Here is a 288,358-nt window from a genome sequence, read left to right as displayed (position 1 = left end):
CGAGGCCGGATTCGAACCTGCGACCGTAGCGGTCACGCGGTTCCAGACTGTAGTGCCTAGAACCGCTCGGCCACCTCGGCCGGCTACAGAAGCTGTTTGGGCCATATTGCACCATGTTATATGAATAATCACGGTTAATAGTAAGGTGTGTGGTTGTAGAATTGGCGTATCAGTCTGAAACAGGCAACCACTGCAGCAGAATTTTGTCAGTGCGCCTGAGACGGACGAAATAAAAAAAAAAAAAAATTATCCAATTTCCTATGGTACATAAACTATGAAAAATGCAAGGGTAGGGGCGTTACTTAACTTTCGACTCAGTTTTCTATCACAGTTACCGCGTGACTGCTACGGTCGCAGGTTCGAATCCTGCCTCGGGCATGGATGTCTGTGATGTCCTTAGGTTAGTTAGGTTTAAGTAGTTCTAAGTTCTAGGGGACTGATGACCACAGCTGTTAAGTCCCATAGTGCTCAGAGCCATTTGAACCATTTTTTGCTATCACAGTTAATTTAAAATGCCAAAGAAATGTGTAATATCTCGTACATACATACAGCAGAAGAGTTCTTTTTAAAATTCGTAAACTGGAAAAAAACTTATTTCATTCCATGATAGGCTGATTGGTGTAACAACCGGTTCTCAAAATTATATAAAGAGACTGTCTTGGTTAAAAAGATACTTTTATTTTTTTATTTTTATTTAAAAATAAAAATAACTTTGCAATCGAGGCTGAATTTTACATAATTATTAAAAAATATAGTTAATTAAAAAGTGAATTTGTTACGGAACTGCATAGGGTCGTTCTGTTGACAACAGAAAATGGTATATCGATCGGGCGCCGATGTGGGTAACAGGGCTGCAACGTATTGGCAGAGTGGCTTTTCGGTGAGCGAACAGGCCCCGCCTATTGACGCCATCTTATGAAAGGGACGCGGCGAATGGGGGTGAGCGACGCCGGGCGTCCGCCAATGGGGAGCGCGCCACGCCGGCGTGTATCGGACGGGCTGCCGTCGCCGGCTGCGTGGCCTCTTACCGCTAGTTGCGTCTCCGTCTCCGCTACACGCGCAGGTGAGTCCACGGCTCTGCGCTCTAACACCGCTAACGTTAGGCTTAACAACCACAAATGGAAGCTACATCACTCTGCAAGGTGCAAAAAATGTTATTCAGGCTGAGTACAGTTTTTGTCGAGATAAGCTTCCAAAGCGAGGTTATAAAATACAGTCTGCCAACAACACCACAAGCGTTTCTGAGAAAGAGAAATTTGTTAATATCGAATATAAATTTAAGTGTTAGGATGTCTTTCCTGATGGTATTTATATGGAGCCTAGTACACTCCAGACGTGCAATGTGGGTGACAAAAAGTTCAGAAAACAATAGGATTTTTTGAAATGTGGGGCTACAGAAGGATGTTGGAGATTAGTCTGGCAGATCGGATAAGTAATGGAGAGGTGCTGAATATAAGTGGGGAGGAAAGAAATTTATGGCACAACGTGATTAAAAGAAGGGATCAGTTGACAGAACACGTTCTCAGACATCATCAAGGACTATTCAGTTTGGTAACAGAAGAGAGTTTGGGGGGGGGGGGGGGTGGTAAATATTATAGAGTAAACACGTTCTACTGCGTATAGGTTACAGTAGTTATGCATAAAGGAAGAGAACTGCACAGGTTAGCGTGAATCGCACCACTCTTCGGACAGAGGACTACTACAACAAAGTTCCGAAACGATAAATAACGTTTGTACACTGTACTTATATATTTGTCGTCTTCTATGTGTAAGGATAGTGACTGTCACGTTCTATAACTTTTGCAGAAAATAATTTTTCCAGAATATTCAGCAGAAAAGGAACGTACGCTGATAGGTAATATTATGAACCATCCCGAAGGCTAAAAATCACGCAAACACTTAAGCTTTTTCGAGACGCAGCTGTCTGAAATAGTCAGGTATTGGAACACTCAAGTGAAGTAAATAAAGTTGTAGCTTATTTTGATTTGTTGCCGATCTCGACCCTTGTGTTCAGTCAACTTCGCCGCTTTCTGTTACACCAGTGAAAAAATGCAGCGAAGTTGAAGTTTGTACTTATGAAGGTGAATTTGAAAGTGAAATCGGCAATAAATCGCACAAAACAAAGATTTCTTATTTTATTGTGTACTGCATCTTTCCCATTAGCGCAATATTAGATTCAATTGCCTGCATAGAGGAAACTGATGACAATAATATATATGTGTAGATAAAATTTTTCCTTCAGCAAAGCCTGTACTGTAATTGCTTAACGTATATTTTTTCCTTCCGACACCATCTGTATTCTTAAGGCGATTAGAACAAAATATTTTGCACATTTTAATGTAAAAGTACATTTCACAATAGAGACGAGAAAAAATGATGGTCCGTCCTGTTGATTCTAATGTCACATGGTGTTTCTGAATGTGCAAAAACCTGTAAGCTTCATTTTGCCTTGTGTTATGACTTAAGACTACACGAGTATTGCAATACTGAACTGACAACGTTGAAGACAGTTTTCGAGTAAAGAATTTGTTACATAACCGAGTCTGTGAGAGAAGAAAAAAGGAAACGTTTCTTTGTAAAGAATGCAATTTATTGTGCAGGTATCGCCACTAGTTGTAAAAGTTTCTGCAAAAGAACTTGCAGTTTCGACGCCGTCAAAAGCACTATAACTATTTAGAACTACCACCTATAGAAGGATGTATCAGATAAAAAATATTTCCGGTTCTCAATACAAACGTCATTGTAGCAGAACACATGCTCTTGCAAGAATTCCCAAGGCATTCATAATATTTCCCAACCAGCAGAGTTCACTCTTACGCTTAATACCGGCGCATACTTGCTAAAACATAGAAGATATGTCAAACGCTTAACATAAAGTCGTATTAGTTTATTGAGACACGTTTCTAGGTGTACTTCCTGATATTCTGGAACAGACATTTTACGAGTTTCACTATAGCAGTTGCCTGTGTTAACACTACTGTGGCGCCTTCGGGTAACGCTTAAAAATTACGAAAAAATTTAACTAATCTATAGCTGATAACAAAATAGTTCAATGCTATCCAAAATGACTTAAATATACCGAGACGTTAGGCTATATTCGCAGCACACATTTATTTAATTAATTTTTTTAAATGAAAATACCGCAATTACAATGGGAAAGGCAAAATCTAAATAATGTCTTGTGTCAAATGTATACTCCTGAGTCAATGTTTGAAGTCTTGGAATGCCTTGTGCGAAACTGTGGTCATAAGATATGAGAGGTTGCTCTATCTGTCTCTTTCCAAACAATTGCTTCAGACAGTCAGAGCAGGCCTAACCTGAACGAGTACGTTTTAAATACTATGTTTGTTTACAGAAATATTATTACTCGTTGTTGTATGCAGAGAGTGAACTACAGAAGTTGAAACTATCCTTTGTTGTACTGGCTACACGCAAAGCGTGAAGTAACACTTATCTCTGAGAACAATAATTATGATCAAACTTTGCAAGAAACTGTATTTATTTACTCACTACGTGGGACATTATTTTGTACCTATTGGAAGGTGGAAGGGTTGACATCATATTAAATGATAATTCTAACTCCGTTTGTTAGTGTTCCATTTTGAGACGTTTCAGCGTGTAGTTAGTATGATTATATATAAAAAAAGCGAGAGAAACTGAACGAGGCAGTATTAGTACAAAAAGTGTTCCGTTCAAGTCAATATGCACCTCTCGACCGAATTTTGAGTGCCTAACGGTGATCTATTCTTCGTAATCTGCATAAGAGTTACATTTTTCTGTTTACTAACTCTATGCTATGAACTCTGATTATTGAGGCAATTAAGTAATGGTCTACTGTTTTCAGAGTCTCAAAGATGATATTTTCATGGTGGAAGGAGTATAGTACAGAAAAAACGATAATTAATGACGTTTCCAGATTTACACCTAGATAACGTGTAATTGATATTAAAAAAATGGTTCAAATGGCTCTGAGCAGTATGGGACTTAACATCTGAGGTCATCAGTCCCCTAGAACTTAGAACTACTTAAACCTAACTAACCTAAGGAGATCACACACATTCGTGCCCGAGGCAGGATTCGAACCTGCGACCGTAGCGGTCATGCGGTTCCAGACTGAAGCGCCTAGAACCGCTCGGCCACACCGGCCGGCAATTGATGTTCAATAATTAATTATGTCAAATTAATTTGTCTTCGACTTTTCTTCCTGGCAGAAAAGAAAACTTATTGTCGGTAGTTGGCTTCAAAATTCTTCTCTCCAAATCTGCTGGGTCTTAGACTTTCACTAATTGAATCATAGACCTCTTGATTATCTTGATGTACATGAACGATGTTGTACATTAATATGATAAATCATGTAATATCCTATTTCCATTTTCTGACGCGCAGTCTGTGATTCAAGCAGAGATCGCAGATATATCTGAAGACTGTTTTGACCTTATGTTCAGTGTATTAAAGTCCTGCTGTAAGGAAGATACTAATGTTCCTGTGTGCGCCTTAGAATTTCATCTTTCGTAAGATATTTTTGCATTGTGTACAGATCTATATAATATATATACAGTAGACACAATATGGATTTATAATGTGTCTAATGTTCCCGCGTGCTTACAAACTTTAGACCATACTCTCCTGACAACTCACCTGTATGTCTAAATATTTAGCTGTACCACCGTAAAATGTAAACTGTGAAAAAAAGCTTAAAATATAGGGAAGTAAATTTATAGGGAAGTAAATTCTAATTCACTAACAAAATGATACAATACGAGTCATTTTGCTTCGTCAGTTCTCAGTTCACGTCGCGCGTTATTAAATCCTTCGGAGATTCGTACATCTCGATAACTCATACTAACTACGTTCTGTATAATTTGTCATTGTATCAGAGGATATTTTCATTATTTATATGAAATGAAATGAAGAAACTACTTATTTAGCCCACAGGTACTCTGCGACTAAAAATTACAAAGACGGAAAAGAATTAGACCTTGGAATAGGCATACGTACTATCAGAACCAAAACCTAAGAATCAGCAGGAAACCGCTCTATATACACACAAATTCCTACGAAAGGAAGACTATATAACACCTGAGAAATACAAACAGGCGCAAGTGCATCTTAGCTATTGAGTCTCTCTAGACGGCAAATACTTCTGTTTATTTGAGGTAAGTACGTCTGGATTAGCACTGCATCACCGTAAAATCCTAGGTCCTTTCAAGTAAAGAATTTTGTTTGGTAAACTGTTCATCCGCTGAACTTCGTTGTTTATGAAAGCTGAATAAGTCAAATTTCAGACTTATTCCAGTTATTCAATGTTTGCCGACTTTCGAAACAGCGTCCACCAAGCAAACAAATTTTTGCTGTCATGTTACACATGCACTAAAATAGAGCATTCTGAAGATGTGAGTGAGCCACAGAATAACGATATTGTCATAAAACATACTGTTTTCGGGCAAGGAATGAATGACAGTGGTTGAAAAAGAACGTCATTTTTTTCACAAAAATTTTATTAAAAAAATAATCATCAGTCTTTTTGGTAGAACGTCCTAAGCACATATACACTAGCTTATTTAATTTCATTATATATTAGCAGAAAGTAAATTATAGTTGAAATGCTATGTTTTTGTGGCTTGTTCAAAAAATGGTTCAAATGGCTCTGAGCACTATGCGACTTAACTTCTGAGGTCATCAGTCGCCTAGAACTTAGAACTAATTAAACCTAACCAACCTAAGGACATCACACACATCCATGCCCGAGGCAGGATTCGAGCCTGCGACCGTAGCGGTCACGCGGTTCCAGACTGAAGCGCCTTTAACCGCACGGCCACACCGGCCGGCTTGTGGCTTGTGGCACTCGATTTATCCAGAGCAGGGTTCTCATTTGTAACTGAAAAAATGTAACCTCATGAAATAGCACACGTAAAACATGCTTTTGTATCACAGTGCGTTTGAATTTCTTTCCATCGGAGGCGTCAAAACTGTGCCCAAAGAGCGAAGGTAGCAAAAATATTGAGAGTAAAGCAAAAAATATGTCGCGTCGGCAGTTACCTTGAAGTATGTTTTTAAGGCGTTTGAGATCGAGCGCATGTAGCCGAAACGCTTCGAACCAAAATATTTGATCAACAAAAACGTAAACAGATCAAAGTGTTTGCCAAACACACAGAAAATAAGGAAAAGTAACGAGTATAATATTTGCTTTTGCAGATTTATATTTGAAGCTTATTGTTTTATTTACTAACATTTCATCGTTGTTATATACTATATTTGGCAGAACAACTTTGTGCCTTGAAATTTACGAAAAGTAGTCTATCAGAATTGGATTAGTTACTTAATATCCGCTATCTGGATATTTCCTTAAATAGTATTTTTATATTTGGCCAAATATAGCTTAATAACCAAGAAAAAACTAAGTATTTATTCAGAAGACAAACAGCGATATCTTTCTGTATCTTTTTCGGTAATCACTATACTCGCTAAAATTGTGAAATATATTCTAAGAATAATATTTCCTGGTGTTTCAAAGAAAAAATGGTTCAAATGGCTCTGAGCACTACGGGACTTAACATCTATGGTCATCAGTCCCTCGAACTTAGAACTACTTAAACCTAACTAACCTAAGGACACCACATAACACCCAGCCATCACGAGGCAGAGAAAATCCCTGACCCCGCCGGGAATCGAACCCGGGAACCCGGTTGTGGGAAGCGTGAACGCTACCGCACGACCACGAGATGCGGGCTCCTGCTGTTTCATAGGAAATTTACTCGTATCCGTCTTTATGTGGCAAAGAATTGAAATTAATTGATATATGCCACTAAGTGGAATAGGATGGATAGTTCCACTTACGATTTGTAGTTGATAATAAAATGCGGATTCTATTGCAGGGATATCATTTCTAAACGTAGGTGTGCATCTTGCGAGTTGTCTGTTGTTGCGTGTAATCTGATAAGATCTCTCTTCATCTTTCCCAGATAGCTGAAATTGTTTTAATTCTTTGAACAAAAACAGTTTCGACATGGACTGCACTATTTATTATAATTTTCCCAATTGTAATTTCGACTTTTACATCATTTTGGAATCTTTATGCTGCTGAAAACACAGTAGTTTTCAACATCAGTAAAATAAGTAAAAAGAATATAAAGTTAGATCTCCCCTGTCAGCATTTACTAGCATGTAAACTGGTGTGATTTCGGACTTTATCCACTTGAAAATGACTAAAAAAAGTCATTAAATAAACAGTGCATCGAAAGCGAAAACCTTTTCGTTTACAAAAGTCAGTGAGACTGTGAACCGAAGACAAATACTATTGTGTTGTTGTAACTTCTTCACTACACTCTACTACTGCGATAGTGGAGATACTATTCAACAAAAGGTGTCTTCATGAAGATACAAATATACTGACATACGAACTTTCAGCTTCTCTTATTAGAGAAGGAGGTGAAACCTACCTCCAAGACCTACAGGAACTTATTTGAAAAAATTGAGATTCGTGATTTCCTGTAAGAAAGGTCACAGTTCGTAGTAATAGACGGAAAGTCATAGAGTTCAAAAAATGGTTCAAATGGCTCTGAGCACTATGGGCTTAACTGCTGTGGTCATCAGTCCCCTAGAACTTAGAACTACTTAAACCTAACTAACCTAAGGACATCACACATCCATGCCCGAGGCAGGATTCGAACCTGCGACCGCAGCGATCGCGCGGTTCCAAACTGTAGCGCCTAGAACCGCTCGGCCACTTCGGCCGGCAGTCATCGAGTAAAATGGTTCAAATGGCTCTGAGCACTATGGGACTTAACTTCTGAGGTCATTAGTCCCCTAGAACTTAGAACTACTTAAACCTAACTAACCTAAGGACATCACACACATCAATGCCCGAGGCAAGATTCGAACCTGGGACCGTAGCGGTCGCGTGGTTCCAGACTGAAGCGCCTAGAACCGCTCGGCCACTCCAGCCGGCAGTCATCGAGTAAAACAGAAGTAATATCCGGCGTTCCCCAAGGAAGTGTTATAGGTCCTCTATTGTTCCTGATGTATATTAACGACATAGGAGACAATCTAAGTAGCCCTCTTAGATTATTTGCAGATGATGCTGTCATTTACCCTCTTGTAAAGTCATCAGATGATCAAAACGAATTGCAAAATGATTTAGATAAGATATCTGTGTGTTGCAAAAAGTGGCAATTGTCCCTGAATAAAGAAAAGTGTGAAGTTATTCACATGAGTACTGAAAAAAATCCGCTAAATTTCGATAACGCGATAAGTCACACACATCTGAACGCTGTAAATTCAACTAAATACTTAGGGATTACAGTTACACAATAACCTAAATTGGAACGATCACATAGATAATGTTGTGGGTAGAGCAAACCAAAGACTGCGATTCATTGGCAAAACACTTACAAGGTGCAACAGATCTACTAAAGAGACTGCTTACACTACACTTGTCCGCCCTATTCTGGAGTATTGCTGTGCGGTGTGGGATCCGTATCAGGTGAGACTGACGGATGACATTGAAAAAGTTCAAAGAAGGGCAGCTCGTTTTGTATTATCGCGAAATAGGAGAGATAGTGCCACAGACGTGATACGTAAATTGCAGCGGCAATCATTAAAGAAAGGCAATTTTCGTTGCGACAGGATCTTCTCATGAAATTTCAATCACCAGTTTTCTCCTCCGGTTGCGAAGACATTCTGTTGGTACCCGCCTAAAAAGGGAGAAATGATCATTACGATAAAATAAGAGAAATCAGGGCTCGCACAGAAAAATTTAAGTTCTCGTTTATCCCGCGCGCCGTTCGAGAGTGGAACGGTAGAGAGACAGCTTGAAGGTGCTGCATTGAACCCTCTGCCAGACACTTAATTGTGAATAGCAGAGTAATCACGTAGATGTAGATGTAGATGTAAAAAAAGTGATTATGAAGAAAGTTAATTGTCCATCTGTATGAAAATATTGCTGTAAAAAAGCTAAATGTTTGTATTAACATAAGTTACCCTCCTTCTGAGAAGGAATTTTCTCCAGGTACCTGAAGACTTGACATTGAAAAGCACTGAAATACTTAAGTAGATAAAACATATAACTGTTAACGAAGAAAGGAAGGAAGATTAGGTTTAACATCTCGTCGACATCGAGGTCATTGGAGACGGGGCACAGGCTCGGATTGTGTCAAGGATGCGGAAAGAAATCGGTCGTGCCCTTTCAAAGTGGAGCGAGTTAGGGAAACATAGGAAAATCTGAATCTGGGCGGCCGGACTCGGGTTTGAGCCGTCGTCCTCCTGGATGCGAGTCCAGTGTGCTAACCACTGTGCCTCCTTGCTCGGTGTAATGAAGAAAGGCGAAAGATTCTTCAGCCTTGACTCATATCTGTTTAATTTCTTTTTTTCTACGCATTGAGTCTTAGGATCCCTATAGTTTAACGACCCGCCTCTCCCGAGGTTCGACGCATCGGAATGCCTTATAAAATACCGGTATGGTAAATTACCTTATGGTTGACAATTAAATCGTACAAGAAAAAAATTTTGATTCCTATAGTTGACGGCGTCCGGTTTTCGTATTTTTTAAACGTGGAAATGCCGAGTGCAAAGCACTGAATTTGCTATCAGGAGAACGATCTCATATTTCCGGTTGGTTATACTGGTTTAGGCTTATCGCTACTTCCATAATTTCCTTTATTGAACAAAACCTCAATCATTTAAAGCTAACATTCAATGTCATATTGTGTCAGACGCACACGGTGTAATAAAAAGCTATTCCAAGCTTTTAGGACACTTAGCTCACACACCTACATCTGCATCTACATTTATACTCCGCAAGCCACCCAACGGTGTGTGGCGGAGGGCACATTACGTGCCACTGTCATTACCTCCCTTTCCTGTTCCAGTCGCGTATGGTTCGCGGGAAGAACGACTGTCTGAAAGCCCCCGTGCGCGCTCTAATCTCTCTAATTTTACATTCGTGATCTCCTCGGGAGGTATAAGTAGGGGGAAGCAATATATTCGATACCTCATCCAGAAACGCACCCTCTCGAAACTTGGCGAGCAATCTACACCGCGATGCAGAGCGCCTCTCTTGCAGAGTCTGCCACTGGAGTTTATTAAACATCTCCGTAACGCTATCACGGTTACCAAATAACCCTGTGACGAAACGCGCCGCTCTTCTTTGGATCTTCTCTATCTCCTCCGTCAAACCGATCTGGTACGGATCCCACACTGATGAGCAATACTCAAGTATACGTCGAACGAGTGTTTTGTAAGCCACCTCCTTTGTTGATGGACCACATTTTCCAAGCACTCTCCCAATGAACCTCAACCTGGTACCCGCCTTACCAACAATTAATTTTATATGATCATTCCACTTCAAATCGCTCCGCACGCATACTCCCAGATATTTTACAGAAGTAACTGCTACCAGTGTTTGTTCCGCTATCATATAATCATACAATAAAGGATCCTTCTTTCTATGTATTCGCAATACATTACATTTGTCTATGTTAAGGGACAGTTGCCACTCCCTGCACCAAGTGCCTATCCGCTGCAGATCTTCCTGCATTTCGCTACAATTTTCTAATGCTGCAACTTCTCTGTATACTACAGCATCATTCGCGAAAAGCCGCATGGAACTTCCGACACTATCTACTAGGTCATTTATATATATTGTGAAAAGCAATGGTCCCATAACACTCCCCTGTGGCACGCCAGAGGTTACTTTAACGTCTGTAGACGTCTCTCCATTGATAACAACATGCTGTGTTCTGTTTGCTAAAAACTCTTCAATCCAGCCACACAGCTGGTCAGATATTCCGTAGGCTCGTACTTTATCAGGCGACAGTGCGGAACTGTATCGAACGCCTTCCGGAAGTCAAGAAAAATAGCATCTACCTGGGAGCCTGTATCTAATATTTTCTGGGTCTCATGAACAAATAAAGCGAGTTGGGTCTCACACGATCGCTGTTTCCGGAATCCATGTTGATTCCTACGTAGTAGATTCTGGGTTTCCAAAAACGACATGATACTCGAGCAAAAAACATGTTCTAAAATTCTACAACAGATCGACGTCAGAGATATAGGTCTATAGTTTTGCGCATCTGCTCGACGACCCTTCTTGAAGACTGGGACTACCTGTGCTCTTTTCCAATCATTTGGAACCCTCCGTTCCTCTAGAGGCTTGCGGTACACGGCTGTTAGAAGGGTGGCAAGTTCTTTCGCGTACTCTGTGTAGAATCGAATTGGTATCCCATCAGGTCCAGTGGACTTTCCTCTATTGAGTGATTCCAGTTGCTTTTCTATTCCTTGGACACTTATTTCGATGTCAGCCATTTTTTCGTTTGTGCGAGGATTTAGAGAAGGAACTGCAGTGCGGTCTTCCTCTGTGAAACAGCTTTGGAAAAAGGTGTTTAGTATTTCAGCTTTACGCGTGTCATCCTCTGTTTCAATGCCATCATCATCCCGGAGTGTCTGGATATGCTGTTTCGAGCCACTTACTGATTTAACGTAAGACCAGAACTTTCTAGGATTTTCTGTCAAGTCGGTACATAGAATTTTACTTTCGAATTCACTGAACGCTTCACGCATAGCCCTCCTTACGCTAACTTTGACATCGTTTAGCTTCTGTTTGTCTGAGAGGTTTTGGCTGCGTTTAAACTTGGAGTGAAGCTCTCTTTGCTTTCGCAGTAGTTTCCTAACTTTGTTGTTGTACCACGGTGGGTTTTTCCCGTCCCTCACAGTTTTACTCGGCACGTACCTGTCTAAAACGCATTTTACGATTGCCTTGAACTTTTTCCATAAACACTCAACATTGTCAGTGTCGGGACAGAAATTTTCGTTTTGATCTGTTAGGTAGTCTGAAATCTGCCTTCTATTACTCTAGCTAAACAGATAAACCTTCCTCCCTTTTTTTATATTCCTATTAACTTCCATATTCAGGGATGCTGCAACGGCCTTAGGATCACTGATTCCCTGTTCCGCACATACAGAGTCGAAAAGTTCGGGTCTGTTTGTTATCAGTAGGTCCAAGATGTTATCTCCACGAATCGGTTCTCTGTTTAATTGCTCGAGGTAATTTTCGGATAGTGCACTCAGTATAATGTCACTCGATGCTCTGTCCCTACCACCCGTCCTAAACATCTGAGTGTCCCAGTCTATATCTGGTAAATTGAAATCTCCACCTAAGACTATAACATGCTGAGAAAATTTATGTGAAATGTATTCCAAATTTTCTCTCAGTTGTTCTGCCACTAATGCTGCTGAGTCGGGAGGTCGGTAAAAGGAGCCAATTATTAACCTAGCTCGGTTGTTGAGTGTAGCCTCCACCCATAATAATTCACAGGAACTATCCACTTCTACTTCACTACAAGATAAACTACTACTAACAGCGACGAACACTCCACCACCGGTTGCATGCAGTCTATCCTTTCTAAACACCGTCTGTACCTTTGTAAAAATTTCGGCAGAATTTATCTCTGGCTTAAGCCAGCTTTCTGTACCTATAACGATTTCAGCTTCGGTGCTTTCTATCAGCGCTTGAAGTTCTGGTACTTTACCAACGCAGCTTCGACAGTTGACAATTACAATACCGATTGCTGCTTGGTCCCCGCATGTCCTGACTTTGCCCCGCACCCGTTGAGGCTGTTGCCCTATCTGTACTTGCTCAAGGCCATCTAACCTAAAAAACCGCCCAGCCCACGCCACACAACCCTTGCTACCCGTGTAGCCGCTTGTTGCGTGTGAAGAAAATCTGCTATGAGATTGTGTGTCCCGTTAAAACTTATTTTCTACAACCGTTCATAGTACATTAATCGTGGGAAACGCGCAGGACAGACCATACCAGTAAACTCTTTCTTACATGAAATGTTCATGTGCTATCCATCAGAACTGATTCATACGTCAACCCGCCGTCGCACTGAATCCTGGATGCATTGGCGTATCCTTGGAGCACTGCAAGATTTGGTTACGTCTGGTTAAAGTGGATTTCTTAGTATAAGAGGAAGTGTTCTACAACTCACACCATTACTTGTGCAGACACGCCTGAAGATTTGCCTTGATGGATGTGCCGTCAGCAGCTCTTGGTCGTGTGGTTACCGTTGTTGATTCTCGGTCACGGGGTCAGGGTTCGATTCCCTTCTGGGTCGGGGATTTTCTCCGCTCAGGACTGGGTTTGTGTGTATTCATCATCATTTCATCATCATCGACGGGAAGTCTTCGAAGTGGTGTCAAATAAAAACATTTGCACCAGGCGGCCGAATTCTCCAGAAAGAGACTCCCAGGCATTTCATCGGTGCGACGGAACATGTACTTCATGCTCGATGAACCTGCTTCTTATTTTAATTTTAACGTGCTTGTTTTTAGCCTCCAAGTTCTGCAAACATTATCCATGGAACTTTGTGGAAGTATTTGAAAACTCTTGTGTATAAAACCTCTGTGTTACTCAAGTGCATTGCACGTTTCGAGCAAGTCATCACGTTTACTTTCTTAGATACTTAAAGAGTTCTCAAGACCGCAACATGCCTTCAAATTATTGTTTGGAACGTATTGTTCCAGAAATAAATTAAAAATAACTCCAGTCCCCCAATTTCGACCGATGTTTTCGTGAGGTATTCCCTAATCCTTAGAGAGACGCTGTAACTAGAAATTCCGTCGCAAATATTGCCAACTGTGACTCCATCTGCCCTACTACCAACTCAGCTGACACGACCTGGGTTCTACAATGGCTCGGATCTCTAACAGTCTGCGCTCACCTTCAGGATTATTGTGGAAGACCACGAAACCATCAGCAAGACTCTGAGGATATATTAGCGCAATCGGCATCCAGGCAACGGCGAACTGGTGCATATACCAATTCCAAAGGACGACATTTTGAACCCTTTATGTGGGGAAGAATTTTATGTGCTCTGTCGTGTTCCTGTGTGTTTCCCATAGTCAATGTACTACGAAAATCTTTAGAAAATGTGTTCTAATATAGAAATAAAGCATGTCGTACCCACCATCATTTTTCAAATTTTCTTACGCTATAAGTTAGGAAAGTGGCCGTTGTGCTCTAGCGGGCAGAGCACGAGACTCCAGCCCTGGAAATGCCTGGTTCAATCACGTATAGAGACGGGAAATTTTACTCGTTCCAGTCGCTCCAGAACGGCTACAGTTGCACTCAGCCTGCTATCAAATGAGTACTGCTGATTTTTTCCGGGGTTAAAAGATGACCGTGATGATGCGCCCGTGAAAAAAGGAAGATTGTGTTTAACGACCTGTCGACATCGACGTTATTAGAGACGAAACGCAAGCTCGGATTGTGTGAAGAATGGGGAAGGAAATCGGCCGTACCCTTTCAAATGAACAATCAGGCATTTGCCTGGAGTGATTTAGAGAAATCAAGGAAAACCTAAATCTGAATGGCCGGACGCAGGTTTTGAACGGTCATCCTCCAGAATGCGAATCCAGTGGGCTAACCACAACACCACCTCGCTCGGTCCTCCCTCTCCCGCTATAACTCTTGCGACTAAGAAAGGCTCTACTCTACCTAGCCGGCCCAGTAGCCCGGTCACGAGCTTCCGCCAAAAGACATATGAGTGGGAAATGTGTCGTGAAAGTTTGGTCCCTACCGTTTTGCAATAACGTATAGTTCCAGCAACGAGAATGTACTATGTAAAAAGATATTTGACATCCGTGTTTCTGAATTAAAATTTGGTCGTTGTTTGAGGAATATACAGGGTAATTCAGTGGCCCCTACCAATGTCGTTTTACGCAACCCGCAACGTTAGTACTGGGATATGTTTTCGCTAGAGAACGTAATTTTCGAGTCATTCAAGATAAATGTATAAAAGTGACCTCCAAACGCACCACCACCCACATACTCAGTCCTCACCGGTCACAATTTCTAGTATTTTTTTCACAGCACTACCATTGTACAGAAATTTGAGACTGCACGAATTATTTCCCACGTTCGACCTTAATTGGTCTTCATTGACTAGCCTTATTGCGCCCACCGGCTTAGTCGAGCACTTACAAATTGTGAAGCTGACGTTTATGTAATTTTACCCAACAATTTTGTGGATTTTAACAGCACTAAATAAACAATTACATCGTTGTATTCATCAGGCCTTGTAGCTACGGAAGTACTGTGCTTGCACAAGGAAGTACTTTCCCGCCTCTATAAGTGATTGAACCAGGCATTGTCAACGTAATTAGTTTCAGCTTAACGTTTACAAAAGTCGGTTTTCTTTCATTATCCTCACAAGCGCGTTTAGATTAATATTAACGAAATTTCCGACTATGCTGTTGGCGTAATAGCCCAGACAATAGAGCCTAAAACATGTCGAATATCGGCAATAGTTCGTGTGGTCGAAAATTTTTATACAGTGGTAGGAGGAAGTGCCACTAACAACATACCAGGAACCCTGACCGGTGTGGGGTGAGTGTTGGAGTGGTGCGTTTCAAAGTCACTTGTATACGTATTTTTTAATAACTCGCAAACCGTCGCCTCCAGCGAAAACGTATCTCAGAACAAAATTTAACTACATTAAATTTCCTACAAAAAGGTTCTGTCCATTTTATCTGTTGGATTAATAGTTTGTGGGTAGCGAGTGAGAGAATATGGGAATATCTCGCTTGGTTTATGAAGGCCAAATGTAACGCCATCTGTAGGACCTGCTCAATCACCCTGCACTTTCAACTTTGCGAATCTGTGTGTAGTTAAGTATTTACCAAACAAGATACGAAGAAAGCTGTGGATTCGTTCGATGTCGAGTTGATGAGTCTATTCTGCCCACAATATTTTGTCTGACGTTGTAATCTTCTTCAGATGTTCCGAAAAGTGTGCGCCCTGACTGTGAATTCAAATGGCCATTACGGCCTTTGATGCACTTTTGTTTTATACGAGACTCTGGCGTACATTTCTACTATGTGGTCTACCTTTGGTAAATAAGATAACCGGCAAAATATTATTACACTTGGTGCCTCAGTTAAAATTACAGGTGAAAGGATATCAATGATAAGATTCGACGATGATATTGCTATCCTTAGTAAAAGCGAGGAAGAACTGCACGACCTGTTGACAGAATAAACACTGTAATGAGCACACAATGTGCATCGAGAGTAAACCGAAGGAAGAAGAAAGCAATAAAAAGAAGCAGAAACGAGATTAGCGATAAACTTAATGTCAGAGTTGGAGACAACGAAGTTGACGAAATGAATTCTACCTAGAAAGCCAAATAATATGCGATGGAAGAAGCAAAGAGGACATAAAAAGTAGACTAGAACAGAAAAAGAGAGCATTCCTGGTCGTAAGAAGTCTACCGGTATGGAATATTTGCCTTCATTTGAGAAAAGAATTTCTGAGAATGTACTATCATGCTCAAAAGTATCCGAACGACATGAATTGCGTTTCGGCTGATTTGCAAGCAGCCCCCATAAAGCAGCTGCCATGCACCTCGATTTGGTACAGTCATTAGGCTGTACAAAATGGTAACCACAAGTAACCACTGAAAAACGTTGCTCAGTATTGCGATAATTCCAGACATTAATTAATACCACGATACTACAAATATCAAGGAATATCTGAGACAGTTCTTAACGCTTGTAAACTCAAATTTATTGCAGGAAGAGACATTTATAAAGTGTTACCATTCTCATTAATACCTGACACAAATAAAGACCGCAACTCTATCTATCACATCAGACGTTCTTCAATTCTTGTTCTCTAAAAGATTTTCCAATCATCTATTAACTTTTGTTCACTTGGCGAGTGTTTTTGCTCACACAGATTAAAGAACATTTAGAAAAAAACATGATTTACAGCGTCAACCACTCTGTCGGAACCTCACCATCAGCAATGTAGCTTAGTAATTTCATTGTCTTCATGATGCCACATTGATCTACGTGTAGTTCGAAAACCACCTATCGTATTTTTTATGTAACGCAAAGTGACATTAAAAACGTAAGTTGTTCATATATTGTGAGACTCGACCACAACACTAATCACCATTGCTGACAACCAGAAAGAGCTGTGATATAATACATTTTTTGCCAATATTATTTAGCAAAGCTGAACATTAAATTACATAATGAAAATTTTTGTACTGTATCGGGCAACTACCCAGCAACTGTTGTACCTGTTACCTAACCACGAAAGACGTTAAATATGGTTTCATTGTCAAGTAACGAACTTGAAATGACGTAATATATGTGTTGGATGGTGATTCTTATGGAAGTGCAGTCAAATTCCAGATACCGAATTTTCTCAGTAGTAGCAAGATGTTTGGAGCAGGAGTGATGAGAAAATCCTGCCTTCCGGAGATTTGAGCCCGGCCCCTGTCGGTCTCTTTTTCTAGCCAAGAATGGATACTAAATATATGTTTCTTTCACCAGAAGCGAGATGTGCGCATGTTCGAACTTGAACTGATGTGACGAAGAGTACAGTGATGACTGGGAATCTAACCCCTCACATATCATTGTTGACTACACACGAAGACACGTCAACTATCGAATTATTTCTGACCAGTTGCTAGGAGTGGTATGTCTGAACTTGAAACGATGTGATGAAAAGATCCCCGTTTATCTGAGAGTCGAAACTGTCACATATCGTTATTGACAATGAATGAAGAGACGTCAAAAATAAAAATAAATAAAAATAAAATGTCAGTCAACACTTAGATGTGCTCATGCTAAAGCCTGAAAGCACATTACGTGGAGAACTTGAGGAGTTTGGAACCCTGAGCAAACAACGGATTGAGAGCACTATGTCGTCAAGAAGGCTGGCCGCGGTGGTCTCGCGGTTCTAGGCGCGCAGTCCGGAACCGCGCGACTGCTACGGTCGCAGGTTCGAATCCTGCCTCGGGCATGGATGTGTGTGACGTCCTTAGGTTAGTTAGGTTTAAGTAGTTCTAAGTTCTAGGGGACTGATGACCACAGCTGTTAAGTCCCATAGTGCTCAGAGCCATTTGAACCATTTGAACCAGCCAATCGTCAAGAAGGGATAAAATCCCTAAAGAACAGAACCAATATATTCAATATCTCAAGCTGAATTTGTATGTAGACCATGCAGTAACACCAACGTTGTAACCAGTTTTCTCGCAGCATATGACTCGAGGAACACTGAGTATGTAATATACTATTGCGGACAATATTTACCAGGAAATCGAGATTGGTGCGTAGGTTGGTGTCGAGATTGGATTTAATAGCTCGAACATCTGTGGCCTGCACGGGGTGAATGTTATCGAAGAAACGAAGTCGAACAATAGCTTTCTCCTGTCATGTAGGATGATTTTAACGTGAATTATTTGCCACATTCAACAAGCCGAACCCCTGCAGCTCTGTCACATAAAAGTTAAAATTTTGGTCGCCTAGGAGATTAGAAACTTGAACCAACGGAATTTCAGCTGGAGGTGGCGAGGACGTTTCCACTGACCTAGCGATCTTCTACAACATATTCTCCTCCCTCCCCCTCCTAGTGATGGCTAAGAGAGATAACTCGCAATGAAGCCGAAATTAGTAGTCATTTTTACTTGGAATGACCTTCCTGGGATAAAAACTTACATTTGATGGTTAGATGATACACCATAGGTGAAAGGCTGCCAGATTTAATCTACAATGTTGTCTAGTCTTAATCATCCCAGCAGCAGTAAGGAATACACTTCCACAACCGAGTTTCTTGAGTAGGCTAGCAATTCAGGGGGAAAGCTTGCACTTCAAAGACGCAGCGGAAATATCACACAAAATGGTAGATACCTGAAATACGTAAGGTGTAAGTGAATCTCTGTAACTCATCAGAAACAACATATATTAAGAGCAGGGGAAATGAAAAGGTTGGTCTTAATCTTCATAGTTCTCATCATTTTCTTTCTGTTTTAGTCCGTAGGTTACCAGTATATTCATGAGAACTATCGAGGAGTAATTGCCAGAATCGACCGCTAAATCAAGTTTAAATAGGAAAATGATTAGTGCTCTTTCCAACGAAGGGGTCAATGACAGCAAGTCCTTAAATAAAAAGGAATTAAATACAGGGTGACAGTTATTGAACTATATGAAAGAAACGCAAATGAGTTACAAATTACGGTGTGCACACACTTTATTCGAGATGTAAACGTCACTACATGTATTCGTATTTAGGTAAGGACACGTTCGATGTACCCGGCGTCATTGGCGATGATGTGGCGCAGATGAATAGCGAAATTCAGCATGAGCTACTGAAGTGTCGGAACATCGATGCTGTCGATAAGCTCCTGAATGGGTCTTTTCAGCTTAGAATGGTTTGGAGTTATTTCTGTACACCTCGTCCTTAATATAGTCCCAAAAAAAGGAGTCACTGTGTTCAGATCCGGAGGATATGGCGGCCAAACGAGGCCCATGCCATTGGTCTCTGGTTACCCGAGAGCCAGCATGGGATCACCAAAGTGCTCCTCCAGGACATCAAACACTCTCCTGCTTCGATGGGGTCGGGCTCCGTCTAGCATGAACCACATCTTCTCGAAATCAGGGTCCCTTTGGATGACGAGGATGAAACCATCTTCCAAAATCTTCACGCAACGTTCGGTAGTCACCGTGCCATAAAGGAATATCCCACCGATTATTCCGTGACTAGAGACTGCACACCACACAGTCATCCGTTGAGGGTGCAGAGACTTCTCGATCGCGAAATGCGGATTCTCAGACCCCAAATGCTCCAATTTTGCTTATTGACGAACCCATACAAATGAAAGTGGGTTTCATCGCTAAACCAAATCAATCGTGCCCCACGGCCAACCATGCAGTTTGAACATCCTAACGCAAGCCGTTCAGAAGTTATGACGATTTTATTTCATGTAGTTAGTTTAGGATAGGTTAGCTGTCACCATGTAAGTAGCCTGGAATGGCATTTATAGTCAGCGACCCACAGCAGTCTCTGGGGATGCGAATGCGACGGCGTAGATGGCCAGAAGGTGTCAGAATGTGTACAGACAATCCAGAACCTGTAGTTGTATTATGTTATAATAATGAGTTTCATTAACAGCGTTCGTTGTCAATCAGATTGTTACTCTGACCTCCTCAACAAGGTGTGAACGGCATCAACACACGACAGTCTCACGTTATAGTAGTTAATACTGAAAACGTCTTTTTTTACTGCGTTACTCGGTAGCTAAAGATAACTATCTACTTGTAGTTAAAAAATTGTTTGTTTACACGTTTTGGCCGTAGCCCGTTATCACATCATCATTTAAAAGGACTTCATACGTCGTTTTTTTTGTGATGGTAGTAGCCAAAAAGAGAAGATTATATATACGAGGGACATCCAATAATTAAAGAGAGCCGGCCGAAGTGGCCGAGCGGTTCTAGGCGCTACAGTCTGGAACCGCGCGACCGCTACGGTCGCAGGTTCGAATCCTGCCTCGGTCATGGATGTGTGTGATGTCGTCGGTTAGTTAGGTTTAAGTAGTTCTAAGTTCTAGGGGACTGATGACCAAAGAAGTTAAGTCCCATAGTGCTCAGAGCCATTTGAACCATTTGAATTAAAGAGAAAAATTAATGTAGAAAAGAGAAATTTTGCAGGGAGTGTGTACTTTCATGGCTTCCGATTTTCATCACTGTAATGAACTGAGAACAGCTAACGGATAAAAACTTTTGTTTATAGTTCAATATTGCATTTAACGATGGCCCTGACGCTTAAACTTTTCACATTAGTTGAACAACGTTCAGTGATCCATCTTTTTTCAAAAAAATTCCAGTAGGTGTTGGCATAGCTCATAACGTTATCAGCAACAAGCTCAAATACAGCAAAAGAAGTGCAAGACGGGCCCCGAAAGAGTTAACGCAACAATACACGGAATCAAGACTCGAAGTGTACAGATTTAAAAGAACGCTATGGAAGGGAATGTAACCCGTTTCTAAACAAGATTTTAGCGTGTGATGAAACTTCGATTCACCATTTTCAACCAGATTCCAAAAGACAAAGCATGGAACAATGCCTTGTGGGAAAGTGGCTCAAACAAGAAAAAGACTTCCTTGCATCAGGTATTAAGAAAAAAGTTCACAGTTGGGAGAAGTGTATTAATAAAAATGGTTCAAATGGCTGTGAGCACTATGGGACTCAACTTCTGAGGTCATTAGTCCCCTAGAACTTAGAACTAGCTAAACCTAACTAACCTAAGGACATCACACACATCCATGCCCGAGGCATGATTCGAACCTGCGACCGTAGCGGTCTCGCGGTTCCAGACTGCAGCGCCTAGAACCGCACGGCCACTTCGGCCGGCAGTGTATTAATATTGGTGGAGTTAATGTAGAGAAGCAATAAAAGTCTCACACCGCAAAAAGAAGCAACGTTTTTTTTTCCTACACCAGTGTGTCTCTTTAATTATTGAATGTCCCTCGTATAAAACGATCTAAACATGTTTTAATCACAAATCATAGATTCATGTCACGTCATTTCAATCTTAATTGAGCACCAATGTTAAGACTGAAATCGTGTGGCACGGCACTGTGTATTAAATCCTTTTACATGACGTTCTGATGGGGACTATACCCGAAAGGCGTAGCGAATAACGTGGTGATAAGGTAATTTTTAGTAAATACTTGCTTGTTGCAGTGTTCCTGCGAGACTTTATGTCGCAACCGGTCCTCAAGCTTGTTCATCACAGCAGAATGTCGAATGCTTACACCTTTCTGTAGACGATTTAATATCTTCCACAGCAGATTGCAACTTCGTTGTGGAGGTGATAAGAGTGACAGGTTATAACATTACCGTGCAACCCCACTACTCCTCTCCGCATTTAGACTGTGGATTTCTCGTAAATTACGATTCTGAACGCAAATTAATGTTCTGTTATGTGAATATATTTCCCCGTTTTAGCTTTGGTGAAGAGATGTTGTAATGAAGGCTTGTCACTGGCGGATGAAGAAAATTGTTTGATCTCAACCCCTAAAGTGTTACAAATGTCCAAAACGAGTAAAAAAAGTCTGCAGATATTATTGGTCACATCATTTTAAATTAAAGAACTGGGCTCGCACTAATAGAGAAAAATTAGAACGATAAATACACATTCCATCTAATGTCCTCACAGCCCCTTGGTCTCTTTTGGAGACTTACTCTGCAAGTTTGTGGTCGAGGTCGCGAGCGTTGACGAATTCGTGGTGTGTATGTGGTCCCTGTAGTGTCAGGAGACTATCCAGGTGCTTCCCGTTATTGTTCCAAACTTCCAACACTTTAGTATATACAGATAGATCTTAGTTGTTGTTCAGTTTAAATTAAGATAAGTACTGTGCTGTAAATTGTACTATTCAACAAGACCTGAATAGAGACAACCTTTACCTCACGAGTATGGTTTTTCACATAAATGGTTATTTATTTACGCCCTTTATGTTATAAATAATAATTTTGCATAATGAATGACACAATTAAATATTGCTCACACTGGGTATAAGTCCATTACAGTTGTTTGCAAAATACCACAAAAGGTGAACTTCCAAGGCTGTATCTTAAAGATAGCATCAAATTGAGTAATCTGACTTAGATAACGTAAGTCTCAATTCTTGTGCTGTAAATGCGATTAAAATTACTACAGATTCATTTTTGTGGTAAGTATGTTAAATCTTCACATTACTTAATAGAAAGCAGTGTCTACATCGACTGCTCAAATATGACGCTTTGTCACAACCATATTTACAGTTATAAACTCGAAAATTCAAAACTTCAGTTTTTGACTTTGAAGTTGTAAACATGATTGTGACAAAGTGTCTTGCGTCAGTAGTCGCCGTAGACACCGCTTTCTATTATATGATCTGAAGATGACAATTTGACAGGCAGAAACTCATAATCGTGGTATCCTTCCTGGCGATGTTGGCAAATAAAAAGATCTGATAAAGAAGTCTACAACACTATTCAAAGATCACCTCCTACAACAACGATAACGTCAGATAATAATGTGAAATATCTAGATATTCCGAAAACAAATGGTATCGTCTGCTGTCTAGTGGAATAAGAGTCACTGTTCAGGTTCTATTTATTACGACAAGTTAATAATCAGTTTATTGCAATTGGTTACGCTGTTCTGTATTTTACTGACCATTAGTTACTTGAACGAGCTACCAGTTCATTGCAAATATTTTCCACTACTGTAAATTTTACTGACCAGTACTTTGAATGAGTGGTGGCGTCTCAAAACAATGGCTGAAGATACGATGACGTTAACGTCCCATCGCACAGATGTCAAAACTCCAGCTCCAAATACCTCGCTAATGCTGAGAAAATTCGGTATCTGGAATTTGACTGCACTTACATAAGAATAGGGTTAGGTGTTTGGTTCTAATCTCCATCCAACACATAGATTATGTCATTTCAAGTCCGTTACTTGGGAATGAAACCGTATTTAACATCTTTGGTGGTTAGTTAACAGGGACAACAGTTTCTGGGTATTGTCCGATCCACTACAAAAATTTTCATCATATAATTTAATGTTCAGCTTTACTAACTAATACTGGCAAAAAAATGTATTATATCACGTCTCTTTAAAACTAGTCAGCAATGACGTTACGTTCTGTGGTCGAATGTCGGTTAGGCACGAAATTTTGCTTAGTGAGCATTGGGTCTCAGCCCATATCCGGAATAAAGCAATTCGTTATGCCATTTTAAGTTCAAACATATGCACAGTCACCTTCTCATTAATAATTCATTTTTAATGTCACTTTTTGTTGGATAACAAGTGCGATGCGTGGTTTTCGAACTACATGTTGACCAACGTGCCATCATGAAGATAGTGAAATTACTAGTGAATACGTTGTTGGTAGTGAAGGTGATTTTTTTGACTACTTCGTTCATTTTTCAGTTTATGCAAAAGCATTCGCTTAGTGAACGACTGATAATATGTGCCTGGAAAACCTTTTAGAGGGCAAGAATACTTAGGACAATCATAGGGATTTGGGAATTCAGATATTCGTGAAAATCTCTTATTCGCAACAAAATATACTTTTGAGTAAGGATTTCGGAATAATTGATGTGTTATAGTTGCGGGCATTATTTGTTCGAATGGTTCAAATGGCTCTGAGCACTATGGGACTTAACTTCTAAGGTCATCAGTCCCCTAGAACTTAGAACTACTTAAACCTAACTAACCTAAGGACATCACACACATCCATGCCCGAGGCAGGATTCGAACCTGCGGCTGTAGCGGTCGCGCGGTTCCAGACTGTAGCGCCTAGAACCGCTCGGCCACTCTGGCCGGCTGGCGGCATTATTTGTGTCAGATACTAATGAGACTAGTAATAGTTTAGAAATGTCAATTATTATAATAAATTGTTAGTTTAAAATCGTTAAGGACAGTCTTAGGTGTTCTTTGATATTTGTATAATTTACAACTGGAGGTAATTGTCATACAGAGCAGCGTTTTCTAGTGGTCACTTGTGGTAACCATTTTCTATAGTCAAGCGACTGTACCGAGACGAGATTAGAGAACCTACAAGGCAGTTACGATACGTGGGCTGTATGCAAATGGCGAAACTCAGTTCAAGTCGTTCGGATGCTTTTGAGCATCATAGTGCGTTTGGAGCCCAGCGTTTTATGGAAGTGAATAATGGACTGGAAGAAAACCGGAAAGGAAGAAAAAATGGTTCAAATGGCTCTGAGCACTATGGGACTTGACATCTGAGGTCATCAGTCCCCTAGACTTACAACTACTTAAACGTAACTAACCTAAGGACATCACACACATCTATGGGCGAGGCAGGATTCGAACCTGCGACCGTAGCAGCAGGGCGGTTCCGGACCGAAGCGCCTAGAACCGCTTGGCCGCAGCGGCCGGCGGAAAGGAAGAGAATCGAAGCGTATGAGATAGAGTGCTGTAGAAGGATGTTTAGAATCAGGTGGACTAACAAGATATCAGGAGGCTCTCTGCACAAGCAGCGAGGAGAGCAATATGTGGAAACATTGAAAAGAGGAAAGGAGAGGAAATAAGACTTGAGGGGGCTGTAGAGGGCAAACACTGTAGGCGAAGACAAGGATTAGAATACATTCAACAAATAACCCAGGGCGTTGTGTGCGAGTGCAACGCTGATATGAAGAGGTTGGAACAGGAGAGGCTGCATAAAATCAGTCAGAAGACTGATAAAAAAAACCCTGATCCCAAGTCTTATTGAAGTTGAAATCTCCGTTTCACTTCCCAACGGTTTATGATATCCTTCTTTTGATAAACTTGATAATTTCGCTCCTGAGTTCTCCAAAGAAGCCTAAAATAATGTACCTTATGACTGGAAACAAGCGCTGATAATTCTCGTCTATAAGAAACACCACAGCACAGATGCGAGGAACTATAAATCGATCTTCTGACGTCAGTTCCTCATAGAAGTATGAGGCACATACTGTGCTCGCGTATGATCGCTTCTACGAAGACTAAACCACTCCTCTGTACAGTAGGATCAACATGGTTTCCGCAAGCACTGATCGTGCGAAACTCAATTTATTCTGTTTATTCGTGAGTTCCACAAAGCGGTAGCTACGAAATTTCAGTCTAATTCCGTGTTTCTTCATTATTAGAAAGCCTTCAATATGGTTCTGCAACGTCCTCGAGTAAATTAAATATATCCGAACACATTTATGATTCTGCTGCAGACTTCCTTACGAACAGAAATCAGCATGCCGTTCTTAATAGAAAGGCATTGTCAGAACTGAAGGTAGCATCTGATGTACTACAGGGTAGTGTGATAGGGCCACTACTGTTCATGATATAGGAGGTGCGTTTTTAAATCAAGTACCGTTTTAAAATAAAAAAAAAACAAAAATAATTACAAAAATTTTATTTGAACGTGAAAGCCTAAACCTTAACCTACCTTTGAACATAATTCTCACCCATAGTAAAGCACTGATCCTATCGATGACCAGTTTCTGAAATCCAGCTTCATAGAAATCTATCACCTGAATTTTAAAGCAGACCTGTGCTGACCATCTTCCTGGTAGCGCTGACCCGCAAGGTGCTAGTTTAAGTACATACGGAGGATGATAAAATTGTTCCCAACAATACGACGGCGATGAAACCATGAGGGCGATGAGCCACATAGAGACAGGCATTGTTGAGGAGCTTAACGATCCAACTACTGGGCGTGCCACGCTTTTTTTATTATAGTTATACGGCGCAGTTTTGGAAAGATCTCACAATAACCGTTTGCATTGATTTTGTAGCCCCGAGGCAAGAAGTCAACAAACAAACTACCCTGTCTATCCCAAAACGCAGTGCAAATGATTTTTCAGGCTGAAATTGTTTGTTGGAGCATCAGTTTCTTGGGGGATGCTGAATGCCTCCAGTCCCAGGACTGTTCTGACTCTGGTGTGATGTGAGCAATTCATATTCCGTCTCCAGTGGCAATTTGGCTCGAAAACTTATTCCCAGCAACACAGCACCTCTGGAGGAATGTCACTGCACTGGTGAAACGACCGGTTTGGTGCAACACAGTCAGCATTTATGGAACCTGGTCAGATACAGTAAATTTCTGTCATAACTTCTTGAATGTGGCTAAAGGCATGAGATAATGATGAAATCGCATAGCTTGTGTTTTATAGAATTTTTTCGTCGACTTTCTTTACTAGGTCATTAGCAATGGCAGATGATCGCCCACTTCGTTTCTCATCGTGCACATTTGTGGAGCATCCTTAAATGCTCTACACCATTTTTTACCGTTCCAACGTTCACGAGTTTTCTCTATACACTTCAGTACTTCCGCCGATGAATTTCGGCATCTTTCATGTCTCTTGCATTTAAGAAAAGAATAACAACACGCATTTCACAATTGGCGGCGTTTTCAATCGTCTGGGCCATTTTAAACATATATAAATCAATGTTATTGCAAACGAAAGCTGCCGTAATAGCGTTTATGGATAGTCAACAGTTGAATAGTACTTTGCAAGCAAGTACTATACGGAGATCGCAAAGCTCTAACGGCTATATTTCAAAACGGTACTTACTTTAAAACGCGCCTTAGTAATTGTTATGTAAAACGTGTAACAGGAGAACAAATCGGGCATTGTTTGACGACACGCTCAATGATCAATCACTGGAATTCAGGAGCTTCTCTCCGAAAGGATTTAAGGTGGAGTGACCACATAAATTTAACCACGGAGGAAAGCAGGTTTCACATTCAGGTTTATGGCGGAAATCTTGAGTAAATGCGGCTCACACAAGAAAGTGGTCCCTTATAAAACTATTATTCGGCCAATTCTTGACTACTGTTCGTCGCTCACGTGCCCTTACCAACGCGGATTAACAGAAGAGATAGAAAAGGTCAAGAAAAGAGGTGCACGATTCGTCATAGAATTGTTTAGTCAGCGTGGAAGTGTCACATAAATGTTCAACGAACTAAAGTGGGAGACGTTACAAGAAAGAAGTAACGCGTCACGGAGATCCTTATTCACATAATCCAACAGCCCATATCCCAAAACGACTCAAGAAACATTTTAATTCCTGGGAGATGTATCTCTACTAGTGACCATGACGCTAAATTAGAGAAATTTGCACTCCAAGAAGGGTACCGACAATATTTTTTTCCAGATTACCACTCGCGACTATAGGAGCAAAGAGTGAACCCGATACAGGTTCACTATGTAACCTCCGACAAACACCATATCGTGGTTTGCAGAGTACAGTTGTAGATGTAGCTGTTGATTCCGATGTTTCTGAGTGCTGGACTGTTATAAAGCTATATTCCGTCGATTCTGCCTGCTGCAATAATGAAACCAGGAAATTTAGCAGTTTTAAATCTCAAAACAATTTTCGACATATGGTCTCTAACCGAAATAACGTAGAATAACGTAGAAGGAAGAATGAGTCTGTGAAAGGTAGCGTAGAGCCAGTGAAGAAAGTTACAAGCTTTCTGTAAAAAAATACACAACCTGACAAAAATGCAACACCAAGAAGAGGAGGAGGAAACGAAATGAAACTTGAAAATTTATAAAGAACTTAACATAATGAGTCCACTTATCGGTATGACGTTCCACTTCGTCTGCCCTGGATGGATGCACTGATTCGGTTGTGAAGGGTGTCACAAAGTCGTTGTGCCCTCTCCCGAGGCAAGCTGGCTCACAACTATTATAAATGTCTATCGATATCCTGGACACGACGCTGGTACGCAGTTGATGTCCGAACTGGTCCCACACGTGTTCTATCGGGGACAGATACAGGGATCTCGCTGGTCACGTGGGTACTTCAACATCACGCAGACAATTCACAGAGACACGTTCCATGTGTGGGCGAGCATTTCCATGTTGAAAATTGGCACCCCGATACTGTAGCATGAAAGGTAATACAAACGTCGCAGGATGTCTGCGACGTACTATTGTGCCGTCAGAGTTGGTTGGTTGACTGATCTGGCGGAGGTGACCAAATAGCGACGTCATCTGTCCCATTGGATTAGGGAAACCATCCCGGCATTAGCCTAAAGTGATTTAGGAAAATCACGAAGTCAGGATGGCCGGAGAAGGGTTTGAACCGTCCCCCCCCCCCCCCCCTCCCGCACGCTCTTTATGTGGATAGTAGATGTGATGCAATCCTATTAGCTGATATATAAGTATTATTCCTTACTTTAACTTTGTAATGGCCTTGCTTCTCTACTCGATAATTGAAAAAATCGAGTGACTCAGCAGTTTCTGTCCCTAATTCGTCTGGCTGTATTGAGCTTATGAAGTAGGTTATCCGCGCTTTTTAGAAATTCATCATACTCGTTCTCAGTAGTTTCATTCCAGCCTGGAATATACTTCTTCCGGTAGCCCCTAGGGATTGCCTTCTTTGTTGCACTTATCATAGCGTCAACAAGCCTCTCCTAGTTTCCTGCTTTAAGGGGAAATCAACCAAGACATTTGTCCAGATTTTTAGCAAATACATCACACTTTGCTTTTCTGAAGCTCCATCTTGGTTGTGGATAAGATAAAAAGAGTGGGATATTTGTCCCTATTTCAATTAAGACTGGACGGTGTTGGTTGTGTGGGAAGTCTTGTAATACATAACGAGAACTCTGGAAAGGTATTCATTTTCATTAGTTGTTACAAAGCATAGATCGGGATTATACTCCTGTCTCCAAGCTGCTGATACGAACGTTCCTTTATTTTTTGCATCAAACACCAAATATAAGCTATTGTCTTCTACCCAATTTACAATGGCTTTTTTTATATTTCCATTGAGTATGATGGGTGTTAAAATCTCCGTGGTATATGGCGGGGTGTTGTGGTATTGGGATGACCTGTGGAGGTCAAGAGATAGCTCAGGGTTTGTATACATTAATTACTGTCAGTTCTCCTACTTGTACTGTAACTACGTGGATGTCACTGACAGTGAGATCAGATACAGAGCATAGATGTGCATTCTTGACTGACGATCGTACTTATATTGCCACTCCGTAAGCTCAGTGGTTTTCCACTCTGATTCATTTGCTCTTCATTTTCAGCATGAGTTTTTTGAACAACAACATAGATGCTACATTTTGATAAAATTTTCTGTAAGACTTGGCATTTTGATTAACTTACTCCTGCAATGATGATCTGACATATTTTGATGGCCGGTCCAAAGTTTATAGCTGGAGGGTGCTGAGAAGAACCGTGTGAGTCCATGTCTTGTGACAAATCCATTTTAGCCAGGAGATCTTTCAGATTATCTGGCTGCCTCTGCTTCTTGACTTTAGATATTCGCCTCGAAGTGACAGTTCTTTAGCACCACCCAGAGGACACGTGAGACTTATGGTATGTCACGGACACGAACAGTCATCGTCCCCCGTTTGAAGTATAAATTCTCGACCTAGAAAAACTAAGCTAAAACTCTAATTAATTAATGTTAATACACTTTCAGAGATAGATATTTTTGTCTTTACGACGAATCGACATTCAATAAATTAGTTTTGTTTTCTCTTAATTTGACTCTGAATTAAATTTATATTAATTGTTTTCTCCATGAGTACAATTACGGAAATGAATCGCAAGCGATTTTATCACATACGATGTGTTCTGATACTAATTATTTTAATTAATAAAAGCTCATTTCGGAAGCAGTGAACTGATAATATATGTCTTAATACGACCATGTTCTATTCATTACCTCGAATGTAGCCATTGTGACTCATTACCATGGGGTGATCGTGGGATATAGTGAAATGTTAAAGTGGGGACCTTCTTTCCTTCCTCATCATAGTGTGTATCTGTGCCCACTGGGTGGCTGTGGACACTGGTAGGTTAGTTTTTTTATGGATGATTACGGAAAAGGGAGGGAGAGACTCAAGCCCGGTGCCGTCATACACAATTCTTACATGAAATACTGATAATACCCTCTGCTGTATGTATTGCTATTATTGCGCGTAAACATAGCAGCTGCTGTCCCAATACCCGTCAGATGATGAATGTACATCAAATACAAAATACTTATCTTGAGTAGCACCTGGGGGTAGCGGAGATTAACAGTCTCATTCGACTGATGAACCTCCTACAACATTTTCACCTGGCCTCCCTTCACGAGACACTGTGGAGAGGTTTCGAATCCAACATAAGACAGCGACGCATGTGTACGTCACCAAGCGTTCCTTCTTCCATCACGAGATTTCTAATCACCTACCTCTGTAACGCGCCGTAGCGACATCGGTTTCGCAGGCAGGCCCTTGTTACCGATAAAATAATAACTGTGTGCCACACGAAAAATACGATTTTTCCTTCATTTTTAACTTATTGCAGATACATTTACGAAGCTTCGAAACTTTATCACTATTTGCGAGTAATCTGCATTTTTATTTCTCTAAGATGCTTTTAACATTGATTGAAACAATCTGTGGAAAAAATGTAGTATTTTATTTTTAAATATTTTCGTAACTGCTCATGCTTTGGTTAAAAGCTACGGGCTTGAATTAAATTACGAGGGTTGGAACTTAAATAGTGGCAACTATTTATTCACAATCGATACATGTTTTCACCTGTTACTGTCCTTCAAAGTAGTCACCAGCGTTGTGTAGAACCCGTTGCCAGCGATGTGGAAAGCGTAGTATACCGTTAGCAGAACCTGTTCTGTTGATGGTGCGAATGGAGCGGTCTACTGTCTGTCGTATCTCTGGCACAGCTCTGAAGCGAATGACACGAAGTGGTTACTTCATCTTCGGAATCAAATCAAAGTCACAAAGACTTAAGTCCGGGGAGTGTGATGGATGGTACATTACTTCCCAGTCCCATCGACCGAACAGAGCAGCCACAGAATGCGCTGTATGCACCCGCGCGTTGTCGTGCAAAATGATGGGTGGGTTGTGCAGAAAGTATCGCCGCTTCTTTCGCAAAGCTGGTCGCAGGTGATGCTCCAAAAACGAACATTAATACTACTTCAGAACTGTTCCAGAGATTCGACAGGTAGTAGACCGCTCCATTCGCACCATCAATAGAACAGGTTCTGCTAACGGTATACTACGCCTTCCACATCGCTGGCAACGTGTTCTACGCAACGCTGGTGACTACTTTGAAGGACAGTAACAGGTGAAAAAATGTAACTCTTTTGTATCGGTTGTGAATAAATAGTTGCCACAGTTTATGTTCCAACTCTCGTATTTAAGACACGCTCAGGAGTGTTGGTAGAAACAATGACCGAATAAACCACCTATACACACATTGTCGGGTGGCGTCCAGTATACCATTTATGGCATAGATAAAAATAGTGCAAGATTCTACAGACCGTTTCCATGCCAAGGCACGGTTATAATGCATTTTTATAATCTATGGTTTACTTGAAAACCATGCCATTTGAACTGCCTGAAAAGGATATGCTTTGTTCTCTTAAATTTTTTCCTACGCCCTTGTCGCAAAGGTGGCTTATTGGCCACGGCACCTTATGGCATACGTTGTCGGGTGGCATCCAGTATACCATCCATAGTATAGCTATAAATAGTGTGCTGTGATTCTACAGACGGTTTTTATGTCTAGGCACGGTTATAATACGCCTTTATAATCTATGGTTTATTTGAAAACTGTGCAATTTGAACTGCCTGAAAACGATATGTTTGTTCTCAGAAACCTTTTTCTGCGTAATTGTCACAAAGCTCGCTTATTAGCCGTGGCACCTTATGTTAAACCGAAGGAGTCCGCACGTGGTTCGCGGTCAAGGAAGGGTCTCTAGGAAAGACCATTCTATTCGTTCATCCTTGATAGCCAGACCAAGTAAGGCGGCCAAGTGCTAAGACGCTGGGCTCACATTTGGGAAGACGGTGGTTCAGTTCAAGATCTGGCCATACAGATTTGCTTTTTCCATAGTTTCCCTTAATCGTTTAAGATAAATGGCGAGATGGTTCGCTTGGTGGACAAAGGCTATTTCCTGCTTTTTCTTGTTCAGGCCGATCTTGTGCTCTGTCCCTTATGATCTCGTTGTTGCCGCGACGCTATACTGTAGGGTGGTCGCGTAAGAGCTAACACACCTTTTGTTTCGTGAGCGGTTCAAGCTGTCGTTACCGAGTGCGGTGGCTCAGTGGTTAGCACACAGTTCGCATTTGGGGAGATGACGATTCAAATTCCGCGTCCAGCCATCCTGGTTTAGATTTTCCGTCATTTTTCTAAATCACCCTAGGCATATTCCGGGATGCTTCCTTTAAAAAGGGCAAGGCCGATTTCCTTCCCCATCCTTTCATAATCCAACTTTGCGCTCTGTCTCTAATGACCCCGCTGTCAATGATACGTTTTTTTAAAACTCTATCTTCATTCTTCCTTTTCTTAAAGATGTTTGAATGAGGTTTCTGGTAAATTATAGTAGGTAGCGGTATACATAATTTTTTTCGGTCTTCAATGATCCTGTTAACTCTTTTATCAACAGAGATATTGAAGCAAGTACCGTTTTTAGCCCTTTCAATATTATTAGGACGTACGTTATCTGATCAAAAGTATCTGGACAGTTATTAGTGGACGTTAATTTGGGATGTGTACACCTTTAGTCTTTCTGATGTCTTGAACTCTGTTGAGGACACTTTCAACGAGTTGCCCGAATGTCTGCAGAGGAATGGAAGCCCATTCTTCTTCCAGAGCTGAAACCAGAGGACGTGGTGGTCTGGAACGAAGTTGACGTTCTAACTCATCCAAAAGGTGTTCCATCGGGTTAAGCTCGGGACACTATGCAAGCCACTCCATTTCAGGAATGTTATCGTCTACAAACCCTTGCCTCGCAGATGCTGATTTATAACAGGGTGCGTTTTCATGCTGGTACAAACAGCCATCGTCTCCGAAATTTTCCTCTGCTTGATGCATTACACAGTGCTGTCAAATGTGTTCACATCCTTCCACATTCAACGTTTTCTTAAGGCGAACCACAACCTATCCACGAAAAACACTCCCATACCATAACACCACCTCCTTCATACTTCGCTGTTAGTACCATACATGATGAGTCATCCACTATCCAGTCGTATCACTCTTTTCATCGCCTCTAACGTTGATACAGGTAAAGGTGGCTTATGAAGAACTTCCCGAGCGCTTTAACTTATTTTCAACTCCCTACGCTCAGTGATTGTGAAAAGCGTAAGCCTTGTCTGGGCCTCCCCCCCTCACATTTTTAATTCAATATATCACTAAATCATAATCGAGTTTCAGTGCGTTTGTTCTTATTTGATATCATTTTAATTTAAAAACGTAATTAATGATTACTAGGTCCATATGTTGTATATTCTTCAGTTGATTTCATCTGTTTACTTTCGTCTTGCCTTTAGCATAATGCCAGTGCATGTGGTACAGTAGGCAGCAAGCTAGCTCCCACCAAAAGCTCTGTCTGACTGTAAAATGTAAACTTTCACGGCTGGAAAAGTCACAGTTAATAAAATGTTCCGGGCTATTATGCCGTGGTAGAACTGATTTCACATTTAAATTCAACGTTTCGTCTCCATCTGCGGAGGACATTTCAAGGGGGATCGTAGTTTCTTTGAGTGTCCGATTCACACCCTGGCTCGCTATTGACTGCAGCAAAACTCCTTTTACGCGTGCTACCGCTCAGTCGAGGCCTACGAGAAAGACTGGCTGCGGCCCGTACGTCACGAGGGTAGGCCTGAGCTAGCTCGCTCGCTCAGCTTAGCAGACGAAAGACGTTTCTAAATCGTGTTCACTCGTAACTGAGTGTTTACGTACAAATGAGAATTGCATATTCTACTGAAATCTGATTTTATAGAGTCTTACAGATTACTAGTACTACAACAAAATACACGACTGTGTAGTAGCTGTAATTTAAGATCTATGCTCTGCTTAAATGGTATAACAGTTCGTTTAAAGCATTTAGTCCCTACTGCTTAACAGTCCTCATTTCATACAAGGTGTGGTGCCTCATCCAACCGATAAAATTTTATTATACCCACCACAGCCGTAGCAAATTATTAGTAGGCATATGAACTTTCGATCGTTGTAGGTATAATTAACAATAAGACTTTATAATAGCGGATTCACAGTAGAAGATGCAATTCTCATTTGTAGATAAACACGCAATCACGGGTCAACAGGTAGAGAAGCGTAGTCTGTCTGCTCAGCTGAGCGAGCGAGCTAGTCAGGCGTGACGTACGCGCCGCGGCCTGTCTTTCTCGTGGGCCTCGTGTGCAGTGGTGTGACGTTACATGTTTTGAATATCCGAGGGCAACTGGGCGTTGTCGACTGCCACCGTCCGCTGTTGCTATCACCCGATCTTCTTCAGCACCGGAATCCAGATGTCATTGAATTTCACGCCCTCCTCCTTTTTATTGAAATACCTGGGGTGTTTTACTATTTCTATGACCTCTCCGTATAGCTTTCCATGGAATCTGTGGCTGCCAGTACTTGAGTCCTATCAAAATGAATGTGATGGTCTCCCTGCTGCAAAGCATGTTTCGCAACAGCTGATCTGCCAATATCCCACCTGCAATTGCCCTTTGCTCCTCTAGTTGTTTTTGACCGTTATTTTTGTAGTACGCATGTACACCTCCCCAAAATTACACGGGTTCCTATAAATTTCTGATTTTTCTAGAGGTCAGCAAGCATCCTTGGCCAATTTTAGGTGATCTTGTGTTTCCAGGGCGGGTTTGTGGATTACCGCGCTGTTCCGTTTTTTCAAGATCCTTACTACGCGGTCAGTAACGTCCATTAAAGGCAGTAAAACTCTCCATTTCACCTGTGCTTGTGCATTGCTGTGATTTCTGCTCGTTCGTCTTAAAGCTTGACGCCTCGTTTTTGTTGCCGGTGGTGGCTCGAATCCCGGTTTAGGTAACTCTCTGTGTTCGTGGGTTTTTGGTAAACTGTGTGTCCTAAGCTGTCACCACCTTTTTTAAAAACTAGTACATTAAGAAAATTTTATCTTCCTCCCGCCTCTTCCTCCATGGTAAACTGAATCTTCGGATGTTTGTGAAAACGACCTAATTCCTCTCTGCCATGCCTACACAAAACAAACGTATCATCCACGTTGCGGAAGCAAATATTCGATTTCTTGTTGGCAGTTTCCAGTGCCTGCTCCTCCGATTTTTCCAGAAAGAAATTCGCTAAAACTGAACTTAAGGGGCTCCCTTAGCCGCGTCGTCCATGGCAATATTTAAACAGTTCTACAATATCTGGAGGAAAAACACCGACTAGCCTTTGCAATACCTCTGCAGATGGGGACGAAATTCTGGGTTTAAAAGTGAAATCCATTTGACCACGGAATAATAGCCCGGAACATTTTATTGACTGTAAAAGCTCTGTTTGTCCGCGCTAGTGGAAAGAGAGGACTATACAATCGTATTCCTGTTTGGGAACACGTTGGGACGAGAGCGTGGGACACGGAAGAAGGCGACGTTTGGCAGGGTCACTTGCTGAGGTGCTATGGCGCCCACCTGTTTTTGAAAATGGTAAGGGCTGTAGCTCTGCGCACGGTCTGCACTCTCGCAAGAGAGACCCTATGGGAAACAAAATTGAGCTTTCAGTGGAGGCCAGACAGCCGAAGGGACGCCAGAATACATTGTTCGCCATGAAACATGATCCTTCGGAATCGGGCGGCGGAATGTATAAGGACAGATAACATCTTTCCTAGAGTCTCGTGAAACCATAGGACACTTAACGTAATATGTTGGGTTTTTAACTTGCATTCTTGTAGGGGAGGAAGTCGACACCTGCGTGAGAAGGTGGAGGGCGAGTTTGGGTAACACATCTGCTTTAGGTGGGAGTACGTTCGATTGGCTCTTCTGTGCTGACTACACTAGTGGGAGTTAAATATTATTGTCAATTCATTTTATTGCGAGCGGTGTCTCGCATCTGCTTCGCGACAGGTCGTGGGGGCAGAATGGGCGCACAGCTCCCAGATCAGCTGGCGAGCTAGGTAGAACAGCTCAAGTGAATCCGTGGTGACAAGTCTTAGAGCACAGTCTGCTTTGTAGAGAGCAGTAGCTCAGGATCAGAGCTATGAAGTTTTCGGTGAGCAGTAGCTTACCTTGATTCGAGACAAAAGTCTTCTATCCTGCACTGGATGGCGCAATGGGCTTCGACCATCAGCATCGGTGGCTTGCGAAGTCGTACCAGGGTAGCAGCGTATCTGTGTATGCTACTCGCAGACGTAGCGAAGACGCGGGTTGCAGCCGCATAGCGTCGTCTGCAAGCGTAATCATCGCGCCAGGTGTGGTAAGAACTGCCATGTTTACTGCTTGTAGTGATCGTGTTCCGTTGTGGTTTTAAAAATAAATTGCTATTGCTGGATTATTCATTTCAGGTTAGTAAATAGTTAATTGTGCTGCCGAATCCAACACCATAACTTAGTTGCTGCCGCCGTTTCCTTAATTATTCATTGTATGTCAAGTAGAGATTTAGTAATGTTCCTCATGCGTGGCAGCTCTGTTCATCGGGGCTCCCTGCAACACTACACTATGTGATCAAAAGTATCCGGACACCACTAAAACATTCGTTTTTCATATTAGGTGCATTGTGTTGCGACTTACTGCCAGGTACTCCATATCAGCGACCTCAGTAGTCATTAGACATCGTGACAGAGCAGAATGGGGCGCTATGCAGAACTCACGGACTTCGAACGCGGTCAGGTGATTGTGTGTCACTTGTGCTATACGTCTGTAAGCGAGATTTTCACACTCGTAAACATCCCTAGGCTATTCATTCACAATTGTAAATATGATGTACCAATAGTTTCGCTAAATGTTAATATGTAACATCAATTTTACAGTTAGACAATAAAAAACTTTCCACTGAAGATGGCACAAAAGCTGCTGAAACATATCTGGGTGAAACAAAACAGAAAAAAAGGTGTCTTGCCTAAGGTGGAATTTGCTCGTCCTATATCCCTGGGTCCACTGTTTCCGATGTGATAGTGAAGTGGAAACGTGAAGGGACACGTACAGCACAAAAGCATACAGGTCGACCTCGTCTGTTGACTGACAGAGGCCGCCGACAGTTGAAGAGGGTCGTAATGTGCAATAGGCAGACATCTATACAGACCATCACACAGGTATTCCAAACTGCATCAGGATCCATTGCAAGTACTATGACAGGCGGGAGGTGAGAAAACATGGATTTCGTGGTCGAGTGGCTGCTCATAAGCCACACATCACGTCGGTAAATGCCAAACGACGATTTGCTCGGTGGAAGGAGCGTAAACATTGGACGATTCAAGAGTGGAAAAACGTTGTGTGGAGTGATGAATCACTGTACACAATGTGGCGATCCGACGGCAGGGTGTGGGTATGGCGAATGCCCGGTGAACGTCATTTGCCAGCGTGTGTAGCGCCAACAGTAAAATTCGGAGGCAGTGGTGTTATGGTGTGGTCGTATTTTTCATGGAGAGGGCATGCACTCCTTGTTGATTTGCGTGGCACTATCACATCACATGCCTACATTGATGTTTTAAGCACTTTCTTGCTTCCCAGTTTTTAAGAGCATTTCGGGGATGGCGACTGCATCTTTCAAGACGATAGAGCACCTGTTCATAACGCACGGCCTGTGGCGGAGTGGTTACACGACGATGACATCTCTGTAATGGACTGGCTAGCACAGAGTCGTGACCTGAATCCTATAGAACACCTTTGGGTTGTTTTGGAACGCCTACTTCGTGCCAGGCCTCAACGAACGACATCGATACCTCTTTAAAGCGCAGCACTCCGTGAAAAATGGGCTGCCATTCCCCAAGAAACCTTCCAGCACCTGATTGAAAGTATGCCTGCGAGAGTGGAAGCTGTCATCAAGGCTGAGGGTAGGCCAACACGACACTGAATTCCAGCATTACCGATGGACGGCGCCACGAACTTTTAAGTAATTTTCAGGCTGTTGTCTGGGTGCTTTTGGTCACATAGTGTAGGTCCAGAGTATCAGGGATAGAACAAATTTTGCTTATTAAGCCCAGAGAGGTACACGCAGCTGTGCTAGCTGAAATGCTGGCAGCATTTCCGACCTCATGAGTGATTCCTTCCGCTGATATCATGCGAATTTCAAAACCACCGTCCGCAACGCTCGACAGGACCTGTCCATCAGTACAGGAGGTCTGCCTGGTCTTGGTTTGGATGCGGCTGTTCTTTTGCGTTTCCACTTCACAATCACGTCGACTTGGGCAGTTTTAGAGCAGTTGAAATGTCCCTGACAGATTTATTACTCAGGTGACAATGATCAGTCCACGTTCGAAGACACTGAGCCCTCCTACTCGATCCTTTTTGCTGTTCCTGCTTCTCTGATGACAACACAATACTCGTCACCTTTCATAATCGCGTGTCCACCTCTCCTGACATCTGATGGTCAGCTGTGCATCACCCAGGGGTGTCCGGATACGTTTGATCAGATAGTGTAAGTACCCCGCGATAGGTTTGCAGAGAATCAGTGGGAATTTGATACGTGCTATTGTTATGTACTATGTGTATAATTTATTTGTGTTAAAACTGTTTCACACCTTATCACAAGTAGGAGGATCTGTGTGACTATCAGATGAGACAATCTAACTTGCACGTAATGATAAAGTGCTTGTCATTTAGAATAATACACCGAAATGTCAAATATTTGTTATGATAAATACAATCCAAGTGTTTTTCTGAAAGTATGAGTCACAAATGAAAATACGGGATAACCATTCACTTCATTACTACTGAGACTTATAGTTCCCATATCCAAATACCAGTGGGACACATATATTCCACGCCTACTCAAGTTGGAAAACGTAAAAAGGTCCGTAGTGGGGCATTTAAATATTCTTCCTAGGGAATCCAGAAAACGATATCTGCTTCCGTCGCATGTGCGTTCTAAACCTGTAACATTTATAAGACCTACCTTTTTGCCATATGTCATGGACTTGCAGCTACGATATTTCTTATGGTATAGTATAAATTTCACACGACTAGTCAGGGAATGAAAGTTTCTATCTTCTCTATACATCTTTCAGGTAGAGGTCATCATAGTAACTGAACTTCCAAAGAATGTGGGGAAATGAAATGAATGTGGGTGGGGGGTGAAGAATGAAGAATCACCTAATTTTCAATGAATTTGACATTTGATATTATAATCTCCATGAGCAATAACATGAACACGACGTGAGAACATTGGATAATACCATGACCAATAAACGCAAGGGCAAGTAAAAAACAATACTCTTGGGGCATGAGCTTAACTAAAATAATGATAATTTGACGTGGAAAGCCTAGGTGAGGTTTAGGTAAAAGGGAAAAAGACTACTGTCTCATGAATTATGCATGAAAATTCTTGTTAACGGTGGGCGCGCTTTGATTGCTCGTATGGTCAGAGGGGCTTTGTATTCCTACGTGAAATACGAGGGTTGAATGAAAAGTAATGCCTCCACCTTCGTTAACTGTATTTGAATGGGAATATTTTAATAAATTAAACGCAGAAATAATCCTTAGAATGTGATCTTTAATTATCAATATTCACTTTTCCATATAACCACCAGCCAATTGGATACATTTCTGCCAACGATGAACAAGTTTTCTGAAACCATCACGGAAGAAGTCGACACTCTGTTTCCGCAACCACAGTACACAGTTCTGGCTCAAATGGCTCTGAGCACTATGGGACTTAACATCTATGGTCATCAGTCCCCTAGAACTTAGAACTACTTAAACCTAACTAACCTAAAGACATCACACAACACCCAGTTACACAGTTCTCTCAAAGTCTTCGTCAGAAGCGTAATGATGTCCTCGCAGATCGTCTTTCATTATCGGGAACAGATGGAAGTCAGACGATGCTAAATCTGGACTGAATGGAGGATGCCGTACGGTTTCAGGAATCAGCATCCGGGGTACCCATCGTGCACAGGTCTCCCGCTAGCCAAGCAAAGCAATAATGTGACCCAAACGTTCTTGTGAAATTCCGATTGGGCTTGCAGTTTCGCTCTGAGTGATACGACGAACGTCCTGAATCAATCTGTCAACATTTTGCTTGTGAAAATCGGTGGTTGCTGTCACAGGACGTCCAACTCATTGTTTGTCACTCAGGTCAGATGTTCCCGCCTTAATATCTTTAAACTTACTCTCCCAACGAGGCACAGTACTCACATCAACACAGTCACCATAAAACTGCTTTCATTCTCTGATGAATGTCCTTTGGGGTGACACCTTCTGCTGTCAAGAAGTCAATGACTGCACGTTGTTTAAATCGCATTGACCGACCGTCTGCGCAGGGTTCCATACTTTACACTGTAACAACACAACCGTTCAATGCTAAGGCTTCCCGCCAACTGGTGCTGTAGAGAAGAGGCTACGGAACAAGACAGTACCTGCCATATACCAATGCTGCCAGCTGTTGAAGAGTTACGAAGGAAGAGGCATTACTTTTCAGTCAACCCTCGTAACATCAGTTTCCCTATCATTGGCGAACCCTCGATCACTTAGTCGATGCGTTTGAGCCGTGGTCCTAACAGCTTAACAAAACGCCTATGCACATACTTAGAGTAGCGCTCTACCAACACTACGGCTTGGTAGTTTTGGTAATGTACATAAATGACGCATTAAATGATAGGATTAGTGTTGGTAGCATTAGTAGGGAAAGGAACATACATGAATGTGTGAGAGGCAAACTGAGAGCCGACGACTTCTTTTTGTTTTTTGTTTGTCTATTTAGCACATAATCAGAACAGCACATCGTTCAGTGGTAGTCTATCATGTATTTTCTATTGTTGCAAAATATAATCTGCATTTTATAAGTAAAAAAAAAGGTGGCGCAGCTTCTGCATTTTTATGTAATCAAAGAAATTACGTCTAATGCAAATAAAAGAGTTTACATTCATCAAGATAAAAAAAATTTTATATAATTATTGTTGTTATTTTGTACTCAGTAGACGCCCTTTGTCGTGATTGGTGGCAAGAGTGTCGTGTTGTTAAGTGCGAAAGCTGTTTATGTACACTCCTGGAAATGGAAAAAAGAACACATTGACACTGGTGTGTCAGACCCACCTTACTTGCTCCGGACACTGCGAGAGGGCTGTACAAGCAATGATCACACGCACGGCACAGCGGACACACCAGGAACCGCGGTGTTGGCCGTCGAATGGCGCTAGCTGCGCAGCATTTGTGCACCGCCGCCGTCAGTGTCAGCCAGTTTGCCGTGGCATACGGAGCTCCATCGCAGTCTTTAACACTGGTAGCATGCCGCGACAGCGTGGACGTGAACCGTATGTGCAGTTGACGAACTTTGAGCGAGGGCGTATAGTGGGCATGCGGGAGGCCGGGTGGACGTACCGCCGAATTGCTCAACACGTGGGGCGTGAGGTCTCCACAGTACATCGATGTTGTCGCCAGTGGTCGGCGGAAGGTGCACGTGCCCGTCGACCTGGGACCGGACCGCAGCGACGCACGGATGCACGCCAAGACCGTAGGATCCTACGCAGTGCCGTAGGGGACCGCACCGCCACTTCCCAGCAAATTAGGGACACTGTTGCTCCTGGTGTATCGGCGAGGACCATTCGCAACCGTCTCCATGAAGCTGGGCTACGGTCCCGCACACCGTTAGGCCGTCTTCCGCTCACGCCCCAACATCGTGCAGCCCACCTCCAGTGGTGTCGCGACAGGCGTGAATGGAGGGACGAATGGAGACGTGTCGTCTTCAGCGATGAGAGTCGCTTCTGCCTTGCTGCCAATGATGGTCGTATGCGTGTTTGGCGCCGTGCAGGTGAGCGCCACAATCAGGACTGCATACGACCGAGGCACACAGGGCCAACACCCGGCATCATGGTGTGGGGAGCGATCTCCTACACTGGCGGTACACCACTGGTGATCGTCGAGGGGACACTGAATAGTGCACGGTACATCCAAACCGTCATCGAACCCATCGTTCTACCATTCCTAGACCGGCAAGGGAACTTGCTGTTCCAACAGGACAATGCACGTCCGCATGTATCCCGTGCCACCCAACGTGCTCTAGAAGGTGTAAGTCAACTACCCTGGCCAGCAAGATCTCCGGATCTGCCCCCAATTGAGCATGTTTGGGACTGGATGAAGCGTCGTCTCACGCGGTCTGCACGTCCAGCACGAACGCTGGTCCAACTGAGGCGCCATGTGGAAATGGCATGGCAAGCCGTTCCACAGGACTACATCCAGCATCTCTGCGATCGTCTCCATGGGAGAATAGCAGCCTGCATTGCTGCGAAAGGTGGATATACACTGTACTAGTGCCGACATTGTGCATGCTCTGTTGCCTGTGTCTATGTGCCTGTGGTTCTGTCAGTGTGATCATGTGATGTATCTGACCCCAGGAATGTGTCAATAAAGTTTCCCCTTCCTGGGTCAATGAATTCACGGTGTTCTTATTTCAATTTCCAGGAGTGTATAATAGAAACATGTTTTATATAAGCTCGGCGAAGCACTGAAGCGATGGTTGATATGTTTCTATTCCACGTTTTCTTTTAATTTTACCTTTTTTGAGAAAATTACGTTTTCTAGCGCTATACAATGAATTTGCATTTTTTAAAAATTTTTACTACAAAATCTCTCCTAAATTAAACATTGAAAGTTTCAATTTTGCTATAAATTTAGTTTATTTTTAAGTAACAGACAGGAGGATAACTATCTAGAAGAAAAATGTTTCGCATGTTACGCAGGCCTTTATATGTCCTCACTCACTTTCTAGACGGGTCAGCATTTCGTTTTTGTATTCTAGGGATCTCTAGTAAGACGCCGATCGCATGGCCAAATAAAACGATTGGAATGAGGTAACGCCCAGTGGATATGCAACACATCTAACGTACAGGTAAGGCAGGAAAACTACCGTAGTCTACCATTACTAATGACGGCCTACGGAAGTCTACGGCAGTTTTACAACTCTATATTAATTCTCATACCTCAATCGCTTGCGTTGCAGAACCTTACCTCAGTTCATCACACAGATGAAGGCAGCTGTGTGTGGTGTGATCTTTACACTAGAGTGTAAAGAGTGTGAGTACCGCGATCATGTCTCTCAAGATCAAAGACCGAAATGTTCTCTCCAAAACTCGAAGAATCAGTGCTACAAAATCTCACTCCTAGCCTCTTCTCCACAATCTCCAGGCAAATCTCTCATCTGGCAATCGGAAGATTTTGTTTAAAGTTCCCCCATAAAATTACTTGTTACACACTCCTCTATTCTCCTCCTATGAAGGTTTTTTTATAGAGTAAGACGGACGATCGCCTGTCTTTCCGCATCAGCAATACTCAGGAGTTGGCGTCCAAGCTCCCATTCCTTCCTGCTTTTTAGTAACAGCCGATAACGTCCCTTCTCGGTATTTTCAAAAGACGAGGTGATAGACCTCACTTGGTCCGACGCCTGAAAGTCGGCGCCTCGTCTTATCCACATCGGAAGGAATTTCTACTACAAATGCGGCACTCCTGTGATACAAGCAGAGATCGCTATCTGGTGGCTGTTCCCTCATGCCATCGCCTTCTGGGAAGAGCACTCATCCAGCGAACAAACAGATTCTGCTGAAGTGTATCTTGACTGAATAGCTCAGCTCGTAAAAGACGCAACATTCTGCGCCGGCCCAAGTCTCTAACTACGGTTCGTTATCCTGGCATTTAACTTCGAGCCGTCTCTCATGCTCTGCCATCGACCGCTCTCGTAAGGACTTTGCGTGCTCTGCCAAGTTGGCGCCGGCTGAATAATGCGTGCACCCCATTAAGTACCTGGAACGGGATCTGACTGGCTCCTTGCATCCTACTACCGGTTTCGCCTTTAAACGGCCTCTAGACGGTCAATTACGTTGCACAATAATATTGTACAGTATTATCGGCGTTCTCGTAGATTACTCAATAATATTGGCAATAATATTGTGCAATTATACTGTGGTTAGGAATGCTGGATGGCATATACGCTGCTGCTGTGATAACTGCACTACTTTATGACAAGCAGAAAATAAGTTATATCACTACCGGTTATTACTAAATTAGCAACGCACCAATACTGTTACTCCCTTGAAAGTATTTTAATTTGCCCTTAGTCGTGCGGAATAAGGTGTCGGACTATCTTCGTTTCTCTAAAGATATCTATTGAAAGGAATCAGAAGCAGAACAAACGGCAACCGAACCAAGGTTCTATTAGTAATCAGGTAAACTGAAATTACGTAAATGGGAAAGGCCGCTAGCCTAATTAGACAAAGTTGTACCAAGTAATAGCACGGTTTATAAAAATGGTTCAAATGGCTCTGAGCACTATGTGACTTAACTTCTGAGGTCATCAGTCCCCTAGAACTTAAAACTACGTGCACCTAACTAACCTAAGGATATCATACACATCCATGCCCTAGGCGGGATTCAAACCTGCGACCGTAGTGGTCGCGCGGTTCCAGACTGAAGCACCTAGAACCGCTCGGCCACTCTGGCCGGCAGCACGGTTTATAAGGAAAGTTAACTATTGAGAGTGACTTTACTTGATACATAAATTATATTTTCCAAATAAGATACCAAGCACTAGTGTAATTCATCAAGCAGGGTTACAGTAGTTTGGCATGAACAACACAAGGAATATTTACTGTTTTTGCACATACTGGCTCTCAATAACACTTGCTATCTGTATATTTATGCAGAAAGTTTCTGATTATTATACTAAACTAAAGTCCTCCAGAACAGGCCATGAAGGCCCAATGGTACCGACCGGCCGCCGTGTCATCCTCAGGCCACAGGCGTCACTAGATACGGAAATGGAGGGGCATGTGGTCAGCACATCCCTCTCCCGGCCATTTTGTCAGTTTACGAGACCGGAGCTGCTGCTTCTCAATCAAGTAACTCCTCAATTTACCTCACAAGGTCTGAGTGCACCATGCTTGCCAACAGCGCTCGGCAGACTGGATGGTCACCCGTCCAAGTGCTAGCCAGTCCGACAGCGCTTAACTTCGGTGATCTGACGGGAACCGGTGTTACTACTGCGGCAAGGCCGTTGGCTGCTGATTATTATAGGTAAACCATTACTAGTAGTGGAGCAATATTAACTTGGACAAGAGATTCTTTTATCAGCTTAATTATTGGAAAATACTGTCCTTGAAATGGTTGTGAGGTAATTACTTTCTCTGTTACTATTATTATTTGTGTTTTTAAGGCCCACTAACATCCTACTATTTAGCTCAAATGCAACATATGGTACCTAGATCTGGTATAGTATGAATAGTCTTAGCCGTCTTGCAGCGATCATCATCCTACGTTGAAGGTCGATTGACGCGCGATGTGCTGCCATATTTACTACCCATGTGTCTGTGACAGGTTGCTCAGATATCCTGTGTGCACTCACGCCGTACTCAACATCTAGTCATAATATTCGAGCATCATACACTTCTTACAGTGGGACAGCCCGTCCCGTGACTTTTGGCATCCCAGTATATAAAACACGGAAGAAACATAGATTACACTATTCACAGACTAGTGGCGTACATTGTACTCCACTGCTTAAGGCTAGGTTAAAGAGACGTTTTGGTGTCAGGAATGGCATCTGATTACATTTAAAACCTGCCATATCTATGATGGGAAGAGATCAAAGGAAACGGGTATTGCAATGCGGTACTTCGTAGGAAGATGGGTGGACACGGCGTCCCGTAATTATTAACAAATACGTTGCCCATAACAAACTGTTTGTCCAGATCTGCTGGTGATTAGACAACACACAAAAAATCGTTAACTGCTTCAATAATCTCGATTTTAAACCCAGTACGTGCTTCAATGAGATCATCAACACACGAATTGAAATATTTGCCAATCGTCAGATTTACTTGTGACATGCACACTTGTCGTATTTGTTAGAAAGTGGTATGAGAAGGAAGTTGTGTTTCGTCCTGCATCCATGTCTGGAAGAGTACGCTTGGTGTATGACGCCATAGGGCACCACAAGTGTTTCTCATTACACATTTCAGTATCACAATACTTTCCAAGTACAATGCGGTATCTCGGTAGTTAGGTCGAATACTGGTCCCAGCCTGATATGTTTTTTCCTGCCTCGCCAGGGTTACGGTTTTTAACATAACTGACTGTGAACCTACGAGGGCGTGCTGCAAAGTAATGCCTCCGAATTTTTATGTGAAAACTCTTAAATATTTTAAAATAAAAGGAACTTTATTAACATTCTGCGTCTTTATTCTTCACGTATACACATTTATTTTTCAACATAATCACCCTGGAGACGAACACAATTCTCCCAACGAGAGACGAGGTTCTTGATACTGTCACTGCAAAATGCTTTTATTTTGTTGACTGAGCCACAAACTCACCTCTGCTTGCGCCGTTCCATCACTATCAAAGTGAAGTCCTCAAAGTTGTTCTTTAAGTTTTGGGAACAGATGAAAATCGAATGGTGCCAAGTCGGGACTGTTGGTTGGCTGATTTGGGGGAGGGGACCAAACAGCAAGGTCATTGGTCCCATTGGATTAGGCAAGGATGAGGAAGGAAGTCGGCCGTGCCCTTTCAAAAGAACCAGCCAGGCATTTGCTCGAAGCGATTTAGGGAAACCACGGAAAACCTAAATCGTGATGGCCGGACGCGGGTTTGAACTGTCGTCCTCCCGAATGCGAGTCCAGTGTGTTAGCCACTGCGTTACCTCGCTCGGTAAGTCGGGACTGTATGGAGGATTAATAATGACAGTGAATCCAAGGCGTCGGACTGCTGCAAATGCAGCTCTCGTGTGTGGCCTGGCATTTTCGTGTTGCAGGAGAGGATGCTCAATGTGTGGAAGCATTCTTCGGTTACAAACTCGATTACAGAACGCTCTTTCTTACGCAGCGACGTAGTTACGCTACACATCGCCATGTTACACGCTACGTTTCGGAGTCCTCTAGTGGCAGGGGATTGCAACTTACGTCAGCAAAGTGGGAAAATTGAGCGAGTAATATGCACGGCGTGTAGTACCTCAACCGATATTGAGAACATAATTAAAAATTCGGAAGCTTTACTTTTCAACACGCTCTTGTATATCAGAGGCGGTTTATCCACGTAGCACATCGTACCGACTACTTAGGCCGGCACTGCACTGCTCAGCTTTTCGAGGGAAATTCTGAACTGAAAACAATAACACTGTTTAGGATTATGTGGACATAGAGGGCATATTTTTAACGCACTCGAAATAATAGATCGGTGATTTAAAATTGTGAGCATTTTGAAAAGTCTGAGGAAGAGTATTGTCGACAGAGATTATTTGTAACAAAGCTCGTATATAAATCGCCTGTTGATGCGTTCTTCGCCAAAAGATTTAGGCCGTACATCGGAACAGTTGGATAACAAGAATACTTCTGAAATCTGACAGGCCGGCCGGTATGGTCGAGCGGTTTCAGCCGCTTCAGCCTGGAACCGCGCGACCGCTACGGTCGCAGGTTCGAATACTGCCTCGGGCATGGATGTGTGTAATGTCCTTAGGTTAGTTAGGTTTAAGTAGTTCTAAGTTCTAGAGGACTGATGACCTCAGATGTTAAGTCCCATAGAGCTCTGAACCATTTGAACCAAAACTGACATTTACATCTTTGAATTAAACTTAGTGAGTTCAAATGTTCAAAGGTGTGTGAAATCTTATGGGACTTAACTGCTAAGGTCATCAGTCCCTAAGCTTACACACTACTTAACCTAAATTATTCTAAGGACAAACACACACACCCATGCCCAAGGGAGGACTCGAACCTTCGCCGGGACCAGCCGCACAGTCCAGACTGCAGCGCCGAAGACCACTCGGCTAATCCCGCGCGGCAAACTTAGTGAGTATCTATCGCACTTAGTGCTAGTTTTTCGGACTTATTTTATTTTCCTTTCACCAAGTCTCAGGCACAATGTTTCTTTATAAACATTTGTCTACTATATTTCGACGCTTTTCTGTAACATTTTCATGTATTCTTGTATGATTATTACATTCAAATACGCCAGTGTGCTCATTCTGTGTTCCTTTCCCGTCGTATGTTGCAGCGTTAGTTTTACGTCTCTCGGCGTTAAACGCAAAGGTAGTTTAGCTTTCCCAAAAGGTGTGTTCAGACGGTTTGCTGTGTGCCATATTTTTATAGAGTGTGTCGCGATATTTCGTTCTACCCAGAGGTCTAGAATTTATAATTCCTGAAGGTATTTTATTTCAGTCACACAACTATAAGAAAATGCGTGTTTGGTGAAAAAAACACAAATTTTCTTGTAGTTGTAACGACGGAACGAAAATACCTTCAGGAATTGTAAAGCAACTACGTACAATATGGCCACACAATTCAAGAAAATAAAATTTATAAGTTTATAATATAAGAGACTTGCTATTATTAAACTATGGGTATCTTCTTCTGTACGTGTGGAGTTACTAAGAGTCAATTATGACGTACTGTTTTAGTGTGCAGAGCAATATTGATTATGTTACTCTGAAAAGATTCAAAAATCAAGGTGGATGGCGTCTGTTAGTATTTACATTAACGAAATAAAATTTTGTTAGACATTATCCTCACGTATTAAATCTAAGTAAAATAACGGATTTAAAAAGAAAATCTGAGTGCATCTCTCTGAATAGGGAACCAAAAGTTCATTAGTGCCACGGGATTTGCGCGGTCTTGAACTGGACCGTATACTAATGCCTCACATTTCTATGGCAGCACCTAAAATCTAGGCTATGCACAGTATGTAGCACACATAACAGCAGGTCTACAGCGGTTGGTCAAAAATAATGAAACACCGTGAGAAATGCGTGCTAGAACAGAAATACAGATGCTAGCCAAGCTGTAGGCTGCGCTCTTTCATTTTACCACGCACGGCTCCTGTGCAATATCTCCAAGTGTCTCACTTGTTTGTTTGAGGTGTAAGATGTAGATAGGACAATGTTGTGGGAAATGCTAGACAGGAAAGGTATACCACTCCTTTTATTAAGGGTAACCCAACAAATGTACAAAGACACCAAAATAAGCACTGCAGGAAAACAGAATGTTAAAATAATAAGGAATCTAAGCTTATGACGAAAACACAGTTTATCTTCCATGTTTTTAATAGCTATTTGACGGTATGGTGGGACGTTGCTCAAAAGAAGTATTGTTTTACACCTATGGCTTTGACCACTGAAATTTTCTAATGACAACACTCTCTGCTGACGATTAATTTCTTACAACTGACAGCGAGAACACCCATCAAAAATCCATTTACAAATTACATATAAATGTCAAAAGCTATAACTGAATTACATAGATCACCAAAACAAAAGACATGCGTTTTGAAAGTCAAGACCCTGCCCCAAGCAAAGCTGTGATAAACTAGCATAAAATGGAGATAGTGAGAAATACCACCCATTTCACAATCAAAAAAGAGATTAACAAACTAAAAAATAGAGCTACAGTAATGGGACCATACACAAAAGGGTGAGGCTAGAAACCTTAATAAAGTTTTGCAAAACGATGGCAATCTCATTTACACTTCATGTATTGTCACAATCGGACAATAGTTGGAAACGAATGAAGAATACAAATTTCAGAAGTACGGTTTTTAACAAAAGTAATTTGCAATAGATTACCTGGCATGATAGGGCAACGGTCTTGCCGCAGTGGATACACCGGTTCCCGTGAGATCACCCGAAGTTAAGCGCTGTCGGGCGTGGCCGGCACTTGGATGGGTCACCATCCAGGCCGCCATGTGCTGTTGCCATTTTTCGGGGTGCACTCAGCCTCGTGATGCCAATTACGGAGCTACTCGACCGAATAGTAGCGGCTCCGGTCAAAGAAAACCACCATAACGATCGGGAGAGCGGTGTGCTGACCACACGCCCCTCCTATCCGCATCCTCAACTGAGGATGACACGGCGGTCGGATGGTCCCGATGGGCCACTTGTGGCCTGAAGACGGAGTGCAGCCCGACATGATAAGTACTGCAATTAGAATTAGGACTTAAAACCATAAATGAACCGATCAAGGAGTACAGAAATAAATGGGGAGATCTTGTCACAAGAATGAAAAATATAATGTTCAAAATGAAATGAATTATTCAACGATGGAAACGGTCAATAAGCAGACCAGAGAAAAGATGGAGAGATCAAATAAAAACTAACTACGAGCAACAGAGGCACTGGACAAAACCTAATACTTGAAAGGAAAATAACACGAAAAAGAAGAAGAAGTAAGGTGGGACTCTGTGGTATCACTCTTGATGTTCGCACACACTCTGTCTTCGTTCACATTGGCTAGCAAAAGAAAACGGAGTTCCACAGTCTTCATATCGATTATTTGGAATGGTGCCATTAGTTTCCTCCCTATACGTTTTCAATACAGATACGGTCCTCGATGGCTAGAATTAACTGTTCTTCAGCCAAAAGAAATTAAAAATTTAAGTGTGATAACAAACATTTGAACGTAAGAATGAATAATTGAAACGTATGTTTTTTATTAAAACTATGTGATTTACACGATGATGTACCAAAGGCTGAGATGGTAGTGTTGGTGGTACTGTTAAATGTGTTGGTATTCTTGTGAAGAAATTAAATCAGGGTTCTGAGGGTGTGTGGTACGGAAAATGGTGGTATGTTGTATGTGATTCTGGAGATGAGGGGACAAAAAATTGGATGAAATTCTAGTCGTGGAACAGAAAACGGAGTAAGCGGAGGTTTTTGGATGGTGTGAAAAACTGTGGCTTAAGGAGATGCGGTAAGAGGAAGAGGGAAATGAGGAGTGAGCGAAGAGAAGGTAGATGCCAGATTTGATAAGAGGGACAGGTGCGAGGGCGTGTGTAGGGATTTGGGAAAGGGAGTTTATTGAGTTGCGTCATGACAGAATCTACGTGGAAGACTGGGAAGGCGGTAGAGGGAGGTACTCGTAAAGTGGCGGTAGCATACCAGGATGAGAAGTTAGGAGAGAAACACTGGGGTTTTGGTACCGAGTTTACAGGTGCATAGTTTATGAGTAAGTGTACGAAATGAGTAAGCAGGGGGGGGGGGGGGGGGGGGGGAAAGGCATAAGGTGAATTCATATGATGAACTGTAAGCGACTGTGAGAAGCGAGGTGGAGAGCAAGAACTGTGACTGACAGATAGAAGTTTGAAGATGCAGTGATCAAGGCGACATTGCTCTAAGCGAAGAGGAATAAGACCGAAGTCTTATGGATGTACTCAACGATTGAGGAACGCAGTCTCCAGAATCGGCAGGTTGATACTCTTAATAGAAGTAGTATATTGCGTGTTTCATTACATCCGTGGTGGCTGGCGATATGCAACTCTGATTTAAATTGACGGTTTATGTAGATACGATATGCACCCAGTCGTTCTTTGAATTTTATGCATTTTATTGTACCATTTAATAATTTTCGAGCTACTGCACGCTCATCATCGGATAGAGGTGTTACAGGAACATTATTTTCTGGACCACGTGCAGCTAGACACTAGGGTCTTGGTGGTTGTATTGCATATTGGTCTGCCTGACGAATCCATTTCGATAATGTACATTTTAGCCAGATCACCCCCCCCCCCCCCCCCCCACACACACACACAGAGTGTTTAGGTGGACTTGGTTTACTTCGTTTTATGTAAAACCTAGTGTCTACCTGCACCTGATCCAAAAAACAAAATAATGTTCTTATAATGTTTAATGGTACAATGAATAATATCAAATTAGAAAAGCGACTGGTAGCATATCATATCTATACTGATGAGCCAAAACGTTATGACCGCTTGCTTAATAGCTTGTTTGTCCGTTGTCGGAACGAGATACATTACTGATTCTGCGTATCAGGGATCCGACAGTTTGTTGGTAGGTTTGCGGAGGTATGTGGCATTAGACTTCTATGCACAGGTCATGTAATTCGCGTAAATAACGTTCTGCTGATTTGCGTACGCGGTGATGCTGTCTGATAGTGACCCAGATGGCTTCCATAGGATTTACATCAGGCGAATTTGGTCGCCAGGACATCAACGCGATTTCACTATAATGCTCCTCAAACCACTGTAAAACAGTTCTGGCTCCGAGACATTGACAATTATAGTGCTGAAACATGACATCGCCGTCGGGGAAGGCATCAAACATGAAGCGATGCAGATGGTTCGCAGCTGTCAGCGTGGCTTCGATTACTACCACAGGTTCCATGCAAGCACAGGAGAATGTCTCCCTTAGCATAATACTGCTCCTACCAGCCTGCGTCCGTGGCGTGCTGCACGTTTCGAGCCGCCGTTCACCTCGATGCCATCGTCTGTGGAGACGACCATCGACCTAGTGTAGGAAAAACGTGATTCACCCGAAGAACTGACACGTTTTCATTGATCGACGGTCGAATACAGATGGTCCCGTGCCCACTGCAATCGTGATTGACAGTGTCGTTGGGCCAAAATATGAATACGTAGGGGTGTTGCTCCAGGTTCAACAGTGTACGATGAACAGCGTGCTCCGAAACACTTGTGCGTGCACCAGCATTGAGCTATTTCGGCAGAGATGCCACATATGACCATCTATCCTACTTTACAGAGCAGACAAGCCCCCGATATGCACGATCTGTGAAGAGTAGTGGAAGTACAACCATTTAGCACCTAAAGGTAGTTTCACTGTCCTTCTACCTCTTTCCGTAGATGCTCACGACGTAGCACTTGCACATTCGATCATCTTCGCCATTTTCGAGATATTCGTTCACAATAATAATAATCTGCCCTTTGCAGAGTCGCTTATCTCAATGGATTTCTTCATTTGCAGTCCCTATTTTCTCTAGGGTGACCACCGCGCCCCGTCATGTCCATCCCGCTTACATACTTTTGTTACCGCGTCAGTTGCCCGCAATGCCACCAGGCGGCATTCGATGTCGCCGTGGGCAATGGCCACTATGTTTTGGATTATCAGTGTACATAAACAGCCATTGTTGGCTGTCTGTCGGACAGAATTATTTTTTAGCAATCGGAGGAGGGGTGGGATTTGAGAGGGAGAGGGAAATCTATGTTAGCTTTCTGTAGAGGGATATTCCGGGTCATTGTGATATGTTGGTTACTTGGAAAAGGCAGTTATTAAGGACAAAGTAGGAATCGAGAGATCCAAAGACGCAGTCTGTCAATTCTCATATATAGCAAGAACAATGCTTACGATGCATCGTCTTTAAATGATTACAACAATAAGAAATAAATACTATATTTCCAATTGCTCGAGTACATGCGACATGTCGTTTCTCCCGGGAGGCTAGCAAGTATACTTGCTGAAAAAGAACAATAAGGCGAAACTTATCTACATCGAAATTGCGTTGTTTCTCTTTTTTTTCACAGCGAAGGCGAAGAAACTGCGTGTGGTACATAAAGTTGCAGATTTCTGGAAACTGAATGCTGCAAGGCCTTTGGCTTTTTGTGAGAAGTATATTTCTTCCAAGATAATGACAGCGATCAGACGGGTCAAGAAAATTTTGGACCGAAGAGCTTCCGTTGATGCGCTGGGTGGTCGGCAGGTAAGCGGGAGCTCGGTGATGTCCTAAGGACACTTATCCCGGCGGCAGCCCGCGCCGCCAGAATGCTCGTCACAGGAGCGACGCATCTGTCCCGCTAATGTTTTACATGCGCCGTGTTGATAAACACACTGACAACCGTAATCATAACATGGCGCTCGTTCCCCAAACAACATTAACACGTTCAGTTACATCTGCAGACAGCCACGTAAATCATTACACAGCCTTTATAAATACTCAGTTTTTCTACACACACACAAATATCTGTAACTTCGTTAAACATTTAGAGTAAGCGAGTCGATTAGTTCCGTCTAAGAAGGCGGCCGCGAGCTACGAAAACACAGCTTTCACTCAACAGTAAATTCATCTGCGTTTTCTCTCACGGGCCTGTTCAGCGCTTCGCGATCAATGACCAAAATGTTGTTTCGCCAGACGTGAGTGGTAAGTTAGAAGTCCATTCGCCAAAAATAACGAGAGTCCCTATTTTCCAGCTCCAAACACATATCCTCGTCATTAGCTTAGTGATCTCAGAGATCAGTTTTCTTTTCTTAGTACCACGGAAATACGAAATATTTTCACGAAAATATGATTACCAGTGAACTAAAATTTTAGATTTACTTTTAATTATGATGACAGTAACATTTTGATGTTGGAAAAGACACTATCAATTTTGTAACTCTTCAGGCTTTCCCGGCGATCTAATGACATCTTGGGTTGTCGGGTGTTCTGCCGGATATGAGTGTCGTACTTGCACGATATTTCGGTCACGTACCTCGTGGCCTTCATCAGGTGCGACCTGAGACTCAGGTCGCACCTGATGAAGGCCACGAGCTACGTGACCGAAATATCGTGCAAGTACGGCGCTGATATCCGGCAGAACACCCGACAACCCAAGATGTCACTATCAATTTTGTTGAACCTTAACTACCACAACGCTCTTAAATGAAATATTTACGATGCACTTTTGATGGGCGAGGACTTTTGTTTTCAGTAGTGGTATTACAGAAAATACAATTTAAATTATTAAATATACGAAGTTGTTCGTATTTAACACAAGAGGGGAAAATAAATATTTCCAAGCGATGAAGTTCCCACAAAAGAGCGCAGAAAGGTATGAATTTTATTTTTAATACTGGGAGACTTTATTGTTAGTCTCTGACAGTCTGCACTCTGTTATTCATTGTTATTGGAATAGAGTACTAGCTGCTACGAATGGAAACCATGCGAACAAACGACGCACACTACTTAGGCAACGGAAGTGAAAATTAGTAAAGGTGCAAACTGAAGGAGAGAGAGTAAGGTACTGTGGTATATTTTCAGACTTTCGCCTCTAGCTAGTCCTTTAATAGAAGTTTAATGTATTTAATAATTCCATTTTTAAATGATGGCATTCACTTTTTATGTGCTGTAGTCTTTTTCTTAAATTACAAAAATTACTCCAGAAAATTGAGGTTTTCCCAAATGTTGAAACCTGTTCCAAGATAGAACGTGGTAACGTACTTAGGAACAAATATTCGACTGAAATTTATAACCGTTGCAATAGAGAAAATCTCGCAAATACAATAATTTAATAGTCCACCCCTTACATTATTATCCTATTACATACCAATAATCAATAAGTGAAATCAAATTAAGCAGAAGTATTATCAAAAAGCAGTTACAAGTTAAATATATTTTGAAACAGAAGCTATTGGAAACTAATACAAATTTCCATTTTTAAAAAGGGTTACACTATCAAGATGTTAAAAAAACTCAGTTCATTTGCAAGTATTATTAGTCCCACGGAAAAAGACCATCTTCTGGTTCAAGCTACAAGATGATGTACTACGTACAAAGTATGACTTAACTGTCCACATGTTTTATAAACTCAAAAAAAGGACGGAAATTGGTAAGTACGATATACATCTACAGATAAATAAATGATTATAGTCTCAGAAAAATTGGAGATTTATTCAAGAGAAAGAGCTTCAGAAACTGAGCGAGTCAATAACGCGTTGGTCATGAAGCCTTTCCAGAGTCCGTTTACTCTCACTTATTATGTTTCCTTCTTCATCTCGAATCAAGCTGGTTATTGGAGGAAATCGTCTTCTAGCATTGTTTACTTTTATAAAGAACTTCCTTGTTTCATTCTTCTTCTTGGACAATTCCATACTTTCAATTTCAGCCTTACTACATTCCATTTTCTTTCGGCGATGTGTCATCTTTTCGATCCTCCTTTTCTCTCGATAATCCTCCAACAAGCTTCTCGTGCAGTTCGCCTGTGATGTCTTTTGGTATGCAGTGTTCTTTTCTTCAGTCACTCTCTTACACTCTTCATCAAACCACGTGGGCCTTATTGATTTTCTCTCCATCGCTAGTGTTTCCTTAGCTGAAATGTCTATAGCTCTTTCTATAGTCAGCCATTTTTGTTCTATGTCATTACTGTCTCGCATTGTTCCTTGCTCTTGTTCTTGTTCCAGGGACCGAGAAACTTCCTGACCGTACGATTCGTAAGTTTCTGTTGATTGCAGTGGTGCAATATTGTACCGTTCTTTCCTAGTATGTCTTGCTTTCTGAGCATTTGCTATCCTTGCTCTTATCTTGGCATCTACAAAAAAAAAAAAGATCTGAATCCACATTAGGGCCACGAAAGGTTCGAACATACAGGTTAGATTTATGGCACTGGTCTATCAGTACATGACATCAGTCTGACGTAAGAAGCTGCATTCGAGTCGAGGAAATTAGTCAGACCCCCTGGAAGTAAAATGCATTAGCATGCTTATTATTTAATGTAGTACTCGAGAAGGTGATTAGGGAAGCAGGCCTACAGACCAGGGACACCATCTTTTACAAGTCAGTGCAGATTTTAGCGTATGAAGATGACGTAGACATCATAGCACTGACAGTACCAGCACTGGAAGAAGCTTTTACAGCCTTAAGTCAAGCAAGTAAGTAAGAAGATGGGTCTTATTATAAAGGGAGATAAAACTAAATACATGGCCTGTGGGAAAGCATATCAACCCAACATACCGTCAACTTTCAGTGTGAATAGATACACATTTGAAAGAGTTGATAGCTTCAAGTATCTTGGTTCCACAGTCACTTGGTTTAATGACATCTCAACTAACAAAAGGTAAGGCTGATATCAGCAAATAAGGCATATTTCGCCTTGACTAATTTACTCCGGTCAAGACTCCTCAGCCGTCCAACAAAATTCACTATTTATAAAACCCTCGTTAGACCAGTTCTCACTTATGCTTCGGAAACATGGCCCTTGACGGAAATCGATGCAAGGCTGCTCGACGGATTTGAGAGGAAAGTTTTGAGGAGAATAATTGACCCTGTGTATGAGAGAGAACAATGGAGGAAAAGGTACAATGCAGAATTGCACACCATATACGTCGATGCTCCTGAACAAAAATCATACGATCAGGAAGGATAAGATGGGCAGGTCATGTGGCAAGAATGGAGGAGTCTGAGGTGATAAAGAATCTCTTTGGTAATCCAGGAGGACAAAGAGGGTGAGATCGACCTCGAGCAAGATGACTGGATGGAGTGGAAGAAGACCTACGGAAGCTCGGATGCAGAAACTGGAGGAAGGTGGCAAGTGACCGTGATGGATGGCGGAAGCTCGTCGGAAAGGCCAAGGTTCATCCTGCACTGTAGCTCCACAGAAGAAGAAGAATAACGCGTTGGTCCACATCTGGCTCTTATGCAAGCAATTAATCGGCTTGGCATTGATTGACAGAGTTGTTGAATGTCTTCCTGAGGGATATCGTGTCAAATTCTGTCCAACTGGTGCGTTAGAGCGTCAAACTCCCGAGCTGGTTGGAGGAGACTGCCCGTAATATTCGAAATGTTTTCAATTGGGGAGAGATTCGGCGACGTTGTTGGCCAAAGTAGGGTTTGGCAAGCACTAAGAGAAGCAGTAGAAACTCTCACCGTGTACGGGCGGGCATTATCGTGCTGAAATGTAAGTCTAGGATGGTTTACCATGAAGGGCAACGACGGGGCGTAGAAAATCATCAATGTGTCACTTTGCTGTAGGGGTGTTATGGAATGAAATTGCGGCCGGCCGCTGTGGCCGAGCGGTTCTAGGTGCTTTAGTCCGGAACCGTGCTGCTGCTACGGTCGCAGGTTCGAATCCTGCCTCGGGCATGGATGTGTGTGATGTCCTTAGGTTAGTTAGGTTTAAGTAGTTCTAAGTTCTAGGGGACTGATGACCTCAGATGTTAAGTCCCATAGTGCTCAGAGCCATTTGAACCATTTTTGAATGGGAAGAGTTACCCCAAATCATAATACTATACGTCATAAGCGAATGACAATAAGCAAAGTAGACTACTTTTCGTGTCGAGTTACCACTTACTTCAGATACCGTTCGAGTAGTAAAAATGTCAGCATTAAGTCTGAACATGATCCTGAGCGTGGGCTTTCCACTATTATCTGAACACCTAGAAATTTGAATTGTTCAGTATTACTAACCATATGCCAAGTCTGTGAAATTAAAACGTCGGGTTTTGTTGACTTGTTTGGTAGCAACTATAGGAACTAGGTCTTACGGTGATTTAGCGTTAGGTTTTTTTCCTACAAGCCATGAACTTATGTCAAGAACTCCACTATTTGAAACAGAACCAATGTTGCGCAAAACATCCTTTACTACCAAGCTAGTATCATCAGCAAACAGAAATATTTTAGAATTACCCGTAATACTATAGGGCATATCATTTATATAAATAAGGAATAGGAGTGCCCCCAGAACTGATCCCTAGGACCCCCCCCCCATTTGACTGTGCCGCACTCAGACCTTACATCATAGCCATTCTCAAAACTGTGAATTAAAGTAAGAAGTGAACCAAATGTGAGCTACTCCCAGTGTTCCATAATGGTCCAATTTCTGGAGCAATATTTTGTGATCAACACAATCAAATGCCTTACTTAAATAAAAAAGGATGCCTAGCGTTCAAACCTTTTGTTTAATCCATACAGTAGCTCACAGAGAAAATGGAATATAGCACTTTCAGTTGTTAAACCACTTCTAAAACCGAACTGTACATTTGATAGCAAATTATGTGAAATAAAATGATCAATTATCCTTACATACACAGCCTTTCAAATAACTTTAGCAAACATTGATGGCATAGAAATAGGTCTAAAATTGTCTACATTATCCCTTTTTCCCTTTTATAAAGCGGGTTTAATACTGAGTACTTTTATCGCTCAGGAAACTGACCATTCTTAAATGAAAAATTACAAATAAGGTTAAGTACAGGGCTAAAATGTGCAGCACAGTACCTTAATGTTCTGCTAGGCACTCCATCATATCCATAAGAGCTCTTAGTCTTCAGTGATTTAATTACTGACTCAATCTCCTCCTTATCAGACATCAATTCCGGAAAGGCCATACAACCCAGAAACCTGACAGAAGCTAGCTGTAGGCGAAATTTTACCTCTTTTAGAATGATGCAAGATATCGAGTGCTCCGAAAGCCTAATGAAGCGTTTAACTCGTAGTGTGTAGAGTGTGTTGTTCAGGCCATCGGTGGTTCTGTTATGTTTTGGAAGTGTACGTCGAATCTTGACTTGGGCTCAACTCACTAATTCTGGTTACTGTGAACTTGAGCCAAGATATTTATTTCAGTATTCTCGGGTTGCAAGTATTTCACTTTCTTCGACATTATCTTGAAGAATACGCTATGGACACTTCCGTCTTCCAAGATAACAATACCCATTTTCAGAGCGCTGCACGCATAGTTCTTTTTTTAACAAACACTCAGGCACCATGTCGTACCTCGTGTGGCGCGATAAGTGGTTCAAATGCCTCTCAGCACTATGGGACTTAACATCTCAGGTCATCAGTCCCCTATAACTTAGAACTACTTAAACCTAACTAACCTAAGGACATCACACACACATCCATGCTCGAGGCAAGATTCGAACCTGCGACCGTAGCGGTCGCGCGGTTCCAGACTGAAGCGCCTAGAGCCGCTCGGCCACCAACGGCCGGCGCGCGATAAATCACCGCATATTAGTCCTATAGAAAATGCCTGGGGTTATTTAGAACAGCGGGTGAATCATAACAAGCAACATTCCCGCTATTTGATAGCTATACGGCATGTGATAATCTATGACTCCCTTTAGTTTGATAAGGCAAACCAGGAGAAGCTTGTAGAAATAAGGTCCTTATCAAGGCTAGATGTTACACGGTATTAACGTAATCTCTCCTGGCGGCTACTAATTTGTTGTCTGGTGAGCTTATATTGACGGCATTAAAATGTAAAAGTCGTGTGACTAGGGCCTCCCGTAGGGTAAGGGTAGACCGTTCGCCGGGTGCAAGTCTTTCGAGTTGACGCCACTTCGGCGACTTGCGCGTCGATGGGGAGGAAATGATAATCATTAGGACAACACAACTTCGAGTCCCTTAACGGAGAAAAATCTCCGACCCAGCCCGCAATCGAACCCGGGCCCTTAGGATTGACATTCTGTCGCGCTGACCACTCAGCTCCCGGGGGCGAAAGTTGACGTCATTGGCGGACGACAACAACGCATAGAGTGGCTGCAGTGCTTCGTATCTTCTGGCAGTTGAATGCTGAATGACAGTATGTGAGAATCATATCATCTATAAAAATATTCTCGCTGTAGAACAGAGACACTCGACCCACATGAGGAACTTTGCAAGTAACACGCCTCACTACATAGTGTTTGTGGCTCACGCTGGAACGATGCCACTGTACACAGGAAGTGAAAGAAGGAAGGACAATTAGCGTTTAACAGCTCATTGACAACGAAATCTCTCGAGACGGAGGCAAAATCGTATTGGAGCCTTACCGGCATTCGCCATCAGTGATTTAGGGAAGTACTGAAAACGAAATGACACAATTTCAAAGACTTTATTGATCTTATACAGATATGATTTTATGGATATAGACCAAGGCCGAGAATCGAGACCAGGTCTCCTGTTTGCTAGGCAGGTGCATTAGGCACTTTATTTCTTTTATGGGAAATGGATCAGGTCGTGGGGTGGTGGAGGCATGGTGGGCAGGAGACGAAAACCTTGGCCTGGCCACAATGTCCCCTCCCTCCCATTCCTGGGGATGTGGTACAAGGGATGCAACGGTTTTATTGTTGTGAATGTTTATTTCCATTTATTTTTATTTGGTTACTTGTTTTTTTGTTATTTTGTTTATTTAATTTTTTAAGCAGTAAGTAACAAACTAATAAGTACACTCGTTGCGTCGAATTAGGGACGCACAGCGCGCCTGCTACGGTCGCAGGTTCGAATCCTGCCTCGGGCATGGATGTGTGTGATGTCCTTAGGTTAGTTAGGTTTAAGTAGTTCTAAGTTCTAGGGGACTGATGACCACAGATGTTAAGTCCCATAGTGCTCAGAGCCATTTTTTTTAGGGACGCACATAACTAAAGACATACTGATTGTTACAGCAAAGGGCAAGAAGAAAGCGAGCAAAGTGTGAGGGTAAGGAACCCATTAAATAAAACTTGAGGATGAAATCCGTACCACCATTAACCAGTACTGCATCTTGTACCGGATGGGAAACGAAAAAGCTGCGAAGAACCTTTCGCACTGGGGACAAAAACAGGAAAGGGGGCAAAGGCTGCTACACAGTGCGAGGGGTCACAACGAAACTCTCCATCTGCTGTATCATCCAGATATGACTTCTCGCAATGACCAAGTTAGATTCCACGTCGTACCATGTAGTGTTCTATCAGCGTCTTGTAATTTTAGCTTCTCTTACCCGTGACGATCCAGCTGCGTGGAGGGTTGTGGAACGCACTCGACAAATAATTGGAAATAATTGTCGGTACTTTGGGTTACGAAGGATCTTGCAATGTCGTTCCTGCAAATACTTCCAAAAGTCTAAAGTGTCCTTAGTGTCATCTTGAAGCAAATAATGTACTACTTGTCCACGAAGCCACATCAAGGCATTAGTTATCGTGTGTGGGTAATAGTCTCCTCCGAGAATAATATAGTCTTGGGTTCGATATTATTCGACGTCACTCTAAGGAAGTACGCTGACATTTGCTGCACTAAGTGCCACACTGCCGTAGACTCGCCACAGCTAAGACGGTGTTCATCGTTGTCTTGAACGCCACAGCTCGTGCACATGGGTGAGCCCATCATACGTATCGCATGTAGCCTTGATCTGGCCATCTGCTTACTGTTGACAGTGATATACCACATCGCCATGACGGTAGTGTCCAGTGTTACGTGCTGAATCGTCCTACAAACCACTCACCAGTTGACGTTCGGGTGCTTCTTCTGCACGATAGTATTGGGTCGTCCACGCTGCAGGACACGATAAACAGTCCGTGCCGTCGCCAGTCGAGTCGCTGGTAAGGTAAATCGAACGTAACTGAGCTCGAGGTAAAAGGCACTGATGTAGAAGAGGGACGAGGGGACGTGATGTATTGGCACAGGTGGCGAGAGGGAGGGTGGCGCCAGTTCTTCTAATAACAAACTCGTCAGACTGTCCGGACGGCGATGCCATAGTTTGACTAATGCGCTCACAAATAGGGTGACCGCTCTATCATGAACGTGATAACGGCCAAGCCCTCCCCGATCTGGGGGAAGGGTGAGAGTCTCATGTTTGATCTTGAAAAGCATTCCTGAACTCACGAAGGGCCCAACAGCCGCCAATATACGGCGAGCTAACATCACCGGTATAGGTAATATCGGAGCGATGTGCGTAATGCGTGACGCTAAATGTGTGTTGACATACTTCGTCCGTTGGACGATGTCCAGTGCTCGTAGGCGGTTATTGACTATCCCAGTCCGAATATTTCGTAAAAGTCGACGAAAATTGTGAGCAGCGGCTCGTCGTATATCGTCTGTGAAATCAATGCCGAGGCATTTCAAAGTATCTTCGAGCTGTAAGGGGGTGACGCTGTCCTCAGGCAGTCCGACCCCGATGTCCATCGCTACTCATTTTGCGACATTGATACGACTACCAGTGGCCATGCTATATGTAGCTATCCAATTCAGCGCGCTGGTGGTGTCGCCGTTGCGGAGGACAATCGCCAGGTCGTGCTTTACATCGGAAAGTGTGGCCTCGTAATGTCATACCCTCTAGTCGTTGGCGCAGGCCGCATAGGAATGGTTCCGTGATCACAACGTAAAGTAAAGTGGACAGAGGTCAGCAATGGCGTAGCTGTCGAGTAATGGTGAGTGGCTGTGTATGTCGGCCGTTGACGATCATCTTGGATGTCTCATGACGACAGTGACAAAAGGCTGTGAGTATCGTATATGTTGGGAGACCGCTTCCAAATAGTCGTGGTCGACGCTATAGCAAGCTTGACTGAAATCGATTGCCGCCAGCGCAACCTTCAGACGACATGCCCTTGCCAGTGAGATCGTCACGATATTCACTGAGTGCTGTTTGAATGCTATTGTCGTCTCTTAATGACGTTTGATCGGGTGAGATGACGTGTTGTAATGTCTGGTGTACCAGCGACACCAACAGTCGAGGAAAGATGGTTCAAATGGCTCTGAGCACTATGCGACTTAACTTCTAAGGTCATCAGTCGCCTAGAACTTAGAACTAATTAAACCTAACTAAGCTAAGGACATCATAGCCATCCATGCCCGAGGCAGGATTCGAACCTGCGACCGTAGCGGTCGCTCGGCTCCAGACTGTAGCGCCTAGAACAGCACGGCCACTCCGGCCGGCCGAGGAAAGATCTGAAAGTCGTAGTTCAATAGCGTCAGTGGGCAGTAATCCTGCGTCCTTGAGCCACCGGACGGTTTGTGAATAGGAATAATCATCCCTTCTACAAGGGCCGCAGGGAGTGGCATATCTGGGGATAGTAGTCCGCGACAGATGTCCGTCCATCGGGTGGCCAATAAATATTGAACAGACCGGTAAAATTCCAAGGGGAGGTCATCAGGAGCCGGAGACTTGTTTACAGCTCCTTTTGCAATGGCGTCGATCACTTCTTACGTAATTTCTTCCGTTAAATCGAGCGCATTGAGGACGACGACGGTTCAATCCTGCGTCCGGTCATCCTGATTTAGGTTTTCCGTGATTTCCCTAAATCCCTCCAGGCAAATGCCGGGATGGTTCCTTTGAAAGGGCACGGCAGACCTCCTTCCCCGTCTTTCCCTAATCCGATAAGTCCGATGACCTCGCTGTCTGGTCTCCTCCCCCAAAACAACCCCCCTCTTCCATCAAGGCCGCTTCCATTGCTGGGGTGTAGGTACCGTAAATCGTCTGACAGACGTCTTCCAGTGCTGTCGGATTAGGGATCTGAGTTGAATGGAGATGGGAATAATGATCGTAGAAAGCTGTGCGTATGTCTTGTTGCGTGGAGAGGCGACGACCGTCCTCCTTGTCGATGAAAAGTATCAGCGCTCTTAGGCGTCGCTTTCGTTCACGAAGTACGTGGAACATAGACGGGCGCTCGAGCACTGTCCTATCCTGCGTCCTTGAGTGGATGACCACCCCCTCTGGGTGGTGTCGTATATTTGCGATGATCTGTGACGGCGGGCAGCCGTTTATCGTTCCGGGGGCGACGCCGTAGTATCGCAGTCTCGCAGTACCCTGAAGTAAAAATCGAGTGTATGTCTACACCAAGCAGCGTGGTCGCGACCATAGGTTATCATTGTTCGCCTCAGTGCCGGTTTGGCGCAATCCAACCACCAGCGGATCGTTGTGGGATACGCGCGGAGGCGATTTTCACACGAATGCCAGGTATTCTCAACGGCTTGGCGGCAAACCGGGTACGACAGGTGAGCGACGTTTAATTTCCGTAGGCTGCGGCTTCTCCACATTTGTTGTCGCCGTGGGGCGATGGCACAGATGTAAGCTGAGTGGTCCGAGAAAGTTGCAGACCACAGTTCCGCGTCCTGTGTCCCAGTGGCAAGAGAGCATGAGACATAAATCCTGTAGAAGCGACTGGGAGAGTGAAGTGTGTGAATCTCAGTCGGTGGCCGTGAAGATGTTCTCAAGTGTCCACCATCTGCAGGTCTCGAATTAGCGTCTCGAGTTCCAGGCACGGATTATGTCGTGGGAGCTGGTCTCTGGGTGCCAGTACGCAGTCGTAGTCACCTGCAAACACCAGTTGGTCGTGGCGGCCTTGGAAGAGCGGGGCGAAGTCTTCTGCAAAGAATAGTGAACGTTCGCGACGTTTATCTGTCCCGAAAGGTGCGTAGATATTGATAAGGCGGACACCCAGCACTGTGAGTGCCATTCCTCTTGCCCCTAGCAGAAAGAGGATATAGTCCGCCACTATCCCTTCCCGAAGAAGTACAGCGACGCCGCTGCCTGTGGGGGAAGCTGGAGAGACGCATGTGTCATAACTGTACATGCCTTGGAGGGCGTCGATGTACACCTCCTGGAGAAGGGCTATATCGGTGGAAGCAGAATTCAACACATCCTGAAGCAAGGACAACTGAGCGCGCGTCCGTATAGTGTTGATGTTTATAGTCGCAACACGATAAGCCTGAGGTCTATCCATAGGACGCGTGTTGGCCATCAACACCCGTGTAAGGGGTGTGTGCACGTGACTTCAGGCTGTCTCATCGCTGTCACAGGTGGTGGAAAAGGATCAACAGCGGTGGGGTGAATTCCCCCGCTTGTCGTCCGGCACGATGGGTAAGGAGTTTTCGTCACCGTCGTTCACCCAGTCGCCATGAAATACCATCGGCTGTTGGTGGCTGGCTGTTGGTGGCTGCTGCGGCACTCGGTGCAGACTCCTTCGGCGCCACTGGCTGATAATCGGCAGCCCCTGTCTGCATGTGATCCTGCTGTTCTGTGGGGTCGGAGGGACTGAAGCCGTCACCTTGGCAATCTATTGGATGGGATGTTACTGAGGCCTCTGAACCGCCTGTACCGTCGTCGGATTGTACACCATATCAGCCGTTGGCTGCAATCATTCATCTGACAGAGCACGCCGCCGTCTCTTGTGTTTCCGTGGGGAACGCTGTTTACGGACGTGGGTTTCAGTATCCGAATGTGGGTGGATCTCTTCAGCTGGGTACGGTGTAAAGGTGGCCCATCTTTCAGCCATGTGGTTGACCACTCTGCCGTAAGGCTGGAAAGCCGCGGTGACTACGTCCGGTGGTACATCGTACGGAGGCCAAGCCTCGCGTGATAGATAGAGACTGCCCCAATATGGTCATCAGAATGTTTGAATGTTCGCATGTGCACGCGCGATTCTGTTGCACACGTCGTCACTTACTAACTTGACGTAGACAACACTGCTCGTGATAGAGAGATGGATACCAATTATGTCCCGCCGATCAGTTTTAACGTCGTCACGTAGGAAACGCTCCACTTCAAAAGATAGCGGCCGTGCATTATCGGGTTGAAAACTAAGCTTGATGGTGGTTTGTGTCTGCCATCTTACGTCGATAGTGATGGACTCTAAACTAGCGGTGACGAAGTAGTAAACAACTACGGACACTCGCGACCGTAAACAGGACGTCCTCGCCGCAGCGCTACGGAAAGCAGACCGAAGCCCCCATGGCACAGTGGTTCAGACAACTACACGGATTACCCTGCCACGCCTCCCTCCTCGATCCAAAATTTCCGTGATTGTTTTGTTGCTCAGGTGACACCCAATGACTAGTCCACTTTCGAAGTCACTCAGCTCACCTGAACCAGGCACTGTCCTGTCACTTCTTCTCTATTGACGACACAATACGGCCCGTCTCCTTTTATACTGGAAGGTCCGCCTCTCGTAATATCTGGTGGCCCTTTGCGCATTACACACCAGTGTCCAGATGATATTGATCTGATAGTGTATACGTGGCAGGAGTTGTCTTTGAGAGGGGGTCTATTGAAATATCTTTGGAGCACGATGCGAAACGCGCGTTTACTGGAACGTGGTGGTAACATTCCACAGTTGCTGAGGATGTGGAAGAGAATAGGAATTTGCTTGCGAGAGGTGTGGGTCTTCTGCAGATGTTTTAGTAGAGGCAGGATTTTCATTTCTTTGCACTGAATACATGTAGCAGAAGATGAATACTTTCCGCTGATATAAAGAATAATTGCTTAGCGAAATACGACTTACAATACCAAACCAATGTGAAAAATGCTGTTGCCCGTTCTTAATACGCGGCGACGCAATTTTTCAGTTCGAATAAACAAGAAATTATCGAATCACGATGCAAATGGTGACACCGAATTCAGGCGATTTCGAAGAAACTGCGAGGTGGAAAATGTAACTTGTGGCATCTTATACCACATGTCTCTTTAAAGTGTCTTCAGGCTCTGACGATGAAGGAGAAACACTCGGTTTATGTGTTGCCAAGAAAATGTAGCAGACAGTCACCAGTACAGTGAGGGAATGGTATGGTTGTTTGAGCTCTAAACAGAATATTAGATTTGGCACATTAAGCACCGCAATGTTAACGCTTTATGCACAACACACATCGATGAGCTGCAGTAGAACCTCTTCGGTTTCTACTGTAGCTATTAATGAATTTATGAGGCGTACAGCTAACGGATCATTGTCGCGTGGCTTATCAGAAACAGGAAACTCGGCAAGCCGACGGAGCTGGCGGTGCAGTAGAGATAGAATCACATCATTAGAATGACTGTGTCTCGAGTTTTGCATCCTGATTGATGTCGTCTGTAGTTTTACTACATACACTGTGCGACACACAAGGCAATAGACGATTCGTTCCCGATCAAAATCTGATTCCAGCGTCGTCGAAATCTAAGGAAACAGGAATGGGGCTCCAGAAGAATGACTGCTTTGGGCTCCGTAATTAGTCTAGGTTTGTGTTCGTGGTCCCTGCAGAGCGATATATAGGGGACTGTTATATATTGCTAGATTCAGCACTTAATACTGGTTCTTGGAACTTCGTATGTAGGTTTGCATGGGATAGTTGGTGTCTGTCCTCAAGCGTTTGCGAGATCACGTTTTTCAGTATTTCCATTTCATCCTCCCGTGGTTCAAAAAAACCTGTTACTATTCATTCCGCCTTTTGCAAACATTCAGTAGACCTGCTAGACCGATTTGATATGAGTTCAACGCGACTGTGCAATATTCTATTTGCGTGTGAGTTGTTTGTGAGAAGAATGTGTTATGCCTTATATAAGTACCAGAAACGTCTGTTAGGCATGCTTCAGAATACAACAGCAGCAAGATCGTGGCCTATCGACACTGAAATTTATCGTTTTGCGTTATTGCTGTTCACAGTTGTCCGGATCCCAAGACTATCGTGTGAAAATGAAATCGATGGGCTTACGAGAGCTCTAGGCGCTTCAGTCTGGAACCGCGCGACGCTACGGTCGCAGGTTTGAATCCTGCCTCGGGCATGGATGTGTGTGATGTCCTTAGGTTAGTTAGGTTTAAGTAGTTCTGAGTTCTAGGGGGCTGATGACCTCAGATGTTAAGTCCCATAGTGCTCAGAGCCATTTGAACTTACAAGAGCCATACACATCACAGTGCAGTCTATCATCGGCTCCACGTGATTAGTGCACGAGAAGACAGATATACTGTTCGCACGACCGTGAAGGAACGTACAGCCACGGCAGGTACGTTGAGTCACGTAATGGTCTCCTTGCGGCAAGATAAGTAGTCACACGGACAGCGAGACGACGTCTAGAGTACCACAGGGTGCCAGCACGACGATCATTGCTTAGCATCCCTCGACACTGCAGCTGAGAGAGTTGTTCCGACAACACTGCAGGACTACACACAGTAGTGGCAGCACGTTGTCTATTCGGACGAGTCCTGCTTCTGTGCGCAACACTGCGGCTGTGGAATGTGTAGAGGCTTCGAGGAGGACGAACGTTACCAAATTTCATTGATCATCGTCATACAGGTCCAACACCTGGCCTTTGGGTACAGTACACGATCACCCCTGGTACACAAGGCCAATAATTTGGACAATAGTGGATACTTTTATGACATATTAAAGTTGGTAGCTGCGCCATATCTTTGAGGTTTTTGTAACGTTACGCTTCAAGAAGTTGCAAGTACTGTATTGACCTACCTCGTTACAGAGGGTGTTCGAGAGTTTCCCTGGGCAATACGTTTCCCATACTACGGTTGGTGAACTCCGATATAGCGTTGCAGCGGCAAAATATGATTTACCCGTATCAGTCATTCAAGTCCAATACGGCCTGATGTCCAGCTGGGTTAGAGTCATTGTTGCTACCGGAAATAACAGCTCCGTGTAGTAAATTTCTCATCCAGTATAGGCCCTACCCCAAGTAAACTACAAAATTAATCATGTATTTTTCCTACTATACTTTATACCAACAAAAAACATTATTTCGCTACTTGCTATCCTTTGAGATGTTGCACTTGCATGGACAGCAGCGTGTTACAGCTGCAACACCACCAGCCGCAACCTTCACAGAGCGCTTATCAAACAGTGGGTTACCTCAAGATACTCTAGACGGCCTGTAAGACGAGATTTTGTGGCGTTACACTCCATGTTAACGATATGTATCTCACCAGAAGAAGAACATCATGCATAGTAAATACCAGCCACATCCATGGACGGTTTCCGGTGCATCTTCTATCCGTAGCACTATTGCACCTTTTGTGCACTCATTCTCGTCATGTCTCTTGTTGTTTTGTGGATGTCAGAATACGATTAAATTATTGATTTGAGTGCAAGCTAGTGCAGCTCATTCGGGGCCTATTTGCTCATAGAAGACACACCATAACACATAATAAAGCTGACACAGTCTGTATTACTAAGCGACTATCCGGGAATCCGAACCCAATACCAGTTGCAGGTTCCCTGCCTAACGGCTTCCAGGGGAACTAAAATGGTCCCGATTTAAAGATTTAATATGCTGTCCTTACCTACTGATTAAAAGGTATTATCTTATGTTAAAATTTTTACACAGCGAGACAAATGTTACAGCTAAAAATTGTGTTTTTGTCTTGAGGCGACGGTGCGCAAATACCCGGAATTTTTACATCCAGTATTGGCGAAAGAGAGCATTAGCGACTTCCAACAAACTATACATATAATTTCAAACCTTTACGACGCTTTTTCTCGCTGACATCTACCACGAAATAATGAAAAGAAAAAAGTTTATCTCTTCCTACACTTACTTTGTATCTGCAATAGAATTTCAGCATTAGACATGAGGTTTTAATTCATTACTTCTTTATTAACGACTCTATTCGCTACATAGTTTTCAGACAGTGTCCGCTTATACCGTCGAATGTACCTGCAAAAGTATATTATTGTACTTGAACAACTGGCTTTTGCTTTAAATAGAGCGCAAATTACTCTGACTATATTCATCCAGTGTTTCATAATGAGAGCGCATAATCATTGGTTTTCAGACGTAGGGTGGAAGCATTTCCGAAACGGTGGAGTTTGTAAACAGTTCGCCTGTCGCTGTGCTTAAAGTACACCGCGCATGAAAAACGGCCCTATCCAAAATTGGAGCCGAGGCAACTTTGGTGCACCACGCACCATCTGTGACAGGGGTGAAAAATGGTTCAAATGGCTCTGAGCACTATGGGACTTAACATCTGAGGTCATCAATCTCCTATAACTTAGAACTACTTAAACCTAATTAACCTAAGGGCATCACACACATCCATGCCCGAGGCAGGACTCGAACCTGCGACCGTAGCAGTCGCGCGCTTCCGGAATGAAGCGCCTAGAATCGCTCGACCACCGCGGCCGGCTGTGACGGGTGTGAACGAGGACTGCCGAGATACGTACGGTTGAGTAGACGTGCAACTGCAAAGCAAGTGAGCGACCAGATGAACCAAGGGGCTACCAACAGTATCTCCTTAACGACCGTTCAGCGAACGTTGCTGTGTATGGACCTCCGCAACTGGTGTCTGGTTTATGCATCCATGCTGACTGCTGTTTATTGGCGACGAGGACTGGATTTTGCACGCTAATGAGGCAAATGGACGTCCACTGAATAAATACAAGTGGCGTTTTCATAGGGATCACGATTTATGCTGCACCGGACAGATGGCCATTGGCGTATATGGTGTGAAACGTCTGGAAGCGAACACTCTGCAACAATCGTCGGAAGGGTTCAGGTGGGAGGAAAGAGCGTTTTGATCTGGGGAATGTTTCTGTGACATTCCCTGAGTGATCTCGTCGTTCTGGAAAGCACAATGGACCTACACAAGTGCCATGTCCACCCTTACATGCAGTTTGTTTTTCTTCAGCACAGTGGCATCTACCAGCAGGACAATGCAACTTGTCACACACCTCGTAGTGTACGTGTGTGGTTCCAAAAGCACCAGGATGAGTTCGCCGTACTCCCCTGGCCTCCAAACTCTCAGGATTTAAACCCAATCCAGAATCTGTGGGACCATCTCGATCGGGATGTATGCCGTGGATCTTCAGCCGAGAACCTAGCGCAGCTGACCACAGCAATGGTGCCGGCATGACTCGACATCCTTGTCGGTAGCTTCCAGTGCGTTACTGACTCTCTTCCCACACGTCTCGCAGCGATCCGCGCTGCAAAAAGTGCTTATATAGGCTACCGACAGACATTAATATGACTGCACAGCGTATTAATTTCTGCCGTACACATTCAACGATATGATGGCCGTGAAATGAGAGAAAGCACTCCGTCTTCAGGCCACAAGTGGCTCATCGGGACCATCCGACCTCAGCTGAGGATGCGGGTAGGAGGGGCGTGAGGTCAGCACACCTCTCTCCCAGTCGTTGCGATGATTTTCTTTGACCGGAGCCGCTACTATCCGGTCGAGTAGCTCCTCAATTGGCATCATGAGGCTGAGTGCACCCCGAAAAATGGCAACAGCGCATGACGGCTCAGATGGTCACCCACCCAAGTGCCTGCCACGCCCGACAGTGCTTAACTTCGATGATCTGACGGGAACCGGTGTACCCACTGCGGCAAGGCCGTTGCCTCAAAATGAGAGACCTTTCTGTTTACACTGTAGCTTACTGACAGCCGTTACACCCTCCCCTGTGTTTTCGAATGGAGTACGAGAAGGGAAACTTTTGTGGTACATGACGTATTTTCTGCCGAACTCGGCAACCGAGTGCGAATATGCGCTTAGATCAGATTCTGCAACCAAAACAAGATGGCATAAAATAGAAATGGATTGGAGAAGAATGTCCACAATGTCAGCAGACAGCGAGAACTGAAAAGTGTAGTCGGAAGACCAGCAACGGGTCGGAGAGGAAAGTTACATCGGAAACGTAGGAGGTGAGGTGTGGGGAGACGGTGTGTTTTCCAGCCGACAGCCGTCGCCGCCGGCGTTTAAACACATTAGCTTGCGCCAGCGCCCAGCACCCAGGGCCCGGGAACTCGCGTTCCCACACGCGTCAACCGCATCTCTGCACCTAAATGCACGTCGTACGTGCGCCCGACTCTGCCTTACACTCTTAAAAAGTTGGATTAGGAGAAGACACAGAGAGTTACGAGGAGCTGCGTGATTCATCTCTCGTTCGTTCAGCCCGTATGAGAGTGTACATAAATTACATTAAGCCGTACTATAAGGGGCGATAAAAAAGTTTCCGTTCGAATGCCGTACAGTCCAGAATTGGTATGCCGATCAACCAAAATCTCCGTGAGCATTGGGGCAATCATTCCACCGACGCACCAGGTTGAACATACACGTTTGGTAGAACATCGCTTCTTGCTGCATGAAGAAGTCCGTAACTGCATGCTGCATATCCTCGTCCGATAGGAATCTTCGACCGTTCAAGGCCTGTTTTAAGGAACCGAGGGCGTGATAATCGCATGGGGAGAGATCGAGACTGTAGGATGAGTGCCCGTGGGCCTCCCACTCCAATTGGTGTAACTACGGCAGGCCTCCCGGAGCGACCGGCGCCTTGTGGCGAATCACGACTGGCACGGAACTTGATGCATCATTCAACAACTGTAGTTTTCGACAGACATGCTGGCCCATACACAGTCTTCGTTCTCTGCTCTTTGCCCTTCGGTAGCAAAGAAAAGAATATCAACACGTAAATGCCGTTTGGACCCATTTGGTAATAGCGTCGCCGTAGTTCACATTCCCGCATTTACCGCCCGCAAGTCGGAAAGACACAAACTCCACTGTAATCCCTCGTCAGTGTGTCGGTGCGTATATACCTACATCAGATTTGCGCTACGTTGAATTTAGTCTGCAGCAACGCTCTGAAACGGAAACGTTTTGATCGCCCCTTATATTAAAATACCAAATGAGTACCGTTCCAAGACTAACGAAGCAACATTTTACCAAGAACGTTCTTTAAATAATTCAACAAATATGTTTTCTCTGCCTATTTCGGTTGAGAAATACGGAATTTGTTGTGGAACACCGTGGCATATTTCCGCTTCAGCCCGTATGGTTTCATGAAGTTTCGAAAGGCGGCGGCGCTATACTTAATCTTCTAAATGGCGTCTATAACGAAGGTGCATTCCAAGCAGAGAGCTGTCATTCTGTGTCTTTTGGCGGAAAACCAGAGCATAGCAGATATTCATAGGAACTTGCAGAACGTCTTCGGAGACATGGCATTGAAAAAAAGCACGGTGAGCTGTTGAGCGAGGAGTCTGTCATCATTGCAACAAGGTCGCGCAAACCCGTCCGATCTCCCGCAATGCGGCGTGCCAAACACGGCCGTGGCTCCCGCGAAGACTTCACCGCGTTCCTCGCCATAAAAGTGTAAACGAACTTCTCCTTCTTCATTACAACGAAAGGCCTCATTGAAGTCTGCGTGCCCGAGAGAAACTCACAAAACTTCATTGGACTGTTCTTCCTCACACACCCTACAGCCCCAATCTCGCACCTTCCATCTGTTTGGCCCAATGAATGATGCACTGCGTGGGAAGTAGTAATTGGGTGAGGGGAAGGTTACTGATGCAGAAGACGTTGGCTCCGACGTCGACCTGCGGAAATAAAGGCCTTCCTAGAAATGCCGTCACAATGATCGGAGATCATATTGAAAAATGTTTTGTAGCCAAAAGAGAGGGGAATAATGTGTTGTACTGAAACAACCTGTTTTCAGAAAAAGTGCGTTACATTACTTCTTGAACGCCCTGCGCACTTCGTTCACAGAGTGAAGCTTAATGCGTAAACGTAAAAGTCTAGGAAAAAAATGAATGAGTGCCTGAATTTTCCTTCCTTGATTCGGACCTTCCGTGGCGTCGCGAGAAAACACACTCGTTGCGGCTGCGGCCTGAATCCCCGTAACTCCTGGCAACGTGCCGCACACGAGACAAATCACGCGACGTACTGCCCCGCGGAATTAATCGAAAACATTTATTTCTGTGTTCTGCTACATTCTCAAATAATTTTAAAAAAGGGTTGTCAATATCGCTTCCAGGCGCGGGACAGGGTTAAACTTCTCACTTCTCCAAAGTCAGCAACTAAAAGCCCTGTAGCAGTCTAACTACTTTTAGGGAAAATCCCGAGATCCGATCACTAATCTGGAATGTGTTCAATCGCTAACAGTTCAATAAACAGCCTTCAGCTAGCTATTACCAGCTCCTGCAGATAATCACAACAGTAAAATAGGAGCAATGCCAATGAAGTGAAGTGCTGTTGTATTAAATGTGCTCATTACCTCTTCTGTTTATAATTACGATTACTTTCCGAACCGAGAATTGCAAGCTATGCATTTGAATGTTTGACTTGAAATCGGAACGCATCGATCTTCATACTCTTACTATGGTTTCTGGTGGCCTGGTTTTATGCCGTATTTTATCGACAGATGTTAAATGCAAGTCTTCATAGCCGCGCGGGATTAGCCGAGCGGTCTAGGGCGCTGCAGTCATGGACTGTGCGGCTGGTCCCGGCGGAGGTTCGAGACCTCCCTCGGGCATGGGTGTGTGTGTTTGTCCTTAGGATAATTTAGGTTAAGTAGTGTGTAAGCTTAGGGACTGATGATCTTAGCAGTTAAGTCCCATAAGATTTCACACACATTTGAACACAACAAGTCTTCATAGAGGGCAGCTTGTGTGTAATTTTAATGCCAGTGGTGTATTGCTTCATTGTTTTTGGTACTTCCTTTATATTTTTTACATCATTGGTACTGTTTCGAAGGTATCGAATGTAGATGCTACCTCTTTTGCACATAATTATGATTACGTTCCTAGTCCAAAATTGGCAGCCACGCTACTGTATCTTTGACTGGAAATCGGAACATATCGAAGTTCATACCGTTATAATGGTTACTAGTGTCATCCTTGCAAGTAATCTTTGTACAACATATGTCATCTGCAAATAACCATAGAGGGCACTTTGGGTCGTGTTCGCATGTTAATGGTTTATCTCTTTATCAGTCTTCTTATATATGTTCTTTTGTTATATTTTATGCAAGCCTATTTTTATATTTACATGACTGTGGTTGTCCTATTTCGTAGGATAATTGTATTTTTACTGATTTTATTCGTATTTGACAGCCATTCGCTATTATCGACGTAATACTGGAGACAGTGGGTGGAGCGCTCGCTATTTATGCGACGGCAGCTGCGTACCTTGTAGCAGTTGCTCCTCACACAGGCGTAGAGCAGTTTGAGCTCCACGCCACCCGGTCCAGCAGTCAGCAAGGGTAGCTCTTCTTTTCTTATACTGCAGTTATATAATTTTTTACTGTTGTGTTTACCTTTATGTGTCCTCTAATAACTTCCATGTTACTCCATTTACAGAGTATGTAACGGTCTGAGGATGATCAGACAGTGATCGTAACCGGCTACCGTTTTTTAAAATAAAATATTTTATGCAGTCTAGACTGTTTATATTATAGTTTTAATTTTTATTAATGACGTAGAAGATGAAAGCTGTAAATTTGACGACACCTAATTCAGAAAAATAATTTATTATAAACGTAGACGACACGCTTTTGCTTATTGGTTGTACTAAAAATTGTATAAAAGAAACTTCTAAAAGATTTAACTATTGCCACGGGAAAACTGAGCTCCCAGTTGAGCATGAAACTGGTGGCAGTTTACAATTTCTCGATTTGAACATGAAAATGCAGGGTAATAAACATACATTTATGGATAATAGAAAACTGACAACGACTGATGTCATTCCTAATCAATCATGTCATCCAGTGGCTTATAATGACGCTGCTTTTCAGAGCTAAGGACACAGTGCAAATGAGTGAGCAGGATAAAGAGACGGAATTGAACGACACTGAGACGACAGCAGTCAATAATGGTTACAATACGAACGTAATTAACAAATTTCTACGTGAGAATAATTGTAGATGAAGGAAGGAACAAGTGAAGAAAAAATTGAGGTGCCATATTACGGAACGGTCGCACAGAAGGTGTCGAAACTTTTTAAGCCTCACAGGATCAAAGTAGTGATGAGAACAATCGAATGCGAATGCAAACAATTAATTCAGGGCACTTGAGTGAAACCTGCCTGTGGGAGCAACCGAATGAAAACAGTCAGCATAACCCATTGTGGTTTTGCACACTGACTGAATTATTCATCATTTCTTTTCAATTGGAATCAATCTGCAGATTTTCTGTCGGTTGAACCATGCATTCATTCGTTCTTTCTACCAAGACAACTCTTTAGTGTTTTAGGTGACTGATCTAGCCATTCATTCTTCTGAGTGAAACCAATTCGTAATACCTTCATTAGTTGAACTTAAGCAGTTTTATACAACTAGGGCACATATAGCCCCAGAGGGTTCATTTGATTGTATACTGAATAGACTAATTATTCTTTTTATGACTTAATACTGATTAATAAATTGCTGTGTAATAAAATGCTCCAGGTGCAATTAACACATAACCAATTAAAATGATGTATAGTGGTGGCTACAAAGTTGAGCATAGCAATTGCCGAAAGGGGTGCGTGAAGAAGAAAGGAATATTTCCTAACTTTAGAGTCTGCGTTCCATTTAATTGAGAAGATATGATGATATCCATTGTTTCAAAAACATTTGAATCAAGCCATTAAACACTTATTGAGCCATTTATTCGCGAGGAAGGTAAATATACTGTGCAGAAGAATTACGTCATCGGGCTACGTACGTAAAAATCACACTCATGCACGTAGCAAATCTGTTTCCATTTTACAAAAAAATGGTTCAAATGGCTCTAAGCACTATGGTACTTAACATCTGAGGTCATCAGTTCCCTAGACTTAGAACTACTTAAACCTAACTAACCTAAGGACATCACACACATCCATGCCCGAGGCAGGATTCGAACCTGCAACCGTAGCAGCAGCGCGGTTCCGGACTGAAGCGCCTAGAACCGCTCGGCCACACCGGCCGGTCTTACATTTTACAGTCTTGATAAAGTAGCAGGTATAGTGTTTCACGGACATAAAGAAATACTCTCTCATTCACACACTGATGAGCCAGAAGATTATGCCAACCTACTTAAAAGCGTGTTGGTCCACCTCTGGAACGCAATTCAGCAGTGATTCTAAGCACTATGGGTACGATAAGTACTTGATACGTTTCCAGTGGTTTGTGGCAACAGATGCCGACGCACAGGTCACACACTTCCCGTAATTTTCGGCCAGTTGGTTTGTGGGCGCGAAGTTTGCACCCGATAGTGTCCCAGTTGGGTTTCATCGGATTCAGATAAGCCGAATTTGATGACCAAAACATCAACGTGAGTTCACTGTCATGCTCCTCAAACCATTGCAGCATGATTCTGCCCTTCTGACACGGACAGTTAACCTGCTGAAAGATACCACAGCTTTTGGGGAATATATCAAGCATGCGATGTTAGATGCAGTCCCTACTAATGTTCGCGTAGTCCACAGCTGTCATGGTGCCTTCCATTACTACCGCAGGTCCCATGGAAGCCCAGATGAATGTTACCCCATAACATAATACTGCTCCCACCAGTCTGCGTCCGTAGCGCTCTGCGTGTTTCGAGCAACCGTTCGCCTCGATATCGGCGTATCTGGACACGACCATCGACCTGGTTTAACAAAATAAACAGGATTAATCCAACCAGGCGGCATGATACCACTGATCCGTGGTCCAATCTCGGTGATCCAGTGCCCACTGTTCTACATCTACATCTACATCTATACTCCGCAAGCCACCTGACGGTGTGTAGCGGAGGGTACTTTGAGTACCTCTATTGGTTCTCCCTTCTATTCCAGTCTCGTATTGTTGGTGGAAAGAAAGATTGTCGGTATGCCTCTGTGTGAGCTCTAATCTCTCTCATTTTATCCTCATGGTCTCTTAGCGAGAGATACGTTGGAGGGAGCAATATACTGCTTGACTCCTCGGTGAAGGTATGTTCTCGAAACTTCAACAAAAGCCCGTACCGAGCAACTGAGCGTCCCTCTTGCAGAGTTTTAAACTGGAGTTTATCTATCATCTCTGTAACGCTTTCGCGATTACTAAATGATCCTGTAACGAAGCGCGCTACTCTCCGTTGGATCTTCTCTATCTTTTCTATCAACCCTATCTGGTACGGATCCCACACCAGTGAGCAGTATTCTAGCAGTGGGCGAACAAGCGTACTGAAACCTACTTCCTTTGTTTTCGGGTTGCATTTCCTCAGGATTCTTCCAATGAATCTCAGTGTGGCGTCCGCTTTACCGACGATTAATTTTAAATGGTCATTCCATTTTAAATCAATCCTAATGCTTACTCCTAGATAATTTATGGAATTAACTGCTTCCAGTTCCTGACCTGCTATATTGTAGCTAAACGATAAAGTATCTTTCTTTCTATATATTCGCAGCACATTACACTTGTCTACATTGAGATTCAATTGCCATTCCCTGCACCATGCGTCAATTCGTTGCAGATCCTCCTGCATTTCTGTACAATTTTCCATTGTTACAACCTCTCGATATACTACAGCATCATCCGCAAAATGCCTTAGTGAACTTCCGATGTTATCCACAAGGTCATTTATATATATTGTGAAAGTAACGGTCCCACGACACTCCCCTGCGGCACACCTGAAATCACTCTTACTTCGGAAGACTTCTCTCCATTGAGAATGACATGCTGCGTTCTGTTATCTAGGAACTCTGTTATCATAATTGACGATGTCATTGGGTCAACATGGGAACACGTAAGGGTTCTCTGCAGCGGAACACTATGTTCAACTGAAAGGGTACAGTACCGCCCGACATTGAAAATAGGTACAACTTACTTCATTATTTTTGTCAGAACAACACATTTTTTTTGTAAAATAACTCAATTTCAATTAATACAGCGAAGCTGGATACCAGTGTGGGAAAGAATGACAATTTATTTATTTCATTGATCACATGTGCACTCCCACAAAGTAAATCCTTACATCCAGTTTGGTGAGATCTGTGAAATGAATGAATGTATGGTCGTCTGCTAACCGCAGATAGTGAATGTGAATATATGATCATCTTTGAGTCGATCCTTTGGCCACCTTTGGTGGGACCAAAGAGATGAAATTTACCAGAGCTTTGAGCGCCTGAAATGTGGCTGACCAATACGATAGCAAGGTGCTTCCCCCACCTCGACAGAGATGGGAGAGAACCTCAAGAACGGCCATGCTTCAGCACTCTGCCGCTGGATCTTGTGCTGTTAAGACCTGTTTTAGTTGTGCTTCGTAATGATGAAAGAGTGGAGACATGGTATGCATGTGGAATATTTAAGAGTAGTTTGAAATAATAATTTCTCTATTTCAGGAACTTTTGTGGGGGGAATTAAATGTCAGGCAGGTAATATTAAAGGGATTGTAGTAATCTTCAGAAGTGACCAACGGTCACAATGAAACCACGTGTAGCAATAAGTTGAAATACTTCCGTGTGCTTAAGTTAAGCTGAATTACTAGCGTGTGTACAATAAGTTGAAATATTTAAGAAATAGCGTGTGTACCATAAGTTGAAATATTTAAGAGTTGGCGTGTGCAGGACTTGAAATTAGAGACGAGTACTTCCACATGGTGAGTACTGTGTGAGTCTCAATCGGTGTATGAGACAAAGGATAAAGAGAAGTACTCGTCCATGGTATCAGTTGAGGACTCGCGTGTGTGATGTTCTTAATGTTAAATTGTGTGATATGATTCCGTGTGACGCTAGATTTAAACTCTGAGAGAGAATCAAGGTGAGTCGGCCGTCTATCCAGCAACGCCACTTGGCTTGCATTGCACAGGAAGACGTGCATATATCTCCAGGGTTCACAGTAGGAAAGTTGAATTACGAAGTGGGGCAGTGTCGTGTGAAACTGGGATAAATATTAATTGAAGTGGGAAAGCGGAAAGTGATAATGTTGTGACCATTTTCTGTGTAGTATTTCATGTTGTAGTGTGATGTATGTCATGTAATTTGGGTATGTGTGGTTTGCATGGGAGAGTAGCGAGGTAGCTTCAAAAGATTAGTGGGTTATGCTTGTTCCTTCGGTACCGCTCGGTCTGGAGGAAAGTTTCGTGATGATGATTGTGAGAGTCGAAGTGTGAGGTATAATAAAAGATCCACCATCCTATCCAGAAAGTGCACTGTAGCGTTAAAAATAATTACGAGACCATAATATAGAGACTCACCATTGTAAAGCCATGCCCACTGGGCGGAATTTCTCATGTGTTATTGTTGTAGGTTATAGAATTTGTGTGTTTAGGTTAGAGAATTTATCGGAATAAATAAGATAGTGAAAATAAAAAGATGTGTGGACTTTTAGATTGAATTGTATGTTGTCATAATGTCCCGAATTTATGTGTGCGCCATTCATATTCAGTGCGGTGGCCACGTGTTGATAAAAGCCGTTAAATAAAAGACAAAAAGGAAATGTGGTATTGCCAGTGCGTAGTGAACAGTCAGAGTTCTGTAAATCACTGATAGTCAGATGAGCGTTTCCGTTGCGTATTATTCATACAGGTGGATAATTTGTAACTTAAGTGTGAGTACTAGAGTTCATGTTACTCAATAAATAAGAATGAATACACTCGCTTGGCAGACCACTCATCTTGCAGGCCTGACTGCTTGATGCCACAGTATGAGCAAGGCATGTGGGTGCCTCTCACAACAATTCACGCTGAACAGGGTACTCCAAAACAATTGTACCTGCGCCAGCACTGTAGTCTGTCGTCAGATCTGCCACAGATCAACGCCTATCCTGCTTTAGAGAGCGGGCAAGCCTCGGATCCCTATGTTCCGTCGCCTATTCGTGGTTTCAGCATTCTTCAAACACTTTCCATTAACAGAATGAGATTTTCACTCAGCAGCGGAGTGTGCGTTGATGTGAAACTTCCTGCCAGATTAAAACTGTGTGCCGGATCGAGACTCGAACTCGGGACCTTTGCCTCTCGGTCCGGCACACAGTTTTAATCTGCCAGGAAGTTTCATATCAGCGCACACTCCGCTGCACAGTGAAAATCTCATTCTGGAAACATTCCCCAGGCTGTGGCTAAGCCATGTCCCCGCAATATCCTTTCTTTCAGGAGTGCTAGTTCTGCAGGTTCGCAGGAGAGCTTCTGTTAAGTTTGGAAGGTAGGAGACGAGGTACTGGCAGAAGTAAAGCTGTGAGGATGGGGCGTGAGTCGTGCTTGGGTAGCTCAGTTGGTAGAGCACTTGCCCGTGAAAGGCAAAGGTCCCGAGTTAGAGTCTCGGTCCGGCACACAGTTTTAATCTGGCAGGAAGTTTGACTTTCCATTAACGCTCACGACAGTAGCACGCAAACAGCCGACCAGCTTCGGCGTTTTAGAGCTGCTCTCTCCAAGGTACTGGGAAATAACAATCTGGCTCTCTTCAAAGACGCTTACTTAAGTCGGCGGATTTCCGCATGTGCGCCACTTATCGTCTATAGAATGTTCCCCATTCGTCTCTGCTCCGCCCACATACTCTTACCCTATCACGTGCCTCAGCGCCACCAGGCAACGTACAACCTCGCGGTGGACAGTGGTCATAATGTTTCAGCTCATCAGCGTATACTGGTACTTCGGCCTCACAGTTAAGCCCCCATATCAGTCACTCACTGTATACAATGTGACCACTCAGACCGCTGGAAGCGACGTTTTGTGTGTGACGTCACCTGCGCTGTCGCCCAGGGCAGAAGGAGCAGTGGAGAGGTGGCGTCTATCGATCGCTTGCTGCAGCCGCCTGTTACACTAGCAGGTGCTCGCTAGCTGCTACTTCCTGCGTTCGGCTGCTCTTCTGATCCGTAAGAAGGCTGGCTACAGTTACGTTTTATCATAAACATAATAAAAATTTTGTGGTGATTCTTAGGCAGTCTTTCTTAAATCTACGAGGACGTCCTGAAAAGTTATCCTTCTCATTTTTTCATGTGAAAATTCTTAAATGATTTTGCATAAAATGAACTGTATTAAGATTCTACATTTTTATTCTTAATGTCTACATATTTATTTCTCAACATAGTCATCTTGGCGACTAACACATTTCTCCCAACGAGAGACCAGTTTGTTGGTAACGTCACTGTAGAATGCCTGATGTTATTGACGGAGCCACAACCTCACCTCTGCTTGCGCCGCTTAATCACTATCGGAGTGAAGTATTTGAAGGTGTTTTTACAGTGTTCGCAACACTCCAAGTTCTGTCACGTACGATGAGGTTAGCACAACCGTTCCCTTCAATATGAGCACGAACAACCCAGAGTCGTACATTATTGATTTCGGTACAATCTTCACCGTACACAACTTTCATTCTCGTAAAGACTTCAGTTGGAGGTACATTTACTGCGGTCAGAAACTCGATTGCAGCACGCTGTTTCTCACCACGAGAAAGACTCGTGGCCATCGCGCACCGTTACACACCGTCATGTTACACATTTCTGAGCTCTCGAGCGGCGGAGGGTTGTAACTCGCGTCAGCGAAGCAGGGACGTCGATAGAGTGATATGCTTGACACGTAATACCTCAATCGATATTGCGGACAGAATAAAAAATTCGGAGGCATTACTATTCAGGACACCCTCTTAGCTATTTCTCATTATAACTATATGATTGTGTCTTTTACTTACATTCCATATGGTTACCAAAAGAAATAGCTAGATTTAAACAAAACTGCCGAAGAATTACAACACATCTCACCTCAAGATATGTATAATTAAATAATGAAGGTACCTAATATGAATAGTAGGGACATGTCTCGTACACAGAAATAAGTTCAGTTGTAAAAGACGGAATTTTTATGATCTTCTTGATAAAACATTATTGAAGTTAGCAACTGAGGAAAATGGCTGCAAATATTAACAATCTTAATATCAGTAGTACCCTTCTGTGCATATGAAGCGGCTCTTAGGCCAACTGTTGGCGTTCACTGCAGCGGATAGGCACTTGGTGCAGGGAGTGGCAACTGACCCTTAACATAGACAAATGTAATGTATTGCGAATACATAGAAAGAAGGATCCTTTATTGTATGATTATATGATAGCGGAACAAACACTGGTAGCAGTTACTTCTGTAAAATATCTGGGAGTATGCGTGCGGAACGATTTGAAGTGGAATGATCATATAAAATTAATTGTTGGTAAGGCGGGTACCAGGTTGAGATTCATTAGGAGAGTCCCTAGAAAATGTAGTCCATCAACAAAGGAGGTGGCTTACAAAACACTCGTTCGACCTATACTTGAGTATTGCTCATCAGTGTGGGATCCGTACCAGATCGGTCTGACGGAGGAGATAGAGAAGATCCAAAGAAGAGCGGCGCGTTTCGTCACAGGGTTATTTGGTAACCGTGAAAGCGTTACGGAGATGTTTAATAAACTCAAGTGGCAGACTCTGCAAGAGAGGCGCTTTGCATCGCGGTGTAGATTGCTCGCCAGGTTTCGAGAGGGTGCGTTTCTGGATGAGGTATCGAATATATTGCTTCCCCCTACTTATACCTCCCGAGGAGATCACGAATGTAAAATTAGAGAGATTAGAGCGCGCACTGAGGCTTTCAGACAGTCGTTCTTCCCGCGAACCATACGCGACTGGAACAGGAAAGGGAGGTAATGACAGTGGCACGTAAAGTGCCCTCCGCCACACACCGTTGGGTGGCTTGCGGAGTATCGATGTAGATATAGATGTAGATGTAGTACAGTATCCAGTAATTTTATGCTGAGTGTTTCTAAAATGTGAAACACGTAAATTGAAGTTCCTCCAACAAACTAATATTTTTAGAATTATTCGTTTTATTCACCTCTCCTTGAAATTATGTACGCTATTTCTCTCTAAAAATGTTGGCAACCCTTGCCCGGGTTCATGTAACCGAAAAGGTTAAAAGAGAATATAATTGGATCACTTAAACCTAGAGACTGGGGCCGGCATTACACTATTAAATTTTATTTGACTAAGTTTCTTTATCAAATAAAATTTGATAGTTTATTAAGGCATTTTGTCAAAGTTAGGCCTTGGTCAAATTTTTTTTGATCAAATCTCGCGATTCACCTTAGATTTGATCAAAGAAAGGGTTTTACTTCTGTTTACTGCATGGAGAAATGTAACCGCTTGGAGTGCTGAAATCGCAGCAGCTATCTGACATCTAATATTTATCAACATGGCCCCCAAATTTGCATGGTGCATCGCACCTACAACGAAATTGATAGAAATGTAAAAGGCAGATGGAGCACTGTGCGACGTGCAGCATATCGAATACAAAAATAGAATAAGAAGAAGCGAAAGAGGAGAGAAAGAGGGGATGCCCTCCGAGGATATAAAGGTGAAAATCTACAACGTTTGTAGAAATAAAAATGTTTCTTAATGGATGTAGTATAAACTAAATAGTTATTTGCCTTCAGAGATTCCTCCTTCAGTCCTTTATAAATAGCTTCACATATTTCTGGTATTATATTCGTCAATGCGGTTTTCGAGTGCTATACTCCAAACTAGAGTGGCTTTCTCCTGTTGCAAGAATTCGCAGTTTTACCGTAAGTCTGTCTTTTTCGAATATAACATTTCTGAGATGAGTGCTCTGCTTTGCAATATGAGGAGACACTTTCTCGTGTACATATTGAAATGTACTCCTGTCCATTTTTATACGACTTTACGCCTTCGTTTTGCAGCTCCCGCAGCAGATGTTATTGGATGCTTTTAACATCTCGGCGTGAATTCTACGGCTTCATCCTAGCACGTTTCCCTTTTTTTCTTTCTGTTCCTCTTCCAAATTTAAATACACTGCATTTCTGTTACACGCAACTGCAGAGCGCAGTAATAAATCTTCGTCGGCAATTCTGAAGGAACTATGACATCAAAGATTTATGTCAAAGATAATTTGATGGCAGTGTAATACCGCTATTTGGACCACGTCAAATATCTTTGTCAACGAAAATATGATGCATGTTTGACCACATTTCTTCGTTAAAGAAAATTTCATAGAGTAATACCGGCCTGGGTGAAAAAATTGATATAGCAGGAGTAACCGTCAGAGACTTCTTTTCGTCGCTTGTCTCACATTAAGTGAAACCACTCAAACTCGGAGAGTGAGCGAAAAACTTTCATATAATTGACGTGATCACAGAGACTGCTTTTATTTGGTTATTTCATTCGACTGAAAAAAACCGACTGAACAGAAAAAAAATTACTGGCCAACAGGTTGTTAAAACCAGTTGTTTCGTGCATCACTAGATCAAAGTAAAGTTCCAGACAGATAATTTAATGGGATATTACCTGAAGCATCATACTGATAACAAGATGAAAAAACTGAAAAGCCGAGTGTATATAAAATACAATGCTCATTTTGTCATGCAAAGGACAGATAGGAAGAAAATATACAGATATTTAAAGAATATAAAGACGCTTTCAGACTGATGAATTATGGTAAGTCAGCAGTAGCCACCGATTTCCATGAAACGGAGCACCCATTATACGATAGAAAAGACGACTTGGAAATGCTGCGCATGGAAAAGGGTATCACATACGTAAGATGGGCATTTAATGTCTGTCGGAGAAATCGAACAACCAGATACATTAAGAATTATTTATTATCTGAGGGATCATGAATATAATGTTCTCCCATTTTCTAATGATATTAAAAGTTTAAAAATTGTTTACACATCAATAATACGAATTTTGCTCCGACTGAAATTAGCTTCCGAATCAGTGAACCGACAAATAATCAAGAGTTAAGAAATCTACGAAAGTAATTTTGGAAAACACACAGACAGCTGGTGAGTGTATCCCTCTATTGTGGGCACATGAAAGGAAATCAGTTAATCACTAAATCATGAAGTAAAGTGGTTAGTACAAAATAAAATGACCTACCCAGGAAAATTGCTTCCCTCGAGAAAGTCCAACCTGATTTCCATAAAATCTGTGGCAGCTGTCGAGTACCAACTGTCACTATAGTTGACAAAAATATTGTCTCTATTGAAGTCGAAGCTGAGTGAGACAGTCAAGTCAGCTAGTGGCGTTTAACAGGTGTAGGTGAAACCATGTTAATTGTTGAATGTTTTTACCGGCCACTCGATTCTGCTGTCACAGTTTTAGAATCATTCAAAGAAAGTCTACTGTCAATTGTGCGTAAATGCCCAGATAATGCAATACGAGGGTCGTCCACAAATTAAGATCCATTTAGTTATATGAAACAAACGTGTACAGATACAGAAAAAATATTTATTGTACAAAAATCTACAACTGTTAAACTACTTTTCTACATAGCTTCCAGCTTCCGAAATTTTGTAGGTACTTGTCATATCGAGGAACAAGTTTTTGTATGCCTTCTTTATAGAAGGTTGCCGCCTGTGTATTCAACCATGTGGTAACATGTTCTTTCAGCTCGTCATCATGTTGACCACCAAGGACAGATTTTAGGTGTAAGAAGAGGTGAAAGTCGCTAGGAGCGAGGTCCGGGCTGTACGGAGGATGATCAAACGCGTTCCAGAGGAATTCCCGTAAGAGTTGTTTGGTCACATTCGCCGTGTGAGGTCGGGCATTATCGTGGAAAAAAAGAACACCTTTTGACAGTAATCCTCGGCGCTTGTTCTGTATTGCGCGGCGCAATTTCTTAATGGTCTCGCAGTAGCCATGTGCATTGATTGTTTGAAATCGTGGTATGAAATCAATCAGCAAAATGCCTTTTCTGTCCCAAAAAACGGTGCGCCTGACTTTTCGAAGTGTCAACATTTGCTTAGGCTTAACCTTAGTTGGGGATGAAGTGTACCTCCATTCCATTGATTGCCGTTTTGCTCACGGGTATCGTACGATAACCAAGTTTCATCCCTGTGACTATCCGAGAAAGAAAACCATCGCCTTCTTCATTGTAGCGTGTCAAAAACTGAAGTGCACTGCCCATCCGTTGTTTTTTGCGTTGTTCAGTAAGAAATTTTTGGTGTCCAGAGTGAGAAAAGTTTTCGAAATTTCAGTTTTTCAGTAACAATTTCATGAATTAGCGCTCGTGAGATTTGCGGAACTTCCATAGCAAGGGCACTAAGTGTAAAATTACGGTTGTGCTTAATCTTCTCTTCAATTGTGTGAACCAGTTCATCAGTAACCACAGAACGGCGTCCACTTCGTTCTTCATCGTGCACTTGATCACATTCTTCATTAAACAGTTGACCCATCTTCTAACCATTGAATCACTCATAGCATTTTGTCTGTAAACCTCGCAGATTTGCCGATGAATTTCCTTTGGTTTAACTTTCTCTGCATTTAGAATGTGGTGTCACCGCCAGACACCACACTTCCTAGGTGGTAGCCTTTAAATCGGTCGCGGTCCGGTAGTATACGTCGGACTCGCGTGTCGCCACTATCAGTGATTGCAGACCGAGCGCCGCCACACGGCAGGTCTAGAGAGACTTCCTAGCACTCGCCCCAGTTGTACAACCGACTTTGCTAGCGATGGTTCACTGACAAAATACGTTCTCATTTGCCGAGACGATAGTTTAGCATAGCCTTCAGCTACGTCATTTGCTACGACCTAGCAAGGAGCCATTTCAGTTACTATTGATATTGTGAATCATGTACCGTCGAGAGCGACGTTCATCATTAATGGATTAAAGTTAAGTATTGCACCAGCTACGTCCGTTTTTCTAAATTCTAATTTCCTTGTCTTGTTCCAGACCTCACGCCAGCCTGCGCGAGCTAAAACGCGTGCATTTCGGCCTCCTCCTAGTAACACGTTGTTGGCTTGAAACGTCCCCTTTGAACAGTTATACATGACTGTGCTTAAACTGACACACAATATTTTGTTAGCGCAACGCAATCTGACTTTCAAAATTCCCTACTTTCAAAATTCCCTACAAAAGAGTGGCCCTGACTAACATTAAACTATACCTTTCACAAATCACTTACCTCACAAAAATCTTCGCTGCTCAAGCTACTGCAATACAGCGAGCGCCACTACTGCCAGCTAAATAAAAGATTCAAACTATGGAAGGCACTAACTACTGATAGGGATAGTTAGCAAATGAAAGATATTAATAGAGAACGAACAATGTATTTACCTTGATATCATCATATATAAATATAGCAGTTCATGACAAATTACAAAACTCCGCCATCTCTCTCCCCACATCCACCACTGCTGGCGGCTCACCTCCAACTGCGCAACGCTGCGCGCTGTTCACATCCAGCTGCCGCTGCCCAACACTACAATGGCGAGTATTACAACAATGCAAAGCAGCCACAGACTGCACACAGCACAGCCAGTGATTTCATTTTCATATTGAGCGCTACGTAACGTTGCCAATAAGAAAACATAAACAGCCTACTTACATAGAGAAAACATAAACAGCCTACTTACATAGAGAAAACATAAACAGCCTACTTACATAGAGAAAACATAAACAGCCTACTTACATAGAGAAAACATAAACAGCCTACTTACATAGAGAAAACATAAACAGCCTACTTACATAGCCCCCATGCTCCCCACAAAAAATTTTACAAAATTTTTTTGGGCAGTGGCCAATAATGATTTGATAAAATTTTTCATAATTACAATAACAAAGAAATCAAATGCACACACTTATTGATATTATGTTGGTCAAAAGCTAAAATTTTCTCACAGTCCATAAAGATAGTCCTGATCATTCATTACAGTAGAATAGCAGTGTTTTTCTCAAAGTCTGAGCAGTAAAAGAAAATGCACACGGAAGTAGTGGATTTCCATGCAGTCTTGAAGAAGTAGTGTTGTCCTTCCAACGGAAAGACAGTGCTGACTCTCGACATGCAGACAAGTATTGGGTCACAACAGAGCAAACCCACTGCAGAGTCAGTCGAAGTTTTGATGAATATTGGTAGGTAGGTCATCACAGAGCAGACCCACCGTAGTCCTGGTAGAGATTACGATATTGGTGGGCCACCAGAGGTGCAGACCCACTGTAGTCCTTGTAGAGATAATGGTATTGGTGGGCCACCAGAGGTGCAGACCCACTGTAGTCCTTGTAGAGATAATGGTATTGGTGGGCCACCAGAGGTGCAGACCCACTGTAGTCCTTGTAGAGATGGCCAGCAGCCATCTGTTGCGATTGTGCAGGTGCACATTCACCATTGAAGAGTCTTGCGGAGAATATAGCAAGTCCATAAACCACCACTTGTGCACTCACAAAGTTTTTGGAATTGTCCTTAGATCCAGCAATGCTGTTATCCAGTCCCTTGCTGAATCATTAACACACGTGCAAACACTATCAGTCCCTACTTCTCACATATTGTCCATGTACTATGACCAACAGAAACGTGTGCAGTGAAATGTTACTTAATTTGAAGAACTGGTAACAATTACAATTTTATAACATGAGAATACAATAACAAAGGTACACAATACATCATTAAAAACATAACAATATAGATAACATTTGTAGTAATAGGGGCTTTACAAAAGAATAGAAATAGACATATACGTCAGTGTTACAGGAATTATGACATGAGTACATACATAGAAGATCAGAGTAATTATTGAAACATCAACTTCACACATGAGCATTTAAACAGAATGAATAATGTCTAACATCTTTACAAAGTAAATAACATATTATTAATGCCAATTATATTTGAGGATAACAGTATTCCTCATTATAGTGAATGTAGCTTAATATTAAAAGAGAAAAAAATTCTATGAAACTACACAGAGACAGGAAGAAAACAAATACACAAGGGTACACAAACACATAGTGGGATAACACCAATGGGAAAGGACAGGGTTCGTTTTCAGTGTAACATTTGGTACTGCAGTCCAACCCAAAACTTCATACATCTTTCCTCTTATTTCATACTTTGTTTCCACCAAAAAAATTCTATCTAAGCATGGTTTCTGTATTTATATGTTCACACATTTCTTACCTCAACATTTATTTCCAAGAAAATCCTACCTAAACCTGTTTTCTGTACCTTTTTTTGTATAACTTTTCAATGCATTTCTTCCAATTCATCGCAACTCATTCTCTTCTATAGTCTACCCCCTCTTAATCTAACTTAAATCTACTGAGCTCAGGTGCTAAACTAAGGGACGAGGCAATGCAGCAGCACCTAAAAAATTCCCTACTTTCAAAATTCCCTACAAAAGAATGGCCCTGACTAACATTAAACTATACCTTTCACAAATCACTTACCTCACAAAAATCTTCGCTGCTCAAGCTACTGCAATACAGCGAGCGCCACTACTGCCAGCTAAATAAAAGATTCAAACTATGGAAGGCACTAACTACTGATAGGGATAGTTAGCAAATGAAAGATATTAATAGAGAACGAACAATGTATTTACCTTGATATCATCATATATAAATATAGCAGTTCATGACAAATTACAAAACTCCGCCATCTCTCTCCCCACATCCACCACTGCTGGCGGCTCACCTCCAACTGCGCAACGCTGCGCGCTGTTCACATCCAGCTGCCGCTGCCCAACACTACAATGGCGAGTATTACAACAATGCAAAGCAGCCACAGACTGCACACAGCACAGCCAGTGATTTCATTTTCATATTGAGCGCTACATAACGTTGCCAATAAGAAAACATAAACAGCCTACTTACATAGAGAAAACATAAACAGCCTACTTACATAGAGAAAACATAAACAGCCTACTTACATAGAGAAAACATAAACAGCCTACTTACATAGAGAAAACATAAACAGCCTACTTACATAGAGAAAACATAAACAGCCTACTTACAGGCTCTCCTTCCAACCACAACATAGAAAACGTTTCACCGATCTGATTTCACACGCGGCGGCATTTTCAATTACGGCTGACATTATTAAAAAGCACTACAAAGCACACCTCGGCAGCAGCGATCTGAAAATGGCGTACATCTCTTCTTGAGTCAGAGTAACTGCCGCGAATGCTAGGAACTGCGATCGTAGCACTGCCGCAGATAGAAATAGAAACGGAACTTACTTTGTGGACGACCCTCGTACTGATTGGAGGTGACTTTAACGTGCCGAGTATAGATTGGGATGTCTATGGATTCACTGCGGGGGTACAGACACAGTCATGGGAAATGCTTTTGAACATGTTTGCTGAACATTATATTGAGCAGCTAACTCGACAGCCCACACGCGATGGAAATACCTTAGACTTCGTAGCTACAAATAGGCCGGACCTTATCAACAATGGCAGTATAGTAACGGGGATTAGCGATAATGATGTCATTATAGGAACTACACACATCAAAAAAGTTTTGTATCACCGCGGATCCCAGATCTCCTGAAGATAGACGTTGACTGTGGAAAAAATAGCATCACAGACACAGTCCATTTGACTGTTCAGATATGTCACTAAACCCGCCCAAAGATGTAAGCAACCATGCACGAGCTGCGCCTATTAGACGGAGGGGGTCCGACAGCCGATCAGTTCCAGTCATTCCACCAGGAATGAGGTACACGGCTCGTGTTTGAAGTTCAACCATGCCTAGACAGTCAATACCGCTGTTCGATCGCGTCCGCATTGTTACTTTGTGCCAGGAAGGGCTCTCAACAAGGGAAGTATCGAGGCGTCTCCGAGTGAACTAAAGCGATGTTGTTCGGACATGGAGGAGATACAGAGAGACACGAACTGTTGATGATATGCCTCGCTCAGGCCGCCCAAGGACTACTACTGCAGTGGATGACTGCTGCCTACGGATTATGGCTCGGAGGAACCCTGAAAGCAACGTCACCATGTTGAATAATGCTTTTCGTGCAGCCACAGGACGTCGTGTTACGACTCAAACTGTGCGCAGTAGGCTGCATGATGCGCACCTTTACTCCCGACGTCCATGGCGAGGTCCACCTTGTACAGATGGGCCCAACAACGTGCCGAATGGACCGCTCAGGATTGGCATCACGTTCTCATCAGCGATGAGTGTCGCATATGCCTTCAACCAGACAATCGTCGGAGACATGTTTGAAGGCAACCTGGTCAGACTGAACGCCTTAGACACACTGTCCAGCGAGTGCAGCAAGGTGGAGGTTCCCTGCTGTTTTGGGGTGGCATCATGTGGGGCCGACGTACGTCGTTGGTGGTCATAGAAGGCGCCGTAAAGGCCGTACGATACATGAATGTCATCCTCAGACCGATAGAGCAACCATATCGACAGCATATTGGAGAGGCATTCGTCTTCATGGATGACAATTCGCGCCCCCATCTTGCCCATCTTGTGAATGACTTCCTTCAGGATAACGACATCGCTCGACTAGTGTGGCCAGCATGTTCTCCAGACTCGAACCCTATCGAACACGCCTCGGACAGATTGAAAGAGGCTGTTTACGGACGACCTGACCCACCAACCACTATGGGGGATCTACGCCGAATCGCCGTTGAAGAGTGGGACAATCTATATCAATAGTGCCTTGATGAACTTGTGGATAGTATGCCACGACGAATACATGCATGCACCAATGCAAGAGGACGCTCTACTGGGTATTAGAGGGACTGGTGTGTACAACAGTCTGGACCACCACCTCTGAAGGTCTCGTTGTGTGGTGGTACAACATGCAATGTGTGGTTTTCAGAGCAATAAAAAGGGTGGAAATGATGTTTATGTTGATCTCTATTCCAATTTTCTATACAGGTTCCGGAACCCTCGGAATCGAGGTGAAGCAAAACTTTGTCTTTGATGTGTGTATGACTACGAAGATAACAAGGAGAGTGTTTCTGCTAGACAGAGGAGATAAGTAGTTATTAGCATCTCAGTTAGACAGTGAATTGGCATAACATAGTTCCAGTACTATGGATGGAGAGGAATTATGGGTAAAGTTTAAGCAGTTTGTAAATCGTGGTCTGGAGAGTTACGTGCCTAGTAAGTGGATAAAGGAAGAAAAAGACTCACCATTGTTTAACAGCAAAATTCGATGGATGCTGATATGGCAGATGCTGTTGCACTCTCGGTTCCAAAGGGAACGCACAGATGACGACAAGCGAAGGTTAATAGAGATTCATGCGTCTGTGGAAAGGTCTATGCACGAAGCATACAACAGCTACCACCATGTCACCCTAGCAAAAGATCTGGCAGAGAAACAGAGAAAATTGTGGTCTTACGTCAAATCACTAAGCGGGTGTACGTCTTCTGTTCAGTACCTTGTTGGACAATCTGGTGAGGCAGCTGAAGATAGTAAAACGAAAGCTGATGTTTTGAATTTCACATTCAAGAAATCATTCACACAGGTGAATTGTGCAAACAAACCATCATTTGGCCATTGGACAGACTCCCGTACGGACGACATAGTAATAAGCATACCTGGCGTACAGAAACAACTGAAAGATTTGAAAGCAAATAAATCGCCAGGTCCGGATGGAATCCCAGTTCGATTTTACAAAGAGTACACTATGTCACTGGTCCCTCACCCAGTTTGCATTTGTCGTGAACGTCTCGCCCAGGACAAAGGCCCAAGCTACTGGAAAATAGCGCAGACTGAGAACCTTACGTCCAATAACAGTATGGTTTCAGAAAGCATCGCTTGTGTGAAACTCAGCTTGCCCTTTTCTCACATGATATACCGAGAACTATGGATGAAGGGCAATAGGCAGATTCAATATTTCTAGATTTCCGGAAAGCGTTTGAAACGGTGCCCCACTGCAGGCTGTTAACGAAGGTACGAGCATATGGAATATGTGCACAGATACGAGAGTGGCAAGAAGACTTCTTGAATAACAGAACACAGTATGTAGTCCACGACGGTGAATATTCATCAGAGAGAAGGGTTTCGTCAGGAGTGCCTCAGGGAAGTGTGATAGGAACACTGTTGTTCTCTGAACACTAAATGATTTGGCGGACAGGTTGGGCAGCAATATGCAGCTATTTGCTGATGATACCGTGATGTATGGCAAGGTGTCGAAGTTGAGTGATTTTTATTTATTTTATTTACATGTCAAGTTCAATAGGACCAATTTGAGGAGTAAATCTCCAAGGTCATTGAACGTGACAGTAAACGAAATTACAACATAAAAGTTATAACAGATAAAAAGAAAATATTTATGAACCCAAAAAAGTCAAACCATAAGTTTAAGTAAACGCGATCAACAATATAACATAAGAATCAGCGTAATTTTTCAAGGAACTCCTCAACAGAATAGAAGGAGTGACCCATGAGGAAACTCTTCAGTTTCGATTTGAAACCTGGTGGATTACTAATAAGATTTTTCAGTTCTTGTGGTAGCTTATTGAAAATGGATGCAGCAGTGTACTGCACACCTCTCTGCACAAGAGTTATGGAAGTCCGATTCAAATGTTGATTGGATTTCTGCCCAGTATTAACTGAGTGAAAGCTGCTTATTCTTGGGACAAAGCTGATATTGTTAACAAGAAACGACAGTAAAGAATATATATATATTGAGAGGCCAATATCAAAATACTCAGACAAGTGAACAAGGGTCGGCAAGAGGTTCGAGAACTTACACCACTTATTGCCCGAACCGCCGTTTCTGAGCCAAAAATATTCTTTTGGAATGGAAAGAGTTAGCCCAAAATATAATACCATACGACATAAGCGAATGAGAATAAACAAAGTAGACTAATTTTCATGTTGAACGATCACCGACTGCAGACACAGTTCGAATAGTAAAAGGGCAGCATTAAGTCTTTGAACAAGATCCTGAACGTGGACTTTCCACGATAGTTTACTATCTATCTGAACACCTAGAAAGTGGAACTGTTCAGTATCACTAATCACATACCTATTCTGTCAAATTAAAACATCGGGTTTTGTTGAATTGTGTGTTAGAAACTGTAAAAGCTGAGTCTTACTGTGACTTAGCGTTAGTTTATTTTCGACAAGCCATGAACTTATGTCATGAACTGCACTATCTGAAACCGAGTCAATGTTGCACTCAACATCCTATACTACCAAGCTAGTGTCATTAGCAAACAGAAATATTTTAGAGTTACCCTACTAGAGGGCATGTCATTTGTAGAAATAAGGAGCAGGAGTGACCCCAACACTGATCCCTGGGGCACCCCCAATTTGACCGCACCCCCACCCACACCATACATCACAGCCATTCTCAGCATTGTGAATAATGACCTTTTGCTGTCTATTCTTAAAGTAAGAGGTGAACCAATTGTGATCTACTCCCCATAGTCTGTAATGGCCCAACTTCTGGAGCAATATTTAGTGATCAACACAATCAAACAAATTACTTAAATCATAAAAATATGCCTAGCGTTCGAAACCTTTTGTTTAACCCATCCAGAACCTCACAGAGGAAAGGGAATATAGCATTTTCAGTTGTTAAACCACTTCTAAAGCCGAACTGTACATTTATTACAAATTATGTGATATAAAATGATCAATTATCCTTACATACACAACCTGTTCAATAACTTTAGCAAACACTGATCGCATAGAAATAGGTCTAAAATTGTCTACATCATCCCTTTCTCCCTTTTTATAAAGCGGCTTTACTACTGAGTACTTTAATCGTTCAGGAAACTGATCATTCCTAAAGGAAAAAATACAAATATGGCTAAGTACAGGGCTACCATGTGCAGTACAGTACTTTAATATTCTGCTAGGCACTCCATCATATCCATGAGAGTCCTTAGTCTTCAGTGATTTAATTATTGATTCAGTTCCCCCCCCCCCCCCCCCCCTTGTATGTATCGCAGAGGAGTATTTCAGACGTCAGTCTCGGAAAGGCATCTGCCAAGAGTTATATGATTCCTTGTAGAAACTAAATTTTTATTTAATTTACCAGCAATGGTCAGAAAATGAATGTTAAATACTGTATGTATATCTGACTTATCAGTAACAGAAATATTTTTACTACTAACTGACTTTATATCGTCGACCTTTTGTTGCTTAATAGACACTTCCTTCACATCTGACCATATGGTTTTAATTTTATCCTGTGATTTAGCCATTGTATTTGCGTACTACATACTCTTTGCCTTCCTAAATAAATTTTTAAGCAGCTTACAATACTGTTTTTAATGGACTGCTGTAGCTGGATTGTGACTAGTTCTAATATTTTGATATAAATCCCGCTTTGTTCTACATGATATCTTTATCCCACTACTCTGCCATCCGGCTGCCTTTTACTGCTAGTACCCCGGTTAGAACGTTCTAATGGAAAGCAATTCTCAAAAAGCATGATAAATGTTTTAAGGAAAGCATTATATTTGTCGTTTATGTTATTGGCACTATAAACATCCTGCCATTCGTGTTCCTTGACGAGGTTTAAAAAACTCTTTATTGCCGTTGGATTAGCTTTTCTACATAGTTTGTAATTGTATGTGACATTTGCTTGAGTGCAAAATCCTTTTTGTGCTAAAATTTGTGCAGCATGGTCTGAAAAGCCATTTACCCTTTTACAAACAGAATGCCCGCCTAGTAATTAAGAATGAATTAAAATATTGTCTACGGCTGTGCTACAGCTCTTCTACAGCCTGGTTGGAAAAAACACAGTCTGCATCAGGTCATATGAATTTAGGAGATTTACCAACGTCCTTTTTCTTGCACAATCACATACAAAATTAATATTGAAGTTACCCCATATAACTAATTTCTGGTACTTCCTATAAAGTGAATCAAGGACCCTCTGTAGATTGAGCAGGAATGATCAGAAGTCACAGTTAGAGGACCTATAAACAACAAGAATTAAAGTTTAGTTTCACTAAATTCAACTGCCCCTGCACAGCATTCAAATATCTGTTCAGTGCAGTGGTGTGATACGTCTATGGACTCAAACGGAATACTGTTTTTTACATACATGGCCACTCCCCGCTCCACAAGGAACTCCGTGAAAAACAGCCAACTAATCTGTATCCTGGTAAAGGAAGCCTATGACTTGTCAAATTATTTAAGTGGTCCTCCGATACACCAATAATTTCAGAGTCAACATCTATAAGCAATTCACTAAGTTTATCTCTAAGACTTCTTATATTTTGATGAAATATGTTTATTCCTTCTCTACTTGGAAACATGACGTCCTCTGAAGGTGATTCATTAATTAGAGGGACCTCCTTTATACAGGTATACCTATCAGCTGACTTCAATCTAAAAAAAGTGCAGCTCTAATACCAACTACTAAAGGAAATTTTCCATGAGTGACCCCACCACCATCCACTACACTGTCACCTATAAGCTTTGCGAGTCTCCTCTTCCCATACTTATTGAGGTGCAGGCCATGTCTAGCGAAACCCGATCTACTGATAGACTCAACTGTAGAAATATACAAGACGATTTAGACAAAACTTCCAGTTGGTGGGACGAATGGCAGCTAACCCTAAATGCGGAAAAATGTAAGGCAAAGAGGATGAGTCGGAAGAAAAACAGTTGTAATGTTCGGATACAGCATTAATAGTGTCCTGTTTGACACAGTCGAATCGTTTAAATATCTGAGCGTAACTTTGCAAAGCGATATGATGTGTTATGAGCATGTGAGAACTGTGGCAGGGAAGTAGAATGGTCGGCCTCGGTTTATTGGGAGAATTTTGAGAAAGAGTGGTTCAGCTGTAAGGGAGGCCGCAAATAGGACACTGGTGCGACCTATTCTTGCGTTCTGCTCGAGTGTTTGTGATCCGTACCAGGTCGGATTGAAGTTAGCCATCGAAGCAATTCATAGGTGGACTGCTAGATTTGTTAGCGGTAGGTTCGAATAACACTTAAGTGTAACGGAGGTGCTTCGGGAACTCAAATGGGAAACCCTGGAGGGAAGGCAACGTGCTTTTCGAGAAACACAATTGAGAAAATTTAGAGAAACGGCATTTGAAGCTGACTGCCAAACGATTCTACTGCTGCCAACTACTTGTCGCGTAACGAAGATAAGATACGAGAAATTAGGGCTGAGACGGAGGCATATAGACAGTCGTTTTTCCATCACTCTATTAGCGAGTGGAACAGGAAAAGAAATGACAAGCAATGGTAAAGGGTACTCTCCGCCACGCACCGTACTGTGCTTTGCAGGGTATCTAAGTATATGTAGTCCGCCCCGATAGCTGAGTGGAAGCCGACACGGTAGTTCAGCGTGTTCGGTCACAGGGCTGTTCGCCCTCTGTAATTAAAAAGCTGAGTAAAGGAATCAATGATCAACTTGAACGGATATTCTTGTGACGTCCACCCAGACCAAACGTAACGAACTATATCGAACAAAATGAAAATAAAAAAAAAGTGGTCAGCGTGACGGATTGCTGTCCCACCGGCCCGGGTTAGGTTTCCGGCTGGGTCGGGGATTTTCTCCGCTCAGGGACTGGGTATTGTTCTGTGTTCATCATCATTTCATCCCCATCCGGCGTCGATGTGGCGTCGAATGTAATAAGACCTGCACCAAGGCAGCCGGACCTGCCCCGCAAGAGGCCTCCCAGCCAATGACGCCAAACGCTCATTTCCTTTTTTACGTATATGTAGATGTAGATGCAGAAAACAGTTCGGAATTCCTTTATGCTTATGAGGCGAACTGAAATAATAGTTCGTTTATAAGCATTACAGCAGCTGCCGGTTAAAAAGGTTTGCCCTAGACGGGGTGTTCTTATTAACGTTTAAAAACCTCCGAAGCGACGTAGATGACACTGAGACAAGCGGTGTATAACTAACAGCAGGCACACACACATCCACACACAAAACAGAACCGGTAAAGATAGAATGAAAACCATTCCTATGAGATTTAACGGCAAAATGTCCCATCAAATAGAAAAATGTTTTAAAAAGTCTGATGTCAGATGTGGCTTTCAGGTTAACAACACCTTAAAACTGCAAATAAAACTTAAACCGAAAGGGAAGTATGTTAAATTTGATAGCTATGGAGTATACAGGATTGACTGCAGTAACTGCGACAAATATTACGCCGGCCGCGGTGGACAAGCGGTTCTAGGCGCTTCCGTCTGGAACCGCGCAACTGCTACAGTCGCAGGTTCGAAGCCTGCCTTGGGCATGGATGTGTGTGATGTCCTTAGGTTAGTTAGATTTAAGCAGTTCTAAGTTATAGTGGACTGATGACCTCAGATGATAAGTCCCATAGTGCTCAGAGGCATTTGAACCATTTGAACAAATATTACATCGGTCAAACAGGCTGCTCATTTAAATTAAGGTTTAAAGAACACTCACAGCCACGGAACAAAACTGCTTTGGTGCAGCATTTATCTGAAACTGTTCATTCCATAGAGAGCATTGAGAATAGTATGCGTATTCTCCACAGAGTGGAAAAAGGCCGTGCTCTTAATTTGTTAGCGGAGCTTGAAATTTATAAAGCAAGAAAGAAAGAACCATCAAAACTGCTTAACTGGCAGAGCGACTTTGTGCCCAATGCCTACTTTGCTTTGTTTGACAATGTTTTAAAAGAAATGGTTCAAACGTCTCTGAGCACTATGGGACTTAACTTCTAAGGTCATCAGTCCCCTAGAACTTAGAACTACTTAAACCTAACTAACCTAAGGTTCAAATGGCTCTGAGCACTATGGGACTTAACTACTGAGGTTATCAGTCCCCTAGAACTTAGAACTACTTAAACCTAACTAACTTAAGGACAACACACACATCCATGCCTGAGGCAGGATTCGAACCTGCGACCGTAGTGGTCACGCGGTTTCAGATTGTAGCGCCTAGAACCGCTCGGCCACCCCGGCCGGCCAATGTTCTACTTTAATCACTGATTTTTTTCTTTATTATTTTCACACCTTACGAAAGGTAGGCTGGTAGGGGCCTATCTACGCCGCTCTTCGGCCACAGAATAAAAGAAAAAAAATATGGAGACAGAAAAACAGACATACATGAATGGTAAAAACAGGAGACATATATAAGAAACAAAAAGAAGCCGTTCGCCGTGGAAGTCACTGGTGGTACAAGTAAGTTCAGCACTGCACACAAACGTAGACAAACAGTTGCACACGCGAACGAAGGAGCACTGAAGAAGAAACACTGACGCACTTACATGAAGAGAACACCGTAGCACATAGATGACGATCTTTGGCGCACTAGACACACTGTTGCACAAAAGAGGGGGGGGTTCTGCCACAGGGACGGGGAGGGGGAGGGGCGAGGGGCGAGGGGCGAGGGGCGAGGGGCGAGGGGCGAGAGGGGATGGTGGGGTGTGGAAGCCGGCGGGGGGGGGGGGGGGGGAGGAATAATGACTGAACGCCTCTGTTATATATTGTTTGTTGATAGTTTCACCTAGTATTGAGTGCCTTACATATTTACTTCGTTTTCTTACGTTTTACACATAACTCTAGTATTTTCTTGTTCCTTCTCTGTTCATTTCATATACTATATTAACTAGATAATGTTGGTCATGCACTCTTACGGAATTTTATCATTCTTTTCTTCCAACGGAGTGTCACAGAGTACGAGGGGCCCTCTGGCAGTCACGTTCCTCCAACCACTTTTCTTCTATGCGTAATTCTGGCGTTAGCGCTAACACAGGGCGCTGATTATTTGCAGCACTATGTTTCCTTTCATTGTGGCTTCCTTAGCTATTTGTTTTATTGTATTTTAATTTTATTCTATGCACTATCAAAGGTGTTTATTACTTATGTCATTATCTAGAATTTTGGCACTTGAGCATATGTCAACTACTGTCTCTTAACTCTTCCTCTTTTTAACAATCTGACTTTTGTCGTGTTCTATTTCATAGCGTTTTATTACTGTAATTCCTTTTATAAGTTATAAGCTCATTACAGACATTAACTATTGTATCCCCCCTTTATTTTACGCTGTTCAATTAATTATTGAAAAGTAGTGTATGCCTACATTAGCGACATCTGATGAGCTTACAACACAAACACGGCGGCTTGTTTTGAACAGTACTGCTACTGACAACACAACATGACTCGTGCATATGATCTTATTTATGTGTATTTGACGATACTGGTGCTGATTTTGTATTTAGCATTTGATGATGCTACTGTGGCTGCAGTACATTAGGACTTTGTTTTTGTAAAACAGGTATACCTCTTCATGCTTAAAGCACACAAATGCATATGTATGTCAGTGGTACTTTTATCCCTTTATTGTTATTTTAATACCTTACAAAAGGGAGGCAGGCAGCGGCCCATCTGCGCCGCTCTTCGGGCACAGAATAACAGATAGAAAACATGGAGACAGAAAAACAGACATACATGAATGGTAAAAACAGGAGACATACATAAGAAATGAAATGAGAGCATTCGCGGAAGGCACTGGTTGTACAAGTAAGTTCAGCAGTGCACATAAACAGAGACAAACAGTTTCACATGTGAACAGAGGAGGAAACTGAAGAAGAACACTGACGCACGTAGGTGAAGAGAACACTGTAGCACATTGGTGATGATCTTCAGCGCACTGAACACACTGATGAGATTGGGGGGGGGGGGGGGCTGCCACTGGGTGCAGGGGACAGGCAGGGGCGAAGGAGGGGGAGAGGAAGTAGCCAATGGGAGGTAGGAAGGGAGAGGGGAGGGGAGAACCAGTGGTACTTTTCATTGTGGTCTATTTATTGTTTTTAATCTGTGGACAATCTGCGAGTGTATTTATGTCTTTTCCCATTTTTGCTGCAGATCTGGTATAGACCGAAACCGGTAATCTGTTAACAAAGGGTTTGTGACCATAGACGTAAGTTATAGGAAACTTGATGTAATATAAGACACATTGGGCCACAAATGTCGGGAAACACCCCAAAAGTGGATGAAAAATGTTGAAACGGAACGTCACCAGACGACGTATCCCGCCCCACGAGCAGTGGTTGAGGCCGTCGGTCTGTCGCATCTGATCATCCCAATTCAACTGTTCACGTAGGTGTGGCTCCTGGCTTACGTGCGCCACTTGAGCGCATGGGGCGCAGTGTTTGATTTTGCGCCTGGCAGGCAGAATTTTTTTATTGCGTGAGACAGTTATTTTACATTAAGGTTTTAATTTCTTAACTTATTTACCAGTCTCACGGTCTCCGCTGGTTTATTGCTAATTACAGCACAACAAAAACCTACCTTATTGCGTCACTAGCAAATGAGTATTAGCCTCCGAATTGCATCGTTACCAGTAAATTACGTGCATTTTCTTTACTAAATAACGTCTGCAAACAGAAAAGAAGGACAAAAGGAAAGAAACTCAAAATAAGGGCAGCTTTTGCTTGGTTACAGTCAGGACAATAATTCTGTAACTTCTACGTTTACAACGGATCTCATTTATAAAAGATGTTCGAATTTTTCTTTGTTTGCTTGAATGCAAGTATTACATCGCTCAATCATACCTCCATCCACACGTTCGAAAGTATCCTTCGTATTTTGGATGTGATGTCACATGTTCAACATCTATCATCCACTTTTGGGGTATTTCCCGACATGTGGTGCTCCATGTGTCTTATATTAAATACGTTCTCCAAGCGTCATCTGCATCGCTTCGGGTTTTTTTAAACGTTGGTAAGAAACACCCTGTGCACAAGAACGTGAAGATACCGTTTGAAACATAAAACTTCATAATAGTGAATAGATGTACATAGTGGACTTCTTGTTCTATACCACAAAATTTCACAGAAAATTCTGAGTTTTATGACACGTAAGTTGTTAATTTAGATACGATCATGATTTTAAAAATGTATAAATTAATAGACTCTGTCTGTGTTTAACTATTTTCATCAGTACCACAACTTTTGGAAGTAATGCTAGATGAAGTGTACAGACCCATTTAAGACATGAAGAAAGGAAGTGCACCCAGTGATGACAGTATTTGCGTAGAAATAGAACAAGAGGCAAAATATTACACAGGCAACTTGGTTTCTTTTTCCATAATGTCTGTGGGGAAGACAATTTCCTTAAACTGGAACAATGTAGCAGTTTTTCTACTTGACAAGAAAGGACAAGCCATAAAAAACTATAGACCAAACAGCCTCCTCTACGTAATGAACACCGTACACACCAAAAATTGTCTCAAACGGACAGAAAAAACATAGAATTTTTCATGAAAAAAAGTAAGGCACTAACATTAGAAATGGATGTTGGCTAATGTAGCGGTTCCAGATCTTGAACGTACCACAGAACAAAGTAATGAGAATCATTTACATTGCCTGGATTTATGTATTTTGAGTACTTATAACTCAATAACAACTAAATTTATATAGCTCTTGAGAAATTAAACATATGCTATAGCTCCAATACACTTGACGAAGATGGTGAAAATTCAGAATCGGTTCAGGAGTCAAATGAAAATCGTTATAATAACACTAAAGCAATGTACAACATCAATCGAAAAGAAAATAGTACGATTTAACAATGCAGTTATTGAACTAGCTTAGGAGTTTTGCGTCCGAAAAAGTTGGAGGCAACTACTGTTGTTGTGGTTGCACAAGGACTGGTTTGATGCAGCTCTCCATGCCACTCTATCCTGTGCAAGCCTCTTAATCTCCCAGTAGCTACTGCAACCTACAACCTTCTGAATATGTTTACTGTATTCATCGCCCCCCATGTTTCCGTACAGTACAAAATTGGTGATTCATTGATATCTCAGAATGAGTCCTACTGACCGATCTCTTTCTTTAGTCAGGTTGTGCCACGAATTTCTTTTCTGCCCAACTCTATTCTATACCTCCTCATTAGTTATATGATCTACCCACCTAATCTTCAGCATCCTTCTGTAGCACCACATTTCAAAAGCTACTATTCTCTTTTTGTCCAAACTGTTCATCGTCCATGTTTCACTTCTATACCTGGCTAAGCTCTATATAAATACTTTCAGAAAAGACTTCCTGACAAAAATCTGTACTTGATGGTAGTAAATTTCTCTTCTTGAGAAACGCTTTTCTTGCCATTGCCAGTCTTCATTTTGTATTCTCTCTACTTCGACCATCATCAGGTATTTTTCTGTCCAAACTGCAAAACTCGTCTACTACTTTAAGTGTCTCCTTTCCTAATCTAATTTCCTCGAAGTCCTTTGCTATCTCTGACAGAATTGTATCCTTTCTTCCAGGAGTGCTAGTTCTGCAAGGTTCGCAGGAGAGCTTCTGTGAAGTTTGGAAGGTAGGAGACGAGGTACTGGCGGAATTAAAGCAGTGAAGACGGAGCGTGAGTCGTGCTTGTGTAGCTCAGTTGGTAGAGCACTTGCCCGCGAAAGGCAAAGGTCCCGAGTTTGAGTCTCGGTCCGGCACACCGTTTTAATCTGCCAGGAAGATTCAATTATAATGTTATCGGCAAATCTCGAAGTCTTTATTTATTCCCCAAGGACTTTAATTCCTACTCCAAATTTCTGTTTCTTTTACTTCTTGCTCAATAGACAGCCGGCCGTTGTGGCCGTGCGGTTCTAGGCGCAACAGTCTGGAACCGCGTGACCGCTACGGTCGCAGGTTCGAATCTTGCCTCGGGCATGGATGTGTGTGATGTCCTTAGGTTAGCTAGGTTTAAGTAGTTCTAAGTTCTAGGGGACTGATGACCACAGATGTTAAGTCCCATAGTGCTCAGAACCATTTGAACAATTTTTTTGCTCAATACACAGATTGAATAACGTCGGGGACAGGCTGCAACACTGTCTCACTCCCTTCTCAACCACTGCTTCCCTTTCATGTCGACAGAGCAAGGTGGCGAAGTGGTTAGCACCCCTGATTCGAATTCAGGAGGACGGCGGTTCGAACCCGCGTTCGCCCATCCTGATTTAGGCTTTCCGTGATTTCCCTACATCGCTTCAGGAAGATGCCGGGATGGTTCCTTTGTAAGGGCACTGTCGACTTCCTTCTCTATCCTTCCCTAATCCGTTGGGTCCCCTCCTCCAAATCAGCCAACCAACCTTTCATGCCCCTCGACTCTTATAACTATCATCTGGTTTCTGTACAAATTGTAAATAGCCTTTCGCTCCCTGTATTTTACCCCTGCCACCTTTAGAATATGAAAGAGAGTATTTCAGTTAACACTGTCATAAACTTTCTCTAAGTCTACAAATTTTCTACGAGAAATCGTTGGATCAGTATTGCCTCGCGAGTTCCTACATTTCTCCGGAATCGAAACTCATCTTCCCCGAGGTCAGCTTCTACTAGTTTTTCCATTCTTCTCTACAGAATTCGTTTTAGTATTTTGCAACCGTGACTAATTAAATCGATGGTTCGGTAATTTTCACACCTGCCAGCATCTGCTTTCTTCGGAATTGGAATTATTGTCTTCTTCTTGAAGTCTGAGGGTATTTCGCCTGCCTCATACATCTTGCTCACCAGGTGGAAAGAATTTTATCATGGGGTGGCTCTCCCGAGGCTGTCAGTAATTCTAACTGAATGTTGTCTACTCCTGGGGCCTTGTTTCGACTTAGGTCTTTCAGTGCTCTGTCACATTCTTCACACAGTGTCAAATTTCCCATCTCATCTATGTCCTCTTCCATTTCCATAATACTGTCCTCAAGTACGTCTCCCTTGTATAGACCCTCTGTATACTCCTTCCACCTTTCTGCTTTCCCTTCTTTGCCTAGAACTGGTTTTCCATCTGCGCTCTTGATATTCATACAGGTGGTTCTCTTTTCTCCAAATGTCTCTTTAGTTTTACAGTAGGCGGTATCTATCTTTCCCCTAGTGATATACGCTTTTAAATCCTTACATTTGCCCTCTAGCCATTCCTGCTTAGCCATTTTGCACTTCCTGTCAATCTCATTTTTTAGACGTTTGTATTTCCTTTCGCCCCCTTCATTTACTGCAGTTCTATATTTTCTCCTTACATCAGTGACATTCAATATGTCTTGTGTTACTCAATGATTTCTATTACATCTCGTCTTTTACCTACTTGATCCTCTGCTGCCTTCACTATTTCATCTCTCAAAGCTACCCATTCTTCTTCTACTGTATTCCTTTTTCCCTATTCTTGTCAAACGTTCCCTAATGTTCCTTCGGAAACTCTCTACAACCTCTGGTTCTTTCAGTTTATCCAGATCCTATCTCCTTAAATTACTACTTTTTCGCAGTTTCTTCAGTTTTAATCTACAGTTCATAATCAATAAATTGTGCTCAGAGTCCACATATGCCACTGGAAACGCCTTTCAATTTAGAATCTGGTTTCGGAATCCGTGTCTTACCATTATATGATCAAGCTTAAACCTAAAGGTGTCTCCAGGTCTCTTCCATATATACAGCCTTCTTTCATTATTCTCAAACCAAGTGGTAGCGTGATTGAATTATGCTCTGTGCAAAATTACGTCATGTGGCTTCCTCTTTCATTCCTTCCCCCCAGTCCATAATGCTCCTACTATTTCCCCTTCTCTTTCTTTTCCTACTATAGAATTCCAGTCCCCATTGACTATCGAATTTTAGTCTCCCTTATCTATCTGAGTAATTTCTTTTATTTCATTATACATTTCTTCGATCATCAGCGGAGCTAGTTGGCATAGGAACTTGTAATACTGTGGCGGGTCTGGGCTTCGTGCCTAAGTTTGCTACAACAATGCGTTCACTATGCTGTTCATAGTAGCTTATCCGTAGTCCTACTTTTTTATTCATTTTTAAACCCACTTCTGCATTACCCCTATTTACTTTTGTATTTGACCTGAAGTCCTGTTCCTCCTGCCACCGAACTTCACTAACTCCCATTATATCTAACTCTAACCTATCCATTTCCATTTTTAAGTTTTCTAACATACATGCCCGATTAAGGGATCTGACATTCCACACTCCGATCTGTAGAACGTCAGTTTTGTTTCTCCTGATAACGACATCCTCCTGAATAGTCTCCGTCCGGTGATCCGAATAGGGGACTTTTTTACGACCGGAATATTTTACCCACGAAGATGCCATCATCATTTAATCATATAGTAGAGCTGCATGCCTTCGGGAAAAATTACGGCTGTAGTTTCCCCTTGTTTCCAGCTGTTCGCAGTACCAGTACCGCAAGACCCTTTTGGTTATGTTACAAGGCCAGATCAGTCAATTATGGAGACTGTTGTCCCTGCAACTGCTGAAAAGGCTGCCGCCCTTCTTCAGGAAACATATGTTTGTCTGGACTCTCAACAGATACCCCTCCGTTGTGGCTGCACCTACGGTACGGCTATCTGTATCACTGAGGGCTGCAAGCCTCCCCACCAACGGCAAGGCGATGCAACAACTACTACTAGAGGGATGGAATACACACACATCAAAAAAGTTTTGCAGCAGCTCGGTTCCGGAAGTTCCTGAACCTGTACAGAAAACTGGAATAGAGATCAACATAAACATCATTTCCGCCCTTTTTACTGCTCATGAAAACCACACACTGCATATTGTACCACCATACAGCAAGAAATTGAGACGTGGCAGTCCAGATTGCTGTACACACTGGTACCTCTAATACCCAGTAGCACGTCCTCTTGCATTGATGCATGCCTGTATTCGTCGTGGCATACTGTCAACAAGTTCATCAACGCACAGTTGGTCCAGATTGTCCCACTCCTCGACGGCGATTCGGCGTAGATCTCTCACAGTGGTTGGTGGGTCACGTCGTCCACAAACAGCCTCTTTCAATTTGTCCCAGGCATGTTCGATAGGGTTCATGTCTGGAGGACATGCTGGCCACTCTAGTCGAGCAATGTCGTTATCCTGAAGGAAGTCATTCACAAGATGGACACGATGGGGGCGCTAATCGTCGTCCATGGAGACGAATCCCTCGCCAATATGCTGCCGAAATGGTTGCACTATCGGTCGGAGGATGGCATTCACGTATCGTACGGCCGTTGTGGCGCCTTCCATGACCACCAGCGGCGTACGTCGGTCCCACATAACGCCACCCCAAAACAGCAGGGAACCTCCACCTTGCTGCACTCATCGGTGAAGTGAACATGCCAATCCTGAGCGGTCCATTTGGCATGTTGTTGGATCTATCTGTACCACGCTGCATGATGTCGTGGTTGCAAAGATTGACCTCGCCATGGACGTCGGGAGCTAAGTTGCGAATCATGCAGCCTATTGCGCACAGTTTGAGTCGTAACACGACGTACTGTGGCTGCACGAAAAGCATTATTCAACATGGTGGCGTTGCTGTAAGTGTTCCTGCGAGCCATAATCCGTACGTAGCGGTCATCCACTGCAATAGTAGCCCTTGGGTGGCCTGAGCGAGACATGTCATCGACAGTTCCTGTCTCTCTCTGTATCTCCTCCATGTCCGAACAACATCGCTTTGGTTCACTCCGAGACGCCTGGACACTTCCCTTTTTGAGAGCCCTTTCTGGCACAAAGTAACAATGCGGACGCGATCGAACCACGGTAATAACCACCTAGGAATGCTTGAACTACAGGCAACACGAGCCGTGTGCCTCCTTCCGGGTGGAATGATGGACTGATCGGCTGTCGGACCCCCTCCGTCTAATAGACGCTGCTCATGCATGGTTGTTTACATCCTTGGGCGGGGACTGCGTCTATATTACAATATCCACAGGAGTTCTGGAACCGGGGTGATGCAAAACTTTTTTTGATGTGTGTAAATAAACAGAAGAATAAAACTGACTGGACTGTATTTGGCAAACGAAATAGACTTTTAGAAACTGAGCGTCCCATGTGACTAGAATGGAAAGGTTCAGTCAGTATGCGTTACCTATTATGGGTTAGGAAGCGAGGCATGGATTTTCGCAATGAAAACCATTTAGAACTGAGGGCATTTCAGAGTGAAATGTAAACATGTGTGTTGGAAACTGCTAGGAGATACGAGCAAGCAAACAAATGGATCAGGGAAAGGGTCGCAGTGGAAGACCTAGTTATGACCGTAGTGGGAATGAAATGGAGGTGGGTGAAGCCGGTAACTAGGTGAATGAATCAAAAAAGTTCTTTACTGGTTTCCAAGAGTTAATAAAGAGCGTAGACGACAAACTGATGGAAGGTGGATGGATAACAATAGGGTACCCATGGATTAAGACTGTTACGTTTCAAGAAATCTGGTGGTGGTAGGGTTTATCCAGCAGTGAGTGTCGAGTGGCTGGTAATATATATATCTTCCTCGTCACTGCATTATGGTGTTCAATCATACCAATAAACGTTCACTCTAGAGAGGTTTATGGTTTGATCTGACCACTTAGGGATGATTTACATTTAACAGTAGACGTGTGGTCCATGCATATCAGTTGGTAACATAAATAAACACAATAGAAAAGTATTTCATTGTTAGGTATGAAATCTGTTTACCAAGCAGCGAAGGAATTGGCCAAAATAATGACAAATCTGTCCATTTTTCGCTTATCAAAATACCTGATATTTTAGGAGAAACATTACAAAATAAACAATTAGGTATAAGAATCTCGTTTTCGTGGGATTCACCTCATCGACTCGATGGCGATGAAGACCAGCATTCCTAGCAGCATAGTGAACCCCAATCTACCATTTTCCGATTTCAAGACACAGATACTAAAACTGGTCGAGGAAGAATGGTCAAAGGATAGCGCCTTTCAGTCAGCCGTATAGGTCAATACTACGTTACGATACGGTATCAAAAGGGTGAAGAAGGGGACGTAAGCACTTACTACTTTCCTATAATTTATTCGAAGTACAGAAAACCCGTTTACTGCGAAACCTTTGAAAATGATTCCCTTTCAACAAGTGTTACTGTTATACAGTGTCATGTAGACACTCAGGTATGCAAAGACATTTTCCATTTAATAAGAGATAGTAACGTATGTTTATGAAATGTGGTACGATGTTAATGGATAATACCGTCTGTTTATGAAATATGATATTCTATTAATGGTTACGTAAACAATTTAATCTCTATGCGTATGTTCTCCAATTCCTGTTGAGTTCTTTTCGATATTCTATTTTGTCTACAGTTGATATTATGTCAATGTTCTTTAGTTGAAGTATTTTGTCTACGTGGATACTGTAAAATAATCCGAAACCATAAATCAGACTCATTGTATTGTGATTCCTCTGTATAGATTCTTTTATAATGGCCTCAGCAGTACTATTCAATAAATGAAAGGCACGTAATAAAAAGGATAGCCGCGACAAGCGAGCCAACGCGCTCGTTTGCTTGGCCTTTCTTTCACGCACAGCGGAGATATTCAGCTTCGGGCTGCGTTCGGGCGCTATAATACGATTAATCAAACGCGTCGCGAGCCTCATTTGTCAGTTTATTTACCTCTCCTGGAATAGATCCGCCCTCCTCAAGTCAGTTGCAGACAGCCTGTGTAAATCTCCGCTAATTCGAATCTAAATTAAGGAACGTTCTGTAATAAAATAACCCCACCTCAGAACAGTCGCGAGCTTTTTATTGGGATTGATTTCTTAATTTCCATTCTAAACTCTCATTTATGTGTGCATCACAGAATTATCACATCGATTTAACAATGTGTCGGGTAGATTATCTGCAGCACAAGGTGCTCTTTGAGCGCGGTGTTGTTCTTGAGAACAATAACGCATTCTTCGACGGACAGGCGTGTCAAGCAGTCTCTCAAACATTCCGGGTCAGAAATACCTCGCGCCTGCGCCTGCCCTCACTCGGCGATACATTCCCCTCCGCTACCGGGCGACAGTTTCCCTCTTGCGCTGTCTGTCTCTTTTGGGACAGTGACACCTATAGCTTCTAGTACTGGATGTTTTGCACTACTTTAACTGGGCTGTCTACCAATTCTTCCCGTTACAAAACAAACCAAGAACACACATTCACTGACCCATTTCGAAACATTATTTATAGGATTTTCAACGGGAGTGACCCTAATCGAAACGTAGCCAGGTTTTGCAGAAGTTAAGTGTGGGAATTTAGGGGAAGTGAATTTGATATGTCAGTCCAACCATAACCATTTACAAACACTGAACAAAGTAGTGTCAATAACTTGACATAAATTCCTCATTTTTTCATCAAGTTTTCTGAACTGTACAAATGTGAGAAGAATCTGACATGAGGTACCTAAACCGAAACGTGAAACAGACGGCTTCATTCATACTGCACCTTGACAAAAGTATTCCACCTTGTATGCAAGATATATGACACACATGAAATATCCCCATTCTTCGAGAAGAATGCTGAAAAGTACTAATACAGAGGAATGGAACAACTAGTAGAAGCCAGTCTAGGGAAAGATCATTTTGGGTTCCGGTAAAATGTAGACAGTGAAACAGTACCGACCCTACGAGTTATCTTAGAAGACAGTGTGAAAAGAAGGAAACTGACACTTACACCGTTTGTCGATTTATAGAAAACTTTTGACAAGAATACATGGGTTTAACACTGAAGATAGCAGTGGTAAAATACCTGAAACGGGACAAAATCCACAGCTTGTACGGAAACCAGACTTGCAATTATCAGAATGGAAGGACATTAAATGGAAGCGGTAGTTTAGAATGGAGTGAGACAACGTTGTAGCCTATCCCCGATGTTATTCAATCTATACGGGGTGGTTATATTTAAACTTTGGCTACTTGAGAGGGCCCACATGAAAAACGAGTGCTCTTAGGACAATGAAACTTTGTGGAAAACTTGTGTGGACATGCGTAAGAGATGTAACGAAGAAAGGATTGAAGGAAATAGATTTTAATTTTCACATAAGAGGGTAACTTTTGTTAATTGCGTACCATGTTTACGTTCCAGATTACAAACATTGCTTGATGTGACGACCATCTGCATCCATGACAGCCTGTAACCGCACTAGAGATCCCATTTCACAACTATTCACTGCACTTTCCGAACGGTGTACCATGAAATGTACAGCTCTCGAGATACAGCTCGTGCATTGCTTGAAGGCCGCAATTCGCGTACGCCATTCTCAGCCATGGCGACAATAACTTCAACAATTTTTGGCGCAGTTCACGGTCGTCCTCTCCCAGGAACAATTCCCAAATCGACAGTTAATTTGAATTTCCAAATCATGTTCTTCAACCCCGGTGCGGGAAGAAGACATCTTCGTAGTCCTTTAATGCGTTGATACTTGCGAAGAGCAGCAGCACTGTTGCTGTTGTTTTGACAAAACAGGTTTACGTCGAAAGCCCTGTTCACACTGTCCAGATCCATGATGCCTGTGTGCAACCCTAATGTACACTGATGGTTGTGTTTCAACCCTACGTCACCGTACCAGTACCGGCGCCAAACGGCAATTCATGATACTAACACTACTAACAATGCAAATCCTTCAATGGTCATTGAAATGCCTGGGCTAGCAGGACATAGTGTGTTAGGTTGTGGAAAGGGGTCAAAAGGAGTTCCTGTGAGTTGCACTCAACACACAAACTTTATTTATTCACACACAATATTACAACAAGTATGCAAAACCCTCAAAACTTTAATAGACCTCCTTGATTAACTTTAGATCGGCTGAAGGCCACACTTAAAATGGAAGACATAAGGCCCAATCAAAAATTGAAATACAAGGTTCTTGAGGAGGTTTCACCCAAGAATATTTTCCAAATCTTCAATTTAATCGGGTGAAGGCCCTAGCAATTTAATTTTAATGGAACTAGGTTGGAGGTCGCATATTAAGCCATAAGAGGAATTTCAAACAAAAGGCAGAAAGCCTTATCTTAAAACATTTCATGCAAATTGGGCTGAAGGCCCCATTCAAAAGCATAACAATCTTATGCCTTAAGGGCAAGAGAAGAAGTTTAATTTAAGAGATATTAAAACTCGGTTGAAGGCGGCGACTCACCAACAAATAATTTAACGACTTAAGCCCTAGAAGAAGAGTTTCAACTTTAAAGGGCAGAAGGCCGTATCTTAAAACATTTCATATAAAATAAAGAATAACAATCTCGTGCCTTAAGCGCAAGACAAGTGTTATAACCAGGAATAACACAATAACCTCTTCAGTCTGGTTTATTAAATCACAAATCACTTTTTAACAATTATGTTAGCCAAGCGTCTACCCAGGCTCACACTCAGAAGCAATGCAAAATTCAAGTTTGGTTATACCAATGGCCGAATGTGCATGGAGGGGTGCACGTCCCGTAATTATTTCCAAGTCCAGTGAAGTTCAGTCTCTCCAAGTGAAGTCGCAAGCTTTTCCGCCTAGCAGCCAGGTAACCTCGAGTGGTGTGGCGAGTCAGCCACAAGCAGCTGGAACACAGCGTACTGCACTTCCCGATGAGAACTGTCGTTTGCGGCGGCGGTCGGGTTTATATAAGGCTTGCTAGTTAATGGAGCCGTCGGCTGGGGTCGCTGTTTTCCAAGGAAAACCAATCGCAATGTTTCCTGGCGTAGCCAATTGCTGTGTGCTGACAAACGCGCGCGCGCGAAGGCGGCCAGCGATGGTAGCCGCGAGCCGCCCGAAGAAGTGCGGCCAGCGATGGATTTCTCGGCCACGTAAGGGAGCGTGCGTGTGACGACGGCCAGCGATGGAAGCAGCGGGCCACCCAGAGAAGTGCGGCCAGCGATGTATTTGGCGGCCGCGTACTGGAGCGCGTTGTTCGGTGTTCGTTAGAAGTGGTGTATACCACAACAAGGACATTAATTTAAGAGATATTAATACTCGGCTGAAGGCCACATATCAACAAAATATGTTTAACGGCTTAAGGCCTAGAAAGAGTTTCAATCTAAAAGGCAGAAGGCCTTATCTTAGAACCTCTCCAGTAAAATTCGGCTGAAGGCCCCATATAAAAATGTAACAATCTCATGCCTTAAGGTTGAAAAATGGTTCAAATGGCTCTGAGCACTATGCGACTTAACTTCTGAGGTCATCAGTCCCCTAAAGCTTACAACTACTTAAACCTAACTAACCTAAGGACATCACACACATCCATGCCCGAGGCAGGATTCGAACCTGCGACCGTAGCGGTCGCGCGGTTCCAGACTGTAGCGCTTAGAACCGCTCGGTCACAGCCGCTGGCCATGCTTTAAGGGCAAGACAAGAACATTAATTCAACAGATATGGATACTCGGCTGAAAGCCACACTCCAACCAAATAACTAAAACTCAAACAGTGAAGTTACTATGTAATAGACACGGAACGGCGCTCAGAAGTTTCCAAGGGTCGGCCTGTTGTTGTAACACCAACGCCCGTTAGGCGAGACAGGCAGCCTGACCAACAACTTCTAAATCGGAAGGCAACCCAACCGACAGACAGCCGACCTAACCAACCAACTATGTGATTTCGGTGAGCAGACCAAAAACTCTACAACCAAAATGCCAGTGAGGCGAAGAGACCATTAACACTCGTCTTCAAATGTTGGTTTCTTAATAAGTCAAGGCACAATAACTACTGACATGCATGAACATCGCAACGGCTGAGGAGCTACACGCCGTGGCGGACAGCATCAACACGGCAGGAAAACACTCACTCGCTGCTCTGTCGCAACCGACCAACTGGCCTCTGCAGTACGCAGACAAGCATTACAGCATTTAAAGCATTGCTCAGTCGAACTGACACAGGGTACACAGTGATGTATGAAACATTGCCACAAGAAACTCGAAAACTCGTAAAACAATTCACTGATGAAGAACTAGAACAAATCACCGGCGGACACACACACAAACGGAAGGACGGTCGGTGACGAAACTCACGTCGTCTGACCAGACGACCGACCAACAACCAACCGAGGTAGTTGCCACTCAAACCATGTGTGTCCGCTGTCCATCGGGAAATGGGAGACACGGCGATACGGGCACACTGGCTCGGACCCAATCATGCAGAGGCAACTCTTGCCCCTTGGCCACGACGTCTCCGCACAAGAAGGAACCGAGCTACGTCCAGCAAGATGACCCAGTGACGAGGCCCAGAAACGGTCAAAGACCAAACACACGTCGCCCAAAGAGGTGACCAACTGAACGACCGACCAACGGTCGATCCCACTGCCATCTCCGTCCGTCGGACAGTTCATCCTGTGTCGCGAGCGGTCGGCGAGTACTGGCTGTCCGCGCCTCCCTAGCGCTTCGTCCCCGACTGCTGCAACGTCCCGACTGCACTTATGCGGCATTCCAACTCCAACCGCTCCAGGTCCGATCTCCCCTCACGACACACGACGACCAGGAAATAATAGCCGTCCAGCAAAGATAATACGGCAGGGCTAATAGCGATACGCGCTGCTGCTGCCACTCACGGGCAGGCAAGACAGCTATTCAGTGACACCAGTAATTGAAATTAAAATGACAAGGCGGCCGTACGGTAAAAACAAGATGTTAAATAATAGATGGCACGACCATGAGCCACGCACGGCTCAGACAGACTGAACATCAATCATATAAAGTTTGGTACCAATACGGTAAATAGTTATGCATCTACACTGTCTCAAGCAGCGAAAGTTTGATTACAGCCACTCTGTACATTGAGCAAGACGTATACGAAACCGAAGAGAAATGTATAAAAGTAATTAAAGTATAGAGAGAAGAAATGTAAACTATAACATTGGCCAGCGACATACTAATTTTGTCAGACAGTAAAAGACTAGAAAGAACAATTGAACAAAATTAACAGTATTTTGAAAAGTGGGTATAAGATAAACATAAAAATAAAACAATTATAAGGAAGGTAATCGAATGAAATCAGAAGATGATGACTTAATTATATTAGGAAATGAGACGCAGAAAGTAATAGACGAGCTTTGCTGTTTGAAGGGGGACGGGGCAAAATATTTGACTATTGCAGAACTAAAGAGAATATAAAATGCATCGTGCCAATAGTAAGTAAAGCTTTTCTAAAAAGGAGAAATATGTTATTTGTGAGTGCAGGCTTTCTCGACGAATTTCATATATGAAGTCTTCACGCATTCCATCGAAACGTTGCTACGAGACGACGACGCTACTCGGTTGACAATCCGTGAAGACTTCATATATGAGAAATATGTTAACATCTAAAATAAATTTAATTAGCAGAAAATCCTTTCTGAAAAGTTTGTCTGGAGCGTAGCCTTATGCGGAAGTGAAAAGTGGATGACAGGGAGAACAGATTGGAAGATAATAGAAGCTTTTGAAATGTGGTGCTGCACAATGCTGAGGATTAGATGGCGACAGGAGAAAACTAATGAAGATGTATTCAGTCGAGTCAGGGAGTAAAGGAAGTAACAACATAACTCTACTAAAAGAAGGATAGGTTGATAGGACACATCCTGAAGCAACGGGGAATAGCTTCTGTGGTAATGGAGGGACGTGTGGGGTACCACACTTGATTATTGTAAGCAGATTCAAGTGGATACGGTGTGCAGTAGTTATACAGAAATTAAGAGGCCTGCAAAGGATGACTAGCATCAGACCAGTCTTCGGGCTGAAGACAACAACAACAACAACAACAACCGCGCGGGGTAGCCACGCTGTCTTGGGCGCCTTGCCACGATTCGCGCGGCTCCCCCGGTCGGAGTTTCGAGTCCTCCCTCGAGAATGTGTGTATGTGGTGTGTGTGTGTGTGTGTGTGTGTGTGTGTGTGTGTGTGTGTGTGTGTTGTCCTTAGCGTAAGTTAGTTTAAGTTAGGTTATGTGGTGTGTAAGCCTAGAGACAGATGACCTCAGCAGTTTGGTCCCATAGGAACTTACCACAAATTTCAAAATTTTTTCCAACAACAACTGTAACGCGCTCGCCTTATCTTCTGTTTCCCCCTGGCACAAACACAACTCTGGAAATGTTACGAGCCGCCAGTATGCTCGGGGTCGTTATACTTTCTTGATCGAATATCAGTTCTGGCCCCATACACTTCCAGCGAGGACCAATTGACGCTGACCAGTTAATTGCCGCATCCGTGACAACAGTGGCAAACCTTTTAGAAGTATATTACACAACCGTACATTGAGTTGTAACAGCAGAGTTCATGTGAAAACGCCAACTACCAACAACAATATTTACAACAATGGACATAAAATTAAAATTGCCGAGAGTTAATGGAAGTTCTTAAAAGGGAATATTCCCTCTGATAGTGAAAATACTTGGCCTGCCGTAGTGGCCATGCGGTTCTAGGCGCTACGGTCTGGAGACGACCGACCGCTACGTTCGCAGGTTCGAATCCTGCATCGGGCATGGACGTGTGTGATGTCCTTAGGTTAGTTAGGTTTAATTAGTTTTAAGTTCTAGGCGACTGATGACCTCAGAAGTTAAGTCGCATAGTGCTCAGAGCCATTTGAACCTTTTTTTTTTTTTGAAAATACTTGTATGAAAATGACTGCTAAGCATTATATGCGCCTAGAGAATGATAAAGAACAGTCGTGGCAGAATTGCTATTGCTAAACTTTTTGCACACCGAGGAACGCTATTTATTTTTAATCGTAATTATATACAACCAGAAGTGCGGTCTCTCTTGGGATTCCAAAAGTTGCAGTACTCTGCTTATAAGGGTGGAAATGTTAAATGCAGGTTTGATGAGCGCTAACAGGAAATAGTGCGTCTTCACTGATTTCTTCTGTCACTGAGTTTGAATCGAGATATTTTTGCCACAACGCAAAACAAATGGTGCCATTTAGCCTCTTCCAGGACATCTCAAGAACGTTGTATGCCTTTTTCCCTTTTTTGCAAGATATATTCTAGATAACATTTAGTGCTAGCCAGTATGTGTATGAGCTCATCAGATAAAATACTAGTCGCCCCCTTAAAAGGGCGCTGTTCACATGGAAGAGCTGCAGATGGTGTAGTACTGGTACCAGTTGGTCGTGTGAACTTCCACCGCTGAAGTAAGTCACAGCAGTGAAGTGGCATGTATGTGCCAGTCGGTTGTGAGGAATCGGCGTGGTAGGATGGATCGACGTGAAGACATGGCAGAATGACGGAAAGGAGCTATAGTGTTTGGACGTGACTTTGACCACACCTCCATTAAAGTCGTCCGATTTGTTGCTGTATCAGAGCGGACTGACCTACGTACCTATCAGGAATGTTGCACCACTCGCAGTCATGCAAAACGGTGTAAGAATGGTGATAGTAAAACTGTCGTAACTGACAGCGGCCTGGGACGTGTCATGTCTTGTCAATGGCTACTGGTTTCAAACCCGACACGAATCGCACCTGTCAGTGAATGCACTTAAATTTCAGCCAGTTTACGTGTAAACGTTATGAAGGGAACTACATACAATTGGTTTTTTTTTCGGGTACCCCGCTAACGGCCGTTGCTCCTAGCGGCATCTAAAACTGCACGTCTTCAATTGACCAGACAACACAGAAACTGGGTAGCAGCTGAGTTGCGGAGGGGAGACGTGTAGTGTTGTTCTACGACCCAATGATATGTTTAAACTGCAGTGTGAGGAAGGTGTAGTTCAGAGCTGAGGTGGTTCTGTGATGTTTTGTGCATGTATTGGGCCCATTCATTCAGGTTACGGCGAATTTGCCTTTGTTTTACATCTTCATGATGAGTATGCTGTCAAAAGTCGCGACCTAAATTGGAATAACCACATGAAATAGTTGTAGGAAAAGCAGATGAAAAGCTGAGGCTCAATGGAAGAATATTAAGAAAATATAAATTATCCACGAAAGTAACTCGTTCTACCCTCAGTTCCCCCATGCGCCAGTCGCATGTATGGAAACAGCATACTAAGGTGAGTCAACGTGATGACAGGACAGAATGGTAGAAAGGAGCTATTGTGTTTGGCCGTGACCACGACAACCTGGACTTTCGACCGATTCATGAGTATTATTTGCCGCCGGCCGGGGTGGCCGAGCGGTTCTGGGCGCTACAGTCTGGAACCGCGCGACCGCTACGGTCACAGGTTCGAATCCTGCCACGGGCATGGATGCGTGTGATGTCCTTAGGTTAGGTAGATTTAAGTAGTTCTAAGTTCTAGGGGACTGATGACCTTAGAAGTTAAGTCCCATAGTTCTCAGAGCCATTTGAACCATATTATTTGCCAGTGTGGTCCCTTACCAGGTAGGATTCATGAAAGAGATTAAAAGAGATAGAGAAGAGCCAATAAAGGGCGACGAGTTTCGTCACGTGTTCGTTTAGTGAACTGAGATGCGCAACGGAAATGCTCAACAAAATTCAGTAGCTGTCGCTAAAAAAGAGATGTTGTGCCCCTCGGAGTAGGCTATTCTCAAAATTCCGAGAACATTAGTTCAAAGAATTGTCAAGTAATATACACTGAAGAGTCAAAGAAATTGGTACACCTGCCTAATATCGTGTAGGATCCCCGCGATCACGCAGAAATGTTGCTACACGACGTGGCATGGACTCGACTAATGTCTGAAGTAGTGCTGGAGGGAATTGACACCATGAATCCTGCAGGGCTGTTCATAAATCCTTAAGAGTACGAGGGAGTGGAGATGTCTTCTGAACAGCACATTGCAAGGCATCCCAGATATGCTCAATAATGTTCACGTCTGGGGAGTTTGGTGGTCAGTGGAAGTGTTTAAACTCAGAAGAATATTCCTGGAGCCACTCTGTAGCAATTCTGGACTTGTGGAATGTCCCATTGTCCTGCTGGAATTGCCGAAGTCCGTCGGAATGCACACTGGACATGAATGGATGTAGGTGATCAGACAGGGTACTTAAGTATGTGTCCCCTGTCAGTCCTATCTAGACGTATCAGGGGTCTCATATCAATCCAACTGCACACGCCCCACACCATTACAGAGCCTCCACCAGCTTGAACAGCCCCTTCGAACGTGCAGGGTCCATCGATTCATGAAGTTGTCTCCATACCCGTACACGTCCATCCGCTCGATACAATTTGAAACGGGACTCGTCTGACCAGGCAACATGTTTCCATTCATCAACAGTCGAATGTCGGTGTTGACGGGCCCAGGCGAGGCGTAAAGCTTTGTGTCGTGCAGTCGACAAGGACACACGAGTGGGCCTTCGGCTCCGAAAGCCCATATCGATGATGTTTCGTTGAATGGTTCGTACGCTGACGTTTGTTGATGGTGCAGAACTGAAATCTGCAGCAATCTGCGAAAGGGTTGCACTTCTGTCCGGTTGGACGATTCTCTTCAGGTGTCGTTGGTCTCGTTGTTGCAGGATATTTCTCCAGCCGCAGCAATGTCGGAGATTTGATGTTTTACCGGATTCCTGACATTCACGGTAAAAATGTTCAAATGTGTGTGAAATCTTATGGGACTTAACTGCTAAGGTCATCTGTCCCTAAGCTTACACACTACTTAACCTAAATTATCCAAAAGACAAACACACACACCCATGCCGGAGGGAGGACTCGAACTTCCGCCGGGACCAGCTACACAGTCCATGACTGCAGCGCCTAAGACCGCTCGGCTAATCCAGCGCGGCCATTCACGGTACACTCGTGAAGTGTTCGTACGGAAAAATCCACACATCATCGCTACCTCAGGTATAGTGTGTCCCATCGCTCGTGCGCCTACTATAAAACTACGTTCAAACTCACTTAAACCTTGATAACGTGTCATTGTAGCGGCAGTAGCCGATCTAACATCACATTCGCGAGATAAGGACGATGAGAAAATCACAGAAAGTAGGGCTCGTATGGGTCTTATCAACGGTCGTTCTTTCCCCACAGTCGCACATCATCCTCGAATGGAATTGGTGGGAGAGGACGGAGTGGTGGGGGGTGGGCGGGGCGCTGTACCTGCTCCAGAAGTACCCTCTGCACACACCCTTAGGTCGCTTGCGGAGTGGAGATATAGACGTAGAACGGGTTCTGGACCATCACTGGATGAAGATTCACCGAATGTGCTACGTGACACTAGAATACTGCCCGTTTTGCGTGCATCTTGGTAATGGGTTTGATCAGCAGTTTAGCTGCAGATGTTGTAATTACCATAGACACAGTATATTACTATTGCTCTTTCACTCCGCAAACACTGGGGAAGTGGAACAAGTTGTTTTGTATGTCCTTCCTATAGTAAAGAAACAGTTACTCTGGAGATAGCAGTCCCTACTCGGACCATTATCTGCCCATCGCATTCCACAATTCCTGTGGGATTTCTGTTCTCTACAACGAAATAGAATTGAATACACGTGCAAGAAGTTTCACGAGTACAGCATTCCTGTTAGGAGCACCCTATGCTTCAGCCATGCAGCCGAGTGTAGGTGTAAAGTTCTCAGAAACCTGTCTAGCACGTCTGCGTCCATAATGTGTAATTTCATGTAATCTGCTGCGCAGTTAAGGGAAATTGTCCATGTAAATAAAAAAAAAGTCGTGTGACGAGGGCCTCCCGTCGGGTAGATCGTTCGCCTGGTGCAAGTCTTTAGATTTGACGCCGCTTCGGCGACTTGCGCGTCGATGGGGATGAAATGATGATGATTAGGATAACAAAACGTCCAGTCTCTGAGCGGAGGAAACCTCCGACAGAGCCGGGACTCGAACCCGGGCCCTTTGGATTGACATTCTGTCGCGCTGACCACTCAGCTACCGGGGGCGGACTCCATACAAATGATACGTCGTGAGAGAGCATTTGAGAGAGACATTGCCTATTTTCTTCCCTATCATTCTACAATCCAAGTTTGCGCTCTGTCTCTATCACTTCGTCATCAGTCGTACTTTAAACCGTAATCTCCCTTTTTTCTGTTCTACATTTTCGCCCTACATACTTCCCGCAGTTGCCGAATTAGCTCTTGTTTGATGCATCAGCAAGTGTCCTCTCAACCGAGCCCTTCTTTCAGGGAAGTTGTGCCATGAAAATCTTTTCTCCTCATCTCGTTTCAGTATCTCGTCATTGGATATCGATCAACTCATCTACTCTTCGACATACATCTATAACACCATATTTCAAAAGCTTGCATTCTCTTCTTGTGTTTACTGCTTATCGGGCACAGTTCACTTCCGTATGAGACCACACTCCAAATAAATACTTTCAGACAGACTACGTAATACTTCAACCCATTTTTGATGTTAACAAATTTCTCTTTTTCAGAAAATATTATATTTCGACTGCCAGTTTGTAGTTTTTATCCTGTTTGTTTTTGTAATTGTCAAGTCATTTCGCTGCCCAAATAGCAAAACTTATCTGAACCTTACACTTCGTCGTTTCCTAATCTAATTTCCTCCACATCACGTGATTCTTTTCGATTAGGTTTCATTACCCTTGTTTTCTTTTTGTTAAGGTTTATTTTATTGCGTCTTTTCCATACATTATCCATTCCTTTTGACTGATCTGCAAGTAGTTTTTTGTGTCTGATAGAATTACAATGTCATCGAGAAACCTTAACAGTTTGATTTATTCACCGTTAACTATGATCCCCTTACCATTGTTCTCTTTAGTTTACTTTTCTGCAAGTTAAATATTGTGGTTGAATATCATGGAGAATATATACAACCAACTACTCCTTATCTTTCATGTCCTCCCACTCTTAGAACTGCAGTTTGGTTTCTTTACAAGTTGTAGATTATCTTTCGTTTCCTGTATTTAACACCTACGAACTTCCGAATTCCAAAGCGTGTATTAAATCAAAATTGTCAAAAGCTCTTTTTAAATCAAAAAATGCCATAAATGTAGGTTTGGCTTTCTTCAGCCTATCTCCTAACGTAAGTCGTAGGGGCGGTGTTGTTCGGCATGTTGCTACATTTTTCCAGGAACTTAACAGATCTTCTTCCAGATCCAATTCCACCAGAGGTTCAATCCTTCTGTAGCGGAGTTGTAAAACTACCGTAGACTATCATAAGTAAGCATGGACAGCGGTATTTTTCCTAGTAGACCTGGACAATTAAGATCCTACCAGGATTACCTGTACACTACGTGTGTTGCATACCTATTGGGCTTTACCTCATTTCGATAGCTTTGTTTACATATGCGATCAGTGTCTTACTAGATTCTCCTTGAAACCGGGAGATTTGAACCGTATAGAAACTGAGTGAGCATATATAAAGGGCCATGTAATTTACGAAACATTAGCATGTGAAACCAGTTGTTCAGCATGCGTCATCGTTCTGAAGTATGGGAATTATACAAGAGAAGGACCATCGAAAAAAAGACGAAAGCCACGTCGTGTAAGTACTGCGGAACCATATTCAACTTGCAGAAAAGTAACCTAAAGAGAACAGTGGTAAGGGAATCATAGATAACGGAGAATAAATCAAACTTTTAAGGTTTTCCGATGACATTGTAATTCTATCAGACACAACAAACTACTTGCAGATCATATATCATAATGTAGTGGCTACCCACCTACGAGACCACTTTCAGGAGTGTAAACTCTTTCCACAATCTAACGTGTGGCTCAGGAACCTTTACAGAGATCAGGAACATTGATGAGCAATCAAGTCCCTCGAACGCAACATCATCAAATTCATCGTGGACCCCTACAACTGTAGACGAAGTCGTCGCTAGAACTATTTATGCTTCAGGAGCTCGTTAGCAATGCTAGAAACCCAGTACTGGAAGAATGCTTTTTATTTAAAACGTCCTGGCTAGGAGCCACTTAATCACCATGCGATGAGTACGATGCTGCTGAATGCTGAATATCAACGCGTTCGCGCTGTTGTCATAGATAAGATTAATCGATCACATGCTGTAGCTTTAATTTCATTGCCATGACACCAGAATCCATTTTGTTCAAGAGTATTCGTCCTGGTGAGTGCAAAGAAACAGCGAAATTTATCACTTCAAGCCTTACCACAGCTATTCAAGAGATAGGGGACGAAAACTTAATAGCTGTGATCACCGACAAAGCAAGAAACAAGCAGAATGCCAGAAGAAACGTGGAAGAAAAGTACATGGATATAACATGTGTGGATTGTGGTGCACATTGCATTAAACTCCTCATCAAAGACATCATGGTTGTACCTGTATTCCAGGAGATACTCCAGCTCAGTAATAAAAAAAAAAGGATCCAAATTCAGTTATGTACCTTTTGCTCTGTTGGAATTCAAGCAGAAAGAAAATGCTGAATTATTCTGTAACTTTGCCAACCAATTGGACTGGAGTTGTAATAAGTTTTTGAGAGTCTGATAACGAACAAGGAGGCTGTTCTAGAATCCACTGTCTCCCCTTCACGTCGTTTTGATAACACAGTAAGAATCCCCATATTAAAGAAAGACACATGGGATAAACCTGAACAGCCACGTCACTTACTACGACCAGTGTCTATTGCCATCACCCAACTTGAGACAGACTATGTACTGTCGTCAGATGTGCAGCATCACTTCAGTGAAACTGCAGTAGAGGTGGACCTTATAAAAACAATAGCTCAGTGCTATCACCAGAAGACCAGCTATGCATTACATATGCCATTACAAACAGAACAAAATCCACCTGCAAGTCTATCCATGCTGTGGCATATCCTTTAGATACACGGTATAAAGGCACTAGTCTGTATGCTGAATATGAAAGCATGCATTGCTGTTCATCCGCTCTTTGTGTCAATTGGCGGTATATGAAAGAGGACGTACGCTACCTACTGTCGCTGGATTTAGAACTTGCAATGGTTTGTTCCCCTTAGATGGCGCGTGGGTTGCTTTTGAACTTGTCTTGTACCTAGTGGAAAGGATCGTGTAGCCGTCACCCGCTGAGCTATGTCGCCTGAAAACTTCTCAGTGTACCACTATCAACAGCTGCAAGCGAGCGCAATTGGTCAGCGCATGAGAGGAGCCATAGTAAAATTAGAACCAGGCTTTCTCCTCCAATAAGCTAGAAGTTGGTTTCCGTGCAGTGGAACCTACGTTATATGGAAGACAAGGAATCTGCATCTTTAAAGATGTCAGGAAGCTCCACTGAGTATCCCACACCTCAGATCGGAGATACTGATTGTGTATGGAGCCGTGTTATTTTGAACGGAAAGTACAGTTCTTATTTTGATCACAGCTGCCAAAGTCATGGTCACAAGCAGCAGGTTTGTCGATCATTATTTCAGAATGTCTCATTAATTTTCTTAAATCGTTCTATTTTGTGTTGAAGAGTGTTCCACAAATTCAAATTAATTTCGCGAAAAATTTGGGACAAAACTACTGTCATACGACTGAAAGGAAACCATTTTAATTACGTTACGCCTACAGGCAAATAAAATAACATTCATATTTCTTTTACTTCACATCGTGAAACGTATATCTATATTAGTTATCTTTTTCAATATCAACACTCTACAATATATGAAAAATTGTAACATTTTTTTCTGCATAGTTATCCTCCTGTCTGTTACTTACAGAATAAACAATGCCTATAAAAATGGAATTATCAAAGTTTATTTCAGTTTTTATTCGGAAAGTGTAGAGTTGTATCAAGAAATAGGGGGTGTTGTGGTAAAAATAGAGAAACAACACAGATTTATCACACAGTGCCAGAAAACCCCATTTCCTCAAAAACATGTGAAGAAACAATGCGTCAAATATCCCTTCGACAGTCCGTCAAGCTTAGTCATAAATTTATCACTAATAACAGGGAACTCTTGCCTTCGATCATGATGAAGACCGTCCTATTGCGTACAAAATAACACTAATAGTGTATATATTTATGTTTGTGCACGTAAACTGTGCTCGCGTCAAAAGTAATTGCTTTGGTTGTTTGAAAGCGCAGAAGTTATCGGACCAACTCATTTTATTACCTATAACATGCCATTTATATTCTGTAAGAATGTAACGTAAACAATGGACTAACACTGAATGATGTGCGGTTCTAATTACGTGTAAAACAAAAAATAAAAATAAAAGTTGTCGTCGGGTCCCAGTTTCTCTCTTTCATATTCATTTATGTTTCTTTCCCTACAAATGCTACAAATATTACCGGTAATCCTACCATTTCCTACGTCATTTAAGTACTGTACCAAAAACTCAGAACAGTAGATTTGGTAAAGCGCAGCTCTATTCTGTAGACAATTTGTGAATTTGTGTAGGTATTTTACAACCATGAATTATTAAACCGATGATTCTCTTTCACCTTTCAGCACCTATTTTCTTTGGCACTGGGATTATTACATTCGTATTTAAATCTGAGGGTATTTCGCCTGTTGCATAAATGCAACATACCGTCTAGAACAGTTTTGTCATAACTGGCTCTTCAAAAGCTTCTAATAATTCTCAAGGAATATCGTCTTTCAGAGCTGCATTGTTTCGAATTAGATCTTTGAGTGCTATGTCCAGTTCTTCTCGCGGTGTCGAATCCCCCAACTCAACTTCATCTAGTTCCTCTTCTCGTTCCATAAGACTGTATTCAAGTTTCTCTCCTTTATATAGCTCTTCTGTATTTATGTTAGCCGCGCGGCCTAAGGTGCCTTATCACGGTCCGTGCGGCTCCCCCCCGTCGTAGGTTCGAGTCCCCCCTCGGGCATGGGTGTGTGTGTTGTCCATAGCGTAAGTTAGTTTAAGTTAGATTAAGTAGTGTGTATGCTTAGGGACCGATGACCTCAGCAGTTTGGTCGTATAAGACCTTACCACAAATTTCCAAATTTCTGTTTAATTTATTATAAATCCAGTGACGGATCACAAATGTTTATTATTCAGGTTATTAATTTTGGCCAATGATGACCCTCTCCAGACCTGAGTAAATGCAGTATACGACACAATTCGTGTTCGTGTCATTGCGTATTTTGATGGTACAGTCACATTAATTAGCCTTACAAGCTGAGTAAATGCAGTGCACTACACAGTTCGTATCATCGCCTATTTTGATAGTACAGTGACATTAATTAGCCACACAAGTTTAATGTGCCTGTAACATCAAAATATGCAGTGACAGGAACTGTGCAGTATACCGCAGTTATTCAGTTCTGAAGATGGGCATCGTTGACCGAAATTAACAATCTGATTAATAAACGTTTGTGGCCCGTGACTGGAATTATAATAAAATAAATAATTCCTGGATTGCTGGAGAACTTTACTGCGGCACTGTCGCAACTCGTGCTCTTCTGTATATTTCCTTTCACCTCTCACCATTTCGTTTTTTGATTAGTACTGGGGTACCATCTGAGTCCTTTATGTTCATAGAACTGTTTCATTTTTCTCCAATAATCTTTCATTTTCATATGCGCAGCATATTTTTCTCCATCTTCATGCATGTCTCCACAGTTTTGCATTTCTTCTCTAATCATTCTCTTTTGCCATTCTGCAGTTTTTGTCAGTCTCATTACTTAGATATCTGTAAATCCTTTACTCTGCTTCATTTGCGGAATTTTTGTTCTTCATTCTTCTATTATTTAAATTTAATTTCAGGTGTGTTATCCTCGGATTTTCTAATACATCACCACTCCAGTGGCATGGAGAACGTCTTGGCAATTGATAATGATATTAAACTCTAAGGAAAAAAGAAACAACCGACCAAAGAATTATCCTAATAGGACGGAAATCAGAAGATGTGATATACATGTACAGACAAATAAATGATTACAATTTCAGAAATATTGCACGATTTTTACAAGAGAAAGAGCTTCAGAAATTGAGCAAGACAAATGATTGGTCCACATCTCACCCTTATGGTAGCAGCCATTCGGCTTGGCATTGGTTGATGGAGTTGTTAGATGTCCTCTTGAGAGACATTGTGCCAGATTCTGTCCAGTTGACGCGTTAGATCTGCAGAGTCCCGAACTGGTTGGAGGGTGCTTCCCACAATGCTCCAAACTTTCTCAATTCGGGATAGATCCGGCGACCTTGCTGGCCAATGTAGCGTTTGGCAAGCACGAAGACAAGCGGCAGAAACTCTCACCGTGTGCGGCGGGCATTATCTTGCTTACATGCAAGCCCAGGATGGCTTGCCATGAAGGACAACAAAATGGGTGTAAGGCTACTGCGGTTGACAATCAAAAGAAATAGCACCATCACTTCTGGTTGTTGGGCCTATGGCGGGCAACAGTCAGGTTGGTATTCCACCGCTACCCGGGGCGTCTCCAGACTCGTCTTCGCTGGTCATCAGGGTTTAGTTCGAAGTGGGACTCATCACTGACGACAATTCTAATCCAGTCAATGAGATCACAGGCCGAAGACATCGGCCCGTCGCTCATCGTCAACTGAGTTGAGAGAGCAACAAACCGACTCTGCGTCAGCAGTTCCCAGCTTCTGGCGGCTCAACAGACGACTTCGGACTATTGTGGGCGTGGAACCCTACGGAATAAAAAGCTGAACGCCCACGTCGTGAAGATGCCACTGAGGTTAGGTGATGGGAACCTCTATCAACTACAAATGCCTCACGACAGGCAATGATTAGTGCAACAGTGAACTATCGAGATGTACACACAAGTTGTGGGATTGGATCAGGAGACCACATAATTCTAGCCATTGAGCATACCTGCAAAAACAGTTTTTCTTACGGTACTCTTCTATTTAGTGCAGCAGACCCGTTTCACAACGACTGGGCAGCTGGAAACGCCTTGACGCAGCCCTCGGTGCTTAGCGAGCCGGGGCTCGGTGCCCATGCTACGTCGCCGCGTCACGTATCATCAGCTGAGCTGACGTTGTGGAACTGGTCTACAACTCTAAGTTGAGGCGTAACGTAAGATAAGTTGTTTTGCAGAAATTCTCAATGGCAAGAATTGCGTAGTACCCTGATTCAGTCCCACAACTTGTGTCGTACTTCTCAGTACTTCACTGCCAAACTAGTGACTGGCTGTCATGTGGCATTTGAAGTTGACAGAGTCTTCCATCAACCCACCTCAGTGTCGTGTTCCCCACGAGGGCGTTCAAGATTTTGTCCCGCAGGGTTTCACGCCCACGTTGTAAGCACGGATGCTGTAGCAAACTACGTGGTCTTCAATGCGGCAGCTGCCTCTAGTCCAAATAGCGATTGGTGGCACGTCGAAGTTAGCGGTATCCGTAACATCGGAGACGAGAAGAAATGGGACGCCACTGCGGGGGAAGGCAGGTTTTATTAAGACAACTAATTCAGGTGGCATGGCTGCAGATTCAGATTCAGATTCTTTATTCACCATTGAGCACCTGCGGTGGAATAGGCAATTTACGTGGATATCATATAACATTTTCCTTGAATAGTACCTTACAGCTGAATGAGCATTGCAAATAGTGTCCATAGATGATAACATACACCACAACATAAGATAAATACATTCCGTGACATCACATAACGAAATCCTTAAAAATTAATGTAGATTGATTTTAGTTTCATAAATTCTGTTATATTGTAAGAAGGATTGATTAGTAACCAGTTTAGTAGCTTGCTCCTGAAGCTACTTATGTGAGCCGTCCGAGAAGAAAATGGAAGTTTATTAAATATTTTTAGACTATTGATTAGATGGGAATTCCCTGTTCTTGTCAGCCTGTGCCTAGGTATGTCTAATTTTGTTTTGCCTCTGGTATTATGGTGGTGTATGTTTTCCCTCATTTCAAAATCTGCTATATTGTTTTTTGCATACAATGCTGAGGCGTATATATAAAGATTAATAACTGTTAATATTTTCAGCTGAATGAACAGTGGCCAGCAGTGCTCTGATCTACCAGAATTGCTTATTGCCCTTATCACTTTCTTCTGAATTTTTAGAACTTGCGTGATGTGAAGAGAGTGTCCTCATATCAGCAGTCCATACTCTATATGTGACTGAAAGAGTCCAAAATAAATAACTATTAAATATTCTTTTGTCACCAGGCTCCTCAGTTTCCACATTAAATACATAACTCGAGACAATTTTTTGCAGGTATGATTGATGTGTGTTTCCCACGTTAACTTAGAGTCAACATGAATTTCTAGAATTTTAAATGCTTTCACCTCTACCTATTTTGACAATCCTAGTATAATCTGTTGGTTTTTATCAGGATTGCAAAGCAGTGTATTTGATGAGAACCAATTTAGTGCTGCTTCCAGGCCATCTTGCATCATATCTTGCAGAACTGATACATTTTCTCATGCTGAGCAAGCAAAGTTGTGTCATCAGCATAACAAATAACAGTATTGGGGATACAATGGGGTAAATCATTGACTGCAATTATAAAAAAGAAGGGCCCAAGGACAGAACCTTGTGGGACTCCTGTCTTAACTTCTAGCAATTGTGAGTCTCTGTTTCTGACAGAGGCAAACTGCTTCCTGTTATTTAGGTATGATTCAATTACTGCCAATGCAAAGTCTTGTACGCCATAGAATTTCAGTTTAGCAAGTAAGATATCATGAGAAATGCAGTCAAATGCCTTACTTAAATCACATTAAAGAAGTGAGGGTTTATTTTTATTCTCGAAGGCTGTTATTACTTCATTCACAATTGAAAGAACGGTAGTGGTGGTATTTCTTCCCTTTCGGAAGCCAAATAGACTATTAGAGAGTAAGTTATGCGACTCAAAGTAGTAGTTTAGTTGGTTATAAATAAGAGAAAATGGGAACTATTGAAACTGGCCGGTAATTTTTGAGACCATGTTTGTCCCCTTTTTTATACACTGGGATAAGTTTCGATATTTTTAGAGTTGTAGGATAGACTCCAAACTCTAGACACCTATTAAACAGAAAGGCCAATGGTTCACTAATTATATGCACTGTTTTTTTTAATTATGTAATTGGCCAACCAAGAGTAGTCCATGCTCTTGGAGTTTGAGAACTTTGCCACTACCTTTGTAAGCTCAGTGGGTGCGATTGTCCTCCATTTAAAGGCATTGTTTGCAGGTTGTTGTTGCTTAAGTAGATCACTTGCATTAGTGGTTGTTGTTTCAATTTTGTTCCTAATATCACTTACAGAGACCATGAAAAAACCATTAACTTTATTCGGGTCAAGAGCTATGCTATGTTCATCATTCCTGCAATGCTCTTGTGCAACAACATTCCATGCAGCTTTGCACTTATTAGGAGCCCCTTCAATGTATCTTTTGTATGCTGTTCTTTTTGCCATTCTAAGCTTAGTTCTGTAGGTTCTCTTACATTCAAGATATGCTTTGTACAATTCATCTTTCTGCTCTGTTCCATATTTAAGAGAATTTTTATACATGTGGTACAACGATAACATATTTTCCCTCGTATTGGTAAGTTCATCTGTGTACCACTTAATGTTTTTCTTTATAGGTTGGCTTTTATGAATGATTTTTATAAGAGGAGAACAAGAATACCACAAATCTAAATAAATTTTAATGAAATTCTCAAAAGCAGTTTCAGTTTTATTTATTCCCACTTGATAGTTATATATACAGTCCCACTTAATATCTCCGAGTTTCTGAGTGAGCTGGTTTACTACTTCTTCCTTCTGCCCTCTAACCCACATTACCTTTTCCTTAGCATTGGCACCTGTGTTGGAGGGGAGTCCTTCAGTTTTGTTTTGGTTGAGTGTGAGGGGTATTGGATCATGGTCTGCAAATCCCCCACCTACAATAATGACAGTGTACAAATCCCTATCAAAGTTAACAATGATGTTATCTATACATACTCCATCACGCGTGGCATTTCTATTGCTACAATATAGATTGAACATTCTGAGGAGGTTGAAAAAATACTTTGTGTCTTGCTCACAATCATTTCCCATTTCTATATTGAAGTCCCCAAAGATAGCAACTTTTGATTTAGTTTTTAACAACTTTTTCATTATTAATTCAAATTTCTCAAAGAAAACACACATGTCACCACCTGGTGATCTGTAGAGACTTACAATAATTAGGTTATGGTCCACAAGATTTATACAGGTGAATTCCCCATCCATTTCGGAACAGTATGGGCTAATATCAATTTTTCTGAATATTGTCCCTTCTTTAACAAAAATGCCTGTCGCCCCCTCCCCCATTTTTTTTTTTACTTCCCGACACATTACATCTGCAGCAACATATCCTTGAGGAATAAAGCAATCTACCTCATTATCCTTAGCCAGTGCTCTGATACACAAACAACATCTACTTTCTTATCAATGCAGAAATGCTCCAGTTCCAACAATTCATTCCTAATGCTACATAAATACACTTGCATCACAGTTAATGTTTTGTTAATATGAGAAAGTTTTTTAGTCATATTCTGTGTCATGTCCTGTTCTGTGTCGTGGTGAGGCTCCAAAAATCCTTGAGAAGCTTCTACATTTCTATTACTTTCACGATTTTTATTTAGAGAAGATACACTCCTGGAAATGGAAAAAAGAACACATTGACACCGGTGTGTCAGACCCACCATATTTGCTCTGGACACTGCGAGAGGGCTGTACAAGCAATGATCACACGCACGGCACAGCGGACACACCAGGAACCGCGGTGTTGGCCGTTGAATGGCGCTAGCTGCGCAGCATTTGTGCACCGCCGCTGTCAGTGTCAGCCAGTTTGCCGTGGCATACGGAGCTCCATCGCAGTCTTTAACACTGGTAGCATGCCGCGACAGCGTGGACGTGAACCATATGTGCAGTTGACGGACTTTGAGCGAGGGCGTATAGTGGGCATGCGGGAGGCCGGGTGGACGTACAGCCGAATTGCTCAACACGTGGGGCGTGAGGTCTCCACAATACATCGATGTTGTCGCCAGTGGTCGGCGGAAGGTGCACGTGCCCGTCGACCTGGGACCGGACCGCAGAGACGCACGGATGCACGCCAAGACCGTAGGATCCTACGCAGTGCCGTAGGGGACCGCACCGCCACTTCCCAGCAAATTAGGGACACTGTTGCTCCTGGGGTATCGGCGAGGACCATTCGCAACCGTCTCCATGAAGCTGGGCTACGGTCCCGCACACCGTTAGGCCGTCTTCCGCTCACGCCCCAACATCGTGCAGCCCGCCTCCAGTGGTGTCGCGACAGGCGTGAATGGTGGGACGAATGGAGACGTGTCGTCTTCAGCGATGAGAGTCGCTTCTGCCTTGGTGCCAATGATGGTCGTATGCGTGTTTGGCGCCGTGCAGGTGAGCGCCACAATAAGGACTGCATACGACCGAGGCACACAGGGCCAACACCCGGCATCATGGTGTGGGGAGCGATCTCCTACACTGGCCGTACACCACTGGTGATCGTCGAGGGGACACTGAATAGTGCACGGTACATCCAAACCGTCATCGAACCCATCGTTCTACCATTCCTAGACCGGCAAGGGAACTTGCTGTTCCAACAGGACAATGCACGTCCGCATGTATCCCGTGCCACCCAACGTGCTCTAGAAGGTGTAAGTCAACTACCCTGGCCAGCAAGATCTCTGGATCTGTCCCCCATTGAGCATGTTTGGGACTGGATGAAGCGTCGTCTCACGCGGTCTGCACGTCCAGCACGAACGCTGGTCCAACTGAGGCGCCAGGTGGAAATGGCATGGCAAGCCGTTCCACAGGACTACATCCAGCATCTCTACGATCGTCTCCATGGGAGAATAGCAGCCTGCATTGCTGCGAAAGGTGGATATACACTGTACTAGTGCCGACATTGTGCATGCTCTGTTGCCTGTGTCTATGTGCCTGTGGTTCTGTCAGTGTGATCATGTGATGTATCTGACCCCAGGAATGTGTCAATAAAGTTTCCCCTTCCTGGGACAATGAATTCACGGTGTTCTTATTTCAATTTCCAGGAGTGTATTTTTGATTTGTCACGCTCTACAGACAGTATCAGTTTCCCTTAGTTTTAATTATTTTACAAATATCAACGAGAATTTTACTAAAAGTCATTGAACCAAGTCTATTTAAATGAACACCATCCCTACACAGACATTTGTCAATCAGGAATTTGTTTGGGTCAACGAAAAAAAGTTCATCGCACTGTTCCCTAATGCCACTGTTTAAATTGTTTATTTGAGTATTACTCACAGATCTTCTTTGTAAAATCCCACTGATTACCAGTCTTGAGCCTGCATAAACAGTTTTAGCACAGCGAATTACGTTTCGTGTTTCATTTATTATTTATTCCTGGCTGTTGGTTCGTAATGAACTTGTCCCTGCATGTATTATAATAGCTTTGAAATTTGTCTTAGGACCACTATTATTTCTGGAGTTAGAATCATGCTTTTTGATATTTTTAAAATGTTTTGCGAGTTGTTGAGTTTGAATGCCAGGGCGAACGTCGATATCACAGTTCGGAACTACCACATTTTTCAGTATGGAGTCGCCAATAACGAGAAATTCATTTTCGTCAACCTGTTTTGATAAGATACCGGTATTTTCGAGTTTGTTCTTTTTCTTGTACGTAACTGTTTTCCAAGTGTATTTGTTTACAGACTTTCCACTCGGTAAGTCCTCTGCGTCTTTTTTCACTGAAATTTGCACATGAGAATCGTCCTTGTTTTGTATTGTACTTGACAAAGAATTTCCACGTACACAAGAAACTGTTTCACTTGCCAACTTTGCGTTTGCTTATTTCAGAGATTTAATCTCCTTTTTCAGAGATCCAATATCACTTTGTAGCAATTTTATTATTTCATCTTTCGACTTTATTGTACTTACAAGTTCGGCTGTTTCACACTGCAAACAGTCAGAGCAAGACCATGGCAGATCGTCACTTACGAATTTTAGGTTAACTCTTGCGCACTTTTCATGAAGCCAATAGTTGCACTTTACACATAAGATTCCTTTCATAACACCCTTTTTACACTGTTTACACAATGAACTGTTGTTTTTACTGTTTTTGTACGCATGCGGTGTGTCATTACACTGTTCAGTCGGCGCCATCGAGTACATCGACTGCGGAGAAAATCGCGGTAGTTGATGAGATTCTGAGTGACTTACAAACCGAACTGGTCAAACTAGATCATCGGAAACGTTCACAGCTCAAGTCAGAAACAAAATCTGGGGGTTTGTACTAATAAAGGCAAAAGTTGAAGGCCAGAGTGAAGAGTTACGTGTAGAAAACGAACGCTTGCGCCACGAGTTGACAGTAACTAGTGCACCTGACGCAGAAATAGAGAAACTGAAGCAGAAAAAAGTACAACTTCGAAGTGAAGAGAGACCACTTCTCAATTACTTCGCAGCGGTCGTTCCGGCTGGAATTGTAAGAAGCTAGAAAATAAGTCAGAAGTTAGGATATAATAGACACGAGTGAAGCAAGCAAATGTTTGGTTTTTCAGAGCAACGAGTAATCAAGATATGTGTGCCGTTAGGGTAATCTTGACGTAGACTATCAGTCCCCGTCGAGGCAAAATTAAGATACAGCCAACACGGTGATAGTAAATACTAAGTCACAGGTAGACAGCAAAAAGATGACAGAAAAACACAGTGATAAAGGAGATTAGGTACGAAGAGCCGAAAAAGGGGTGGTCACTATTGGCGGCCCATCAAGTGGTGACAACGCTTTCTGATGAGTTCTGCGACGAATTGTTCGAAACCAGCCTAAATGACGACCTAGATAAAGAGGAGTTCACGAGAGAGGTCAAGTTGCTATTCAAAACAGGACTAAGGGCAAACGGGTTGCAAACAATATCCTATGAGTCCTAACTGGTGGTTGCGGGTCAAACTCAATATGGCAAAGAGTACTACAGACTGGGCTGGTGAGTGAGTATTCTGAGCGCACGTTCGCAACGAGAGCGCTTCGGAAATCAGCCCGTAGAGCCATCGGGGGCCACTCCAGATGCGACACCTGCAGACCATCGACTGTCCGTGACGTAACAGCTGCTACTTGAGCCCTCCGCGACTCAGGAGAACTGCCGAACGAGGTGCACTGCTTTTTGCTGACTGGGTCCGTATACTGGCCTGACTGAGAAGCCAGCGCCTGTGGGAGACAATCCTGTATTTCTGATTAATAAATGTTTCGTTGTGAATAATGTTTTGTTGACGCTGTCGAGTGTGAACAGATCCTCCTCATCGCACTCTGCTCGGCACAATCCTGGCGATAGTAGCGGTCTTGGACTGGACCCCTGTAATACATTGACTTTGAGGCACTGGGAATCAAAGATGTCGTGGACATCCAACAGTCTTTAACTACTGTGACGTAGACCATACAGCAAAAAAGTGTAGAGAACAGGAAGTAACTTCCACCAAGTGTGGCAAACCAAGTCACAAAACGTCTGATTGTGGGAAATCTGAAAGTGTACGGTACATAGCTTGTAAGCGGCTAAGGAAGAATTGCTATAAGGTAGGAGGACCGGAGTGTGTGGCACACAGCAGTATGACAAAGAGATTGCACGCTCTGAATATGACCACGTACAATCACTAACACGATAAATGACCATGACAGTGAGCACATATATACAACGTGATGTGGGAGAAGTACAAATCGCCCTCCACCAGAATACGAGCCTGGCATCACGCGGTTGTGAGGTGACGACAGTAGGCCTTCATGACCGAAGTCTGACATGCAGATGAACTCTCTGACTCCTACACTGTTGAATGACACACAGGAGAGGTACGTTACTGGGATAGACTAAATAGACGACATTGTAATGCAGGGACTACTTTACTGCAACGTAGCTGGACATGAACTATTCCAGTGTACGATCGACAAAACAAAACTGTTCGCTTGGAAAATGGCTAAGTCTCACGTCGGGCATTCACATCACAAATTGTTGCAACACTTCCGCCTCATTATTGACGATATTTGGTTATAGCAGCAGCATATCATTTTAATTATTTATTTATTTATCTTTACTCATCCAAGGATCATCTCACAATGATATTGGATGGTGAAGGTAACACAATCCAAATAAGGAGGCAAAATATTCAACACACAGCATACTTAATATGGTTTGTGAAGATAGATGTATTTTAGTAAACTTTATCATTTCCTTTTGCAAATTATCATACATTTTTATCCCCTGACATGAAATGCCGCTTTGAATTTTTCATTTTTTTTCTGGCTAAATGTGACGCAAAACTGGCTCTTGTTCCATTATTGTGTATAGAACTGTTAGTGCAGCATTTAGTAACATTTTCACTGATACGTATCACAGATTGGTAGATGTACTCACTTGGCACAGTAATGATGTCCAGTTTTTAAAAATAGTTCTTGGTGATGGGCCCGACTGCTACTTCCAGTTATTATTCTTATGATACTTTTTTCAGAGTAAAATCGTGTCCATCTTCTGTGTTTTCGGTCCCAAAAAACAATCCCATAGCTAAGAAATGAGTGTATGCAGACATAGTACCTATGTCACCACAGAGCATTGGTTGCTACAAACTAATGTTAACACCCTAAGAGCACAATATGCTGGTAACATTCTTTTTACCAGTATCTTTGTATGTTCATTCCATGTTAGCTGACAATAAATGTAAATCGCAAAAACCTTTGTGTCTGCTACACAGTCTATGTCTATACCGAGCGAGATGGCACAGTTGTTAGCTCACTGGACTCGCATTCGGGAGGACGATGGTTCATAAACCGCATCTGGCCATTCAGATTTCGGTTTTCCATAATTTCCCTAAATCGCTCCGGAAAATGCTGGGATTGTTCCTTTGAAAGGCCACGGCCGATTTCCTTCCTCATTCTTGACACAGTCCGAGCTTGTGCACCGTCTATAATGACCTCGATGTCGAAGGGATGTTAAACTCAATCTTCCTTCTTTCCTTTTTGCTACACAATCTATAGATTTATCATCTATGCTTAAAGGGAGAGAGTTCTCTTTATGATGTTGGTTTTCTTTATGTTCAACATGAATTTGTTACATACTGCCCAACTGCAAACATCACTGATGGTGTCATTTGTTTTCTGTACCAGGAGCTTTGCAACCTATCCAATGCTAAGTGTTTGATGAACACCAGGTGCTCGAGTTATTGACAGTGCTGCTTCAGTTTCTTTTCGTATTGTCATTCTTCCTCTTCTGTCATTCTGAGCTGAACTTATCATCTTTAGTTTTCTTCTCTATCGGTGAAGGTAAAATGGCTGATGGCTTCAGAGGGCCTTGCAACATATGCAATCCCAGGTGTTTGACGAACACCAGGTATGTTTATGTTTCTTGTCCGACAGTTATTTTACTAAAAACTTACCATCAGCAGACATGTGAACTATGTCTATCTTTTGCACCCTGTTTTCCAAGTAAGCCTGAAACCACTCATTCGTTATTCCTCTTGTACATCGAGCTTCTGACTTGCTCAACAGTATTTTATGGTCAACAGTGGCAAAAGGGCTGGTCATGGCTAAGAAGATGCCTGTAACACAACCAGCCCTATGAAGAGCGTCAATCACTTTTGTGAACTCTGCAGTGGCTGATATTGTACTTCTTCCAGTTCTGAAACCAAACTATGCCTCTTTAAAGAGGTTGTATTTAATCGCGTAACTCATCAGTCTCTCCTTCGTGATAGTTTTAATTATTTTTGAGAATAAAGACAACAGTGAAACTCGCCTGTAGTTTTAATGCTTCTGCATTACCTTCCTTTTGTAATGGTACCACTCGTGTGTGCTTTAGGTACTCTCGGAAAACACTTAACCAAAGGATTTCTTTATTATTTTTGTTAATGGGGCTTCTATGCGTCTATGCAGGCCTTCAAAACAGAGACAGGAACCTTGCTATGCCTGCTGGCTTCTTATTTTTTAATTTTTGTACCGCCTTCCTAACTTCAAGTTCTGTTGTTTGATACCACATCATTATACTTGCTGTGTAAGCCGCTGTAGGTGCTAAATGTGTTTTAGGAAGATCTTTCTGCAGCTTCTCCGCAATACCAGATAAATAATCATGAACAAAATTTGCTAATTTCTGAGGAATTCCTATAATTCTATCCAAATCTTTGCTTTTTATGTTATTATAGTTGTGTCTTCGTTTTCCAGTTTCTTGTTTTAGAACACCCCACACCACTTTACTTTTAGTTTCGTCATTGTATATTATTTTGTCAGTGAATTTTTTTTTGCAGCAAGCAGTGACCTCCTGTATTTTTTTTAATATCTGTGATGGTGCTCAAGGAGCAGGGGATTAGTGGAATGCTTTTGCAAAGAACTCAGAAATCATATCTTACCTAGTTTTAAAATGTGTACCACCAGTGATATACGAGTAGAACATGATTCTCCACCCTTCAAGGTAGACCTACAGTAGCGACCTGCACAGCCGTATAATAACAGCGCTATATGCTGCAATTCATCATCTCTCACCTGTAATGCATACTACCATGCTGCTCGGAGACTGTAACTCAACTTCAAGCTGATGTACTTCATTTTTAATGGATTGCCCATCTTGATGAATAATAGATAATTCTGAGCAAATTTCCGTGGTGCTTGTGCACTCCTGTGTAGTACAGTGCACTTCCCACTCACACGGAACAGAAGTTGCGGCGGCCCGGTTCCTTTCTGGGATTTTACTAGCACCTACCTGTGAACTCGTCGCAGCAGATCGCCGATAGGAAAGCCGAGCAGAAACCTACCGTAATCGGGAAAAAGTCTTAATTTTGAAGGAAAGGTGAAAATACTGGCAAAACTTCGGTATGTTGTGAAGTTTAGAATTATAAGTTCCCTGACAAGACCGTGCTAATCCTCACACAGTCATGCACAAATCCTTTCATTCACATTAGCAAGCTTATGGTAACGTATTTCTCGAAATCTGAACAGCTACTAAACACGGATTGTTCTTAAATGAAAATGCTCCCCACACTATTAAGTTTATCGGCGTCTAATGCACTCAAGCTTTTGGTCACCGATCTACTTAATATGCCACGCGGAATTACTGTCTTTTCTCATACACAAAATTACTTAAAAATCTATAATTACAAAAAAAAAAGAATAAAAAGAAACGCACCGTAATACATATGCCTTCACTTTAAAGCACTTTTGAGGCATGTAGCAGAACTAAAACCGGCAAACTATAAATTCCTTCGAAGCTCTTACTACACACGACCGTACCATTGCAAGACTAGGCTCCGACTACTTTTTACTGCTGGAAGCATTCTCTGTCTCCAAGAGAAAAGACGCGCGTAGATTACTCCGTTCTGATTGGTCAATTTTCTTTAAGGCCAATAGAAAAATATTATTCCCCCACGTTAGTCCGCGCTTTTCATGACTAACCAATCAACAAATAACTCACTTTGGAATTGTACTTTTTACTGAAATAAATATTTAATGTACTGATATTTTATTTATACTTTGCATTATTAACTATTTTCATTTGCACTCTAAGTAGCATTCCTTTTACCGTTAACTTACTTAACATACTATGATACAAAATTACCTGCCATCTGGATTCACACTGTGTTAAAAATTTCTCATGCTAGTTCGTACAGCGTTTGTCAGTAAAACAATGATCTACATATTTATTGTAGACCACATTCACGCATCATTCACACTACTAAAAACTTATACAAAATTGTACGAACATAAATAAACAAAAAAAGCCTTAACGAAATAAACAGAATAATTCACAAAAACATACTCTCAACCTGTTTCATGAATGTTTCTGTCCGCTACTGTACTCTGGTGGATGAAAATTAGAGCTACTTACTCGACTGAACCCGCTTCAGACCATCTGTCACTGTGTGTTAGGGTTGGGCAACACGATTCTTTCTCCCGATTCGATTCCTACGATTCAATCTCACATAGCGAATCGATTCCTACGATTCGTTCACGATTCTTTCACGATTCATTCTAGTCTGCAATGGCACGATTCTTACGGAATGCAAAAAGTTCTACATCTTACTCACAGATGGCAGGACATGTCTGAAATTGTCAATGAGGTTAGAATCGAACTGTGTCATGACGAGATATGCCAGAAATAGTTTATTTATAAGTAAACATGCATATGACGTTACAAGTGTGATTCTCGATTTATACGTGTAATGCCTTAATTGATGAAAGGACACCATGTCTAACCTAAAACATATCTAGGATGATTGTTACTATTGGATGTACGGTAAGTCCAACGTGTTCGTATTCGGATAATGTTATACCGCCATCTCACAAAATTTTGGTACACCTCTACTGTAACACCCAACAGTAACAAAGATTTACGAAATTGCTATATAAAATACTTATTGCGTAAAATCGAGTTTTTCACGAAACACGCCAATATAGATAAACTTAAAAATCAAAATCCGTATCTAAATATAAAATTTCATCCAAACTGTTAAAGCTGTTCCCAAGAAACACGAAATTCGCGTTTTTGTTTAAAAAACTCTTTTGTGTAAAATCTCATGCTGTAAGGAAAGACACCTATATACAGATAAACATGAAAACCAAAACCTTAACTACATTCAATACGTACTAACAAAGTTTTACTAGATGGCATTATAAAATCATGTGAAATAGCGTTTTTATAATATAAAATTGCGTTTTTACGAATGGAACTATGTAGGCTATATATATTGTAAAATTGACTTTTTACGAAAGAATGGAACTATGTAGGTGAACTCAAAAAGCAAAAACCAGTCTAAATACAAAATTTCATCCAAATCGTTAGGGCCGTTTTCGAGATACGCGAAATATAATACATAATCCAAGTGCTATTGCTCGTGTGTAAAGAAGGTGTGTGTGTTTTGCATTGCATCTGCAACAATTAGAGGTACGTATTTATTCATCATACTTGGATTTCTTGATTTTAATCGTGTGTATTGGGAGCTGTGTACTCGCTGTATATCGTTTCTGTCATCACTAGTTCGTGTACTACTCGCGCAAACTAAGCTGACGTCGGCGCGGTGGCTGGTGGGAGCGACAGTAAATGGGAAATGCCTTTACGCTCGTTCCCGTCAGCCACCGGCAAGTGTCAGCTTGGTTTGTTCGTTCCGAGCTTCCTCTGTTCACGCGTATCCTCCACTTAACTGCCATCTGGCGGTCGTAATCATTTGGCACGACTCGGCATGATTCGGAAGTTCCCTTAGAAGCATAGCGTACCAAGAATCGATGAATCGTTGGAACTTAGAATCGTCACGACTCGGAAACACGTAATCGTTCTTACGATTCTTTTGAACGACGATTCGTCCGTATGACGATTCGATTCTTACGATTCTTTATTTAGAGTCGTTCAAATGAACGACTCATTCACGAATCGCCACAACTCTACTGTGTACGCATGAGTCATTCTCCCAATACACAGGCTCCAGAAAGGAGCGATAGAAAGGCGCCACGCTTCAAAGTCTCTAAGCTCACTGAGATACCTTTATGAGAGGGAAGCCTGTTGACACCTGTTGTCATGGTTTATCCTAAAAAAGTCCTAGTGCTTCTACCCACGACAACAGTTATTTGACCATGTGTGCCCGTGCGGCTATGTGCTGTACTGCCACTAATCAACTCCATCAACCCCCCCTCCTTCCCAAACCTGTTGAGATGCAGACCTTGGCTAATGTAGCCCCATCTCGCGGCAGGAGAAAAGTCGCGTCTAACAGCAATTTAAAACAGCTCGAGATACGTTCGAAAGTTAAGACAGAGATGCCAAATCTTCCTTTGTGTGACAGGCAAAAGGACACTAGTGTGGTTATTCACAGCAAAGGGTATTTGTAAAAATACCCGCGATTGTACATAGCTCGTTGCAAGCGTTGATTTATGAATGTAAACAAAAGTCAAATCTATAAAACAACTGTCGGAAGTTGAATGTGCAAGCAAAACCACAATGTAATACACACTAAATATAAAAATTTAAACAAAATTCATCCTACTTACTGTAAGCCATTCGTTTTATAAGAGTGAGAGAAAATTATTATTTTAAGAAGTAAGTGATTTTAGATCAGTTAGCCTTCTAGCAAAATTTAATTTTTTTACGAAGTTCGTATTTCATATGGAGGAGAGAATAACTACCCGTTTAATTATTCAGTTCTCTGGAACGAATGAAAGAGGTAATGATACACTTTTTTTTTTCAAATTACACACTTAAGTGGAAGCGCCAAGTTCAACAGCAATCCTTTTGCCTTTAATTTGGGAACACTAAAATCCACTATCACTCTCAATTTCGAAAACAGCTAGGTCCACATTAATTTGGCGAACAGAAGTTTTGTGTGTACACATAAAACTGTTCACAGAAGTAGAGACAGAACGGGAAAGCAATGCTGCAGAAAAAAAAATAAACATTGTCATGAAATTGAGTAAGAGAGAATAAATGTTAAACGAATAAGAATTATGCTGGGATAAATATGTTCAGGGTAATGGGTCTGAATAAGGCATTCAAATGCTTTCAGGAAATATTTATTAGAATCCAGTTGGACATGGATAATGATCCGAAAGATACAAGCAGGTAAAATTTTGCTCGACCTTCCAATTGACGCCGTAAGTGTAGAATTTGGTTTGCCAGGAAATTTTAGTTCGTTTCTCCCTAAACGTTGTCAGTGAGAGGTGCGTTGCCACTGTTGCGAGCTGTACACAACCAGAAGTATTCGAGCTCATCAAGACAGTGGAACGGTTTTGTCTATTGTACATTTGCTCGAACAGGGTTGGATTTACGTATTGAGGTCATCAGCAGGGAATGTATAAGTAAAAGGGAAGTGTGCAGGTAAAGCTTAGAGAAACGACGAACACAAAGTTCACGAACAAATACATCCCACGCTACAACATTGCATCCAGCAGAGCACCAACAGATTGACGCAAAACAGTCCCATCTGTTTGAGACACACATCGCTCGAACAGTTCAGACCAACACTAAGACCAAACACACAGTTGTACACGCAAAACTTCAACACACGACAAAGCACCGGAGAGAGCAAGCAGACTCTAAAAATAACGACAGACACGCTAAAAAAGTGAATATTGTGCTACGAAATGTGGTCGATACTTCAAGGCAGCACGTTTCGTATCAAGGAGCTGCACAGATGCTCACAGTAGATAAAATGCGCAAGACATCAATTTCCATAACTGTATCGCCAACGATAGAAGCATCGAGCAACAAAACGTATGTTAAGCGACCACTTGACAACGATGATAGTACACGAACACATCCACCAAGTCAGAGACAGCAGACCACAAACGATACAACACACAAAACCAAACATAATCACAGAAGAAATAGATCGAAAACCACAAAACATGAAAACAGAACAAGGAAAAATTCACAAATTCAACACAACTGCTTCTATTACTATGTGTCCCTAGAGCAAACCTTGCGTATTAATAGAATGGAACAGCGAGATATCTTTCTAACCGCCAAACGGTTCTTAACAAACAAAGCCGACCGTTGTGGCCGAGTGGTTCTAGGCTCTTCAGTCTGGAACCGCGCGACCGCGACGATCGCAGGTTCGAATCCTGCTTCGGGCATGGATGTGTGTGATGTCCTTAGGTTAGTTAGGTTTAAGTAGTTCTAAGTTCTAGGGGACTGATGACCTCAGAAGTTAAGTCCCATAATGCCCAGAGCCATTTGAACCAGTTTGCACAAACAAAATGCACCATAAAGGGAACACAGTGTGCCTTCCTCAAGCGAACAATCGGACCGAATGAGCTTAAAGATTGAAAAATCTCCCGGCTGAGCACCGTCTACTGCTTCAACTCTAAGGGAGAGCGTGAGCGCGGAGATCGGAAGAGTTCAACCTGGACCAACTGATGGCACACGGCCACGTACTCGTCTTCGACCCGAACAAGGCCGGCATGAAATGCTTTGTTTTCACGAAGCACCCGTGAAGCTGTTCCAGCTAAACGCTATGCAAAGTGCTTGTCGTGAATGCGGAGCTGGCGAAGGTCGTGGACGAGCAGTGCGCGAACGTGGTGTGCTTGCAGGAGCCACACACAAGAAACGGACGACTGACAGGTCTCGCAAATAACTCAGGAGAGATCAGGGGGAGATGCATGTACGAACGAAGATTTCATCGAGCCTTACAGACACTGTCAAATACAGACACTTCACTACTATATTTCATGCCAAAGCCAAGACGATCCGACGAGAAAACTAAAATATGCCTCTCCCTGTGCGGGAATCACATAACTATGAGAGCACTATTAGTAGCAGACACTGGCACACATGGAAGTTGGATCTGTCCGAGAAGCGCGCTCAGATAGCCGAAGCGCTTAAGGCGAGTGGTCGTGGAAAGTGGAAAATCCGATTTCGAGTCCCGATCTGTCACAAATTTTTATTCGTTTCCAGTAAATTGTATACCTGTGGTGGTACTGTATTCCTACTTTTCGAATAAATGTCATAACCTATACGTTGTTAACAGGAAGGATAAATCCCCACAATACAGCAACTAGGCGGGAGCAAAATCAAATATTGTCATAACAATAGCAAATACACTGTCCAGTCACATTAACGTGCCCTCCGCCCAAAAGCTTGAACAACCACCTTTTGCAGCACCACCCGCTGCGAGACGTGCAGAAAGTGAGTCAGTGAGGTTCTAGAAGGTAAAAACAGTGATTCACAGCCATGCCGTCTCCAGTTCCGTGCCCAGCTGCGCTGGGTTTCTCGGCTGGGATCCATGGCGCGAACAGTCCAATCGATGTGGTCCCCCAGATTCGCAGTTGGGTTTAAATCTAGGTAGTTTGGTGGCCAGTGTAGTACGGTTAACTCATCCTGGTTCTCTTAAAACCACGCACGTACACAGCGAGCTGTGTGACACGTTGCACTGTCCTGATGGTAGATGCCATCGTGCCGAAGAAAAAAAAGTGCATGTAAGGTTGTACAAGTTCCCCGACGATAGAACGTACACTTGTGTTCATCCATTGTGCCTCCCAGAATGACGAGGTCACCAGGGGAATGCCACAAAAACATTCCCCGAGATCATAACACTCCCTCATGTGGCCTGGACCCTTCCGACAATAGTTGCAGCGTTTGCTTTCAGACGTTGCACGCCGTTCACGCCTAAGACCATCTGTCCGATGGAGCATAAAACTCGATTCATCTGATACGGCCATCTTTGCCACTCAGCGGAAGACCATTTGCAATAATGGCGCCGATGAACAGCAATCAGCATGGGTGCGTGAACTAGGCGCCTGCTGCATATGCCCATGGGTAACAACGTTCGCTGAATAGTCGTTGATGAGACACTGTTGTTAACCCCTTGGTTCATCTAGGCGGTCAGTTACTCTGAAGTTGCACATCTATTCACCTGTACACATCTCCGCAGCCATCGTTCACCCCTGTCATATGTAGCTCGTGGTGCATCACAGTTGCCTCAGCGCCAGTTTTGGATGTCGCCATTTTGCCATGCACGGTATACTTTAACCACGGCGACACGCGAACAATTTACAAACTTAGCCACTTCGGAAATGCTTCCACCCTTGGCCCGAAAGCCGATGATCATGCCCGTTTGGTCGTCAGACAAATTGCTCCGTTTCCGAATTACAACAACAGTTACACTGTTCACCGCGTCCCCCCAACGCGCTTTATATACCCTCCACTGCGAGACTGAAACATCCCGTCTGTGAGTGACTATCGCATATTGACGTCGAACATGTAAATTTGGCATGCTTTTTTCGTTGCTTCCGCAACAGTGTTCTAACTTGTTTTGTGTACCATAGGGGATCAGTACTATCTCTTATTAATTAATCTGCTATGTGTCTGTCGACTGGTGTCGATACTATTTCTTTGAATTGAAACCACATCTGGTCTGCGCTTACGTATTCAGTCTGGAAGGAGTGGAGATTGACCCTTAGGAAGGCGACAAGCGAATTTTTATCAGATTTTTTAAAGAGATATATTTTGCGTTTATTTTTGGTGGATTCTGATGTTGCCGGCCGCGGTGGCCGCGCGGTTCTAGGCACTTGAGTCCGGAACCGCGCGACTCTTACGGTCGCAGGTTCGAATCCTGCCTCGGGCATGGATGTGTGTGATGTCCTCAGGTTAGTTAGGTTTAAGTAGTTCTAAGTTCTAGGGGACTGATGACCTCAGATGTTAAGTGCCATAGTGCTGAGGGCCATTTGAACCATTTGATCCTGAAGTATCCGTCATGATGCTACCCACCTGCTAAGGATTATTTGTCGCTAAGAGATCAGTTATGTTTGGACGCCCATTTACACTTTGACCGAATTGCTCAAAACAACTTTCGGAGAGAGCACTCAGCACAATTTCAGACTATATACAATCTGATTATAATTAAAGTTAAACTTTCAAAACGCTATAGAAATAACACCACTGGTCAGAATGACGTAAAATTGCAACGGAATATAATCGAGGAAGGGGGAAAACGTATGGCAGAAGAAAAAAATAGTGTGAAAATTGATTAATAGATGGCACTGTATGTGTCAGAATACGTAAATGAAAACACCTGTCATGCGCACGATCCATTGAAGTTGGTATAAACACGCCCGGTACACGGCTTTTCCTCCTCTCGCGTCTGCGACGTTCGCCATGACTGTCTCAATGCAGGATCGCGCTCTACTTGTAAAGCTGTATTACAAGAATGATGACTGTGCACACGTCGCTCTGCAGAAGTTACAGACACTGAAGGGTTTGAAAAAAGGCGTTAGTCCGATGACTTCCGTGGATCTGGAGAAAATGATTCGGAAAAAAATGGAAATGAGTGTATGGCATCGTTGGCCGGTAGGTCCCTTCCGGGGGAGTTCGGCCGCCAAGTGCAAGTCTTATTTCAGTTGACGTCTCATTGGGTGACTTGCGCGCCGGTAATGAGGATCAGAGGATGAAGAGGACAACACAACATAACACCCAGTCCTCTAGCGGAGAAAATCTCCAACCCGGGCCCGCTTTCATGGGAGGCGAGCACGTTACCACCCAGCTAAGCAGGAGGACACAATGGTTCGGAGATTCGAAAAGACGGGTTATTTTGGTGTGAAACCTGGTTGAGGGAGGAAACGAATTGATTCGACATCAGTGGAAGCAGTGGCCACAGCAATGCAGGAGGTGACGAGTGGTGGTAGTGCACGGAGAATTGCCCGAACGTTAGACATACCAGTGAGCACGGTGCATAAAATCCTACGAAACATCCTTCCTTGCTATCCATTCAAAATTACCCATGTGCACGAGTTGCTTCCTGTTGACCTGCCAGCAAGAGAGACCTTTGCTTTAGAATTTCTTGGTCGCATGGAAGTGAACAATGACTGGCAGTGGAAGATTTTGTGGACAGACGAAGCCCATTTCAATCTAACAGGATATGTCAATACAAAGAATTGCCGAATGTGGGCCACGGAAAATCCGCACGCGAATCAACCAGTACCACTTCATCCTGAAAAGGTCACTGTGTGGTGCGGGTTTACGGCATCATTTATCATAGGGCCATACTTTTTCGAAGAGACAGGTGCTTCCGGTCCTGTTACCCGTACCGTCACTGGTAAGCGCTATGAGTGTCTTCTACGCAACTACGTTATTCCAGCTCTCCAACAGCGTGGATGCGTGGATGGGATCATTTTTATGTAAGATGGCGCACCTCCGCACATTGCAAATCCAGTTAAGCAGCTGTTGAAGCGCCATTTCGGAAATTCGAGAATTATCAGCCGCCATTTTCCTACAGCCTGGCCGTCCCGATCACCTGATCTAAATCCGTGTGACTTCTGGCTGTGGGGCTATCTGAAAGATGTTGTATTCAGTGTTCTGATTGCAAACGTAGCTGCATTGAAGGCACGCATTGTGCAACACATTCTGAACGTGACCCTGGAAACACTTCGAACAGTTGTGGAATATGCTGTTCCTCCATTTCGACTTGTTGCAGAAAACGGTCGGCAGCATATTGAGCATGTTTTGCGCCAGCCACAAGGAAATTAATAATCCGATTTGATTTGGATTGGAGATTTTTATGCGGTTTTTGGCCTCTGGATAGTTAAAAACCGATGTGAGTGATGCTTTTTTTTGCGGTTTTTGGCCTCAGGACAATTAAAAACCGATTTTTCCGATCCGATGTGATATGACCTTGCCGGCCGGTGTGGCCGTGCGGTTCTAGGCGCTTCAGTCTGGAACCGCAAGACCGCTACGGTCGCAGTTTCGAATGCTGCCTCGGGCAGGGATGTTTGTGATGTTCTTAGGTTAGTTAGGTTTAAGTCGTTCTAAGTTCTAGGGGACTGATGACCATAGATGTTAAGTCCCATAGTGCTCAGAGCCATTTGAACCTTTTGATATGACCTTGCCGTGGTGGATGGGCTTACGTAACTAATAGTACCACACCTGTACACCTACGTATACTGAGTAGTACAATGTATTTAATGTAAACGTACACCTTAGGAATTGTTGTATGATTCGTTTGTCATTTGTAGTCGATCACTATTAAATTATGATGCTTACAGCGCCATCTATTGCTACATTTTGTAACTATTTATTTTTCTTATACGTTTTCCCCCTTCTCTGGTAACATTCCGTTGTAATTTGACGTCATTCTGACCAGTGGTGTAATTTCTACAGCGGTTTGAAAGTTTAACTGTAATTATAATCACCCTTTATTATGCATACCACCGACTTTGAACGTGTATTTTCGCTAACATATCGAGGGTAGACTGAAGTCATCATCAACTATAATCGTACTCGTGGTGTAACTATTGGAAATGAGACTCAAGTTTTCTCTGAACTATTTAGCAACTGTATCATCTGATTCGGGGTCGGTAAAAGAAACCAATTATTAATTTATTCCGATTGTCAGGTGTAGCCTCTATGCATGCTAACTCATATTAACTATCTATTTGAATTTCACTACAAAGGAAAATACTTCTAACAGCAACAAATGATCTTCCACCGATTGTATTTAATTTATCCTTTCTGAGCACCGATGGGTGCCTTGTAAAAATTTAGGCTGAACTTATATCCCGCTTTAGCGAGCTTTCCTTATCTATACGATTTGAGCTTCAGTGCTTTCTAATAGCTCTTGGAGCTCTGGTTTTTTCCCAACACAGATACGACAATTTAGAACTGCAATACCGATTATTGCTAAGCCTTCCCTAAAAGGATGCAGAACGCCCTTTTCTCGAGGCCCTCTAACCTAAAAATACCGGTCAGTCCACTTCACACAGCCCCGCTATACGTGTAGCCGTTTTCTGTGTGTAGTGGACCCCTGATATATTAAGCGGGACCCAATATCCAACTTCCCTACCGTTGCAAGTCAAGAAATCTGCAGCTTACACGGTCGCAGAAACGTTCGAGATTCTGCTTCAGACGCTCCACACAGCTCTGTAGCAAAATTCCGCAATCAGTCTTGTCAACAATGCTGCAGATGGTAGCTTTGCCTTCATCTCGCCAGAAAGACTGGCTGTTTTTTTCCACTTGGGATAGCAGCCCGAATCCAGAGGGAATCTCTTCTAATCCAACCATCAGTCGCTTGATGAATAAGTTGTCTGCTTCCGAAACAGGTTAGGAAACACAAACTGAACGGCATCGTCTTTGAGCGTAGTTTCACATATTTCAGTGATCTTGTCGCTATCAGTTGTCTTAAATATTTGAGAAATCATTCATCTAAAACTCGTTAGTTAAGGCCTCTCTGCACTGCACCAGTATTTGCTGGTTTATGTAGTTAAACCTGCCACCTTCAAAATGTATCTCAGCCAAATTTCATGTTATCTTAGCAATATTACGTGCACCCTAATGCTGAAATAAATTACACATAGAGTACGAAAAGCCGCAGTACAGGGAACTATTGAAATGACCACGACCATCGCAAGTTCATGCTCAACATACGCGCGCGCGGATGTATATATATATATACATATATATATTTGACAGTGTGGGATCCGTACCAGATAGGGTTGATAGAATATATATATATAATGCGTGTGTGTGTGTGTGTGTGTGTGTGTGTGTGTGTGTGTGTGTGTGTGTGTGTGTGTATGCGTGCGTTTGCGCTTGTGTGTGCTTGCGTGTGCGTGCACGTGACGTTTCCCACAATCTGGAAAGATTTTCGAGTGAGTAAATAAATGAAATTAATTTGGTACTGTGAAAGCGAGTCATATAAAGATAGTGATTTGAGAGACAGAGCACTGTAAAATTGACAGTGTGGGATCCGTACCAGATAGGGTTGATAGAAGATATAGAGAAGATCCAACGGAGAGCAGCGCGCTTCGTTACAGGATCATTTAGTAATCGGGAAAGCGTTACGGAGATGATAGATAAACTCCAGTGGAAGACTCTGCAGGAGAGACGCTCAGTAACTCGGTACGGGCTTTTGTTGAAGTTTCGAGAACATACCTTCACCGAAGAGTCAAGCAGTATATTGCTCCCTCCAACGTATATCTCGCGAAGAGACCATGAGGATAAAATCAGAGAGATTAGAGCCCACACAGAGGCATACCGACAATCCTTCTTTCCACGAACAATACGAGACTGGAATAGAAGGGAGAACCGATAGAGGTACTCAAGGTACCCTCCGCCACACACCGTCAGGTGGCTTGCGGAGTATGGATGTAGATGTAGATGTAGATGTAGATTTGACAGCTGAGAAAGTAAAAACTAGAAGCATTCGAAATACTGACATCAACGAATATAATAAAATTTTAAAATCTCTGAAGAGACAGCATTTTCGTCTTCGGCTGTTGCCCCATTTTATTTCTGATCGACACCCGTTTTCGGATCCAACATTAGGGTTTCCTTGGATTTAACTTTTGCCTCAGCTCTAAAGCCATAACCCGCATATAACATTAATACCCACTCATACAGGGCACGGCAAAAAGAACTGCTTTATTTTGGAAATGAATACTCGTATAAACAAAACCTTATGACGTACAAATAAATATTATTTATAGAAATAAAGTAAACAAAATGCCATTTACAGCAACAGTTTATATCAACAGGTTCTGATCAATACATAGCTCAAATTGCGGCCTTCGTTGCTGATTCGCTGATTGAGCCTCTCTCAGAAGGTTTCCATGAACTTGCCTGTCATATCGGGTGGAATGGCAGCAACCTCGTTTGTTATCGCTATCTTAAGAGCTTGCATGGTTTTGGGGTGATGCTGAAACATCTTGGATTTTAGGTATCCCCACGGGAAGTAGTCTCAGGGTATCAAGTCAGTTGAGCGTGGCGGCCACCTGATACGGTCGCAGGTTCGAATCCTGCCTCGGGCATGGATGTGTGTGATGTTCTTAGGTTAGTTAGGTTTAAGTAGTTCTAAGTTCTAGGGGACTGGTGCCCTCAGAAGTTAAGTCCCATAGTGCTCAGAGCAATTTGAACCATTTTGAGCCACCTGATATTAATTCGCAGGGAAACAATGTGCCCAAGAAACATGTCTCTCAGGATTTTAAGTGCATGACGTGACGTGTCGGATGTTGGATCATTTTGTTGAAACCAAGCGTTTTCTGCTCCGTGATCATTAATAATATTGTCACTTTTGGCCGGAGAAAGTTTTGCAACATCGCACAATAACGGTCACTGAATTTACTGTAATCGTCACACCGTCTTCTTCAAAAACCCTGGGACCCAACACACCAAACTGGAAAACTACACACCAACCTGTTGCTTTCAGGCTATGTTGTGGATGTTGGTGAAGTGCTCGGGGATTATTTTCAGACCAGTGTCTGAAATTTTGTTTATTTACTGTAACCGAAAGATGAAAACTGGGTTCACCGGGAGAGAGAATGACATCTGTACACCGTTCGTTTCCAATAATATCTTAGCGCAATCTCATATGGGTTTCAAAGTTTCTGTGACTCAATTCTTGAGTCATCACAATCTTATGATTTCCGTGAAGAATTCTGCGAACACTTTGGTCCGATAAGAATAGATTCGTCTAGTGTTTTCGTGCCTAACACTGTGGAGACTGCTGAATCGAATGCCTTACTAAAGCGACATTTTCCGGTCCTTTTGCAGTGCGAGGGCGGCCAGGAAATTTCCTCGGCTTTACCATAGGTGTTGCCAATAGAACGATAATCGAACAAATACTCTTACTTCTTCTGGAACGTCTATCTGCTTTCATAAAATCTACGAATCTTCCAGACCAAGCTAGGCGGGCACCTTCAATGAATTATGTTTCTTATTTTTGCAAGTCATATCGACAACATATTATACTCGGACGGCACAGAATGATTCCTCCGCCTGTAACAAAGTTTCGTCCCGTGCTATAGGAAAAGGCAATTTGGCAGCGCTGTAATCAAATGTAGAACAAGTATCTTCATTCAGTAATACTGTTCACCTGTATTACCAAGTTAGTGCACGGGGTAGAGTCCACGTTAGAATACTCGAGTTCGATTATGGGTTTCAGTGTATTTTTATTTTGTAGACTGCATGATAAGATAGCTGTCTTTTTAATCGTTATAATGCAATTAAAGCAAGTCTTATGCGAAACAGGTGCTGTTATTTAATGCCAACACAGAAATGAAAATACAATCGTTTTTCGTTAGTCCAATTTCAAAGACGTATTTTGCCTTTAAGTGTTTATTCTATTTGCTTCTAACTATATACACCTCCATGCTTTCTCGTCTGTTCCAACATTGCTTCCCTTTTTTCTTCAAATGGTTCAAATGGCTCTGAGCACTGTGGGACTTAACTTCTGAGGTCATCAGTCCCCCATAACTTGGAATTACTTAAATCTAACTAACCTAAGGACATCACACACGTCCATGCCCGAGGCAGGATTCGAACCTGCGACGTAGCGGTCGCGCGGTTCCAGACTGTAGCGCCTAGAACCGCTCGGCCACCCCGGCCGTCTCTCTTTTTTCTGTTGTACCCTTCCTCCAAATTGAAAAATAAACCGACTACGCATCTCTGTTTCTTGGTTTTCCTCTATTCCTGCTTCTTTTAACCTACATAGTTCCCCGCGTTCAAGAAAATCACTTCGTCTATGAATAATGTTTCACAGTACTCCATCGAATGCATTTCAACCTAGTTTCCGATATACCTTCCTGTCACTTCCTGTCATTATTTTCATCGAATAGTACCAACTGTCGGTATCACGCTTACCACTTTTATGTGCTGTGCAGTACATCGCGTTAGGATTTTACGTCACTAGTAGGGCTATACTTCGATTGAAATTTTTTTGTGATTGATAGACTGTGATGGCGGGGACAGTGTAGCCAACATGCACATTTTACAAGGTGCTGCGCGTACCTACTAAACAGACAGGACAGGGAGTAAGCGGCGCTCGACGATGAACTACGATTCGACGGCGGCTGGCCCCTACCACTCGACTCGCTGAAACATCAGTCTCAAAGCAATTTTAATCAGAGTATAGAATCCCACTCCACACATACGGAATAGTGAATGTTCAGGTATATAACAGGAACTAACACTCAATGCAAAAAAGCTGCAAAACATGGGCTCCAAAATGCATATCTGAAGAGCTACGAGCACTTCTTCAGTAGTGAAGATGAACAAGTGTTCACTGCTCTTAAGGTATGCATTTTAGAGCCCACGTTGACTAGGACTTTGCCTCGAATAATCGTTCCTGTCATATGACTGAATATTGAACATTCCTCCTGAGACACCACTATTTACCAAATACTGCCCTTTCTAACTGGACGTTGTAAGCATGTGTAACATGCCCGCAGCGCTATGCTGTCTAGTTATTTCTGCCCTACGACAAGTAACTAATTTTAACTGATTATTACTCTTCACGAATATTTCCAGCATGTCTGATCAGTGGTTTTTATATTTAACACTGAAAAGAACTTGAGTTGCAGGAGATGTTTAAGAAACAGTGTACTTTACAGAAATGAGTCTAGAAACGGAATCAAAAAATGGTTCAAATGGCTCTGAGCACTATGGGACTTAACAGTTGTGGTCATCAGTCCCCTAGAACTTAGAACTACTTAAACCTAGCTAACCTAAGGACATCACACACATCCATGCCCGAGGCAGGATTCGAACCTGCGACCGTAGCAGTCGCGCGGTTCCGGACTGCGCGCCTAGAACCGCGACACCACCGCGGCCGGCAGAAACCGAACCGAACTCTCGGAATCGAGTATTCTAACGTGAAATGTTACCCACTGCACTAACTGCGTAACACAGCTGTGATGTCGTGTGACTAGGGCCTTCCGTCGGTTAGACCGTTCGCCAGGTACAAGTCTATCGATTTGACGCCACTTCGGCTACTTGCGCGTCGATGAGAATGAAATGATGATGATCAGGACAACACAACACCCAGCCGGAAATCGAACCCGGGCCCTTACTATTGACATTCCGTCGCGCTGACCACTCAGCTATCGGGGGCGGACGTAACACAGCTAAAAATTACTGAAAGAAGATACTTATTGTAAATGTGATTGCAGTGTTGCCAAACTAACTTTCTCTGACGTCCATTTTCTGCAGAAAATATGCGCGGTATGAAATTTTGTTACAGATATTTTTGTACTCTTAACATGCAAGGATTCTCACGATTGCGGCAGAGTATGCGGATTTTGGTTTACCCTACATCCGGAGCTTGTACTTCAACATTAAGATTTTTCGAGGTCATTTAATTTCCCTCTTGCAGGTCCACCATTCTGAAGGGTGATTTCCATTCAGGATAATCGCTACGGGCACTAGATGGCACGCAGTCTTAAGTCTCTTGTGACGCTTTTTTGAAATTTGTTGGGCTCTGTCAGCACAGTGGTTACAACACATTTACACTAGGAGCGTGTCGCAGTTTAGCCTAACTGAGTGGGTGTGATTCGTGTTGTGTTGCAGGATGATGAGCGGCGGCGCAGGCTTCCCTCGCACGGAGCGCGGCGCGCGCAGGCCCAAGTGCGCGCGCTGCCGCAACCATGGGCTCATCAGCTGGCTCAAGGGGCACAAGCGCCAGTGCCGCTTCCGCGCCTGCGTCTGCGCCAAGTGCTCCCTCATTGCCGAGCGCCAGCGGGTCATGGCCGCGCAGGTACGCCCTACCTCTAGTATACCACGTACCATTACAGACAGGATTGCAGTTTATCCCCATGTTATTCCATCAGTACGGCGAGCAAGCAGTCACAGACAACAAAGAACTAGCAAGGTGCAAGCCTACCCTATTTGTGTAATGTTCTGGGTACATGAAAATACGTCTTCAGAAAAATGCACTGAATATATGCTACTGTCTAAAGTTTCGACCTCAGAAATAATTTATAACACAATCTGACCACATTTTATAAAAATATTAGCTGAGTAGCCAGCGTCGCCTAGATGTGTTAGTCATCTCGTCCTTCCCCCTCTCTCTTTCCATCTTCCGATACTCTCTCTATCCACCTCCTCCGCTTCTCTCTCTCTGTCCTCTTACTCCCTCCTCTCTCTGTCCATCTCCACCTTCCCCATCTCTTTGTCCAACGTCCATCTCCTCCCCTCATCTGTTGATCTCATTCCCACCCCTCTCTCAGTCAATCTCCTTCTCACCCCTCTCTCAGTCAATCTTCTGCTCTCCCCTGTCTCTGCCCACCTCCTCCCCCTCTCTATGTTCGTCTCCTCCCCCACCTCTATGTGCATTTTCTCCTCTCACTCTCTTCGACCATCTCCTCCTCTCCCCTATCTGTGTCCACCTCTTCCGTCGTCCTCACGGTCTGTCCATCTTCTCCTTCCCCCTCTCGGCCTTTCCATTCCTCCTCCTCAATACTTCTCTGTCCCTCACCCCCCCCCCCCCACCCTCCTCTAGCGGTGGCGGGTGGTTCTTACCCTCACAGTATTTCTTTCTTGATAGTAAGTAACATGTTTACGAAGTTTGGCTGAAATCGATCCAGAGGTTTAGGAGGAGTTTTTTACTCTCGACTTTAGATACATACGCACATGTCGCAAGTATTTAACATATTCCTCACATACTTCTACAGACACACGTATTTCACCTGTATCTCAGCGTACTTCGCCCTGAAATTTCGTTTTCAGGAAGCACATTGCTTATGGCTCCATTCCTCCTGAACTACGAGTCGTACAGAGACATAATTCTGCGAGCACATCCAGTAGTCTATGTGAATACTGTCTGCAAAATGCGTTGCTAAAAGAGTTAACAAAGAAGTAGAAAATTTAAACGTCATGCCTGATGCGGTCGCTTTACTGCATGAACAGTGAAAATTTAGTAAGAGATCAACTATGTTCCTTTCATCATTTTGTGAGGGATATCGGCGAGAAAAGTCTCATAAAACTTTGAAATTATATGTAAGGTTTGTTGTAAGTAACCAAGTGCTCTCATTCTCAAATACTTGATGAATAAAGTCTGGATATTTTCGCGTCGTAGGCTACACTGTTTTTTCACTCTCACCCCCACCCCTTTGACAGACAGGTGGTCCCCCCCCCCCCCCCGCCCCGAGCTTCTTTCCAGATAGTAAGTGATATGTGTACCATTTTTTCCTTCAAATCGATCCAGTAGTTTAGGAGGAGATGTGGCGCATACATACCTGTACTTACATAAATAAATCAATTTTTATATAAGAGAAAAATAAGACCCACCACGAAAGAATTATCCTAATGGGACGGAAACCGGCAGAGTTGATGTACATTTACAGGCAAACAAATCATTACGATTTCAGACGAATTTGATGATTTTTCAAGAGAAAGAGCTTCACAAACGGAGCAAGTCAATAACGCGTTGGTCCACCTCTGGCCCTTATACAAGCTTGGCGTTGATTGGAAGAGTTGTTGGATGTCCTCCTCGCTGCTATCGTGTCAAATTCTGTCCAGCTGCCTAGCTAGATCGTCAGAATCCCGAGTTGGTTGGGGGGTACTACCCATAATACTCCAGATCCCGCGAGTTTGCCTGCCGATTTAGGGGTTGGCAAGCACGAAGACAAGCATTACAAGCTCTCGCCATGTGCGGACGGGCATTATGTTGCTGAAATGTAAACTCAAGTGGCCTAGCGGTTCTAGGCGCTTCAGTCTGGAACCGCGCGACCGCTACAGTCGCAGGTTAGAATCCTGTCTCGGGCATGGATGTGCGTGATGTCCCTAGGTTAGTTAGGTTTAAGTAGTTCTAAGTTCTAGGGGACTGATGACCTCTGAAGTTAAGTCCCATAGTGCTCAAAGCCATGAGCTCAGAATGGCTTGTTATGAAAGGCGACAAAATTGGGCTTAGAATATTGTCAACGTATCGCTGTGCTGTAAGGGTGCCGTGGATGACAACCAAGTGCGTCCTGCTGTGAAAAGAAATAGCACCAGAGGCGTTACTGCTGTTTGTCGGGCCGTTTGGCACGTGATGGTAAGACTGGTGCCCCACTGCTGTCCGAGACGTCTCCAGAGATACCTTCGGTCTGGAGTCTCATTGACTGGAATAGAAGTGTCTTCAGTGCTTAGGATCGCTTCGAACTGAGCCCCGGGGACCAGCAAAGACGTGACTGGAGACGCCCCAAACAGCTTTTTAGGATTCCAGTCTGACTGTCGCCCGCCGTACGGCCCGACAACCAGGAACGCTTGTCAAGGCTGCCGTTTCGTTTCATCGCAGGACCCTTTTGTTTGTCATCCGTGACACCCTCTTTAATAAATTGTAACCATTCATTTGTCTGCACATGTACATCACATCTACCGATATCCGTCACATTCAGATAATTCTTTAGTGATGCGTCGCGTTTTTTGTATTAAAGTGTAATATCGATGGATTCAAGAAAAGGTAATGCTTACTTTTGGCAACAGAAAGAAAAGAAGGCATAAACGAATACTTGAAAGAAATTTAAAATCATAGCTACGTGTAACAAATTCTTAACCTGACTCGAAGAACGAATAGTTGATCTTCCTTACAGGTAGATCATGTCCTGTGAGCATGTGTGGCTCTGTCTGATAGCGTAACATCTCTTCGCACAAAATCTGAACACAAAAGTGTACAACAATATAAAAATTGATGTATCTATGTAAGTACAGGTATTTATGCGTCAAATCTCCTCCTGAACTACTGGATCGATTTGAGCCAAACATAATACACATATCACTTACTATCAGGAAAGAAGCACTGGGGAGGGGGGACGCGGTAAGAACCACTTATCTGTCAAAGGGGTAGAGGTGGGAGTGAAGAGGCAGTGTAGCCTACGACGCGAAAATATCCAGACTTTATTCATCAAGTATTTGAATGTACTCTGATAATGAGCAAGCTGTAGCGGAGTCTCCACACCACCATTTACCTTCTAAATTGTAAAGCATTTAAAGGATAGGAAAATATTTCTGTAGTTCTGAAAAAGGCTTACGATGATTGCAGTTTTGTACCGCATTGACTAACGTTTCTACTGAAGGCAGAGTTCTGACTACGGTTCGTGCTTGTAATTAAGTAAACATACACAACTTGTCGCATCTCTGAACATGACTTCAAAAATGACAAGGAACTGAAAATAAATCGCAGAAGCTTCAGTTTAATGATGATTATTACGACTCAGTTCATGATCAGTGATTCAAGAAACTGCAATTGTCCGTACGTAGATCACATGGCATACGTGGCCATCACATGAGCAAGGAAAAATTCCAGATACATCACAAAATCCTGAATGCATTTAAATAAACGAGAGTGTGATGTAATCAACACGACTAGTTTTCAGATGAACTAATGAAAACCGGATACTGCACCATGTGCATCGATAGTTAACTATCTTATTGAACAACAGAAGCAAAGTTTGAACACAATTAGAGGCACATTGTTGTTGTTGCGGTCTTCAGTCCAAAGACTGGTATGATGCAGCTCTCTACGTCTCTCCATCCTGTGCAAGCCTCTTCATCTCCGAGTAACTACTGCAACCTACATCCTTCTGAATCTGCTTACTGTATTTATCTCTTGGCCTCCCTCTACGATTTTTTCCGCCCCCCTCCCCCCCCCCCCCCAAGCATCAAGTTTCACTCCAGTACTAAATTGGTGATCCCCTGATGCCTCAGAATGTGTCCTATCAACCGATCCCTTCTTCTAGTCAGGCTGTGCCACAAATTTCTCTTCTCCCCAATTCTGTTTAGTATCTCCTAATTAGTTACGTGATCTATCCATCTAATCTTGAGCATTCTTCTGTAGCACCACATTTCGAAAACCTCTATTTTCTTCTTGTCTAAACTGTTTATTGTCAATGTTTTACTTCCATACATGGGTACACTCCATACAAACACTTTCAGAAAGGATGGTTCAAATGGCTCTGAGCACTGTGGGACTCAACTGCTGTGGTCATAAGTCCCCTAGAACTTAGAACTACTTAAACCTAACTAAGCTAAGGACATCACACACATCCATGCCCGAGGCAGGATTCGAACCTGCGACCGTAGCGGTCGTGCGGTTCCAGACTGTAGCGCCTTTAACCGCTCGGCCACTCCGGCCGGCTTTCAGAAAGGACTTCCTGACACTTAGAGCCATACTCTATGTTAACAAATTTCTCTTCTTCAGAAACGCTTTTCTTGCCATTGCCATTCTACATTTTATATCCTCCCTACAGCGACCATCATCAGTAATCTTGTTTCCCAAATAGCAAAACTCGTCTACTACTTTAAGTGTCTCTTTTCCTAATCTAATTCCCTCAGCATCACCTGATTTAATTGGACTACATTCCATTACATTCGTTTTGCTTTTGTTGACGTTCATCTTATATCCTCTTTGCAAGACATTGTCCATTCTGTTCAACTGCTTTACCAAGTCCTTTGCTGTCTCTGACAGAATTACAATGTCGTCACCAGACCTCAGCGTTTTTATTTCTTCTCCCTGGACTTTACTTCCTACTCCAAATCTTTCTTTTGTTTCCTTCACTGCTCTGTCAATATACAGATTGAATAACATCGGGGATAGGCTACAACCCTGTCTCACTTCCTTCTCAACCAGTGCTTCCTCTTTCTGCCCCTCGACTCTTATAACTGCCATCTAGTTTCTGTACAAATTGTAAATAGCCTTTCACTCCCTGTATTTTACCCCTGCCACTTTTAGAATTTTAAAGAGAGTATTCCATTCAACATTGTCAAAACTTTCTCTAAGTCTACAAATACTATAAACGTAGGTTTGCCTTTCCCTAACCTTTCTTCTACGAGAAGGCGTAGGGTCAGTATTGCCTCGAGTATCCCTACATTTCTCCTGAGTCCAAACTGATCTTCCCCGACGTTGGCTTCTATCAGTTTTTCCATTCTTCTGTGAAGCATTTGTGTTAGTATTTTGCAACCGTGACTTATTAAACTGATAGTTCGGTAATTTTCACATCTGCCAGCATCTGCTTTCTTTGGAATTTGGATTATTATATTCTTCTTGAAGTCTGTGGTATTTCATCTGTCTAATGCATCTTTCTCACCAGATGGAAGAGCTTTGTTATCGCTGGCTCTCTCAAGGTTACCAGTATCTGTAACAGAATGTTGTCTACTCATGGGACCTTGTTTCGACTTAAGTCCTTGAGTGCTTTGTCAGATTCTTCACGCAATATCATATCTCCCTTCTCATTTTCATCTACGTCCTCTTCCATTAAAGATCTGAAAATGTGGGAAATAAATATTACGCCAAGCTGCAAAATGGAAGACATTATCTAACCATATTTTTTGTAACTTACTGCCTGGTACAGGTCATGAGAAAGTAGCTTCAAAGCAAGTTACCACACTAGGCGTCCGTACCAAACACGTGGAAGCAACGGCCAAGACACCAGATTCCCTAGTAGATACCCAGCAGGTAACTTTGCCCGAAAGAGAACAGAATAGAGAAATACCTCGTTCCTCGTTCATCAGGACTCACAAATCAAACCACACGGCCTATACAGACCTGTAATTATCTAGCACCTACTCCAAACTATACCCTAGCAGACATTCCGTTACTTGACTAGTCAAATGCTGTGATAACTTCAAAAATTGATTACTTGTGCAGAACATCTTTCAACATGCTTGCGATTCAGAGTTTGCGGAAGACTACTTTGAAAGCTAGCATTCTTTGAAATGACAGTTTAATGTAACGGAAAGTGTTTTGAAAAGAGTTTGTAACATGAGCGTCAACAAAAGGTAACAAGGGTAATGGAGTGTAGGCGAATTAAACTGAATAATGCTAAAGGTAATTAGATTAGAAAATGAGACATTAAAAGTAGTAGATGAGTTTTTTCTACAATCCTGGAAATGGAAAAAAGAACACATTGACACCGGTGTGTCAGACCCACCATACTTGCTCCGGACACTGCGAGAGGGCTGTACAAGCAATGATCACACGCACGGCACAGCGGACACACCAGGAACCGCGGTGTTGGCCGTCGAATGACGCTAGCTGCGCAGCATTTGTGCACCGCCGCCGTCAGTGTCAGCCAGTTTGCCGTGGCATACGGAGTTCCATCGCAGTCTTTAACACTAGTAGCATGCCGCGACAGCGTGGACGTGAACCGTATGTGCAGTTGACGGACTTTGAGCGAGGGCGTATAGTGGGCATGCGGGAGGCCGGGTGGACGTACCGCCGAATTGCTCAACACGTGGGGCGTGAGGTCTCCACAGTACATCGATGTTGTCGCCAGTGGTCGGCGGAAGGTGCACGTGCCCGTCGACCTGGGACCGGACCGCAGAGACGCACGGATGCACGCCAAGACCGTAGGATCCTACGCAGTGCCGTAGGGGACCGCACCGCCACTTCCCAGCAAATTAGGGACACTGTTGCTCCTGGGGTATCGGCGAGGACCATTCGCAACCGTCTCCATGAAGCTGGGCTACGGTCCCGCACACCGTTAGGCCGTCTTCCGCTCACGCCCCAACATCGTGCAGCCCGCCTCCAGTGGTGTCGCGACAGGCGTGAATGGAGGGACGAATGGAGACGTGTCGTCTTCAGCGATGAGAGTCGCTTCTGCCTTGGTGCCAATGATGGTCGTATGCGTGTTTGGCGCCGTGCAGGTGAGCGCCACAATCAGGACTGCATACGACCGAGGCACACAGGGCCAACACCCGGCATCATGGTGTGGGGAGCGATCTCCTACACTGGCCGTACACCACTGGTGATCGTCGAGGGGACACTGAATAGTGCACGGTACATCCAAACCGTCATCGAACCCATTGTTCTACCATTCCCAGACCGACAAGGGAACTTGCTGTTCCAACAGGACAATGCACGTCCGCATGTATCCCGTGCCACCCAACGTGCTCTAGAAGGTGTAAGTCAACTACCCTGGCCAGCAAGATCTCCGGATCTGTCCCCCATTGAACATGTTTGGGACTGGATGGAGCGTCGTCTCACGCGGTCTGCACGTCCAGCACGAACGCTGGTCCAACTGAGGCGCCAGTGGAAATGGCATGGCAAGCCGTTCCACAGGACTACATCCAGCATCTCTACGATCGTCTCCATGGTAGAATAGCAGCCTGCATTGCTGTGAAAGGTGGATATACACTGTACTAGTGCCGACATTGTGCATGCTCTGTTGCCTGTGTCTATGTGCCTGTGGTTCTGTCAGTGTGATCATGTGATGTATCTGACCCCAGGAATGTGTCAATAAAGTTTCCCCTTCCTGGGACAATGAATTCACGGTGTTCTTATTTCAATTTCCAGGAGTGTATTTAGGCAGGAAACCACGGGACAACCCGCCGAAGATAAGAGGAAATAAAATTCAGACTGACAACAACAAGGAAAGCTCTTCTTTAAAGCTGATAACAGCCGACATAATGTGTTAAGAAGAATTTTTTCTGACCTGTATTCTTATATTCAAGTGAAACGTGGACGATAAACAGTACAGACAAAGCGAGAAAGTAACCTTTTAAAATGTAATGCTATATAAGAGCACTGGTGATTGCATCGATAGATCGAGAACTAAAGAACAGGTGCTGAATGTAAATGGGGAGAAAGAACTTTACGGTACAGCTTGACTGAAAGAATGAATGGATTGACAGGACACTACCTGGGATGTGAAGAAGTAGTTGCTGACGTTGTTAGACCATTCACACATTTACTAAAGAAGCATGTAAAATTCCAGTGGACAGTTGATTGTGAAGCCACATTTTAGAAACTAAAGGAGGCACTAACAACCCACCCTGTATTAACATTTCAAAATTACGGAGAAGAATTTATATTGTTCTGCGATGCAAGCACCCGGGTAATAGGAGGCAGTCAGAGTCAGTAAGTAAATGGGAAAGAGCACCCAGTGGCATACGCATCAAGAGAGATAAATAAGACGAGGGTAGTTACTCAACCACGGAAAATAAAATGATGAATTTAATATACGGTGTTACTCACTTTCAGTGTTACCTGTACGGAAGAACATTCAGAGTCGTGACTGATAATTAATACTGCATTAAAGTTGTTATTAGGCTTGAAAGATCCTTTGAGATGATTCAGTTGATAGGCGTTGAAATTACGTGAATTCGACTTTGAGGTACTTCACAAACTGGACAGGACGCATGGCAATGCAGATGGGCTAAGCAGATAGACAGGGGTCACACGAACACTTGGCCGAAGTATTTCAGAGTGGCAGAAGGTGCAGACAGCCGACTCAGTTTGTCAGATATTCAAAACCTAGCAGCAGTACGCTGATCATGATCGACAACTTTGTAGGATGATAAAGCTTGGGCCACACATTGTGGTATCTGCAGCACTAAATAAAGAAGTATTAAAAGAAGCTCACGAACATGTGTTACCATGGCAATGAGGACAAAGAACAATGGACCGTAGGGTAGCATAACGACACTGGTGGAGAATGCGAAGACAAGTTGTTGACCAGTATGTGAGGAACTGCAGATCTAGGCCACACATTTCTGTAGTCGATTGAGCTGGCGTGAAGAGCGTCGCTACTGGGCAATGAATAACTGGAAACGAGTGATGAGTCACGCTATACCTCCTGGCAATCCTATGGCAGGCTTTGGGTTTGCTGAATGCCTTGAGAACGTTACCTGTTATCATGTGTAGGATCAGTAGCGAAGTATACAGGAGGAGAGGTTACGGTATGGGGATGATTTTCGTGTTTAGGGTGTGGTCCCGTTATTGCGTTTAAGCAAACGCTAAATGCGGAAGGATATGAACACAATTAACAGTGTTGCGCACTGTGTACAGTAGAGAAACATTTCGCAGAGGATGAAATTGTACGAGACAGAGAAGCCTACATCGACTACGACAGTTGTTTAAACAGTCCTAGCTAACTTGTAACTGTTGGCATCTTTGAATAAGAGTCTTTTTTACTCTGAGCTAAATGAAAAGGAAAGAAGCCTATCAGCGAGTGCAGATCTGATACGTGTCTTTTTCGTCACTGAGATTTGTGAATATCGTGGAGCTGCTCGTTTCCGAGAGGCACACCTTTTTAAAGCATCCTTGTAGCTTTTGTTTGAAATAAATCGGTTTTAAACGAGTATACAGATCTTCTGTTTAAACAGGCTCTGCTTTCAGGATATACTTTGATGTTTTCGTCACTGCTGAAAGACTAATGCACGTACTATCATTCGACGCCTATTGATAAACAAGAAACCATTAGAGCCTGGAAACACTGTCAGCTCAGATTGAAATCTTATTTCTGGATTAGTGAGGAAGAACATTTTGCAACGGAGTGGTAAGAAAAATATACTGCTATCGTTGTGAACGAGTAATTTTTATGATGTTTTACTGTCTTTCAATCAGTTTCTTTTTGACTTCCATGTTGGCACACGTAAATGTTTCACGCGTTTTTCTTTTTTTTTTGTGACTCACGAAGTATGATTTAGGGAAAACAATTGTCCGCTTTATGTATGCAAGGCGATCCTCTGAATTATTTCCGCGAGGACGCAAGGCCTTTCACGTTCAGCAAAACATTGAGGCTACTTCTCTTTCCCAGGAGTCCATAACATTGATCTGTTGCTATTCTTGTTTTTCCTTGACACGGATTGCTTTCTCTCATATGAAGAACAATGAGTGACACTCAGTGTGGCGTTCCGTGGGAATCCAGTACGTTAACAGACTTAAATTTTGAGAATAACCTTATGCTATTTTATGGCAAGAGATCGGCTGACGGAAGTACCAACAAGAAAGTCATCTCCTGAAAAGTGTTATCTTCAGGTGTATTCCGAGGTATGCACCCTACTTGGTCAACAACAGCGCTATAAGTACCACAACTAAAATCAAACTCTTCAATAACATAATCATCCGAACTATCTTACACATCTGAGGGCCTATAAATTCAATTCAAACTGTTAAAACAAATAAATACCAGGGTACGTTGGAAAGCAGTGTCTCTGATTTTTGCGTGTGAAAACTCTTAAAGATTTTTAAATAAGACAAACATTATTAACTTCCTTCATGTATATGCTTCATGTGTGCATATTTATTTCTCAACATAGTCATCCTGGTGACGAACACATTTCTCCCAACGAGAAACCAGTTTGTTGACTGCGTCACTGTAGAATGTTTGACTTCGTTGACGGAGACACAGCCTCACCTCTGCTTGCATCGATTCATCACTATCAAACTGAAATCGCCAAAAGCGTTCTTTAAATTTTGGAAACAGATGAAAATTGGAAGGGGCAAAATCGGGACTGTATGGAGGACGATGGATGAAAGTGAACCCTAGGTGTCGGATTGTTGCAGATGTCGCAACGAGTGTGTGTAGTCTAGCATTAACATGCTGCAGGATAAGATGTTTTATGTATGGACGAACTCTTCAAATTCGAAATTTGGTTGCAGCACGCTGTTTCTCTCACACCGACATAGTTACGTTACACACTGCCATGTTAGACGCTATAATTCGGTGGCTTTTGTCTCCAGGGGACTGCAAACATGTAGACATGAACAATAAAGATGTAGAATGTTAATACTTTTTTTAAACAGCTTCGAGAGTTTTCACATAAAAAATTCGGAAACATTATTTTTCATCAGGCCCTCGTATTTTCCAGCGACACTGCCATGGGAGACACTCTAATATAACTTACTACAAATGACGGCTGAGAATGCCACACTGGAAATCTCCACGGAGCGAAATGGTATAATTGTAATACTTTCACTTCTTATTCGGGAGTATTGGAGATCAAATTCACGTCCAACCATTCCGATTTAACTTTAGCGTGACTTTCCTGAATCTCTTTATAATAGTGCTGGTTTCCTTCCTAATCCTTGTTTAAAGCTAGCTGTATCCGCCTGTAATGACCTCGTCGATGATGGAGTTTTAAATTCTTATCTTCTTTCTCTTCCTTCTGCATATCTCTCCAAAATATACTGTTGTCCAATAAAATTGTAACACCATGAAGGTGGAATGTAACGAAAGTCCAACTGGCATGAATTGTAGCAAAATCTTTGATACGCCAATCATTAACATTTCAGCGCATCTGCGTGAAGTATGTAGAATTAACATCATCTTCATTTAGAACATAAGGTAAGATTACGCCTTGGGTTTCCGCTTCAGAAATTGCGTTTCAATGTTGTATGATTTTTAGAATGTTGTGTTATGCCTCGTGCAAAAAGAAAAAACCTCTATCACCAGTTGTCGGAATTCGGCAGCCATGGGGTCGTAGTCCATTGAGACTGTGGTTTATCGTTCCACAGTATTTCCAGTCGCGTTTGTCCGGACCCCCCTACTGTCACGTGAATACTGGTTCGACGGATTCAGAAGAACTACACTCAACGCCATGCAGAATGTAAGCAGCCCTAGGTGACTAACGCCACAGAGGACAGTTACACTGTTCGCTTAGCCCTGCAGGATCGTACAGCCACGTCTCGTACCTTAAGTTAGCGAATGGTTTTTTTTGAAACAAGACAAGTATCTACATGGAGAGTGCGGCGACGCGTGGCACGCCGCCGACTGTCAGCATGGCGGTCATTGTTGCGGTTTCCCTTGAAGTGGCAGCAGAGAGTATAATGACTTTTCTGGAGACTAGAAATCTACTCTGTAGGAATCAGCATGGGTTTCGAAAAAGATTGATCGTGTGAAACCCAGCTAGCGCTATTCGTCCACGAGACTCAGAGGGCCATAGACACGGGTTCCCAGGTAGATGCCGTGTTTCTTGACTTCCGCAAGGCGTTTGATACAGTTCCCCACAGTCGTTCAGAGCATATGGACTATCAGACCAATTGTGTGATTGGATTGAAGAGTTCCTATATAACAGAACGCAGCATATCATTCTCAATGGAGAGAAGTCTTCTGAAGTAAAAGTAATTTCAGGTGTGCCGCAGGGGAGTGTCGCAGGACCGTTGCTATTCACAATACATATAAATGACCTTGTGGATAACATCGGAAGTTCACTGAGGCTTTTTTCGGATGATGCTGTAGTATATCGAGAGGTTGTAACAATGGAAAATTGTACTGAAATGCTGGAGGATCTGCAACGAATTGATGCATGGTGCAGGGAATGGCAATTGAATCTCAATGTAGACAAGTGTAATGTGCTGCGAATACATAGAAAGAAAGATCCTTTATCATATAGCTACAATATAGCAAGTCAGCAACTGGAAGTAGTTAATTCCATAAATTATCTGGGAGTAGGCATTAGGAGTGATTTAAAATGGAATGACCATAAAAATTAATCGTCGGTAGAGCATATGCTAGACTGAGATTCATTGGAAGAATTCTAAGGAAATGCAGTCCGAAAACAAAGGAAGTAGGTTACAGTACACTTTTTGAATACTGCTCACCGGTGTGGGATCCGTACCAGATAGGGTTGATGGAAGAGATAGAGAAGATCCAACGGAGAGCAGCGCGCTTCGATACAAGATCATTTAGTAATCGCGAAAGCTTTATGTTGATGATAGATAAACTCCAGTGGAAGACTCTGCAAGAGAGACGCTCAGTAGCTCGGTACGGGCTTTTGTTGAAGTTTCGAGAACATATCTTCACCGAGGAGTCAAGCAGTATATTCCTCCCTCCTACGTGTATCTCGCGAAGAGACCATGAGGATAAAATCAGAGAGATTAGAGCCCACACAGAGGCATACCGACAATCTTTCTTTCCACGAACGATACGAGACTGGAATAGAAGGGAGAACCGATAGAGGTACTCAAGGTACCCTCCGCCACACACCGTCGGGTGGCTTGCGGAGTATGGATGTAGATGTAGATGTAGATGTAGATGTAGAGAGAGGCGCACCGACCGTGGTCCGTCCATCCACAATACTGGACACGTGAATGGCACCATGACTAATTTTCAGATGTGTCCCAGTTCTGCGTTCAGCATTACAACGCTGAGTGGAGGCCACGAATAGAACAAACGTTGCCAGATTTCATTCATTTCGTCATATCGGCCCAACACTTTGTGTGATGGTATGGGGTGCCATTGGGTACACAACGCAATAACCTCTGGTTCGCATAGCCGGTAATTTGGGCAGTAAGCGTTGCATTTCTGACGTATTATGCCAGTTGCCGTACCCTATCTTCGAGGTCTCAGTGACATTATCTTTCAACAAGATAATGCAAGACTGTATGATGCATATCCGAACCTGACATACCTCGGAACACACGGTGTTCGACTTTTACCGTGTCCAGCACAATATCCAGATGTTTCATCATTTGAGAACATCCGATCATGGGTTACCTAGAGACTGGTACGCAACTACCAGCCAGCCACTACGATTGATGAACTCTGGCATAGATTTGAAGCAACATCTGTCATCCAGGGTCACTCCTAGCCTGGTTAGAGCCATTATTGATGCCAGAAGTGGCACTCCGTACATCTCTAGCTCATCTACACATGTAATAATTTGTTCTTCCTACTGTATTGCGTACACACAATAAATGACATTTAATTATTCGCTATTTTCCCTGTTGTTGCAATTTTAATAGCCAGCAGTGTGCAGACGGAGCAGTGGATTCAGTTTTCATGTTGGATACAAAAGCTACTCTACACTGAATACCACCTCAAAGGAACGCAGATCAATGCCGGCTAGGAAAAACGTGGCGTCCGATGCGTAAAGAAGACTAACATCTGGTGGTATGAAGCCAACGATGCAGGAAGCACACAGCTGTACTTGATGTTCGGAAAACGCAGAACCCACGCTGCCAGGGAAATTGTTAATGCAGACAGCTTCTAAGCTCGCCAATGAAGTCTCTGAATATGTTACAATGTTTTGAATATTGACGTCAGGGTGCAGAAAAATTCACCTTAGAATCACCTATAGCTAAACGTGCCACACTATCAACAACGTTTTATGCTTTCGACGAGTTTGAACTTTTGAGCACATGATTATTATTGCTCTAGTTTTGCTGAGTCATGTTCACCTGTCATCCCATAGTTCAATAAAGAAGAAAGGAGTGTCTGAATTTCTGTATTTGCGTGACAAATTAATTTCGGCTGAGGAATGGTACAAAGTGATTGGAAAAAAATCCCAGGCCATTTCCGTTTTCAAGAAGAGTATATAAATGATAATAGGGCTACCTCGCTGAAGTAAGTCTGTACTAGACTTACGGAATAAGATCTGTGCTCACGCGATATGACGTTTTTGGAGAGCGAAAAGGATCGCCTATAAGAGTTAACATGGATTCCGTAAGCTTTGTGAAAGCCACAGCACCGTAGACAAAGGCGCCTAGATCGACGCTGAAAGGAGCTTCTGCGTCCTGTACTAAAGTATTGGTGTGCGGTGTGGCATCCTTACCATGTAGGATTGACGGAGGCCACCGAAAAAGTTCAAAAGGACAAATCTTTTTGTACTGTCACGAAATGGGGCAGAGATTGTCACGGATCACGGATATGGTACACGACTTGGGGTGGGAATCATCAAAACAAAGGCGTTTTTTTTTTTTTTTTTTTGTGGGGAGGTCTTTTCACATGACGAGGTCTTTTCACGAAATTTCAATCACCAACTCTCTCATCCGAAAATGAAAATATTATGTTGATGACCACCTACATAGGGAGAAATGATCACTATAATAAAATAAGAGAAATCAGAGGTGACACGGAAAGATGTACTTGTTCGTTTTTCCCGCGCGCTGTTCGGGAGTGCAAGTTGCACGGTAGAAAACAGTGTGCAAGTGGTTGAAGATTCAGCCTTCCTAGATTTCCAAAAGATGTTCAGCATCGTATCGCATCTTCAACTAATCAAGATACGACCATACGGAGCATTTTCCCAGGTTAGTGGATCGATGAATTTTTTATAATAGAACCGAGTACGTTGCACGAGGAAGCGTAGCTTGACTTCTAAGGTCCAAAATATACGTAAACTACTTATCATAAGGATCAACACTAACACAAGATAGTTTACTGATGATGCTTCTGTTGTCAGAAAATGAGCGACATTGGATGATCCTAAGGAAATGCAATAACAAAATTTCCATTTGGTGCAATGAGTGGTAACTCCCTCTAAATATGGGTATAATAAAGAGAAAGTAGCCGATAGTACAGGATTACGTGTTTAATAGTGAACATCTTTTAAATATTTAGATGTAGTACCAAGATGCAATATGAATACGGACGACCACGTAAGGTGCTTTCAGTGATTCACTAGAAAGTGGAGAACCCCTGTAAAAGACATCGTATACGAAGTGTTAACGCAACCAGTTTTGTAAGTAACTACTGCTCCAGCGTTTGGAGTTCTCATAACGTAGGCATAACAGCAGACGTCGATCGGATTCAGAGACGTGCTTGTAAGATTGCAACAGGACGGTGCAGCCCATAGAAAGAGTTCCAGATATGTTTGGGTAACTTAAATGGGACTCCTTGGAGAAAAGGCGACTCAGTTCCAGCATAGCCGTGCTGTAAAAATTTATAGACAGCTATTCGAGGAAGACTGTGAAACAATGCTGCTAAAACTGTCTGGCGTGGAATTATGAGAGTAAAATAAAGAAAGACAAGGCGCGTAATGTGGCATAGAGATAGTCGTTTTTTCTTCGTTCAGTACTTGAATGTAATAGGACAAAAAATCGCTAATAATTATTCTAATTACCCTAGGCGCATTCAGTTTTACAGAAAGTATTCTAAATTATTGGCGCCTTTCTTAGCACGTACGTATCGCGAAACTCTCGCAGAGTCAACAGTCCCTAGCGACTGAAGAAAGACAGATTACTCCTATACACACTGATAAGCCAATTTTTTGCGGAGGTGCATGGTGCCAAATTTCTACACTCAGGTCATGCAAACCTTAAATTACGGGCCGGTGGTTTGTGGCTGCGGAGCCGATGTCGGATAGCGTCACGAATGTGGTCCACCGGGCTCAGATCAGGCGGATTTGGTGTTCAAGACATCAACATGTGTTCACTATCATGCTCTTCAAACCACTGTTAACACGATTGTGGTCTTGTGACACGGACATTTATTCTGCTGGAAGATCCACCGTCGTCAGAGAAAACATAGCCATGAAGGAAGACATGCGGTCCACAATAATGCTCAGTAATCTACAGCTATCATTTCACGGTGCCCTTCATTACTATCACAGCTCCCCTCGAGGCCCAAGTGAGTATCCCCGGTAGCACAGTACTTTCCACACCAGCCTGTTTTCTTAGCCCAGTGCAAGTTTCGACCACCTGTTCATCTATGCGACAGCGTATCTGACACGACCTTCGACCGAGTGTAACAATAAGCGTTATTAATCCGACCGGGTGACGCGTTTCCATTGAGCCATCACCCAGTCTCGATCATCCTGGGCCCAAAGCAATCGATATTGATGATGTCGTATGGTCAGCATGGGAACATTTAAAGGGCGTCTGGTACGTAGTCCCGGTGAACAACGTGCGCTAAACGGTATGCTCTGAAATGCACGAATATATACCTGCACCAGCATTGTACTCTATCGTAATATCTGCTGGAAGATCCACCGTCGTCAGAGGAAACATAGCCATGAAGGAAGACATGTGGTCCACAATAATGCTCAATAATCTACAGCTTTTACTTTACTGAGCGGGCAAACCTCCGACATCCACGTTCTGTGATGTGGCGTGGACTTACAGCGCCTTGTCGCCTACTCGCGGTTTCCCCGACCTACAACCACTTTCCATAGACACTCACGACAGTATCACGCGAACGATCGATCAGCTTTGCCATTTCTGAGATCCTCGTCGCCAGGCCAGGCGTTTTGCCAATTCGTTTATTTAGAGTATATTCCATATTGGTGCCCATACGGTTGGTAGGATGAGTCCTCATTCGCGTCTGCTCTGGTTATATACTTTCTTTACTGTGTCATGTGCACACAACGCCACCAGGCGGCATTCAATCCCGCGGTGGGCAGAGGTCATAACGTTTTGGCTCATCAGTGTGGAAGAACAGGAAAAAGGCGGATCCTCAAAATCGTACACAAACAGCCTTAAAAACGGTCTGCTGCAGGCTTTGGGAATTTTATAATCTCGAATGTAATGAGTTTTGTAGAAAGATAAAAGCTTCTGACCATAAATCAGCATTGGATTTAAAAATCATCGCTCGCGCTAAACACGAGTCACCTTACCCCAGTTTATCTTTGTATCTGCACTGGACTGAAAGTACGTGCAGAATAGTGCAAATGTCAACGGTATGCGCTTAGTGTCTTATTTGAAAACAAATGTGCTCTATTCTCTCACGGTATTTTCTGCTGACAACAGTTATGTCAACTTTAGTCTTCACCCTCAAGCTTGCATAGAGTAACGTTCAGTTCTGTTTCGGGTTTGTTTTGCCGGAAGTGTTAGTTGTGGGTTGACAGTGATGTATAGCTTTAAGAATAGATTTGCTAATGAAGAGTTGGCCGATATGCACATCATGTGTAGCCTGGCTGAATGGGTTCAAATGGTTCAAATGGCTCTGAGCACTATGGGACTCAACATCTTAGGTCATAAGTCCCCTAGAACTTAGAACTACTTAAACCTAACTAACCTAAGGACATCACACACACCCATGCCCGAGGCAGGATTCGAAACTGCGACCGTAGCAGTCCCGCGGCTGAATGGGATGGAACAGCGTTACAATGACGGATTGCTGGGCTGTTCCCGCATCGACGAAAACCAAATCACAGTTCTTTTGCATCTGAGGGTTGTTGCTTTACTCTGTTTTCTGTGTTGTACGTTTTGGTCGTAGCACATGAACGGCTTTTTCACTGCTTTGAAAGTATTTTCACATAAACAAAGGAAACTGGTGCATCAAACCGAAATCATAATTAAATTATTAATTTGTAATAAGCGATCGAAGACCACAGTTGCCTTACAATAAAATACTCAGAAAATATCCCTGAACAACCTCAGAAATTTTGTCGGTGAAGTTCATGTTCACCCTGTTTACGTGTAACCCATATGACAGTCATAAAAATTTCAGGCTCCTTGGATCTACAGTAGTAGAGAAGATCTTCCTAAAAGAGGTAAAAAGTAAACTTACGGAAACGAAGAACGGCAATTAAAACATTCTTGCTCCATAATTTGCACCCTCTACAAAGTCATCAAGGCTTTAGTCAAATTTTATTTTGCACCTGTCTTGCTTTCTTCATTAGGATTTTGATTACGCTGTCTGTATGGCTTATACGCTGCTGATACACAGTAAAAGTCGCACGTACTGTCTGGAAACCAACACAGAATTTTAACTTCTCAAAAACGTGTTATTTTCTAAGATTTTCCAGGTTGAAGTAGCCACAGCGTTATACTTATTCCAACAAACACTGTTTGTGGTAGACGACTCCATCGCACATGTTCCAGCATTCATTGGGGTCCTGCGTTCCTCCATGAAGGCATTCCTTCAGTGGATTTGTGTCATCAATGTCTCTGAAGATGGTACTAATTTCTTAAATGATCGCTGATAGTAGACCGCGATGGTGAATGTATTTCTCCAGTTATTGTTTTTACTATATTTGCACCAGCTATTACCACCTTTGGGCCATAAGCCATGTGACCATTGTTCATCTGTAGATGCAAAATGGAAAAACAAAACCCATATAGCTTTTCTCATTTCTTCCACACTGCCACTATTTTGCCTGATTGCTAGACCATACTTGTTCTGAGGATGGTCTGTTACGGGATCGCCGGCCGGAGTGGCCGAGCGGTTCTAGGCGCTACAGTCCGGAACCGCGCGTAGTCGTCTGTCTTCTGTTTTTGTTTTGAACGGCCAGTGTCGGTTGGTCACAGCCAGTGTGCTCCCTGCCGCCGTTGGATAAGCAGCAGCCAGCAACAAGTCGTATACTCTTAGCTGAGTTATTTGTTACATAGTTTAATTCTTAATTTCTTTGCATGTTTTTGGGAACTTGCATTGTTTAATTCATAAATTTCGGGGGTATTATAGTATTTGAGAGTTGTAGCGTCGCGTATTAGTACCTGAATAGTGTAAAATCGCGTAGTCTCCTTCCGTCGCCGAGCAGTGTGTAAGCAGTGCGCAAGTAACAGCATTACTGCATTTACTAGGCAACCTTGTATTTTAATAACCGTGTAAATTTTGTGTCGAATTGTTTGTGCTCTCTGTTGATTAGTTCAGACGTTCTTTGCACAACAGTTTTTAGCGTGGATAGGGACTGCAACTGCTGTGTTCGGATGCGGGCTGAGTTGGCATCCCTTCGCTCCCAGCTTCAGGCAGTGTTGGCTTAGGTCACACAGCTTGAGGCTGTTGCCAATGGGCATCACTGTGGGGGTCCGGATGGGGGTTTGTCGGGGACGGCCAGCTCGTCCCACGCATTCCCCGATCGGACTACGGCTGTGGCTGCTCGGGATACTGCCCACATTGAGGCTGACCCCTCACCCGTGGTAGAGTGGAGGTCGTCTCGAGGTGTGGCAGGGGGCGAAAGACTTTCTGGAGGGCTGAACGGAAGGCCTCTCCAGTTTGTCTAACGAACCGGTTTCAGGCTCTGTCTCCGGCTGATACTGATCTTCGGCCGCACATGGCTGCTTGCCCTGTTCCAGAGGTTGCCCTTCAGTCTGCAAGATCCGGGCGGTAGAAGAGGATGAGCTTACTGGTAGTTGTGAGCTCCAACGTCAGGCGCGTAATGGGGCACCTTAGGGATATGGCAGCAAGAGAGGGGAAGAAAACAAATCTGCACTCCGTGTGCATACCAGGGGGAGTCATTCCAGATGTGGAAATGATCCTTTCGGATGCCATCAAGCGTAAAGGGTGCACCCATCTGCAGGTGGTCGCTCATGTCGACACCAATGATATGTGTCGCTATGGATCGTAGGAAATCCTCTCTGGCTTCCGGCGGCTATCTGATTTGGTGAAGACTGCCAGTCTCGCTAGCGGGATGAAAGCAAAGCTCACCATCTGTAGCATCGTCGACAGGACTGACTCTGGACCTTTGGTACAGAACCGAGTGGAGGGTCTGAATCAGAGGCTGAAACGATTCTGCGATCGTGTGGGCTGCAGATTCCTCGACTTGCGCCATAGGGTGGTGGGGTTTCGGGTTCCGCTGGATAGGTCAGGAATCCACCACACGCAGCAGGCGGCTACACGGGTAGCAGGGGTTGTGTGGCGTGGACTGGGCGGTTTTTTAGGTTAGATGGCCTCGGGCAAGTACAGAAAGGGCAACAGCCTCAAACGGTGCGAGGCAAAGTCAGGACATGCGGGGACCAAGCAGCAATCGGTGTTGTAATTGTAAACTGTCGAAGCTGCATTGGTAAAGTACCGGAACTTGAAGCGCTGATAGAAAGCACCGAAGCTGAAATCGTTATAGGTACGGAAAGCTGGCTGAAGCCGGAGATAAATTCTGCCGAAATTTTTACAAAGGCACAGACGGTGTTTAGAAAGAATAGATTGCATGCAACCGGTGGTGGCGTGTTTTTCGCTGTTAGTAGTAGTTTATCCTGTAGTAAAGTAGAAGTGGATAGTTCCTGCGAATTATTATGGGTGGATGTTACACTCAACAACCGTGGTAGGTTAATAATTTGCTCCTTTTACCTACCTCCTGACTCAGCAGCATTAGTGGTAGAACAACTGAGAGAAAATCTGGAATTCATTACACATAAATTTTCTCAGCATGTTATAGTCTTAGGTGGAGATTTCAATTTACCAGATATAGACTGGGACACTCAGATGTTTAGGACGGGTGGTAGGGACAGAGCATCGAGTGACATTATACTGAGTGCACTATCCGAAAATTACCTCGAGAAATTAAACAGAGAACCGACTCGTGGAGATAACATCTTGGACCTGCTGATAACAAACAGATCAGAACTTTTCGACTCTGTAAGCGCAGAACAGGGAATCAATGATCATGAGGCCGTTGCAGCGTCCCTGAATATGGAAGTAAATATGAATATAAGAAAAGGGAGGAAGGTTTATCTGTTTAGCTAGAGTAATAGAAGGCAGATTTCAGACTACCTAACAGATCAAAACGAAAATTTCTGTCCCGACACTGACAATGTTGAGTGTTTACGGAAAAAGTTCAAGGCAATCGCAAAATTCGCTTTAGATAGGTACGTGCCGAGTAAAACTGTGAGGGACGGGAAAAACCCACCGTGGTTCAACAACAAAATTAGGAAACTACAGCGAAAGCAAAGAGAGGATCACTGCAAGTTTAAACGCAGCCGAAACCTCTCTGACAAACAGAAGCTAAACGATGTCAAAGTTAGCGTAAGGAGGGCTATGTGTGAAGCGTTCAGTGAATTTGGAAGTAAAATTCTATGTACCGACTTGACAGAAAATCTTAGGAAGTTCTGGTCTTACGTTAAATCAGTAAGTGGCTCGAAACAGCATATCCAGACACTCCGGAATAAAGAATGGTTTAAATGGCTCTGAGCACTATGGGACTTAACTGCTGAGGTCATCAGTCCCCTAGAACTTAGAACTACTTAAACCTAACTAACTTAAGGACAACACACACATCCATGCCCGAGGCAGGAGTCGAACCTGCGACCGTAGCGGTCACGCATCTCCAGACTGTAGCGCCTAGAACCGCTCGGCCACTTCGGCCGGCTGCGACACTCCGGAATGATGATGACATTGAAACAGAAGATGACACGCGTAAAGCTGAAATACTAAACACCTTTTTCCAAAGCTGTTTCACAGAGGAAGACCGCACTGCAGTTCCTTCTCTAAATCCTCGCACAAACGAAAAAATGGCTGACATCGAAATAAGTGTCCAAGGAATAGAAAAGCAACTGGAATCACTCAATAGAGGAAAGTCCACTGGACCTGACGGGATACCAATTCGATTCTACACAGAGTACGCGAAAGAACTTGCCCCCCTTCTAACAGCCGTGCACCGCAAGTCTCTAGAGGAACGGAGGGTTCCAAATGATTGAAAAGAGCACAGGTAGTCCCAGTCTTCAAGAAGGGTCGTCGAGCAGTTGCGCAAAACTATAGACCTATATCTCTGACGTCGATCTGTTGTAGAATTTTAGAACATGTTTTTTGCTCTCGTATCATGTCGTTTCTGGAAACCCAGAATCTACTCTGTAGGAATCAACATGGATTCCGGAAACAACGATTGTGTGAGACCCAACTCGCTTTATTTGTTCATGAGACCCAGAAAATATTAGATACAAGCTCCCAGGTAGATGCTATTTTCCTTGACTTCCGGAAGGCGTTCGATACAGTTCCGTATTGTCGCCTGATAAACAAAGTAAGAGCCTACGGAATATCAGACCAGCTGTGTGGCTGGATTGAAGAGTTTTTAGTAAACAGAACACAGCATGTTGTTCTCAATGGAGAGACGTCTACAGACGTTAAAGTAATCTATGGCGTGCCACAGGGGAGTTTATGGGACCATTGCTTTTCACAATATATGTAAATGACCTAGTAGATAGTGTCGGAAGTTCCGTGAGGCTTTTCGCGGATGATGCTGTAGTATACAGAGAAGTTGCAGCATTAGAAAATTGTAGCGAAATGCAGGAAGATCTGCAGCGGATAGGCACTTGGTGCAGGGAGTGGCAACTGTCCCTTAACATAGACAAATGTAATGTATTGCGAATACATAGAAAGAAGGATCCTTTATTGTATGATTATATGATAGCGGAACAAACACTGGTAGCAGATACTTGTGTAAAATATTTGGGAGTATGCGTGCGGAACGATTTGAAGTGGAATGATCATATAAAATTAATTGTTGGTAAGGCGGGTACCAGGTTGAAATTCATTGGGAGAGTCCTTAGAAAATGTAGTCCATCAACAAAGGAGGTGGCTTACAAAGCACTCGTTCGACCTATACTTGAGTATTGCTCATCAGTGTGGGATCGGTACCAGATCGGGTTGACAGAGGAGATAGAGAAGATCCAAAGAAGAGCGGCGCGTTTCGTCCCAGGGTTATTTGGTAAGCGTGATAGCGTTACGGTGATGTTTAGCAAACTCAAGTGGCAGACTCTGCAAGAGAGGCGCTCTGCATCGCGGTGTAGCTTGCTGTCCAGGTTTCGAGAGGGTGCGTTTCTGGATGAGGTATCGAATATATTGCTTCATCCTACTTATACCTCTCGAGGAGATCACGAATGTAAAATTAGAGAGATTCGAGCGCGCACGGAGGCTTTCCGGCAGTCGTTTTTCCCGTGAACCATACGCGACTGGAACAGGAAAGGGAGGTAATGACAGTGGCACGTAAAGTGCCCTCCGCCACACACCGTTGGGTGGCTTGTGGAGTATAAATGTAGATGTAGATGTAGATGTAGACCGCTACGGTCGCAGGTTCGAATCCTGCCTCGGGCATGGATATGTGTGATGTCCTTAGGTTAGTTAGGTTTAAGTAGTTCTAAGTTCTAGGGGACTGATAACCACAGCAACTAAGTCCCGTAGTGCTCAGAGCCATTTTTTGTTATGGGATCAGTCAAACTTTATTTTCCATGCACGGTTTTCCCATCGCATAGTTTCTTCCTTTATATAGTTGTTTTCAAAAATAAGTGTTTATTTCTAAGTTTATCCCAGTAAGAGGCCTGCCATGAGAATTAACTTGTATGTTCTTGAGAAGGACTTCGCAATGAAAATTAGGCGCTCGTCATAAAGTGAAGCAAGCTATGCAGGACTATCACCAAAGAAAGAAAAAGATGAATAACTGTGATTAAGTGAGTGCAGAAATTCAACAGAAAGTATGCTTGACACAACTAACATAAATAATAGCACAATAACAGACCTAGAAGCGGTCGAAATAAGACTCAGTAGCTTGTCCACCAATTAATACTGGTGTGAAAAATGCGAGCGCTAATTATTCGCTATTAGCTCTTCATATCTCATACATCTGGATGTAATGTTTGGACACTGCACCCAACGAAAACCCATCACAATGAAGCAACATTCCAAAAACGCTAGTGGTTATATTTATTATTTAAGGATCACCTAACCGTGAAGAAGTTGTAGGAAATTAGAGACATCAAAATCTAAGCTAATATCGTGAATACAGAACGCTTAGTAGCTCTACACAGGCGAATAATTGACAACAAATAACACAGAGCAATGGTCTGAAAACGAAGTAAACTAATGTAAAATGACGCTATCCACTGTGGGACTTGCATTTGACTACAAGACAGCAGGAAGAAAAATAAGACATCCGTATCCGGGCAGCTCAAAAATTCAAGACAAACGAGACAAATATTAAATATAAATCACTGTGCACACAATATGCGTAAACGAATTAATGTTGGGACACTGCACCCAACGAAAACCCATCACAATGAAGCAACGTTCTAAAAACGCTAGTGGTTATATTTATTATTTAAGGGTCACCTAACCGTGGAGAAACTGCTCAGAAGATCGACTGCACTACAGCCTGAGTGATACCCACAGCGAGGGGGCGCCAGTCAGGGTGAGATGAGAGCCGGGAAGAGAATGGGTACTAAATCCAAGTTCTCTCTCCCGAACTTCCCACAGTTCACAGACTCAGTCTGGAGACGTGACTAAATGCTGCTACTAATGTGAGGAACGAAAATGAGCCTTTACCCACTTAAAAACAGAGGAACGCAGCACAAACGTCCCACTCAAGCCATACAAAAATGCAATTTGCGATTAATTATGTTGGTACTGGTATCGAATAGTCTCCCTCCATTGTCTAGCACCGCTTGCGCTACGTCTGGTGGCAGGGACGAGATATGAATTGGACAGTTCGTAAATTGGAGAGTAAGTAACGAACTTTATCACGTGGCCAGAGAAGCGCCGGTAAGGGGCTCTTTCTGGTATGCAGACAGAAACGCAAATTTTACGCCCAAGTACCCATGGGGGAACGCTGTGGTGGTGGGCAGCACTGCGCCTGTTGCAACAGGTTAGCTGCAGGTCCTGACCACAATAACATATCGGGAAACAGGACCTTTCCGCGAAAACTGGGCGGTTCCCTGCTTTTGAGATAGAGTGAGAGCGTTCTGCTGACCAAACGGTACACTCTAGACTCACTTCCGTCTTGAGATAAATCGAATAACGTCCCACTCCCGACAAAAGTACCAAGATAAAAAAAAAAATCGTAACAGAGCTGAAAAGAAAATCGTGCAGCGTTGTGTTGCAGTTTTCACCAATCTGAGGTTGGTACCCATTCTATTCTGAACGTGATATACACATTCAAGTTTGCATTCAGCTACACGACTTAGATATTGTTTGCATTCTTAAACTTCTTTGAATGGCTTAGAGTCACCGTATCATAAATACTGGACATAGTGAACATTAAATCAGTCATATTTTCTTTACCACTGCAACTCTAAGCTTCCACCACTACCATTTTCATTAGCAACACAGTCATCACTTGTTCATTTTTCAGTTTGTCAATGTGTCGACAGTATTTAGACATTATGACAACATTAATGACTTTAGCAATGCAATATCTATATTTATAGCTGAGACAACACCATTGTTAGTGGTGGTAAGTATCATAGGAAATTACTGTTACGTCATTGCTGTAATGATTTTCATTCGCTGATTCTTCTACACCTACCTATATCGATTACTCTGCCACACTGTGCAAATTAAAATCACACCACAAATGGTTCAAATGGCTCTAAGCACTAGGGGTTTAACATTTGAGGTTACCAGTCCCCTAGACTTAGAACTGCTTAAATCTAGCTAACCTAAAGAGATCACACACATCCGTGCCCGAGGCAGGATTCGAACCTGCAACCGTAGCAGAAGCTCAGTTCCCGACTGAAGCACCTAGAACCGCTCGGTCACAGCGGCCGGCCAAAAATCACACAAATCATTATTCTTCGAAATCCATTCACTGACCTAATATTTCCATCATAAATATCAGTTTTCTTATCATCATCTTATCTGGAACAGAGATAGGAAATGTATAGTTGAACTTAAAATCATCGAATTTCAAATTGAACCGAGCAGCCAGGTCAATATGGAATTCGACTTTGAAAGAAATATTTCCTTTTCATTGCTTGCAACACATGGTGTTCAAACCTCACACAATGAATAAGTCTGAAGATTTATTTCCTCTTTTTAATGAATCACACTTCTTTTCGATACATGTCGCATTTTGCTTAACGTGGAGCACTGTTAGTAGTGGCAGATTCACAATTTTCATTGGAGTAAGCTGGTCTCTAAAGTTAAGAGTAACTTAACTCACAAATTCCGATGATTACGAAGTCACAGAAGGACTTCCCATTACTGTCGAACCAACATTTCGTTTGTTATGCAGTTCAGACGTCTTTTAAGTACTTTTACTCTAATTCTGGGTATTTTCATTGAAGAAAAACAAACAACAAGAAAAATTTCAGCACTAAAACATTCGTGAGAACAAATGTAGCGCTTGAGCCTATCGCTCTATCGCAACTGATCATCCCAACTGAAGTCAAGTATTCACGACGGGGGCTATGGGGCTACGTGTGCGACTCTAGCGCGTGAGACTTAGGGTTCGAGTCATGCGTGGGCTAGGCAGTATTTTTTTTCATTGTGTTACAAAATTAAGTGTTTACATTGAAGTAAGATTTACCATCTTCATTTACCACTCTTGCGGTCTTCACTGGTTTATTGCAAAGTACTGTACAACAAAAACCCAGCGTATTGCGTCACAAGTAAATGAGTATAAGCTTTCGAACTTCGTGACTACCAGTAATTGACCCAGGTTTTCAAATGGCTCTGAGCACTATGGGACTTAACATCTGAGGTCATCAGTCCCCTAGAACTTAGAACTACTCAGACCTAAATAACCTAAGGACATCACACGCATCCATGACCGAGGCAGAATTCGAACCTGCGACCGTAGCGGTCGCGCGGTTCCAGACTGTAGCGCCCAGAACCGCTCGGCCACTCCGGCCGGCGACCCACGTTTTCCTTACTAAATAAAGGCTGGAAATAAAAGAAGAAGGGATAAATGGGAAGAAACACAAAATAGGAACAGCTTTTCCTCAGTTACAACGAGGACAATAATTTTGTAGCTTCTACGTTTACAGCAGATCATATGTATAAAAGATGTTCGAAAAAAGAATATCCTAAAGGAGCTATGTGCAGCAATGCCTCCTGCTGGCGACGGTAGTCTCGACAAGTCAAATCTCTGAACGTGTGGCGAGATACGTCATCTGGTGACGTCACATGTTCCAACATTTGCCATCCGCTTTTGGGGTATTTCCCGACATTTGCGGCCTCATGTGTGCTATATTAAATTACTTGTATCAGCGTCATCTACGTCGCCTAGGGTTTTTTAAACGTTGATAAGAATAACCGTGCATAGTGCGAAGCAATCCGCTCTATTATATGACATGAAAATTGTAAAATATGTGACCAGCGTTGTAACAAATAAAAAATCTGGAATTGACGGTAATAAATCAAACTGAAGTAAATAAAATATCGCTGAGAGAGTAGGTGCAGCATTTAGACACTAGACATGTAATCCAGAAGTAGTGGAGTTCAAATCCCCGTCCGACCATCATGACCTTGGTTTTCCACAATATCCCTAAATCATTAAATTTGGAGAGTCAGGAGTGATTAAAAATGGCACGATAGATTGCTCAAATCTCGTCCGCTTGGAGGTGATATTCGTACGCTAATGATGTTATAGTTAAATCCAACGCTCTTCCTTTTACCCAGCTTGGAAAAGTGACTGTAAGGTTTTCCTACACTGAATAAGAAGTCGAGAGATAAAGTGTAGCGTTTGCGGCGAGCCGGTAGAGGACGCAGTCGGCAGAAGGGAACATATGGCACACCACAAAGGGGCGTGGATGGGGTGGCGGAGAAGGGGGGACGAACCGAGAAGCAAGCGCTCCCGCTCCGCCTCCACAAACAAGTGACGTCAGCCTGCGGCGCTCCAGTTTCAGCGCACATAATGCTGCGGCTAATGAAAATATATTTACGGGGTGATACATCTGCCGGGTCCCACAGGCTGTGTGTGTCCGCCGGTATCGCATCTCCGGATAAAAACCCGCACCCTTTCACCGGACCGCGACAAAAACAAAGGGGTAGCGCCTACAACTTGACTTTCAGCCACTGCAGCCTGTGTAACGAAAACGCGTCTGCTGTACAACTTTGATAGGGTACTGGGTCCTGCTCACGAGAGTCTTTAATCCTCTCGATTTTTTTACTTCTGTGTAGTTCAAAGAGGCTCATATAGCGAAAACCCCAGACGATTCGAACTATCATGAATAGATATATGAGAGATATGAATGTACCATTTGGTTGTTTGAGCAGATGAGCCCTTTCTATGCGGGCGGATGCAGCCACGTAAGCGACATGATTTTCATACATTCTGCTTACCTCATCCGTTTCTTAGTTACTGGTTCGTCAGTACGTTTTCTCGAATATCAAATACCACAGAAGTGGGCAACTTTGTGGTTGAGATATTACTTCGTGATAGCAGCGCACTATAGCTCTTTTATTTCTAAATACTGCAACTCGGGTCAACATTCAATATACAGTTCTGCTGCAGAGTATTCTTCCATCGCGCTGCCATTAGTGATGGAAGCTACAAGTATATGCATTACACTAGAGCTGGTCAGAAAGCCATTGTGATTGCAGGGGGAAAAGATATGTTCGTAGATTTCTTGGAAACTTTCTGCTGCTGCCGATAACTTTGAAGAGCTTATTAACTGAAGGCAATTTCATGTAAACATGTTAAATGTGCAAGCTATTCTGTGTAAGAGTTAAATTTTACAAAAAAAAAAAAAAAATTCTACAGCCAGTGGAAAGCGAATAACTTACACTCTATTATAGGGTAACTTTGTGACAGCACCTATACCTGTAGTAACAAATGTAAGAATTGAAACTGTTGAAATAAAATCTCATTAATAAAATTAGGAAGATCTGTGAATGGTTCAGTAAAAAAGACAACGTTTTACTTCTCATTATAATCTTGTTTCTACATATACCATACAGTTAGTTGTTCAGAGTACTGCAGTAAATATGTCACGACTTTGATTGTTCTCATACCACTGACCTTGTATATAAGTGTCAAACAGTTTTATCTAATTATTTTGATTAGAAGATTTGTTAAACGTAACTGTTGGGAGACGTTTTCGTCTCACACAGTTCCAAAGGACAGATGCGTAAATAAGTACGCAATACCGTTTTTCATTACTTTGCTTAATGCAGTTTAATTTTTTCATTCTTATTTTCTTGTAATGAAGAGATTTCTATAATTTTATTTTCGTTGTAAGAAAATTAGGAAAATAAACGTCATTAAACTTTGTGACAAATGTTTTCCTATGTGTGGATGAAACAAAACTCATTAAACTGGGCAAATCTGAAACAGGTTATAAGTGTGTATCATAAATAAACACTAGGTCAGACTATCTTTCTGACAGATGAACTTAACTCTACTTTCCCTGTCTTAGACGTCATGATACAGTGTTTTATTGAGCTGTTGGGCGGGAGTAACTGTGCGAGAATTAGTTTTTCGTATTCCAGTACTTCATTGCTCATTAAAACTTCATTGCTATCGAAAGTAATGGGTAAAGATCATAAAATTCCATATGTGTGGAAATTAAATGTCACACCACATATTTGTGTAAAGTTATGTTACAAAAGTGTGCTAAAATTGTCACAATGTCGCCTAGTTTTACGGTACCCAGTATCATCAGAAACAGTCTGAAAAGCTTGTGAGGGTGCTGCAGCGGAGGATCTGCTGAGAAATAATTGATAGGATACAAACTGGGCACGTTGCACCGTTCCGAGTCATTTAGCATTGAAGTTAGCCATCAGATGGTTGCGCTCAAATGCAAGTAGTCTGATAGAGACAGTGTCGCGGAACATATTCTTCGTATGGTTTCCACAAACCGAACAGACGTAGTTTTTGCTCGCGAAGCTTAAATTTATCACTTCCGAAAAATGCAGATTTTTACTGGTAATGTTCATTTGAACAGCTCACGAACCCAGAAATGTCGGTGCATTACCGCGTTTTAGAGCGTCCAAGTGCTTGAATTTGTGATTACCTGACAGGCTAACTTCAATCCTAAATAATTCGGAGACGGTACAAAGTATCAGATTTTTTCTTAACAATTATTTCTCAGCACAGCCTCCCCTGCAACAGCTTTACAAGACTTTTCTGACCACCCCGTACATCCAATTTAAAACATCGGATACATCCATCGTCTTGGTGTGCCCTAGGGAAAACTGATAGGACAATTACTGTTCAATATAGTTATTAATGTCTTAGTATTAATATTAGCTGTCTTATGTTTACGCAGATGACGTAGTTACTTATGAGAATGTGCTATACGATAAAAAATCGGTTTTCATTTAGAAGTGTACAAAGTATTAACCTACTGCAAAGACTGAATTTATTTATTAACGTAGAGAAAATGCAATGTGGACAAATCACGAAACAAAAAATCTGTCAGTCTGTGACTGCACGATTAATGAAACACAAACAGAGTCAGTCAAGTGGTAAAGTAATGTGGGCGGAACAGCGTGTGTGTAGATACGAAATGGAGCGATCAGAACCTCACTTGTAAACAAAGCAATTGGCAGCCTTAGATTTATTGGTAGGACAATGGGACACTGGAATCAGCGAAAAATATACTTTGCAAGACACTTATTAGGTTTGTAGGAATGTTGCTCAAGTATACAAGATACACATTACACTGGCCGCTTTGCAACTTTGTGCACGCTCTTACCATCGGTGAGTATGTAAATTAGAGCTGCAATTCTCTGTGACAAATAGAACATGCATCAGGGAGCGTTACTGTTGTTCGTGTTTTGTGTTGTTAGCAGGCCTAGTAGGGTATATAAGGGGCATAAACAGAGTCAAATATTTCGTGATCAGTATGGTTCAAATGGCTCTAAGCACTATGGGACTTATCATCTGAGGTCATCTGTCCCCTAGACTTAGAACAACTTAAACCTAACTAACCTAAGGACATCACACCCATCCATGCCCGAGGCAGGATTCGAATCTGCGACCGTAGCAGCAGCGCGGTTCCGTACTGAAGCGCCTAGAACCGCTAGGCCACAGCGGCCGGCTGATCAGTATGAAGGACACAGAGATGGCGCATGTTCGTGTTAGCGTTATCAGCACCCGAAAGAGTTTAAAAGGCGGCTGAATTTGTTCTCCATTTCTCCGGGTGGTCGAATCGTGCAGCATCCATATTTTTGGCGCATTCGAATGTGACAATTTCTTGGGGACGGGAGGACAGACATACTCGTCGTCAAGGTTCTGCTCGACCACCCCGGACCATCGCAAAGGAGGATCGCTATATTGTGCACCAAGCACATCGTAACCACATCACATCTCCGCCTGTCATCGGAGAGCAAGTAATGGACTCCCTACAACATTCTGTGTTATCCCGCACCATTGTTGGACACTAGCAGCAGTCGAACTATGCGAATACCTTCCCATGTATAGGCTGCCACAAAACAAATGGCTGCGTTTGGAATGGTGCTGTGACCGGGAAGCATGGACTGCTGATGAATGACGTCGCTCTGCGTTCAGCGATGACTCGCGGTCCGTGCTTCTCCGATTGACCATTGTCGGCGAGGATGGCGGCGACCTGGTGAGAGGTCCTCTTCTTCTTATATTTTGGAGAGGCATAACAGTGTTACTCCTGGCGTGATGCTGTGGCGAGCCATCGGGTATAGCTTCAGGTCACGGTTGATAGTGACTGAGCGAAGTCTGACAGCGTAACGGTACGTCACGGACATCCTGCGTCCTCATGCGTTATCTCTCATTCAACACTATCGTGCTGCCAGTTTTCAACAGATAGTGCACACAACGCACGTGTCTCTATGGACAGTCTGTGTGATGTTGAAGTATTCCTGTGGCCAACAACATTCCCATATCTCCCCCACAGCATGTGTGGTACCAGATCGGACGTCAAGCCCGTCCCATTGCCAGTATCCAGGAAGTCGCCAACCAGTTATTACAGTTGCCGGATCGCCGTCCTCGCGAGAGAATACACTGACTTTATAGAACTCTTCCCAGGAGGGATGCAACGTCATACTGATAAATGGGCACATGTAGTCAAGTTCTTTGAAAATTTGCTTCGATTTTGTGACTGCTGAAATAAAATGTCATACTTCGCGAAGTTTCATTTTCACTTCCTCCTCTTCTTGTGAGTGCTTTGTGGTTATTCCGAGAGCCCCGTTGGAGGTTCGAATCCTTCCTCGGGCATGGGTGTGTGTGTTGTCCTATGCGTAAGTTACTTTCAGTTAAATTTAGTAATACGTGAGCTTAAGGACCGGGGACCGATGACCTCAGCAGTTTGGTCCATAAGACCTTACTACAAATTTCTAAAAATTTTCACCGTTATTGATTAATGATGTGCTTCCGGGTGTTCAACCGCCTGGGCAGTCTGGCTGGGGTCCAGCTCGCATAGAAATACACTCACAGTGCCTGAAGAAGACGTCTCGATCGGTTGTTGAAATATTGTGCTCAGAATGACAAATTTAGTTCCCAATTAAATTCAGGGAACTCGAATTAAGAACATTCTCGTATTTTACTTGAGGAAGAATAAAGGAAGGCAAGAGACGTAGCATCGACAACGAGATCATTAGAGACGTAGCACAAACTTTGAATGGTGAATGAAAGAAGCCGTGTCCTTTACAAAGCAACCATCTCAGCATTAATCTGAAGTAATTTGGGGAAACCAGGATAATCTGTTTGACCGAATGGGCATTGAACCCTGTGGCTCCCAAATTCTAGTCCAGAGCGCCATCTCTCTTATTATTGTTACATTCACGGAATTTGAAGAATGTTATGTGACTTTAGGTAAAGTACTTGCGTATTCGGTGAAGATATTTGTGGAAGAACGGGCAAGGAAAAAACAATATCTCCTACGTCATTTCAGTGGGGTACAGGAAGTCACTGACATACAGTGAACACTATTATGATGAAAGATAGAAAATGGAAGATCGTATCAAATCATTGAAAGAGATAATTCATTATTAATTAAAAAAAGGGACAATGCAGGTTCTTCGTGCAACGGAGATAGCACACTGGAATACGAGCTTTAACACCAACAGTTTCACATGATGTGTTTCTCTGATATCAAAGTGCTCACATAATATCTCTGCCACCTTATGAACAAAAAAATGGTTCAAATGGCTCTGAGCACTATGGGACTTAACTTCTGAGGTCATCCGTCCCCTAGAACTTAGAACTAGTTAAACGTAACTAACCTAAGGACATCACACACATCCATGCCCGAGGCAGGATTCGAACCTGCGGAGGTAGCGGTCGCGTGGTTCCAGACTGCAGCGCCTAGAACCGCTCGGCCACTCCGGCCGGCCCTTATGAACAAAATGAGAGCGTGCGTAGTATTAGACCAACTGTGCGACTGGATAAGAGTTTCTAGCATACAGATCGCAGCCAGTCATTCTCGACGATGAGAAGTCTTCAGACGTAAAAGTAACGTCGGACGTGCCCCAAGGGAGTGTTACAGGACAATTACTTGCCGCAATATACATAGATGACCAATCAGATATCGTCGGAATTTCCCCGAGGCTTTTAGCGGATGATTCTGTTGTATACACAGTTGTCGCAACGCTAGAAAATTGTGGCAAAATGCAGGAAGACCTGCAGAGGATTGACACTTGGTGTAGGGAGTGGCAATTGACCCTCAACATAAACAAATGTAACGTGTTGCGAGTACATGGACGTAAGTGCCCATTATTGTATAATTACACGATTGCAGAAAGATCAGTGAAGGCAGTTACTTTCATAAAATATCTAGGAGTATGAGTACAGAGTGATTTAAAGTGAAATGACCAAATAAAATTAACCGCGGAAAAGACAGACGCCAGACTGAGATTCATTGGAAGAGACCTCAGGATATGTAATCCATCAACGAAACCCTCGTTCGTCCAATACTTGAATATTGCTCGGCAGTCCGCTTCCGTGTCAGATAGGATTGATAGAGGAAATAGAGAAGATCGAAAAAAGAGCTACACGTTTCGTTACACGTTGATTTAGTGGGTGTGAAAGCGTCATGGAGATGATCAGCCAACTCCAGTGGCAGACGCTGCAAGAGACGCGTTCTGCATCACGGTACAGTTTACTATTAAAGTTCCGAGAGCGTACGTTCGTAGAAGAGTCACCCACCATATTGTATCCTCCTACGTGTATATCGCGAAAAACTTATTAAGGTAGAATCACACGGAGGTTTACCATCAATCGTTCTTCCCGCTAACTATTCGCGACTGGAACTGGGAACTGGGGAAATGACATTGGTATACTAAGTTCCCAAAGTCACACACAGTAAGGAAGCTTGCGGTGTATACAAATTTAGGTCTGTGTCTTCATTTCCTCTATTATTTCGTGCGCTCACCGCATGTAGCGAGCAGATAAGATATTAGGCAACATGCGGCAACAACGTGAAGGCGTACAGCTGGAGGCCATAATTCATGGAAAAATCTAGAGAAGGCTGTATTTAGCAGCGGATGTCACGAAGCCTGATTCTGCTGGTTTTGGTAATGATAATAAAAGTTAGGGCTCAAACTAATTGGCAGGGAACCAATAAATTCCTTTGCAGATCTGAAGAAAGCACGACTAGAGTGCGACTGTTAAACACGCTAAGTACACTACTGGCCATTAAAACTGCTACACCAAGAAGAAATGCAGATGATAAATGGGTATTGATTGAAGAAATATATTATACTAGAACTGACATGTGATTACATTTTCACGCAATTTGGGTGTATAGATCATGAGAAATCAGTACACAGAACAACAACCTCTGGCCGTAATAACGGCCTTGATACTCCTGGGCATTGAGTCAAACAGAGCTTGGATGGCGTGTACAGGTACAGCTGCCCATGCAGCTTCAACACGATACCACAGTTCATCAAGAGTTGTGACTGGCGTATTGTGACGAGCCAGTTGCTCGGCCACCATTGACTAGACGTTTTCAGTTGGTGAGCGATCTGGAGAATGTGTTGGCCAGGGCAGCAGTCGAACATTTTCTGTATCCAGAAAGGCCCGTACAGGATCTGCAACATGCGGTCGTGCGTTATCCTGCTGAAATGTAGGATTTCGCAGGGATCGAATGAAGGGTAGAGCCACGGGTCGTAACATATCTGAAATGTAACGTCCACTGTTTAAAGTGCCGTCAATACGAGCAAGAGGTGATCGAGACTTGTAACCAGTGGCACCCCATACCATCACGCCGGGTGATACGCCAGTATGGCGATGACGAATACACGCTTCCGATGTGCGTTCACCGCGATGTCGCCAAACACGGATGCGACCATCATGATGCTGTAAACAGAACCTGGATTCATTCGAAAAAATGACGTTTTGCCATTCGTGCACCCAGGTTTGTCACTGAGTACACCATCGCAGGCGCTCCTGTCTGTGATGCAGCGTCAAGGGTAATCGCAGCCGTGGTCTCCGAGCTGATAATCCATGCTGCTGCAAACGTCGTCGAACTGTTGGTGCAGATGGTTGTTGTCTTGCAAACGTCCCCATCTGTTGACTCAGGGATCGAGACGTGGCTGCACGATCCGTTACAGCCATGCGGATAAGATGCCTGTCATCTCGACTGCTAGTGATACGAGGCCGTTGGCATCCTGCACGGCGTTACGTATTACCCTCCTGAACCCACCGATTCCATATTCTGCTAACAGTCATTGGATCTCGACCAACGCGGGCAGTAATGTCGCGATACGATAAACTGCAATCGCGATAGGCTACAATCCGACCTTTATCAAAGTTCGAAACGTGATGGTACGCATTCCTCTTCCTTACATGAGGCCACAACAACGTTTCACCTGGCAACGCCGGTCAACTGCTGTTTGTGTATGAGAAGTCGGTTGGAAACTTTCCTCATGGGATCACGTTGTAGGTGTCGTCACCGGCGCCAACCTCGCGTTAATGCTCTGAAAAGCTAATCATTTGCATATCACAGCATCCTTTTCCTGTAGGTTAAATTTCGCGTCTGTAACACGTCATCTTCGTGGTGTAGCAATTTTAATGGCCAGTAGTGTTTGTTTTAGATTACAGTGATGACAGTGACATATCCCAAACAATTACGCTTCTGCCAGTGCCACTGTTCATACTTTAAAATGCAATGTTTGATATGTCATACAAGAAGATTAACATTACTGGTTTCTCGACTGATCACTTTGGAGTAGCATCAATAGTTAGGAAACTGTGGCATTGCAGTACTTTAGCGTTGTTGAATCTCGACTGTGGCCAATACAATAATGGGATCAGAGGAGGGGTTTTTCTGTGATAAGCTTGCTACGCTCAGAAAAGAAAAGCTGACGTAGAGCACATGATCTAAAAGCTTTCGACACATCATAGTGAACAAATAGCAATGACTTAACCTGTAGTTTGAACTTTCATAGATATAATGTGAATATATAAGGAATCACATGAATTTGTCAGAGCACGTATTGATAAAATGATTACTACTTAGCCCAGAACTTTTAATTCTCCTTAGATGGGATTGCTGGAGATATTCGTAGTAACAGCAGACAAGTGATGTACAATTTTTTTAATAAGAAATTGCATTTACACATCGTGCAGTGAGCTGTCTTTCTGACAGGATGTATCTCCTCTATGTCGTGGCTGTCTCACTTGATCTCTCAAAGATTGATTAACAAGGGAAATAAGACTGCTTTCAACTTGTGGGCTTAGCGTTTGTTGCATATGTGAAAGAACTGAACATATTTGTGACGATTTGAGGCTAATGACTATTGAGATTAATATGTAACTTACGGTTCATTAAATTAGTGTGTCCTCCACATACACTCCTGGAAATGGAAAAAAGAACACATTGACACCGGTGTGTCAGACCCACCATACTTGCTCCGGACTCTGCGAGAGGGCTGTACAAGCAATGATCACACGCACGGCACAGCGGACACACCAGGAACCGCGGTGTTGGCCGTCGAATGGCGCTAGCTGCGCAGCATTTGTGCACCGCCGCCGTCAGTGTCAGCCAGTTTGCCGTGGCATACGGAGCTCCACCGCAGTCTTTAACACTGGTAGCATGCCGCGACAGCGTGGACGTGAACTGTATGTGCAGTTGACGGACTTTGAGCGAGGGCGTATAGTGGGCATGCGAGAGGCCGGGTGGACGTACCGCCGAATTGCTCAACACGTGGGGCGTGAGGTCTCCACAGTACATCGATGTTGTCGCCAGTGGTCGGCGGAAGGTGCACGTGCCCGTCGACCTGGGACCGGACCGCAGCGACGTACGGATGCACGCCAAGACCGTAGGATCCTACGCAGTGCCGTAGGGGACCGCACCGCCACTTCCCAGCAAATTAGGGACACTGTTGCTCCTGGGGTATCGGCGAGGACCATTCGCAACCGTCTCCATGAAGCTGGGCTACGGTCCCGCACACCGTTAGGCCGTCTTCCACTCACGCCCCAACATCGTGCAGCCCGCCTCCAGTGGTGTCGCGACAGGCGTGAATGGAGGGACGAATGGAGACGTGTCGTCTTCAGCGATGAGAGTCGCTTCTGCCTTGGTGCCAATGATGGTCGTATGCGTGTTTGGCGCCGTGCAGGTGAGCGCCACAATCAGGACTGCATACGACCGAGGCACACAGGGCCAACACCCGGCATCATGGTGTGGGGAGCAATCTCCTACACTGGCCGTACACCACTGGTGATCGTCGAGGGGACACTGAATAGTGCACGGTACATCCAAACCGTCATCGAACCCATCGTTCTACCATTCCTAGACCGGCAAGGGAACTTGCTGTTCCAACAGGACAATGCACGTCCGCATGTATCCCGTGCCACCCAACGTGCTCTAGAAGGTGTAAGTCAACTACCCTGGCCAGCAAGATCTCCGGATCTGTCCCCCATTGAGCATGTTTGGGACTGGATGAAGCGTCGTCTCACGCGGTCTGCACGTCCAGCACGAACGCTGGTCCAACTGAGGTGCCAGGTGGAAATGGCATGGCAAGCCGTTCCACAGGACTACATCCAGCATCTCTACGATCGTCTCCATGGGAGAATAGCAGCCTGCATTGCTGCGAAAGGTGGATATACACTGTACTAGTGCCGACATTGTGCATGCTCTGTTGCCTGTGTCTATGTGCCTGTGGTTCTGTCAGTGTGATCATGTGATGTATCTGACCCCAGGAATGTGTCAATAAAGTTTCCCCTTCCTGGGACAATGAATTCACGGTGTTCTTATTTCAATTTCCAGGAGTGTATTTAGTGATTTTAATGTGTGGTCGAGTGACACACACAATACAAAAAAAATCGTTTCATGGAAAATAATAAATACAATCGAATAACGGTAAAAGGAGGGGTGAAGGTTGAGGCTGACAGCCAAAGAGAATATTGAGAAAGAGAAGACATAAAAATGCACTGGAGTACAAAATTTAAGAACGTCAGTGACTTTTGCATGATGTGTCACTGTCAAGTAACATAGCTCGATGAAACTTGGACAATACATAGGAAGAACTGCTACAGTATACTACACTTCACTACACTAGATAACCGAAAGAAATACGCAACTTGGACCATATATGGAATGAACCGCTAAAGTATAGTACTCAAGGTAACCGAAGAAATACGCAATGAGATGAACAGATATGACACTTTTGTTCAAAGACAATAATTACACTGAAGTCACGGAGATTCATGATGGTCCCTTGGACATTCCAAATGGCGGGACATTGTTCTTAATAGATTGTACTCTGCAACGTGCACTCTTGATGGACACGAGGTTATCGAGTTTTTGTGGTAGGCTTTTCCATTACTCCACCAGCACGGTTGACAACTGTTGGATGGTCTTTTGGGCTTATGGAGGTGCTGCAATATGTCTCTCCGACGCACACAATTTGGAATAAAGACTGGTAATTGGGTCGGTATAGGACAGAAAACGATGCCGTGACAGTGACTATAGTTACTACAGGAAAGGTTCAGTGAAGTCCCAACATTACTGAACGCTAGTGGGGACGGAGAGACGGATAATTTATGTTGTCTGTCTGAGGAGGACTATGACTTGAGGCGAGCCTGCGTCGGCCGTCATATTCGCCGACGTGACGTTACTGCCGGTGAGGGGCTGTCGAGCTGATGTGATGAACCGGTGTGGCATCTGACGCCTCGGATTCCATAGAAGTAGAGAGTCATATGCCTTATACTAATTATTCGCATACGATTTATTAACAGAGATATGATTGGCTCAACTGTGACTGGGCAGGCGTGCCAAAACATGTAATGAGGAAGTGTCTGGTAGATGGATCTGTTTATCGTAACAGTAAAAGGAAAAAGAAGATTTGTGTTTAAGGTCCCACCGACGACGAGGTCGATGGAGGCGGAAATGAATCTCAGATTGGGAAAGGATAGATAAGGGAATCTGCAATGTCGTTTTTAAACGGAAAAATTTGGTATTTTCCTTCAGCGATTTATGAAAATCATGGGAAACGAAAATTAGAATGCGTGGAAGAGACATTAAACGCGAGTCCTCCCTGAGATGAGTCCATAGTCTGCATTACGCCATCTCACCCGCTGCGGATTTAAAGATGTTCTTAGTCGAAAAAATTTATTCAAAGTCCTGCATAAGCATTGATTAGGCGCGATTCTAATTGATGTGGTGGAAAATAAACAGAAAAATATATTACAAGCTATCCTCGTAAGTGGTTCCCTCAGTAGGTAACGATGCAGTCTTGAAAGCACGATGTCGAAGTATCATCTGCTAGTAAATGTTATAGGAAAAACTATTCTTATTTCTTTTGCATTATTATTTAGTGCAGTTATTCAACTACTAAATCAACTCTTTATCAGATGTGGAGATAGGATGATAGGCTTCCCATTTCTATGCAAACTGATACATTCACGTTCATTCACAATAATGGAATAATGTAGGATAAATTGTGACTGTAGTAAAATTATTTTGAATTAGTCTGGTGTGGGTGTTCATTTCCACTTTTTTAATTAATTACTATTGCTTTGATTTTTCTTTGCTGTAAACAATATGTGCCTGTATAATGAAAAAAATTGTTATTACATGATGAAAGCTCTAATATGTACAGCTTGTTTTAAAATACTAGGTAACAGATATTTAAATACGCAATAAATGAAATGAAATGACAACGTATTTTACTACTGAACTGCAAGGAAGCGTTTATCGGCGACCCCGGAATAATTATTGTCACCGCTACTCTTAATGACAGTCGCACTGATCCGCGAGACAGTCTTAAAATTGTTACTACCCCAACTTCAAAAGATAAGTACCCTATAGCAGTCCGTTTTCAAAACATTCCGAGATTCTGCCACTCGGTTAGACACTTAGTGCATTGCCTCCAAAATGATTTCTCGCAACTTTCGCAGAATTCTCCACGAAGGCAGACCAGGGTAACAATTTAAAGTTACGTGGCCCAAAAGTCACTCCGAAACCACAACACTTCAAATTTCCACGGAAGTAAATGACTTTTATTAGGTTAAATTAATCACCCCCAAATCCATCTCTTCCATCAAACATCACATCCAGCTCGTTAATAGCTCGACGGTTTGATATGAAACCTGTTCGGATCACTCACAGATACATGCTCTAAGCTGCAACATTCGCCTATAAAATCGAAAATGACTAATCAGAATTCAACACCCCGACTCTGCTAACAGCCAAGGTCATATCGTCAAGGCGCACCCAAACTCAGGAAATCAAACAGAACACTTGCCATAGTCAAAGTACGAAGCAGATCATTGCTCCTTCGCTCTTATGTCAGAAATGTATGTTAGAATGTTTGTAGGTTATTTAGCAGTATTGCGTAGTTTCTTGGTGGAGATTTCAACGTAATGTGACGAATATGCCACCCGTGGTTTGCAGGATATAATACTCTGAAACCTTGAAGCAGGTGAAATACAGACCAAAATCTTAGGAACGCTGAATTTGCTACCTGGGGCCACTGCAAGGCGTTGGAGGAGATTGCGAGACACAGGGAATATTCGGCATAAACCATTATGAAATCGACTAAAAATAAACGCTCCGCAACGGATTCTGTACATCACTACAACGTCACGACGAGATCCAACGACGACTACAGATGGTCTGCGGATCCTGAGGAACTGCAGCGTCGATCACAAAGTCCGACAGTGTCGAACTGCTCTGGTGGCTAAAATAACCCTGTGTCTAATCTGCCTGAATCTATGTGCCTATATATACGTCACCTTCTGTATGCAACAGGCGATGCGCAACGAAAGGGAGCTGGCTGAAATACAATTATATTAACCAGAATGCAAAATGTTCCTATCATAGCACAAAAAAGCTAATATGTCCTAGACAGAGCTGAGGATGTAAAAGTAGGGATCTACTTTTCGACTTCATTTGGCAGCTTCAAAGACATTTAAATCAAAACATCTTGACATATTCGCGCTTTTTTACTTGCCAGTGTTAGTACCCATGTCATGTAATATAATGCATCACATCAAGTGAAGTAACATGATACGTGTTTTACTAAAATGTAGACTTTCACGGCCGGAAATATCATGTCCATTATAATTATCCGGGCTGTTATGGCGTGGTCAGTAGACGAATTCTGTGTCGATTCCCAACGTTTCGTCTCCGTAGCTCAATGGAAGGTCCAACACACCCACTGGCTCGCTGCTGACTGCCGCTAAATTCCGTGTCCGCGCGCTCCCACGCCGCGGCGTGTCGTTACGTGTTTTGAAAACGTCAGTGCAATTGGCCACTGTCCGTCGCCGTCGATCGCCGTTGCCATCACCCAGTAGTGGGCGGATGGTACACATCTTCTTTAACACCGGCATCCATATGCCGTTTAATTCCATTGCTTTCCAGCCAGGGAACCACAATATTCGTTTCGAGGAGACGCAAGTACTAGCGACCACAAGCGGATATTACGAAAGGCTCTACAGGGAGGCAATCGAAATCGCTAAACACCCTAATAATTTCAACCGTAAGGAGGAGGGTGTGAAATTAAACGGCATATGGATGCCGGTGTTAAAGAAGATGTGTACCACCCGCCCACTACTTGGTGATGGCAACGGCGATCGACGGCGAAGGACAGCGGCCAATTGCACTGACGTTTTCAAAACACGTGACGTCACGCCGCGGCGTGGGAGCGCGCGGACACGGGATTTAGCGGCAGTCAGTAGCGAGCCAGTGGGTGTGTTGGACCTTCCATTGAGCTACGGACCCCCTTGAAGATGTCTCCCGCAGTCGGAGACGAAACGTTGGGAATCGACACAGAATTCGTCAACCGACCACGGCATAACATCCCGGATAATTATAATGGACATGATACGAGTTTGCATGTCATAGAACACGAAACACATCGTTGTGAATCCAATATGGCATTTGCCATGTCGTTTAATATGACACAACGTGTCATTAAAGTTTAGAATGCATACATCCTCACTCTGGAATACTTCCTGTTATAGATGCACTCCAACTCTCGGACACCTCCTATTTCTTACACCCCTCACCATACATGAAAGAGGGTATAGGTTTTGGGGAGAAATGGTCCCCTCGAGGAAAAAAAATCAACCTACCCCCCAGAAATAAAGAAATTGTTTTAGAGTTCCCTCAGGACCAAATCAACCACCAGAAATTGTATCCCTCCAGAAAAACTTTTTTAGTTACTATATGTACCCTCCTAAGACACATAATTTTATATGTTGTTTACTATGACTGGCAAACCTTTGGATTTTGGGTCACAGGATCAGGGACTTTAGCCTATGAATTGCAAGATGCAGGTGTGCCAACACCCTGGAGCTAAGAGAGCTCAGTGCGTTGGGGAAGTAGGGTTAATCCATAGAAAAGCGCGAATAAGTCAAGATGTTACGATTTAAATATCTTTAAAGCTGCTTGATAAGTCGAAAAGCTACTTCTCTTCTTTTACGTCGCCAACCCTGCCCAGGACATATTCGCCTTTTTTTGTTCTATGATAGGAGCATTTTTCATTCTGGTTCCCAACTTACACTCTAGCATAATTTAGTCATTAGACCGCCATAGCTTGGCTGTCGATTTAGATTTTTGTTGACTCGCGCGGTAACTGATCTGGTATGGTTTTTTATTGTCTTTCGAACCATGTTTCTTATATCGTGGCTACGAATAGAGCTTTCAAAATCAACAGGACGACCATTAATTACATTATATGTCTACTTTCTCACAAAATTTGAACCTATTCGCAAGGTTCTGAAGCACAGAAGTGTCACGCATAAAAAAACTCACAAAAATGTTTTTTTGCACGTAACATTTGAATGAAGCTAGATTTTTGAGAGAGTGTTTTCAATTTTGTCGTAAGAATGCATTTTTTATTCACCTCATTCACTTTAAACCATTTCCGAGCATTCAGCTCACGTAAAAACTAATTTTACGTGGTACATTTATCTTGACTTTCAACCATCGTATCGCGACAACTGATAAAGATTATTGGATAAATAAAATTTGTTTTGACTTTATCCAATTCGTACAATTTTAAAGTAGAAGTGGGGCGCTTCAAAACCTCCCAGTAAACGTGTTTTGATTTGAGTGTTTTTGCACGTAAAATCCGAATGGTGTACGTAAAAATGGTGCCATTAGCTGAGCATTAACCCAATTAAAACATTTTGCAAAAGGAACTGAAAGATTTGCATAATCTGCCTGAACACCAGTTCCTGTTGGTGGTTCTAATCTTATTTGATATAGTATAATATAGCTGTAGTAAGACATATTTTCGAATGGCTATGCAAATGGCCGCTGATCTGGGCTAAACCAGAAGCTTTTAACCCCATGTTCCTAACTCAGATAGGAACCGAACACCAAGACCCCCACCCAGACAGCGATTCTGCACGCGACCTTTCCGGACGTACTTGTTAGAGCGCTTTAACTTTATAACGTTACTCAGTAACAAGGTATTTCAAAAATATACATCCGATTTCAGTGGACTATAGTTACTACAAAAATGAAGATACAAACTTGGAATACATTTTAAGCCATTCATCGGAACGGAAAGTTTACTTTGGCGCCAGTTGTAAGTTCTCCGTTCATGTGGTTACTGGTAGTGGTCTGTATGGCGCAACTAGCTCGCTAGCTGATCGCCCAATTCGAGGTGGCGGTAACGCAGGAATAAAAGACGTTTTATTTTCTGTTTCAGCAGGTGCAATTCAGTTATAACTATGCGGGATGCTTTTCGTCGAGAGTAAGGCACTACAACTCCTACTGCTCAAAGCATCCGACGATGGCAGCAGCAGTTTCAACACACTGTTAATGTATAGGAAAATTTACAAGTCACTCCCATGTGACTCGTTAAAGACGTAGAGCACATTCAACATACACTACTGGCCATTAAAATTGCTACACCACGAATATGACGTGCTACAGACGCGAAATTTAACCTACAGGAAAAGGATGCTGTGATATGCAAATGATCAGCTTTTCAGAGCATTGACACGAGTTTGGCGCCTGTGGCGACACCTACAACGTGCTGACATGAGGAAGGTTTCCTGGTGAAACGTTGTTGTGATGCGTCGTGTAAGGAGGAGAAATGTGTACCATCACGTTTCCGACTTTGATAAAAGTCGGAGTGCAGCTTATCGCGATTGCGGTTTATTGTATCGCGACATTGCTGCTCGCGTTGGTCGAGATCTAATGACTGTTAGCAGAATATGGAATAGGTGGGTCCAGGAGGGTAATACGTAACGCCGTGCCGGATGCCAACGGCCTCGTATCACTAGCAGTCGAGATGACAGGCATCTCATCCGCATGGCTGTAACGGATCGTGCAACCACGTCTCGATCCCTGAGTCAATAGATGGGGACGTTCGCAAGACAACAACCACCTGCACGAACAGTTCGACGACGTTTGCAGCAGCATGGACTATCAGCTCGGAGACCATGGCTGCGATTACCCTTGACGCTGCATCACAGACAGGAGCGCCTGCGATGGTGTACTCAACGACGAACCTGGGTGCACGAATGGCAAACGTCATTTTTTCGGATGAATCCAGGTTCTGTTTACAGCATCATGATGGTCGCATCCGTGTTTGGCGACATCGCGGTGAACGCACATTGGAAGCGTGTATTCGTCATCGCCATACTGGCGTATCACCCGGCTTGATGGTATGGGGTGCCATTGGTTATACGTCTCAGTCACCTCTTGTTCGCATTGACGGCACTTTGAACAGTGGACGTTACATTTCAGATGAGTTACGACCCGTGGCTCTCTCCTTCATTCGATCCCAACGAAACCCTACATTTCAGCAGGATAATGCACGACCGCATGTTGCAGGTCCTGTACGGGCCTTTCTGGATACAGAAAATGTTCGACTGCTGCCCTGGCCAGCACATTCTCCAGATCTCTCACCAATTGAAAACGTCTAGTCAATGGTGGCCGAGCAACTGGCTCGTCACAATACGCCAGTCACTACTCTTCACAATACACCAGTCACTACTCTTGCTGAACTATGGTATCGTGTTGAAGCAGCATGGACAGCTGTACCTGTACACGCCATCCAAGCTCTGTTCGACTCAATGCCCAGGCGTATCAAGGCCGTTATTACGGCCAGAGGTGGTTGTTCTTGGTACTGATTTCTCAGGATCTATTCACCCAAATTGCGTGAAAATGTAATCACATGTCAGTTCTAGTATAATATATTTGTCCAATGAATACCCGTTTATCATCTGCATTTCTTCTTGGTGTGGCAATTTTAATGGCCAGTAGTGTATATCATTACGAACCAGTGAATAAGAGTCGATGGAATCGAAGTACTCATCGTGGCCGAAAAGTATCCAAGAGACATGTATTCACTGAAAAGGTCATGCCCATTATCTTTTGGGAAATCCCAGGACCCTTATTGGTGTACATTATCAGAGAACCAGGGGTAGCATTAGAGGCTCTAAACTTCCTCACCCTATTTGTTTGTTGCTGCTCTACAAAACAGTTTTCCTTGTCGCATAATCCCACCGTGAATGCATCCAAACAATGTAGCTTGAATATGAAAGATAATTAGAACAATTAACATATCTTCGGATCAAGATAACTGAAAAATCTTTCTACTTATCTGAAAATATTTGATTCATTCTTCTTCAGTCGTTGTTCTAGATGCTCCAGTTGCTTAGGAAATAAGTACTCGCTGCAAGACGTTCAGTTATTGTCATAAACGAAAAGCTTCATGTTTTCTCTTTAAATTATTCTCAAATTTTATTTGTTTCCACAACATACGTAACATACAAATATTGCTAACATTATCCATTTTATCCTTTCCACAAAGTACGTGACCTAAATGTCTTATCTGCGCAGAACTGCCGCGAAACAATTACCCATGATGAGAGCTCACGATATGTGTTCTCGAATATTTGAGTGCTTCACAACATATCAATTTTTTACGTAATTTTCTTTAATTCGTAGATATTATGTTAATTTTGCCCATATAAGTTACTACTTTTCTTGTTACAGTCCGATAATTCTAATGTAAGTAACATTAAACATAAATAATTATTTTGATTTGGGTGGCGGCGCTAATACCAACTTTCTCACAAGTAGTTTATGGAAATATTGGAATTTTAGCTACATTGATTACTGGCAGTGACCAGTTGTAATTAGTTTTAAATCTATAAAAATGATAGTAATAACGTGATTTTTCATAAGTTTCCCGAAATGTTTCATTTTAAACTTAATGTAAAACATGCAATGGAAGGTCAGTTTTCGAATAATTCAAAATTATAAATAACACATACTGATCAAACCTGGTCATGAAAAATTATAGTTATTAGCTTATCTGATGGGTCCCGGGATGACTTAGAGTGGGCAAGAGATTATCTACCAGAGATGAATGTGTATGCAGCAGAAGAAGGCAGCCCGTGGTTATAAATGCTCTTTATTACTCATTATTTACAATCATTCGGTCTTACTGGCCACGGTTGTTGATCTCTGGAACCTCGGCGAGAGCCATCCTTGTCAGCAACGTCGCATACCGAGCACCCGCTGGTAGTGCGTCAGGCCCTGTGGATATCTGATTTAACCGAGCCCATAGCAGACCTGGCCAAAGCGTTTGTTGTCCGAGAGAAGGCGGCCAGCGTCCCGAATTCCGCACTGGAGGATGGACGCTACGGCTGGCTGCCCCAGGCCTCAGCGAGGCTGAGGGGACCTCAGTTCAACCCCGGAATGTGGGGAGACGGTTGGATGCCGACGAGTAGACTCACGTTGGCGGTAGAGTGCAGGGCTGCCGAGAGCCTGGGCAGTCAGGCAGCAGACACTGGTTCGAGGCCCAGAGACGGTGTTGTGACCTGTGTCATAGATACGTCGGTGTTTCCATGGCAGCGTCCGACACAGAGTTGGCGTTGTAACATAGACCAACTGTGCGATCATGACTGTCAGGCCCAGTAGGTACAAATACTACTGGTCATGAGACTGGTTATGTGGTAGAGGTAGCACTGACGCATTCTTCCGTGACGCAGAAGCTCGTCGGAGGATGGTCAGCGTCCGGGGACTTGGTCACTGCCTCGCGGAAGGAGGTTTGAAAGAGTGAGCAGCTGGCTGCTGAATGTACTGTATCAGCACAGGTCACTGGCAGCGGCGGCCGGTGCCTCGAATATAGCACTGCGTCTGCAGACACCCTTTGATTCATTACACTTAGTTGGGTATACGTGCCATCTAATTTTACTGGAAATGTTAGCTTTTGATTGTTTGTGAAAAACGCATTATACACTGACGGAAAAAATCGCCACCAAGAAGGAGTGGGAGGCTTGTTTCTACATCCGAAGACGACGTCTATTCTAATTTCACCAGTCGCATAAGAGTGACGCTAGTAATGCCACTATGAGGATGCAAATCATGTTTGCTTTAAATACACGCTGTAACAGTCGTGAGCGTTACTTACCTTTGAGACTGGATGATGTTAGTCAAGAATGTCTTTAAGGCAACAACGTACCGAGTTTGAACTAGGTCGTGTAATAGGTCTACGACAAGCTGAACGTCCCTTCCGCGATACTGCAGAAAGACTTGGCAGGAATGTAGCATGATTGCTGGCAGCGGTTGTCTCGAAAATGCACATTCGCAAGGTGACCAGGCTCCGGACGGGCACGTGGCACTACCGAGCGGGAAGACCATCATGTTCGGTGTATGGTTCTGATGCATCGTACTGCATCTGCATCAGCAGTATGAGCAGGAGTTGGCACCACATTCACACAACGAACTGTTACAAATCGGTTACCTGAAGGACAGAACCGAGCCGGACGCTTTGTAGCGTGTATTCCACTGACCCCAAACCACCGCCATTGGCAATTTCAGTGGTGTGAGCGAGAGCTCAGTGCAGGGCAGGGCGGAGGTCTGTTGTGTTTCCTGATGAACCGGGCGCTGATGACCTCATTGTTGTGCGCCCTAAAACACTAATCATCATCAGCATCCTGATGATAGCTGGTTCGGTCTCGGTGCCAGTGATGACGGTGTGTTGGTTAGAAGGAGGCCAGTTGAGGGCATGCAACGAACCAGTCTGCTTGGTAGACACAGTGGACCTACATCTAGAGTTATGGTCTGAGGTGCGATTTCATATGACAGCAGGAGCACTCTCGTGGTTATCCCACGCACCATGACTGCAAATTTGTACGTCAGTCTGGTGATTCGACCTGTTTTTTTGCCATTCATGAACAGCATTCCAGGGTGTGTTTTCCAACAGGATAACACTCGTCCACATTCTGCTGTTGCAACTCAACATGCTCTACAGAGTGTCGACGTGTTGTCTCGGGCTGCTAGGTCACCAGATCTGTCTCTAAGCTAGCACATATGGGACATCATCGGACGAAGATTCCAGCGTTATCCACAAACAGCAATAACCGTCTCTGTTATGACCAACTAAGTGCAACAGACATGGAATTCCATCCTGCAAACTGACATATGGCACCTGTACAACACATTGCACGCACATACGTATGTATGCATTCAACATTCTGGCGGTTACACCCGTTATAATGTACCAGCATTTCACATTTGCAATGACTTATGTCGCACTTCCATTAACCTGTGATCTTGCAATGTTAATCACTTAAATAGGTTACCTAGACACACGTAATCCCGAAATTTCATTACTGTACATTAATTATTTTTTGGCGTTGCTATTTTTTCCATCAGTGTATATCCCCTGTAAGTGATGCTAATAATTGTTTTTGAGAGTGAATAATACTATAGAATGTGTATAAAAGATGTCAGAGTACTCAGAAAACTCAAATGAAAAAAAAGTGGTGTAAATGACTTACCATTATTTCTGTCAACAGTCTCTCTTGAGACACGCCTTTAAGCCAAGATAAATGTAGACAACGTCCAGTTTCATTACAAGCCCTAATGCACTGCTTTTCATTATTTTCGAATCACTTGCCTATTGGAAGCAGGGAGTACACCTTTCCAATACAGGTAACACAATTACGATTTCAGGGGAAATGTTAACGGTCATTTTAAGTGGCGTGCTTCATTTCCTCTATGAACATTAGTTTCCCACCTTGTTCGCATCTGTTGATACTGCTGTGGTAAATCCAGCCCGTGAGGGCGAGGAACATGCACTCTGCTACCGTGGCTGCAGCGCACTATGTTTGGTGGTCCTGCAGGTGGCGCTGAAGCGGCAACAGGCGGCCGAGGACGCGATCGCGCTGGGGCTGGTGGCGGTGACGACTGGCGCCGAGTACGGGTTCTTGCCGCAGGGGCCCATCTTCGGCATGAGCACCACGGCTCCCCAGAGCGAGCCCTCCGCAGGTACGTGTTCTTTCTTCATCTCTTCTTTTCTCAAGTGGAGATGACCACAGTTACTTCAAATGGCTCTGAACACTATGGGACTTAAATTCTGAGGTCATCAGTCCCCTAGAGCTTAGAACTACTTAAACCTAACTAACCTAAGGACATCACGCACATCCATGCCCGAGGCAGGATTCGAACCTGCGACCGTAGCGGTTCCGCAGTTCCAGACTGTAGCGCCTAGAACCGCTCGTCCACTCCGGCCGGCTAACAGCTAGTCCCTAAATCCTTGTCAGTGGGTCGGTACCAGCATCCTAATTGGGTAGCAATTTAGTTTTAAGTATCACAGCAAAAATAAAATTTCAAGTTGTGACCACGAACCTTGGTGATTGTGTTAGACCTTCTCCTCCGCCATACACCGCTTGGTGGCTAGCGGAGTATATATGTAGATGGAGATGCAGATATTTTACATTTCAGTGTAACACACTTTTACCACCGATGGATAACTTGGTTCTAGAAGTCTACATTTTGGTTGTGCACATTGAAAATCACCTCGTCGTCAATTCTGGGAAGCCTATCACGCGATGGTTTCTTCATCTGAGGGAAGAAGAAGAAGTCACTGGATGCCATGTCAGGAGAGTAGGGGGGCCAGGCAACATTTAATTGCCCAGAGAAACAGTATGTGTCTCTGTGTCCTGTTCTGAATGAGCTGAAGCGTTGCCGTGGAGTAAAAACATCTCCTTGGTCAACTTCCCGTCAGTCCAACCTCCGTAACCTCTTCAGGTGATTTGGGTAGTATGCTGCTATGACTGTATACCGCTTATCGGTTAGCACCTCACCGTAGCAATCCCAAAATCACTAAAGATCAGCTTACCCGATGATGATTGGATGTTCGCTATTTTTTTAGAGGTGATGAAACTACATGTTACCACTGTCTGCTCTGCTCCTTTGTTACGGATCATAGTGATACACCCAGTTCGCGTTTATGGTGACTATGCAGCTATAGGACGGCATCTGGATTAGTCCCACACAACTGCCGAATTTCCGAAGCTACTTCGGTTCGTCGGGTTATTAGAACGGGTGTGAGAAGTTCCGGAACCCAGCGGGCAGCAGTCTTTGTCATGTCCAAAATACCGTGCGAGACGTCGAAAACTGATCCATGACTGGTTTTCACTTTTCCCACCATCGCCTCGTATGTGACACGACGGTCCTCAAGCGCCAGAACCTCTACTTGTCTTGCGACTCCAGGTTCTTCACAGAAAGAAGTCTTCAGTCTCGTCATTCAGATTTCTTTGATCGCACAGGAAGCGTCTGCGCCACCTAATTGTAATGCCATGTGTTGGTGCACTGCTCCTATACTCTTCCAACCAGTCAGCATGAATTCCAGCAGCGTTGTTACCCTCCATTGCAGAAACGAATTATCAACCTATACTCTAGCTTATTATTGAGGTATGCCATTTTGTTTTCACTACTGTAGTGGCATGCTGTGGTACTACGGAGTGGGAGTTTCATCGTGTTCCAGGGCTGCAGACATATATCCGAAAACAAACACAAAATTAATACCCTAACCTCATTTTTTAAGGTGATAATTAAAAGTTTCTGATTGCCCCTCGTCTGCAGTGTTGACAGCGTTTTCACTTCGACGCTCAGTCACAGCACAGCTGGGACTAGTGCGAGAGATAGTAGCCTTGCAGAGCCCTAGACAGTGTTGTGGGCTGGTGTAACTATTTTTTGCAGTGACACACCCAAAAAACGCTACCAATATTTACTGCAACCTCCACCAAATTTATCAGTCATCTGTCCTTGAGTGTTTCGAATGGTGCAAAGCTCATGCTTACCTGTATTTTTCCTCAACTACGCAAGCACCAGTTATAATCTTTTCCATGACAAAATTTCTATTTTCTGTAAGTGCTTTCATCTCACATACCACCAGATCTGAGATCATAGTTTTTAACGAAATCACCACAAACGAGCTGCCACCGACAGATACAGAGATTCACGTAATAATGACGGAAATCGACAGAGTCGACCACCGACATTTCCGGGTGTGGACAGGAACGTCCAGTTTTTGCAGTTTTCGCGCAAGTTCTATTTTGAAATTTTCAGCTGTTGCCTACGACGCTATTCAGTGCAAGAATTTCCGTACCTCCGGCACCAGCGAACTTGGCACTATGCGGGGCGGTGGTCGGTGACTGTGGAAATACTGGACCTAGAAGTATCTACACTGGCCATTGGAATTGCAACACCAGGCAGGATAGCAAGAAATGAAATTTTAGTTACTGTGCATATACAGTACAATAGGAGGAAAACCTCATTAAGTTTCTAGATGAGTTGTGTGTAAAAAAAATAAAATCTTCTAGCATATAACGTCGTTCGGATGCTGTGTTTAGGGGCAAGGGGTCAGCACACTGCTCTCTCGGAAGTTGGCGGCTATGCAGACCTAGGAGCCGCTACTTCTCATTCAAGTAGCTCCTCCCACGAGGCTGAGTGGCCCCCGCTCCAGTACTCCCACCAAGGAAAGATCGCTGGCAGTACTGGAAATTGAAGCCGTGTCCTTCATATGCCAGTCAGCCGTCTGACCATTCATCTACAGAGTTGGGAATATACGAGCCCCTGTCCAGGCCGTGAAAGCCCAAGGGATATCTACCGGTCGTCGTGTCGTCATGAGGATGCGGTATGGAGGGGCACGTGGTCAGAGCACACCTCTCCCAGCCATTTTGCAGGCGTTCCACACCGTGGAGCCGCTGCTAGTCGCTTAAGTAGCCCCTCAGTTGGCATTATAAGACTGAGTACATCCCGTACTTGTCCTCCCACCAAGGAAACATACTTGCCAGTACTGGGAATCGGACTCGGGTCCTCCACATTGGGGCCGTATATGCTGACCACTCTGCTAAAGACGCTAACATATAGGGATAAACAGGGTGCGAAATTTAGTGCACCACCGCTGGCAGCAACAATGGCTATAGCCCAGTTGTGCAAAGAGTCGAACTGAGCCTAGATGACAAATGCGGTGTATAGACACCACGAAGCTAGTTCGTCGAAGCGTGTTGGAACAGTGCTACAATGCAGAACGGAATATGCACTGATCGGCCAGAACATTATGACCACGTACCTATTAGCTGGTATGTCCACCTTTGGCTCGGATAAATGCGTAGCCTCATCGTGACATGGAAGCAATGAAGCCTTGGTAAGCCGGCCGCGGTGGTCTAGCGGTTCTAGGCGCTCAGTCCGGAACCGCGCGACTGCTACGGTCGCAGGTTCGAATCCTGCCTCGGGCGTGGATGTTTGTGATGTCCTTAGGTTAGTTAGGTTTAAGTAGTTCTAGGGGACTGATGACCACAGATGTTAAGTCCCATAGAGCGATTTGAACCATTTGAATCTAGCCTTGGTAAGTCACCGGAGGGAGTTAGCACCACGTCCGCACACACAAGTCACCTAATTCCCGTAAATTCCGGGGAGTGGAGCGATGAGCTCTGACGCCATGTTCAATCACACCCCACATGTGTTCGATCGGGTTCAGATCTGGCGAGCTGAGGGGCCAGAACATCAATTGGAACTCGTCACTGTGTTCCTCGAACCACTCCATCATATTCCTGGCCACGTCACATGGCGCATTGTCACGCTGAAGAATGCCACTGCCATAGGGGAAACATGATCGTCATGAAGGGGTTACGTGGTCTGCAATCAGTGTACTATGCTCCTTGGCCGTCATGGTGCCTTGCACGAACTCCGCTGCACCCCTGGATGCCTATGTGAATGTCCTCCAGAGCGTAATAGAGCCGCCGCCGGCTTGCATCCATCCCACAGTTCAAGTGTCAAGGAGCTGTTCCCCTAGAAGACGACGATTTCGTGCCCGCCCGTCGGCGTGATGAAAAAGGTATTGGGATTCATCAGACCAAGAAACGCTCAGCCGCTGTCCCCAACGTCCAGTGATGATGGTCACATGCCCATTCCAGTCGTAATTGCCGACGTCGTGGTGGTAACATTAGCACATGCACAGGTCGTGGGCTACGGAGACCTATCGTTAGTTGTGTTCGGTGCACTGTGTGTTCAGGTACACCTGTACTCTGCCCAGCATTAAAGTCTGATATTAGTTTCGCCACAGTTCGCCGCTTGTCCTGTTTTACAAGTCTTCCCAGCCTACGACGTCCGACATCTGTAATGAGGGGTGGCCGCCCAACTCCGCGACGTCTGCATGTGGTTTCATCTTGATTTCACCACGTTTTAAGGACACTCACCACAGCACTCCTCGAACACCCGACAAGTCGTGCAGTTTCCGAAGTGCTCGTGCCTAGCCGCCGGGCAATCACAGTCTGCTCTCGGTCAAACTCAGACAGATCGCTGTCCTTCCCCGTTCTACACACGGACAGTACGCTCACTGATACTACATGCACCGTGCGTGTGTCTGACTAGCAGTCATTCCTCGCTAGGTGACTCTGCTATCCCATAGACGGGCTTATATTGATAGTAGGTCGGTGGTCATAATGTTTTAGCTGATCAGTGTACCTACATATTTATCGAGCCCGTACTAGTCATTTCGGTTATACGCATCAGGAGAACAGGAAATGAGAAGCGCCTCTCGTGTCCACAGAAGGCAGTGACGGTGGCGACAGCAGCGGCGGCAGCGGGGGCGAGGGTGCTACGACGGCGACGGCTACGACGGCTGCGGCGGTGGCTGCGGGGGCGGCCAAGAGCGCTGCTCAGCGGCCGCTGGCGGCCGGCTCGCTGGACCTGCTGGCAAAACTGTTCCCTCACAAGAAGCGCTCCGTGCTGGAGCTCGTGCTGCGCCGCTGCGGCGACGACCTCGTCAAGGCCATAGAGCAGTGCGTGCCCTGCGACCCAGCCGCCGCAGCTGCGGCCGCTGCCAGGTACCACCAGTCTCTTATTTTACGAAACAAAAATTTGTGTCCATTTGTTACATTGTGCTCAACAACCCCAGGTTTTACTACACCAGGAATTTCAATGGCCCGTTGTATTCTCCACAAAGCTCGGAAACTGTACGGATTGGTTAGCCACTGACGGTGGATATTGTGAAATTCCTGGGCCCCTGAAGTCAAGACAGTCCTTAACCCCATCAGCAACTTTCTTTGCCTTGTTGGACGATATGGTTTTTGGCCAAAAATTCATGAAAAACAAGCAAGTATTAGCAGGTACACTATCATTGTGCAAAAGCCATGAATAATTTTGTCACAAATCCGGATTTTTTTTTTTCGGATTGCTTCAACTAAATAGTGTTGAACTTTAAGTAGTACTCTGTGTTGATCATTCGACCTTGTGGCAAGAACTCATGGTGTACTATTCCGTTAAAATCGAAAACCACAGTGGAATCGTCACATTTGTACGCACATTTCGGGGTTTCTTCGTTCTTGGTTTCTATGACTATGCCTCGGCGATCGTTCTTAATCATTTCTTTCAAGTTTCGTCGATTATACTGTCTGATGATATGCTGAGGCGTCCAGGGGCTTTTTCGAAACGCTTATGCCACTCGCAAACCAATGCTTTGATCATAAAAGATTCACAAAAAATAAATATTTAACATTTCTAAAATTTTGCTACACTTTATTCCTATATAACTGAAAAATTTAATAAAAAGCACCCATTCGTTCCTATACAAAATAAATACTCGTCGGTGCTACCAAAACAAATGTAATCATTTCGAGAACTGACAACAGACTAAATACGAGGGTTGTCCAGAAGGTAAGTTCCGATCGTCATAGAAGGCAGCCGCCTGTGCTTTCCGATAATTCTCTACGCTGGTCTATAGAGCGTAGCCTGCGCCCAAGTGTTGTCTTCGTATCCAGCGTTTCATGTGAAAAGAGATGATACTCAGGACGAGCCAATTATGGCTGTGTTGTGGGTGATTGAACACTTCCCATCGAAAAGGCTGCAGGAGCGTTTTCACTGCCCCACAGAGAGCGGCTGAGAATTGCCATGAAGAAGAAAGTGCGTGGCAGTTGTGTTAGGTGGACTGCATTCATTAAGGCGAAGCCTCTCATCAGGCCCTCCCACTTGGCGGGAGACATCGTTGTTCTAGGCACCTTTACTCGCTCACAGTGCGCTCACAACTGAAAAGAGCGTCTCGATGCGATCGACGATCATACTAGAGACACTACCCAACACATCTGTGCAAAGCTTCATCGGGTTTTCACTGTGGTGTCCATTTCGCGACCGATCGGAACTTACCGGGTGGTCAAAAAGTCAGTATAAATTTGAAAACTGAATAAATCACGGAATAATGTAGATAGACAGGTACAAATTGACACACATGTTTGGAATGACATGGGGTTTTATTAGAACAAAAAAAAAAAAAAAATACAAGAGTTCAAACAATGTCATCTGAGCAGAATAGCAATAATAAGCATAACAGAGTAAGACAAAGCAATGATGATATTCTTTAAAGGAAATGCTCAATATGTCCACCATCATTCCTCAACAATAGCTGTAGTCGAGGAATAATGTTGTGAACAGCGCTGTAAAGCATGTCTGGAGTTATGGTGAGGCATTGGCGTCGGATGTTGTCTTTCAGCATCCCTAGACATGTCGGTCGATCACGATACACTTGCGACTTCAGGTAACCCCAAAGCCAATAATCGCACGGACTGAGGTCTGGGGACCTGGGAGGCCAGGCATGACGAAAGTGGCGGCTGAGCACACGATCATCACCAAACGACACGCGCAAGAGATCTTTCACGCGTCTAGCAATATGCGGTAGAGCGCCATCCTGCATAAACATCGTACGTTCCAGCAGGTGTTTATCAGCCAGGCTGGGGATGATGCGATTCTGTAACATATCGGTGTACCTCTCACCCGTCACGGTAGCAGTTACGTTTTGCTGTCTAGCGCCATCTGTCGGACATTTTGTGAACTTTGTTCTTTTTTTTGGTTCTAATAAAACCCCATGTCATTCCAAGCATGTGTGTCAATTTTTACCTCTCTATCTACATTATTCCGTGGTTTATTAAGTTTTCAATTTATACTGACTTTTTGATCACCCGGTACTTTCTGGACAACCCTCGTATACGATACGTCTAACTAACACTGTACAGATGGATTTGTCTGCCGACTCAGCAACGAAAAAAATCGCATGAATCGGACTAATATAACAAGCGAGATTACAAAATTCCCATTCCTTTATGAACACACCTCGTATGTGCAACAGTAATTTTGACCGTAATTGCGGATAGTGGCGCACTGAAGGTGGTTCTCGGTCTTGGGAGACTACGGGGAAAATCGCCGAGTTATTTACGTTCCGACTGCCACTAGCATCGTAGACATTGATATGATTTCTGGTAGTGTGACGACAGTCAGTTGTTTCTCATAAACAAGATGGATAAATCTTGTATGAGGGCAACGACATTCATAATTAAAAACTCGGTATTCTTGCCACTAAAATTAGACTAAAAGTTTGAGCTTTATACAGGAACCTCGGTGGCTTCGTAACTAACTGATAAGTTTCGTCATGGTGCCAGAGATCGTGTAAATGTCTGCGATGCTGGTGGCGGACTTTGGAATGTAAAAAAGGGGGTGAACTTCCCTGTAGTCTCTCAACATCGAGAGTTCTCTTCCATTTACAACTAAGATTATATGGTTCCGTCACGTTAACGATACATAAAACGTGTTAGGGGGACCCGGAAAAGAGTACAGTCGTTGCCGTCATGCGGAAATGGAACGATTTATCTGACGTCCAAAAGGGCATTGAAAGACGTGCACTTCATTCACCTTTCAGTGCTCGTATTTCATATTTCCAATCCCAGCATTCTGGTACTCGGTAAAAAAATAATTCAGGTAATATTAATAATTTCTATGGATTGCCTGATTTATTTGACAATTTTTACAGCTTGTCTCACACTGATCTGTGAGAGGAGCTTGGCGCTAGAAATTTTCTTTATCTATGGGCGAGGGCAACAGTCTTCCTAGCGGCCATGATGGCTTCCCGTTTTCCCGTCCCCTTTCCGATCGCCAGGGTAGCACGTGGTGTCGTTTGAACATTCAGTAGTGGCCAAAGTTCCTCCTGTTCTCAGTTCCCCAACCTGCCTTACCAATCTTATAAACGCTATTTCTGCTCGATTTTAACGTCGCGAGGTCGCCTCCCTGTGAAATTCCGGCCCTATGATTGGCCAGTTCAGGTGCGCGCCTGTTTTTGGCGGGCGGGCGCCAACCGCCCTCCGCGGATGGGTGGTGGACAAAGGGGCAGTAGGGCAGTTCTAGTGTGACCGGAGGTGCCGCTTCCAGGAGATGAAGTTCGGTAAGCATGAGCGCCGACGTGCACTGTAGATTCGCGCCCTGCGGCCCAGAGGGAACCTGACAGGTCATTGTGAATAGTTTCGCGTCTTGCGGGTTTTATTGCTTTAGTACGGGAGGCTACCGAGCGATTCACGCACAGTAGCATCTTCTTAGTCTTGGCTAATTCCTGGTGGTGGTCGTTGCACGCCTGCAACCCCTTCCTTTACTAAATGGGATTCTGTTTGATAACACGACGATCGTTACTAAAATTCCTTTCCTCCTGCTATCGTGGTGTGTTATGAACGTACGTTAGGGCAGGCTGCTGAACTCGAATCTTTCTTCCCCCCACCCCCATTTGGATGTATTATTGTTCGATTCTCAACTGTTTAATAAATGAGTCCGTAAATCTTACGTTCTCTCTCTTTCCTTACGTGAACTCACCCCTAGTGTAACAGAATCATGCGGAACTATAACGGTTGCTATAAGGTCGTGCAGGTCTCGCGCCACTAACGATTGGATAAAGATTCCATACGGCGCGCCTGGCACGACCATTGCACGCTTGGCACCGGTAACAGTAGTAATCATGTTCAACAATTCCCCATTGATAAACTGGGAAGTGTTCACGGCTCAGTGTGAGTACGTGAGCACTAAATCCACTTGATGTGGTGGAAGTAGTGGCATCTGTTTTGCCTTGCTGGTTTAGACAAAAAATAACAAAAATCACAGCCCCTACAGCAAGGAATAATAACCTGTAAAATAAAACTAGCCACCGCTTTTAGCATGATCATTGGTTTTCGGGCCATGGGTGGAAAAACTTCCGAAAGGGCCAGATTTGTAAATTGTTCTCATGCCGTCGTGGATGACGTACACCACTCATGGCAAAATGACGCTATCCAAAGCCGGACCTGAGACAACTGTTGTGGTCCATGGGTCGTAGTTGACGGGTGACCGGCGGCTGCGGAGATGTGTACAGACAAATAGACGTGCAACTGTTGAGCAAGTGAGCGCCCATATGAACCAAGGGACTACCAACTATGTCTACTCAACGACCGTTCAGCGAATGTTGTTGCGTATTGGCCTCCGCAACTGGCGCCTCGTTCGTGCACCTATGCTGACTGCTGTTCATCGGCGACTAAGGCTGGGATTTGCACGCCAGTATGGCAAATGGATGTCCACTGAGTGGCGACAGGTGGCCTTTCCAGACGATTCAGGTTTTGTGCTCCATCGGATAGATGGTTGTTGGTATGTAAGGCGTGAAATGTCTGAAATCAAACAAGGGGGAGGTTCATGGTCTGAGGATCGGCTTCGGGGAATTCCCAGGGTGAACTCGTCATTCTGGAAGGCACAATGGATCAACACAAGTATGTTTGTATTTCCTCGGCACCATGGAATCTAGCAGCACAACACTGCAACTTGTCCTCCCTTCCTCCGTATTCAACATGAATCTAGAATCTGTGGTAATACCTTGATCGGGCAGTTCGCGCCATGGATCATCAACTGAGAAACCTAGCGCAGCTGGCCACTGCACTGGAGTCGGCATGGCTGCACATCCCTGTCGGTACCTTCCACAACGTCACTGACTCTCTTGCTGTACGTATCGCAGCGGTCTGGGCTGCAAAAGGTGGTTACTCAGGCTTTTGTCTAGTGGTCACATTAATGTCATTGCACATTGTAAGAGCAGCTCTGGCAATAGTTATTCTTACACATTGCTGTTTTGGATAGGCTGATGTGTGGGACAAGAATTTTGTTTCATCAAACATACAGCTAGAAAAATGGGTAGGGTCCAATGCAGACGAGGCATACGACGTATTTTCCGACAGTGTAAGAAAGTAAATGAAGTGCCGCGCGCAGTCAAAAACAGTCTTGATTTCAGGGTCACCTGGACTTGCAACATTCATTGTATGCGCAGAAGCAACAATATCATCAGTCAATGCATACGGTTTCCGAACGTTGTGCGGAATATCAACAGCATATTAAAAATCCTGATCTAAGAAAATCAGCGGTTGATGAGCGCAATTTCAGCAAGAAACATCAAAATGTCATGATGAAACATAAATTTTGTTCCACATGTCAGTCTATTGGGACTTATAGCAATAATAACTTTAATTGTAACAGCTGTTATAATTTTGCCGGCCGGAGTGGCTGAGCGGTTCTAGGCGCTACATTCTGGAACCGCGCGACCGCTACTGTCGCAGGTTCGAATCCTGCCTCGGGCATGGATGTGTATGATGACCTTAGGTTAGTTAGGTTTAATTAGTTCTACGTTCTAGGGGACTTATGACCTCAGAAGTTACGTGCCATAGTGCTCAGAGCCATTTGAACCATTTGTTATAATTTTAGTGATGCATGGAAGAGGGCTCACAATCTATAGACAATACAGAAAAATTTGCGATTTCTCTGCGTTCCAGAGGCCGCCACTGTCAGATGACCACCTCCCCATGCACTCGGCTCAGACTTTAGAAGGCGATAGAATCGTTTGGAGTGGTGGGAATGACAAGAGACTGAGTGCATGTCACCCTGGTCGGGGTTGACACAGAGCGCTGCAGGTAGCAGCAAGTGCATACCATTTCATACTCCTCTCGTATGGGAAATAAGATCGTTGCGACATTATATGTAGAGTAAACGATGAAAAGAATAGATGATCCACAACTGGGATGAAGAAAAAATCGATAACTACATACATTTTAATCTATAGATGTCTGCCCTCGGTAGCTGAGTGGTCAGAACGACAGAATGTCAATGCTAAGGGCCCCAGTTCGGTTCCCGCTTGCGTCGGAGATTTTCTCCGCTTAGGGACTGGGTGTTGTGTTGTCCTAATCATCATCATTTTATCCCCATCAACGTGCAAGTCGCCGAAGTGGCATCAAATCGAAACACTTGCAACTGGCGAATGGTCTACCCGACGGGAGGCCCTAGTCACACGAAACAAAGAAAAATCTATAGATCATTTAAAATAAGCTAATGTCCGCAATTAGTTTTAACTTATTAATAAAAGTAAGACTTTAGAAGGTGATTTCTGACGGGAAAAGGTACAAAATATTCATATCTACATATTCCTGCAAAGACAAGCTGAGTTTGGAATAAAACAGTTAGCAGTAGTACATTATATTACACGTTACATGGCATTGGTTTCTTCGATATTACAAGAGCAGTATAGCTTGGCGGCCATGAGATGAAATGGAAGCTTTCACACACCGCACCATGGATTGGGTCATTCTCTTGAATGTTCTAGGCTGTAACAGGACAGAGCAACAGGCTACGCGTACAAACTGTTCAGGGTCTGCACATCACCGACTGGTTACCATGCAGAACATTTTTGAAATGCCTCCACAAGTAAAAATCAAGAGGGTTTAAGGCCGAGGTGGCCAGGCAGGAGGGCCTCCTCGGCTATATCCAAGGACAATGACACGGAAGTGGGCTGGTGCTCAATTGTGCGTAAGTTGCATTACCTTTCCTATTGCTAAAGGAACATTCTCCAACAAAACAGGTAGAGTGTTCCAGAGGAGCTCCACGTACTTACGTCAATTAAGGCGTAGTGGCAAGATAAATGGCCTAACTAGGTGTGTTGTGGATTGGCAAGACAGCCAACCCACTATGAGAGGAAGCCGAAAGGCACGCGTCTTAGCTCACGCAGGCTGGCGTGAGGTCTGGAACAGGTCAAGGAAATGAGACTAACAAAAAACGTACGTAGCTGCTGGAATACTTAACTTTAATCCATAATTGGTGCCGGCCGGAGTGGCCGAGCGGTTAAAGGCGCTTCAGTCCGGAACCGCACGACCGCTACGGTCGCAGGTTCGAATCCTGCCTCGGGCATGGGTGTGTGTGATGTCCTTAGGTTAGTTAGGTTTAAGTAGTTCTAAGTTCTAGGGGACTTATGACCACAGCAGTTGAGTCCCATAGTGCTCAGAGCCATTTGAACCATAATTGGTGAACATCACTCTTGACGGTACATGTTTTACAGCATCAATAGTAACTGGTAATGGCGCCTTGCTAGGTCGTAGCAAATGACTTAGCTGAAGGCTATGCTAACTATCGTCTCGGCAAATGAGAGCGTAATTTGTCAGTGAACCATCGCTAGCAAAGTCGGCAGTACAACTGAGGCGAGTGCTAGGAAGTCTCTCTAGATCTGCCGTGTGGCGGCGCTCGGTCTGCAATCACCGATAGTGGCGACACGCGGGTCCGACGTATACTACCGGACCGCGGCCGATTTAAAGGCTACCACCTTGCAAGTGCGGTGTCTGGCGGTGACGCCACAAGGTGCATGCCAATAGTCAGTGCCGAAACATTGATGCCAAGTGTTGCTGATGAGACGGATCAACCATTCCCCTAAATTTCCTGTTGACCACAGGTGACGATTATGTATGTTTATGATTCCAGATCTGCCAGTGGTCGCTTCATCGTTGAAAAGTACAGACGACAGAACTCCAATAAAGATAGTTATCTGTTGCCACAACCAGAGACAAAATGTTCTTCGTGGAGGAAAATCCGCTGCCGATAATTCTTTCACAACCTGCAGGTGATAAGAATGTATAGCTCAGATAGGGGATCGTTCTGTGATGGTGTTTTTAGTACAATGACTCCGTGCTACTCGTTTAGATTACCGTGAAAATGAACGAGGAAGTTTATTTCAACATTGTTAGTGACGACATGTTGCCCCTATTTTCAAACCTGCAAGCATACATTACTGGTTTCAAGAATACCCTCGCACTATATCACCATCACCGGCCCGCTGTTTCACACGATCTTAATACCATAGAAAATATTTGAGACTATGTCAATAGGTCGACGGAAGAAAATGATAACCCTCAATTTAGTGAAAATTAGTCTGATCATGCTATCTGTTTTGTTTTCAACTACACTACATGTTGGCAACGAGCAGATCCGTTTGAACCAATAGAAAGTATTTGTTGACAATGTCATTGTTGGAAGAGAAATTCAGATCTCAGCCACAATCGGATATTGAAATAAATCCAAAGGTAACAAGTGAAAATTTGTGCTGGACTGATATTCGAACCCGGATTTCCCTCTATACGCGAGCTCTCGCCGTAACCGCTTCCGTTATCAGAGCACGCATTCTCTCCAGCCCAAGTTCTTTGCTTGTCGCACACTAGATATGTTGCGTCCACTGTCCATTATCCTCATTGCTCGCAACTTCACCTGATTCCCGCAACAGTTCGGACGTAATGTACATCCGCACTGACGATATCATTATTCGCCCTCAAGGTGCATATACACTGAAGCGCCAACGAAATTGATATAGGCATGCGTATTCAAATACAGACATATGTAAACAGGCAGAATACGGCGCTGCGGTCGGCAACGGCTATTGTTGTTAGATCGGTTACTGCTGCAGAAATGGCAGGTTATCAAGACTTAAGTGAGTTTGAAAGTGGTGTTATAATCGGCGCACGAGCGATAGGACACAGCATCTCAAGGATAGCGATGAAGAGGAGATTTTCCCGTATGACCATTTCATGAGTCTACCGTGAATATTAGGAATCCGGTAAAACATCAAATCTCCTACATCGCTGCAGCTGGGAAACAATCCTACAAGAACGGGACCAACGACGACTGAAGAAAATGGTTCAGTGTGGCAGAAGTTCAGCCCTTCTGCAAATTGTTGCAGATTTCAAGGCTGGGGCATCAACAGGTGTCAGCGTACGCACCATTTAACGGAACAATATCGACATGGGCTTTCGGATCCGAAGGCCCACTTGTGTATCCTATATGACCACACGGCACACAGCTTTACGCCTCGCCTGGGCCCGTCAACACCGACATTGGACTGTTAATGACTGGAAACATGTTGCCTGGTCGTATGAGTCTCGTGTGCAGATAGCCTCATGAATCCATGGACTCTGCTTGTCATCAGAGGCTCTTCAAGCTGGTGGAGACTCTGTAATTGTGTGTGGCGTGTGCAATTGGAGTGATATGGGACCCCTAATACGTCTAGATACGACTCCGACAGGTGACACGTACGTAAGCATCCTGTATGATCACCTGCACCCATTCATGTCCATTGTGCATTCCGACGGATATGGTCAATTCCACAAGGACAATGAGACATCCCACAAGTCCAGAATTGCTACAGAGTGGCTTCAGGAACACTCTTCTTAGTTTAAACACTTTCGCTGGCCACCAAACTCCCCAGACATGCAAATTATTGAGCATATCTGGGATGCCTTGCAACGTGCTGTCGAGAAGAGACCTCCAACCCCTCGTACTCTTAAGGATATATGGTCAGCCCTGCAGGATTTATGGTGTCAGTTACCTCCAGCACTACTTCAGACATTAGTCAAGTGCATGCCACGTCGCGTTGCCACAATTCTGTGTGCTCGCGGGGGCGCTACACGATTTTAGGCAGGTGATCCATTTTCTTTGGCTTTTAAGTGTATATGTGTGGTTACAAACAACATGTAAAGTTTGGAAGGATGTTGCAGGGTAGGCTTTCCTGAGAAAGAACTGTTAAGAAAAAGACTCGGTTACCGAGTTAATTAGCATTTATGTTAACCAATCAGATCGTTGCGCGACCAAATTCTAGTGGCCCGCCAGATACAATTAGTGTCAGTTGTTCTCATAGTGTAGATTACAGCTCGCGAGACTGCTCAGCCTTTGACTTCTGTTCGATCCTCACTACCGTCCCATGTCTAATTTCTCTATCGCTCTGTTGTTCAGTTTTAGGAAACCAAACGAAGAACACTTTATGGACAATGTCGCTGACGGTCCGCTTGTACTTGCGGGCGCAACAGCCTGATTGGCTAACTTCAATGCTAATTAACTCAGAAACGGCGCAAAGCATTGAATTTTTTTTCTTAACAATTATTTCCCAGCACAACGTACACTACAACACCTTTACAGACTGTTCCTGACCATCCTCTATACACTGTTTTGCCTTACCATTTCAATGTTCTTGCCTTTGGATGAAAACAGTGCTACGTCACAGTACCAATGTACCAGTGACATCGAAATGTTGTAATCGAGTTCAGAGATGGCTAGTTGGCGAGAGTGTTAATGGCGACAGTGTCCATTTACTGATGGCAGTGATGCAGATCCCGATTACGCACCAGGGATTACATCTGGTCTAGAACATACCGCAAGTGTGGCTTAGCACTGTATTGCCACCAGTCTACCACACTATCCTCAAAAGCTTTAGTTACAGCACTTGTCAAAATTTTGAAGAACTCTTTAACGTTAGAAACATATAAATGCAGTGTATATTACTGTTTAATTTTGCGCCCCAACAATAGAAACCGAAGCTGAGTGCAACAAAGAAAAGCTCTGATGATGGCCACGACATTAACTTCAGACGAGATGTTGGCTTAAATGACAACACTTGAACCATATGTCAATGAATGTAAAATTTAAAAGTGAATGTAGTATTTTTAATCGTTTTTTCGCAAAAAATAGATTGAAAGGTAATTTCTACTATCTTAACGGCAGCAAGAGAATACGACGCACCACAGCCTAACAAGAAAAAATGAATGATATAAAACAGTTGTTTTGAAACCTTTCAAGTGGTATGAAGAAAAGAAATTTCACAGTTGCTTTATTATTGGTGTGACTACACTTAACAGAAAGTCAGATGCTTTCTCGCTTGAGTCCTTTATGAGTATTGAATTACAGTTTATTTATGGGAGACATTTTGATTTTCTGTTATTCTATTTTCTAACGCATAAGAAAATGAACACGAAAGGCGGAAACGATTTGTGTATTAATTTGGTCATTAAGTTGGTAATGTTTTAAGGCTATTACGGTAACAATTTGTTCTCTCTATTATGTTTAGCGACACAGATATACTCCTGTCTCATATAATATAGTAAAACTCACACACTTGCTCTGAAACGTTTCCAAATGCCTTTTGACGAAGATAGTGCTAATCCGTAATAACAGGGATACTGTTATAAGTAAATAGTTTTCTAGGACTTATCAACATTATTTTTTACCCATTTACTTGATTAAATAACTAAAGAAATAATGTAACAATTCGTAGAAATCATTAAAAATAAGATCTTTGTTATTTATAATTTGCATTTTTAACCAAGCACATAACACGCAGTAACTCAAAACTACGCTCTCGTGGGTTAGCACATTCTTCCGCCGACCCCTTCATTTGGAACAATGAATGAAACGATTCAATCAACATCTCAACAAATTGATAACTCTACTCTATCTGGTTATCAGTGATTAGCTTCAGCTTATAATCATACTCTTATTTCTGTCCATCCCGCGGCTGTATCGGTAGGCGCCTCTCTGGAGAGGGAGAGGGCAATATCATCGAGAGTCGTGGTTTAGGTACGGGGCGCGTGTCACCTACAGTGCCAACGTCGCGCCTACAAAACGCAAATTGCTGTACATTGATAAAGTTTATTAAGTCTTTAACAAGTTATGTATCTTCCGTCAGTACTGATAGCTCGGTAACTGAGAGTTGTTTGAGAAGTGGAAATTCCGAATTCGTGTGTCATTGCGAGAGACAATTAGCGCCTTACGAGGTTGCGAGACCAACTGCGAGGATTTGATGAAATTTGATTGAGCGTTCTTAGTGAAAGGGGGACACATATTCAGTTTGACTAAATTTCAGGAATGGATATACTTTTCGTTCGGATATTGTCACAAGTCTCCTCAGGAGCGTCGTGAATAGTCATCTATACGCTCGTGAAAATACTCGTAGTAGGTAATGCCGTCAGGATGAATTAACCTTGGTTGCATGAACTATGCCCGCTCACAAATCAAGAGCAAGTAATTACAGAGCGAATTTCTGTTGGACTGTGGTGAAAGTAGTCAAAAAGAGTGTTTTATTACCACGACAATAGGTTTCATTGTACCTAAAGTACTATGTGGTTCAGATGGTAACTAGTATTCATATGGTGAATGTAATCAAAATACGTTGCGAACAGTGCAACCAAACTAACAGAATTTTTGGGCACAGTGTCCTATAATATCTGTCACTTGCTCGTGGTTATCATTGTATCAGTGTTTCTCCAACCTGTTACCATCTAATGAACATTACAGCATAGTTTTAATTGGCAACGGGAGCACAAGAGGATAACCGCCGAGAGGAACCAGGTACAAGTGCTTTAGGAGTGCGGTAGTAAAATAACCAATCCGTATGGCAGTGTTATAAGGGACAGTCAAATGAAAAGCAAACGCCCGTCACAACGGACCATGGAATGGTTCTATTCAAAAGTAATTACCGCACGTGTTAAGACATTTTTTCCCACTGGGAGACGAGACGATCAATTCCTGTTTCGTAGATTGCTCTCGGTCACTGAAGGATCCATAACCACACCCACTCTTGCACATCCCCGTCCGATTGAAACAGACATCCAACTTGCCGGAATTTGTGTGAACAATTACTTTGGCGGGGGAAATGAGGGATGTTTCCACTGTTGGCATTGCCATTTGCCCTCGGGCTCCAAATGTTGGCACTACGTAAGGTCCTAACGACTTCTTCGACTGCACAGGCCCTCTGCTTGTCGAGTTCTTCTAGCTTGTAACGACAATCATAGCCCAGTGATATGAACACACTTTGCAGAAACTGCTACGTATCATAGTCAAAACGTCCAGAAATATTGTCTGACGGGATTGTCCTATTGCACGATAACGCCATTCTCCCACGCTGCCAATCGGCCCCAGTGTATCCGGACCAATATCTGGTTCGTTAGTCTTAAGAACTGAACTAAACAAAGGCTCCCGAGATTACATCAGTTTACAAAATTCTGTAAGAATTTCTCCAGCGCGAGCAACCCATTTGGTGGACGAGACTGAACGTTTAACTATTTTGTTGGGAAACTCTGCAATATCCTCTGTACAGCCCGGATCGTTCGCCATGTGATTTTCACATCTTTGGCGGTCTGAAGAAAGACGTACTAGGACATCCGTGTTAGTCGGACGAGGAGGTGCAAAAGTGGGTGTACGAAACAACAACTGATCGTCTCGTGTCCCTGTGGGATAAATGTCTTAACGCGTGTGGTGATCACTTTTGAATGAAACCATTCAAAGATCCCGTTGTGGTGGGTGTTCGGTTTTCACTTGACTGCCCTTTATACAGGGCGCTCTAAAATTTCCGCTACAAACTTCTAGGACTTGTAGCCAGGGGACTGAGTAGACAATATTTTGAACTAAAACCTGTGTCCGGAAACGTACCGTTTCTCGTGCTACAGCCGCTTAAAAAGCCGCGCGGCATTAGCCGTGCAGTCTCAGGCGCTGCAGTCATGGAATGTGCGGCTGGTCCCGGCGGAGGTTCGAGTCCTCCCTCGGGCATGGGTGTGTGTGTTTGTCCTTAGGATAATTTAGGTTAAGTAGTGTGTAAGCTCAGGGACTGATGACCTTAGCAGTTAAGTCCCATAAGATTTCACACACTCGTCGCTTGAAAACGTGTTTGCTAGGTAGGTTCAAATGGTTCAAATGACTCTGAGCACTATGGGACTTAACATCTGAGGTCATCTGTCCCCTAGACTTAGAACTACTTAAACCTAACATCACACACATCCATGCCCGAGGCAGCATTCGAACCTGCGACCGCAGCAATCACGCGGTTTTGGACTGAAGCGCCTAGAACCGCTCGGCCACCGCTCGGCCACCGCGGCCGGCTGCTAGGTAGGTATGTAGCAGGGTACTTACAGTGTGGGGCGCTTACATCGTATCGGCTGAGGTCATTCGACGTCTATCCTACTTCTCTGACCTGGTTCGACCATCGTTTACGTGTCTGTGATTGTTAGAACAACATGGTTGAGTACACGTTTGCAGAATACACAGACATGACCCTTCTGTATGGTGAAGTTCACACTAATGGAAGAGCTGCTCGCCGCCTTTATCGAGATCGTTATTCACAACGTCAGGCTCCATCGCATACCCTTTTCGCCACAATTACGCAACGGCTTCGGGAAACGGATACCTTCACCGTCAGCAGGCGTGACTGGTGCTCCAAGGAGAAGCTGAACACCCGAATTCGTTTAACGGTAAACAACAATGTTTGTGAAAACTAATTAAGTTCCCTTTTTGTTTCTGTGCTTATTAACGAACTGAACTGCAAAACAAGTGATGTACTGGGTCACACCTAATGAATTACTTGTAAAAGCGATTGCGCTACCAACATGTTTTCAAATGAAGAATGAGATTTTCACTCTGCAGCGGAGTGTGCGCCGATATGAAACTTCCTGCCGGTCCGGCACACAGTTTTAATCTGCCAGGAAGCATCATGTTTTCAAATGGTTGTAGCACGGCAAAGGTAAGTTACCGGACAAGGCTTCCGTTTCAACATATCATCTACTTAGTCCTTCTGCAAGTCCTAGAAGTTTGTAAGGGGAATTTTAGTGCACCCTGTATATATAACTTAGTTCAGCAAACGCATGAGGAAAATTTGTTATTTTAACTCCGGCCGACCTACAAGCTGTATACGGCATACCCGAAGAGACTCGTGGACTCTCTCCCTCGCCGAATTGAGCCCATTATCAAAGTAGCTTGGTATTAGCATTACCGACGTGCTTATCACTTTGACCGAGCTCCGTATGTGTTCAGGTCGGTGACAGCGAAGGAGGCTACGACGGCGGCGGCCAGCAGCTCGTCCTCTGCAGCCAGCAGTAGCAGCAGCGGAGGCGGCGGCGGCGGCGGCGGCAGCCGAGTCGGCGTAGGCGGCCCGGTGTCGATGTCGGGGCGGTCTGCGTTCACGCCGGTCACCCCCGGCAGCGGCGCGGTGGGCGCGGGGGCGGGTGCGGGGGCGGCGCCCGCGCTGCCGCCGCTCGTGTCGTCGCTGCTGGCGCTGCAGTCGCTGTACCCGCCGCCGCTGCTGCCGCCGCCGGGCCTCTTCCTGCCCGCCGCCGCAGACTCCATCTTCCGGCCGTGCGGCGTGCCGGGTTGCGGCGAGTGCGACGGGAAGGCGCTCGGAAAGCTCTCCATCAGCTGAGGGGCCCACACGGCCAGCTCACTCCCTCGTAGCTCTCTACTCGTCGGTTCCATCTCGTACGAGACTCCTTACAGGCTACTCAAACTCCCAAACATCTTCGGCCCCAGAGTGTGCGAACCAATATCAGGTTCGTCAGTCTTAAGAACTGAACTGAACAAAGGCTCCCGAGATTACATCAGTTTACAAAATTCTTTAAGAATTGCTCCAGCGCGAGCGACCCATTTGGTGGACGAGAATGAACGTTTAAAAGCCGACGACACTACTATGTTGCATATAGTGAAGCGTCAGCCAAGCGCTAAATAAGTAAAGAGAACTGTTTGACTGGAAACAGACGGCACTTTGCAGTAAAATACTATCGAAGATAAGAGTGAACGCGTTTTTAAATATTTATTAAAACATTTCACTACAACACGAGGTTTTGCTCGTCTTGGCAGCATGAACGTGGTGCAACACATTGGATCACGTAGTGATATAATGTAAATAAAATATACCACTATTAACCTGTTCCGAAACTCCCTCGACGCTATTGTTAATCATTTGCTGGAGGTCGGATCTCTTGACCGATGACAGTTACATTATGCAGAGGAAGGAATGTCTGAAAACAGTCGAAAAGAAAACAATCCTGCAACGTTTTATTATGAAAGACCACCAGAAATGTCTCCGCAGAGGAGGGATTTTTCTTAACTCTAATAAGTCTGACAATGTAAACATTTATAAGAATCCAGTGCCACAATGGAATGTTTTCTTTACAGGTAGACTTGCTTGCATGAGGATGAAGCAATGTTCCGTACAAACTGTAGATTATCGAGACTGCACGTTATTTTCAAGGAAGAGACATAGTCAAATGAGCAGCTGAGAAGGTTTGATATTGATTTTTGCAATTAATTTCAATATATCTGGTATCAAAAAGTTTACTCTCTGAACATATTGTATCTGTCTTGCTGCTGTGCCTAATTCCCGACAAAAATCAAAGCATGCTATGTAATACTGCAGATTCATAACCATCGTCTGTGTACCGCAACACTATTTTCATTAGTACATCAGCCATATTTCAAGAGACATGTGTCTCTGAAGAACTAGAAGTATCACACACAGTATCCGACAGTAGGAGTTACATTATCAATGTCAAGGAAGAAAATACAAGTTCTTATAAGCAGAAAGAAGCACTTCACAATTGGTGGGAATGCAAACACAGGTCTCCAGGACAGCCGCCTCAGTTTCTGGCAGCTACTGTTGATGTAGCTCATTTAGTGAGTATTTCGATGTTCGCGACGTGAATTATGACAGTTTCCTGCGGTGATATGGATTGAAGCTTACAGTCAGTTTACTTCACTAACAATTTTACCCAGGAAATCAGTGCAGCCTGGTCATTACTTCTTTCCACGAACAGTTCGTGGCTTTAGGAACCGGCCAAATAACACTATGATTGCAGGGCAGTTCACAAAGCAAATATCTTATCATTTGGCTCTGTAACACGATATTCATGTACGAAGCTGGAATGTGGCAGCATGGAAACTTGTACTGACTAATTATCCGTTATACCCTCTGTCTGCTATTCAGATATTAATGTTTATAATGTTTATTAAACTTGTAGTGATCTATATTTACGAAAACTTGCGCATTGAACTAGGAGAATGAATAAATTCACTCATCGCAAATGACTAGTAATTTAATGGGAGGTGTCTATAAAAGCGTATTGTAACAAAAAATTGCTGTTTCGTTACATAACGCTTTAGAAGACCATAGCTTTCACGATTCTCAGAAACGTTCTTCAAGAAGCCAATAATTATGTGTGATATTTGTTATTTTTTTTAAGTAAAAATATAGACAAACTGCTTTTGATACTCGAGAAAACACTAAACAGGAACAAACAATTTTAGTAACAGTCTCATGCTTTATTTACGTGTAATGTTATTATTGGTCATTAGTATCAATGTTATCTTTGACTGTTATTAGTTAAGTCAGTGTTCTATAACTGTTAATGCAGCACGAAGAAGAGTAGTGACCGTACATATGATATTCTATTTTTGTTATGAAGACATCTTTTCTGCACTACAGTGCAATGATACTTTACAGTGTAAAATCCTAACAGCTATTATGTGCAGTATGCATGTACCTCAAATAAATATCACTTACATGATAACCATTTAATTGTAAAGATGTAGCTACTTGATTCTACAATGAAAGTCGACTTGTTAGCATATTATAATTTTGGAAATAAAATTAGCTTTCTCAAGCTTCATGTTACGAAATGTAGCTCACCATTTTTTAACCTGATACATAATTATTGTTGTATCAACCAAACTTTTCAGGAAATATAGAGGTGCTCTCCACAGATGTGTTTAATCAAGACATTTAAGATATGCCATCCGGACTTTAGAAGTTCGGAATATATGATTGAGAATTCAGTTACCGTTACACTGAGGAAAGATCACAAGTAGTCCGTTGATATTTACAAGTTCTAATATATGCAGTTTAAATACACGTTTCACGCTCTAATATTCGTAATAATTGTTGTTCTTGTTAAAACCGTTCAGCAGATAAGATTTTTTTTATGAATCAGTATCTGCAGTAAAATCAAATCGATCTTGATATAAGAACTTTCGTTTCTCATACAGATTCACACAAGAGAAGAATGTCACGATCACCCTGAAGTGTGTAGCATTTGTGCTTTTTGTTATCCTGGTGAGTTCTGTGAAAAAACTCAACACATTTTTCAATTTAATCACTACTTCCAACTGTAGTAACATGTTTTCGCACAGCTTTTAGATTCCGAAGGTTATAACATAGAACAATATTGTCAAATGACAACCTATTTCGCATACAACTTAATCTTGGACATAATTTATAATAAATAACTAAGTAATAGTACATTTTTAATGTAATAATTCTACAGAATTTAGGTTACTAAGCAACAAACCATTGTATAAATTATTTGTTATTTTGTCAGTTAAGTTCCATGGGTAAGACACTTCTATAACCGATTTGAGTCTGATGGAGTTCAAAAAAATGTTCAAATGTGTTGAAATCTTATGAGACTTAACTGCTACGGTCATCAGTCCCTAAGCTTACACACTACTTAACCTAAATTATCCTAAGGACAAACACACACACCCATGCCCGAGGGAGGACTCGAACCTCCGCCGGGACCAGCCACACAGTCCATGACTGCAGCGCCCGAGACCGCTCAGCCAATCCCGCGCGGCTCTGATGGAGTATTTCGTGGAGAGGTGCACAAGCTTTGATCTCACTACGGTACATTTAGAATCAGTACTCTTCTTCTCAGCTTAACTGTCAAATTTGTCAATTTAATATTTGAAGCTCAACAAAAAATTAGGAAAAGTTAAAAATACTACTATTTTCTCTTAGAAATCGAAGTTATCACCACTCAAGAATTAGGTGTTCGGCCTGTTCCGAATGGCCGAATGCTGCCTACAAGGCAGTAAGAGGAGCCGTCTATGACCGTGGGACATGAGAGGTAGGCTAATCCGAATGAAGTCGTTGCTTATTTATTCAAGCAGCTCCTCATTTAGCCTCACGAGGGCTGAGTGGACCCCGTACCAGACCTCTATACTTAAGAAAAATCCCGAGGAGCTTCTGGAAATCGAACCGAGGGCTTTCCGCACTGAAGGCAGCGACGCTAACCATATTTTCCCTGTATGTTTCTTCGTTATCTTTCGTCTTTGATTTTGTGGATCTATGCGGAAGTCTATAACTGAAAATATTACTCAGATATTTGTTACAGAGGGTGGCCAGCCCGCTGACCGAACGCGCTGAGCTACAGCGCCGGCAACTTCGCTCTTTTTACAGAGGGCGAGCGAACACGCTCAGCTTGCAGAGCCGGCTGAAAAAATTATAATTATAATCTTGAAAATAGCAGACTACATATTCATTTAAATTAATTATAAAAACCAAATAACACTGCACAAAAAGCTTGCATTTGTTGTATCTTTGTACCGAGCGGTGCCAACCCATGATGCGACATTCATCTGTGCTAAGAGTGAATTGGAGGCGTTAACTTTCCTGAGGCAAACTGCGATATTTCTTGTGCTGCCTTATCGCTCTTATGCATCCAGCTCTAGCCCTTAGATTCCTAACGGTACAGTGTACTGCTATACTTACACTATGGAGTCATATTTGTTTGATCTGCTAACAACAGACTTAAACACCGTTGCAGACCACAGAAGCTAGAAAAGTTAGAAATGACTCCATCTGACGCTTAAAAGCCTTCAAGGGTATGTACAGTATTTCCTACAACTAGATAAGGATGTGTGGCAAAGAATTCACACACTGAACAATACGAATGATGTGGCTCCACTGAAGTTCAGTTGTGTTAAGGTATCTTGAATTTGGGGGCCACTTGGGGGAGCACTTAGAAGTCTTCACCGTTCTTATATTTGCAGACATTTCTATTTGAGTGACGAGATGAATTTCATTAGCTAGCCGAAATAATACGTAATTCCCATTGAAGACTGCCGCTGAATATAATCTCCGAGAATCAATCAGTTAAAAAATCACTTAAGAGTGCCTTTAAGTGGCTTCGTTTTCCTATGGCAACTGAGACACAAATGCATGCATACGTACGACCTGATAGTCCCATTACCTGTAACGCAGCAAAAACGAATAGGTGTCAAATCCGAGAGGTGATCGAATTAACGTACTAGCCAATCACGATGTTATTGCACTTGGCCTCTCGTGGCCGTTATCGGTAACACGTGGTGACGTGTGTGTGAATTCCTAAGGGACCAAACTGCTGAGGTCATCGGTCCCTAGACTTACACACTACTTGAACTAACTTAAACACACGCACACGCACACACACACACACACACACACACACACACACACACACACACACACACACACACACATGACGGAGGGGTCGCGCAATCCGTGACATGGCGCCTCGAACCACGCGGCCACTCCGCGCAGCAGCGTGGTGACATTACAGTAAACGAGTACAGTGGTGACTAAGGAAAACGCATTGCATTGTGATTGATTTCAAGACAGTTGTGCATATACTATCAAATCATTCATGGTGTCTTCTTGAAATATCGCGACAGAAACTCACGACAATTCTACCGAAGCGCACTCACTGCCATGTGCAGTATTATTGTGGTCGACTAATATGTGGAGCCAAACAGGCATGTATGTAAACGCAACTGCTGTTACGACGAGAATGTGTATGTGTGAACATCATCACAGAGTAACTCCTGGCCAAATCGGCAGTTCTACATCAGGCACACTCTGCAGCAACCTTCAAGTCGACGAACACATTAGTGGAGTTGCACTATGGTAAAAGCATTTCTGGGTATACATCACTAGAATGCTACAGCATGGACTTCGATATTTAAGGCAGGACAAGGACGTCAGGAGTACAGTGAGGGCACTGACCACACCGTCAATCGTCGTCTGTCACTTACTTGGCATCTGAGAAATCTAACACTCTTATAAATTGTTTATAAAACATAATACTGTAGTTATGACTCGGTGGTTCTGGAGGTAAGTGCCAGCCTATAGATATGGGGCTCGAGCCCAAATCATTTCCAGAAATTTTCCTGTGTCTCTTATCGCATATTTCACCTTTGTCAATGGTTTGTTAACGGGGAAAACCGTAAGAAGAATCGTGACGTGGAGTTCATGTAAAACTCTTGGTCCTGTTATAATTGGCTGGTTACGTCAGTTCAAACGTCGGAGGAGTTCAAGGGCAGATCACCTATTATAGGACCATGCCTAGTAAAACACTGTGGTGCTAACCAGCCTTCGGATTTACTTACTTGTAGACTGAGCTGGGGGTGTCATAAATCGTCATCACGCTTTCCTGGAACTATTTACTGGCGAACTTATGTGACTGCTGTGGAAACAGGAGTGCAGTAGAAGCCGGGTCTCAAGCGATTCCAGAGCATATACAAAGTGCCCAAAATCTTCAGTGTAAAAGTTACAGAAATAGAAGAAATTCTTAAACAGATTGGTTTGATATAAAGAGCTAATAGTTGAAAATGAATATCTTAGGAGACTCGAGGTCTTGAATGAGCAATGCATGTCAGCGACGTGTTCGTAAACAGTTTACAGTTCATAATAAACGACTTTCTGATGTGTCTACGTTGGTAGTGAAACCTTGAAAAACAACACACGCTTGTCTGGTATGTCTGCCTGGTGAAGTTTACCACTGTTTACAGTTCATGACTTATAGCTGAAGACGAAGCAACAGATGGCATTTCAATAACAAGAAATTCATCGCCACGGGTAGACACTTACGAGAAGCTGGATCGTAGAATTTTGGGAGATGATGTTTGGGAAATACCCCAAAAATGGATGACAAATATTGATCATGTGACGTCATATTCAAAATACGGTCATATTTTCGAGCGCGTTCGTGGAGAAATCAGTGAGGGATGCAATACTTGCGTTCAAGCATGCGGTACAAATTTCGAACACCTTTTGTTAGTGTGTTGTAAACGCAGAAATTACAAAATTATTGCCTAATCTGTAACCAAGCAGGAGCTGTTCTTATTTTGTGTCTCTTTCCTTTTCTCCCTTCTGTTTTTGTTTACAGACGTTATGTTGTAGAGAAAACATAGATCATTTACTGGTAATGACGTATATCGTGAACTTATACTCCTTTACCTGTGACGCAAAACTATAGGTTTTTGTTGTAATGTATTTTGTAATAACCAGCGGAAAGCGTGAGAGCGGTGAATCAGTTAATAAAGAAATACCTCAGTGTAAACACATAATTGTCTCGTGCAATGAAAAAATTCTGCCTGCTAAACGCATGAATCGAACCCTGAGCTCCACGTGCTAAAGTCGCTCACGTAGGCGCGGAGTCACACCGACGAGAATATTTGGATTGAATGATCAGTTGCGACAGACCGACAGGCTCAGCCGCTGCAAGTTCGGCGAGCTATGTCATCTAGTGACTTCACATTTGTCATCCACTTTTGGAGTATTTCCCAACATTTGCAACCCCATGTGCATTATATTAGTTATTTGTCTCAATTTCATCTATTTCGCTTTGGAGGTTTTTAAACGTTAGTAAGGATCACACTATAGAGGGTGTTACAAAAAGGTACGGCCAAACTTTCAGGAAACATTCCTCACACACAAAGAAAGAAAATATGTTATGTGGATATGTGTCCGGAAACGCTTACTTTCCATGTTAGAGCTCATTTAATTACTTCTCTTCAAATCACATTATTCATGGAATGGAAACACACAGCAACAGAACGTGCCAGCGTGACTTCAAACACTTTGTTACAGGAAATGTTCAAAATGTCCTCCATTAGCGAGGATACATGCATCCACCCTTCGTCGCATGGAATCCCTGATGCGCTGATGCAGCCCTGGAGAATGGCGTATTGTATCACAGCCGTCCACAATACGAGCACGAAGAGTCTCTACATTTGGTACCGGGGTTGCGTAAACAAGAGCATTCAAATGCCCTCATAAATGATAGTCAAGAGGGTTGAGGTCAGGAGAGCGTGGAGGCCATGGAATTGCTCCGCCTCTACCAATCCATCGGTCACCGAATCTGTTGTTGAGAAGCGTACGAACACTTCGACTGAAATGTGCAGGAGCTCCATCGTGCATGAACCACATGTTGTGTCGTACTTGTAAAGGCACATGTTATAGCAGCACAGGTAGAGTATCCCGTATGAAATCATGATAACGTGCTCCACTGAGCGTAGGTGGAAGAACATGGGGCCCAATCAAGACATCACCAAACAATGCCTGCCCAAACGTTCACAGAAAATCTGTGTTGATGACGTGATTGCACAATTGCGTGCGGATTCTCGTCAGCCCACACATGTTGATTGTGAAAATTTACAATTTGATCACGTTGGAATGAAGCCTCATCCGTAAGGAGAACATTTGCACTGAAATGAGGATTGACACATTGTTGGATGAACCATTCGCAGAAGTGTACCCGTGGAGTCCAATCAGCTGCTGATAGTGCCTGCACACGCTGTACATGGTACGGAAACAACTGGTTCTCCCGTAGCACTCTCCATACAGTGACGTGGTCAACGTTACCTTGTACACAGAAACTTCTCTGACGCCGACATTAGGGTCATCGTCAACTGCACGAAGGATTGCCTCGTCCACTGCAGGTGTCCTCCTCGTTCTAGGTCTTCCCCAGTCGCGAGTCGTAGGCTGGAATATTCCGTGCTCCCTAAGACGCCGATCAATTGCTTCGAACGTCTTCCTGTCGGGACACCTTCGTTCTGGAAATCTGTCTCGATACAAACGTACCGCGCCACGGCTATTTCCCCGTGCTAATCCATACATGAAATGGGCATCTGCCAACTCCGCATTTGTAAACATTGCACTGACTGCAAAACAACGTTCGTGATGAACACTAACCTGTTGATGCTACGTACAGATGTGCTTGATGCTAGTACTGTAGAGCAATGAGTCGCATGTCAACACAAGCACCGAAGTCCACATTACTCTCCTTCAATTGGGTCAACTGGCGTTGAATCGAGGAAGTACAGTACATACTGACGAAACTAAAATGAGCTCTAACATGGAAATAAGCGTTTCCGGACACATGTCCACATAACATCTTTTCTTTATTTGTGTGTGAGGAATGTTGCCTGAAAGTTTGGCCGTACCTTTTTGTAACACCCTGTATAGTGTAAATACACTCCTGGAAATTGAAATAAGAACACCGTGAATTCATTGTCCGAGGAAGGGGAAACTTTATTGACACATTCCTGGGGTCAGATACATCACATGATCACACTGACAGAACCACAGGCACATAGACACAGGCAACAGAGCATACACAATGTCGGCACTAGTACAGTGTATATCCACCTTTCGCAGCAATGCAGGCTGCTATTCTCCCATGGAGACGATCGTAGAGATGCTGGATGTAGTCCTGTGGAACGGCTTGCCATGCCATTTCCACCTGGCGCCTCAGTCGGACCTGCGTTCGTGCTGGACGTGCAGACCGCGTGAGACGACGCTTCATCCAGTCCCAAACATGCTCAATGGGGGACAGATCCGGAGATCTTGCTGGCCAGGGTAGTTGACTTACACCTTCTAGAGCACGTTGGGTGGCACGGGATACATGCGGACGTGCATTGTCCTGTTGGAACAGCAAGTTCCCTTGCCGGTCTAGGAATGGTAGAACGATGGGTTCGATGACGGTTTGGATGTACCGTGCACTATTCAGTGTCCCCTCGACGATCACCAGTGGTGTACGGCCAGTGTAGGAGATCGCTCCCCACACCATGATGCCGGGTGTTGGCCCTGTGTGCCTCGGTCGTATGCAGTCCTGATTGTGGCGCTCACCTGCACGGCGCCAAACACGCATACGACCATCATTGGCACCAAGGCAGAAGCGACTCTCATCGCTGAAGACGACACGTCTCCATTCGTCCCTCCATTCACGCCTGTCGCGACACCACTGGAGGCGGGCTGCACGATGTTGGGGCGTGAGCGGAAGACGGCCTAACGGTGTGCGGGACCGTAGCCCAGCTTCATGGAGACGGTTGCGAATGGTCCTCGCCGATACCCCAGGAGCAACAGTGTCCCTAATTTGCTGGGAAGTGGCGGTGCGGTCCCCTACGGCACTGCGTAGGATCCTACGGTCTTGGCGTGCATCCGTGCGTCGCTGCGGTCCGGTCCCAGGTCGACGGGCACGTGCACCTTCCGCCAACCACTGGCGACAACATCGATGTACTGTGGAGACCTCACGCCCCACGTGTTGAGCAATTCGGCGGTACGTCCACCCGGCCTCCCGCATGCCCACTATACGCCCTCGCTCAAAGTCCGTCAACTGCACATACGGTTCACGTCCACGCTGTCGCGGCATGCTACCAGTGTTAAAGACTGCGGTGGAGCTCCGTATGCCACGGCAAACTGGCTGACACTGACGGCGGCGGTGCACAAATGCTGCGCAGCTAGCGCCATTCGACGGCCAACACCGCGGTTCCTGGTGTGTCCTCTGTGCCGTGCGTGTGATCATTGCTTGTACAGCCCTCTCGCAGTGTCCGGAGCAAGTATGGTGGGTCTGACACACCGGTGTCAATGTGTTCTTTTTTCCATTTCCAGGAGTGTACAAGAGACATTCCGAAAGTACCTTCATTGTTTTTCACATGGAAGCTTTAATGCCAAAAAGCTCTAAGCACTATGGGACTTAGAACTACTTAAACCTAACTAACCTAAGGACATAGCACACATCCATGCCCGAGGCAGGATTCGAACCTGCGACCGTAGCAGCAGCGCGGTTCCGGACTGAAACACCTAGAACCGCCCGGTCACAGTGGCCGGCTGTCGCACAAGGAGTAATGTTGTTTCCATTTGTGGATATGCAGGGACACGCACTTCGATCTTCATCATCCACACTCTGCCTTCCTTTTCAGAACGTGCGACACCAGCGACCAACCATTTCACGAGACACGATCTCTTCACCATACACGGTTTCTAGGTGTTCACGTGTGACAGACACACTACTTCCACCTTTTGATTCATACTGGATAACAGCACACACTTCCATTAGCAGATGGCAGATAATTTAAAAATTAAAGATGTTTGACGTCCAGCAAATTTAGAAATTAAATATTTAAAAAATTAGAATGGTGGATGACAGGGGATGCTCTTCAGCCAATCAGAGAGCAAGATAGATCTGTCAGGAAATTTCTTACAAACAATCAAAGTGCAGTATAATTTTTTTTACCGTGTTAGAAAGCATCCACAGTATTTCCATAAGCCTCTTGGAGGTCCACGTGGATAATTATTCAATAATTTACCTAATGATATTCGTAAACACACACACATACACACACACACACACACACACACACACACACACACATACACATGCACACACGCACACAAAACTACATAAAGGATGTAACTTGCAGTATTTCATAGTACCTTACAAGGTATCCAAAAGTATCGAAATGCTATAATTTTTTGCACCATATTAAAAGAATTTACGCAAAATATTACGGAAAGGGTATAACTTGCAGTATTTGTGGCTGTGCTCAAAACCATCTAAAAGCTCTGAATTTTTTTACTTCGTACTTACTGAGAAATGATATAAAGGGTGTAACTTGCACCTTCGAAGTACTTTACAGGGTTCTCGAAAGGATCCGAAAATTCTGAATTTTTTGTGGCATATACAAAAGTGTTTTTCCAAAACTTACCTAAAGTAGCACTTGCGTACGTTGAAAGTTTGATTTCCTTACTGAAAGCAGAGAAGCCTCAAATTGATTATTTTCCCCATCCTAATTGTTCTATCATGCTTGTCTTTCAGCTTCTCCTCCTTTCCAGAGTTTTAGAAAGCCTAATTTCTAATTGGCAAACGTTTGAGAGAGCTTTGGCGCCATAATTCATATTGGTAAACGTTTTAGACAGCATTGGTAAATACTACAGTAGTTCGTTTCGTACTTGGCCTCGACTAGACCCAATAATTTGCGATAAAACTCAATAATTGCCTTTCAGTGTCATCGGATATATTTTTCTCAGTACATTCATACCTCTTAAATTGATTAAGGAGGGAGAGATTAGTGTTTAATGTCCCGTCGACAACGAGTTATAAGAAACGGAGCACAAGCTCGGATTAGGGAAGGATGGAGAAGGAAAGCAGCCAGGTCCTTTCGGAAGAACCATTCCCGCATATACCTTAAGCGATTTATGGAGATCATGGAAAGCCTAAATCAGGATGCCGGGATGCGGGTTTAAACGGTCGTCCTCTCGAAAGCGAATCCACTGTGCTAACTACTGCGCTACGCTGCTCGGTGGTGGTGAGAAACGTTAGGTTATGCCAATACATAGCATCAGAGTGAAGTGTCCACAGCATATACATATTTATGTACAGCTGTAAACTTACGGATTGGGAAATCGTTAATTTGAGGATGCGTTGATCCTTACATCAGGAGTAGGTCTAATTAATTACGTTCAGACTGCCTGTTTGTTGTGTGTTTCACTATTTAAGCCAACTTGTATTTTGTGCTTGGCCAGGTTGACATCAATCTGTTAGGGCTAACTTGCATTGTCAGCTGTCTGTTATCTGAAAGTGTGAAAAAATCATTGGAGCAGTTATACTTTATACTTCACAAACATGTGTTAGACACCAACTTGACATGTGTATGTGTGTGTGCGTGTGCACCTGTGCGCGTGTGTGTGCATGTGTGTGTGTGTGTGTGTGTGTGTGTGTGTGTGTGTGTGTGTGTGTGTGTGTGTATGTGTGTGTGTGTGTTGTGTATGTGTGTGTGTAAATTAACATTGTGAAAATTGAAGTAAACATTGCATTTTTTGTGTTGCTGAAGTATTGTTGCAGATATCTCAGACATGGAAAATAACGTTCTGATACTTGACAGACATCATAGAAGTGAATAATAATAAATTTTTGGGTCACTATAACGTTTGACCGTCTTTTTAGTTTTAGAGACGAGTATTTGACGTGGGAATAGCACTGTTTACTCTCCTCGACAAGTGCACTTTAAGCTGTAAATTATATGTTCAGTAGTGCTGATGTGTGTTTTGCATTGTAATATGCATATCGTATTATACCAGTTGGATGTCAGTAACAAAAACTTCTACATCTACATCCACATCTACATTTATACTCCGCAAGCCACCCAACGGTGTGTGGCGGAGGGCACTTTACGTGCCACTGTCATTACCTCCCTTTCCTGTTCCAGTCGCGTATGGTTCGCGGGAAGAACGACTGTCTGAAAGCCTCCGTGCGCGCTCTAATCTCTCTAATTTTACATTCGTGATCTCCTCGGGAGGTATAAGTAGGGGGAAGCAATATATTCGATACCTCATCCGGAAACGCACCCTCTCGAAACCTGGAAAGCAAGCTACACCGCGATGCAAAGCGCCTCTCTTGCAGAGTCTGCCACTTGAGTTTGTTAAACATCTCCGTAACGCTATCACGCTTACCAAATAACCCTGTGACGAAACGCGCCGCTCTTCTTTGGATCTTCTCTATCTCTTCCGTCAACCCGATCTGGTACGGATCCCACATTGATGAGCAATACTCAAGTATAGGTCGAACGAGTGTTTTGTAAGCCACCTCCTTTGTTGATGGACTACATTTTCTAAGGACTCTCCCAATGAATCTCAACCTGGTACCCGTCTTACCAACAATTAATTTTATATGATCATTCCACTTCAAATCGTTCCGCACGCATACTCCCAGATATTTTACAGAAATATCTGCTACCAGTGTTTGTTCCGCTATCATATAATCATACAATAAAGGATCCTTCTTTCTATGTATTCGCAATACATTACATTTGTCTATGTTAAGGGTCAGTTGCCACTCCCTGCACCAAGTGCCTATCCGCTGCAGATCTTCCTGCATTTCGCTACAATTTTCTAATGCTGCAACTTCTCTGTATACTACAGCAGCATCCGCGAAAAGCCGCATGGAACTTCCGTCACTATCTACTAGGTCATTTATATATATTGTGAAAAGCAATGGTCCCATAACACTCCCCTGTGGCATGCCAGAGGTTACTTTAACGTCTGTAGACGTCTCTCCATTGATAACAACATGCTGTGTTCTGTTTGCTAAAAGCTCTTCAATCCAGCCACACATCTGGTCTGATATTCCGTAGGCTCTTACTTTGTTTATCAGGCGACAGTGCGGAACTGTATCGAACGCCTTCCGGAAGTCAAGAGAAATAGCATCTACCTGGGAGCCTGTATCTAATATTTACTGGGTCTCATGAACAAATAAAGCGAGTTGGGTCTCACACGATCGCTGTTTCCGGAATCCATGTTGATTCCTACAGAGTAGATTCTGGGTTTCCAAAAACGACATGATACGCGAGCACAAAACATGTTCTAAAATTCTACAACAGATCGACATCAGAGATATAGGTCTATAGTTTTGCGCATCTGCTCGACGACCCTTCTTGAAGACTGGGACTACCTGTGCTCTTTTCCAATCATTTGGAGCCTTCCGTTCCTCTAGAGACTTGCGGTACACGGCTGTTAGAAGGGGGGCAAGTTCTTTCGCGTACTTTGTGTAGAATCGAATTGGTATCCCGTCAGGTCCAGTGGACTTTCCTCTGTTGAGTGATTTCCGTTGCTTTTCTATTCCTTGGACACTTATTTCGGTGTCAGCCATTTTTTCGTTTGTGAGAGGATTTAGAGAAGGAACTGCAGTGCGGTCTTCCTCTGTGAAACAGCTTTGGAAAAACGTGTTTAGTATTTCAGCTTTACGCGTGTCATCCTCTGTTTCAATGCCTTCATCATCCCGGAGTGTCTGGATATGCTGTTTCGAGCCACTTACTGATTTAACGTAAGACCAGAACTTCCTAGGATTTTCTGTCAAGTCGGTACATAGAATTTTACTTTCGAATTCACTGAACGCTTCACGCATAGCCCTCCTTACGCTAACTATGACATCGTTTAGCTTCTGTTTGTCTGAGAGGTTTTGGCTGCGTTTAAACTTGGGGTGAAGCTCTCTTTGCTTTCGCAGTAGTTTCCTAACTTTGTTGTTGTACCACGGTGGGTTTTTCCCGTCCCTCACAGTTTTACTCGGCACGTACCTGTCTAAAGCGCATTTTGCGATTGCCTTGAACTTTTTCCATAAACATTCAACATTCTCAGTGTCGGAGCAAACAAAATACCCAGTCATTTAGTTCAGTCTTACCGATTTCTATTTGGCATGTGTGTCATAGTGTCTCGGTTGTATATTACATCGAGACAAGACTTGTCAAAAGAAGCAAAAACTACATTCAGCGAGTTTACTCTCGGCTATGCCTGCTTGCGTGACACTTGACAAGCAACATAAAACAATTTGGATGCGGAAAATAGTTAATTTGAGGATTCTTTGTGCCTATGCCAAGGAAATCGAATTTTCCACTGACGCAGTTGCTGCTGAATGTAGTTTCTGAACAAATGCTTCTAATATGCCGCAAAAATTCAGAACACTCGGATTTTTTTCAGCATCCTGTAAAGTAGTTTGAAAACTGCGAGTTACACCGTATACACAATTTTTAGACAAGTGTAAGGTCGAATAAAACTTTAGTGGTTGGTTGGTTGTTTTGGGGAAGGAGACCAGACAGCGAGGTCATCGGTCTCATCGGATTAGGGAAGGACGGGGAAGGAAGTCGGCCGTGCCCTTTGAAAGGAACCATCCCGGCATTTGCCTGGAGCGATTTAGGGAAATCACGGTAAACCTAAATCAGGATGGCCGGACGCGGGATTGAACCGTCGTCCTCCCGAATGCGAAAATATTTAGTGTATTTATATATTGTTGACCATAATAAAAAAAAAGTCTGGACGTTAAATCTTCCAGTAATTTTTTTTTTTTTGTGAATAAATGCTTCTGATTATTGAGCAAGAAGTACAGAGCTCTTGGATACCTTTGAGCTCAACCAAACATACTGAAAGTTACATCCTTTAGGTAATTTTTTAATAAATATGGCGAAAAATAGTGCAGTTTGTTCAGATACTTTTGAGCCAGGACAAAAATTCTAAGACTTATGCCCTTTACCTTTTTTGTTGGATTAATACAATAATTTCGAATATGACACAAAGGAAAAAAATAAGGGTGTCTGGTTACTTTTGAGTACAGCCAAAATTTCTGCAACATAGGTTTTTGGATAAATTCTTTTGAACATGGTGCAAAACAAAACAAATCAGAGCGTTTGGATACTTCTGAGTATGCTGAATGTAAATCACTATGAAATACTACAAGTTATGCCCTTTACATTATCTATTGGATTAATATGCGCATGTCTGTGAGTCTGTATGCTTGATAACGAAAAATTTTTTATTAATATGCAAACATGTTTCAACATGGCATCTGAAGAAGCTTGTTGAACTTCTGTCAAAAATTCTGAACATGACGTAAAAATAAATAAAAAAAAGACATCGTGTGTGTGTGTGTGTGTGTGTGTGTGTGTGTGTGTGTACGTGTGCATTTGATAAGTAGCACTGTGGATATCTTGGAACATGGCGGTCTATGGCTAAAAAGAAAAAGAATACTGCACTGTGACTGGTTGTAAAAATTTTCCATCAAGTGCCATCTTGCACTGTGGCTGAAAGATATACTTCGTCATCCACTATCTTTAATTTTCAAGTTTACGGCCATATGACAACTTCAATTTCTAAATTTGTTACACATCTGACAGCTTTAATTTTTAAATTTTCTACCATCAGCTATCTTTAATTTTTAAATTTGTCGTCGTCTGCAGTTTTGATGAAGTCATTGTCCTAGCATGTAGACTACTCCTGTCCTGCATGCAACCAGCCTGATGGAGAAAGATAAAAGTGATCCATAGCAGACATAGATATACCACTTTTATCTTTTCTCTCTCTTCCATACGTCTGTTAGCAAAAGTTACGTTATTATGAAATAACACAATTTTGAAAGGAGAAGTAAATTCGGTGGCCTGAAAGGAAAACTTTTAAGGAGGTGTTACTGTTAGTTATGCGAATATCCTGTAGTCACTGGTGTGAGGACAGCACCTTTATTAGGATGTAATATCTCTTTATATTCGATGAATTATTCAGATGCAATTCTACCCTTGAATGACGTTTACTAATTGTCTATCTTCATACTCGCAGAATCCATGCGAAAAGTAGCTCATACAATAGCTATGCCATGAGCGCATAAGTATTCTTTGTAGTAGTCTCTCTGGTGGTTGTTAGAAAAAAGAAAGGGAGCTTCCGAGATTGTCTTCGTGCCGATTAACCTGAGCTTGGTTTGGAAGAACTGTAATCTGATTATTGAGATTTATCACAGTAGATAACTGATACGAACTGTACGATTAAAAAGGAAATATATATAGATTGCTCCTTCAAATAAAAGGTGTGTATCTGAAATTTGAGAATTAATGATATTTATCGATATATTGCGTAGTTGTTAATCAGAAGGGAACTTCCGAAAGACTGGATACGAACCTGCATTTAATAATCCAAGAGCTCCATTACTTCTTCGGAAGGTTAAACTTCATCAAAGCCAAATATCCGCTTGATATGAGGTTTCCCGACTGATTATACAACGCTCCCAAAATTACGAGGCATTTTATTTGTACAGATTAGCAGACTGCCGCAAAGCACGAGCCTGCAGAGAAGAAGAATCATCGCTTGGTTTCATTCTAACAAGTAAAATTTCAGAATCATTTTGAGTGACTGAGCTATGACCGTGTTTCCTATCATGAATGACTGACTGCTCGAACGAATTGAGAGCTACAGAATTACGTAGATAGGAGGAAAAATTACAAGGATATTCTCAGATTTTTGGTTCTTGGTGCTAAAATAAGTAAATATAACTGAAGCATATGAAGACAAAAAGGAGATAAAAGTAAATCTGTTGCATCAAAATATTGGCGGGTTAAAAAAATCTAAGAACTTTTCATTTGTTTACATGAACTGCACTCTGGAAAACATGTAGATGTAATATGTTTTTCTGTACATCAATTGTCCACTGATATAGAAATGCTTAAAATGGAAGGATGTAATTAAGTATTCAAAAAGTACAGGTAAGGTATACATGAAGAACAAATTCTCACTTACTTAAAGAAAGGATATAAATATATAAAAAAACTGATATCCATAGATTTTGCAGTGATCGGAATTTTGAAGCTGGTATACAAGGCTCTATGTCGCAGTTACTATGGGGTAAAAAATGAAAAAGAAATTCGGAAATTCGAGAAATAATTGTGAAACATAGACAGTAAAGGTGTACACAACACCTCTGGTGTTATTGACTAATGTAACGTATTTAATAACATAGTAACTGTCGCAATTATTTATGAAACAACTAGATACGTTATTAAAATTCTTAACTTACCAGAAGAATGAGGTAATATAAAAAGTTGAGTTTTAATTTAATTTTTTAAAGTGTACCTCTTAGAGATCAACATTTGTATCTCTTGCCATTTCGTATAACCTAATGCTCCTCATAAAATCTGCAACAAAAGTTTTGCTAACAATCAACCCTACTATGACATCGTTTTAAGGGAGCATCGAGACTGCAAAGTCATTTTGTAGTTTACTTTGTTAATGGTCTCTTAGACCTTGAAAGCCAGCTGTTGACATTTAATATCAAAGTGCAAGACACCAATAAAAAGAACTAAAGGGGTAAAAAATGAAAAAGAAATTCGGAAATTCTAGAAATAATTGTGAAACACAGACAGTAAAGGTGTACACAACACCTCTGGTGTTATTGACTAATGTAACGTATTTAATAACATAGTCAAAAGGTACTTTGCAAACTGTTCTCCTAAGAATTAACCTGTGCGTACTGATTGAATGCACTTAAATCCTGGGAATGGAATAAAAATATCATGTAAGAGTAAGAGAAGGCTGTACTTAACACCAAGGAACGCGCTTGAACACATAAGTACATCACGTTAAAAACTGTGCTGTAAAACTCCAAGTAACGTCATTAGAGCATCAAAATGTATAAACTAAAAAAAAAAAAATAAAAAAGATAAGATCCACTAGTAACAAAATAAGAAATATATGGAATCTAGTAAAGGAACCGGGAAAAACGAATCATGAAAATGAAGAAATTAGTGCAAGGTAAATAGTGGACTGATGAAAGATAGCCCCAGAATTGCAGACAGTTTTAACAACTTTTTTTCTGTCAGTGGCAGATAGTTTAGTTTTGAGCACGTCATCCTAAGAAGAACACACACTCCCATGCAACGTAAAACTCATTCTGGAAATAATCCTATAGGCTGTGGCTAAACAATTTCTTCCAGGGGTGCGAGTCCAAGAAGGTATAAAGCAGAAATTCTGAGAAGTTTGGAAAGTGGGAGAGACGTACTGGCGGAAATCGTTCTCTCAGGCGGGCAGTGAATAGCGCCTGGATACCCTAGTCAGCTACAATTGACAAGCTTGTGGCTTAAGTTCCCAGTGCGTTACATAGTTTTAATCCACCGGAAAGTTTGAGTGTTTAATGATAGGTTATATTTATTTCAACATATTAGAATCAATAAATCATAAATTACGAGGGTCTTTCAGTAAGTAATGCCCCACATTTTAAAAAAAAAGCCATTAATATATATAGACAATCGTCCTTGTTGTGCTTCACATTAGATGTTTGTTCTGTGCACCGGTGAAGTTTCGGACCGCTCTGGCAGATTGCAGAGCCGTAGTACAGCGTCAAAATGGCGTCCACATACGACTCACGTTACAAGCAGCGTGTTGTTATTGAATTGTTGTGTTCAGGAAAAGAAACCGTGGTGAGTACCCATAAACGGTTGGGTGTAGTGTATCGCGATTCTGCAGTTGATAGGAATGCAGTTGGGTGATGGGTAAAAGAAGTTACAACCTCAGTAAATGCAGAAACAGAGCTTCACAATCAGCCACGCTCGGGACGTCCTGTCACAGCCACTGCACCAGACATGCTGAATCGTGCGGATGCCATTATTCGTGCCGACCGGCGCATCACAACTCGACACTTGGCTCTACACTTGTCGGTCAGCATTGGAAGCGCGTTTGCACTGATCGAGACTCTCGGATATTCAAAGAGGTGCTCACGATGGGTTCCACGAGTGTTCACAGGGGACCACAAGATTTAAAGAAAGGCTATTTCATCTGAACTGTTGGAGCGTTTTGAGACCGACGGAGAGGCCTTTCTGTCACGGATCGCTACGGGGGGGGGCGAAAGCTGGCTGCACCACTTTGCACCGGAAACAAAAAAAACAGTCCATGGAGTGGCATCATCCTCATTCACCCAAAAAGAGCAGATTGAAGACAGCACCCTCTACTGGAAAAGTCATGGTGACAGTCTTCGGGGATTGTGATGGTGTCATTCTCGTGGATGTGATGCCAGGAGGGTCAACCTTCAATTCAGAGGCATACGTGAAGGCTCTGAATAAACTCAAAAATCGTTTCCGACTTGTTCGATCGGACAAGAATCAAGAAGAAATCTTGCTCCAACACGATAATGCACGCCCACACACAAGTCTGAGAACCCGGAAACACATCGCCAAATTGGGTGGAACATCATTGCCTCATCCACCATACAGTTCAGACCTGGCACCATCGGACTTCCATCTCCATTTTCTTGCAGTGCTCTGTATAATGGCATTGTCCCCACACACGGTGCAAATGTTTCTGGCTGCCTCCTCTGCTGTCACCTCTATATTGAACTCAAACAGAAGAATGTATCGGAAATGTTCCAATTTCTCCACTTGGCACTCCATTTTCTAGGGCCCACAGCTCCACTCACTATCTCCAAAACGACAATATGTAAAATCAAATAGCAACAGTGAACTACAAATAAAAATTGACAACCGACAAATAAACCCATAGCAACCCGAATACCAAGTTGCACAACAAAACAAAAATGCTACGGACTTATGCACCAGCCTAATACATTAATCATCCCACTCCACTCTAGGGCAGAACTATTTTTGCTCCAGTCATCTCAGAGGCCACGCACGTTAAATGCCCAGCCCAAGCTTGTAATCTGCCTGCATAAATACTATTGCGATGAAATGACTAACAAGTATTGCTTGCTCTCCTGATGGCATGACGATAGTGCTGTGCAAACAACAAGGCTTGACTTCAGTGACTTTCATGTGTAATGCTCCTAAAATTCATCTTTTCTCAACACATCTAATGTGCAACATACATCACACAATTAGATATTACAGAGAAACGTATAAGCAAGCAATTGAAAGCTGCAGAGGTTTATTTTAATACTGCAAACTCGACAGCAGTTGATTAAAATGCATATGAAACCTGTGGTGTCACCGCCAGACACCACACTTGTTAGGTGGTAGCCTTTAAATCGGCCGCGGTCCGTTAGTATACGCCGGACCCGCGTGTCGCCACTATCAGTGATTGCAGACCGATCGCCGCCACACGGCAGGTCTAGACAGACTTCCTAGCACTCGCCCCAGTTGTACAACCGACTTTGCTAGCGATGGTTCACTGACAGAATACGCTCTCATTTACCGAGACGATAGTTTAGCATAGCCTTCAGCTACGTCATTTGCTACGACCTAGCAAGGCGCCATTATCAGTTACTATTGATATTGTGAATCATATACCGTCAAGACCGACGTTCTTCATTAACGGATTACAATTAAGTATTCCACCAGCTACGTCCGTTTTTCTAAATTCTAATTTCCTTGTCCTGTTCCAGACCTCACGCCAGCCTGCGTGAGCTAAAACGCGTGCCTTTCGGCCTCCTCTAGTAACCCGGTGTTGGCTCTCCTGCCAACCACAACATTGGCGACGAGGCAACACTGCGTTCTTAACTATACTGCCCTGATTTACTTGTGTAATGGCTTCGCCACCATCTCCAGATGTAGCAAACTATGCGGGCTGGTGTTCTGATTATTAGAACACATGAAACTTCCCTATCAGAACCCTGAAATCCCGGCAGATTTCATTGTGAGGTGTTCCCGCTCGCTGGTCTGGCCAAACGAATTTGATTCACAGGCACGACAGTGCTGGAATTGTTAAACGTCAGACGGCCGACTCAGGACGAATATGTTCACCCTCATGACAAACGATATGTCCGAGATGATATGGAGTTCCACTGTCGGCGCAGTTGGAAACTGCTATAGACTCGTAGTCCACCACAAATTGCACGTTGCAGACCACAAGTATCACCCACTATGGAAAGACCTAAGTTCTCCACGAGGGGAGGACCACAAGACGAACGCCACAAAGAATCACAATCACTTTGCATCTAGTCCATCTAGCCTTCGTATGGGAGCCGAATTAGTAAAAATAAAAAAAAAAACCTCTACGTCGTACAAACCAATCGAACTATTCAGACACAGCACCGGCGCGTTCCCATGCTGAGAGAGCAAACCACTGCTTTCCATATCCTGAGAGGAGCCAATCAGCTACTCAAAATCTCTCATCTGGAGAAAGAGGATTTTAGATTAGGGAAGCGTTATTTTCACGGTAAGGATGGCCATGATTCGGCAAAAAAGTCTACCTAGACAACAGTCTCTCTTAAATGGCTTCCTCCACCCACTATTAGCCAACTGGCCAGCTTCGCGACGGTCTGTCGCTGGCCGAGGTAAAATGTTTTGCGAACCGGCACCCACCTACTCTGACCCTAAGTGGGAAGAGGGAAGTGCCACGGCCCGAACTCCCCCTGCAGATACAATCCATAGAGCGCTGCTCCCCAGAATCACAGGCGCAGCCAGGTCGCTGGACGCGACATGTATGGCCCGCAATCCATCTTCCTCCCTTTTCTCCGTCGCCTTCAAAATGGTTCAAATGGCTCTGAGCACTATGGGACTTAACATCTGAGGTCATCAGTCCCATAGACTTAGAACTGCTTAAACCTAACAAACCGAAGGACATCACACACATCCATGCCCGAGGCAGGATTCGGACCTGCGATCGTAGCAGCAGCGCGGTTCCGGACTGAAGCGCCTAGAACCGCTCGGCCACAACGGCCGGCCCGTCGCCTTCACTACGGCCTCTAAGGTACAAGTTTTCTACAGGGTAAGCATGCAGTTACATGAACATTTTGCCCACAGTTTCCTCTTGTAAAAAGTCATTAACCACACATACCAAATGTAGTACTGGGGAACACCGAGATCATAACCTAAAATATTAATATTAATCTTACTCACAGTATTGTTAAAGTGAGAGAATGGCGTACCACCTCTCAAATATGTCCATAACACCTGCGTGTTATTCGAACCTATCGATAACAAGTCTAGCTACCCGCACCTGAATTGTTTCGATGCCGTTCTTTAATCCAACCTGGTGTGGATCCCAAACACTCGAGCAGTACTCAACAACAGGTCACACTAGCGTCCTACATGCGGTCTCCTTTACAGATGAACGATACTTTCCTCAAATTCTCCTAATAAAACGAAGTCGACCATTCGCCTTCTCTAACCCAGTCCTCACATTCTCCTTCCATTTCATATCACTTTGCAGTACTACACCCATATATTTAAACGACTTCACTGTATCATGCAGGACACTACTAATTCTGTATCTGAAAATTAGGGGTTTGTTTTTCCTACTCATCCTCCTTTGCTTACGTTTTTTTTTTTACATTTAGAGCCAGCTGCCTTTTCTCACACCAACTAGAACTTTTGTGTAACTCATCTTGTATCATCGTACAGTCACTCATCTTCAACACCTTCTCGTACACCGCAGCTACATCACGACAGATGGCTCCAGTGTTGTGCTATGCGAGACAGTTAACTAGGCTTGCATAGGACCTGCAGTAGCTGCGGACCACCTGCGTCCTTTCACTCTGAATATCTTCCCTGACGGCGTTGGCATCATCCAGCAGAATAACCTGGCGTGCCGCTAGGCCAGAATCATGCTGCAGTGGATTGAGGAGCATAGTACTATACACATGTCGATGTCTTTGCCACCAAATCCGACTAACATGAACGCAATGGATAACATCTGGAACGCTATCGGACGCAATCTCCGCACCCACTGACCATCGGCCCGAAGTTTACGGAAACTGTGTGATCTTTGCGTAGATATCTGGTGCCACTAAACTCTGGAAAACTACCAAGGAGATGTCGAGCAATGCCACGCACAGTCACTGCTGTACTGCGTTCCACAGATGGACCAACATGCGGTAAAACAGGAGGTTGTAACGTTTTGGCTTATACGGCGCCTGTATATTATAAATTATTATCAAGCCTACTTAAGAATTTGCGCTTGCTGAAGTTAGTCTGCACAACAGCACAGTACCATCAGTAAAACACAGAGGATTTCGATGTGTTCGATTAGCACATACTAGATCTTCGTCTCCAGTTCAAGGATCTGAAAATTTCCTTTAGGACTGCTGACAACAGTTTTGATGTTAGAAATTTCCGAATTTCCTTTATTGACTTCTCTTTGAACTTTAAGTTTCTCGCTATGCTAATGAAGTTCAAAGATAGCTTTATCCCTAGCGTAAACAAAAGTAGTTTGATTAATTGCCTTAATTCATTAGGGTCATTAACAGATATTTTTTTGAAACCGATTTAAATAGTTTCCAAAAATTTTATGATTACGTAAAGTTTACGACATGCAAATGATTCACTGTGTTATGCCCACATTTACAACTAGTAGTTTTACTTAGTGTGATTAGTGTTCCTGCCACGCGGCTGGTAATAATTTTAGTGAGTGTCATTACGGAGAGGAAGCTGACAGGTCCCTGTATTTTTATACGAGGGTTGGAACTTTAATAGTGGCAACTATTTATTTACAGCTCGTACAAAATAGATACGTGTTTCAAAGTTTTACTGACCTTCAAAGTAGTCACCAGCATTGTGTATAATCCGTTCCCAGCGATGTGGAAGTCGCAGGATTGTATTGTATTGTATTGTATGTTAACTGGGGGACTAGAAACGACGGAGAGGCTCCGTCCCCGCCGCAGCCGCAGTGGTCCACAACCCCATGACGACTACCGCTGTCCACTACACCCCTCCACCGCCGCACACCGAACCACTCTTTCAGGGTTATTGTGCGGTTCGGCCTCCGGTGGACCCCCCCCCCCCCCACCCCCCACCCCCACCCCCACCCCAGGGAACGTCTCACACCTGACGAGTGTAACCCCTATGTTTGCGTGGTAGAGTAATTATGGTGTACGCGTACGTGGAGAACTTGTTTGCGCAGCAATCGCCGACATAGTGTAGCTGAGGTGGAATAAGGGGAACCAGCCCGCATTCGCCGAGGCAGATGGAAAACCGCCTAAAAACCATCCACAGACTGGCCGGCTCACCGGACCTCGACACAAGTCCTCCGGGCGGATTCGTGCCTGGGACCAGGCGCTCCTTCCCAATCCGGAAAGCCGTGCGTTAGACCGTACGGCTAACCGGGCGGGCTAAGTCGTAGGATACTCTTAGCACTGCCAGTTGTGTTGACAGTTCGAGCGGCGCGGTCAATTGCCCGACGAATTTGTAGCAGTTCTGAAGCGAATGACGTGAAGTGTTACCTTCAGTTTAGAAATCGAGTTTAACTGACGAGGGCTTAAGTCATGGGAGTGCAGTAGGTGGTATAGCATTTAGCAGCCCCATCATTAAAACAAATCAGTAACATTAAAATTACCAAATAAGCAGCAACTAGTCGCAAAATCATGTTTTCTTTATTTTCATTTGCAAATCGATTTCAACTGATTAACAGCCATCATCGGTGCTTTCAACGTATATGGTCCCTTGGTTACTACTCAGGGACCATATATGTTGAAAGCACCGATGATGGTTGTTAATCAGTTGAAATCGATTTGTAAAAGTAAATAAAGAAAACATGATTTTGCGACTGGTTGTTGCTTATTTTGTAATTTTATGGTTTACGGTCGCTGCACAACTTGGGAACCATATGGAGCCTACCATTCACAAATTGGTAGCAGCTTGCACTGTACGTGCTTGAGCATTGTCCTACAAAATGATGGTCAGGTCCTGTAGAAAGTGTCATCACTTCTGTCCCTATTCTCTTCAGTTTTCGAACACAACCTACGACCAGCTTAGAGACAGAAGTGATCACACTTTCTGCGGGACCTGACCATCATTTTGCAGGGCAATGCTCCAGGTTTTACGGAATGGCAGCCCATTCTTCCTCAAGAGCCGAAACCGGAGAAGGAGACGCTGGTTTATAGAGCGAAGTCGACGTTCTAACTAATCTCAATGATGTTCCATTGTGTTCAGCTTTTGTCCCGAAACCATTGCCTCACAGCTGCTGCTTTATGACAGCATACCTTGTCATGCTGATACAAACAGTCATCGGTTCCGAACTAGTCTTCTACTATTCGCAGTACACAATGCTGTAAAATATGATCATATTCTTACACATTTAGCATTTTTATACGCGCAATAAGGGGACCACATTCTGACCACGAAAAACACTCCCCTAATTAAACACCATCTCCTCCGTACTTCACTTCTGGCACTACACATGATGCTAAATAAAGTTCTCCAGCCATTTGCCAAACGTAGATCTTCCCAAAGATTGCCGCAGGTTACAGCGTGGTTCATCAGTCAAAGTCACTCGTTTTCAGTCATCCTCTGTTCACTGGCGTAGCTCTTTACATCGTCTGAAGTGTCGCTTAGCATTGACTACAGAACTGTAGCTGCTCGACGACTGTATGTTTCCTTGCGCACAGTCATAGTGCCAGGTGGACTGCTGGTGAGAGATGGAGACATTTAATGCACCCAACAGCAATGTCGAACATGAATGTCTTGTTAGTCCAGGTGTTACGGTGTGGCGAAACATAATATTTTGCGGCGTGCGGTTGCAGCTGTAGCGGTTATAAAGCTAAGTACTGACAAAGTTGTTTGTACACTATTATACAATCATTAAATTTATAGTTTAGAAAGATGTTTCGTGCTTTTTGTGACGGAATAAAGATTTAAAAAACTTTTGGAAACGTTCGCTCGCTGTGTTTTTTAGTTTTCTGTGCATCGAAGTCGTTTAGAAAATTCGTGCTTTAGTTTTCAGGTGACGTTTCTTATTATTTCTAGTGAAATATTTCAGTAAAATTTTCATTCACTGTTTTAACTTTGTTGAGTGTTCCAGTGGCCGCTTGAATTTATCATTTTAGCTAATACATTTTGTGAAGTTTTGTTGATATTGGTATTAATTGTGGTTCAGCAGCTTAATAAAATTTGTTGTTTTCTTAGTCGAAAGAGAATTTAGAGGCCGCTTGTTAGTTCTATAAATAGTTCTACTGGTGCAACTGAACTTAGGTAACGTAAACGTTTAGTTTTTTTCAGTAACTGTAAAATATTACCATGAGTGGGAAGTATGGGCTCTGTCGTAGGTTTGTGAGTAGTATTTTCACTGGGGGGGGGGGGGGATGCAGTGGGGAAGCCAGTAGACATTGTAGTGAGATCCTCTCCTGGGAATGCAGAATCTGTAGTAGAAATAAGTTGATAGAGGAGCAGGAGCATAAATCTGTGCCCTTCAGGTGCAGTTACAACACACAGAGGAGGAACTAGATAAATTGAGGAGGGTGAAGGATGCTGGGGAATGGGAACTGGCAGTTGGCAAAAAGGCAGCTAGGAGGAGGAGGTATTCAGACAGTTGTACTTTGGGTATATGCAATAGATTTGACCAACAGAGTTGAGTGGAGAGGAGCCTCTTGTAGCTGTAGATGTAGGAAACATGCAGCAGTCCTCAGCAGTTAGGAGGCCTAACTCAGTTGCAAAGTCTAACTGAAAGAAGAAGGTTTTGCTGCTAGGTCGCTCGCATGGTAGAGGTGAGGGTCAGCAGTTGCAGGAAGTGTTGTGGGGAGTGGGTACTAGGTCACCATCATTGTGTAGCGTAGAGAAGGGTTGGTTCAGGTGACTGCAGCATAGGGGAGTTATGTAAGAATTTTACGAAGGAGGATCAGGTAGTGATAGTGGGTGGAGCAGGGAATAGTCTTGATACGGACGGGGAATGTGATGTAGGTGGTGACCTGGTAAAGATAGTTACTCAAACTGGTGGCATAATGTGCATATCTTGCAGCTGTTTCAGCGTCATGATTGGCCTCACATTAATGCGGCTGTTAGGTGTGGTAACATGGGGCTGGAGAAGGCACTGATGGCAGATAGCATGGGTCACATTGCAGTGGTGCAAAGTGAGTCTATCAGTAGATTGGGTTTCATCGGGTATGGCCTGCACCTCAATAGGTGTGGGAAGGGGAGGCTGGCAAAGCTCATAGGTGACAGTGTAGTGGGGGTTGTGGAAGCACTCATGGAAAAATTCCTGTAGTAGTTGGTGTTACAGCTGCACCTTTTTTAGATTGAAGTCAGCTGACAGGTGTACCTGCATAGAGGAAGTCCCTCTAAAGAATCACCTTCAGAGGACGTCATGTTTCCAAGTAGAGAAGGAATAAGCATATTTCATCAAAATATAAGAGGTATTAGAGATAAACTTAGTGAATTGCTTATAGATGTTGACTCTGAAATTGCTGGCATATCGGAGCACGACTCAAATAATTTGACAGTTCAGAGGCTTCCTTTATCAGGATACAGATTAGCTGGCTGTTTTTCAAGGAGTTCCTTGCGGGGTGGCGGAGTGGCCACGTACATAAAAAACAATATTCCCTTTGAGTCCATAGACGTATCTCAGCTCTATACTGAACAGGTATTTGAATGTTGTGCAGGGGCAGTTGAATTTCATAAAACTAAACTTTAATTTTGGTTGTTTATAGGTCCCCTAACTCTGACTTCAGAGCATTTCTGCTCAAGCTAGAGAGGGTTTTTGATTTACTTTATAAGAAGTACCAGAAATTAGTTATATGTGATGACTTCAATATTAATTTTGTATGTGATTGTGCAAGAAAAGGATGTTGGTAGATCTCCTAAATTCATATGATTTGACTTAGATGTTGGTAGATCTCCTAAATTCATATGATTTGACTTACAGTGTGTTTTTTCCAACTAGGGTGCAGGGGAACAGTATCTCAGCCACAGACAATAGTTTTATTCATTCTTCATTACCAGATGGAAATTCTCTTAGCAAAAGGGTGAATGGTCTTTCAGACTATGATGCACAAATTTTAACACTAAAAGGCTTTTGTATTCAAACAAATGTCACATATTATTACGAGCTATGTAGGAAAGTTAATCCAACAACAACAGAGAGCTTTTTAAAACTTTTCAAGGAACAAGAGTGGTAGGATGTTTATAGTGCCGATAACACAGATGACAAATATAATGCTTTCCTTAACACATTTCTCATGCTTTTTGAGAGTTGCTTTCCATTACAAAGTTCTAAATGGGCTACTAGCAGTAAAAGGCAGCCTGGGATGCTGACTAATGAGATAAGGATATCATGTAGAACAAAGTGGGAATTATATCAAAATGTTAGAAGGAGTCACAATCAAGCTACAGTGTTGTAAATTGCTTAAAAATGTTATTAGGAAGGCAAAGAGTATGGGGTGCGCAAATAGAATAGCTAATTCACAGGATAAAATTAAAACCATACGGTCAGTTGTGAAGGAAGTGTCTGGTCAGCAGCACATGGCCAACGACATGAAGTCAGTTCGTAGTTAAAATATTTCCTTTATTGATAAATCAGATATATGTACAGTATTTAACAATGATTTTCTGAGCATTGGTTCTGAATTAAATAAAAATTTAGTTTCTACAGGGAATCATATAACTCTCTTGGAAAATGCCTTTCCGAGACTGATTTCTGAAATACTCCTCTGTGATACTGACGAGGGGGAAATTGTGTCAATAATTACATCACTGAAGACTAAGGACTCTCATTGATATGATGGAGTGTCTAGCAGAATATTAAAGTACCGTGATCCACATGTTAGCCCTGTATTTAGCCATATTTGTAATTTTTCCTTTAGGAATGGTTAGTTACCTGAACGAATGAAGTACTCAGTAGCAAATACGCTCTGTAAAAAGGGAGAAAGGGATAATGTAGATAATTTTAGATATATTTATATGCCATCAGTGTTTACTGAAGTTATTGAAAATGCTGTGTATGCAAGGATAATTGACCATTTTATATCACAAAATTTGCTACCAAATGTACAGTTCGACTTTAGAAGTCGTTTAACAACTGAAACATCTCTTTTCTCTATAAGGTACTGGATGGGTTAAACAAAATGTTTCGAACGCTAGGTATATTTTTTTATTTAACTAAGGCGTTTGATTGTGTTGATCACAAAATATTGCTCCAGAAATTGGACCATTACGGAATATGGGGAGTATCTCACAATTGGTTCACGTCTTACTTTACCAACAGACAGCAGAAGGTCATTATTCACAGTGTTGAGAAGTGGTGTGATGTAAGGTCTGAGTAGTGTACTGTCAAATGGAGGGCGCCCCAGGGACCAATGTTGGGACAATTGCTGTTCATTATTGATATAAATGATATGCCATGTAGTATTACAGGTAACTCTAAAATATTTCTGTTTGCTACTGACACTAGCTTGGTAGTAAAGGATGTTGTGTGCAACAGTGGCTCGGTAGTTCATGGCTTGTAGAAAATAAACTAACGCTAAATCACAGTAAGACTCAGTTTTTAGAGTTTCTAACATACAATTCAAAATAAACCGACATTTTAATTTCACATAATGGGCATATGATTAGTGAAACTAAACAGTTCAAATTTCTATGTGTTCAGATAGATAATAAACTGTCGTGGAAAGCCGTTGTTCAGGATATTGTTCAAGGACTTAATGCTGCCATTTGTACTATTCGAACAGTATCTGAAGTAAGTGATCCTTCGACACGAAAATTAGTCTACTTTGCTTATTTTCATTCACTTATGTCGTATGGTATTATATTTTGCGGTAACTCTTCCCATTCTAAAAAGATATCTTTGGCTCAGAAACGGGTGGTTCGGCCAATAAGCGGTATAAGTTCGCGAACCTCTTGTCGACCCCTGTTCACTAGTCTGGGTATTTTGACATTGGCCGCCCAATATATATATATTTTTTTACTGTAGTTTGTTGTTAATAATATCAGTTTATTCCCAAGAAGAAGCAGGTTTCACTCAGTTAATTCTCAGCAGATATCCAACCTGCATTTGGATCGGACTTCCTCAACTCTTGTGCAGGAAGGTGCGCAGTATACTGCTACATCCATTTTCAATAGGCTACCACAAGAATTAAAAAATCTTATCAGTAATCCACGAGCTTTCAAACCGAAACTGAAGAGTTTCCTCATGGGTCACTCCTTCTGTTCCGTTGAGGAGTTTCTTGAAAAATTAAGCTCATTCTTATGTTATGCTATTGACTGCATTTACTGAAACTTATGACTTGCCTTTTTTGGGTTCATAAAAATTTTATTTTTATCTGTTATTACATTTATGTTCTAATTTCATGTACTGACACGTTCCATGACCTTGGAGATTTGTTCCTCAATTTGGTCCTACGGAACTTGATGTGTAAATAAATAAAAAAATAAAATTACACGGGATTGATGAACTCCATAGCTCTGAACATGGAAGACCATCCGGTCAAAGTTACTGTGACACAATACTCCTTCCCCATGTGTGTCTTTTCAGGTGTGCGTTCTGCACAGAGCTCATCTTTATTGATGACAATGCGTGATCGCATCAAGCAGCGCAGGTCGGGAAGGAACGAGTGGATATTCGGCGAATGGATTGGCCTGCCTGTTGAATACCAGATGAGAGCGCCAGCCGTCGAGCAGCATCGTTATCGCAACCTGCATTCGAGTCTCGTCAGTTTTTTCTAGTCTAATACTACAAACACATATGATGATTCATCAGTCGCCATTGATGTCCCTGGTATTGGCTGTGCTTCGAAAAACGCAGTAAAACTCTTTTTCAATTTTACAGGAACAAATGAGCTTCTTGTGCTGTTATGTACTGTCGAATGGCAATTACTATCGAACTGAAGCGGTCTGCATCACAGCAGGCAGGAAAGCAGCAAAATCCGGCCTATTACTTGAACAGGTGGTACAGCTACTTTCTACTGACGTTCCAAAAGCAATACACGTACAGTATACGTTATTCTAAGCAGATATGTCTCGGTATGTCTTCACTGTGATATACGAGTATATCGAAAAATAATAATCATTTCATCACTATTCCGTATTATACGAATATTATTTTTATTGAAAATTATTATATTTTATTAATACCGCAAATTATTATTACTGTGACAGTTATGTAATATTTTTGTGTGTGTATTATTCCCGGCCTTTTGGCCCTAAACTGGTCAGGCTTAGTAAACGACAAATAAAAAAATACCTATCTACGAATGTACCACTATGATTATCACTGTTATTAGTATTTGTTTTCGAAGAAATATAATTGGTTGTGGCGATACAAGTATTGGGTGGAAGATTAAAAAAGTGACGGAATATAACACAGTAAGTGCAGCGTTGTAGCCTGTCACCTTAAGGGCACAGAAGACGACGTCGTCGTTTACACTTGTCACAAAATCAGTACAACATCAGTTCGCTAAGCTCAGTAGGGAACGATGAAAGTGATATTATGAGATACCATCCACGAAGAAAAAAGTTGGAATGTATACTGTCTAATCGAAAGTATGTGGACAGCCGTACGTAATGGTGAATAGACCATTAAATGTCACGAGAGGTGCGCCCGCCAGTATAAAAGGGGACGGGGAGCATTGTGTTGTCATTAGAGAAGTAGCAACAGAAAAATGGGTAGGTAAACAGAACTCGGTGACTTCTAACGTGGACTAGTCGTTGCATGTCACTTGGGTAACAAATCCACCAGGGACGTCTCTACCATTTTGAAGCTGCTCAACTCGGCTGTGAAGGGGAAACGCGAAGAAACAACCACAGCTAAACCAGCGCCAGGCAGACCTCATGTACTGACGGATACGGACTGTAGAGCATAGTGGGAAGTGGTTGTAAGAAGTGCATGAAATCAACGGAAGGAATCGCTTGTGAGTTACATAGTGCTAACTGTAGTGTCGGCAGACTTGCCAACACTACGTACACTAAATGAAAGAGGCGGCCAAGATGCACGCGCTAACTCCCGCAGGCGGGCGTGAGGTCTGAAACAGTATACGTAATGAATGCTATAAAGAAAAGTACGTAGCTGCTGGAATACTTTAACCCATCATTTGTATACAGCGTTCTTGATGATACAAGTGAGACTCTCTCTAGATAAATGCAATATAATGCTAATGGCGCCTTGCTAGGTCGTAGCCATGGACTTAGCTGAAGGCTATTCTAACTAGCTGCTCTGCAAATGAGCGAGTCTTCGTCCGTGTAGTCGCTAGCAAAGTCGTCCGTACAACTGGGACGAGTGATAGTCCGTATCTCGAGACCTGCCTTGTGGTGGCGCTCGGTCTGCGATCACTGACAGTGGCGACACGCGGGTCCGACATGTACTAATGGACCGCGGCCGATTTAAAACTACCACCTAGCAAGTGTGGTGTCTGGCGGTGACACCACACTATCAGCATTCCAGCTAGCACAGAAAATGTGCGTAGGGAGTTAAAGGAATGGGGTACAATTGACGGGCATCTCCTCATGAGTCACACATTTCCGTAGTCACTGTTAAGTGACGCTTTAGATGTTATAAAGAACGACTGTGGATGACTGGTTACGAATCACGCTACATACTGTGGCAGTCCGATGGAAAGATTTAGGTTTGGGAAATGGCATTACGTGTAGTGCCGACAGTAAAGCACGGAGGCGGTAGCGTTACGGTGTTTCCTGCGGTTCGATTGTAGTGCTTTTATCGCGCTTAAGAAAACGCAAAACTAGGAAGGATATCAACATATTTTACAGCTCTGTGTACTGCGTTCAGTAGAGCAACGGTTCGGAGACGCTGATTATTTGTATTGACACAGAAATGCACCCTGTCATAAAGCAACATCTGTAAGGCGATGGCTTGTGGGCAATAAAATTCCTGAAACGTTCTGGCCTGCCCAGAGTTGCGACCTGAATCCAGTGGAACTCCTTTGGGACATGTTAGAACGTCGAATTCGCTCCAGGTCCCAGAGCCCAACATCACTACCATCTCCTGTTTTGGCCATTGAGGAAGCACTGGGCTCCCATTTCTCCACACACTTTATTTTCAATATAACGCAGTTTTCCAGTGCTAAAATATGTTATTTACAAGAATTCATCAATTTATGTTCTCATTTGAGCACAGAGTAGACTTATTCTTCATCCAGGTACTGCCCAATCTAAATTACTTTTCACTTTCTGACATGTGGCCTCCTTTGTGGAAGAACACTCATGGAGAAAATATCCGTGTATCATCGAAAATTTACAAGACAATAAAGGACTAAAGGAAGCTGAAACATGAATGAGCGTAGCGAGAATAGGTTAATGTTAACAAACGACGCTCTTCCCCCCACTCCACACACCCCACCATCCTCCCACTATCACCACCACCATCACCACCCACGCCAGCGTCAACGTCAAAAGATTGTACGCGAGAAATCTTGTCGTTGACGTCCCATTCCGTCCCGTTGGCGGCCTGTGTGAATGCCATCATTTAAAATGTTTGAGGAATGTTTAGACGTTCCGTTACACCCCGCCCCATTTCTATTGTGTGTAAATCCACCTTTAGCGGATTGCCCTAAATCCGCTGCACGAAAACTGGCACTCTCATATGCTATTCAGTAGGCTCGTGAGAATTTGAATCTGGATTTCTCGAAGTCTCTTGAGAACAGCATCGTACAGGAGCAGCATTTGCTGGGTCTAAGTACGTAATGCAATGGTGCCACAGATGAGCGTGGTCTTTGAGGCACCGTGAGTGCGCTTCCTTCGTGAGCAGGAGGCGGCCCGTTTAGTCACGGCGTCTCCGGGGAGGCGGGGCCGCCCCTCATTCGCTGAGCAAACACGCGGGGGCGGCCATCCATCCCGATTTGCGGCGCACTCGCAGCATTTGCTACGCTGCGCCTGTGTGCCTGCTACACACACTCATTTACTGTCGGACACAATACTGCTCTGTCCACCTCATATACGTCTATGTGGCCTCCCAGCTCTCTGTATTGAATGCACTGACCCACCTACTCGGTTAACAGTAAGCTTTGTGAGACCAGACAGATCGACGAAGGCCATGTACTGACTATAGCTTGTACACTGATCAGCCAGAACATTATGACCACAGACTCGTCCAGTGTGTAGCAGCGTCACGTGGCGAGGAATGACTACTAGTCAGACAAACACACGGTGCACGTTGTCCGTATGGTAGAATGGGGAGGGCGCGCGATCTATATGACCGAGGGCGGTTTGTGACGGCCTAGATGCTCAGAACGAGAATTTCGGAAACAGCACGACGTGTCGGGTGCTCGAGGAGTGCTGTGGTGAGTGTCTTCAACATGTGGCGAAACCGAGGTGAATCCATGTACAGACCTCGTGAGGATGGGTGGCTACTCCTCATTGCAGATGTCGGACGTCGCAGGCTGGGCAGACTAGTAAAACAGGATATGCGGCAAATTGTGGCGGAACTAACATCAGACTCCAATGCTAAGCAGAGTATAAGTGTGTCTGAACACACAGTGCAACGAACACTCCTAACGATGGGCCTCCGCAGCCGACGGCCCGTGCATATGCGAATGTTAACAACATGACACCAGCAACTGCGACTGAAATTGGGACGTGTCCATCGTCATTGGACGTTGGCGCAGTCGCAGAGCGTTGCATGGTCTGATGAATCCCGATACCTTCTTCGTCGTGCCGATGGGAGGGCACGAATCCGTCGTCTTCCAGAGGAACATCTCCTTGACCTCTGTACTGAGGGACGGAGACTAGCTGGCGCCGGCTCCATTATGCTCTGGAGAACATCCACGTAGGCATCCATGGGTCCAGTGGAGCTCGTGCAAGGCATCGTGATGGTCAAGGAGCATCGCACATTGGTTGCAGACCATGTACACCCCTTCATGACGGTCAATGGCAGTGGCATTTTTCAACAAGATAATGCGTCATGCCACAAGGCCAGGAGCGTGATGGAGTGGTTTAAGGAACACAGTGGCGAGTTCCAGTTGATGTCCAGGCTCACCAACTCGCCAGATCTGAACCCAATCCAATATATCTGGGATGTGATTGAACATGGCGTCAGAGCTCCCTCCTGGGAAGTAGATGACCTGTGTGTGCAGATGTGGTGCCAACTCCCTGCGGCTACCACCCAACGCCTCATTACTTGCATGCCACGACGCGTCGCCGCTGTTATTCGTATCAAAGATGGTCGTACTGGCTATAAGGTAGGTGGTCATGGTCTGGATGATCAGTGTAATTTTAAATGTAGTTTCTTATCTTTTATCTGAACCGATAAAAATGTCTTGCTACACCTTTACTTGCACAGTCTTTTTTATTTTTAATAGAAAGCCAGTTTCTCAGTACTGTTTCATCACAGGAAATCGCTGTATTTATTGTTGTGGTCTTCTGTCCGAAGACTGGTTTAATGTGTGATGTAGGTAGACTACAGCGAATCCAAACAGTATTCCTCTAGCTGTATATATTTTAAAAAAATAAGTGTGTGGCAAGTGCAAAGAAGCGAATTCAAAATCTGAGGAGCCAATCCTATGGAAAGTACCTGAGTAAGCCATTTACACTGAGAAACAAGGAACAAAAACATTTACTAGGATAACAAGGTAAACAAAATAGGAAATTTCATAAAAAAAAACCTACTTCATAATGTATTCGTCCACCATCGGGCCATGCCTAAAATTCGTACCCAGGGATAAAACTTTAATACTGATTCACGGCATGCTCTAGAGTCAACCACTCGCAACCATGTTATGCAACCTGGTATTATTTTGAGCAGTGATGGGACAGTGCAATTTGAAACATAGGCAGTAATGGTAGTGACATGTCCCTAACTGAAAACAAAGTTATTCTACGATTGCATAATCAGTGCAACTCCTCTTACGAAGCTGCTAAATTGTCGATAGACCTAGATCGACGGTTTAGTCGATAACAGATCACTTTTTCGTAACGAAAACACTAGCTAGCCACAGACCGGACGCCCTCGCTAATTGACCGATGCAGACATGAGGCTTACTGTGAGAGAAATCGAGAAAAATCCTATAATCAATGCTGCTAAGTTGACTGGGGAGTTAGAGTCGAGGAGCAAGAAGGTATGAGACCACACAGTCAGAAATACCTGCAAGAATTGCGTATATAATGACCGGGAGGCTTGCAAGAAATTTTGAGCCAGCAAACAGAATCGGAAGAAACGTCTTTCTTTTTTCCAGGAACATAGATTCGTGAAGAAAGACTTCTGTAATAGAGTTATATTTTCTGATGAAAGTAAATATAGCATATTCGGGATCGGATGGCAGGCGAATGGAGTGGCGTAAAAAGAAGATACGGACACAGAGATGCTGCCGCAGAACTTTGTTCCTTGTTTATGAATAAAAATGATTTATTGTGATACTTTCTAAAGGGATGGATCTTCAGATTTCGTATTCACTTTTTTTTCACGTGCCACAGATTTTCTTTTGCAAAAATATACACCTAGACGAATACTTTTCGGACTCACTCTGTCCTGATCAAACGCCAACTGTAGTGAAGCCTTGGTCTCCGTCTACAGTTTTTACTTCCACACTTCCGTCCATTGCCAAATTAACAATTCAATGATGCCTCAGGGCATGTACTATACACCAATCCCTAGTTTTAGTTACGTTATGCCATAAATAAGTTTTATCCACAATTCTTTTCAGTACCTCCTCGTTGATTATCCGATCTTTCCATCTAATCTTCAGCACTCTTTTACAGTACCACACTTCGAAAGATTCTTCCGTCTTCTTGTCTTAGTTTCTTATCGTCCATGTTTCATTTCTGTGCAAAACTGCGCTCCACACAAGTGCCTCCAGAAAACATTTTCTTACTCTTAAATTTATATTCGATGTTAACATTATTCTTTTTCAGAAACACTGTTTCTGCTATTGACGTTCTGCGTGTTCTCTTTACTTGGCCATCCTTAAGTTATTTTGCTGCTAGAATAGCAGACTCATCTATTACCTATAGCGTCTCATTTCGTAATATAGTTCTCTTAGAACATCCTGATTAATTCGACTGCGTTCCATTACCTTGTTTTACTTTTGTTGACGTTCATCGTCTAACATATTTTCAAGAAACTATCCATCCCGTTCAGCTGATACCCGCAGTCCTTTGTCGTCTCTGACGGAATTAAAATATGTTCGGTAAACCTCAAACTTTTTATTTTTTATTCCTGAACGTCAATTCCCTTTTCAAATGTCTACACGGTTCCGCTTAGGGTCTACTGTTTCCTCAAAGTCTAGATAACATGGGAGACACCTCTGTGTAATGCGGAACTGAACGTTAGATGCCAAGGGAAGTGGACTCGCCCTGCCGGTATAAAAGGAGACGTGGAATATTGTGTTGTCAATAGAGAAGCAGTAACAACAGCACGGGGCGGTCAGGAGAGGTTAGTGATTTCGAACGTTGACTAGTCATTGGATATCATCTAATTAACGAATCCATCAGGGATATGTTAACCCTATCGAAACCTGCCCAAGCTGAGTGTTGACGATGTGACTGTGAAGTGGCAAAGTGAAGGAAAAACCGCAGCTAAACCAAGACCAGGCAGATCTCATGTAATGACGGACAGTTTCCATTGAACAATGCGGAGGACCGTAGCAAAAAATCACACGAAATGAGACGAAGGAATCACTCGTGAGATGCAAAGAGTTATCAGCAGTCCACCTAGCACAAGGATTGTGCACAAGGAGGTAAAAAGAATGGGGAAGAATGGTCGGACATTTCCTCACAAGTCAGACTTTACTGCAGACTGTGCTAAGTGACGCTTGAGCTGGTGAAAAGAGCCATCACACTTCACAGTGGATGACTAGAAACCAGTGATTTGGAGTAATGACTCACGCTATACCCTGTGGCAATCCTATGAAAGGGCATGCGTATGACGAATGCTGGTGAACGTTACTTGCCATTATATGTAGTGCCAATAGTGACGTATGAACGAGGTTGTGTTGTGGTATGCGATGTTTCTCATGGTTATGACTTAGTCCCCTTATTACGCCTAAGAAAACTCTAAATACTGAAGGATATGAACACATTTTACAACAATGTGTACTGTGTACAGTAGAGACAGTATTCACTGTGTCGTTTTCTGTACAAAGTGTAGATAACCTTTCAATTCCTGTATTGTATCTCCACTAACATCAAACGTTCAAACAGTGGCTATTTGCGTAATTGAGTTTTTCACTGCATTACACTGGAGCGCGATAAGTCTCCAATCGTGAGCAGGGCAATGCGGCGTAAGCAGTCTATTAATTTTTTCGATATGATGTGATGTGTGAAATCCTATGGGACTTAAATGCTAATGTCATCAGTCCCTAAGCTTACACACTACTTAATCTAAATAATCCTAAGGACAAACACACACACCCGTGCCCGAGTGAGGACTCGAACCTCCGCCGGGACCAGCCGCACAGTCCATTGTCAATATGTCTCAAAAAGAGGTTTTATGAGTAGACCATGCATGCATTATCATTTTATGGCAAGAAGCGTCGTAAGCATAGCAAGTCGGCCACAGAACTGGCATATAACACAACGACGTAATTCTAAGGCTCAATCACTGTCGTAAGAATCAGAAGGCTGAATACCTGCCTCTTGATGGTCCCCGCAGTCGAAACCTCCAGCTGACGACTCTTACCTTCCAATTATGGCTCGTGGGTAACTCGGTACCTCGCGGAGAGTGTAACAGAACAGTGCGCTCTATTTTTGGAGATATCTTGGAGCCTGTGTCGACCCAGACAGTAAGTAATCGACTCTGCGTGATGAACAGTACAAACACCGCAGCAGTTTGGTACGCGTATGGGAGCAAGGGAACACCTGGAGTGGAACATGAATTAGTGGCGTCGGATTTACTTCACCGAAGAGGCGGCCAGGTAACAATGTACGATCGGTGACAGAATTCGCGAGGCTCCTCACCTTATCATTATGCTGAATTGCATACCTCTACTGTCTTCCACAGCATAACATGCAAAGGGACGAAATACTGCCAACACATTGTCTACAGGCGTGAAATCGAAAAACTCTGCGAGCATTGTCAGACTGTCTTAGATAATGTGGGAGACTATATTGCTGCTGATTAATTTATTTCTTACCTTTATTTGTTGTGTTTAATGAAAGAACAAAAAAAGCTATTTAATATACAGTACATTAATACAAATGAATTAAAAATTATGATAATGTTACCGAAAAAATCTTTTTAATAAAACAAAGTATCCCAAATTCTCAAAAACTAGAAGGATAATAGGTAATTTTGGCTTCGAAACGGTCTGGGTCTACATTTAGTCCACAGTCATACTGAAGTAGCTTTACAGGAAGGACTACCACGAAAGCATGCAAATGTAGCAGTAGGGGTAGATACATAACAAAATCCAGTCAATAAATAATTCAGTGTCACAATTAAATCAATATAATTGACAGAATCAGAAAAAGCAGGTATTAAAAAGTGAGCATTTCTGGTAGTTCTTCACATTTAGATCTGTGGGGTACAGAATCAAGGTAGTGGCAAAACTTCTGAGGGATAAATTGCTTTAGGATTTCTTTATTGATTGTCAATCTGCCTGCTAATTGCTCTTTCACAGAACAGGTAAAAATCTTGTCTCCAGCGAGATTAGCACCGAAAACTAATACAGTCTTCTCCTTGAAGGGCAAAGACTTTACTGTTAACCTAGCATACAAATACAACAGACACCGCTACCTTGCTAACCAGTGACGGCTAAGAAGGAGATTTCTCAACGTATATGGCGAAATAAGGTGAAGTTTCTGTTGAAATGAGCTTCCTGGTTTCAAAAACATAAACTTGCTATCCATGTGTCATCCCTTAAGTGGGTATCACTCAGAATATTTAATCTAAATGACAAGAAAAAATCCAGTGAACTTGCCAGAATAATTCTAAACCAATACAGGAATTAAATCAACGATCACTTAGTTGCCAAACATATTCTGCAGTGTTGTCGATTCTGCTGTAGATTAGTAACAGACAGAATGCGTTTGCTCAGTCGGTATGTTTCTTGGCCCACTATCGCTTGGGAAGTTCATTAATCAAAGACACGGTGGCCCCAGCTGCCACTGCATTGAATATTGACTGGTAGCACAGGTGCCTAGTATAATCCAATAAGCTTTCTACACATTTCTGTAACTATGATTTGAGTCTAAAGCATACTTATGAATAATTTCCAAGTGAACTGACTGGAGTTCGAACATCATAAATAAAGAGTAGGGGAAGCTATTTAACCAGCTCTGATTCTCATTAGCTATCACAGCCGTTTCAGTTTTTCTGCCCAAAGCAAACTGTAAAAAAAAAAGGGAGAGAGAGAGAGAGAGAGAGAGAGAGAGAGAGAGAGAGAGAGAGAGAGAAACCTACCCTCAGTCAATGAAAGTGATCTGCTTTTTTTGCATCAACAGGCACTATTAACATTATGAGAAAATAATATTTATTTTAATGTTAGAAACGTGAAAACAGTTTCTCTTATGGATGATTTCATTGGCAGCACCTCTAACACATGATAGCACAAATGAAAAGACAACATAACAGTGATTATAAAACACGAATATCCATAAAGTAACTTCATAAGATGTGAACGACATATAGTTGCATATCAGAAAAAGAAATCGTGCAGGGAAACCTTTTGCAGTGACTGAAAAATAGGACTCAAGAGCCGCAAAGGGAATTAAACAAGTGAAAATTTGCAGTGCAAATTCGATTGTAGCTTCTGCTAACAAGAAAGGACAAGCAGTTGTATTGAGAATGTGAAACAAGGAACAAAACCGCTGACAATAATGTGTCAAATATGTCACTCTTGATAAAAAGAAAGGACAAGCAGTTGTAATGATAAGGTGAAACAAGGAACACAACCTATGACAGTAACGTGTCAAATATGTCATTCTTAAGCAAACCTGTCATTCATTTTATAAAAACCGAAGGTATGAAAAGTATCATTACTAGTGATGATTACAATATAACTGGTGGTATGCTTTGACAATAATGTCAATGTGCAGAAGTATAGACGGAGCTGCTTTCCTTGCGCCCAGAGGGCACCACTACCAAGAACACGAATTCTCTTGCAAACAAAGCAAGTAAAGGAAAATCATTCTAAAGCTATTCAGAAACAAATTAAATAAACTGTCTGTGCTACCACATTATAAATCGGAAGATCTAGTTTCACCTCATAACAGCGTGATTAAGAAAGGAAGGACTAAGAAATTCAAACCTCAATATGAATGCCCTTATTCCATAATACGAGTGAGTGCTCCTGTTAATGCAGAAGTTCGGCTGTCTGGCTGTACTGCGGTATCAGGGTCAGGCTCTGCCAACTCCTGTGGTGCTACCTAGCCCACCTCAGAATAGTTCACTGCAAGACAAAGTTACTGGTGTGAAAAAAGTCAAGAAGAAAAAAGACAAGTCGCTGCCAGCACATCCTCGATATGCCTTAAGAAGCAAGCATTTCTATGCATGGAGATGAAGGGACTAAGATATTGTGTGACAAATGAATTTTAGGCGTTATTTTGTTCTGGGCATACAGTGATGCTGTTTACCTCATTAGAGAAGTAACAATGTTGTGAAGTGATCCCATTTTAGGATGTGGTATATTTCATTGATGCTATTATGAACAGTAATTTGGCGATTCAGTTAGTCATTTTGAGTTTGACATTCCAATATAATGGAATTTTGTTGGGTTGTTAGAACCAGTTTTCAGTTAAGATCAGTTTGCGTTCTCCTTCTATGTGATGATTGTGATTCTGCTGTGTAGGAGGCTGCATGAACTGTTTTCTAAAATATAAGGGTGCAGTGTTATATTACAAGTTATAGCGTGTTAAGACCAAAGTAATGAGAGCTGAGACAAAGTGATGATTTAAATATTTAAAGTGCTCATGGAAGTAATTACTTATACAGTGGGTAAGAGTTTCATAAGAATCTGTTTCATTTGCCTTTTAGCAATAATATACCGGCTGAAGAGAACGTAATGGTTCTACAATTCAATGAAAACACGAGTTTAATGTGTTACACAGTAAAGTTTGGGAATTCTATTTAAAAAAAGCGCTGTAGTGATACATAAAATATCAATTATTTCTTCATTACGTTCAGTGAAGATTTTTACACCATGTGAGATGGACTGTTTACTAATATGTTTACACTGTTACAAAAGAGGTTTAACAATACTTGGTTGTTATGAGACAAGGATTAAATCTGTCTGGTGGAGAAATTATTGCTATGCCAGTTCATAACCAATGTTAAAATTAGATAGACAGTTGGAAAAGTTTAAGTAGGGAAGTGTCTTTCAAATACCTGCCACTACTGGATTAAATCAGACTAAGAGCAGCCGACCAGTTGCAAAGGATAAAGTAATCTTTACCTAGGTTTCAATAGATATAAATCTATCTTCTTCAGAAGACGGCCTGGGGACAATGAACATCGTAATATATATTAAGGTATGAAACATGAGTCAAGAATGAAGTTTAACATATATTAGGAAAATATTGTATTACAAGATGTGAGAAAGATTCTTGGTACTTACAGTATTATAACAATATGAAGTGATATGTCCTTATCGTTTAGGCAAACATCTGCATAGTTACATTAATCATATAAAATATAGCCCTGAACACAGGGTTTGTCTGACAAACACTGTTTTCAGGGCTATATTATGTCAGACAAACCCTGTTTTCAGGGCTATATTTTATATGATTAATGTAACTATGCAGATGTTTGCCTAAACGATAAGGACATATCACTTCATATTGTTATAATACTGTAAGTACCAAGAATCTTTCTCACATCTTGTAATACAATATTTTCCTAATATATGTTAAACTTCATTCTTGACTCATGTTTCATACCTTAATATATATTACGATGTTCATTGTCCCCAGGCCGTCTTCTGAAGAAGATAGATTTATATCTATTGAAACCTAGGTAAAGATTACTTTATCCTTTGCAACTGGTCGGCTGCTCTTAGTCTGATTTACGTGGAACCGTTGCTGTAGCGCAGCTATGTTTAAAGTACTACTGGATTAGTTTCCTTACATAGATACATATTTTCTTTGGCTGAATTTCTCACGGACAAATACATATACATAAGAGCTGTTTTTAGTTGTATTTTAACTGACTGACAAGTAATTTCATGGCAGATTTACCGAAAAAGTTGACTGCTTTCTCTTTCGTCTGCAAGGTGCAACTAAAGTGCTTATTTAAATGTATAACTGGGATTGGGTTGTTTGGGGGAAGAGACCAAACAGCGAGGTCATCGGTCTCATCGGATCAGGGAAGGATGGGGAAGGAAGTTGGGCGTGCCCTTTCAAAGGAACCATCCCAGCATTTGCCTGGAGCGATTTAGGGAAATCACGGAAAACCTGGATCAGGATGGCCGGACGCAGGATTGAACCGTCGTCCTCCCGAATGCGAGTCCAGTGTAAATGTATAACTGCCTTAGGTACAAAAGGTTAACATTTCATCCACTGTAACCACTGCTAGAGAACGACCAAGTGCCACACATGGTCGACTCGGCAGCCGTACCGGCGGGTCGTGTCCACTGGCCACTTCAGCCAAACAAAAGGCACTTGTCAAAGATAGTACGAGCTGTCGCTTTGCTCCAGTCACTGCCAGATGCACATGTCACTGTAGACCACCAAGAAATTTTAGTGGATTGCTGTTAATACAACTACTGTTTCTTTTATCAGTATTAATCCATTACCGAGGTAGCACGAGATGAGACTCACTAGAACCATGGGCTATGATGTAATAATAATTGCCAAGGGAAGAATGCTTGGGTACACGACAGATCCCTTTCATTATCGATACTGTATTCAATATTAATAATTCTCCATTGTCTGAATCCCTCTGCTCGCTTTTCGTCGTATTGTTCAGTGTTGACTGTGGCCAGAAACTATATTGTTGAATTTAAAACCTCAATACACAAATTGAATTTAATCGGTGATTACGAAGAGTATGCGCAGTGCATTCCTCTTATTCTATTGGCAAAAATTACTGTCAATTTCTGATTGGACTATGAGAGGTCGACGATTTCCGCTGGGTTCAGCGTGTTTTTCTGCCATTTATTACAGGACTAAATAGCAGAGATTCATACACTGAGGCAACAAAAGTCATTAGACACCTCCTAATATCGTCCAGGACCTCCTTCTGCCCGGCATAGTTCAGCAACTCGACGTGGCATGGACTCAGCAAGTCGTTGGAAGTCCCCCCGCCCAACTGAGCCTTACTGCCTCCATAGCCGACCATAGTTACGGAAGTGTTGCCGATGGCCGGTGCAGGATTTTGTGCACGAACTGACCTCTCGACAATGTCCCACAAATGTTCGATGTGATTCATGTCGATTGATAAAAGAAGCCAATTCATTCGCTCGGATTATCCAGAATGTTTTTCAAACCAACTGCGGACAATTGTGGCCCGTGACGTGGCCCACTGTCATCCATAAAAATTCCGTAGTTGTTTGGGATCACGAAGTGAACGAATAGCTCTAAATGATCTCCAAGTAGCCGAACGACGCGGCTCAAGCAGAATTTCGCTATTCGTCAACGCCTCATCATCAAATGGTTCAAATGGCTCTGAGCACTATGGGACTTAACGTCTGTGGTCATCAGTCCCCTAGAACTTAGAACTATTAAACCTAACTAACCTAAGGACATCACACACATCCATGCCCGAGGCAGGATGCGAACCTGCGACCGTAGCAGTCGCGCGGTTCCGGACTGCGCGCCTAGGCCACATCATCGCCAATGATGGCAGGCATATCGAACATGTCATAACCGAAATTCGAATATCTGCAATGACGTTTACATGTGGAATAAAGTGTGCGCACGCCGTAATACAGAGCAAGTCGCATGTGTTCAGATCCGGAGAATATGGCTGTCAAACGAGACCCATGCCAGTGGTTTCTGGCTACCCCACAACCAGAATGCGGCCCTCCAGGACATCAAACACTTACCTGTTTCGATGGGATCGTGCTCCGTGTTCCATGAACCACGTCTTGTCGAAATCAGAGTTACTTTGGATAATGGGGGTGAAATCATTTTCCAAAACCTTCACGTACCGTTTGGTAGTCACCGTGCCATCAAGGAATATAGCACCGATTATTCCGTGACTGGACACGGCACACCACACAATCACCCGTTGAGGGTGTAGAGACTTCTTGATCGCGAAATGCAGATCCACAGTCACCGAAAAGCGCCAATTTTGCTTATTGACGAACCTATCCAAATTAAAGTGGGCTTCGTCGCTAAATCGAACTGTAACCTCAACCTCACTTGTCGACGTTAATGACAATGAAAAATAAAACCGCCTGCACCTGCGCCGGTCCACTGTTCGACCGATTGTTCCGTATCCAAGTCTACCAAATTTTGGTAATTGTTGCCTTCACTCATTTTAATAATTTTCAATATAAATGACAAATCTCAAATCTAATTAGGATTCCTCCGACTACTTAATCTCGATGACATAACGACCGGTTCGTAACCAATACTTTGTTACGAGATTTGCACCATACAAAATTCGTGTCCAGAACAACCTCAAATCTGAAGATTGTCCCGTCACCAGGTCGCCACGTGTAACCTCCCCCTCACTTATCGACCTTAATGACAGTGAAAAATTAAGCCACGTGTACCTAATGGGAATTTGGGAAAAGCAATCGTCACCGAAGTTAATCTGTCGGTAAAGAGGGAGGAAAGGGTTACATCTAAATGAAAGGAAAAATGCAAATGAAATTGGTGGAAATTAATTTTGAGAAAAGGGTAAAATTAATAAAGAAAGTAAATGTGCGGTCGTCACGTTAACAATTAATTGGCGTTAATTAGATATTTGAGATTTGGGGAAAATTACGGTCGCCTGTCCTATGGACGACTATTATAATAACTGAAAAAGAAAGGTTATTTATTGCACATATAATTAGCACTAAAAGCGTTGCAACTGAAGGTTGACACATGTTGTGTGAAAACTGAAAGTTTGTCAGAAGTAATAAATTTCGATACACTCTGAATTAATTTAGCAAAAGAATTAATTAAAACCGGAAAATTGAAAGTTAATTTAGTGACTGACATTAATAGTGAGATTTGTTTCTGAAGCACTACGAAATTCAGTAAAATAAGGTTAGTCTTGGGCTATCTCAACAATCATTTCAAATGCTACTTGAATCTACGCAATTTAGAAATAAGAGATTTAACTTTGAACTTGAATTAAATGATTCTGGACAATTAACAATAGTAACATTTAGTACGTACCAAGCTAAGCTGCAGTCACAGGTAAGCTAAAATATGCTAACAAAACTCGCACTCTTCATTTGTGCTTCTGTAATCTAAATATTGTAGCCAGCTATGAATACCTTAACTGAACTTTGAAATTAAAGCAGTGAAATGGAATGATATTACTTTAATGCTGGCGTCTGAATTTCAACGACACTCGGGTTCATTTCGGAAAAGGAAGGGACCCTGCTTGGTAATGCAATTGGGACAATGAGCAACAAAGGTTCATGCTAAGTTGCTGTAATTTTGATGCAACAGTTTGAAAAGCTGAGGTCTGCTATACAGTTCTAAAACTTTACGTGCTTCCAGTCTTCCTTGTTGATTGACTGAAGGTTTGAAGTCGTCGGTCGAGCAGGTGACGACAGTCACTCATTGTCGGCCGTCGCTGTTTCAGATGCTGGATGTTGGCGCGCCTTCTTCTCGACACGGTCACCAGGCGAAACGGGCTCTCGATGTGCGCCAGCTAATGCTTCCCCTTCCGCGACACCGTGTCAGAAACTATCATAGCAATTCGAGTGCAATTACATGCTGCCAAACCCCGAAAGCAAGGCAACTCGCGGGAGCGTCACAGAACACACCTGCTCCACTGCACTACTCCAGCCAGACTGCCTCTGCTCTGCCCGCGCTGCACGCGGCAGAGTTCACACTACCAAAGATCCTAAACACTTTGGTTCTCCACGCGACCTATCGATGTAGTCGTTCGATAGCATAGTTTTCCCTAGGCAAGACCCAGCGTAAAAATACAAATAATATTTTCAAAACAAACTTATTATACATCGACATATATATATATATATATATATATATATATATATATATATATATATATATATATACACAAACAGTAAAACAATTACAATATTTAAAGACACAGAAATGTCATACCTTGAGGTAACAAAACAAGGAAAAAAATTATAGTACAATAGATGGAAATAGGAGGATATGCATTTCCGGCGTTACACGTGCCCCACATTGTCTGAGGATGTTCGTGTAACCTAAACAGACTCAGAAAATGTCCCAAAAAGGAAAAAAAACAGCGGAAATGCATATGCTCAAAATATCAAGAAAATTTAGCACTGGGCTAATTAACCATAAACCAATTTTTAGACCATAATAATTGAGTGGAGGCACTCCTAATCTTATTCCACTCTGTCATCTTACACAAAAGAAAACTTGTTGACAATACATTAAAATTCATAGAAAACATAGAAAATGGTTTAGCTATTCCAAAATCATCAAAATTCCTAACAATATCAAGAAATGGAAATCTATTTACAAAATTAACCAGAGTACATGGTCATAAAACCAGGTGAATCAAAATACGCAAATTAATAATAATTATTATTATTATTAGTCGTAAAGCTCCCAACATGGAAGACGCTAAGTAAAGATGGTTCACTTCTGGGGCTTCTTATTCTTCTTGTTTGCCCACCAGGTCTTCATTCTTTGCGAGAATTCAGCTTTTCTTTCTTCGCTCCATTTTGTTCCAGTTCTCGGCGCTTTTGTCTCTGGTTTGACCTCCCATTTGTCAACTTTAAGTTTGAAATTGTTTCTTTTGTTCATGTCTTCAGTAGTAATGTTGGCTAATTCCAGATCTTTCTTTACATTTTTGATCCATTCTCCTCCATTAACAAGGGATGCTACGTATCTTACTATTTTTTTTTGTAAGTCTGTGATCGGGAAGTCTCATTATGTGGCCATAGAATTTTAGACGCCTCTTCCTCATGTCTATCTCTATGTTAGAATATTCTTCAATTTTAGAATTTTTCTGTAATCTACACCCCTCTTTGGTCCATCTTGGTCCCAGAATTTTCCTAATGATTTTCCTTTCCTCTTTCTTCAGGTTTTCCATATCTGTTTTCCTTTTAAGTGTCAAGGTTTCGCTGGCATATAGCATTATTGGTTTAATTACCGACTTATAATGTTTAATTTTTGTATTTATAGATAGACATTTTTTATTGTAAATGTTTTGGACCAGCCCTAGACCCCTATGAGCTTTTATTATTCTTTCTTGTTGTGAGTATTTTTCAGAAATTATCTCTCCTAAATATTTAAAGTATGGTACCCTCTTAATTTCTCCATATTTGGTTTGTAACTTAGAAATTTCTAGATTTGTTGTTGTAAACACCGTTTTCTCAAAAGATATTTGTAGGCCAACTTTTCCTGCACACTCTTTTAAGGTTTTTATCTGTTTGACTGCCATTTCACTAGAATCTGCCATTATTGCAAGATCGTCTGCGTAGGCTAAGTAGGGGATTTGTAGGTCATCTTTTTTGGTTCCCAGTGATATTGGTCTCCAGTACTTTTCTTTTTTGAGTTCTATTTCCCATTCTGCCATGACTCTATCCAGAACTAAGTTAAATAACAGAGGTGATAATCAATCACCTTGTCTAACCCCAGTTTTTATCTCAAATGATTTTGAAAGTTTTCCCATGAATTTCACTTTGCATTTTGTATTTGTTAATGTCTGCTCTATGATGTTCCGTGTCTTCTTATCCAGTCCTTGTTCTTCAAGAATTTTAAATAGTGTGGGTCTGTGAATTGAATCATATGCCTTTTTAAAGTCGACAAAGACATATACTGTAGGCTTCCTTCGCATTTGTCTCATCCTTGTAATCAATTTCAAGTTTAAATTAATTAATTAATTAATTAATAATTAATAATTAATTATATAGAACACACATTTTTATATAACCTTTTCATAATTAATATTCTCGCCACGAGAGTTCACTTAGCGTTAAACAAGACAATAATATGCAGCAGATCGGCAAAAACATAAATATTGACAGCAGAATTCTTTCACATCAGCTGTCCGGGAAGAAAAACAACTCCGCCTTCCGTATCCGTAAGTACAAAGAATGCCGACAGCGGCACAAGAGTCGACAGCGGCTCCGCCTCGCCAGTATTGTTGCGCCCGCCTGTGCGGCACGCTTGATCTCACTCGCCTGTGTAACGGCATTTCCAGAACGTCCGTTTCACTGAATTCTTTCGGAAAAACTCACTCCCGAGTAATCTCAAGGAGTCCATTAACACTATCACAGTGGATAACTCAACACTGTCCATCATCACACGCATGTACTAGTCTGAAACATGAAACAGCGTCTAAGTACATCGGCAATGACTAGTAAACACATATTTATGAAATCTTACAGCTAGTTACAAAATCATATTTACATTCATTAATCTACTGTGACTCAGCTGAAAACTTAAACTAGCAGCTTGGATTTTTCAATTGATTAATAATCACTCTCTTAAATCATTTGGTCAAAATTAATTACGTATTAATTACAACTTCTTTAATGTCCTCTTGGTCAGGCAAAAGCATGGCAATCTAGCAAACCTTAAATCTTACACTCTATATTTACATACTGTACAAATTACCCATTGTGTGGTATTAATCGATCCTAGGTTGGTACAATTTCAAGTCTACAGTGTTCTGTATACCTAATAGTTTTCCAGAGCTTGGATACTCTAAGCAATAAGCATTTGTGTGAGGTATACCAATGACTTTATATGGTCCATTATAAACAAACTTAAATTTAGAGATTTCATGGTCTATCTCGCACGATTTCTCATGAGCTTTTAAAAGTACTAAGTCTCCGATTGCATACTTAGCAATACGCGCTTTATCGTCATGACGGCGTATGCGAGCATCGGCTTTTAGCTTCATTATTTCTCGCAAACGATCTTTTTTCACACCAATACTAACGTCAATCCCTGGAGGGAATTTGATTATCTCTTCCACAAGTCCCGGTTTGAAAACACAATCATTATTACTTCATACAGACCTCGCCTTTGTCCGTGTGTTACGTTTGACAGACCGTCTACAATACTTTCCAATTCACTTTCTACACTATTGTCAATGCCGAGATTCCTCACATTACAGTAGTTCAGATTCATACCTACGTCAATACCATCCGGCCAGTTAACAATGTGTATAGGCTGGTATTGCCTATGCACACCGTCTCCTGCTTCGTCAAAACTAACTACTATTGTTTTATCTTATGACGTACATGTCAAAGTTTTTCTTTCGCAATTAATCACTGCACGGTACTTTAATAGCCAATCTAACCCGATAATTACTTCCGTAGTTAAATCTGGCACGACGACAAACTCTTGTTCAAATCGTGTCCCACATTTCTCAAAGTTGACAAAAATCTGTTTTGTGACCGGTTTACTGGCCTTCCCAGTAGCACCGATAATTTTCACTCGTGTTACTGGCATAACTACGATGCCAGATCTGTCTTTCAGTAACTCAAATATTTTCCCAGATACAGCACTCAATTCTGCACCGGTGTCAATCAACACGTTTAGTTGTAGGTCGTGCATATTAACAGACACTATTATCTGTCTACACTTGTCCTCGACTGTTTCTTTATTTTACCACAATAAATCCTCGTCTATATCCAGGTCATTCCAGAAAAAACCATCCGGCTTTGATACTAAATCTGGCTTATCTGGCGGCTTTTTCAGCCCCTGTTCACATACAATTTTAATTTCAACACGTTTGTCCTGAGGCTTAGTCTGTAGCTTCGCCTCCAATAGCGAAACCTTTCCCCGTAACTCGTCAACTAGTGAGTGTTGCTTTGCTGTCAATTCACTAATTGTCACCTTCGTTGAATCCTCTTTGGCCATGTTGATCTCATCTGCCAATCTACCTGGAGGAATGTGCCCAGTAGTCTCTGTAATTACTTCCTCTGGATTTGCGCAACCCACACTGCTATCGTCCGACCGTATAACGTCAGCTCTAACTTCATACACGCTGTAATCTGCGTGCTTTTCTACCAATAGTGTCCGGCTATCACTAAAATTCTCGTAATCTTTCTCCTTAATACTTTCGAAATGTTTAAACTGGAGTTTTGCGTCAGATGAGTCGTTCACTTCTACCACTATAACTTTCGGTAAAGTCTGCCGGTCAGGGCGAGAACTTTCCGTTACTACTTCAACATCTAACTCCTGCGGGACGAAACACGACGAATCTTGCTCGTGTTCCCCATTAGCACCAACTATTTCTGGTAAAGTCTGCCAGTTAGGGCCAGAACTTTCTATCACTTCACAAACACTATCTTCCTGCGGGACGAGACGCGGCAAATCCTGCACGCGCTCCCCATAAACACTTCTCCCATACATGCCCCTATAATCTTTTAGTTCGTCGTATAAGCGACCGAACTGACTTAACCAGACCTCATCCCTCTCTGCATCCCCTCGCTCGATGACGACGTGTTATCCGACATCTGATTTTCTCTCAACAATTGATAATCATTCTTAAACTCAATCTCCAGTTCCGCTGTGGGTGTTACAGCTGCCACTTTACAATCGATTTCCGGAACACTACTTAAATTGTTCGCACTGACAGTGAATGTATTTTCTACTGCCGTGTCTACAGCTGATCTACTACTTGTGGGCGCACTCCTTTCTCTTAACACTGGCACACTCTCCCACCGTTGCATATTCCATACGGAATTTTCATAACGACAACACCTGGGTTTTCTCCTGTTATTGGGCCTCCAAAATTTCTCCACGCCCGGTCGGCCCCTCACCGGCGCGGCTAATGGTTTCCCTGTCTCGTCCCAGCAGATACGCTCCCCGGATGCTGCTGAGGCGGCTGATCACACCCTCTGGCGTTATTATTATTCTGCGAAGCCCGTATCACGCTAGTATGATAGTGGTTTCCGTCATTCCTATTATTATTTGCATTGTACCGATTGTCATTATGGCCCGAACCACTATTGTTATTGCTGCCAAGATTGCGGTATGCATTATTCCCATAGTTATCGTTGTTGTGGTAGCTGTGGTACCCGTTGTTGTTACCACGGCCTCTACCACTGTCGCGATTACTGCGCCAATTGTCCTCGTGCTCAACTCTTTCCAGGATATCATTGATTGTCCTGTAATTGCTTCCTACGTAGCGTTTTGTATCATCTGGAAGTTTCTTGGAGAGTTCCCAGACTATTTCGGATTCCGTGCGGCGATCACGCAAATATTCCAACTTGCGGATCCAGCCCTCACAAAACTCCTTCATCGAGCCGCGCGAATTCGCATCGAAAGGCCTCGATACGACAAATTCGCGCCAGACACTTTGCTGTTTTTGCTCTGACCAGTATTCAGCCAGAAACAAATTTTTAAACTCGTCAAAAGTCAGGTTCGTAATGTTGAGGTTTAAGCCCCAACGCTTGGCATCACCAGCCAACACATCAATAACCGCATTAATTTTTCTCTCATTAGACCATGATCTGGGTAAAACTCTTTCACAATTTTTAATGAAATCCGTCGTGTGTATACCGCCTTCTTTCAAGGGGTCGAACTGCTCCTCTTTCGTCAACAATTCCGAACTGTGTGCACAGATTGGCACATAGCTCCGTTTTTCGTCAAGTTTCTTTTCTAATTCCGAAACTCTCGTAATTACTTGGCAAGTGGTTGTCGCAAGCGTTTCCACTTCCCTCTATTTCTCTTCGCAGGTATTAGCCTGCTTCCTCAATTTGGTATCTACTTCGGATACTAAAGCCTTTAAAGTTTCCACCTTCTGTTGATCCTCTTTTTTCACTAACTGAATTTGTTCCGTCACCTTATTCTCGACGATCGGAGCAACTGCTTCTCCTACACTTTTCTCGATTCTGCTAATTTCGGAATTAAAACGAGTATTTATGCTCGCAATTTCCGCCTGAACGCCTATGGTTCAAATGGTTCAAATGGCTCTGAGCACTATGGGACTCAACTGCTGTGGTCATAAGTCCCCTAGAACTTAGAACTATTTAAACCTAACTAACCTAAGGACATCACACACATCCATGCCCGAGGCAGGATTCGAACCTGCGACCGTAGCGGTCGTGCGGATCCAGACTGTAGCGCCTTTAACCGCTCGGCCACTCCGGCCGGCTGAACGCCTATCATTTCCTGTTTAAGATTACCGATTTCGGTATTAATTACAACAATATCTTCTTTGATTTTATCAACTTTTGTGTTAACAACTCCAACATTGTTGTTAACAACATTAGTAGCTTTGTTCGATTGTCTAGCTTCCGTTCAATTTTTTCAGACTGAGCTTCTTGCTTGGCAGACTGAGCTTTAATTTCTGCCGATTGACTCTTGATTTCGTTAATCAAAACATTCAATAAATCATTTAAATTCCCGGAAACTACCGGTTTTAATTCCGTAGCGGCTTCCTCTTTAATTGTCCCCCCGTATTCGTCATCAGGGGGTCAGATTTGATTTTCACTTCCGATTCCGAAACATTTTCTTAAGTTTGGAATTCCATTTCTGCTCTTTGTTGCGTTTCGGCGGTCGCGTCTTTCATGCTAGCCGCCTGCCCCCGAACAATGGTACCGCGGTGCACGTTTCCCACTTTTCGACCGATTGTTCCGTATCCAAGTCTACCAAATTTTGGAAATTGTTGCCTTCACTCAGTTTAATAATTTTCAATATAAATGACAAATCTCAAATCTAATTAGGAGTACTTAATCTCGCTGACGTAACGACCGGTTCGTAACCAATACTTTGTTACGAGATTTGCACCATATAAAATTCGTGTCCAGAACAACCTCAAATCTGAAGATTGTCCTGTCACCAGGTCGCCACGTGTAACCTCCCCTTCACTTATCGACCTTAACGACAGTGAAAAATTAAGCCACGTGTACCTAATGGGAATTTGGGAAAAGCAATCGTCACCGAAGTTAATCTGTCGGCAAAGAGGGAGGAAAGGGTTACATCTAAATGAAAGGAAAAATGCAAATGAAATTGGTGGAAATTAATTTTGAGAAAAGGGTAAAATTAATAAAGAAAGTAAATGTGCGGTCGTCACGTTAACAATTAATTGGCGTTAATTAGATATTTGAGATTTGGGGAAAATTACGGTCGCCTGTCCTATGGACGACTATTATAATAACTGAAAAAGAAAGGTTATTTATTGCACATATAATTAGCACTAAAAGCGTGGCAACTGAAGGTTGACACATGTTGTGTGAAAACTGAAAGTTTGCCAGAAGTAATAAATTTCGCTACACTCTGACTTAATTTAGCAAAAGAATTAATTAAATCCGGAAAATTGAAAGTTAATTTAGTGACTGACATTAATAGTGAGATTTGTTTCTGAAGCACTACGAAATTCAGTAAAATAAGGTTAGTCTTGGGCTATCTCAACAATCATTTCAAATGCTACTTGAATCTACGCAATTTAGAAATAAGAGATTTAACTTTGAACTTGAATTAAATGATTCTGGACAATTAACAATAGTAACATTTAGTACGTACCAAGCTAAGCTGCAGTCACAGATAAGCTAAAATAAGCTAACAAAACTCACACTCTTCATTTGTGCTTCTGTAATCTAAATATTGTAGCCAGCTATGAATACCTTAACTGAACTTTGAAATTAAAGCAGTGAAATGGAATGATATTACTTTAATGCTGGCGTCTGAGTTTCAACGACACTCGGGTTCATTTCGGAAAAGGAAGGGACCCTGCTTGGTAATGCAACTGGGACAATGAGCAACAAAGGTTCATGCTAAGTTGCTGTAATTTTGATGCAACAGTTTGAAAAGCTGAGGTCTGCCATACAGTTCTAAAACTTTACGTGCTTCCAGTCTTCCTTGTTGGTTGATTGAGGGTTTGAAGTCGTCGGTCGAGCAGGTGACGACAGTCACTCATTGTCGGCCGTCGCTGTTGCAGAAGCTGGATGTTGGCGCGCCTTCTTCTCGACACGGTCACCAGGCGAAACGGGCTCTCGATGTGCGCCAGCTAATGCTTCCCGTCCGCGACACCGTGTCAGAAACTATTATAGTAATTCGAGCGCAATTACATGCTGCCAAACTCCGAAAGCGTGGCAACTCGCGGGAGCGTCACACAACACACCTGCTCCACTGCACTGCTCCAGCCAAACTCCCTCTGCTCTGCCCACGCTGCATGCGGCAGAGTTCACACTACCAAAGATCCTAAACACTTTGGTTCTCCACACGACCTATCGATGTAGTCGTTCGATAGCATAGTTTTCCCTAGGCAAGACCCAGCGTAAAAATACCAATAATATTTACAAAACAAACCAATTATACATCGACATAAATGCATAAATATATATATATATATATATATATATATATATATATATATATATATACACACAAACAGTAAAACAATTACAATATATAAAGACACAGAAATGTCATATCTTGAGGTAACAAATCAAGGAAAAAAATTATAGATGGAAATAGGAGGATATGCATTCCCGGCGTTACAAGACCACACTAATTCCCATAATGCCTCGCTGCTAAACGTCGAGTTTGAACGCCCTAACGCAGACCGTTCAGAAGTAATCACGATTTTATTCCATATAGTTCAATAACTGTCAGCCTGTATTAATGTAGAGTTATTTGTGTATATGCTTTCAACTGTGGTTTAGTATTGGGAATAATGCTGTCTGTAATATCAAGTTTTTAATCATACTATGTTGTTAAGTTATATATTCTGTGGTAATTTTCCCTTTAAAGGAGCATTCTGTTTAACCTGTGGCATAGAAACCTAGGGCTTACATTTTTATTTATTGTTGCGATGTTTGGATCTATTTCTAATGATTTTGTTGACTGCTGTCGCTTTTCTATATATTGAGAATTAAAGTGGTGATCTTTAATTTCTATTCGAAGTCCAGGTAAAGCACTTTCTGCTCTCTCTCTCTCTGTTTCATGAAAGCAGGTGCAAGCATACTACTAATTTTTGTTTCGATTGTAACTCGCAATTAAACTGTAATTAATCTCTGAAGACTGCGTAATATGATTATGCTTGAGTAATTGCGCTAGCTCCCATATAGTCATTGACTTTGATACTGGCCATAAAGTGATGAAGGGAAGAAACAAGTAATTTATAAAGATTTGGTGTCACTCTTGTCCACCGTGTGTACGACGTTGACCGTTCGAAACGATTCCCTGTGATACGGTTCGATTACACAGAGATGAAGTACAAGTCAAACGGTTCAAATGGCTCTGAGCATTATGGGACTTAGCATCTGAGGTCATCAGTCCCTTAGAACTGCTTAAACCTAACTAACCTAAGGACATCACACACATCCATGCCCGAGGCAGGATTTGAACCGGCGACCATAGCACTTGCGCGGTTCCAGACTGAAGCACCTAGAACCGCTCGGCCACCGCGACCGGCAGTACAAGTCACATCAACATCCATTACATATGAAATTTTATTAAATGTCATTTTTAATCTAAAAGAACTTGATTTCTTTACCTCTCAGGACGAACGGCTATAGGATGTGAAAGTGCATGGCCAGAACGAATAGCTGGAAAGCAATCTGATTAAAAGTGCTGATTTGTTATAAGGGCCAATAACCCACATTAACTGGCATGAAACAAGTGGGAACATTTTACAGTTCCTTATCTGCATGGTAAATATGCTGAAATAAAATTACAGATGAGAACCAGTGTGTATCCTCGTAAGTGGCGTATGGAAACTGGGAGACCACACAAAGAGAAGAATAATCATGCACTGACGTTGGAATAATCACACGCCACCTAGTGACTGGAGACTGCTCCTTCTCCACCACGCAGATGGAAGAGATCGCGCTGCAGAGTGACTAGAGTCGATGTCAGAGGCACCCAATAAAAGGAATAAACTCTGTAGCTGTTTTTATATTTGAAAAGAGATTATGCAAATTTCGGTTCATTCTGCGTGGAATTACCGATTCAACTCTGCACGGAAGCCTGTGCTCACTGAATCCTTATTACCACGTGGCAGTCGTGGTTGCAAACTTTACCTTACCTATACATGACCCTCTCAGGTGAAATCACAGCACTATTATGATCGCAAAGTGGAGAAACCGCTAATATTAAATAAATCCTAAAATATTCTCAATTAAAGAAGCACCAGTACTGGTGGCACAAGGGCATTACTGATATGAACAAAGGAAGAACGCAAGTTCAAACATCATTCACAAAAAAAATGGAAAAATTCCACAATTTCAAATAAGAAACACTCCTGAGCATTTAATGGAATTAGTGAAACAATTTCCTCCTAAAAAACAAATATCTGCCCTCAGTAACAGAAACAGAAATCCTATCAATGTATGTTCCAAGGACCATTATTGTTTACCAGCTCGGTCACGGAATTAAGAATGCCATGCAGAAAAGCCAAAAGCGGTTTCAGTGAAAGAATATATTTTTAATGGAGTGGGGCAGGATTCCATAGTCAATGGTACGGAGAGAAAAAGTGGGAATCCGACTGACCTGACAAAGAAACAACCTTGCTAGACCTCTCTGGAGAAGATATTCAGGCTTGGTACTACACTCCCAGAGAGCACAAGAAAGACTCTGTTTCCCTCTCCGGCAGATTTGAATACATATACCCACACAATCATACTTGAAGTGATTATTCCAAGATATGGAGTGGATGTGGAGAGGATGCTGGTTATTTCACAAAATAAATATCGTTGCATCATGAATATTCTCCTTCCAAGGGACTACAACAAACAGAAAAACCATGTACGCGACATATAAATGGGGTTACCGAACAAACTCATACGCAGTAGCCGGCCGGAGTGGCCGAGCGGTTCTAGGCGCTACAGTCTGGAACCGCGCGACAGCTACGGACGCAGGTTCGAATCCCGCCTCGGGCATGGATGTGTGTGATGTCCTTAGGTTAGTTAGGTTTAAGTAGTTCTACGTTCTAGGGGACTGATGACCACAGCAGTTAAGTCCCATAGTGCTCAGAGCCATTTGAACCAGCCAGCCATACGCAATAACATATATAAATGTACACTGCCCTCCCAAAAAGTTCCGAGAATGTTTTTATCCAGGCTCATTAGCGGCGTCAGCGGAGTGATTACGGTGGCAGCTTGAACTAATAGCTTTAAACAACAGATGAACGCTATGTGATCAAACGTTTACGGACACCTGGCTGAAAATGACTTACAAGTTCGTGGCGCCTTCCATCGGTAATGCTGGAATTCAATATGGTGTTCGCCCACCCTTAGCCTTGATGAATACTTTCGCTCTCGCAGACATACGTTCAATCAGTTGCTGGAAGGTTTCTTGATGAATGGCAGCCCGTTCTTCACGGAGTGCTGTACTGAGGAGAGGTATCGATGTCGGTCGGTGAGGCCTGGCACGAAGTCATATGGTTCAAATGGCTCTGAGCACTGTGGGACTTAACATCTGAGGTCATCAGTCCACTAGACTTAGAACTACTTGAGCCTAACTAACCTAAGGACACCACACACATCCATGCTCGAGGCAGGATTCGAACCTGCGACCGTAGCAGCAGCGTGGTTCCGGACCGAAGCGCCTAGAGCCGCTCGTCCACACCGGCCGGCACGAAGTCGGCGTTCTAAAAGATTGCAGAGGTGTTCTATGAGATTCAGACCAGGTCTCTGTGTAGGCAAGTCCATCACAGTGTTGTTTTTGTCGTGTAACACTACACCACATTATGAACAGGTGCTCGATCGTGTTGAAAGAGGCAGTCGCCATCCCCGAATTGCTCTTCAACAGTGGGGAACAAGAAGGTGCTTAAAACATGAATGTAGTCCTGTGCTGTGGTAGTGCGACGCAAAGCAACAAGGGGTTCAAACCCCCTCCATGAAAAACACGACCACACCACACCATTAACACTACCGAATTTTACTGTTGGCACTACACATGCTAGCAGATGACGTTCACCGGGCATTCGCCATATCCACACCCTGCCATCGGATCGCCATATTGTGTACTGTGATTCGTCACTCCATACAACGTTTTTCCACTATTCAATCGTCCAATGTGAACGCCCTTACACCAAGCGAGGCGTCGTTTGGCATTTACTGGCATGATGTGTGGCTTATGGGCAGTCGCTCGACCATGAAATCCGTTTTCTCACCTCCCGTCTAACTGTCATAGTACTTGCAGTGGATCCTGATGTAGTTTGGAATTCCTGTGTGATGGTCTTGATAGATGTCTGCCTATTACACATTCTACATCTACATCTACATTTATACTCCGCAAGCCACCCAACGGTGTGTGACAGGGGGCACTTTGCGGGCCACTGTCATTACCTCCCTTTTCTGTTCCAGTCGCGTATGGTTCGCGGGAAGAACGACTGTCTGAAAGCCTCCGTGCGCGCTCGAATCTCTCTAATTTTACATTCGTGATCTCCTCGGGAGGTATAAGTAGGGGGAAGCAATATATTCGATACCTCATCCAGAAATGCACCCTCTCGAAACCTGGAAAGCAAGCTACACCGCGATGCAGAGCGCCTCTCTTGCAGAGTCTGCCACTTGAGTTTGCTAAACATCTCCGTAACGCTATCACGCTTACCAAATAACCCTGTGACGAAACGCGCCGCTCTTCTTTGGATCTTCTCTATCTCCTCCGTCAACCCGATCTGGTACGGATCCCACACTGATGAGCAATACTCAAGTATAGGTCGAACGAGTGTTTTGTAAGCCATCTCCTTTGTTGATGGACTACATTTTCTAAGGACTCTCCCAATGAATCTCAACCTGGTACCCGCCTTACCAACAATTAATTTTATATGATCATTCCACTTCAAATCGTTCCGCATGCATACTCCCACATATTTTACAGAAGTAACTGCTACCAGTGTTTGTTCCGCTATCATATAATCATACAATAAAGGAGCCTTCTTTCTATGTATTCGCAATACATTACATTTGTCTATGTTAAGAGTCAGTTGCCACTCCATGCACCAAGTGCCTATCCGCTGCAGATCTTCCTGCATTTCGCTACAACTTTCTAATGCTGCAACTTCTCTGTATACTACAGCATCATTCACGAAAAGCCGCATGGAACTTCCGCCACTATCTACTAGGTCATTTATATATATATTGTGAAAAGCAATGGTCCCATAACACTCCCCTGTGGCACGCCAGAGGTTACTTTAACGTCTGTAGACGTCTCTCCATTGATAACAACATGCTGTGTTCTGTTTGCTAAAAACTCTTCAATCCAGCCACACAGCTGGTCTGATATTCCGTAGGCTCTTACTTTGTTTATCAGGCGACAGTGCGGAACTGTATCGAACGCCTTCCGGAAGTCAAGAGAAATAGCATCTACCTGGGAGCCTGTATCTAATATTTTCTGGGTCTCATGAACAAATAAAGCGATTTGGGTCTCACACGATCGCTGTTTCCGGAATCCATGTTGATTCCTACATAGTAGATTCTGGGTTTCCAAAAACGACATGATACGCGAGCAAAAAACATGTTCTAAAATTCTACAACAGATCGACGTCAGAGATATAGGTCTATAGTTTTGCGCATCTGCTCGACGACCCTTCTTGAAGACTGGGACTACCTGTGCTCTTTTCCAATCATTTGGAGCCTTCCGTTCCTCTAGAGACTTGCGGTACACGGCTGTTAGAAGGGGCGCAAGTTCTTTCGCGTACTCTGTGTAGAATAGAATTGGTATCCCGTCAGGTCCAGTGTACTTTCCTCTGTTGAGTGATTCCAGTTGCTTTTCTATTCCTTGGACACTTATTTCGATGTCAGCCATTTTTTCGTTTGTGCGAGGATTTAGAGAAGGAACTGCAATGCGGTCTTCCTCTGTGAAACAGCTTTGGAAAAAGGTGTTTAGTATTTCAGCTTTACGCGTGTCATCCTCTGTTTCAATGCCTTCATCATCCCGGAGTGTCTGGATATGCTGTTTCGAGCCACTTACTGATTTAACGTAAGACCAGAACTTCCTAGGATTTTCTGTCAAGTCGGTACATAGAATTTTACTTTCGAATTCACTGAACGCTTCACGCATAGCCCTCCTTACGCTAACTATGACATCGTTTAGCTTCTGTTTGTCTGAGAGGTTTTGGCTGCGTTTAAACTTGGAGTGAAGCTCTCTTTGCTTTCGCAGTAGTTTCCTAACTTCGTTGTTGAACCACGGTGGGTTTTTCCCGTCCCTCACAGTTTTACTCGGCACGTACCTGTCTAAAACGCATTTTACAATTGCCTTGAACTTTTCCCATAAACACTCAACATTGTCAGTGTCGGAACAGAAATTTTCGTTTTGATCTGTTAGGTAGTCTGAAATCTGCCTTCTATTACTCTTGCTAAACAGATAAACCTCCTCCCTTTTTTTAGATTCCTATTAATTTCCATATTCAGGGATGCTGCAACGGCTATATGATCACTGATTCCTTGTTCTGCACTTACAGAGTCGAAAAGTTCGGGTCCGTTTGTTATCAGTAGGTCCAAGATGTTATCTCCACGAGTCGGTTCTCTGTTTGATTGCTCGAGGTAATTTTCGGATAGTGCACTCAGTATAATGTCACTCGATGCTCTGTCCCTACCACCCGTCCTAAACATCTGAGTGTCCCTGTCTATATCTGGTAAATTGAAATCTCCACCTAAGACTATAACATGCTGAGAAAATTTATGTGAAATGTATTCCAAATTTTCTCTCAGTTGTTCTGCCACTAATGCTGCTGAGTCGGGAGGTCGGTAAAAGGAGCCAATTATTAACCTAGCTCGGTTGTTGAGTGTAACCTCCACCCATAATAATTCACAGGAACTATCCACTTCTACTTCACTACAGGATAAACTACTACTAACAGCGACAAACACGCCACCACCAGTTGCATGCAATCTATCCGTTCTAAACACCGTCTGTGCCTTTGTAAAAATTTCGGCTGAATTTATCTCTGGCTTCAGCCAGCTTTCTGTACCTATAACGATTTCAGCTTCGGTGCTTTCTATCAGCGCTTGAAGTTCCGGTACTTTACCAATGCAGCTTCGACAGTTTACAATTACAATACCGATTGCTGCTTGGCCCCCGCATGTCCTGACTTTGCCCTGCACCCTTTGAGGCTGCTGCCCTTTCTGTACTTGCCCAGGTCATCTAACCTAAAAAAACCATCCAGTCCACTCCACACAACCCCTGCTACCCGTGTAGCCACTTGCTGCGTGTAGTGGACTCCTGACCTATCCAGCGGAACCCGAAACCCCACCACCCTATGGCGCAAGTCGAGGAATCTGCAGCCCACACGGTCGCAGAACCGTCTCAGTCTCTTATTCAGACCCTCAACTCGGCTCTGTACCAAAGGTCCACAGTCAGTCCTGTCGACGATGCTGCAGATGGTGAGCTCTGCTTTCATCCCGCTAGCGAGAATGGCAGTCTTCACCAAATCAGATAGCCGCCGGAAGCCAGAGAGGATTTCCTCCGATCCATAGCGACACACATCACTGGTGCCGACATGAGCGACCACCTGCAGATGGGTGCACCCTGCACCCTTCATGGCATCTGGAAGGACCCTTTCCACATCTGGAATGACTCCCCCCGGTATGCACACGGAGTGCACATTGGTTTTCTTCCCCTCTCTTGCTGCCATATCCCTAATGGGCCCCATTACGCGCCTGACGTTGGAGCTCACAACTACCAGGAAGCCCACCCTCTGCGACCGCCCAGGTCTTGCAGACCGAGGGGCAACCTCTGGAACAGGGCAAGCAGCCATGTCCGGCCGAAGATCAGTATCAGCCTGAGACAGAGCCTGAAACCGGTTCGTCAGACAAACTGGAGAGGCCTTACGTTCAGCCCTCGGGAATGTCTTTCGCCCCCTGCCACACCTCGAGACGACCTCCCACAGGTGAGGGATCAGCCTCAATGTGGGCAGTATCCAGGGCAGCCACAGTCGTAGTCCGATCGGGGGATGCGTGGGACGAGCTGGCCGTTCCCGACAAACCCCCATCCGGACCCCCACAGTGATGCCCATTGGCAACAGCCTCAAGCTGTGTGACCGAAGCCAACACTGCCTGAAGCTGGGAGCCAAGGGATGCCAACTCAGCCTGCATCCGAACACAGCAGTTGCAGTCCCTATCTATGCTAAAAACTGTTGTGCAAAGAATGTCTGAACCAATCTGCAGAGAGCACAAACAATTCGACACAAAATTTAAACGGTTATTAAAATACAAGGTTGCCTAGTAAATGCAGTAATGCTGCTACTTGCGGATTACACACATTACGACCCTCTTTAACTGTCGGCGGTCTTTGTCAGTCAACAGACGAGGTCGGCCTGTAAGGTTTTGTGCTGTACGTGCCCCTTCACGTTTTCACTTTACTATCACATCGAAAACAGTGGACCTTGGGGTGTTTAGGAGTGTGGAAATCTCGCGTACAGACGTATGACACAAGTGACATTCTATCACCTCACCACGTTCGAAGTCCGTGATTTCCGCGGAGCGCCCCATTCTGCTCTCTCACGATGTCTAACGACTACTGACGTCGCAGATATGGAGTACCTGGCAGTAAGTGGCAGCATAATGCACCTAATATGAAAAACGGATAT

At 43.2% G+C, this 288,358-nt stretch overlaps 1 protein-coding gene and 1 pseudogene across 1 annotated transcript; one reads left to right on the top strand and one right to left on the bottom strand.

Moving 5' to 3' along the window:
- Positions 1–71,379: 71,379 nt before the first annotated feature.
- LOC126471895 (5S ribosomal RNA) lies at positions 71,380–71,497 on the bottom strand (annotated as a pseudogene).
- A 70,802-nt stretch (positions 71,498–142,299) lies between these two features.
- LOC126470976 (doublesex- and mab-3-related transcription factor A2-like) lies at positions 142,300–255,707 on the top strand. Its single transcript, XM_050099022.1, has 5 exons — positions 142,300–142,328; positions 154,539–154,725; positions 204,273–204,421; positions 209,091–209,264; positions 255,698–255,707. The coding sequence occupies exons 1-5, from the start codon at positions 142,300–142,302 to the stop codon at positions 255,705–255,707; spliced, it is 549 nt and encodes a 182-aa protein (XP_049954979.1).
- The last annotated feature ends 32,651 nt before the right edge of the window (positions 255,708–288,358 follow it).

Source organism: Schistocerca serialis, chromosome 3 (genome assembly GCF_023864345.2).
Source record: "Schistocerca serialis cubense isolate TAMUIC-IGC-003099 chromosome 3, iqSchSeri2.2, whole genome shotgun sequence".
Classification (NCBI taxonomy): Eukaryota; Metazoa; Arthropoda; class Insecta; order Orthoptera; family Acrididae; genus Schistocerca; species Schistocerca serialis.
This window is presented reverse-complemented; position numbering and strand designations above follow the sequence as displayed.

What these genes read in the sequence shown, in the direction of transcription:
- LOC126470976 (XM_050099022.1), top strand. Translation starts at nt 142,300, where the DNA reads ATGGATAATGATCCGAAAGATACAAGCAG. An exon ending in GATCCGAAAGATACAAGCAG is followed by an intron (nt 142,329 to 154,538) that starts GTAAAATTTTGC and finishes GTTGTGTTGCAG; the next exon opens with GATGATGAGCGGCGGCGCAG. An exon ending in AGCGGGTCATGGCCGCGCAG is followed by an intron (nt 154,726 to 204,272) that starts GTACGCCCTACC and finishes GTGGTCCTGCAG; the next exon opens with GTGGCGCTGAAGCGGCAACA.